General features: G+C 43.9%; 4 protein-coding genes and 1 long non-coding RNA gene across 15 annotated transcripts in view; 2 read left to right on the top strand and 3 right to left on the bottom strand.

Annotated features, from left to right (window-relative positions):
- Window positions 1-6,418: 6,418 nt before the first annotated feature.
- Window positions 6,419-31,050, bottom strand: DNAJB4 (DnaJ heat shock protein family (Hsp40) member B4). Its single transcript, XM_040360647.1, has 3 exons — window positions 30,677-31,050; window positions 13,758-14,332; window positions 6,419-7,112 (listed from the first exon to the last, which is right to left on the bottom strand). Exons 1-3 carry the CDS (start codon window positions 30,885-30,887, stop codon window positions 6,879-6,881), a joined length of 1,020 nt encoding a protein of 339 aa, XP_040216581.1. The 5' UTR covers window positions 30,888-31,050; the 3' UTR covers window positions 6,419-6,878.
- A 13,116-nt stretch (window positions 31,051-44,166) lies between these two features.
- Window positions 44,167-66,398, top strand: FUBP1 (far upstream element binding protein 1). 4 transcript variants are annotated; one of them, XM_040360654.1, is made up of 21 exons: window positions 44,168-44,568; window positions 49,133-49,241; window positions 50,417-50,455; window positions 50,555-50,594; window positions 53,198-53,247; window positions 53,349-53,420; window positions 54,745-54,802; window positions 54,886-55,048; window positions 55,142-55,240; window positions 55,339-55,440; window positions 55,893-55,995; window positions 56,073-56,173; window positions 57,132-57,273; window positions 57,745-57,905; window positions 58,970-59,127; window positions 59,216-59,295; window positions 61,194-61,322; window positions 61,705-61,782; window positions 63,209-63,268; window positions 65,287-65,435; window positions 65,708-66,398. In XM_040360654.1, exons 1-21 carry the CDS (start codon window positions 44,476-44,478, stop codon window positions 65,714-65,716), a joined length of 1,995 nt encoding a protein of 664 aa, XP_040216588.1. In that variant the 5' UTR covers window positions 44,168-44,475; the 3' UTR covers window positions 65,717-66,398. The 4 variants fall into 4 exon arrangements, with proteins under 4 accessions (XP_040216589.1, XP_040216588.1, XP_040216591.1 ...); XM_040360655.1 differs by lacking the exon at window positions 50,417-50,455 and having other exon boundaries at window positions 44,167-44,568; XM_040360657.1 differs by lacking the exon at window positions 61,194-61,322.
- A 1,835-nt stretch (window positions 66,399-68,233) lies between these two features.
- On the top strand, window positions 68,234-74,898 carry LOC120945999. The gene is made up of 2 exons (XR_005750639.1): window positions 68,234-70,515; window positions 71,029-74,898. It is a non-coding gene; the product is annotated as an uncharacterized LOC120945999 (long non-coding RNA).
- Window positions 74,899-74,976: 78 nt separating this feature from the next.
- NEXN (nexilin F-actin binding protein) lies at window positions 74,977-148,536 on the bottom strand. Of its 6 annotated transcripts, XM_040360648.1 has the most exons (15): window positions 148,215-148,535; window positions 113,223-113,305; window positions 108,977-109,168; window positions 106,343-106,424; window positions 103,476-103,624; window positions 101,900-101,941; window positions 100,287-100,484; window positions 99,800-99,979; window positions 98,668-98,853; window positions 96,369-96,566; window positions 91,704-91,901; window positions 87,068-87,289; window positions 86,720-86,905; window positions 75,444-75,801; window positions 74,977-75,356 (listed from the first exon to the last, which is right to left on the bottom strand). In XM_040360648.1, the coding sequence occupies exons 2-15, from the start codon at window positions 113,247-113,249 to the stop codon at window positions 75,343-75,345; spliced, it is 2,232 nt and encodes a 743-aa protein (XP_040216582.1). In that variant the 5' UTR covers window positions 113,250-113,305; window positions 148,215-148,535; the 3' UTR covers window positions 74,977-75,342. The 6 variants fall into 6 exon arrangements, with proteins under 6 accessions (XP_040216582.1, XP_040216583.1, XP_040216585.1 ...); XM_040360649.1 differs by having other exon boundaries at window positions 74,977-75,801; window positions 148,215-148,536; XM_040360651.1 differs by lacking the exon at window positions 108,977-109,168.
- A 31,152-nt stretch (window positions 148,537-179,688) lies between these two features.
- The window catches only part of MIGA1 (mitoguardin 1), a 118,312-nt gene continuing 9,642 nt past the window's right edge, over window positions 179,689-288,358 (bottom strand). For 2 of the 3 annotated variants that reach the window (XM_040360659.1, XM_040360658.1), the window contains exons 2-16: window positions 284,054-284,186; window positions 270,545-270,719; window positions 266,962-267,092; window positions 256,995-257,121; window positions 249,944-250,080; window positions 247,007-247,130; window positions 221,054-221,154; window positions 206,467-206,585; window positions 202,307-202,379; window positions 199,707-199,793; window positions 197,980-198,078; window positions 195,220-195,354; window positions 187,169-187,222; window positions 180,998-181,114; window positions 179,689-180,332 (exon numbers count right to left, since the gene is read on the bottom strand). In XM_040360659.1, the coding sequence (XP_040216593.1) occupies window positions 180,132-180,332; window positions 180,998-181,114; window positions 187,169-187,222; window positions 195,220-195,354; window positions 197,980-198,078; window positions 199,707-199,793; window positions 202,307-202,379; window positions 206,467-206,585; window positions 221,054-221,154; window positions 247,007-247,130; window positions 249,944-250,080; window positions 256,995-257,121; window positions 266,962-267,092; window positions 270,545-270,719; window positions 284,054-284,158 (1,785 nt within the window). In that variant the 5' untranslated portion in view covers window positions 284,159-284,186 and the 3' untranslated portion in view covers window positions 179,689-180,131. Of the gene's footprint in view, window positions 180,333-180,997; window positions 181,115-184,925; window positions 185,013-187,168; window positions 187,223-195,219; window positions 195,355-197,979; window positions 198,079-199,706; window positions 199,794-202,306; window positions 202,380-206,466; window positions 206,586-221,053; window positions 221,155-247,006; window positions 247,131-249,943; window positions 250,081-256,994; window positions 257,122-266,961; window positions 267,093-270,544; window positions 270,720-284,053; window positions 284,187-288,358 lie in introns of those variants that run through there. The other variant, XR_005750640.1, reaches the window with a different exon arrangement.

Raw genomic sequence — 288,358 nt, forward strand, 5'->3', positions numbered from 1 at the left:
ACAGCCCCTTAATGTTTCCATAACCTTAAAAAAAAAAAAAAAAATAAGGTTTTGGTTGGGGATGGGCTTTTGAAAAATCCCTAAAACGAAAAAAAGTGGTTTGTTGGAACTGAGGACCACGCTGGGCTATTTGGGTTGTTCTTAGGCCCCGTACACACGAGAGGATCTATCCGCTGGAATTTATCTGCGGATCAGTTCCAGCGGATAGATCCGCTGGTGTGTACAACCCAGCGGATATTTTTTCGCGGATTTTTTTCGGGCCGACCGATTTCCAGCGGATAAAAATTTCTTAGCATGCTAAGAAATCTATCCGCTGGAATCGGCTCCAGCGGATCGATCCGCTGGTCTGTACAGACTCACCGGATCGATCCGTCCGAACCCATCCCTCGCATGCGTCGTAATGATTCGACGCATGCCTGGAATTCCTTATATGACAGCGTCGCGCACGTCGCCGCGTCATCATCGATGGGAATTCGGCGCGGATTTCGATCCGATGGTGTGTACACTCCATCGGATCAACATCCTCAGAGGATTTATCCGCGGAAACGGTCCGGAGGACCGTATCCGCGGATAAATCCTCTCGTGTGTACCCGGCCTAAGTCATTATTTGGTGGTTCCACGGGTAAGTCATGGTGTTTGACTCCACTTCATCGGAGGTGTGGGCTACTACCTTACTGGTATGACTGCACTGTCGTTTCAGTAACAAGAACATTTATATGGGTAGAGAGAAGTGTCCAATATCCAAAGTAATACTACATTTGATGGGAGGATAACAATCATATATTCAAAGTAAAATATGTACAAGTCAAACCAATGGCCCGGATTCACGTAGCACTTACGTGACGTATCTCGAGATACGCCGCGTAAGTGTAAATGTGCGTTGTCGTATCTGTGCGCCCATACCCACAGAACTAGATACGCCTGAAAATAGGCTTCTCTACGACCGACGTAAGTTTCCTACGCCGTCGTATCGTGGGCGCATATTTACGCTGGCCGCAAGGGGCGCTTCCATTGATTTACGATTTGAATATGCAAATGAGGGAGATACGCCGATTCACGAACGTACTTGCGCCCGGCGCATTTGCGGTTTACGTAAGTTGTACGTCCGGCGTAAAGTTAAGCCTCATAAAGCAGGGGTAAGTCATGTTAAGGTATGGACCAGGGAACAGCCGTCGTATTTTACGTTGTTTACGTAGTAGTAGTACGTTAATAGGGCTGGGCGTAGGCTACGTCGCGTCGTAGGCAGTGATTCTACGTATCTTATGGAGTATTTTCAACGTGATTGTGAGCATGCGCAATGGGATGCGTCCACGGGACGGCGCATGCGCCGTTCGTTCGGCCCATAATTTGCATGGGGTCACGGTTCATTTAAATGTATCACGCCCACTTCCACCTACTTTGAATTAGGCGGGCTTACGCCGACGACTTTACGTTACGCCGGCGCAACGTTGGGAGCAAGTGCTTTGTGAATACTGTGCTTGCCGCTTTGCGCTACGTCGACGTAGCGTATATTCGATACGCTACGCCGGAATAACTATGCGCCGCTGTACGTGAATCTGGGCCAATGTGTTTCGGGGAAAACAGCCTCCCCTTCTTCAGAGCTAACATACAAACATAGAGATAAAAAAAAAAGCAGTGTACAATCATTATTGGTTGTGGGATAAAATAGAAATATATCTCTACATCCATATGTACCATATTGTGTTTTTATCTCTATGTTTGTATGTTAGCCCTGAAGAAAGGGGAGGCTGTTCCCCCGAAATGTGTTGGCTAGACTTTTTACTTTCAATAAATTATTGTTTTCCGCCCATTGAATATGGTTTTACTGTACTCTGGATATTGGGCGTTCTTCTCTCCCCATATAAATATTCTTGTTACTGAAGTGACAGCGCAGTTGTACCAGTAAGGTATCCGCCCACACCTCCAAGTGGAGTCAAACGCCACAAATTTTTTACTTTCAATAAATGATTGTTATCCTCCCATCGAATGTGGTATTACTCTGCATATTGTGCGCTTCTCTCCTCATATTAGGCCCCATACACACGGGAGGATTTATCCGCGGATACGGTCCAGCGGACCCTTTCCGCGGATAAATCCTCTTGTGGATTTCGGCGGATTTTAATGCGATGGAGTGTACTCACCATCGCATTGAAATCCGCGCCGAAATCCTCTGGCGATGACGTGTCGCGCCGTCGCCACGATTATGACGCGGCGACGTGCGCGACGCTGTCATATAAGGAATTCCACGCATGCGTCGAATCATTACGACGCATGCGGGGGATCCCTTCGGACGGATGGATCCGGTGAGTCTATACAGACCAGCGGATCCATCCGTTGGGATGGATTCCAGCAGATGGATTTGTTTGGCATGTCAGCGAATATCCGATCTGCTGGAATCCATCTCAGGGGAGAAATATCCGCGGAAACAGATCCGCTGGAGTGTACACACCATAGGATCTATCCGCTGAAACCCATTTGCTGGGATTTTTCAGCGGATGGATTCTATCGTGTGTACGGGGCCTAAAACGAATGCGCAAATGCTGGTAAATTCACACAGAGCAAATAAACATGCAGTTTAGCTGGATGAACAGTTTAATAGAACCCTTTAGACATGTGCATGACGAGAAAAAAAAATTTGTTTCGATTCGTTAATCTAGTTATGTTGTTTAGTTCAATTCGGTTGATTCGTTCGTATTCAGAATATTAAAATTTTCTTTGTATTAACAATTTTTTCGATTCGAAATGTTCAAATCAATACATTTTAGAATCGGTCGAAAAGAAAATGTTATATTGTTTTCGAATCGAATGCAGCAAAGTGAACAAACAAACAAAAAATCTTCATCAAATGATTACAATGACTCTTTAAATCACCTTTGGCTTAAAGTGGAGTTCCACCCTGTTTTTTTTTTCCTAAAATCCCCCCAAAAAATGAAAAAAAAAAATTTGAAAAAAATAAAAATGTTATACTCACCAGAAAGGGCTGTTGCTATGCGGAACTAGCTCCTCTGCCTCTTCATCCACCGCGGTCGTCTTCTTCCTCGTCCTCTGTCGCGGTGTCTTCTGGTGAATGGGGTGCGCTGCCTTCTGGGAACTGTGTGTATCCCAGGAGGCAGCCGCCCATTCACAAAGCGCTGTGCAAGTCGCGCATGCACAGTAGGAAACGGGCAGTAAAGCCGTAAGGCTTCAATGCCTGTTTCCCTTAGTAAGGATGGAGGCGCCAGGACCGAGTGATCGCCGTTGTGGGCCCATCATCGCGGGCGCCTAGGACAGGTAAGTGCAGGGCTTTTTTTCAGGGGGAACTTGGGGGAACTCAGTTCCACCACCTCTGGCTCAGACCCTTTGGTGCCTGATCACCACAATCACTTGTAAACACAGAAGTCTGGTTTCTGTGTTTACAAGTGACAGCTTTGTAACCCCCTGAACACTGCACTCTGTATGTAATGCAATTCTGGTATTTAATGCCCCTTTAAGACCATTCTACTGTTTGTGAAATCTGAACGGGTCGTGGTTGAGTTCCTGCACCTATTTTCTGAGAAAAAAAGCTCTGGGTAAGTGTCCTTATTAAAAGTCAGCAGCTACAGTGTTAGTAAAAAAAATCGCGGGTGGAATCCCGCTTTAACAAAAACAGCATTATATGGTACTCTAATAACACACACATAGCCAGATTCACGTAGACGTGCCTAACGTTAGGCAGGCATAGCGTATCTCATATACAATACGCCGCCATAAGTTAGAGAGGCAAGTGCTGTATTCACAAAGCACTTGCGTCCTAAGTTACGGCCGCGTAACGTAAATGTGCCGGCGTAAGCGCGCCTAATTCAAATTGGGAAGAGGTGGGCGCGTTTTATGATAATAAGGCATGACCCCACGTAATTGACGTTTTGAACGTACGGCGCATGCGCCGTCCGTGGACATAACCCAGTGCGCATGCTCCAAATTACGCCGCAAAGACTCATTGGTTTCAACGTTAACGTAAATTACGGCCAGCCCCATTCACGGTCGACTTACGCAAACGACGTAAAAATTTTAAAATTGGACGCGGTTCCGAAATCCATACTTAACATTGGCTGCGCCATCTTTTTGGTGGTTTATCTTTACGCCTGAAAACGCCTTACGTAAATGGCGTATCTTTACTGCGACGGGCAAGCGTACATTCGTGAATAGGTGTATCTCGCTGATTTACGCATTCTAGGCGTAAATGAGCGTACACGCCCCTAGCGGCCAGCGTAAATAGTCAGCTAAGATACGACGGTGCAGGCGGTCGTATCTTAGCAAAATTTAAGCGTATCTCAATTTGAGAATACGCTTAAATATACGACGGCGCAGATTCGGAGTTACGACGGCATATCTACTGATACGCCGGCGTAACTCTACCTGAATCTGGCTAACAGTCTTTGATTTCAGCATTATGTGTAGTGAGAATTCGAGAGTTCAATGTAAAATTATGCATTATTTGGTAAAATGTGTTTATTTTGTAATAAGGGTATTCGGATATAGTGCAATCTTGGATAACGAGCATAATCCATTCCAGGAGAATGCTTGTAATCCAAAGCTCTTGCATATCAAAGCAAGTTTCCCCATAGAAGTCAATGGAAACAAAAATTATTTGTTCCACATTGACTTCTATGGAATGCAATTCCCCATGTGGCCAGAGGTGGGGGGGGGCGCCGGAGAGACTAGGAAATACTCAGAGTTCGTTTCACTGCCCTCGGAAATCCCAGAATGACTCGGAAACACTAGGGAACAAAGTATTTCTGAATCTCCGAGTATTTTTGAACAGCTTTGGTTGAGGCTTGAATCCTGCTTGTTTTGCAAGACAACACTCAGGATTTAAAAAAAAAAATTGCTCGTATTGCGAAAAGCTTGTTAAAGCGGAGTTCCAACCACAATTAGCATTTTTTAAATGTATGTCCTTTCATCCTGCGTTTTTATAATATAAATCTGGTCACTTACTATTTTACAATCCGCCGCCGATCCGCATAGATATTCAAAAAGATAGTTTATAAAACTATATCTACACCGTTGTCATTTTGCTTGTGGGCATTGTGAAGCCTACAAGTACTTACTTCCTGGAAGTCTTGGATGGGGAGTGATAATTGGACAGCGCACTGCATCCTGGGAAATGATGACACACATTTCCCAGGAGCATTAGAGGGAGCTGATGTCAGAATCCTAGGTGGTTTCAAAGGCAGATTTCGTGGGACCGCATAGCAACAGGCATTTCCAGGCTGATTCCATGATTCCAACCTCCACTTTAACTACGTTACTCGCAATTCGAGGTTCCACTGTATATCCGAATCACGAAAAATGTGTCTGAATATAAATTTGGAACAAAATTAACCGCACGTGTCTAGACCCCCTTAGTGCAGTGGTTCTCAACCTTTCCAGTGCTGTGACCCCTAGATAACATTTCACAAATTGTGGGGACTCCTAACAGTAAAATTATTTTCGTATCGTGGAACCCTTTACTACAGTGGTGTCTCGCAGCAGTGACACCTATGCTGAAATCAGGAGATAGGGTCTCCTTCAGCCCCTCCCACTTCACTTTCCTCACCAGTCAGCTGACTTCTAGTCTCTGCCCCCCAGCCATGCTGTGAACTGAATGGGCGGCTGAAAAGATACTGAGTTCCCGGCCGCGGGGGACAAGGAACAGCCCAGCTGGGCGGCCGAGAAAAGTCTGGGACAGTGGTGTGGGCTACAGAAACAGGCCAGGATTTGGTGACCCCTGGCAAATCATCATTCGACCCCCAGGTTGAGAACCACAGCCTTAGGGGCAGATCCACAAAGAGAGTACGCCGGCGTTTCAAATTTCCTGCGTCGTATCTTTGTTTTGAATCCTCAAACCAAGATACGACGGCATCTGGGTTAGATCCGACAGGCGTATGTCTTCGGATCTAAGATGCAATTCTTCGGCGTCCGCTGGGTGGCGTTCCCGTCGTTTTCCGCGTCGAGTATTAGCTATTTCCGACGATCCGCGAACGTACGAGCGGCCGTCGCATACTTTTACGTCGTCTCTAGTCGGCTTTTTTCGGCGTATAGTTAAAGCTGCTATTTGGTGGCGTAGGCAATGTTAAGTATGGGCGTCGTTCCCCTGTATAATTTTTTTAATTTTATTTTGTTTGCGTAAGTCGTCTGTGAATCGGGCTGGACGTAATTTACGTCCACGTCAAAACAATGACGTCCTTGCGACGTCATTTAGCGCAATGCACGGCGGTAAATTTAGGAACGGAGCATGCGCAGTTCGTTCGGCGCGGGGACGCGCTTAATTTAAATAAAAAACCGCCCCCTACTCGCCGATTTGAATTACGCACCGTTACGCCGCGAGAGATACACTACGCCGCCATAACTTACGGCGCGAATTCCTTCTGGATTCGAAGATAAAAAAAGTAAGTTACAGCGGCGTAGCGTATCTCACATACGCTGCGCCCATGCAATTCTACGTGGATCTGCCCCTTAGTGTTTACATAACCTTGAGAAAAAAAAGGTTTTGGTTGGGGATGGGCTTACTCAAATTTCGCTGCTTTGAGTTGATTTTAAAGTGCAGTGCAACATGCACCATCACAAGTCTTTGGGTTTAGTGTCACCAAAATATATATATTCACAAGCCTTATAATACAAAACCAGCTCTAAATAAAAAAATAAAAAAAAAGCTTGTATATTAAACACCCGTCACTAGCAAGCCTGTGGCGTAAAAACAGACACAAGTACAACGAGTCCCTGCGGGAACTGTCACACCGCGCACACGCTGCCCTTCCTAATACTGTAAAAGTGCACTACACCCTCAGGGAACATAATACCGGGTGCACAGCTGTAGTTTATTTGTAGGTCTTCTTATGCGGCAAGGCAGTGCCAAGGCCGTCTTCCCATCAGCAAATATTTTAGGAAACAGGCAGATGTCTTTTTAGAATCTCCTTCGATGCCTGTGGAATGGTGTCCGGGAAGATCACTTCAAACTCAACCAGTAGATCTCCACATTGATCGGGGTTTTTTGGAAAAGGGAGTCCATAGCCAATAATCCTCCTTCTCATCCCGGGTTTTATCACTTCGTTTATCGTCATGGGTATAGTTCGCCCGTCTAGAGTGGGCACAGTGATGGAGCATCCACAGAGAGCCTGGAAATATATATTAGAGCGTTAGCTTTATTTTATTTATTTGTATTAATAGAGAACATTATATCATTGTGCTATCAATGAAATACAATGTAACATTTGAATATGTAAATGTACAGTATCTCACAAAAGTGAGTACACCCCTCACATTTTTGTAAATATTTTATTCTATCTTTTCATGTGACAACACTGAAGAAAAGACACTTTGCTACAATGTTGTGTAGTGAGTGTACAGCTTGTATAATGCCGCATACACACCATCACTTTATGTGATGAAAAAAAACGAAATTTTCTGTGAAGTAAAAAACGACGTTTTTGAAACTTCAATTTTCAAAGACGAAGTTGCCTACACACCATCGTTTTTCTCACAATGTTCTAGCAAAGCGAGGTTACGTTCACCACGTTTTTCCATTGAAGCTCGCTTCATAAGTAGCTTCTGGGCATGCGCGGATGAAAAAACTTCGTTTTAAACGACGTTTTTTGCTACACACGGTCAATTTCTGTGAAGTAAAAGTTGACGTTTTGAAAAACGACACATAAAATTGAAGCATGCTTCAATTTTTTTTGGTCGTTTTTTAGAAGACATAAAACGACGTTTTCCCCCACACACGGTCAATTAAAGTGACGTTTTTAAAAACGGCATTTTTTTTCATCACATAAAACGACCGTGTGTACGCGGCATAACAGTGTAAACTTGCTGTCCCCTCAAAATAACACAACACACAGCCATTAATGTCTAAACCGCTGGCAACTAAAGTGAGTACACCCCTAAGTGAAAATGTCCAAATTGTGTCCAACGTGTTAATATTTTGTGTGGCCACCATTATTTTCCAGCACTGCCTTAACCCCTTCCATACAGGGCATTTTCACCCCCTTCCTGCCCAGACCAATTTTTAGTTTTCAGCACTTTGAATGACAATTGCGTGGTCATGCAACACTGTACCCAAACTAAATCTTTATGGGCCAGATCCACAGACGAAGTACGCCGGCGTATCTATCTTCAAATTTCCCGCGTCGTATCTTTAGTTTGAATCCTCAAACCAAGATACGACGGCTTCTGGGTTCGATCCGACAGGCGTACGGCTTCGTACGCCTTCGGATCGTAGGTGCAATACTTCGGCGCCCGCTGGGTGGAGTTCGCGTTGTTTTCCGCGTAGGGTATGCAAATTAGCGAATTACGACGATCCACGAACGTACGCGCGGCCGTCGCATTTTCTAATGCCGTCTGTAGTCTGCTTTTTCCGGCGTATCGTTAAAGCTGGTATTTTGCGGCGTATAGATAGAATTGCCATGTTAAGTATGGCCGTCGTTCCCGCGTCGAAATTTTACATTTTTTTTTTTCGTAAGTCGTCCGTGAATAGGGATGGATGTACTAAGTCTAAGTTAAAAAATGACGTCCTAGCGCAATGCACGTCGGGAAATTTCGGAACGACGCATGCGCAGTTCAATCGGCGCGGGGGCACGCTTCATTTAAATGAAACCCGCCCCCAACCCGCCCAATTTGAAATCCGCCGCCAGAAATACACTACGCCGCCGTAACTTACGGCACAAAAACTTTGTGGATTTGAAAGTACGCCAGGTAAGGTTACGGCGGCGTAGCGTATCTCTGATACACGGCGCAAGTGTAAATGTATGTGGATCTGGCCCTGTTTTTTTCCCCCCACAAATAGAGCTTTCGTTTGGTGGTATTTGATCATCTCTGCGGTTTTTAATTTTTGCGCTATAAACAAAAATAGAGCGACAATTTAAAAAAAAAAAACACAATATTTTTTACTTTTTTATTTGATAAATATCACATTTTTAAAAAAAAAAAAAATGTTTCCTCAGTTTAGGCCGATACATGTTCTTCTACATATTTTGGGTAAAAAAAAATCGCAATAATCTTATATATTGATTGGTTTGCGCAAAAGTTATAGCGTCTACAAAATAGGTGATAGATTTATGGCATTTTTATTTTATACATTTTTTTACTAGTATTGGCGGCGATTTGCGATTTTTTACTGTCACCGTGACATTGCGGCGAACACATCGAACACTTTTGACACGTTTTTGGGACCATTCACATTTATACAGCGATTAATGCTATAAATATGCATTGATTACTGTGTAAATGTGACTGGCAGGGAAGGGGTTAACCACTAGGGGGCGCTGAAGGGGTTAATATGTTCCCTAAGGTGCGTTCTAACTGTAGGGGGGAGGCGACTCTCAAGGGGAGGAGACCGATGTGTGTTCCTCTGTACTGGGAACACACATTGGTCTCCTCACTGCTGACAGGAGGTGGATCTGTGTGTTTAAACACACAGATCCACACTCCTGCCATGATTACCGGCAATCGCAGCTGCGAGGTCACGAGAGCTGCCGCGTCCCGCGCGCGTGCCCTAGATCGCCGGGAACACAGGACGTCATATGACGCCTGTCGGGTCCAAAAGTTCTGGTGAGAAAAGCCAAAGAGATCCGGGTGCTGAATCCTGTGGCAGTGGATTCCGGACCAAAATATCTCACCGAGAAAGGAAGGTCTGTGGCAGAGACTGTACTTTATTTTGTGCGCCATACCGGCTGCTAGGCCAGTGAGAGGGACCTATCCGGGTGAGCAATACCCACTCTGGGTAGGGGGTGGAACCAAGGAACGGTGCTCAGAGGTAGGTAGGGGTAAGTCCGAAATGGGGAGTTCCTGCACCTATTCTTTGAGGAAAAAAGCCCTACTAATCCCTCTCGAATCTATTCAAAACTAAAAAAAATATGATAATTTGGGACCAGGCAATAATCTGCAGACATTCACAAACCACAAAAACAACATATAAAACCAAACCAAAATAAACAGTCACATTCCCTAGGTTCATTACCATTTTAAACCCCTTTATAAACAATGCTATGAATGTAGTGCCTCTGTTAGCAGTGCATTAACTGTAATTAGATCAATTCTGGGTGTGCTAATTAACTTTCCATGTTTCAGCTCACAGCAGCATGCATCAGAATTGCTAACCAACAATGGGAAAAACTTAGGGGGGAGATTCATAAAAGATGTCTATGACACCCTTTGAAATCTGTTGGCCCTCATGCCAAATTTTTCAGGGGCTTGCAGCTGATTCATATACCTGTCACAGGAATCTCAGTTCATCAGATCGTACCTCATAGACATCCATAGGTAGTCTTTGTGAAGGGTGGGTGCAGGGCTGCCATTAGAAATCATTGGGCACAGCCTGATAAGCCCTCACCCCGAATTACGAAAATTACAAAAGTTAAAACATTTTCAAATTATGTTTCCAATTTAAAAAAAAAAAATATTTTTATTTTTTTCCAATTTTACAAATACTGTATTTATCGGCGTATATCGCACACTTTTTTGCCCTGAAAATCATGGCAAAATCGTGGGTGCGCCATATACGCCGATACCCGCTTTCCCGCGCCGAGTTTTGAATACTGCGCCGACATATACCGAGCGCAGTACACTTGCCGAGCCTGCCCGAGTGTACTGCGCTCGGTATATGCTGGCGCAGTATTCAAAACTCGGCGCGGGAAACGAGCGGGGAGGACGCGAGGACGCCGCAGAAGGACGCCGGACCCGCCGAAGAGGACACCGGACCCGCCGAAGAGGACACCGGACCCGCCGCAGAAGGACAACCGAAGCCGCAGAAGGACGCCGGACCCGCCGAAGAGGACACCCGAAGCCGCAGAAGGACGCCGGTATACGGTATACGCGGGAGCGCGTTATACCGCGATAAATACGGTAATTTTTTCAATTTTTTTTTTTTTTTTTTAAATGCTCTCAGAGGTTTGTTAGAGAACATTGGTGAACAAACAGCATCATGAAGGCCAATGAACACACCAGATAGGTCAGGGATAAACTTGTGGAGAAGCAGGGTTAGGTTATAAAAAGTATCCCAAGCTTTGAACATCTCACGGAGCTCTGTTCAATCCATCATCCGAAAACGGAAAGAGTATGGCACAACTGCAAACCTACGAAGACATGGGCATCCACCTAAACTGACAGGCCGGGCAAGGAGAGCATCGATCAGAGAAGCAGCCAAGAGGCCCATGGTAACTCTGGAGGAGCTGCAGAGATCCACAGCTCAGGTGGGAGAATCTGTCCACAGGACAACTATTAGTCGTGCTCTCCACAAATCTGGTCTTTATGGAAGAGTGGCAAGAGGAAAGACATTGTTGAAAGAAAGCCAGTTTGTGAGAAGCCATGTGGGGGACACAGCAAACATGTGGAAGAAGGTGCTCTGGTCAGATGAGACCAAAATTTTACTTTTTTGCCTAAAAGCAAAATGCTATGTGTGGCGGAAAACTAACACTGCACATCGCCCTGAACACACCATCCCCACTGTGAAACATGGTGGTGGCAGCATCATGTGGTGGGGATGCTTTTCTTCGGCCAGGACAGGGAAGCTGGTCAGAGTTGATGGGAAGATGGATGGAGCCAAATATAGGGAAATCTTAGAAAAAAAACAGTTTTAGTCTGCAAAAAGACTTCAGACTGGGGCGGAGGTTCAGCTTCCAGCAGGACAATGACCCGAAACCTACAGCCAGAGCTACAAAGGAATGGTTTAGATTAAAGCATATTCATGTGTTAGAATGGCCCAGTCAAAGTCCAGACCTAAATCCAATTGAGAATCTGTGGCAAGACTTGAAAATTGCAGTTCGCAGATGCTCTTCATCCAATCTGACAGAGCTTGATGGGGCACTATTCCTTCTATTGATACCATAGATGGGGCACTATTCCTTCCATTGACACCAATGATGGGGCACTATTTCTTCCATTGATACCAATGATGGTGCACTATTCCTCCCACTGACACCAATGATGGGGCACTATTGCTTCCATTGATACCATGGATGGGGCACTATTCCTTCCATTGATACCTATGATGAGGCACTATTCTTAACACTGATACCAATGATGGGGCACTATTCCTCTGCCTACTAAACACCGTTATGTAATTTTTTTAATCCACTGACCACCAAGCCTGGGACATACAGTAGTCTATTCCCACTAACGCTGGGGCATTTTCTACTCCCACTGGCCCTTTGTTTAGAAAGTTTGGAAACCCCCGGACAAGAACATTCTGATAGTACAGTTTCCTTCTCTTTTACATTTACTTTCACAAGCAGAAAGGAGACAGTTGTGCTGGAACCTCTGATATGTACCGGGCTAGCGACTCACCCAGGGCTCATTTACACTTGCATTTGGAGAGCAGTAGAAACAGGTGGCTGCAAAGGCAGCCATACGGGGGTTATATGAATGCAGTGGCCGCAATGATTCGGTTGTGAAGGCATCACGAAACAGCAAATATGATTCCCAGTCGAGTTTGGAGGGCAATGCTGCTCACTGCATTCAAGTGAATAGCGCCGTGTCGCAACCACACAACGCACATGATAGCGGCATGGTTGTGCTGGCTTTAAGAGGTTAATATAGGCATTGAGGAGTGACATTATGCCATCTCACCTCTGAAAGGGAGTCTACAGTGGTAGAAGCCTGTGTGTGTTTTAACCTGGGTTGGGAGTGGCTCAGGGTAGTGCTGGCTGGGTGACTCACAAGTAGCATCACCAGGACTTCCCACTTCTTTCCAGAACGTTCTGGTGTTTTCTGGAAAGAGAGGTGGAGAGGGGAGCTGGAGCTGCCTGGGGTGTTTTAAGGAGCCCTGACCAGTCCCCAATCTGGATTGGAAGGGGGCAGTCCTCGTTAAATACCCAGGATCAGCCGAGCTGGGGAGAAGTTGATCCGGTGGAAGATGTAGATAGAGTGTTAGGCTGTCTGGGCTTTTGAGGGAGCTCACCAATCTGGGGGGAGTAACCTTGGGCCTGAGCTTGGGTGCAGACGGTGCCCTCTTACAACCCACAGAGGTGTCCTGACCAGTAGGCACAGGAGAAGCAAGAGAGGACAGCGGGAGAACACAGCCAGGCAAGTCTCCAGGAGTTACACAGAGGCAGCCAAGAGGGCTGGTGAGTGTTCACACAGTCGGGGAGGACTGGGAGGCACGCCGGAGAGGACTGAGATGCAGTAGTCTGGGATGGGTGCAGAGTCAATCTGGAGGTTTTATGTTGGCACGTACAGTGGGACGGGGGCAGCTGCAGCCAGGAGGGCTGGCAGTGCCTGAAGAGGTGGTATTGGGATTAGTAGCCACAAGGACAGCTTGCACTGGAACTTTCTATTTTTGCTACACCATAGAAGCCTGCGGTCCCTGCCTGCAAAGGGCATCTGCTTTAGACCTGGTTGAGCCAGTGTCAAGCCTACAGTGCTAGCTGGTCCAGGAAGTGCAAGCAAGTGATGTGCTGGAAGAGTGTGGAGTGATAGTCTGAAAGCAAGGAAGTGCAGGAGGAGAAGAGAAGATTGTATATACCGCGGTGTTTATTGTTTGGTCCCAATTTTGATTGTCAATTATCTGGGCCTCTCATAAGTTTCCTATTCCTTTCCATTCCCCTCAATAAAAGTTCAAGGACTGCTTTCATGTCTCTGGATGCTTGAAAAGTGTGTGCCTGGCTGGGCAGGGTGACAGACGGACTACTACACTCAGCAGCCCCTATGGGGGTACCGCTGCATATACAAGCCCTAAATGAAGCAACAAGATCATTTTGTTTTACGCTGTTCAGCCTAAAACGTTTTGTAATATAAAATGTCAGAATGCAGCCAAAGCAAAGTCTTACCTCTTTCAGTTTGATCTGTAAAGGACAGATAATGTTGGAAGCATCCCTCTTAAAATGGGTGTGGGGTTTGTCTTTAATAACAAAGACTACGTCGGCAGGAATGGTCATTGGCATCTCATCTCCCTCCTTGGGGAATGTGATTTTGGTGCCTTCTTTCCACCCCTTTTTAATCTCAATAGTAAGGATCTTGTCCTCAGTCCTCACACTTCTTCCATCGGGGTTCAGTCTCTTCCTGGAGATTCTCATCCTTTTAGTGCACCCATGATAAATCTCTTCCAGAGATACCCTGAGCTCATGAATGATCGGTGGGTCTTGCTTGCGCCTTATCTGGTTTCCAACCTGGTTCTTCTCTCTCGGAAAACCATTCATGCCGAAGCTAGAAAATGAGCTAAATGGATCGCCATCCAACTCCATGTCCTCTTCATCCCGGCCCCCACCCATTCGCCTCCCGAAAAAGATTTCAAAAGGGTTTGTTCCTCCAAAGAATGCATTAAACGTGGCATGAGGATCTCCATGGAACGTGTAGTGAAAGTTTCCTCCATGTCCATTCTGTGCATTGGGTCCTCCTTTAAGCCCTAAAAATAATAAATATTAATATTTTACTACAATATTAGAGCAGATCTACACTGCATCACAAACCAAAAAACTCTATTTAATTATTTTTTAATATTCAAAGCAAACACACCCATCCATCCATGTCTGCATGCTTAAAGTGGTTCTAGCGGCTCAAGGTTTTTTACCTTCAGACATTCTATGCTTTACTGACCCCATCTTCTGTCCTGCTGACCCCTGTACCCTGCCCTACTGACCCCTGTCTTCTGTCCTGCTGAGTCCTGTACTCTTCTCTACTGACCCCCTGTCTACTGTCCTGCTGACCATTGTACCTTACCCTACTGACTCCCCCTGTCTTCTGTCCTACTGACCCCTGTACCCTGTCCTACTGATTTCCTGACCTCTGTCTTGACCGTTGTACCCTGTCATACTAACCCCATGTCTTCCATCCTGCTGATTCCTTTACACTGCCATACTGACCCCATATCCTCTGCCCTTGTGATGCCGCTTCTCTACCCTGCTGACCCCCGTACACTGCCCCGCAGACCCTTCTTCTCTGCCATTCCTGTCCATCACACTCCTTAAGCCCTTCCCACTGTTAAGAGTTTGGCCACATCAACATTTTGCCACACGCCATAGATTACTTCCTCCCTCAAGTGTCCCTCATTCCAAAGTTCAAAAGTTGGGAGGTGTTAGGTGGATTCAGAGAGAGTTAGGCCGGCGTATCAGTAGATGCGCCGACCTAACTCGGAATCTGCACCGTCCTAAGTTTAAGTGTATTCTCAAACTGAGATACACTTAAACCTATCTAAGATACGACAGCCTGCGCCGTCGTATCTTAGGGTGCAATATTTAGGCTGGCCGCTAGGTGGCGCTTCCATTGAGTTCGGCGTAACATATGTAAATAACTAGATACGCCTATTCACAAACGTACGTGCGCCCGTCGCAGTAAAGATACGTTGTTTCCGTAAGAGATACGCCGCCTAAAGATAAACATGCCCCCTAGGTGGCGTAGCCAATGTTAAGTATGGCCGTCGTTCCCGCGCCGAAATTTTAAAATTTTACGTCGTTTGCATAAGTCGTCCGTGAATAGGGCTGGACGTAATTTACGTCCACGTCGAAACCAATACGTCCTTGCGGCCGTTCGTAAAAAACGTCAATCATGTCAGGTCACAGTTAATATGCATAAAACACGCCCCCCACATCCTCATTTGAATTAGGCGCTCTTACCCCGGCCTATTCACGCTACGCCGCCGTAACTTAGGAGGCAAGTACTTTGTGAATACAGTACTTGCCTCTCTGACTTACGGCGGCGTAGTGTAAATACGCTACGCCGCAGCCGCAAAGATGCGCGCCCCTACCTGAATCCAGCTACATGTGTGTGTATATATATATATTCATATATATATATATATATATATATATATATATATATATATATTTATTATTATTATTTTTGGTTCGAACGTGATGGTGGTGGGGATAATTTTTTACCGTAGCAGGTGTATACCCCTGTATTGTTGCCTTTTGGGGGATAGTAAAAACACAACTTAACTGCCTGTTTTTATCACACCACAAACGCAAGTGTAAACTAGACGCTAAAGCTGGGTTCACACTATGTGCGGCTCGGCTTGCAGCAGAGGGTCCAGTGTGTCTTCACTGTTACAGACTTAGGTCTGAGTTTTTGCAATAGTGTGAACCTTTAATGGAAGTTCTGGGCTGTCAACCTAAACAAGTAGACAGTATGCTTTAACCCCCCTGGCGGTGTTCCCGAGTCTGACTCGGGCACGCCCTGCTGAATCCACAGGCATTGTTTACTTACCTTGGCCCATATTCTCTCTAAAAATCCGCGGGCTGCGCTTAAGGCACTTACACTCCGCTGTCCCAACTTACAGGAGCAAGTGTTGTATTCCCCAAACACTTGCTCCATAAGTTGGGACGGCGGAGTGTAAATGCCCCGGCTTAGCCTGGCGGATCTCCAAGGGGGCAGCTTGTATTCAAATTAAGCGCGCCCCCGATTCTAATGAACTGCGCATGCGCCGGGCTTCAAAAAGCCCAGTGCGCATGTTCCAGTTCTCGGCGGAAAACGTCAATGATGCCGACGTGTGCGTCATTGACGTAAAGTCGCATTCAAGAACGACTTAGTAAAACGACGTACCCGACGAAAAAACATGACGCGGACCCGACGCCATCCGTATCATGGCCTACGTGGGACTTGCGGAAATTTACTCCTCATATAGCAGGAGTAAGTTTCCGCTTACGCAAACGACGTTAGCGACGGTTACGCGATGCGAACTCGTTCGGGAATCGGCGTAGAAGGATCATTTGCATACGCAAATGAGTCCTTCACGTAAATGCCATCTAGCGGCGGCCGGCGTCATTACATTTAAGATCCGCCAGTGTAAGTGACTTACAGATGGCGGATCTTAAGTGTATCTATGTGAAAATGATTCTAAGAATCAGTCGCATAGATACACGGGCCAAAAAAGGGAGTTACGATGGAGTATCCTGAGATACTCCATCGTAACTTCTATGAGAATATGGCCCCTTGTCCCTGGATCCAGCGATGCCACCGCGCTGTGTGAGCGAGCGGGACCTCGCTCGATTCACACAGTGTCCTCCTGTGCCGCCGATCTCCGTTTCCTGCGATGTTACGACGCACGGGAACGGAGAACGGCGCCAAATTCAAAAAGGTAAACAAACACCTTACATACTGTATACTGTAATCTTATAGATTACAATACTGTATGTAAAAAATACACACCCCCCTTGTCCCTAGTGGTCTGCCCAGTGTCCTACATGTACTTTTATATAATAAAAACGGTTCTTTCTCCCTGCAAACTGTAGATTGTCCATAGCAACCAAAAGTGTCCCTTTATGTCAAAAATGGTTTGAGCAGCTAGAAAACAGCGATAATAAATTATAATCACTTGCAGAATTGTGCGATAGCGATTTGTGGGGAAATTTCGTCATAAAAAAATAAAAGTAATGACAACGACAATTCTGCAATTCTGCAATTTTGAGTTGATTACATTATTGAATAATTTTTATTATAATAATATTATTATTATTTTTTGTTATAATTATTTATAATTATTTATTATATTATAATTTATAATTTTGTTTTTAAAAAAAAAATCATACCCGGGATGTCTACTAGACTCTTGTTTGGTCAGATTTAAGTGAGTTATTCCTAAAAATTACAGGCCTACAGTATAAAACGCCACATTTCCTTGCAAATAATGGTACCGCTTTCAGCACCTTTTTTCTGAAAGAATCATACCGCCAGGGAGGTTAAATAAACTTCCAGGAGCAAGTATCTAAGTGGGGAGAGTGATGGTAAAGGTATGTAAATACATTGCAGGGTGCCTAGGACAGAGTGATAGGAGTGAGTTGGGGTTATTTTTATTTTGAGCTTCATACATCTGGCTGACTATGCCTGCAAGGCTACAGACAAAATGGAACAAGTGGCTACGGTCCTGGCATTTCCTGGAATAAACACTGAGTGGGTGGCTCTGATGGAAGGGTTGCATTCCATAAGCATCGACTGAGTAAGTGAATATTTTTCTGCAGCTCTCTGTGTACAAGGTAAATATGTAAGGGCTTGCAAAGCAATCGCTGAGCGGTCTGAAGCGCAGTATAAAATAAACGATTCCTGATTAGCAAGCTGCTGCTGTATAAATGGTTCCAAAGTTTAGCAAGCAGGACAAGCAACACATGGCAAAGCAGGAAGAACGTACTGAGAAGAAGCCATTTCGTAATATTTGCTTAGTACATTCTTTAAAGGTAATTAAAAAAAATATCTCCAGATTAATGACAAGGGCAGGGCAAGCAGATCTTACGGCTTGTTCACAAAAGCAGCGTTGGCATGCATGTCCTTGTGAAAGAAAAGGGTGAAAAGCCTTATGTCCTGGGAGAGGGGGGGGGGGGGACAGAGGGATTTGGTCCCAAAATAGGACTGTTGGGAACTATGCTGGCAAAGCATCCAGCACTGTAACATGGGCATAGAGCAGGGGTGGACTGACCATTCGTGCACTCGGGCACTGCCCGAGGGCCCCATGAGTTGTCAGTCCGCCCCTGGCATAGAGAGAAGGTTCTCACCCCAGTGTAAGCTCCAAATCATGAGTTGGACTCAACACGGGCCATCTTTTCCTTGCTGCCAATAGGTAGTGGAGGGGGATGAAGGTAAGTAGTATAAGCAACTGGGGGTAGATGCAGTATGCACAAGTAACCCAGATAGGAAGGATAACTTGCCACAAATTTGTGGCAGTGTTGAATTGTAATTCTGTTAACTTGCTGCACATTTTCACTGGCAAGTTGAAGCTCTTGAAGCACAAGTTCTAGTTGACACTTTTCCAATTTGTAGCAAATGTGCGTGGCAATTCTCCAGCAAGAGAAAAAGTTGCAGTGGTGAGTCTACAGCAAGAGCTCTGCAAGTCTACAGCATGAAGATTCAGCCACAGTGACCCCCTGTGGTGGGATGACTATTGCACAACATAACTGAACCAGAACTTACAGCAGACTTGCAGCAGAAGAAAGTTGATCTGGAGTCATACAATGCGGACTTGCTGCAATTGTGCAACAAACTTATGAAGCCTGGCAACTCTAGCAATAGCTTAGCAAGTCATTTTACAACTTGCAGCACAATTTCTTGCTATCTGGGGAAAGGAAAAGTTCCCCAAGGAGCCTATTCTGTTCTGTTACCTTTCCCTACTCTGGCACACTGTCCTTGTCAAGCAGGTTCCTTTCCCTCACCTCGCCACATGCAGAATGCATGCCAACTGCAGTAAGCCAGGGCTTTTTGTAAGGTCTGCTCTCACTAAAGATGGCTGCCGGGGTCACCTGGGTGGCGGTATAAAATATGAACAGCTGCCCACCCGATGACACATACGGAGGCTTAAAGGGGTTGTAAACCCTCATGTTTTTCACCATAATGTAAAAAAATAATCTGTCACTGACCGCCCCCCCCCCCCCTCCCCCGTTTTACTCACCTGAGCCCCATATTTCCCTCGCCGGAGAAGTGCTCTTCCCCTCTGCCAGTTGTCTTGGCTCTTGATTGAATATATTGATAGCAGCGCAGCCATTCGCTCCCGCTGCTGTCAATCAAATTCAATGACGCGGGAGCCAGGGGTGGGGTCGAGTACGGCATTCTGCGTCTATAGACGCAAATGCTGGACTCGGGAGCACGCCCACAAAGTAACCCCCCGGGAGTGTGCTTCTTCTAGGGGGTTATATGATGCGGGAGGAGCTACCAGCGCCGTCGGGGGACCCCAGCAGTCGAGGATTGGGGCCACTCTGTGCAAAGCGAACTGCACAGTGGAGGTAAGTATGACATGTTTGTTATTTAAAGAAGAAAAAAACTAAGCCTTTTAAGAGGAATGGGAATTCCACCTGTCCTCCACTCTCCCTGCAAGATGGATGCAAGAGCGCCACCTATGTAGGGAGGTCAACCTACACCGGTCTACAGGTTGAAAGAAAAGAAAATTACTTAATTCTCTCATCCACACATTTGATCATTCGATATAGAAGGGGGAAACCTCCCTGTTGAGCCATTGTATTCTGACATTTGGTTCCCCGCCATTAGAATACACTAATCAGCGCTGTCTGCTGTAGCCTGCGGCACTGATCAAGAGCGGAAAATACAACAGGGCGGTAATAGCACAGGAGTCAATCAGATGATCATCTTCTACACAACCTTTCTGCCCACATATGGAATCGAAATTCGTCTGGTCCCCTTTTTAACCGGACAAATTGTGATCCATGTATGGCTGGCGTTTATGAAAGAAATAAAACCAAGATTACAGTTCTACACAGATAAGGCTTTTCTGACAAACAATATTACCAGACGTTTACCTGTAAAAAATTTGAATGGTGAAAACAAACCTCCCAACATTTTGAGCACACAGGCAATAAACCATGTAAGAATACTGCAGCTAGCACAATCACCTGCCTGCCAGTAAATTAGGAAGAACTGATCTAGCTAAACTATACAGTGTATAAATATATGTACAACACCTGGGATGTATATATATCCTCTACACACTGTAACATTAACTGACTAGCCTGCTTGCTCTATCTACCTGCAAAAAATGACACTCTCTCTGTCCTCTCAACCACCGCAACACACTACACAAGGCCGACCTGCAGGCGGCCTTTTATAGTGTGGGGCGTGTACTAAACCCCCTGAGCCATAATTGGCCAAAGCCACCCTGGCTTTGGCCAATTATGGCTCTCCGTTTTTTGCAAGCTGTGATTGGCCAAGCATGCGGGTCATAGTGCATGCTTGGCCAATCATCAGCCAGCGATGCCGCAGTGAATTATGGTCTGTGAAACTTAACTCGAATTTGGCGCGAACGACCCGTTTTGTTCGCATTTCGGCGAACGATCGAACATACGATGTTCGAGTCGAACATGAGTTCGACTCGAATACGAAGCTCATCCCTAATAGCAAGTGTAGCAATATGTTGATAAATGTTGTACCTTCATTAAATGTAACCATATTGCTACACTTAAAGGCGCCTCTCTTCTTTTTTTATACTCAGTTGTGACATGACGCTGCTCTTATATCAAGACATCGCTTGTATATCAAGTCCAACATTTTATAAAAAAACGTTGCTTGTCTTGCAAAACGCTCTTAAGCCAAGTTACTCTCAAACCAAGGTTTTACTGTATATGGATCAGACCAAAATGAGGGACAAATGGGGGGGGGGAGGGACAGAGGGACATTGCTCAAAATCATGGACAGTCCCTTGAAATCAGGGACAGTTGGGAGCTATGTGGAAAGGTTCACACTAAAGTTTAAATGATTTATGCCGCCTTGCCTGGGAGTTCAGGAAAATCTGATTCTTCTTCAAAGAACAGATCAGTTTGTTATCAGAATAATTACATGATTTGGTGATGCTGACATATTCCCTGATGATTTATTTAACCGCTTCCCGACCGCCGCATGTACATATACGTCGGCAGAATGACACGTACAGGCACATTGGCGTACCTGTACGTCCCTGCCTTTCCGCGGGTCGGGGGTCCGATCGGGACCCCCCCCGCTACACGCGGCGGTCGGGTTCCCTCGGGGAGCGATCCGGGACGACGGCGCAGCTATTTGTTTATAGCCGCTCCGTCTCGATCGCTCCTCGGAGCTGAAGAACGGGGAGAGCCGTATGTAAACACGGCTTCCCCGTGCTTCACTGTGGCGCCGTATCGATCGAGTCATCCCTTTTATAGGGAGACTCGATCGATGACGTCAGTCCTACAGCCACACCCCCCTACAGTTGTAAACACACACTAGGTGAACCCTAACTCCTACAGCGCCCCCTGTGGTTAACTCCCAAACTGCAACTGTCATTTTCACAATAAAGAATGCAATTTAAATGCATTTTTTGCTGTGAAAATGACAATTGTCCCAAAAATGTGTCAAAATTGTCCGAAGTGTCCGCCATAATGTCGCAGTCACGAAAAAAAATGCTGATCGCCGCCATTAGTAGTAAAAAAAATAAAAATAATAAAAATGCAATAAAACTATCCCCTATTTTGTAAACGCTATAAATTTTGCGCAAACCAACCGATAAACGATTATTGCGATTTTTTTTACCAAAAATAGGTAGAAAAATACGTATTGGCCTAAACTGAGGAAAAAAAATGTTATATATGTTTTTGGGGGATATTTATTATAGCAAAAAGTAAAAAGTATTGCATTTTTTTCAAAATTGTCGCTCTATTTTTGTTTATAGCGCAAAAAATAAAAATCGCAGAGGTGATCAAATACCACCAAAAGAAAGCTCTATTTGTGGGGAAAAAAGGACGCCAATTTTGTTTGGGAGCCACGTCGCACGACCGCGCAATTGTCTGTTAAAGCGACACAGTGCCGAATTGTAAAAACCCCTTGGGTCATTTAGCAGCATATTGGTCCGGTCCTTAATGGTTAAAGTGTCCACTTTAAAAAAAAATGTGATCTGAACTGAATGCTATTCGAGCTCAGCCTGCTGGCAAAAATCGCCATTCCTAGGACAGTGACTGTGCTTTCTTCATGCTTAATTTGGATATTTCTTAGATACAACTATTTGGCACAACACTACTGCCTGCAATCAGTCTTGGAATTTTATGACCTCATCATCTGCATTCCTAGTCTCCTGGGCTCAGAGCCAAAGGAAGGAAGTTCATGTATGCATTATATAGGAGTGCTGACATCATTCCTATGCTTTCCTCTATGGGTATTGTATTGGGGTGTGCAGGGGCCCTTTTATACCCGCTATAGACTCCAGCTGCATGGAGTTTGTGTGTTCTCCCATCCACTATTTGTGGGAGTTTTCCTCTAGCTGCTCCTGTATACTCCTACAACCCAATCTGGTGGGTTAAAGTGACACTGAGGCTGCTTTTACACTGGGGCGCTTTACAGGCGCTATAGCGCTAAAAATAGCACCTGTAGAGAACCTCTCCTCCCACTCCAATGTGAAGACTCGAGGGCTTTCACACTGGAGCGGTGCGCTGGCAGGATGGTAAAAACAGTCCTGCAAGCCGCATCTTTGCGACGCTGTAGGAGCGGCCGCTCCTAAAGCGCCCCTGCCTATTAAAATTGCAGCGGCACTTTGCGGGCTATTTCAACCCTTTTTTGGCCACAAGCAGTGGTTAACCACTTAAGACCTGGACCAATATGCAGGTAAAGGATCTGGCCAGTTTTTGCGGTTCGGCACTGCGTCGATTTAACTGACAATTGCGCGGTCGTGCGACGTGGCTCCCAAACAAAATTGGCATCCTTTTTTTCCCACAAATAAAGCTTTCTTTTGGTGGTATTTGATCACCTCTGCGGTTTTTATTTTTTGCACCATAAACAAAAATAGGGCAAAAATTTTGAAAAAAAAAACAATATTTTTTACTTTTTGCTATAATAAATATCCCCCAAAAAATATAAAAAAAGCATTTTTTTTCTCAGTTTTGGCCGATAGGTATTCTTCTACCTAATTTTGGTAAAAAAAAAAAACAATAAGCGTTTATCGATTGGTTTGCGCAAAATTTATAGCGTTTACAAAATAGGGGATAGTTTTATGGCATTTTTATTAATATTTTTTTTTTTTTACTACTAATGGCGGTGATCAGTGATTTTTTTCGTGACTGCGACATTATGGTGGACACATCGAACAATTTTGACACATTTTTGGGACCATTGTCATTTTCACAGCGAAAAGTGCTATAAAAATGCACTGATTACTGTGAAAATGACAATTGCAGTTTAGGAGTTAACCACAAGGGGGCTCTGAAGGGGTTAAGTGTGACCTCTTATGTGTTTCTAACTGTAGGGGGGCGGGGCTGGACGTGTGACGTCAGTGACCGTCTTTCCCTATATCAGGGAACAAACGATCACTGACATTGCCACAATGAAGAACGGGGAAGGTGTGTTTACACACACCTCTCCCCGTTCTTCAGCTCCTGAGACCGATCGCAGGACAACGGCGGCGATCGGGTCCCGCGGGCGCGGTCACGGAGCTTCGGACTGTGTCGCGACCCCCATGGCTGGGCTCTTAAAGAGGACGTACAAGTACGTGCTTGTGCCCAGCCGTGCCCTTCTGCCGACGTATATCGACGTGAAAGGGTCCTTAAGTGGTTAAACACGCCCCGCTAGTGTCCGAAAAGGGCCACAAAAAAGATGGTACAGTGCCGCTAAAAATAGCGGCGCTTTACCACCGAAGTCCCCAACGCCTCCGTGTGAAAGTAGTCTAAACAATATCATTATAAAATAACCCAGATAACAGGGATAACTTGCCACAAATTTGTATTATAATAGCCAGATTCAGAGAGAGTTGATACGCCGACCTAACTCGGAATCTGCGCCGTCCTAAGTTTAAAGCGGGAGTTCACCCATTTAAAAAAAAAAAAAAAATCTCCCCTTAGCTTCCTGCTCGTTCGGTCTAGGGGAATCGGCTATTTATATTAAAATATGTGCAGTACTTACCCGTTTTCGAGCTGCATCTTCTTCCGTCGCTTCCGGGTATGGGTCTTCGGGAGCGGGCGTTCCTTCTTGATTGACAGTCTTCCGAGAGGCTTCCGACGGTCGCATCCATCGCGTCACTCGTAGCCGAAAGAAGCCGAACGTCGGTGCGGCTCTATACTGCGCCTGCGCACCGACGTTCGGCTTCTTTCGGAAAATCGTGACGCGATGGATGCGACCGTCGGAAGCCTCTCGGAAGACTGTCAATCAAGAAGGAACGCCCATTCCCGAAGCCCATACCCGGAAGCGACGGAGAGGATGCGTCTCGTAAACGGGTAAGTACTGCACATATTTTAAAATAAATAGCCGATTCCCCTAGTAATAACGAGCAGGAATCTAAGGGGGAAAAGTGCCCTCTAAGGGTGAACCCCCGCTTTAAGTGTATTCTCAAGCTGAGATACACTTAAACCTAGCTAAGATACGACGGCCTGCGCCGTCGTACCTTAGGGTGCAATTTTTCCACTGGCCGCTAGGTGGCGCTTCCGTTGAGTTTGGCGTAGAATATGTAAATGTCTAGATACACCGATTCACGAACGTACGTGCGCCCGTCGCAGTAAAGATACGCCGTTTACGTAAGGCATTTTCCAGCGTAAAGTTATTCCATCAAATAGCTGGCCTAGTCAATGTTAAGTATGGCCGTCGTTCCCGCGTCGAAATTTGAAAATTTTACATCGTTTGCGTAAGTCGTCCGTGAATGGGGCTGGACGTAAAACTGGTGTGCTGGTGTCCAAAGTGTGCTGAGGTGCTCAAGGTTTGTTTTTGACCAGTACAATCATTCACTCTTCCTTATCCAAAAATTCAAAAATGTCCCAAAGTTTTGCACTCCGACAGTCTATGTGCCCCTTACCTATTTATGTTGGGGGCTTCCAGATTCTGCTAAGCCCCCAGACCCCCACAACAACCTTGCCAGGGTTGTAGGGAAGAGGCTCTTGCCCCCAACATGGGGGCAAGGTGCTTTTCTAGGGTCCCCCCTCATATGTTAAGGGCATGTGGCCTGGTATGGTTTAGGAGGATGTGGCACATGCCCCCCCCCCTTTTTACTGGCCACCCAGGCGGCATGGGTCTGGTATAGATCTGAGGGGGGACCTCACACTTTTTTTCTTGTTTTTTCTTGTCTAACTTTGAGGAAGGGGCTTGTCCTCCAAAACGTGTCAGCCTCCCAACCAGTGATGCATTGGATGAGGAGACCCGTCCTACCTGCTGGAGCTGTGTGGCCCACCCTTTGCAGCTACAACAGCTTAAACCCTTCTGGAAAGACTGTCCATAAGGTTTAGGAGTGTGTCTATGGGAATGTTTGACCATTCTTCCAGAAGGGTATTTGTGAGAAGGTCAGGTACCGATGTTAGATGAGAAGGCCTGGCTCACACTCTAATTCATCCCAAAGGTGTTATATCAGGTTGAGGTCAGGAGTCTGTGCAGGCCAGTGAAGTTCCCCAACCCCAAACTTGCTCGTCCATGTCTTTATGGACCTTGCTTTGTGAGCGATCATATTGGAACGGGAATTGGCCATCCCCAAACTGTTCCCGCAAAGTTGGGAGCATGAAATTGTCCAAAGTGTCTTGGGATGCTGACACCTAAAGAGTTCCCTTTACTGAAACTAAGGGGGCAAACCCCTGAAAAACAACCCCACACCGTAATCCCCCCTCCACCAAATGATCTGGACCAGTGCGCAAAGCAAAGTAAAAAAAAATGAAAGAGTCATGTGTATTCTTATTGGAATCTTTGTGTTGTTTATGTATTTCCTCCAGATCTGTGCAATAATCCAGCCTGCTGCTCTTCCTTCTTGTGCAGGGTGACTGGTCTTGTATCAACCCCTCCTATAGTAGGTGGCCTGTTGAGACCGTCCTACAGCTCTGCTCTATGCACAGGCTACGTACAGCAGAGTGATTATGTCACTGCTACTTTTACACGGTAATAGCTGTGTTTGCAAAGGCATTTTGTGCACACAAATATGCATATGTGTGTGTATATTCACACACACACACATAAACACAGTATATATACTGTAAAAATGACATCACCCATCGCTACTGTGCTTCAGTAGCACCTTCTTCCCTTGCTTGATTTACCCGTGACATTCTATCCTCCTTGACATATGGTACATCATTAGTGATGTCAAGGCTCTAAATGTCACCGCGGAATACATTGCTTTCCTCCTCACCAGCAGCACAATTTGCACACTGTCCAGATGTTTCCTTTTATCTCAAAAGTAGGCTGCAAAGTATTTCTCTGCCACATTGCCGATCACCCTTTGACTGATCGCAGCAGCTGCTTTGATAAATTCTGAAGCGCTATCTGACATTTCAGAAGTGTGCCAACCAGTCTCACACACTTTGTACTGACGCACAGCCATCACATCCCGGGAGCTAAAAAGCTTCATGCGTGGGTGTCTCTGCCTCTGCAAGAACTATTTTCTTTGGAACAAAGGCAGTTTAAAGTGCAAATTCAGCATTGATTACCAATTTTGTGCATTGGGTCAGATAGGTGAAGTCTACAATCTGAGACACCATGGTGAAGATTGGTGAAGTCTGCAATCTGGGACCCCATAATGAAGATTGGTGACGTCTACAATCTGAGACACCATGATGAAGATTGGTGACGTCTACAATCTGAGACACCATGGTGAAGATTGGTGACGTCTACAATCTGAGACACCATGGTGAAGATTGGTGACGTCTACAATCTGAGACACCATGATGAAGATTGGTGAAGTCTACAATCTGGGACCCCATGATGAAGATTGGTGACGTCTACAATCTGAGACACCATGGTGAAGATTGGTGACGTCTACAATCTGAGACACCATGGTGAAGATTGGTGACGTCTACAATCTGAGACACCATGGTGAAGATTGGTGACGTCTACAATCTGAGACACCATAATGAAGATTGGTGACGTCTACAATCTGAGACACCATAATGAAGATTGGTGACGTCTACAATCTGAGACACCATGGTGAAGATTGGTGACGTCTACAATCTGAGACACCATGGTGAAGATTGGTGACGTCTACAATCTGAGACACCATGGTGAAGATTGGTGAAGTCTTCAATCTGGGATCCCATGATGAAGATTTGTGAAATCTACAATCTGAGACACCATGGTGAAGATTGGTGACGTCTACAATCTGAGACACCATGGTGAAGATTGGTGACGTCTACAATCTGAGACACCATGGTGAAGATTGGTGAAGTCTTCAATCTGGGACCCCATGATGAAGATTTGTGAAATCTACAATCTGAGACACCAAGATGAAGATTGGTGACGTCTACAATCTGAGACCCCATGGTGAAGATTGGTGAAGTCTACAATCTGAGACACCATGATGAAGATTGGTGATTTATACAGTCTGAGACATCATGATGAAGATTGGTGACGTCTACAATCTGGGACACTATGGTGAAGATTGGTGATGTCTACAATCGGAGACACCATGATGAAGATTGGTGACGTCTACAATCTGAGACACCATGGTGAAGATTGGTGCAGTATACAATCTGAGATATCATAGTGAAGATTGAAGTCTACAATCTGAGACACCGTGGTGAAGTCTGCTGAAGTCTACAATCTGGGACACTATGGTGAAGACTGCTGAAGTCTACAATCTGAGACACCATGGTGAAGATTGGTGACGTCTACAATCTGAGACACCATGGTGAAGATTGGTGACGTCTACAATCTGAGACACCATAATGAAGATTGGTGACGTCTACAATCTGAGACACCATAATGAAGATTGGTGACGTCTACAATCTGAGACACCATGATGAAGATTGGTGACGTCTACAATCTGAGACACCATGGTGAAGATTGGTGACGTCTACAATCTGAGACACCATGATGAAGATTGGTGAAGTCTACAATCTGGGACCCCATGATGAAGATTGGTGACGTCTACAATCTGAGACACCATGGTGAAGATTGGTGACGTCTACAATCTGAGACACCATGGTGAAGATTGGTGACGTCTACAATCTGAGACACCATGGTGAAGATTGGTGACGTCTACAATCTGAGACACCATAATGAAGATTGGTGACGTCTACAATCTGAGACACCATAATGAAGATTGGTGACGTCTACAATCTGAGACACCATGGTGAAGATTGGTGACGTCTACAATCTGAGACACCATGGTGAAGATTGGTGACGTCTACAATCTGAGACACCATGGTGAAGATTGGTGAAGTCTTCAATCTGGGATCCCATGATGAAGATTTGTGAAATCTACAATCTGAGACACCATGGTGAAGATTGGTGACGTCTACAATCTGAGACACCATGGTGAAGATTGGTGACGTCTACAATCTGAGACACCATGGTGAAGATTGGTGAAGTCTTCAATCTGGGACCCCATGATGAAGATTTGTGAAATCTACAATCTGAGACACCAAGATGAAGATTGGTGACGTCTACAATCTGAGACCCCATGGTGAAGATTGGTGAAGTCTACAATCTGAGACACCATGATGAAGATTGGTGATTTATACAGTCTGAGACATCATGATGAAGATTGGTGACGTCTACAATCTGGGACACTATGGTGAAGATTGGTGATGTCTACAATCGGAGACACCATGATGAAGATTGGTGACGTCTACAATCTGAGACACCATGGTGAAGATTGGTGCAGTATACAATCTGAGATATCATAGTGAAGATTGAAGTCTACAATCTGAGACACCGTGGTGAAGTCTGCTGAAGTCTACAATCTGGGACACTATGGTGAAGACTGCTGAAGTCTACAATCTGAGACACCATGGTGAAGATTGGTGACGTCTACAATCTGAGACACCATGGTGAAGATTGGTGACGTCTACAATCTGAGACACCATAATGAAGATTGGTGACGTCTACAATCTGAGACACCATAATGAAGATTGGTGACGTCTACAATCTGAGACACCATGGTGAAGATTGGTGACGTCTACAATCTGAGACACCATGATGAAGATTGGTGACGTCTACAATCTGAGACACCATGGTGAAGATTGGTGACGTCTACAATCTGAGACACCATGGTGAAGATTGGTGAAGTCTTCAATCTGGGATCCCATGATGAAGATTTGTGAAATCTACAATCTGAGACACCATGGTGAAGATTGGTGACGTCTACAATCTGAGACACCATGATGAAGATTGGTGATGTCTACAATAAGGAGACACCATGGTGAAGATTGGTGAAGTCTTCAATCTGGGACCCCATGATGAAGATTTGTGAAATCTACAATCTGAGACACCAAGATGAAGATTGGTGACGTCTACAATCTGAGACCCCATGGTGAAGATTGGTGAAGTCTACAATCTGAGACACCATGATGAAGATTGGTGATTTATACAGTCTGAGACATCATGATGAAGATTGGTGATGTCTACAATCTGGGACACTGTGGTGAAGATTGGTGATGTCTACAATCGGAGACACCATGATGAAGATTGGTGACGTCTACAATCTGAGACACCATGATGAAGATTGGTGATGTCTACAATCTGAGACCCCATGGTGAAGATTGGTGACGTCTACAATCTGAGACATCATGGTGAAGATTGGTGACGTCTACAATCTGAGACACCATGGTGAAGATTGGTGCAGTATACAATCTGAGATATCATAGTGAAGATTGAAGTCTACAATCTGAGACACCGTGGTGAAGACTGCTGAAGTCTAAAATCTGGGACCCCATTGTGAAGATTAGTGATGTCTACAATCTGAGACACCATGGTGAAGATTGTGGAAGTCTGCAATCTGGGACACTATGGTGAAGATTGGTGCAGTCTACAATCTGAAACACTATAGTGAAGATTGTGGAAGTCTACAATCTGAGACACCATGGTGAAGACTGGTGAAGTCCACAATGTGAGATACCATGATGAAGATTGGTGAAGTCTACAGTATGAGACACCATGGTGAAAATTGGTGAAGTCTAGACACCCTGGTTACAAAGTATCTGGTAAAAATCTTAAGGCAGATATTACCAACATCCTTGCCAAATATTGCCCTGATGACCATGGGCATCCTCTGGATCACCCACTACCAGAATCCCCCAAAACTTTTTAGCTATCACCCTGATGGCACAGCTCACACACGGCGAGGGGACAGTTCCCTTTCCTATGCAGTAACGGGAGTTGATGCTTATTGACAGCAGGAATTTTCCGAGAACTTCCCAGATGGCGAGCGCTCATGATCGGTTGGGTGTTAACCCTTTGAGCTCTGACCATTTGTGTCCAGAGAAGCTTTTTCCCAACAAGGACTGTCTAGCAAGCCTAATACTTTTATAAAGCAATTTTTCCTTACACACATTAACCCCTTCCATGCCATGCTGTTCTGTAGATTAATAGCTGTACCACAAGCTTGGATGTTAGCGGATGCTGATACAATGCATACCTTCCTCTCCATACTGGTCATAGATCTCTCGCTTCTTGGGGTCACTTAACACCTCGTAGGCTTCGGCAATCTCCTTGAACTTCTCCTCGGCGTGGGCCGACTTGTTTTTGTCCGGGTGCCACTTCAGAGCTTGCTTTCTGTAAGCCTTTTTGATGTCTTCCTCCGAAGCCCCCTTCTCAATGCCCAAAATTGAATAATAGTCTTTCCCCATATCACCTCTGTCAGTAGGACTGGAATGCACTGAGCTTGTCCGTTGCACTGGATATAGAAAGTCTGATCCCTTCTAAGCGTTCACCAGTCCATCCCCTCCTGTTCATATATAGAGATCAGCTCCCAGCCTCCCATGTACGTCTCTCTCTGCTGCTCGCAGAATTCACCAGCTCTTTCTAGAAAGTTTTTTTTTTTTTTTTTAAACAAGCTAAAGCTTTATTAGATGACAGAGGCAGCATAATCTGTGTTACTTATTGCATTTTTTACATTTTTTTAGCTGGATAAGGGGGCAGAAAACAAGCCAATGAGCCAACAAACATAGGCTCCATGCACACTGGACGTTAAAATAATGTTATAAAAACGTCAGTAGCTTTGCAGTGAGGCTTTCAGCGGTTTTTAATGTTTTTGCAATAGCGTTTTTTAGAGGTTTTTTTTACTTTTTTTTTATTCAATGGTTTAAAAACTTTAAAGCGGGGGTTCACCCTATTGATAAAAAAAAAAAGAAAAAAAATTTCCCTCTAGCATAAAATTCGGCATAGTAGCGCGAGCTACAGTATGCCTGTCTTTATTTTTTTATCCCCGTACTCACTGTGCACTCGTAGATAAAAGATTACGACTCCCAGCGGGGAATGGGCGTTTCTATGGAGAGAGAAGGTGATTGACGGCCGGCTCTGGCACGTCACGCTTCTCCGGAAATAGCCGAAATAGGACTTGGCGCTTCACGGCGCCTGCGCATAGTCTGTGCGCAGGCGCCGTATAGCGCCGTGAAGAGCCGAGACCTGTTTCGGCTGTCTTCGGGGAGCGTGACGTGCCAGAGCCGGCCGTCAATCACCTTCCCTCTCCATAGGAACGCCCATTCCCCGCTGGGAGTCGTAATCTTCTATCTACGAGTGCACAGTGAGTACGGGGATAAAAAAATAAAGACAGGCATACTATAGCTCGCCCTACTATGCCGAATTTTATGCTAAAAAGATGTTAATAAGGGTGAACCACCGCTTTAAGAAACGCTGGTGAGACCCTTTTTTGAGTGTTTATTGACGTTTATCAGCGTCCATAAACTCCACTGCTGATAAACGTCCAAAAAACGTCCTTGTGTGTATGGACACATAGGATAACATAGATGGGAGTTCATGGGCTGTTAACCACTTAAGGACCGCCTCCTGCACATACGTCGGCAGAATGGCACCGCTGGGCACAAGCACGTACAGGTACGTCCTCTTTAAGTGCCCAGCCGTGGGTCGCGGGCGCGCGCCCACGACCCAGTCCGAAGCTCCGTGACCGTGGCCGCGGGACCCGATCGCCGCTGGAGTCCCACGATCGGTCCCAGGAGCTGAAGAACGGGGAGAGCTGTGTGTAAACACAGCTTCCCCGTTCTTCACTGTGGCGCCGTCATCGATTGTGTGTTCCCTAATATAGGGAACCACAATCAATAGTGTCACACCTACAGCCACACCCCCCTACAGTTAGAAACACAGATGAGGTCACACTTAAACCCTTCAGCGCCCTCTTGTGGTTCACTCCCAAACTGCAATTGTCATTTTCACAGTAAACAATGCATTTTTGCTGTGAAAATTACAATGGTCCCAAAAAAAAATTTCAATTGTCCAAAGTGTCCGCCATAATGACGCAGTCACGAAAAAAAATCGCTGATCGCCGCCATTAGTAGTAAAAAATAAAATAATTTATAAAAATGCAATAAAACTATCCCCTATTTTGTAAACGCTATAAATTTTGCGCAAACCAATCGATAAATGCTTATTGTGATTTTTTTACCAAAAATAGGTAGAAGAATACATATCGGCCTAAAATGAGGAAAAACATTTTTTTTATATGTTTTTGGGTGATATTTATTATAGCAAAAAGTAAAAAATATTGCATTTTTTTTTCAAAATTGTCACTCTATTTTCGTTTATAGCGCAAAAAATAAAAACCGCAGAGGTGATCAAATACCACCAAAAGAAAGCTCTATTTGTGGGGAAAAAAGGACGCCAATTTTGTTTGAGAGCCACGTCGCACGACCGCACAATTGTCAGTTAAAGCGACGCAGTGCCGAATAGCAAACACTGGCCAGGTCCTTTACCTGCCTAAAGGTCCGGGTCTTAAGTGGTTAAAAAAAAAATGCCGAAAATCCCAAAAACGGATGTTTATGAACTTTAATGTGGATGGAGCCATAAACTTAAAGAGGAACTCCAGCCATTAAAACAATTTAATGAATAAAAGTCTGCAGCTCCAAATACAGTAGCTGTAGAGCAGGGGTGTCAAACTCAATTTCATCGTGGGCCGCATCAGCATTATGATTGTCTTCAAAAGGGCCGTTTGTATCTGTAAGATTAGATGTCCAGCGCATCCCCTTACATTAGATGTCAAGAGCCACCCCACCATCAGAAGTTGAGACCCCCACTCTCCCTTACATCACAGTGCACCCCCCTTTCTTTATGCTACTGCTGGGAAGAAGCTGAATGCATTGTTTGAAAGCAGAAAGTAAGGGTCTGGAGGAGGACCAGAGGAGGGCTGGAGATCTCCTGCAGCTGCAGGAGAGGTGTGAGGGCCACATGAAATGGCCTGGAGGGCCGGATTCGGCACGTGGGCCTTGTGTTTGACACCTGTGCTGTAGACTTTTAATAAAGAGATACTCAGCAGCCCAGGAGTCCATCACTGTAATCACTGGGGCTGGTTCTTCCTTCTGTTTCACAGCCGGCTCCACACTTTGCATGCACGAGATCGGTCCCCCAACCTTCTGGTACGTGTGATATGTCCCAGGGGGTTGCAGTGGGTGGGCCAAGCTTTCGTAATTCTTGCTTGGGTGAGAAATGCAGATGGGGGAGCAGGGACCTGTCAGAAAAAAATTACCCTGAACCCCCCTCTCCAAAATACTTTAGTCAAGTATCGGCAAATAAAAATCGGTGCAACCCTACAGTTTACCATTATCATTAAAAGTGAAAGAAAAAGGAAATTCAAAATTTTGGGTTGTCCCCAGAAAAGTAAGGCCCCTTTCACACTGGGGCGGGAGCCGCGGTGGCGGTACAGCGCTGCTAAAAATAGCGGTGCTATACCGTCGGATTTGCCGCTGGATTCGGTCGCTAGCGGTGTGGTATTAACCCCTGCTAGCGGCCGATAAAGGGTTAATACCTAGTATTGCCGCGGTTTCCCATTGTTTTAAATGGGAAGGAACGGTATACATACCGCTCCTCTCACCGCTCCAAAGATGCTGCTAACAGGAGATTTCTTTCTCTCCTGCCAGCGCATCGCCTCAGTGTGAGAGCCCTCTGGCTTTCACATTGAGGTAGCTGGGCAGGAGTTTTTCAGGTGGTATAGCAGCGCTATTTTTAGCGCTGTACCGCCTGAAAAACTCCTCAGTGTGAAAGGGGTCTAATAGAGGGGAAATCTTCCAAGAGGGACACTAGTTCTGGTGACCTGAGGGCTCCAAGGGAGTCCCTTAAAGCGGGGGTTCACCCTAAAAAAAAAAAAAAAAATTCTACCATGGCATCCAGCATACTAGCGCGAGCTACAGTATGCCTTTATTTTATTTTTTGGCGCCGTACTCACAGTTTAATCCCGTAGTTACGTTTCAGACTCCCCGCGGGGAATGGGCGTTCCTATGCAGAGGGGAACATGATTGACGGCCGGCTATGGCGCGTCACGCTTCCCGAAAATAGCCGAAATAGGACTTGGCTCTTCACGGCGCCTGCGCAGTCAGCTCCTAGTCTGTGCGCAGGCGACGTATAGCGCCGTGAAGAGCCGAGTCCTACTCCGGCTATTTTCGGGAAGCGTGACGCGCCATAGCCGGCCGTCAATCATGTTCCCTCTGCATAGGAACGCCTATTCCCCGCGGGGAGTCTGAAACTTAACTACGGGATTAAACTGTGAGTACGGCGCCAAAAAAATAAATAAAGGCATACTTTAGCTGACGCTAGTATGCTGAATTTCATGGTAGAAACTTGTTTTTTAGTGTGAACCACCGCTTTAATTTGCAGGGATTTCCTTTTACCTTCTGTTTTGACTATGGGACAGGAAGTGAAGGGAAATCTATACAATGGGACACAAAAAATGGCAAAAAATACAGAGACACTCCCTAAAAAAAAAAGTTTTGTCTACATTTCTACTTTAAATTTTGGATGATATAAATCATAATCTGATTTATATGATCTAATAATTGTGGCACACACAGAGCTTCCCCCTCCCTCAGAGAAAACTTGCTTAGCACAGCAACAAAAGCCCTATCTTATTTGTAATGAGTGGGCGCCACTCATTGAGTGGATAGTAGTGCTCCCCTATCTGTAATAAGTCAGGTAAGACGATATAGCTATACAGGCTTATATTCCAAACTAAATCAATCGAAGCTCACAAATGATCTAAACCTTGAGATGGTATGATACCAGTATTGCAATGATGTCTATCTATATATATAAAACTCAACGTGTGTGTGTGTGTGTGTATGTGTGTGTGTGTGTATGTATGTATGTATGTTCCAGCATCACGTCCAAACGGCTAAAGATATTAACATGAAACTTGGCACACATGTTACTTATATGTCAGCAACAAACATAGGATAGGTGGTTTAACCCTTACCCACCCCCATTTGCCATGGTCGGGGTTTTTCTTTAAAGTCCCATTCAACTCTATGGGAAATACATGTTACTTCATAACTTCCAAACGGCTGTAGATATTTCAATAATACCTGGTACACATATTACTTATATGCCAAATAAAATATATGACAGTTAAATTAACCCTTACCTACACCCTTATATAAAAGATGGGTATATTTATATTACTATGATTTTCCTCCCCAAAAGGTTAAGATAGGAAGACCGGGCAACGCCGGGTATTCAGCTAGTTTCTATATACAGTATAGTGTTAATGAATGACATTTGTATACTGTACACTTTTCCTTTCTCAATAAAATAAGATTGAATTAAAAATGTGGATAATAGTGCAAATAAAAAATTATCAAGGACAGTACTTAATTGTTATTGTTATATTTTAAGAAAGAATTGCTTCCTGTGAAACTAAAGAGCTTGCTATGCAAACATTCACTTTTGACTTGCTAATCGGGCCCTCGGGCTCCAAAAAATGTATTGTGGGATGGGTAAGGGATGTGCATACATTTGCCCTGTACTGGAGATCTGTTTATTGGGGGATACAAAGGTATTGATGAGTGATGCTAAGCGACTCTGTAGCAGATTTTTATTTATTTTTTGTATGTATGATGTGTTTTTTTTTTTATTTTATAGATTTTCTGTATATGTTTACCAGGAGGAAAAGATTCTATGTGAATGTTTATGAGTTGAAATGTATGTATAGTCAAACTCAGGGCTGGTGGAGCTCCAGTACATGAGACTGATCGCTGGTTCAACAGTCCACCCCCGCCCCATATACCCTCATGTCACATCCCTACCTTTTTCCTTATTGCCTTTTGCTATACCATCCTGGATCTCTGTAGCACCCAAGTTTACCCCTTCTTCCACATCCAGGGCCATATGCATTCCCATGAATTTAGACGGTCTGCGTTCGGGGAGGCTCATATCAGAGGTGTTGCTAGGGGGGTGTGGTCCGCACCGGGTGACACCCGCTAGAGGGGTGACACCATCCAGTTTTGTTTTTTTTAGCTGACATGCCCAGCCTGCCCTGTGCAATCCCAGCCTGCCCTGTACCACCCCAGCCTGCTCTGTGCCACCCCAGCCTGCCCTGTACAACCCCAGCCTGCCCTGTATCACCAATCCTGCACCGTACCACCCCAGCCTGCCCTGTACCACCCCAAACAGCCCTATACCACCCCAGCCTGCCCTGTACCCCCCAAACAGCCCTGTACCACCCCAGCCTTCCCTGTACCACCCAGCCTGCCCTGTGCCACCACAGCCTGCCCTGTACCACCCCAGCCTGCCCTGTACCACCCCAAACTTTCCCATGCCACCCAACTTGCCCTGTGCCACCCTAACTTGCCCTGTACCACCCAATCTGCCCTATGCCACCATAACTTGCCCTATACCACCACAACCTGCCCAATGCCACCCTAACTTGCCCTGTACCACCCCAACCTTTCCCATGCCATCCCAACTTGTCCTATGCCACCCTAACTTGCACTATACCACCCCAACCTGCCCTGTACCACCCTAACTTGCCCTATACCACCCCAACCTGCCCTATGCAACCCTAACTTGCCCTATACCACCCCAAACTACCCTATATCACCCCAACATGCCCTATACCACCTTAACCTGTCCTATACCACCCCACTACACCAACCTGCCACTATACCACTCTATACTACCCTAACCTGCCACTATACTGCCCTATACTATCGTTTACAGGGGCTGGTTTGGGGTGCGCCCCGTGCGCTGCCTGCTTGGTGCTGGGCAGCCTAGACAGAGGGGGGTGACACCATGTTTTACCACACCGGGTGACACCAACCCTAGTGACGCCACTGGCTCATATGGCTTTATACACATGTACACGGCCCTCTATGCTATACACCCATTTGCAGCCATGTCTATGAAGCTTAAAGGAGTTGTAAAGGAAATTTTTTTTTTGCCTAAAATTAATGTCTGCAAGGTAGACAGACAGAATAGTGTAATGATTCTGTTAAAAAACTAGTAAATACCTATTAAATTCCTTCATCTATATCACCTCCGGCATTCTTGTTTCTGTTCTCTCATTCACTTCCTGGTTTGCATCGCTCGTTCATGTAAGAACTACATTTCCCAGTATGAATTGCGGCACGCCCAGTAATTCACACCTCCTTGAAGTCTCTAACAGGTAGAGAGCGTCCTGCCACACAGATGTGCCGACCGGACGTATGTTCGTGGATCGCCGTAACTAGCTAATTTGCATACTCGACGCAGAATTCGACGGAAACGCCACTTAGCGGCCGGCGGAAAAATGCATCTACGATCCGACGGCGTACTAAGACGTATGCCAGTCAGATCGAGCACAGATGCAGTCGTATCTTGTTTTGTAGATACAAAACAAAGATACGACGCGGGAAATTTGAAATTACGCGGCGTATCAATAGATACGCCGGCGTAATTCTTCTGTGGATCTGCCCCCATATCATTTGAGAGTGTAGCCCTGTTCTGAGACATTCAATTGTTTATATTCTCTGAACTAATTTTGTGTATGTATCTCTTATTAGATTGTACAAAATTGATTGACTCATACCCCTGAGGAAGGCAACGATTTGCCGAAACATGTCGGGACTCTGTAACAACTTTTGTCAATTCTAGTTGATCTTTAATGTTTTTATACTATTTTTGTATTATCAATAAATTGTTTATATTTATAATTTTGATTTGATCATTTTTTATAACTTGTTTAAATGGCAACGTTATAATCCCTCTCATTTTTCCCACATCCCTATATATTGTTATTTGGATGCATGCAAACTTTTAGGCCGCGTACACACGGTCGGACAAAACCGATGAGAATGGACCGAGGTTCAGTTTCAACGGTCCAAACCGACCGTGTGTATAGCCCATCGGTCTGTTGTCCTTCGGTCCAAAATTTTAAAACATGCTTTAAAATCGAACCGATGGACCGCTGCCCGATCGGTCCAAACCGATGGTTAGTACAGAAAAGCATCGGTTCAAAACCCGCGCATGCTCAGAATCAAGTCGACGCATGCTTGGAAGCATTGAACTTCATTTTATTCAGCACGTTGTGTGTTTGAAGTTACTGCGTTCTGACCCGATCAGTTTTTGGAACGATGGTGTGTACACACATCAGACCATCAGGCCACTTCAGCGGTGAACCGATGGAAATGGCCCGTCAACCCATTCTCATCGGTTTGGAACGACCGTGTGTACGCGGCCTTACAGGCAATGGGGTTGATTTATTAAAACTGGAGAGTGCAAAATCTGGTGCAGCTGTGCATAGAAACCAATCAGCTTCCAGGTTTGTTTGTCAAAGCTTATTTGAACAAGCTGAAGTTGGAATCTGATTGGCTACCATACACAGCTGCTGATTTTGCACTCTCCAGTTTTAGTAAATTAACCCCATAATAAAAGACAGATGTTAGGAATGACCTGCTGTAAACTCACCGACATAACTAAATATGTTATAATACTAAATGCAACATTCAATGCAAATGGCTTTACATCCACCTTGTAATCCTTTTATTTTTTTTAACAAATAGAATATGTTAGCGTACACAAATGGCTTGTTTATCTTTTACACTTTACTCTCATCTCCTTATTAAATAACAAGAGAAATGCTGCCTTTTGGGTATACGCCCTTTTGGTAAATACATTCCTACCTTCAACCACCTGGTATGTTTCCCACAAAGTGTCTCATTTACATTGTAAGACATAGCGATCAAATCATAAACAAAAAGTGTTTGGGGTAACGTGGATCTTTTCTTTGTAACAGCGCTGCCAGACAAAGAAGCGCTCCCACCCTACAACCACTGAATACTGATATTCAGGGACCTACGATAAATCAAACCAGCAATCCTGAGGTGGTTTAATTAATGACAATACATTTTATTTTGTAGTGTTTGACCCCCAAACCCAGCAATCAGTAAAACAAATTTATAAGTATAAAATATTTTGACCCCCATATACACTATTCGATTGTCGGCAGATTTTTGTCTTCAGATTTACCAAAACCATGTAGTGCAAGGGGCCTGTCTGATTGCATACAAATTGAAACTCTAAGGCCCCGTACACACGACCAAACATGTATGCTGAAACTGGTCCGCGGGCCAGTTTCAGCATACATGTTCGGTCGTGTGTGGGCGCGAGCGGGCCGAATTCCAGCAAACATTTGCCCGCCGGGCCTTTTCCCAGCGGGAAAATATTCCTGGACGTGTTTTAAAACCGTCCGCTGGAATCCTGCCCGCTCGGACATGTACGGTCGTCAGTACAGACCTACCGTACATGTCCGAGCGCCCGCCGTCCCTCGCATGCGTCGAATGACTTCGACGCATGCGTGGAAGCCTTTAAATGGCAGGCCCGCCCACGTCTCCGCGTCATCGCCGCGTCATCGTCGCGGCGACGACGCGGACACGCCCCGCATATTGTTTACGCGCGGACTTCTGTACGATGGTTAGTACAACCATCGTACAGAAGCCCTCTGGCAGGCATGTACGGTGAAAACGGTCCGACGGACCGGTTTCACCGTACATGTTTGCTCGTGTGTACCGGGCCTTAGGCCCATTTCACACTGGGCGCGGGAGGTGTGCTGGCGGTATAGCGGCACTATTTTTAGCCGCGATATTCGGCCACTATCGGTGCGGTTTTAACCCCCGCTAGCGGTCGAGAAAGGGTTAAAACTGCCTGCAAACCGCTGCTACAACAGCAGTTTGTGGGTGGTATAGCCGCGCTGTCCCATTGATTTCAATTGGCAGGAGTGGTAAACACACCGCTCCAAAGATGCGGCTAGCAGGACTTTTGGAGCGGTCCTGCTAGCGCACCGTTTCAGTGTGAAAGCCTTCGGGCTTTCACACTGAAGACTGCAGGGCAGGATTTTTTCAAACTCCTTGGTGTGAAAGGGACCTTAAAGGAGTTGTAAAGGAAACATTTTTTTTGCTGAAATGACTGTTTACAGGGTATAGAGACATAGGGGCAGATCCACGTACAGCGGCACATTTATGCGCCGGACGTAGCGTATCTAAGATACACTACGCCGCCGTAACTTACTTTTTTTTTTCAAATCCAGAAAGAATCCGCGCCGTAAGTTACGGCGGCGTAGTGTATCTTTGCCGGCGTAATGGCGCGGCATTCAAATCTCTGTGATGGGGGCGTGTTTTATCTAAATACGTCGTGACCCGACGTAAACAAACGTTTTTCTTTTTTAACTGCGCATGCGCCGTCCGTGGGGGTATCCCAGTGCGCATGCTCGAAATTAACCCAGAACAAGCCAATGCTCACGACGGTGACGTCATTCTACGCAAATCCCTATTCGCGAACGACTTACGCAAACAACGTAAAAATTTCAAATTTCTACGCGGGAACGACGGCCATACTTAACATTGAGTACGCCTCATAACAGCAGCTTTAACTATACGCCGGAAAAATCCGAACGCAAACAACGTAAAAAAATGCGCCGGACGGACGGAGGTCCGTGGATCGCCGCAACTAGCTAATTTGCATACTCGCCGCGGAATTCGACGGAAACGCCACCTAGCGGCCGCCGAAAAATTGCAGCTTAGATCCGACGGCGTACTAAGACGTACGCCTGTCGGATCTAGCCGAGATGCCGCCGTATCTTGTTTTGAAGATAACAAATGTCTTACATCAGCTAATCCGATCGTGTGTACTAAAGTCCAAATTCTAAACACGCATGCTCGGAAGCAATGCTAACCATAAGACAACATTAGCAAAAGTTGCCCAAAGGGTGGCCCCAAAGAGCTGAAAAAACATGTAGTACGTCTATGACATCACTACGTTCGTGTTTGTTGGCTGAAAATGTTCTGCCGTGTGTATGCATACCAAGTTCACGGACAATGCCCTTTGGACAGAAATCCACGGAAAAGTCCAATGGAAGTCCGATCGTGTGTATGAGACTTTATGGTTTGCCCTCATATTATATGGTTTTGGTAAATCTGAAGACAAAAATCTGCAGAAAATCTAATAGTGTGTATGGGGGTCATACTAATTTACACTTATAAATGAGTTTTACTGATTGCAGGGTTTGGGGCTTGTCCACTGTACCCATGTGGTCCAATTATTATAAAATGTATCATATTGGTCTTTACAAAGATGGACTCTTTTCTCGGTTTCTATTATCCCATTAACTTGACGACTCAGCGAGGGATCGATAGTGGCTGATCCAGAAAAAAAAACATATTTTGAGGATAGTAAATAAACCACTAATATTGTGGCCACGTGATGTTTATTCAATAATTCTGTTCAGAGGCATCTTCAGTAGAGGGGTTTCATTCTTCAAGGCTTTATTTTACATTATATGTAATTTGCAAGACTCCTGACATATGCATAAACTTAAAAAAAAAGGGAATAATAATACAACACATGTATATATATATATATATATACATACACACACACTGTATATATATATTTATTTATATTTATTATATATATATATATATATATATATATATATATATATATATATATACACACATATATATAGTCCTCTACACATTGATGTTATGCTCAGATCACTGTACTTGTGGGTTATCCGGACAATGAATTCTTGGCAAAGACAGAATGGGGCAGATCCACGTACCTCCGCGCATCTTTCCGCCGGGCGCAGCGTATCTAAGATAGACTACGCCGCCGTCACTTTTTTTTCTTTTTCGAATCCTCAAAGAATTCGCCCTGTAAGTTACGGCGGCGTAGTGTATCTTTGGCGGCGTAAGGGCGCGGGATTCAAATGGATGTGATGGGGGTGTGTTTTATGTAAATACGTCGTGACCCGACGTAAACAACGTTTTTTTTTAGCGGCGCATGCGCCGTCCGTGGGGGTATCCCAGTGCGCATGCTCGAAATGAAACCGGAACAAGCCAATGTTCTAAGACGGTGACGTCATTCTACGCAAATCCCTATTCGCGAACGACTTACGCAAACAACGTAAAAAAATTCAAAATGCGAGGCGGGAACGACGGCCATACTTAACATTGAGTACGCCTCATAATAGCAGGGGTAACTATATGCCGGAAAAAGCCGAACGCAAACGACGTAAAAAAAATCGCCGGCCGGACGTACGTTTGTGGATCGCCGTAACAAGCTATTTTGCATACTCGACGCGGAATTACACCACCGAAAAATCACACCTAAGATCCGACGGCGTACTAAGACATACGCCTGTCGAATCGATCCGAGATGCCGTCGTATCTTGTTTTGTAGATACAAAACAAAGATACGACACGCAAAATTTGAAATTACGCAGCGTATCAAGAGATACGCCGGCGTAATTCTTTCGTGGATCTGGCCCAATGTCTTCGTTCCAGATCGTCTTCGTTTAATCCAAAGCACTTGTATATCAAAGCATTTTTTTTACAGGGTATAAAAGAGAAGAGAGGCACCTCTAAGGCTGCATTCACACCTAGGCGTATATACGCCTGAAGCGCGACGCTCTTGCCGCTGGAGGGGCGAATTTACATTGATGTCTATGAGATGGTTCACATCTCACGCCGAACGCCGTACGCCTGCCGCCTGAAAACAAGCCCGGGACCCTTTTTTTCAGGCTTTCGGTGTTCGGCATAGACATCAATGTAAATGATTTGTAAAAAAAAAGTTAACAAATCGCGGCAAAATACGCCACGTACGCCGCGTTACAGTGTGAATGCAGCCTAAGGCTGCATTCACACCTGAGCGTTTTGTCGCCTGAAGCGCGACGCTCAAAAACGCTAGAGGGGAAAAAATACATTATTCCCTATGGAGATGGTTCACATCTCCACTCCAAAACGCCTGACGCCGAACGCCTGAAGCTCAAACAAGTTCCGGACCCTTTTTTGTCGCGCATATCGGGCGGTTTGGGCGTTTTTGAGCGTTTCCATTTCCCATAGAAAGTAATGGAAATGCTTGATTCAAGCGACTAGCGCGACAACGATCGTTTGCTACGGGTGTTTTGTCGCTTTAATCAAAAGAACATTTCACCCAGGCAGAAGATAAAAAAAATCTACCAACATAGCAACAAGTGATGAAAAGATGATAATTTTTCCTACTGGCTAAAATAAAAAACGTCGAAGTACAAAAACGTCGGACGACGCTGTATGCAAACGCGCAAATAAGCATGAATACGCGCCTAAGTGTAGCAATAAGTTGTTAATTTGTACCTTCATTAAATGTATCCATATTGCTACACTTAGAGGCTTCTCTCTTCTTTTTTACTCAGTTGTGACATGACGCTACTCTTATATCAAGACATCGCTTGTATATCAAGGCAAAATGTATTAAAACATTTTGCATGTCTTGCAAAACGCTCTCAAACCAAGTTACTCTCAAACCAAGGTTTTACTGTACTGATGAGAAACCATCTCTATCATTCCCTATCGTTTCATTTTGTACGTAAATAAAAATTTATTGTTAAAAAAATAAAAAACTGATGAGAAACTGATGTAAACGTTGTGACTGAACTGATGAAATGAAAGGTCCGCATGTGTGAAAGGGACACGCCCAGGAAGCTTCCTTCAGGCGGTCACATTCGTGTACTATAAACAAAAAGGTAGCTTATGAATAGAAAAAAAACAAACATAAACAGCCTCCTCCCCTATGTGTAACCGAACGCCAGCCTCCCAAGGACACCTCCCCTCTCCTCAACAGGGCGCCGCCATCTTGTCTCTTAGGCGCCCCCCACACACGCGCACCACATTCACTTCAGAACAGGACAGAGGGAACATCACGCGCTCCTCTCTCTCTCTCACGAACTCAGTCGAGACACTAACTTCTCGCGAGATCAGCCGCTTTCAGCTCCCGCGAGATCTTCGGCCTCCAAGAAGCTTAGAACTTCCCCTACTTCTCGCGAGACTCGGCGACACGGGGTTACCGCCACAGCGCGAGGGAGTATCGGGCGCCATTTTCTCTCTTCCCCTCACACTGCGCGGCCGCCTGTACTAGTCACTCTCTCGCTCTTACACACGCACGCTGCGAGCTCCGCTGGAAGAAGAAAGGAAAGAAAGAACGGACATGAGCGACTACTCCACCGTCCCTCCACCCAACGGCGGGAACGCCGGAGGGGTCCAAGACGCCTTCTTAGACGCGCTGCAGAGGGCGAGACAGGTGAGAAAGAAGGGAACACGGGGAGAGGGAGGCCTGGGGAACGTGAGGGGAGGGGTACGGGAAGCACTAGGCCGCGGAGGGGAAGGAGTAGGCCGCGGCGGGAAGGAGTAGGCCGCGGCGGCCTCATCTCAGGAGACATTCTATGGAATTCTCCTCACATCTCTCCTATATAATAATACCCGTATGTGAGAGATCTCTCTCTCCTACATCGTGTGTGAGATCTCCTCATAGAGTTCCCTCCATTTCCTCCTCCACCCCCACCACCGATCACCTCAGGAAACTACCATTACTTTCACCTCATGCTCGGCCACACACTCTACAATCTCATCCTTCCTCGTCTCTTCTACCTTTTTCATATGAAAATCGGCGATCGATTTTTCCTCATTTCACAACAAGTTGGAGCTCAGGAAGGATATATATATTTTTTATTTTTGTGATCGCACTCAATCTTTTGCATCTGATTTATCAACAAACGTTGTGCGTTTGGTTCTCGTACGAGAGAGTTTTTATTTATTTTTCTTGGGTAGTATTTGTCCCTTTTTTGGGTAATTTTCGGTCAGAATCGACTGTGGAAAGTTGTGTGCACTCTCTATGTAAAAACAATCGTACGATCGTTCTAAAGACCGGAAGACCCCTTGGCGTTTAAGTGTTAAAAAAGCGCCTGAAAAGCTGCGTCCGCAGTCCCAAATGTGAAAGCCTGAGCGCGTTTACACTGAGGCGGCACGGCGTCAAAAAGTCGCAGCTTCTTTGCAGCGCTTTTAGGAGTGTTGATTACATCGCCCTTAAAGCGCCTCTTGCCATTGTGGGAGCTTTTTTTTTACGCCAAAGCGCCTGAAAAACAAACGCCCCACTGTGAAAGTGGTCTTGGCAGCGTTTTTCGGGCGCTGGCAGTGTTAAAGGGCTCTAAAAGTACTTTCAAATTGGCATTGCAGCTGAGGCTTCTTTCAGGCGCTTTACAGGCTTTTTTTTTTAACGCCAAAGCGCCTGAAACGCCCGAATGCCCAGTGTGAAAGGGGTCCAAGTGTTTGATTTTCTTATGCCCCTTTTTACACGTGGCGGCTCTACGCCACTGTTAAAAGCATGTTTTTTTTGTTGTTTTTGAAATTCCTAGACTTCAGGCACGTTGATCACGTGCAGAGTTGTACATTGCGATTAACATCGATTACGTGCGCCTGCGGTTGAATCTTGTCATTTCTGATGCGCTTCCTGTTTTTCTTTACTTGTTGCTGTCCGCGGGTAAAATAGTACGCTGCGATTTACCTTTTGGTTATGTACAGAGAGCTGCGATAAATCAGTCCTGCACAAAGTCAACATTTTTTTTTTCTAACCGCACGAAACCCCGTGTTGCGAAACCGTCGCTTCGCGCAGTGTGTGAACGGGGGCCATAGGAAAGCATTGTGTGAGTTTAGGTGCGGTAGATAACTTCATCTATCCGCAGCTAAAAGCTGAGTTCTATCCGCCTGTGTGAAAGGGGCCTTATAGGCCAATTCACACGAGCGCTCCATGTGTGTGTTTATTGTTTATTTTTTTCCTATCGGTTTTAAACCACACACACTATTCGATTTTCTCCAGATTTTTGTCATCAGGTTTACCGAAACCATGTAGTGCAAGGTCCTGCCTGATTACATACAAATTGAAACACTTAAAGTGGAGATTCACCCGAAAACTTAATTTTTAACATTAGATTGAGGCTCATTTTGTCAAGGGGAAACTGGTGTTTTTTTTTTAAATAGAAGCAGTACATACCGTTTTAGAGAGCGATCTTCTCCGCCGCTTCCTGGTATGGTCTGCGGGACTGGGCGTTCCTATTTGATTGACAGTCTTCCGACGGTCGCATACATCGCGTCACGATTTTCTGAAAGTAGCCGAACGTCGGTGCGCAGGCGCCGTATAGAGCCGCACCGACGTTCGGCTTCTTTCAGCTACTCGTGACGCGATGTATGCGACCGTCGGAAGCCTGTCAATCAAATGGGAACGCCCAGTCCCGAAGACCCATACCCGGAAGCGGCGGAGAAGATCGCTCTCTAAAACGGTAAGCACTGCTTCGATTTTTTTAAAAAAAAGACTCCCCTTCACAAAATGAGCATCAATCTAAATGTTAAAAAAAAAATTTCGGGTGAACTCCCGCTTTAAGGTTTGACCTCATATTATATGGTTTTGGTAAATCCGAAGACAAAAATCTGCAGAAAATCTACTAGTGTGTGCATGGGGCCTAAAGCTGGCCATACATCATACAATTTTTTTATATTACATTTTTTTTTTTTAGATTTACCTTCAACTGTGTAGTACAAAGGGCCAGCCTGATTGTATACAAAGTGTTTAGGTTTGCTCTCGTACTATAAGGTTTTGGTAAATCTAAAGGCCCCTTAGCGGAGGTGCGGTGGCGGCATAGCGGCACGATTTCTCTTCCGTTCATGGAAGGACACAGCATCCTTTGATAGTAGGGTTATGCACCTTCCAGGAGAGTTTGAACTCTCCTGGAAGGAAGGTGAATAACCCTACTGTCAAAGGATGCTGTGTCCGTCCATGAACTCAGAGAAGTGGATTTTTATGGTGAGTACAAAAATCCTATTTTTTTTTTTAGCGCCGCCATACCGTCTTTACCACGATATTCGGCTGCTAGCAGTGCGGTTTTAACCCCCGCTAGTGGCCGAAAAAGAGTTAATGCCGCTGGCAGTATTACCACGGTTTCCCATTGATTTCAATGGGAAGGAGCAGTAAACACCCCTCTCCAAAGATGCGGCTAGCAGGACTTTTAGAGCGGTCAGCCTTCGGGCTTTCACACTGAATTCTGCAGGGCATGATTTTTTTTTCAGGAGGTATAGCACTTGTGTCAGTGTGAAAGGGGCGTAAAATTGTACAATAAAATTGCCTTAGACCCCTTTCACACTGAGGGCGTATTGCAGACGCTATAGCGTTAAAAATAGCGCCTGGAATACGCCCTTAAAAAGCGCTAGCAGGACAGTAAAGTCCTGCTGCGTAGAGCTGACTGCGCAAGCGCCGTATAGTGCCGACTCGCAGCTCGGCTATTTCCGGAAATCTGGTGACGCGCGTTGTGCGACATGGGAACTGTTTCACAAGCCGTCAATCATGTAATCCAAGGATAGGAACGCGCAGTCACCAGAACCCTGATGCAGGGATAGGAACGCCCAGTCCCGCAGTCATCAGAACCCTGAAGCCCTGGACAAAATCAGAATATAACGGTATGTAAGGAGAAGGAAAAAAAAGACCTGCATACAGTAAATGTCCTTAGTATGCTGGCTCTAATGTTAGAAATTTGTTTTTAGGGCGAACCTCCGCTTTAAGAAATGGGGGGGGGGATATGCTTTTCTGCGTGTGTTTTTTTTTTTTTGATGCAGTGCATCTGGAAGGCATTGCTACTGCATTTCTATGCTGTGAACGGACTTGCTGTACTGGGTCCAGTGCATTTTTGCTGCGTTTTACTGCGCCTCTAGAAAAATTCCGTATGAGGCACGTTTGATTTATTTAAAAAAAAATTGTATAGCGTGTACACAACTTTCCAAACTCCATTATTTTTTTCCTTTTGTGTGCTGTCTCTTGTATTGCACCGATCTCAGGCCCACACGTGCACTTCAGTGCGTTTGTTTATTTTTTCTGGTTTCAAACTGTAAAGTGTAGATTTAAAAATTCTCAAATGAAATATACAGGTGGGATTACAGATCTGCGGCTACTTTCATCCAGTACAGTTGTTTTATTTAAACCCCTGAGAATTGTTCCCCAAACTATATACTTCTCGCATCACTTTCTCCTGTGTTTTAGAACCTAAAGCCTTGTAAACACGGGTGTTTAGGTGATTTGTATTTTGTTTTTTTTCATCTTATCAGGGCCACTTATTGCCATTACAGGGAGCAAATCGAGGTGTACAAATACACTGCCTACGGCAGAGGTAGGCAACCCCTCGGCCCTCCAGCTGTTTTTAAACTGCAAGTCCTATAGTGAGACATTGCAAGACTTTAACAATCACAGGCATGACTCCTAGAAGCATGATGGGTTTTGTAGTTGCTCCACAGCTGGAGGGCCAAGGTTGCCTACCCCTGCCCTACAGAGTTGGGCCGTCTTTGACACTTTGCAACCACCTCCATTAACTTCTATTGAAGTGCACTGGTGGCATTTACAACAGGTTTAAGAATTAGTTGCAAGTCATCAAAAGTAATTATTTCAAAAAAAAAAATACTCCTGAGGGGGGGGGGGGGCGTTGCCTGATGCAACTTGAACACATGTGCAGCAGTGCACATAAAACACACGTTGATGCTGCAGTGTGAACCCAACTTCACCTTTTCCAGCAAGTGGCCTATGCCGTCAAGAAACCCCAGTAGATAATAAATAAAAAAAAAATCTTGCTTTGTTGCTAGGACTTTGCAAAGATAATCGCTCCAATTTCAGCTCGCCTCCACTAATACTGGCGTGAACACTCTGATTCAAATCCCTGTATGGGTTGCTGTCGCCTCTATTGCAGCAGCACCAAGCTACTTACAACAGTGAAGAATGTTTCTAAACAAAATTTTAATGTTTTTTATTTTTTTTTATTATCCCTTTCTTTCAGATTGCTGCAAAAATAGGAGGAGATGCACCACCACAACAACAACAACAACAACCTATGAATTCAAATGACTACAACTTTACAGGGCAGAAGAGACCATTAGATGATGGAGGTTTGTGTGTTTGTTTTTGTTTTTTCTTCTTAAGTAACCAATGTTAGAATGCTACTAAAATCCTAATTTTCTTTATGAATATTTAAGCTGGTAAGCAAGTTTAGGTTTGCTAGAGATTAGTGAGCAATGATTTAGTTTCTGACCTTTTGAGCCTCATTTACATGGAGAGAATAACTGTTGTACACTTTATATACTTAGGATTAGTGTTAATTGTTACATATGGTCATCCATAGCATGCTTACGTGTGCCTGTTTTATGTTGAAGAAAAAAGCAAGAATGTGATCAAAATTTATTTGGTAGAAAGAAATATTTATCTTATGTAAGTGAATGCAAAGTCATGTCAACTGATTTACGGATTTGAATGCAAGTAAGGAGAAGCATAGTTGAAAGGAGGAGTTTGGGGTTCTTTAAAAAAAAAAAAAAAAAAAAAACTCGCCTCCAGGCTACAGCATTGGTCTAATGCTGCAGCTGTCCCCCTGCCAGCTATAAGCCCATGCACATTGACCACTCCGTTCTCAATCATCTGAGCAGAGAACAGCATCTGTTTAGTCACCGCTCTCTGTTGTGTCCCTCCAGCACTCACTGGAGTGGGGGCCGGCGCAGATGGCCACCAAAACTAGTGTCCCCATTGGAAGACTTCCCCTCTTACAGGGGTATTCTTTCACATTTAATATTGGTAAAACAGGCCATACTGAGTGATCTCAACAGGGACACGGCCAATAATAAGTTTACAGATGTTCTAATCCCCTCCACTCTATCCACAACTAAAAAGTTGTTTTTGCCTTTTTAGTTATACTTTGAGGAAGTGAAAACACAAAAATATATTTCATTGTTATATTAACTGACAAACGTAGCATACATTTGGTAGCCAATAGTACAGGCACGTGATTACCATGACAGCCCGTCAGCGATCTAATCGGGAAGCCAATGTAATGCCTCGGGTGTTAGATTTTTAATAGAGCCAACAGGGAGGAGTTAAGGAAAGACTGGTTTTCTTCATTTATTTCCTGGGTTCTTGGATCTGTCTCGATCTTTCTTTAGCATTCTTGACAGCGGTGTAGTTAGCAGGCCTAGATTTAAATTGAAGAGTCAGTGCCCTAATGGGGATATGAGAATGGAGTTAGTTGCTGGATGGTAAAATTTTTTTTTTTTTTTTTTTACTTCATTTATTTTAGATCAGCCAGAGGCAAAGAAAGTAGCTCCAACAAATGACTGTAAGTGCTGTATGAACCTGCTTGTTTAGTGTTTCAATCCTTTAAGTATGTATTATCACAAATACAAATTTACATATTGGTTTTGTTTTTTTCTTCAAGCGTTTCAACCTTCAGGGCCTCCTATGCATCAACAACAGAGGTACGTGTTGTGTGAACACCAGCTTTGTATATTTGTGCTGTTTGGCATAATTGTTTACCACCCGTTTTAAAGTAGAAATACACTGGATCTGAGCACTACAAACCAAAAATGTTTTAATTCAATTTTAATATTCAAAGCAAACCATATCTCCATGCTTTATTTTGCTTTGAAATCACGTGAAAATGTCTCCCTCCTGCATTTTTGGTCATGGCCATCTTGAGTAAGGGTAGAGCATTCATGTAGCATTTACTTCCTGGAATCCATCTGCCCCTAGCTCAGGCATGAAGGTTGGTTTTCCCGACGGGATTCCTGGCAGGCTTTGTTTTGCATGGCAGGAACGCGGTGACGTCATCGCCTATGACGAGCCGGTGACGTCACATTCGATGCCACCATCTTGCTACACCCCACACTAACCTTGTATGCTACTGCGCATGTGTCGAAGTGTTATCAAGCTTGCGTGTTTTTTTCACTGCATACAGACTGGTTTTCTCGTCAGAAAACACTGCCGGGAAACCCGACGAGAAAATAGAGAGCAGGGTTCTCTATTTTCCCGTCGGGATTCCCGTCTGTTTTCCTGATGGGTAAAACTGCTAGGGAGCATACACATGGCCGGGATTCCCAGCCAAAAGCTCCCCTGGCAGTTTTCCTGCCGGGAAAACCAGTCGTGTGTACGGGGCTTGAGTGTTCGCTTAGCTGAAGTAACCCCTCCTGAAGACTTCTGAGATGTAGGGCTCTTTCCTAGGCCTGGAAACCAGGAAGTAACTGAAGAAATGTAAAGTTTTTAAAACAAGTAAATATAATATACCTTTCTATCTACTTACTAATGTTGGCATCAAATGGATTAAAAAATGGTTAAAAACTTTACCACACACTGCAGTCTTTTAAATCTCCAACCACTATATAGTGCAAGGACCTGTCTGGTTGGATACAGATTGATTGGTTTAATTGGGTCCATGTATTGCATAATTTTAGTAAATCTTATGTTGATTCCACAAACGTGTGGCGCTCCTTGGGTAGGTTAGGCACTCGCACTTATACTGATTATTCTTACGGTTATCTGCTGAATTGGTTCAGCTCCTATCAGGGCACATTAGCTATTGCTACAGATTTGTTTAATGTATTTGGGTAGGTAGGCCAGGTTCACATCTATGCGAATTGAATGCGCGTTTCCCCGCATTCAATTTGCATAGCAGGAGAATGTGATGGGCTCTCTATGGAGCCGGTTCACATATCTCTGCAGCGGATGCGGTGCGCTGGAAAAACGCGTGCCTTTTGGTGCGTTTTTCAGGTTTGGTTTCAGACCAAAATTCGGGCTGAAATCGGACCTGAACTGGTGAATCAGCATGCACCGGACCCCTGCTGTGCGCCGCATGCTGCGACAGTGTGAACCCGGCCTTAATGTTGGTGGCCCACTGCAGATAGGCCTTTAGGCAGTTTTGAGGATAACCGTGAACACCCACTGAGCCCATGTTCACACAGAGGGCTGGTTTGAAATCGTGTGAGCTTAGCTGAATTTGCATGATTTCAAACCGGCATCTCAGTTTGACAGACGTCTGGGTTCATGCACAGATGTCTATTAAAATCGCCAAAAGCAGTTTAGGTACTACTTTTGGGAATCAGTGCCGCAAAGTCAGCGTTGCACCGATTTGGACGTTGCCATTGCAGTGCATAGTCTTTCAATTGTAAGTGCATTTTTGGGAGGGAAGTACAGCTTTAAAGCCAGCCATAGATGGTGCAATTATTTATTTCCTGCAACCACAGGATGCAGTAAAGAAAATCGTTTTGACTTTCCTCCATCAACAGTCAGCGTTGATGGCCAATCCATCCCGAGGAGCTATTGTGTTCTCCCAGCAGTGATGGCAGAGAGAACACAGTGATTATGGCTAGTGGCTGTAACTGCTGGCAATAATCAAATGAAAATCCAGACGTGCTGGTTATACCCGAGTCGATCCAGCTTTGCCCCATACATTGTTCAAATCTCAGCCGGTTCAGCAGAGTTTCGAACAGTCTATGGTATGTAGGTATAAGTAGTATTTGCAAGTTGGCAATGTAACCACATATGTCCTGTGTTGCCTATGGATTTCTTTTAACTACATTGTAAATACTTTGATATTACTAATAATTGAAAATACAGTATTTTAACATTGTTAGCTCTTGCATTAAGCATTTAATACCTTGTTTTACTAGTGCCCCCCTCTCCCAAAAATAATGTTTGTAGCCTCCCCAGAACATTTATTACCAAAACAGTATGTTATGGTTCTCGATGAATGGCTTTACTACAGAGAATAATGATCATGACTGACTTATAGGCATACACATTTGTATCTGATTAGCAATAAGTTCTGTAATTTACATTTTTATAATGAAGCACTAAAGTAGCAACATACAAATTTGATGCAGTTCACCTCACCTCCTTTGTTTTTTTTTGAGTACATTGAATCTTTGGAGAAAGGTTGGGTGAGGATACAAAAATGGAAATGCTTCAGATGGTGGAGGGGAGCACATTAACAATGTATTAGGAAAAAAATGATTGGATAGAGGGGATTGAAATTCAATACACAGGTTTGATTTCGAGGAACTAAAATGTTAATATTTTTCTTCAGGTCCGTTCTTACTGAAGAGTACAAAGTTCCAGATGGAATGGTTGGATTCAGTATGTATTGCCTTATGTTAACTTTTTTTTTCATACATCTTTTACCTTGTTTTGCATGGTTTCAAAATGGTGGGCTTTTTTTTTTTGTTGTGTATTTTTAGTAATTGGTAGAGGTGGTGAACAGATATCACGCATTCAGCAGGATTCTGGCTGCAAGATTCAGATTGCTCCAGGTAAGTTCTGCTCTTACTAGTATGGAAGCGCAGAAGAGTGTCTCCTATATACTTGTGCTAGTGAAACAATCAAAAGCATTTTAGATTTTAAGGCTTGGCGATGACCAACAAGTCTCAGATTAGCAGTTTAGAACAGGATTCGTGTTTTCTCTGGTCTTCCACACTGACATGGTCATGGAGACTCAGTGTAAAAGAAAACCAACTTTGTGAGTAGACGTGACTCTTGCACGTTCCTAAGCAGTAACATTTTAGAAAATTTCCTGGTATTTGACCCATGACAATCTTGTAGCATTCTGTTTTAGTGGTGTATGAAAATACTGGGACTTGTGGAGCTAGCTCTTGTAAAAGGAGACATCTCTGAAGCGCCATACCGTATGCAGAATTTAGAATGGCAGCTTGCTGCATTTTAACATCTACTTTTGATGGTGATTCTTTCATGAAAGAACATACCTGCATGCATCTGAAATTTTGGCTTACTTTGAAGCTGAATTGGTTCAGCCTAAAGGCTAAGTTCACCTTTTTAAAAAAAATAAAAATAAATGCACTTTTTTTTCAGGGAAAAAATGTCCATTTATTTTTTACTCTGCAGCCTGGAAGGCATTGCACTCACGATCAGCAGATCGTGAGTGCAATGCCTGGATCCTGCACTGTCTACTCGTACCTCTGATATGGGCAGACAGTTATTGAATGGCCAAATGAATCGGACTATGAGAACGTCCTCACAGTTCATTGTGAATTACAAGCTGTTGCCTGCAAAGGCCTCTGATGCTTGTAGTTAATTTGTTCACAGAACTCTGAATGATACGGCTGTGTGGGGAGGAGAAGGGGGTGGGGTACAGAGAGGCGGCAGCAGCTGGAACATGTTGTTCCACCCTATATACAGATGGAACATGTTCCAAAGGTGAACTTATCCTTTAACTGCACCACACTTGGTAGTAGGCAGCCTAAGGCCCCTTTCACACTTGTGTGACTTGTCCTGCGATTTGGGACTGCAAAGTTGCAGTGCAAGTCGTACCCCATGATTTCCAGTGAGTACCATTCATATTTATGCGTCTTCAAGTTTCAGCGACTTCAAAGTAGTCCCTGCACTACTTTTTTCTTTGATGCGACTTGAGGTCCATAGTCCTTGAGACTCCACAGGCATTGCTTCCAGTTGCATCAAAATTGCACCACTTTCAAGTCGCATAAGTGTGAAAGGAGCCTAAGGGGTTGGCAACCTAAACCTGGTTTTTATTTGTGGCATATGCTTGTTTGTTCATATTGTCCTTTTTTGAATAAAGGGGTTTTCGTTTAGGACTTATAAATTGTTCTGTTGCCATTTCAGATAGTGGTGGAATGCCTGACCGATCCTGCATGTTAACTGGAACCCCCGATTCTGTCCAGTAAGTAATCGCTTCCTCCACTTAAGAAAACCTGAGCTTTAAAACTTCCTTCAGATTTACTAACACAGGGTGTTTTGTTGCAGGTCTGCAAAGAGAATGCTTGATCAAATTGTTGAAAAGGGAAGACCCTCTCCTGGATACCATGGAGATGGCCCTGGTGGGAACGCAGTTCAGGAAATCATGATTCCAGCTGGTAAAGCTGGTCTAGTCATTGGAAAAGGAGGGGAAACTATTAAACAACTTCAGGTATGAATGAATACATTTTTACTGGTGCCTCTAAGCAAAGTAGGTATGGGCTTTATTTTTTGTACAGGGATTTATCTCCTACTTTTATCTCAGGAACGTACAGGAGTTAAGATGGTCATGATTCAGGATGGACCCCAAAACACAGGAGCAGACAAGCCATTAAGAATCACAGGAGATCCTTACAAAGTGCAGGTACTAAATAAAAACCGAGCGTGTGATAAGCAAACCTGTAAGGTGAACTGTTTTTTTTTTTTAACCCTTTTTCTTTTCTTGTTTTTTTTTTTTCCCAGCAAGCTAAGGATATGGTATTAGAATTAATACGTGATCAAGGAGGTTTCAGAGAGGCAAGAAATGATTATGGCTCAAGAATAGGCGGGAATGAAGGAATTGATGTAAGTTTGGGTATATTTCTGTCATGAAATAAGAAAATTTACAGTCGTGCAGTCTTGTACTTGCACTGACAAAGTAATCTTGAGCCTAGGTTCACACTGTAGCGATGTGGGAACCAGTGCGATCTGATCTAGGGAGGGTGTTGGGAAGTCCCTGTACTTCAGTCTGTACGGCAGCGCGGGTGTGAACCTAGGCTAAAGATAAAATCTCTTATAAACTAGTATTTGCAATCTCTGATCCTGCAGGGAATGGGTACATACCCACCTGAGCAAATTCAAGATTTGTGTGTGTGACCTGGGTCCATGGGCTCAGTGAGCAAACTTTTGGCAAGCTCATGGTAATTTCTGGTTGTCGGTTTTATACAAGATTTTCTGCTAACAGGATAGCAGTTTACTGCAGTGATTACATCAAAAGCCTTTGTTGGTGCCATATTTACTCCCTGTTTGTTTTCAAGGTACCCATACCTCGGTTTGCTGTTGGAATTGTAATAGGCAGGAATGGTGAAATGATCAAGAAAATTCAGAGCGATGCAGGTGTCAGAATCCAGTTTAAACCAGGTTTGTATTTTTTTCTTTAAGAATTTACTTGCTTTAGAAAGTGATGCAAGTTTACTGACGTAAGTTTTCTCTTGCAGATGATGGCTCAACTCCAGAAAGAATAGCACAGATCACAGGTCCTCCAGACAGATGTCAGCATGCTGCAGAGATCATAACGGACTTGCTGCGCAGTGTCCAGGTTTGTTTTACTTCCAGACTAGCAAGTGTCACTGTTCATTGAATGGAATTTAGAAGTCCCTGTTGTCATATTAACAGACAGAAGTTCTTTGTACAATACTGTGATTTAGTTGTATGGAGTATATTGGAGCACAGCTTTCAGTATGAAGTATGTAATGGGCGGCACACCCCATCATGCATCCATTGGATAAGCAGTATTCAGGGTGCATTTTCTAAACTGGTGAACCTTTTCAACTTGATCTAGAATTTCTCAAATGTGAGAGTAGGAACTAGTGTGTGTGTGTATACATAATTTACGTAAAGAGCAAGTTTTTTTTATTTTGCTGCTTAGGCCCTCGTCTGGTTTTTTTTTTTGTTTGTTTTTGTGTACTAAGCATCTTAAAGGAAGCTTGCTTTGTCACAGGCTTCATTTACAGTTACATTCAGTCTGTGTGACGGCATGTTTTTTTCTCTCTGGTTTGGTGAAACTTCTTGCATGACACATGAGCTATTTTTTTACTTTACCCTCCCGGATCCAATAAGCTTCCATCCCGAGTGTGGGTATCTAAAACCCGCTTGGAGTCTCTTCTGTGATACGGTGCAGCTGGCTAGCCAGCATGCATCTCCCGATTCCTGCGCGGTGTGAACAAGGCTAGATGCGCAGGATGCCCATGGACTCCTGGGGTTGATGATACTTGTATCCCAGGAGCCAAAGGGGCGACAGGATATGACTTTCCTTGCCACAGCAAGGTACAAGTCGTCAAGATGTTTGTTAACCCTAAAGATGATATGCTTTGAAGGGGAGGTGGGGGAGCGACGACTTTCCTAACATTAATGGCATTGGGATCAGCAACGCCGGCAATGGAAGATTAAAAATGGGGTGGAACTCCGCTTTAAATGTTATACTTTTTATATTTAACTGTTATACTTTTTCCTGCTGCTTTCATATAACTTTCTTCTGTGTCTTTTACCACATGTAGGCTGGAAATAACGGTGGTCCTGGTCCAGGTGGCAGAGGAAGGGGTAGAGGACAAGGAAACTGGAATATGGGCCCGCCAGGTGGTCTGCAGGAATTTAACTTTGCGGTTCCCACAGTAAAAACCGGGCTCATCATTGGAAAAGGTATTGATTGCTTATTGCAGTTATATAGCGCTGTCAATTTATGCAGCGCTTTACATGTACATTCACATAAGTTCCTGCCCTCAAGCTTTACAATCTAAGGTCCCTAACACACATTCATACATACAAATATTGGGGGCCAATTTATACAAAAGCTAGTTAACCTCCCAGGATGTCTTTGGAGTGTGGAAGCAAACCCGCACAGGAAGAACATGCAAACTCCAGATAGTGCTGTGGTTGGGATTCAAACTGATGACCCCAGTGTTGCTAGGTGGAAGTGCCAATGACTGTAACGTAGTGTTAGCTGGCTAACGGCTGTTTTTAGCATACTGCTTAGTAATTGCAGCTAAAGTTTATTTCAGAAGTTCTTGTAGTATTTCAGTTCTAACCTTTAATGAGACGTCTTTAAATGTAATTTTAATGGCTCTTTGAAGTCCAGTTGTAATTTTATTGTCTTTTATCTGCATTCCTCAGGCGGTGAAACTATCAAGAACATAAGCCAACAATCGGGAGCCAAAATAGAGCTTCAGAGAAATCCTCCACCAAATTCAGATCCAAACATGAAGTTGTTTACTGTCCGTGGCTCTCCACAACAGATAGACTATGCAAGGCAACTAATTGAAGAAAAAATTGGGGTATGTATAATGTTCAGAATGGCTGCATTGTTGCAGATGGCCTGATTTGCTGGTGAAAAGCAGCAGGTAGTGAGATCCGCCCCTTTTTTTTTTTTTAGATTGTTGTACTGACCTTTTTATGGTGTGCAGCATACAGCCTAAAGAGATTTTGCCTGTTCTTTCCTTTTTATGGAGAAAAAAATATTCAAGCAGTATTGGACAAGTATACCTTTGGGAACATGTTGCATGTGTCACCCACCCGTTCTTGGGGTGAAACATCTAACATGTTTCCACTGCCAGCGCTGCCCTCTCTGACTTTACCCATACTAGCTGTCACTTTTAAGCCGTGCAGTGCTCCGCCCACAAGGCTGCATAATTTTTTTCCCACAGAACTGTGTGTATGAATGAATTACAAGTACCAAAATCCTTTGCAGCTGTCGGCCTGTAGTTTTCAACCAACTACCACGGTGCTGTGGCAGACAGCTCTCTGACTGTAGGAGTCCTGCATGGCCTCTGTGATCCGATGATCTGGAAACCAGATACGCTTAAATTAGGCTAAGATACAAGCGGCGTAAGTCTCCTACGCCGTCATATCTTAGGGTGCATATTTACGCTGGCCGCTAGGTGGCGCTTCCGTTGAGTTTGGCGTAGAATATGTAAATGACTAGATACGCCGATTCAGAAACGTACGTGCGCCCGGCACATTTTTTTACATACGGCTTTTTCCGGCGTAAAGTTAGTAGAACAAATGTCTGTCCTAGTCGATGTTAAGTATGGCCGTCGTTCCTGGTCGAAATTTTACGTGGTTTGCGTAAGTCGTCCGTGAATGGGGCTGGACGTAATTTACGTTCACGTCGAAACCAATACGTCCTTGCGGCATACTTTAAAGCAATGCACACTGGGATATGTCCACGGACTTACCTTATTTGTGATCAGTATTGTATTGGCTTTGTTTATTTTTAACTGCTGTTGACTGTTGGCACATTCATATTGTATTTAAATTTATATGTATGATAAAGCTTTGAGGATTTTTTAGTGCAGTCAAGGCTGAATATTTTCTTAATTTTACTATCTTCTCTCGTCAGGGCCCAGTTAATCCTTTAGGGCCTCCAGTTCCTCACGGACCTCCTGGAGGTGTGCCAGGCCCTCATGGACCTCCTGGACCCCAAGGCCCCGGTGCTCCCATGGGACCATACAACCCTCAACAATATAACCCAGGGCCCCAAGGTCCACAACAGCAACAGTAAGTAACAGCCCTTTTTTTGTATGAATTGCTAGGTTGTCTATATATGATCAGGTGTATTTACCAAGGCTTTTCATTATCTTTAAAGTGGTCCACCCGCGCAATACGCCCCTCAGGGCTGGGGCAACACATACCCACATTGGCAGCAGCCAGCTCAGCCAGACCCAAGTAAGTTGTCTTGTCTGTGTTTGCATTTATTTTACCTTGATTTTGTAACGTTTTCATTACTATAGGTAGCATCATTTTTACACAAAACTTGGGTTTTTGATTTTACTTTTTTAATTCTAAGGAGTCCTACATTTTTGTCTAGTGTTCTAGGATAAAAAAAAAATTCAGTGCATGTGCTTCATTGAGTAGCGGAATGCTCATGACGGTTTTGGTTGATTGACACAGTGATCATATTGCTTCATTTGGATTTTCACTGCACAGTCATTGAACATGCTTCTCTGTGCTGTACATTTAATAGGCATGACATTTTAGCCTAAATTCAGTGCAGGCTAGGGGAAAATAATTTACATAAAGGCATAGAAAAGTGGTAATGGGGGCATGCTTAGAAAATGTTTCCATGGTATTTTCTGTACGCCAGTTTCCTGCAATATGGGGGAAAACGCAGACACAAAGGTTAGTGGTTATCGGTAAGTTACATTTTGGGGTAGGTTACAACAGCCTATCCCTTTTTTCTAGTGTATTTTAATCCACACAGGAAAATCTTGAGTGTTCAAGTATCACCACAGATTAATAATGCCTGTTAAATCCTCCAGGGGACCAAGTGCTTATAGCGCTTGGTCACGTTCTGATCTGTGCTGTGGTTTAGAGTTAAATCCGCCAGAGTTTTTCTGTTTGTAGCTCCACCCCAGGCTGAAGCCCAATTTATTGGTGTTCCTATAAGGGGAATGAGTGGAACTAAAGCCACCACCCCTTCTCTGGTTCTTGCTTTGCCCACACTGCCCAGGTTTATCTCTTGCTAGCCCTGTCAGCATTGGCTGATGCTTTACTTTTGTGAGTGCAGACCTCCCTTAAAATAGTTAAATCGGTGCTGTTGGAGTGTGTGACCTGACAACAAGAGTTAAAATAGTAAATAGTGGCTGCTGTTAAACAAGCTCACAATGTTAAAATGCAGGGAAATGAGCAGGCCTTTCAGTCCCTGCAGCACACATCTTTTACTCAGAAACCCGCATGGCTTGCCACCAGATGGCACCTCCCTTGGTCCTTGCAGCTTGCATCCCTGGCTCCTCGATAGGCCCCCATGATTGTCCCAGTGCTGACTGATCTTTTACTATTGTGAATGAATAGTCTGCAGTGGTGGGGCTGTGATCTTTCTGCCAGTGTAGTGAATGTTGACTAGCAGCTGGCGGATCAGTGGCTTAGCCCTGCCACTGCTGACTGTTCATATGGTAAAAGGTCAGTCATCACTGGCTGGACTGTCATTGATCTGACCACCATGGGTAAACATTCAGGCTCGGTTTGCATTGGGTTCCTGACTCGCAAGGCAGTTCACACCAACTTATGCGAACCACTGGGAGTGTCAATAGAAAGTTAATGACGCCCCCAGATTGTTTTGCATATAACAGTGCGAACTGACAGTTCGGACATAAATCGTGTGAACACCCATGCGATCCGATTCCAGTGCAGACCAAAAAAAAGGTCTTGTCCGACTTTGGTCCAAATGCGATGCAAATTCAGCCATACACAATATGTATGGCTGAATTTGCATTACACAGACATTGCATGTGATTTGCACTGCGGTGTGAATCCCATGCGATCTGGCACAAGCGCACTGGTGTAAACCGAGCCTCAGTGCATCAGCAAATAGATAACGCAGCCCCACTGTTTTTTGTTGTGAATGGTGCTACTGTTGACCTTGCCAGCTCGTGAACGGCAGCACGAATCAGAACGGGACCAGGAGTTCCAGATAATTGGTCCCATGGGGGAACTAATAAGTATTATAAGTATGTAGAGATAACTACTTTAAATTTATGTGGATGGGTTTGGGATATAGGTGGTAAATTTGATGCAGGTTTGTTTACATACAATACACTATAAGAGTGTGATGTTTAATTTCTTAGGTAAAGCAGGAACAGACCCCAATTCTGCAGCATGGGCAGCTTATTATGCTCACTATTACCAGCAGCAAGCACCTCAGCCACCTGCAGCTCCATCTGCTGGACCAGCTCCAACCCAAACTAATGGACAAGGTAGCATCTCAGTTATAATACTTAAAAGGAAATCCATTCTGTGGCGGAGAGCAACTGGATGCAATGTGGGCAACAGTGCTGGAATTCTACATCCACCAAACTTGTTGTGTGGTGTGGATGTTGCAGCGTTGAAAATGTTACCATTAGACATTATTTTGGTTAAGGCATTATGAGGATTGCCTTTTTTTAGGTGGCATGTTAATTTTGTTTTGCGCACCTTACATGCTTTGCATGCACATGTGTGAGTGTCCTTTAGCGGATATGTCTCTTCCTTTTTTATGTAACTTACTTTTCTTGTGTGTTTAGCAATGCTAAAGTTCTCACTTATTTTTCTTGTTAAAAAAAAAAAAGTGCTAACTTGCTTCTCTCTCCTTTTGTCAAGTGGATGCACCTCAAGCTGTCCCTCAAGGTGGCCAAGTGGATTACACAAAAGCTTGGGAAGAGTATTACAAAAAAATGGGTATGTGACATGTATATATTGGCACTTTATTTTAATTGTCTGCAGGTAACTAATATGGTTGTAAAATGTAATCCTTTAAACCCAGAAACTGCATTTACTATATCTGGTCTCCCACAGAACATGTAAATGTTATAGTAAATATAAAATACCTCTTTCCATCAGCTGTATATAAAAGTTAGAGCAGTCTTGTATCAGTGTGTGCTGAAAGCTTGTGAGAGTATTCATTTCTCCCACGATTGTCCCGTCAGGCTTCAGCACCCCTGACGCTCTGTCTGGACAGTGCTGATTGGCCCTGTGCTGATGACATGCAGGCTCCCAAGAAGAAAAAAATGCTCTAGCAATACACACCAAACCTGAGCATGTGCAGCCTTACTCCATAGACTGTAAATATCCAGTTATATTTTAGCGTCAGTGGAAAAAAGATAGACAGGGTCAAACAGCCTTTTTACACAATGCAGATGATTAACCCCTTCGGTTTTACAGTGAGTATAACCAGCATGTTTTACTGCATATACAGACTGATTTTTGCTGTTGTGGGTTCTGTAATGCTTTGAGGGCTCTTTCACATGTGTTAAATGTGCCCTAACCACCTTTGTTCAACACTTCCCAAATGCCTATCAATGCCACACAGAATTGTTACAATGGAAGAGTGGGTGGAGGTGTTCACACGGCAGCCCTAGTGTTGCTGCGAGGCAAAAATAACGCTGTTTGGCAGGTCTTGACTCTTTGCAACTGCCTCTATTTTCTTACATTGAAACTAACCTCAACCACACTGTAAAGACCCAATGATATTTATAGTGTGGTTGCAAGGCATCAAAATTATCCTATCCTATCTATTATAGCTGTTCTGGCCCGTTTTTTTTTGTAATGGTTTTAAAATTAAAAATGTTTCATGCAAACCTCTTTTGATTATAATACTTTCGGTGACTACATACAAGAAGGGTGATCAGGCCTGTGCCTGCAGTATAGAGAACGGTCAGAGGCCATTGAGCACAGAGGCCGACATATGCTGCCTCCTTTTTTATTTTTGAAAAAAAAAATTAAGCTGGGAAGCATCTGTGGACCGGCTCCAGAATAGGTCCCAGTGCTGGGTTGTGTGGCCCGTGAAGGCAGAGATTTCCTTGTCCAGTGCAGTTCTGCCATAAATGTAGTTTTTTCACAGACCCAGAACATGCCTTCTTCCCCGGTGCCTGAAATGTACCATGGCAGAATTATACCTGCAACTTGGTTCAAAGCCTAATGCCTTTCTTAGCAAATAGCCCCAGACCCACTTATTACATTAAATATTTTGTGGGTTCCTGGCCCAGTTGCTGATGCACATATCTAGCATTGCTGTTGCGCTTCTGTCTTGATATTTTGTGCACCATCATTGTACGGCAGAACTTTTGTGAGCCTGTTAATATAAAAACCTTTTTTTTTTTCTTAGGCCAGCAAGCCCCACCTCAAGACTACTCCAAAGCATGGGAAGAATATTACAAAAAGCAAGGTAAGTTTATTTAGCACTTGTTCTCCAGATGTTGGGTATTTTATCTGAGCCTTCATGCATAATGCAGGTTGTATGACTTTGCAGTGTTTTTGTCGGTAATGCTTTCTTTGCATTAAAATCAACTTGATTTCTGTTTGCCCTTATAAGGAGGTGCAATTTTCCACGACTCCCTGCAGATAATATCCCCTCTTATGTATTTTGTTTTTTAAAAGTTGATCTTTCTTAAAGCGGTGGTTCACCCACACTAACAACATTTTGGCATTAAATTAGGCATAGTAGCGCGAGCTACAGTATGCCTGTATTGATTTTTTTAGCCCGGTACTCACTGTGCAATCGTATACTGTATAGAAGATTCCGACTCCCCGCGGGGAATGGGCGTTCCTATGCAGAGGGAGGATGATTGACGGCCGGCTATGGCACTTCACGCTCCCCGAAGATAGCCGGAACAGGTCTCGGCTCTTCACGGCACTATACGGCGCCTGCGCACAGACTATGCGCAGGCGCCGTGAAGCGCCAAGTCCTATTTCGGCTATTTCTGGAGAAGCGTGACGTGCCATAGCCGGCCGTCAATCATCCTCCCTCTTGATAGGAACGCCCATTCCCCGCAGGGAGTCGGAATCTTCTATATAGGATTGCACAGTGAGTATGGGGCTAAAAAAAATCAATACAGGCATACTGTAGCTCAAGCTACTATGCCTAATTTAATGCTATTAAAAAAAAATTGTTTTATTAGGGTGAACCACCGCTTTAAATTAAATAAAACATTTGATCAAAGTGAAAGCAATGTCGTTTTTCCTTTTGTTCCATTCACACCTGCATCTTAGTGTTGGAGTGATGGTACACCCTCGGCTTTTTTAAAGCTTGTTTCCATGTTTAATGTCACTTTAAATAGTTCTTTGGACCAAGCTGGTCCAAACGAACTATTTGCATCACAAAGTGCTGCAGTGTCTATAACCACAAAAATAGTGAGCCTGGTCGACAAGGGGCTAAGCACTGTATGTACTGCATGTAGCTTCAAACAGTGCTGGGTTCTGCCTGTGAGGCAGACTTCCCATTTCACAAACGGAGCAAGAGAGTCTGGCTGATCGGTCCTCGTCCATTCATAGGCAGCCTTGTGTTCTGTGACTGAATATAAAGCTTACTATGATTGGCCGAGTCCTGGAGTGTAGCGTTGTCCGACCTGCCCTTCTTCCCACTCTTTCACAGAATACAAATCCGCCTATAAAATGGCAGAGCTACGTTCAGACAGACTTTTGTTCCAGGTGTGAGATGGGGAAGTCTGTCTCTCAGGGGGAACCCAGCACTGTGTACTGTATGTAGCTAAAGTTACAAAAAGCAGGTAATTTTTCGCCATATTTTGGTGGGATGTACATTTCACTGCTGTTGTATTTTTCTCAATTGTCTGTAGTGCATTTTACGGAGGCACGTCACATGACCCAATGTATAGTTTACCTCATTAACGTTCATGCCAATCTCTGAATCCACCATTGTAATATGTATGTATTATGTATACCATTTGTAATATGTATGTAGAGTTGGCTCTAGTTTACATATTTTACTGCTGGAAAAACGTTGAGTGCAGCTGAAAGCGTTTTTGCAGGCACCTTGGCACTAAAAATGGTGCCTGTAAAGCGCCTGAAAAATGCCTCCGCTGCAGTCCCAGTGTGAAAGCAAGAGTGCTTTCATACTGGGGTGCTGGCAGGACGTTAAAAGTCCCGCAAGCAGCATCTTTGGGGCGCTTTAGGAGCGGGCGCCCCTGTCTATTGAAATCAATGGGAAGCGCCTCGGAAGCTGTGCTTAAGACCTTTTATTTCAACCACTGGCAGGGGGTTAAAAGCCCCTCTTAAATGACCGTAAAGCTGTCTGTGAAACGTTTCTTGGTGAAATAGTTGGTGAAATAGTTGGTGAAATAGTTGGTGAAATAGTTGGTGAAATAGTTGGTGAAATAGTTGGTGAAATAGTTTGTAACTGCTAATGGTTTTTCTCAGCGTTAACAATTAATTTATTTTCGAATTTAGGCCAAACGGTTCCAGTTGCAGGTGCAGCACCACCTGCTGGCCAGCCCGATTATAGCGCTGCCTGGGCTGAATACTACAGACAACAGGCTGCATATTACGCACAGACCACAAGTCCCCAGACAATGCCACAGCACCCTCCTGCGCCTCAGGTACGTCATTAAAATGTATACGTGTGTCTGAATTTTTGGGGAGCTTTATTTGCCCTTGATAAATAGTAACAGACTTAAAAAAAAATATTCCTGTGCAACATGTGGTTTCTGTGTGATCACAACATTTTCCCCTTTCAGGGCTAATGAAACCATACAGGAAGCAGCCAACATTTGTTAACCAATCTCTCCTTAGGGTCTCTCCTGAGTTGGCTTCCTTTGAAAGGAATGTCTAGTTTAACACTTTGTATGTCTTATGTATTTCCTCTGCACAGGGCCAGTAATGCGAAGTGGACAGTACAGTATTTGCTTCATTGTGTTGGGGAAAACCTTTGTTATATGTTTGGATGCAGACGCCTTGATGAAGATCTTAATTTTGTTTTTGTTTTGGTTTAAAAAAAATGTTTTTTGAAAAATGTACAGAAACTATCACTACTGACTGATAGGAGGCTATATTTCTGTGTAGAAATTACAAATTGGTTTGTTTTTAGTATTAGTGTAGATGTACACATTCCAGCAAATGTATTTGCAACTATTATGTGGTCAAAGAATGCTTTGTGATACAAATGTACTTTTTCAATGTATACTTCATCACTTTTAAAAATGCCTGTTTTGTGCTTTACAATAAATAATATGAAACCTCCTGTGTCGGTAAGTTGGATATGTGAGTATTTAAAAAGGAAAATGCTTTTTTTATTTTTTATTAATGGTTAAATAACAAGGTAATGGAAGTATTTTATAACATGAATACTTTTGTTTTCTCCTATTCAGTTTCTCTTTGTGAGAAATGTATTTTATGCTCTTGTAGGTTTGGAATAATCTATGCTGTAGTAAGCTTTACATGTTTTTTTTTTTCCTGCATGTATATAACTTTAAAGCAGGCACATTTAAAGACCACTGTTATGACCTGTAAAGCACTCTTCATACCGTTCTTTTTGTTTTTCATAAATTGATATATTTCCAGACTGTTTGTGTGCCGCTTGATTTTTTTTTTTTTAACATGGTGTAGTTTTAAAGGACAAAAATAATGTAGGCTTTATTTTTTTTTATTCATTTTGACTTTACGACCCAAGAGCTAGAATTGACTTTATAGTGGACACAGTTCACTGACTTTAAAGGGCACTAATTAATATAGAACTGCATTTTCTGTTGCTGACATCATGCTCCTTCCTTCATTGCATGTGACAAGTATAATAAGAAATATGAACAAGCATTTTCATGACCGTGTGGCTCTACACAAGTGCACCAGGTCATTGACTCTCCATACAATGAAGGATGCATCTGAGTGCTGGTCCCAGAGGGAACATCCCTCAGAATGTTGGCAACAGCCGTTACTGTGATTTTTCTGTTTTTGATTTGTTCCATTCAGAGGTTCTCCAGGAAAAACTTTTTTTGCACTCATTCTCTGTACAGCACAGTGAAGAGATGGATTCACCCATCATCCATTACATAACCACATCAACCTGCATTTTAAAAAGCATTCTTAACACTATCAGTCTGGTGGGCAAATCCATCTCTTGCTGTTCTGAAACATTGCTGGAATCTGATACAAAATTATTGTGATCTGTGATGATAAACAAACCTCTATGGTCAATTTAATGAGCTCCCTCCCCGGCACATTAAATTGACTGTGGGACCTGATCTGGAAACGGTCTTGCTGTGAAAGAGCAATACTGCTGTAGCTTTTTTAATTTTTATATGTACAATAGTACTAAATTGCATAGAATGGCGTGAAATCCAGCCTGGTCTAATTGTGGGTATTACATTCTACCATCAAAAATGGGACGTTAAATTCCAGCACTCAGTCAACATTCCACACAAAAAATATCCTTTATACAAAAAAATGAGGTGATTGTAGCTTGTGTTAGTGCACTTGTGATAGAAACCATTGCTTACTGTCGTGATGCACTTTTTTTTTATTATTATTGGCACTAACCTTTTCATGGCAAGCTATTGGGTCACCTTCAAGGTCCAAGCAGTACTAATGCACAAGGTTTTAGCAGAATGTTAAGACCTAAAGAGGTATAGGAACAAAAACGCACAACACTGGTGTTTTTGTTGTCCCCAAACCCCCCCCCCCCAGATGTTTTTTTAACATTCTGCTAAAACATTGTGCATTAGTACTGCTTGGACCTTGAAGGGGAATCTGCAAATAAAGTACCATGGTCAGTACTGAATTGTTTCTGTACAAAAGAATGAATAACCCTATAAATGTGTCGTAAAATGCCCCATAGCAATCCAATGCAAGTCCAAAACTTGGGACAAGTGTAAAACAATCATTGTCACATTTTTATTTTATTTTTTTATATATACTTTTGTATCTGCAAGTCTAGCATCATATGGATCTAGGTGTTTGGCAACGCAAGTCACCTCGTTGGAATGCCTCCAAAATGGAGAGTAGGTTAGTCACAGATTTTGTTAAATGTCTGTTTTGGAAATTTAAGAGATCTGTGATCACCATCCTAATAAGTGACCTCATAGAAATCATCTGACTACTTGTGCTCCTTTTTTGTAGGGGGTGGCGCCTGAGTAAGCCCTGATTCACACCTATGCATTTATAGTACATTTCACCATAGGAAACCATGTTAAATGAACTGTAGTGCAAAATGCATAGGTGTGAATGAGGCCAAAGTGACTTTTGCCATGAAATGCATATTTTTTATTTGAGGTAGTTTTATAGTGCCAACTGTTTGTGCAGCTCTACATACATACATACATACATACATACATACATACATGCACACATGCACACATGCACACATGCACACATACACACATGCACACATGCACACATGCACACATGCACACATGCACACATACACACATAAATACATACATACATACACACTATTATAGTCATATCAGTCCCTACCCTCAAATGTACAATCTAGGGCCCCTATCTTGATACGTATGGAGCCAATTAACCTACCAGCATGTCTTTGGAGGGTGGAAGGGAACCCATGCAGGCACAGGAAGAACATGCAAACTCCAGGCAGGTAGTGTTGTGGTTGGAACTATCGAACTTGGTCCTGCCAGGCAGAGGATGCTAATTACCAAGCCACTGTGCTGCCCAGGAGACCTATGCATAATAGAAACAGGCTGCCAGCTGTAAAATGGTTATAAAAATACAATTTGGTATCCATCATGACTGTTCTACACTTATCCACGTTTTTGTTTGCGGTTACTATAGGGTGTTACCCCATGTTTGTATTTTAATTATTTTTGTTGGGAAATAAATTTTGTTTTGTATGGAACAGTTGACTGGTGAATTTTTTGTTTTTTTGATGGTGTTATGTAGTTGATACAACAGTACTGGTTTCGTCTACTTGGCTGGTTTTAGGTAAAGGCCAAATCTTGACTCTGCCTTGAGCACAGCCGTGCAAATTAATGAATCCGGGGCTGTGAACCAAAAGAAAAATCCTTTGAATTAATGATGCATAACTTTTTCGTGGAGAACCTATTTAAGTGGTTTCCAGGAGAAAAAGGAAGTCCTCTGTTTGTGGACCTCCCCTTACTCTGCTTCTGTGATTTTTATTTATTTTTTCCTTCTATGACTTTAAGCTGTACGTTTTAACAGATTTTACTTGCATCGCGTATATAGCTGAAACAGTATAGAACCCTTTAAAACTGGTCAGGCTTTAGATTAAGCCCTTGTTCACACTGCTGTGGCTTTCGACTCCGACATCCCTGTGCGTTTTCATTGCGGCTTGCATACGTCAATACAGGTCGTGTCTAAGTCACACCAAACAGTTCCATTGTTGATGGGGCTCGACTTGTCATGCAACTTGAACACTGAAGTTGTGACGGTGTGAACGGGGGCTTTAGTACTATATAGATGGGTGGCAGGAAGGTGAAGGCTTTTTCGTTTTAAGGAGGGTTCACAAGCAAATGGGGGATTTCCATTTTTCCTGGAAATTCCTTCTTTTAAGGGTTCTTGTCTACTGGCATTTAGGTTTGTAAAGACTCTGGTTGGCATGGCTCTGCAACCATGTAAAGGAAGTTTTAAGAGTATTACCTCCCTTTCAGTGGTTCATTTTGTTTTTTCTTTATTTTTAATGCATCTGTACACTCTTGTACTCAGCTGGTAAACTGTACAGAATGCCAACTGAGCCCTTGTTCAACCTTATGGACAAAAATAAGTGCCAGTATGCTAGGGCTCTGATGAGAGAATCCTGTTTATGCTTACTAGTCCACCAATAATACAGTTGAACTAGAATGGAAAGCAGAATGTAATGCATACCATGATCCATTTGTTTGGGACAGCATTAATATAATAATGATGGTAGACTTTATTTAAATGTCCGTGTAAGTAATTCAATGCATACTCTGCATAACATGCCAGTTCACTATTGCTTCTGTTCTATTAGATCCCAATCAAATGCAGTCTTTTGCCCATTCTCTGAAGTAAATCCAGTATAGGAGTAGCTGTAATATTGTGAGGAGAACTGTGCATCATCCTAGATACATGCACTGTAAGTACCTCAAAATGATCCAATGTTGCGCAATGATCTTGCTGTGCAGTGCTATATATTACATAATGTTAATGTGGATTGTCGGGGGGTAAGTATGTAGGCTTAGTTGCAGGAAGATTTTTTTTTTTCTTTCTTGCCAGTCTTCTAGCTTTATTTGAAAAAAAAAAAAAAATTGCAGATTTTATTGATATTGCAGTCCAGCTCGTGATGATCCCATTAGGTCACTGCTTTATATTTGTCTTTTTTCATATAGTTGAACCTGTGCATTTCTAGAACTGCAATGTAATTTCAAATGGTCTCTGATGGCTTTTTTTTTTTTTTTTTTTTTTTTTTTTTTGTTATATGCCAGTGTTTTTGTTTCTCCTCCACCTCATACCTGACTCGGAAATAGGCAGAGAAATTTTGTGCAGTTTTGTATGACGATATGTCTTGATAAATTTTGAGCCTTGACATGTTCCGATAAAATTCACATGACATTTGTGACCGTTGAAATTGGAGGCTGTCAATCTAATTCCAGGTCTTAATATATCTATATAGTTGGAAAGAGAACTATTTAATCCTCAGTGCCTTCCCAGATCTTCCACCTTAGGTTTTGCTGCAAAGTACCTCAGGTAAGCACAACCTAAGGAAACATATGCATTATATCAGTGATGTTGTCCCATTGAGGTTTGTGCTTGTTTATTCTGAAATCTGCTCCATTATCATGCAATTGGACTGCATATTGATGCCATTTTTATTAGGGAGGTGTCTTGTTTGTTTTTTTTCCCTCTAATAAGCAAATCATGTGTTTCTTAGTTTTCACACATTTATTGCTTTTGTTTTCCTGAACAGTTTTATTATTGTACAAACTAGAAAGGACCCCCTTTGTCTTCTCTGCTAGGGCTTTGTCCATAAAGTTACATTACCTTGCAATGGCAGATGTATATTCTTTGTCAGGATTTCTCGTTACATTTGACTGTATGCCAATGAGCAGAGTATGATCTTGTGTATTTTTATTTTATTTTTTTTCTCTAAGATCATTTAAATTTTCCTAGAAATGTACTGATTCTATCGTTTAAAAAGTCCTGCATATTTTGTACATTTTTACAAGAGTTTCAAAACCCTGCCTTCATTTTCACACACAGTGCTGAAGATGCTGCAATTGATAGCTCATAAAATCAGGTCCTGAGGTAGTTCCCACCCAAAAGGAGGAATCCTTTTCTGTGTATGCCATTGGTGAGCCGATGAGCATGGACGTAGAAGGGCTCATGTAGAAGGTAACACTATAATGATGCATAATAGTGCAGATTGTCGTTCATCACTATTGATGCTTTTTGAACTATTTGCCCTCTAAATTACTTTCATACCATAGTGTGCATATCTCTTCCAATTATGTTCCTTGTTCATAGAACTATCCGAATGAGCCTGATTTTATTTGAAGTGATGTATTTTTTTGCTATTGATTGTAGGGATTTTTTTTTCCTTTTGTAGTCTATTAAACATGTGCAATGTTTATTGAACATATTTGCCATCAAAATTTCTGTCATACTCAAACTTTTATTTACCCTCCAAATTACAGTCACAGGTAGTGTTCATATATCTGCCAATTATGTTCCTTGTTGATAGAACTATCCTATTTGAGTCTGGTTTTTATTTGCGAAGTGATGTGTTTTTTTATTTTTTTTGTAATGGCTATTGTAGCTTTACCAGTACTTTAATGTAGTACTGGTAGAATACTGACTTTTTTTTTTCCTCTCCCACACTGTATTATGCATAAAATCTAAACTGTTTTTAATTTGCATATAGATTTTAAACTACCATGATACAGAACACATCCTTGTATAGTAAAGAGCTTAGTTTACTTTGCATTTCTAATTTATCAAATGTTCTAAGCTAGTATCCTAACCCCAGGATGTATGCAATTTTCCAGCAATTGTTGGATTGCAGGAAGTGTGGTCACAGCTTGCATATGCACCTGGTGTTGGGTTCACTGGCCAAGCTTGACTCAAGGCAGGTACATCTTCACAATTCTCCTTCTGGACTGACAGATGAGTGGTACAGAGGTAGTTTGTAGTATTATACCCAAAGCAGCAATACATGTATAGCTTTTTAACTGATGTGGCGCTTCAAGCTCTGATATGCTAGAACTTGCTACAACTGAAGGCTTATTCCAGCTTTTTCAATATTGTGTGACTTTTAACTGCCTTTTACAAATACAGTGTAGTTGTAGATATTGTGATCATTTTGCCAGCATCCAAGGAAAACCGTTTTTATAAGGAGTCCAGTCGCCTGTTGGCAAAGTATTTTTAATTTTTTTTGTACCTTTTGTGACAAACTGAAATTGTGCAGTTCAACCGGTTGCATCCACCTTCCTTTTTAAAAGACTGTTTTAAAGCGACAAATAAAATCAAAAGACTTGGTGCCTCCTGTAAAGAGCGCTCATTTGTGCCTCCCCCCCACACAGACTATATTCACATTTTCAGTCGGCTACCTGGGTCCCCTGCTGGGGGGTTAGAAGTTTGATCATACAACACTGGTCCATGGCAATGTATGGGGCCAGTGGGGAAGAACCACAGCGGGAATCGGGTACCTTTCAGAACTGTCAGATTCTTCAGACAGCCACATGTCTGCAGTCTAGTTGGGGTCGGCCGCATGAGGAGTTGGGGCTTTAGCCTAGGTTCACACTTGTGCCGGGAATAGCACCTGTTGCTGCAGCCAAAAGCGTGCTGATGTTTAAAAACAGCGCGTTTTGCAGGCACGGGTACCAACAGGAAATCATGGTATTTCCCTTCTGCTGCATTTCAAATATAAAACCTTTTTCCTGCATTAAATGCAGTCACAGCAACCTATTCAAATGAATGGGCTAGTGTGTCTGTGCAGGCTCATCTCGCAGAGCTGTAGTAGTGTGAATCGGGCCTTAATGCACATTAGGGGTTCAAGCCACACCTAACCCACATCAGTGTGTTTTTGCCAATATCTGCAGCTGTTCACATGTAATTAAGTCTGGATCAATTACCTGCGTAAGGAACAAATGTATGTCCCTGAATGCAAGCAGTCTGCATCTAATAGGTGCAGATCTATCCTTAACTGCAGGTAATTGCACCACATGTTGATCTGGAGAGGTGTACAAGCCTAATCTGCTGTGTGCATGATGCCTAAAGTATGAGCGGTCTTTGCCGGAGGCACTTGTTTGTTTTATTTTTATTCTAGTGACGGGGGTCAACATTGACTGGGTTATATTGGGACTGCTGATCCAGATTATACATTTTTTTTGTCTGTCTGTGGAACTAGATTTCCCCTGTCTTCTGATCTTAATGATGGGCTCTTTTGCAGCACAGACATCTTGAGTGTTTGTATATTTTTATTTTTTGTAAATAGAGGGTGGAAGTGGTAAAACCCAACTGCCTTTTTTTTCTTGTCTAGGTGGCGGCAGTCCAGGTGATTTTTCTCCACTTCCTATCTATTGACTGTTGGCTAGTGACAAATTTTAGCCTTTTATAGCTGGGCATTCGTGCCCAGTGACACCCAGTCCCTGGGGGGGGGGGGGGGGGATAAATACAATTACTCTAGTCGACTTTTTTTTTCCATAATCCTTTTATTTTTTATTTTTATTATGCTTCATATTTAAGAATTGATTTATTGCTCCAGATTAGTCTAATTTGAAAATATATTGAGGTTTAGAATGTTGAGGATTTTATTTGAATGCATTTCTTTAAATGTCTTGATTTGAGCAGCTTTTGTGGCTTTATATTTAGGATATGCAGCTTTTTGTTTTCTGATGCCGTAAGTTACTAACCCTGTTATATATTTATACATAGTGGGTTTTTTTTTTTTTTTTTTTTTTTTTGCTGTGGCTTGCTAACTATTAATAGTTCAAATATCAGTTCTGTGGGTATTTAATATTGACAAATGTGCTGTCACATTAGTGTCACACAAATGTGAATGCATTTCTGCCCTTTGTGAAATGATGCCCACGGATGATAAGTGGCCGTGACTACAGAAGATCGGCCCTTGTATCTTGCCTAAAGCCAGTATCCTAGTCGACCGTCATAAGCCAGTATCCTAGTCGACCGTCATAAGGATTGAGGTAACTGTAATGCATTATTCTGTATGTACACAAATATTTACATAGTTGTGTGCCTATCAAAATGTCAGAAATGTGCCACACGTGGTCTGCTGTTTTCCTGTAGGAATGAGGGCGATGTTTAAATACAGAATATTGCTTTTTTTTTTTTTTTTTTTTTTTTTTCTCTCTTTTGGCTAGAGTGGTGAAAGGTAAATGCTGCTGAATGTTTTGTCAAAAAAAGTAAATTTTTACATTGGGACAGGAACTGATGGAATATCTTTCCAAAGGCGACACGGCAATAATAAAAAAAATTGTGAGAAAATACTAATGCCTTGCTTTTAACTTTCACACACTAGCCAAATATATGAACTTTGACTTGTTTGTTCTGCTAAAAACAATTGGGGGGGGGGGGGGGTCTTTTCTGAAAATAGTTTGTGTGCGAAGATCCTTTAGTTATCTGTTGGTAATTTTTTTTTTTTTTTTAAACATAATTGGTGGTATACCATATTGATTTTTTTAATACATAGAGAAATATATAAGCTTACAGCCTTTTGGGTTACACATTTTCCACAATGGGCAATGGTACATTTGTCAAACTCGAACCCATAGTGTAGACAACGTTAAGATTATAGATTTGTTCAGTTTTTTTTTCCCCCCTCTGGGAAGCTATGGAATTCATTTTTTATGGTACAAATATAACTGTTATAAAGAGATTGATTTTCAATAGTTCATGTTTAACTGCTCAGGATTACTACATAATAAAGGTTTTAGTTATTAAGATTTTAGGTTTGTTTGGTTGAGTACTGCACATCCTGAAGTGTGTAAGGTTAAAATTGAATATCATATTCAAACAACTGTATTGTTTGCAACTGCATATGCATGATTCGTGTGAAGCTTTTTTTTTTACTGTGATTTAACATTGTACAGAATAAACACAAATGATCCTGCCTCCAATTTTGTCTTTGATTATTGTGTTTTTGTTTTGATTTAACTTGCATTCAGTTTAATAAATGTACGAGATGACAGAGTTTGAACAAATCATTTATTAAGAAATCAAGGCATTCATTCAATTTCACATGTCCGTCTTAAAACAAAAAGTTAGCGCATCTCATTTCCCAAAGAATGTTTATAAAAATCAAGTTGGCATGAGAAGTATATAAAGACAATTAAATACACTATGAAATCCTGCTGTTTTCCCATATGCGGTGTTTCTTGTAAAGCCCTTGCATCACTGTTCAGCATCTCTACTCAACAGCAGCAACACATGCAGTGTAAGGCCAGCACTTAGGAATGGCATATTAATAGGCAGTGGAGTTTTTCCCGTGTCCCTTGGCCCACTGAAGGAAGGCTGGATGCAATGAGAGTCAGAGGGGGAGTCTCCAGTAAAAGCAGGTTAATAGTCATCGGCTAGAAAGCAAGAAAAAAGAGTAGAATATGAGTGTCCTGCTAAGTGTTAGAACTCATGCAATGACATCCTAAAGCATTAACTCTTACTTTCAATGCTGAGAATGCAGCTGCTTGCAGCGGTGCCCCTGCTGTTCACTACTTTACACATATATTCTCCTTCATCCTCTGGGAAGGTTTCAGGTAGGTAAAGGCAATAGGTTTCCCCTCGTTCAATATATTGATAGTCTTCAGAATCTTGTAGCATCTCTCCTTCAAACCACCATGTCACTTCGGGCTTTGGCTCTCCAGTGACTTTTACTGTAAACCTTACCGGTTCCCCATCTACCACAGACATGTTCTTTAAAGGTTTCTTAAACCAAGGAGCCCCTGAACGAGCCACCTCCTCATCTTCATATTGTGAGCCATTGACACTGACACTGGTTTCCTCTTCGTCCTCATCTTCCTTCTTTAAAAAAAGAAAAAAAAGTTGATTCCACAGCTGTAAGTTTTTTATAACTTAAAGATTTTTACATATTTTGCCCTACAAAATTTTAAGCAGAAACTGCCATTCTGTGCCTCAGGGCTTGATAGCACTTGTACAGCAAAGTTTAGATTCTACTTCATTAGTGAGGGAATATCCGGTCTATATTTAAGGCCAGGTTCACACTGGGCCTACATGAAAGTCGTACAACTTTGCCAGGCAACTTACACGCAACTTCAGGGAATTGTGTAATCATCCTGTAATGTCTGATCCAAATCACATCAATTAGGAGGATCTGATTTCGATGAGACTTTCATTCAATGCTGTTGGACCAAAGTAGCGCAGGAACCTTTTCCAAAGTCGGACTAGTTAAGATGGCTGTCATAGGGAAGCATTGAGAGCATGTCCCATGACATGTAAAAAAACAAAGTTGTAGCGTCCTACCAGTGTAAACCAGGCCTGAAGAATGCTCATAAAGCAGACTAAAGTTCTTGTTGGTGTGTGTGTGACAACCTTTCTCACCCCACGGAAAAGCAATCCATGGTGACTATGACTTAATTGCCTGTATTTACTGCCCTATGGCTGAATGTGTGAACAAGCCCCGAAAGCTAGCCATAGACAGGATTTCGTTCTCTCAATGTTCTGTTCCTTCACAATTGTGTGATGCGGGAACAGTACGATTAGTGCCAGTTCTCGCATCTCTCCTGAAGGCAGATCACACTGCCCCCTGTGAACTGCTGCTGGTGTATATTAATATATTAATGACACCCCAGATTGCAGTGCAAACTTGCACAGGAATCGGATTGTGTAGGTGAGAACAACCATGTGATCTGATTTCATTGCGGCGGGGGAGAGAGACCCTCCCCTCTTTTTTTTTTTTTTTTTTTTTTTGTGTGCGAAACTGAGTTCAGCCATGCAACTGTGGCTGAATTTGTATTGCACAGACATAGCATGTGATTGGCACATGCGTTGCGGGTGTAAATTGCATGCGATGTGTGAACCTAGGCTCAAATGTTCAAAAAAGATTGTTTGCTTTTAACATTTTGATTTTTATTTTTTTTTTGGTCTGAATGGACATTTCTAAAACAATTATACACTGTTGAAATTTGTTCAAGGACATATTTTTTTCATCCTGGTCCTTCAAAATTTCTTGTCCCTGTCGATTTGACCCACTAATGAATAGAAAAACTCTTGATTTTATTTTCGTATGAATTTTTTTTTGCATTTCCTATGACCAGCTTAGGCGTGAAGGGGAAGCAATTCAGTTATTCCATGGGTTTTTCTAGTACCGTGTTGCTCTATACCAAGCAAGTATGGCAACAGTAAAATTCCAATCGGACAAAACCTAGGTTACCGATTAGTCAACTGGATCCTACTGAACAAGCCGATTATCAGTCTGTGTGTACTCTGTTCATTAGAAAATCTAATGACCAGCTTCTGTCAAATGGTCATGCTGAAAATTCAGCATTAGAACACCACTTGTAGCCAATAGTTGCAGTACTGATCTGTGTATTTTTTGGCCACCGTGCTACCGCTGCAATATCCCCCCCCCCCCACGTCATATACTCTCACCATACATAGGTCAGGTGATCTTTCTTTTTATATACGGTGGAACCTCGGATTGCGAGTAACGTGGTTTACCAGCGTTTCATAATTCGAGTTATTTAAATAAACTGACTCGCTTTTTGAGCGTTGTCTCGCAAGACTATCAGGATTTAAGCCACTGGGGTGTGCCGGAGATGCTCGGACACACTGTTTCTGAGCGTCTCTGGCGCCCTGCACCTCTGGCCACAGGTGGTGCTACATAGACAAGCAGTGGCTGTGGAACGGATTATCTGAGTTGCCATTTTTGCCTATGGGGAAACTGAGTGCTTTGGATTACAAGCATTCTTCTGGAATGAATTATACTCGTAATCAAGGTATTGCTGTATTTATAGGTTTAAAGGGGTTTGCCTTTTGGGATTCTCTTCACAAGATGGCATTGGAGAGTTTGAATCCCACGCGTGCATCTTGACACCTGACCCTGTGACGTACCACACAATGTGCATGGTGATGTGCTGCCTAGTGGTTATCTCAGGGGAAAAAAAAAAAAATGAGGGCACACGTGTCTTGTGGGGAGGGAATTTATGGTGGATATAAGTTGGCGCATGGGGTCTGGTCCGTCCCTGTTCACCAAATCGGGTGTGAATCAAGCCTGACTTTTTGCCTAAATCGGAACAAAAGATGCACAGGACACTTTTTAAATGCGTTTCTGCAGTGAAAGCTGGTCACACGCTCCTGTCATTCTAATTGTATTCGGCAAAGCCTGCATCCTTTCTCATGTGTAAACCCAGCTTTGCGTCCTAGCAGTGGTCTGTAATTTTATGAGGCCTATCGGTACAGGCAGTGTGACCTCTATTACTCAGGTCTCCTAAACCAGCATACTGTATTATGGAGGCAGATATTCAGAAGTAGATTTGATGTTATTCTACTTGATTGGTTTGGTTTCTCCCCTGGTCATAGGTGGGGTGTGACTTTGGTTAAAACTGCAAACAGTCATGAGAAACTCTTAACTCTTCGGTTGTAAGATATCAATTCCTACTATAGTTTATGAAAGACCAATGCTCTGGTAGAAGGGGTGATGGCAATCCCCACTTTTTCTCTTCCGTTCATGGACGGACACAGCAGCAATTGACCTTAGGGAAGTATCCTAGGAGATTGACTAGGCAGAAATCGGCACTATAAGTGTTAACACTTCTCACAGTACAGTACCTCCCAGGGGGTGGGTCCCTCGGGTACATCCCTCTCTCTGCCTCATGCAGCCCCAGTTTTTTCTGCCTAGTGGCAGGAGATGACATGGCTCTTCTGGGCTCATGTGTGCTGGAGATTTTTTTGCGATTTTTCTCGCTTTTTCCTGAATTTTTGGACCCTGGGATCTACAATCATCTGCCGTCTGGGTGACGGGCTGGATCCTCGATTCTTGTAGTCCCAAGCATCCCCCCCCACCCATGTTCGGCCATCGAGCGTGTGCCGGCCTTTAGCTACACGCTGGGCCGTCCACAACATGCCCCATTGCCCCAAGGGTGGCCGGTGACCTTATACGCTCCAGGGCACACATATGACCGGTCTCTAAGGCTGTGTCAGTGTGCCGGGCCGACAGCCATGCCGTAACTGCACGGACGTTGGTTCTGTCTGGGATGCCTCCAGCCCAACGTTTCTCAACCAGTGTGCCGTGAAGAGTTCCCAGGTGTGCCGTGGCAAAATGACCCCGAATATTGTAACACTACTGCTAGGCATTTGTCTTTCCAGCGGTGCCGGTCTGCTGTGTAAAACTCACTTCCCGGCACTCGGGAAGCTGTGCGGGCCTCCCGACCGCGTCTTGCCAACCGAATACGTCATCAGTTGCTATGGGAGGGTCGGACGCACGCACTGCTTCTGTGACGTGAGAGCAGCGGGTACCGTCCTGAACTCTGCCTGGCGCGCTTTTCCCTGAGGGGGAAGAAGAAATAGTCGACTGCCACCGTGACCGACACTACTCCCCTGCCCGCAGATATGGCCTGCTATGAATAACCAGCTGTCAGTCACTGACACCCCACATCCTCCATTCATGGCTACAGCACTCTGGATCTGATTGGTTGTTGTGCAGCTCTGACAGTCCTTCTTTCAGTGTATGTGTGCATGTGTACACATGTCTGTTGGTGTGTGTGTGTGACAAAAGTAGTTTTGATGGTACAGGAATAGGGGGGTCAGGATTAAAAGTTAGACAGATGCGCACGGACACACGTACAAACACACACTGTGTGTGTTTGTACGTGTGTCTGTTTGTGTGCATGCGCATCTGTCTGTATGTTACTTTAAATCCTGACCCCCCATTCCTGTACCATCAGAACTACTTTTGTAGGGCTTGTTCGAGATGGCAGCAAGGACTGCTGCTCCTCTGAAAAACAATTTGGCCCCATGCACACGAGACGCTGCTAAACTCGAGTTCAGAGGCATTTGGGCATTTTTTTCAACTGCCCCTGAACACATTTAATGTTATCCTATGTGTCCATGCACACGGTCACGTTTTTTGGCGTTTCAAAGCAGTTGGGTTTAGGGCCGTTTTTCCAAACCCAAAATTTTGGGTTCAGAAGCTTCCAGCTTTTGCGTTTTAGACGCAAAACGCGGCACAAATGGTTTGATTCTGAGCTTGGGGAGGGTCTACAGTGTTTTGGGGATAAACGCTGACAGCCGCAAATCGCGGTAAAACGCTGCGCAATTCGCGGCAAAAACAAGCGTTTTAAATGCCGGTTTTTGCCTTTGAAAAGCTGAGATTAGAGGCGTTTGTAATAGCGTCTCGTGTGCATGGGGCCTTTGTGTTCATATCACTTTTCAGGGGCATTTGTCAGCTAGTAAAGAGGCATATCTTGCCTCCTCACCACCTGTTTTAAGGCCGTAAATGCACACAGTTGCGGGGTAGTTGCAGTGCATCCCCAATCAACCTTGGTATACCTCCAGCCACAGCTAGAGTTGCCACCTTTTCTTCAAGCCAAACCCGAACGCCCCTTTCACACTGGCTTTCTGATCAGGCCTGTCAGTTTTTCAGGCGGACCTGATCGGAGCCTTCATTTTCCTCTATGGAGCGGCAGATAATATCGGTGACATGTTCGCTAACACCTGCCGCTATGTGATCCGATTTTGTCTTAGAAATTCAGATGGATGGTGACCCTATTTTCCACCCGTGTAGTGGATTGGATGAAAATGGAGAACAGACCTCCTGACAGGTCCATCTCTGTACAGTAAGCAGAGACAGACCTGTCACCTGTCTGCTCAGTGGAGATCAGAAGATCGATCCCCCGTTAAGCAAAATGGAGTCTGCTGGCAGGATCTCTCGTGTGAAAGAGCCCACTAGCATATGGCACTGTACCATTACTTAAAGCGGAGTTCCCACATAAACAAAAACATTTTTTAAAAGCCAGCAGCTACAAATACTGCAGCTTCTGACACTTGCCTGTCCAGGGTGCCCGTGATTTCGGCAGCCAAAGCTGAGCAATCGCTCGTCTCTCGGCTGCTCCCGCCACCATCCTCAGTTAGGGAATCAGAAAGTGAAGCATTGCGGCTTCACTGCACGGCTCTCTACTGCGCATGCACAAGTCGCGCCGCACATCCTCACTGGTCCCCGCTCTCTTCTGGGACCTGTGTGTTTCCCAGAAGGCAGCGGGGGGAGCACGGGAAGGGGCGTGACTAACGTGGGAGTCTATTCTCAGAAGTGGGTGCAAATACCTGTATTATACAGGTATCTGCACCCCCTCCCCCCTGAAAGGTGCCAAAAGTGACACCGGAGGGTTCCGAAAAGCGGACGTTCATTTTTTGTGTGGACCTCCGCTTTAACTCAACCCATTTAACTCAATGGGGCTGTGCAACAACTGTGTGCAATGCACAATGGCTACAGCACAGTGGTATGGGATTTTAGGGTTCTGTGTGGATGCGTGCTGCGTGTAGGGCAGCCCATTCATTTCCCTACCCGCAGTGATGCGGGGAAACAAGTCCCGGACCCTTTTTTTTTTTTTAATTGTGCCACAACAAAAGCAACCCATGTTTGCCAATGGATGGGGCACCATTAAGAATTAATGGCACTCCTAAAGAGCAGAGCATTTGTCTGTGTGTCAAGAACGAGCACGATTTTGCGCATGTTCCGCAACACACAGCGACGTGAGCCAAGTCTTGGACAGGGGTGCCTCAAGACTGAAAATATTTTTCAAGGGCTCCCCGACTGGAAAAAGGTTGAGAAACACTGCTCCAGCCGGTGGTTGTAGGACGGGTAAGTAGTATCCCCTTGCCTTGACATGGTGGTTCGGCTGGTGCATTCCTGGGGGGGTCTGCCCTACTTTCCTCTTCCTCCTTCCCTGCATTCTGGGTGGTTGGCCGTGAGGTGGGGGGGTCCGCCTGGGGGGCTCCGTCCTGGGGCTGCTGTTCGGGGGGGTGGGCGGGCTGTGTTTTTTTTTTTTCAATGATGTGGGGGGGGGGCGGGGGCCCTGTATGTTGTGCCATTTTTACTGGGTTTTTGTCATGTATGTTTTAAAAGGTGTTTGGCTGCCATTTTGCCAGGGACGGCCGCCTTTATTGACGATCGGCGGCCATTTTCTTGTAGCCTGCATGCTGGTTTTTTTTGCATGTCGGCAGCCATTTTGGAGGGGGTTTTGGCCTCTAGTGACCAGAATAACGGCGCGAACGGCTCCAGCACACTTCCTGAGGGACGGCACAGCACGGGCAGCGTTCTAACTTTCTCAGCAGCACTACAGCCTGGTTGGGGGGTGAGTCCTCTGGGGGGGTCCCCTGCTCTCTGTTGCGGCTGGGAGGGTGGCCTGTGGGTCTTGCCTTGCAGTACAAGGGTGGCATTGGAGTGGGTCAGCATGGCGTCCGAACCGGAGGCTTCTCCCCCAGACATGCTGGAGTTAACCCTTAGTGCCCTCTATTCCTGCGGCCTCCATGGATGCTATGACGGCAGTCCTTGAGGCGTTTGTTGCCAGGATCGAAGCGGCGAGTGGCCAGAAGGGGGGTAAAAAGCCCCCCGCCTTCTTCTGGGGATGTCTGACGCGGAATCGGGCCCTGCTACTGCGTCCGGCCCTGGTTCCGTCATGTCAGAAGATGCAGGCCTAGCCCGAACGAACAGTGAGGATGACTCTGCATCAGGGTCAGCGCATGATAAGGCGCTTGTTGGAGCTTTTATCACTGCGGTGCGGGATACTCAAAAACTTGAGGATTCGGTGGAGGTATCAGACGCCGGTCCCTTTTGGGTTCCGTAAGCCGGCCCGCACCGCAAAAGTGTTTCCTTGTGTTCCATATCTGGAAACATTATTGTACAAGGAATGGGATCGGCCGCAGAAAGTTTTTTCTGTTCCTAAATGCTTTGCGGTCTGTTATCCGTTTATGGAGGATTTCCTAAAAAAGTGGACCTCTCCTCCGTCAGTGGACCCCCCTGTGTCCAGACTGAACAAGGCGACCATGTTGCCTGTGGAAGGGGCTCCCGCTTTTAAGGACCCCGCAGATAGGAGAGCTGAGGCTGTGGGCCCGCTCCATGTTCACAGTGGTGGGGTTGGTGGTATTACGTCGTCTTGTGTGGCTGAAGTGTTGGTCTGCGGACCAGTCTTCAAAAAAGGCCTTGGTGGACTTACCCTTTATAGGTGAACGGCTTTTTGGGGCGTCTCTGGATGACATCATAAAAGATGCCATGGGAGGTAAGAGTACTCTGCTCCCACAATCGGGAAAAGGTAAGGAGCCTCGCCATAAGCAGGGGCCCTCCTTTACCACCCCCAAGCGTTTTTTCCGTCCACCCGGTGCGGCAGGAAAACGTTTCCAGGGCGCTAAGGCACCCACTGAAGGGCAGAAGCGCCCCTGGTTCCCGCAAGCCTGCAGGTAAACCTGCCTCCGCATGAAAGTCTGCCCCCGCCCGTATCTCGGGTGGGGGGGCGGCTTTGCGAATTCTTTCCTACCGATGGGTTTGCGAAGTAGTTTCCTCGGGGTACAAGATAGAGTTTCTCTCTTGACTGCAAAACAGATTCTTTCCTTCCAACCTCCGGAATGTCGGGAGGCCCTGTTCAGGATCTGCTGGTCAGGGGAGTGATTGCGCCGGTTCCTTCACTGGAACGGTTTCAGGGGTTTTACTCCAATCTGTTTGTAGTCCCCAAGAAGGAGGGGGTCCGTCCAATCCTGGACCTCAAGGCCCTCAACTGTTGTCAAGGTACAAAAGTTCAGGATGGAGTCGGTTTGCTCTGTAGTGGCGGCGCTCCATCAGGGGGATTTTCTGGTGTCGTCCTCACTTTGCGGTCGGAGAGGACCACTTTCAATTTTTGGCCCTCCCTTTCGGCCTGGCCTCCGCGCCGCGGGTCTTCACCAAGGTGCTCGCTCCGATTCTGGCCCTGCTGAGGCAGTGCGGGTTCGCGATTGTAGGTTACCTGGACGACCTTCTCCTGAGAGCTTCTTCAGGCCCAGAGTTGGAGGTGTACGTGTCTATCGCCTGCCAGACCCTCCGGGAATTCGGTTGGCTGCTGAATGTTCAGAAGTCGGTGTTGGTACCGTCTCAGCATCTTGAATACCTGGGGTTGGTCCTGGATTCCTCAAAGACGAGAGTTTCCTTCCCAACGGAAAAACTTCAGACACTGAAATCTGCGGTGCAGCGGTTGGTGACCCAGAAGTGGTCGTCGCTTCTGCATGCGAGTTCTGGGTCAGATGGTGGTGTCCTTCGAGGCGGTTCCGTATGCTCAATTCCACACTCGAGTGTTACAGAGAGAAATTCTGTCGCGTTGGGACAAGCTCCCTTCGTCTCTGGATTACCAGATCCGGGTAAGTCGTCTGGTCAGGTCCTCCCTGGTGTGGTGGCTGACGTCTCCGGTACTTCGGACTGGGAAATCGTTTTCTGCCGTGCCTTTGGACGGTGGTCACGATGGATGCCAGTCTCCCCGGCTGGGGAGGTGTCTGGGGTGTTCAGTCAGCCCAGGGGCGCGGGACTCAGGAGGAGTCCCGCCTACCGATCAATGTCCTGGAACTCCAGGCGATCTGGCTGTGCCTCTCCAAGTGGTCTCTGGGTCTGCAGGACTGACTGGTCAGGATCCAGTCTGACAACACCACGGCGGTGGTGTATGTCAATCATCAAGGGGGCACACGGAGCTTGGCTGCAGCGGTGAAGGCCGCTCACATCCTCTGGTGGAGCGAAAGGTACGTCCCGCCTCTGTTGCCCGTGTACATTCCGGGGGTACAGAACTGGCAGGCCGACTACTTAAGTTGCCAAACGCTGGATCAAGGAGAATGGTCGCTACACCCGGATGTGTTTCAGAGCCTGTGTCTGAAATGGGGCACTCCAGACGTGGATCTCCTGGCGTCCCGTCTCAATCAGAAGGTGTCACGGTTCGTGGCCAGACGCGTTGGTGGCGCCACTATCGCCTAATCTACCCCTTCCCTCCTCTGAAGCTTCTTCCTCGCCTGCTGCGCAGAGTGGAAGCCGAGGGGATACCAACAATCCTGATTGATCCGGATTGGCTGTGTCGTCCCTGGTACGCGGATCTGGTGCGTCTGGTGGCAGACGCTCCTTGGCGTCTACCTCTACGAGAAGATTTGCTGTCGCAGGGTCTGATCTTTCACCCTGCTTTACAGTCATTGGCTTTAACGGCGTGGCTGTTGAGAGCCAGGTACTGAAGGACCGAGGCCTGTCGGACTCTGTGATTTCTACCATACTGCAAACACGGAAGTCTACTTCACGGAAGATTTACCATCGTACGTGGAAGGCCTACATCTCTGTGTGAGGAGATGAATTGGCACCCCCGTACATACGTGATGTCCCGGATTCTGCTGTTCTTACAGCGTGGAGTGGATCAGGCTCTCGCCTTAAGTACGGTTAAGGGTCAGATTTCGGCCTTGGCTGTTTACTTTCAGCGACCCTTGGCGGCGCACTCTCTGGTGCATACGTTTGTGCAGGAGGTTCGGCATTTGGCCCCTCCTGTGCATCCTCCACTGCCTCCATGGGACTTGAATTTAGTCCTCTCGATGCTTCAAGAGTCTCCGTTTGAGGACATTCGAAAAATTCCTTTGTTAACTCTGTCCCAGAAGGTGGTTTTTCTGGTGGCAATTACTTTGGTAAGACGAGTCTCTGAACTAGCGGCCTTGTCTTGCAAGGCTCCCTACTTTATCATTCACAGGGATAAAGTGGTGCCGCAGCCGTCATTCCTTCCTAAGGTTGTTTTGGCTTTTCACATTAATGAGGACATTGTTCTTCCATCCTTATGTCCTCGGCCGAAAAACCCGAAGGAAGCCACGTTGCATTCCTTGGACGTGGTTCGAGCCCTACGGGTGTACTTGTCTGCTACGGCTCAGTTTCGGAGGTTGGATTCACTGTTCGTGTCGGTGACTGGTTCTAAGAAGGGTCTGGCAGTCTCGTCAGCCACCATTTCTAGGTGGATCCGACAGGTCGTGCTTCAGGCCTATGCTCTAAAGGGGCGGGCGCCTCCCTTTCAGGTTATGGCGCATTTGACCAGGGCGATTGGTGCCTGTTGGGCTTTCCGCCATCAAGCGTCTGTTTTTACAGGTGTGTAAGGCAGCGACTTGGTTGTCAGTCCACACCTTCTCAAAGTTTTACAAGGTGGATGTGAGTGCATCTTCGGATGCCTCCTTTGGCCGCAAGGTTTTACAGGCGGCTGTTTAAGGTTGATGTTCCTCCGTTGAGGAGCTCTGGTTTGTTTGGGGTGAAGTTTGGTTTGCTGTGTTTTCCCACCCCTCGATTTTTGACACTGCTTTGGGACATCCCTAAGGTCGATGCTGCTGTGTCTGTCCATTAACGGAAGAGAAAATAGGATTTTTGTACTCACCGTAAAATCCATTTCTCTGAGTTCATGGACAGACGCAGCACCCTCCCCTCCTTTGTTTGTACTGCTTGTTTACGAACTGGGGCTGCATGAGGCAGAGAGAGGGATGTACCCGGGGGACCCACCCCCTGGGAGGTACTGTACTGTGAGAAGTGTTTTAACACTTAAAGTGCTGATTTCTGCCTAGTCAATCTCCTAAAAGGAAGGATAATACCATAAGGTCATTTGCTGCTGTGTCCGTCCATGAACTCGGATAAATGGATTTTACGGTGAGTACAAAAATCCTATATTTTTTTTTTTTTCTTTTATAATGTTGTCTGCTACAACTGACCCATGCTTAATCTTTTGTATGCCAATAAAACAACTCCCTTTTTAAGTGTATGAAATGCACACAGTTATATATATTATAAAGAAATCTCAATAAAGGTTATATTTTCTACTGTTGGCTAAGGTGTGTGGGGTTACGCACCCTTGTTTTGTTGCACTAAAACCCAAAAGAGCAGCAATTGGCAGGCTACATAATTTCTTTAAACTGATATTTTTTTTTTACATTATTTCTGTGGCAGTTTTTTTTTATGTAATTATGGTACCTTCTGTAAAGCAGCATCAATTTCCTGCTGCTCAAACTGCATTCTTAGGAGCTTTTGTTCTTCAATTCGCCTCTGTTCCTCCTCTTCCCTAGCTCTTGCCATTTGTTCAAATCGAGCCTTCATGTTAACCTTATGTGAAAATGGTGCATGGCTCTTTGCTGCTGGCCTCACATCGACCTCTTCATCCTGAAACATGATTAAAGTTACTATATTTGCTCTAAAAAAAAAAAAAAAAATCATCCTTGACCACTATTGTTTGTTTTGTAAACTCAAAACTATAGTCATTCAGCATTATCACCAGGTTATAATGTTTCTGTTTGCAATCCACATCCTGTACAAACAACTGACCTCTTGAAAATGTTCAGCTTCCCTTTCTTTCAGTTCCTCATCCTCTGCCTTTCTTCTCAACCTTTCTTCATCCACCTTTTTCTGTACTTCTTCTTCTGACAGTTTTCCAATCTTTTCAAATTTACTTTTTAAGTTTTTGGCTTGAATGGAGCCTGCCCTCTTTAGTTTAATCAATTCTTCATACTCTCTACTTAATACCTCATAACTTTCATTTATTTCATCCTGGAGGAAAAAGAAAAAGTTACAGTATCACTATCTGGGACTCCTTTTTATAGCCCATAAAACAATTTTGCAATGCAGATTCTATATTCTAGGTTGGTGTTTCTAAACCTTCTTTCAGTCAAAAGCCACCTTTTAAAAAATGCATACCCTCGAGTCATCCCATTCTAAAATGTAGAAAACAAAACCCTAGGACACCGATACTGACTAGTATTCCTTGGCCTCTCCCTCAGGTTTCTTGTCCTCATTTAGCTAATGTGACCCCCCCAGTGCTGATGAATATAGGATGCTGTACAGGCAGCTGGAAGATTGTAATGGTGTACAATAAAAACTTGTGCAACTAAAAGGCTCGATCCACCTGCTGGATTGTATGCATTTTTCCAAGGCACCCTGGTTAAAAAAGGGCTGTTTCTGATTCTATTACTGTTTATTAACTGCACAGACATTAACACAAGTTGTGTTGGAGCAACCTGTTTGAATGGGTTGCTCAGGGCACTTGAATGAATGAAAAATAAAATGTGCATGCAGCATTTTCAGCAGTGCAACACATCATTGCTGCAAAACCAAAGTTTTTGGTGTTGTAAATATGTAATACAGATAAAGGACTGTCCTCAACTCTGCCCCCAGCTACATCACTTATATAAAATCAAAATATCATCCAAACTGCTGTCTTCAGCCTTCAGATGACCTCCTGCTCTCTAGCTCCCCTGTCACCTCCTATGCGTGCCTTAAGGACTGCTCAGGAGATTCTCCCATCCTTGGTTGGACAGATTTGAGTAGGGAGTTCCTACCTTCTAACCTGCCAAACGTTATTCCTCTTTATAGCACTGATCGCTATAAAAATGCCAATGGTCCCAAAAATGTGTCAAAAGTGTCCGCCATAAGGTCGCAGTACCGATAAAAATTGCTGATTGCCACCATTACTAGTAAAAAAAAATATTAATAAAAATGTCATAAAACTCCCCTACTTTGTAAACGCTATAATTTTGGCGCAAACCAATCAATAAACGCTTATTGCGATTTTTTTTAATGAAAAATATGTAGAAGAATACGTATCGGCCTCATTTTTTTTCAAAATTGTCGCTCTATTTTTGTTTATAGCGCAAGAAATAAAAACCGCAGAGGTGATCAAATACCACCAAAAGAAAGCTCTATTTGTGGGACAAAAAGGACGCCAATTTTGTTTGGGAGCCACGTCACACGACCGCGCAATTGTCAGTTAAAGCGACGCAGTGCTGAATCGCAAAAAGGGGCCCGGTCATTCAGACCCGAATTCAGCTAAAAATGTGGTCTGAAATCGGACCAAAAACGGTGAACAGGGAAGCACCGGACGGACCCCTGCTGTGAGCAGCTCCGTACGGCAGTGCGAACCCAGCCTAAGTCTCCGTTGGATTGGGCAGGTGTTTTATCACACCACAGGTTGCACACTTTACCGCCGCTTATGCCTAAGAACCCCTTGTAAGGTAATAAGGTGCTGCCTTCTGCCCTTTTGCCACAAGGGCTTCGCTACTTGACAGATTGCACCAGGCTTGCTAAATGCACCTTACTCTGTTTCTGAACCATACCTCACAAGGGAATAACCTCACTTGTAGCAGTGGCAGAAACCAGACAAAAAAGTGCCATAGCAAAAGCTCAGGTAAACATTAGCTCTGCTAAAGGTGGCACAACACTCAATTTCATAGTGACAATGCTTCTCTAGCACTGAAGCAGGACCTGATTTTCACACTGGCCTCTGTATCTGATTCTAGCCGAGGCACACAACAAGCGGCCTACTTGACTGAGCCAGATTTTTCTACAAGTATGTCAATCCCTCAGACAAGTAACGGCTTTAATACAGCCATCTGTCCAGGGCTCAATAATGGTGGGATTCTTCTCCAATTTCACCATCTTTACCCGAGTCGCATCCTGATATGCCCACCCTAGAAGAGGCAGATATAGAAAGGAAATTAAGAGGATGTGTTAGACGAGGAGGCAGTGGAAGGTTTCTTACCATCTAGGCACCTATGCACTTTGTCACATCTTCATGCAAAATGCTTGCTAATACTGATATGCTCACTTCTGCTGTGCACTTTTAACCACTTAACCCCCGGACCATATTGCTGGTCAAAGACCAGAGCACTTTTTGCGATTCGGGACTGCGCCGCTTTAACTGACAATTGCGCGGTCGTGCGACGTGGCTCCCAAACAAAATTGGCGTCCTTTTTTTCCCACAAATAGAGCTTTCTTTTGGTGGTATTTTATCACCTCTGCGGTTTTTATTTTTTGCGCTATAAACAAAAATAGAGCGACAATTTTGAAAAAAAATAATATTTTTTACTTTTTGCTGTAATAAATATCCCCCAAAAATATATAAAAAAAACATTTTTTTCCCTCAGTTTAGGCCGATACGTATTCTTCTACCTATTTTTTGTAAAAAAAAATCGCAATAAGCGTTTATTGATTGGTTTGCGCAAAAGGTATAGCGTTTACAAAATAGGGGGTATTTTTATGGCATTTTTATTAATATATTTTTTTTACTAGTAATGGCGGCGATCAGCGTATTTTTTTCGGTACTGCGACATTATGGCGGACACTTCGGACACTTTTGACACATTTTTGGGACCATTGGCATTTTTATAGCGATCAGTGCTATAAAAATGCATTGGATTACTATAAAAATGCCACTGGCAGTGAAGGGGTTAACACTAGGGGGCGGGGAAGGGGTTAAGTATGCCTGGGTGTGTTCTTACTGTGGGGGGGGGGGGTGGCCTCACTAGGGGAAACACTGATCCTCGGTTCATACATTGTATGAACCAAAGATCAGCATCAGCAAAGATCAGCAAAGATCAGCATTTCCCCAGCTGTGTGTTTACACACACAGCTCCCGGTCCCCGCTCTGTAACGAGCGATCGCGTGTGCCCGGCGGCGATCGCGCCCGCCGGGCACACGCACGGGAGTCGCACGCGCCCCTAGTGGCCGCTCGAGGAGCGGACGTATAGCTACGGGCTCTCGCCCAGAAGAGCCGACCTACCGCCGTATAATGACGGTGGCTGGTCGGCTAGTAGTTAACCACTTACAGACTTCCCACTGCGGATATGCGCTTACCGGAGAGACCAGCAGCAGCGGAAACAATCCGATCCGATGTACTGATGAGCAGGAAGTCGAGTGAGGGCACTTTTTTTTTTAATGTAGAAAAATAAAATAAATGTATTTTTATTTTTTATTGCTTTTACGTGTAAATGTGAGGTCTTTTTGACCTCAGATCTCACATTAAAGATGCCCTGTCCTGATTATTTCTATTACAAGAGATGTTTATATACCTTGTAAGATGAATACAAATAATACATTTTTTTAAAGGGACAGTGTAAAATAAAAAGTAAAGTAAATAAGAAACAAATAAAAATCGTGCCCACATATGTAAACGGTGTTCAAACAAGAGGTTCGGCCGATATTTGGCCATTTTGAAGAAATCGACATCGGCCGATTATTATCCAAATTAGGCCGATATTGAGAATTTTTAGGCCTCATGTACACTGCTGCTGATGAACTGACATCTTAGCTGCATTCACACCTGAGCGACAAAACGCCTGACGCCGGACGCTTCTGTCGCTCGAGGGGAGAATTCCCATTGCTGTCTATGGAGATGGTTCACATCTCATAGACGCCTGTCGCCTGAAAAAAAGACCCGGACCCTTTTTTTCAGGCGACATAGGCGTTTTCCCATTGACAGCAATGGGAAGACTTTGAGAACAAAAAAAAAAAGTGAAAGTTTTGTACTCGCGGCAAAATACGCCGCTACACGCGAACGTGAATGGGGTCTTAGAAGCAGTTGGCCATTTATTTCAGCAGCCCCTGAACTCTCCTCTATCTTACCGGTCCATGTACACTGATTAGTCTATAGTCGTTTCGAGGTATTTAAGTTTAGTGGCATTTTCTTTTTTTAAAGCAAAAAAAACGCAATAGGGACGAAAGTTTTATGCCATTTGAAACGTCAAATGCTTGTAACAGCGCATAAATGAGTTTAAATGTGCGTTTATAAGGATTTTCATTTATAGACCTTTTTTAATGGGGAAGTATTTCTGACCACTGGCAATATGGAAAAAGCACTTCTAAACAAAAATTATCTGATCGCATGAACGCCGCTAAAAGCGCATAAATGCGGCATAGAATACTGGCAAAACTGACGTTTTTAAACGTTGGTTACTAGCTGCCAATGTCTTGTGCACAGGAAGCCTTGGGATTAGTTAGGTGATGCCTTGGATTCCACTTTGTGTACTGCAGCAAATATTGTTAAATGGTAGGCCACAGTTATATTTTCAGTAGTGTTTGATGTTGTCCTGTGGACTGTGTATGAGGCCTCATGTCAACACTGGAGAAAAGGTAAAAGCCTTTATAGTGGTAATAATAAGTTAGGACTAATAGTTTAGAAGCAGTGTACCTCTCCCATCTCCTGTCGTAACTGAGCAAACTCTTGTTTTTCTTGTTCCATCTTTTGTTTTTTTTCCTCTTCTTTTACTCTTTTCTCTTCATCCTTTTTCTGTTTGAGACGTTCCTCGAAGTTTATATCCAGTTTACCTGGTGCAAGTGTCTCCTGAGATGTAGTCTTACTGAGTGGCAGGTCATCTTCATCTGGCTCCTGATGGGAACAACAAATAACATTAATTTGTTTGGCCTTCCTACATCATAGAGAAGAGCCTGTTTGATGAGTAAAAGGATTACAGTCAAGGCTGCCATTGTCCAGCTTCTGGAAATATTTTTTTTTTTTTAACCACTTAAGCCCCGGACCAATATGCTGGCTAAAGACCAAAGGTGTTTTTACAGTTCGGGACTGCGTCGCTTTAACAGACAATTGCGCGGTCGTGCGACGTGGCTCCCAAACAAAATTGGCGTCCTTTTTTCCCCACAAATAGAGCTTTCTTTTGGTGGTATTTGATCACCTCGGCGGTTTTTATTTTTTGCGCTATAAACAAAAATAGAGCGACAATTTTGAAAAAAATGCAATATTTTTTACTTTTTTCTATAATAAATATCCCCCAAAAACATATATAATATTTTTTTTCCTCAGTTTAGGCCGATACGTATTCTTCTACCTATTTTTGGTAAAAAAAATCGCAATAATCGTTTATCGGTTGGTTTGCGCAAAATTTATAGCGTTTACAAAATAGGGGATAGTTTTATTGCATTTTTTTTTTTTTTTTTTACTACTAATGGCGGCGATCAGCGATTTTTTTCGTGACTGCGACATTATGGCGGACACTTCGGACAATTTTGACACATTTTTGGGACCATTGTTATTTTCACAGCAAAAAATGCATTTAAATTGCATTCTTTATTGTGAAAATGACAGTTGCAGTTTGGGAGTTAACCACAGGGGGCGCTGTAGGAGTTAGGGTTCACTGTGTGAGTGTTTACAACTGTAGGGGGGTGTGGCTGTAGGTGTGACGTCATCGATCGTGTCTTCCCTATAAAGGGAATGACGCGATCGATACGCCGCCACAGTGAAGCACGGGGAAGCCATGTTTACACACGGCTCTCCCCGTTCTTCAGCTCCGGGGACCGATCGCCGCACTCGAGCGGCGATCGGGTCCGCGGGACCCGCGGTCCCGGAGCTTCGGACCGGGTCGCTGGAGCGCTCCGCGGGTGCGCGCCCGCGACCCACGGCTGGGTACAAGTACAGGACGTATATATACGTGCTTGTGCCCAGCCGTGCCATTCTGCCGACGTATATGTGCAGGAGGCGGTCCTTAAGTGATTAAGCAAGTTAGCACAGTGTAATTTTGCTGCATGGTTCTTCTCTGTCCTTGGACAGCCTTGCCAAAGAACCACAATGCAATAGCTAGAGAAATAACATTGCCTTCAATTGGTGTTATTCACACCTACTTATGCGCTGTGCTAAAATAATACATGTTTCATTTTTGCACAACGCTATACAGTCTGTCCCACAGCAACACATTCGCACGTGATTGCACAGTACGAATAACGTTTAAAACGACTTTGGCTACCTGTTGCATAAACAGGGAATGAACCTAAAAGCGCTGACGTCTCCTCAGGGAAATTGCCAGCACCCCAATTATGAACTTGAGGTTCAAGGTTCAGTTCGGGGAGGGCTGCAAGTGGCCCAAAAAATGCTAGTTTGCTATACCTAGTCAAAATGATCTCTGGTTACACTTGACATGAAGGGCAACCATAAATTTGTGGCAACAGTAAATACAATGTGAACATTCACAACAGTTAATAGCGGCATCCATGTTTTTAACCACTTGCCGACCACACAGTGTACATGTACTGCGACAGGCTGGCTGTGCAGAATCACACACACGTATATATATATATATATATATATATATATGTGATTCTACATTTCCTGGTAGGAGGTGTGCCCGACCAGCTGTGTTCGTCACAGCACATGCCGATCACATGATCCCGGTGACTTAACATCCTTGTTCCACCATATGGGAAGTTCCACACCCAACTGCGCAGACTCCGGGCATGCGCAGTAATAGGCTATGGGCAGGCTACGGAAATAGCCGAATGAAACAGCTGATCGTCAGCTGTTAAGAGGAACACAGCTCGGCAAATCACCGGCGGAATCGTCAGCTAGCTGCTGAGAGGAGTGCACACGGCGCTTTTTGTGTCCGCGGCATGCGGGATCCCTGGCATCGGAGAGGGGGGCGGCAGATCACCGGCGGAATCGTCAGCTAGCTGCTGAGAGGCGTGCACACGGCGCTTTTTGTGTCCGCGGCATGCGGGATCCCTGGGCATTGGAGAGGGGGGGGGGGCTGTGTGTGGCTCTATGGGGCTGACGGAGCAGGAGGAGCTCACTGACTGACAATAGAGCGGCCCATCCAGGGCACCAGTCAGCGAACACCCGGGCGGAGGAGGCCCCATAGCTGCCTCAGGGAGGGAGGAGGAGGGGAGAAGATGACCATCTGAGAAGTTCCACAACCGACTGCGCAGACTCCGGGCATGCGCAGTAGCAGGCTACGGAAATAGCCGAACGTAACAGCTGATCATCAGCTGTTAAGAGGAACAAATACCATAGCTGGAACAAGCTTGGCAGATCACCGGCATTGGTCGACTGGGCTTCACAGAACCCAGCTCTGTGAGATTAAACAACAGAGAAATGTGTTCCATGACTTGGGATCTAGTTGTTTTTTCCATTCCCTGCTTAAACAACTAGATCCACAGTAAAAGCAACACACATAAACACTTGTAAGGCAGTAAGGCACATAGTTAACCCCTTGATTGTCCTAGATGTTAACCCCTTCCTGTCCAGTGTCATTAGTACAGGAACAGTGCATATTATTAGCACTGATCACTGTAATAATGTCACTGGTGATGTTGGTTGCAGTTCCCACGAAGTGTCAGTTAGTGTCAGATTGTGCACTATCCCTCTATAAGTCGCTGATCACTGCTACTACTAGTATAAAAAAATTCCAGCATAAATCACATAGTTTGTAGACACTATGGCCCAGATTCACAAAGGACTTAGGACGGCGCAGCGCCATGTACGCCGTCGTAAGTCCTAATCTGGGCCGTCGTATCTATGCGTCTGATTCTTAGAATCAGTTACGCATAGATATCCATTAGATCCGACAGGCGTAAGTCTCTTACGCCGTCGGATCTAAACTGCAATTTTTTTTTTGCCCGCTAGGTGGCGCTTCCGTCGATTTCCCCGTCGAGTATGCAAATTAGCTAGATACGCGAATTCCCGAACGTACGCGTGGCCGACGCAGTAAAGTTACGATGTTTACATTAGGCTTTTCCAGGCGTAAAGTTGCCCCTGCTATATGAGGCGCAGCCAATGTTAAGTATGGCTGTCGTTACCGCGTCGAAATTTTAAAAAGTTACGTCGTTTGCGTAAGTCGTCAGTGAATGGGGCTGGACGTAATTTACGTTCACGTCGAAACCAATGACGTCCTTGCGACGTCATTTGGAGCAGTGCACACTGGGATATTTTAGGGACAGCGCATGCGCAGTTCGTTCGGCGGGGACGCGCTTCATTTAAATGGGTGCATGGTTTGCTATGTTACAGGGAATGTCAAGAAGTGGTAATTGTTTCTTAGCAGTATCCTGAAAAATTTACCTTTTGGTCATGAATCCTTCATGAATATTAGCAGTGCAGTTCCTCTTGTGCTTACAATCTAATAGCTGTATAGCTGCAGGGTAGAACTAAAGCAGGCTCTTATATGAGAAAGTAAAGCCTTGCCTCTACTTCAGCTTGTTCAATTTAGCTTTCATAATAAAATCTGTAAACTGGCACTCTCCAGTTTTAGTAAATCAACTTCAGTGTAGCTTCATAGTCAGTAACGGGGAAAGTGCAGTTGCAAGATGACCACAGCCAATACTGGAGACTAGCTGGAGACTACTAAAAGTACAATTTCAGATGACACCAGGCTATGCAGGGGAATAACGTCCTTACAGGATGTTTCCAATTCACAAGCCGACCTCAATGCTCTGTATAATTGGGCGACTATGTGGCAGATGAAGTTTAATGTTGATAAATGTAAAGTTATGCACTTGGGGGCAACATACATACTAGGGGGAGTTCAACTGGGGCAATCCATAGTGGAGAAGGATCTGGGGATTTTAGTTGATCATAAGCTCAATAATGGCATGCAATGCCAAGCTGCGGTTTCCAAAGCGAGCAAAGTCCTTTCTTGTATAAAGAGAGGTATGGACTCCAGAGAGAGAGATATAATTTTTCCCCCTGTACAAATCATTAGTGAGACCTCATCTGGAATATGCAGTTCAGTTTTTGGCACCAGTTCTCAAAAAAGATATCGGGGGAACTGGAGAAAGTGCAGAGAAAGGCAACAAAACTGATAAGAGGCATGGAGGAGCTCAGCTATGAGGAAAGATTAGAGGAACTGAATGTATTCTCTCTTGAGAAGAGGAGATTAAGGGGGGATATGATCAACATATACAAATATATAAGGGGTCCATATAGTGAACTTGGTGTTGAGTTATTCACTTTACGGTCAACACTGAGGACAAGGGGGCACTCTTTACACCTAGAGGAAAAGACATTTCATCTCCAAATACGTAAAGGTTCTTCACAGTGAGAGCTGTGAAAATGTGGCAAATTATTTGAAGGACATACCATGTTTTTCCTTGCCTCTGCAAACTGCTTCCTCTCGTCTTCCAGTCTCCTCCGGGCTTCATCTTCTGCTCTCCTGTGCTCCTCTTCTCTTCTTTGCTTTTCCAGTTCTTCAAAACCTAATTTCAGTTTGCCAGGTTGGCTGTACTCCTTTGTATCCTCCAGTCTGAATTTTTCATCATCCTCCTCCTCATTGGATGCCTGTAAATGCAACATATTTACTTCCCCAAACATTTTAAAAACTTTTACAAGAACCTTCCCAACTCACGTTAACCACTAGCCGACCAGCCGCCGCAGTTATACGGCGGCAGGTCGGCTCGGCTGCGCAAAATCACGTAAGTATACCTTATTTCGCATTTCAGCGCGTACGCGCCCCCCTGCTCGCCCCTGGTGGCGACGCGCGTGCCCGGCGGGCGCGATCACCGCCCGGCGCCCGGGATCGCTCGTTACAGAGCGAGAACCGGGAGCTGTGTGTGTGTAAACACCCACCTCCCCGTTCTGTCAGGGGAGAAATGACTGTTCATCTGTTCATACAATGTATGAACAGCGATCTGTCATTTCCCCAAGTCAGTCCCACCCCCTTCAGTTAGAACACACCTAGGGAACATAATTAACCCCTTTCTCACCCCTCAGTGTTAACCCCTACCCTGCCAGTGACATTTTTACAGTAATCAATGCATTTTTATAGCACTGATCGCTATAAAAATGCCAATGGTCCCAAAAATGTGTCAAAAGTTATATTACCAAAAGTATTGAGACACCTTTAACACGCACACAAACTTTAATGGCATCCCAGTCTTAGTCCGTAGGGTTCAATATTGAGTTGGCCCTCCCTTTACAGCTATAACAGCTTCAACTCTTCTTGGAAGGCTGTCCACAAGGTTTAGGAGTGTCTATGGGAATGTTTGACTATTCTTCCAGAAGTGGATTTGTGAGGTCAGGCACTGATGTAGAGAAGGCCTGGCTCGCAGTCTGCACACTAATTCATCCCAAAGGTGTTCTATCGGGTTGAGGTTGGGACTCTGTGCAGGCCAGTCAAGTTCCTCCACCCCAAACTCGCTCATCCATGTCTTTATGGACTTCACTTTGTGCACTGGTCCAAATCATTTGGTGGAGGGGGATTATGGTGTGGGGTTGTTTTTCAGGGGTGTCAGCATACCAAGACATTTTGAACAATTTAATGCTCCCAACTTTGTGTGGAACAGTTTGGGAATGGCTCCTTCCTGTTCCAACATGACTGCGCACCAGTGCATGGAGCAAGGTCCATAAAGACATGGATGAGCGAGTTTGGGGTGGAGGAACTTGACTGACCTGCATTGAGTCCTGACCTCAACCTGATAGAACACTTTTGGGATGAAAAAAAGAGCAGACTGCAAGCCAGGCCTTCTCGCTAACATCAGTGTCTGACCTCACATGCGCTTCTGGAAGAATGATCAAACATTCCCATAGACACACTCCTAAACCTTGTGAACAGCCTTCCCAGAAGAGTTGAAGCTGTTATAGCTGCAAAGGGTGGGCCAAAACAATATTGAACCCTACAGACTAAGACTGGGATGCTATTAAAGTTCATGTGCATGTAAAGCAGGTAACCCAATACTTTTTGATAATATAGTGTATGTGTATATGTATGTATGTATATATATATATATATATATATATATATATATATATTTATTTATTTTTTATCTGTATATGTAGCTGTTTGCCTGCAGTTACATTTTAAATTTTTTCAAAAAAGCAGCAAGATTTCAAAATTAGTTTCAACCCCGGTCAGCCAAACAATGAATGATTTATTTTATGCATATATTTTTTAAAAAGGAATGCAAGTTAAAGTGCATGAGTCATTTTCAAGCTGGCATTATTTGAAAAGGCCATCTATAAAATGCAAGTACCAAAAAGCGCCCTGAATTAATGATGCACTGAAATACAGTAGAAAAATCATTAACAAAAAATCGTTGCAGCAGCCATTTTATATACTTATAGCAAGAAGCTAAAAAATGCAGCAGCATTCTGCAGGTAAATATATCACATGTTGTCATTTTTGAGTTGGCCATATGTAGTTTGTTTAAATTAGAGTGTGTAAAAACTTCTAGTTAAAGCCAAGCTCCTTGCCTCAAGCTCACCTGCTGCATGCTTCCAACTACTAAATACAGCGATAATAAAAGATACATTCCCTTTGTAAAATGCATTTGTTGAACGTATTGGAGAATTGAAAGAATTCGCTTTAAAAAAATAGATTTCTGTCACGTTGACCAGCTGTCTTTTCCCCCATCATAGTTTAAAAAATATTTTTCTACTCTACCATGCTTTTCCTTGCTTCTGCAAATGCTCTCTTTTCTTCTTCCATCCTCCTTCTTGCCTCCTCCTCTGCTCTTATCCTCTCCTCCTCCTTTCTCTGTCTCTCTAACTCCTCAAAACTCAACTTCAGTTTTCCTGGACGGAGTTCGTCTTTGTGTGTGTTGACTTCTTCTTTATCTTCGTCATTGACCTTTGGAAAACAGATGCTAGAACGTTATGTTGTCCTCATTTTGTAGCAAAATATATTTCTTGTTTAGGTTCACAGCAACATTTCAGATTATTACATGGAAAGGCCCAAAGGAAATCCAAATGTCTACAAAACTAAATATTACGGAATTACCCTTTTATCTTACTGAGAAGAGATAAAATTAAAAATGCTTATTATTAAAGCGGGGGTTCACCCTAAAAAAATCATTTTTTTTTTCTAGCATGCCATCAAGCATACTAGCGCGATCTACAGTACGCCTTTATTTTATTTTTTGGCGCCGTACTCACAGTTTACTGCCGTAGTGAAGTTTCAGACTCCCCGCGGGGAATGGGCGTTCCTATGCAGAGGGAAGATGATTGACGGCCGGCTATGGCGTGTCACGCTTCCCGAAGATAGCCGAAATAGGACTTGCCTCTTCACGGGGCCTGCGCAGTCAGCTCCGATGTCTGTGCGCAGGCGCCGTGAAGAGGCAAGTCCTATTTCGGCTATCTTCGGGAAGCGTGATGCGCCATAGTCGGCCGTCAATCATCTTCCCTCTGCATAGGAACGCCCATTCCCTGCGGGGAGTCTGAAACTTCACTACAGGATTAAACTGTGAGTACGGCGCAAAAAAAAAAAGAAAGGCATACTGTAGCTCGCGCTAGTATGCTTGATGGCATGCTAGAAACGTGTTTTTTAGGGTGAAACACCGCTTTAAGGCTAAGGAGCTGTACCTCTGGAAACACCCCCTAAGAAATTATCTTGGGTTAGAGGTAAAAAAGGTCAAAATATTGAGGGAATGTGGGCAGTGTATTTAGGTAGATTAACTAAGCTTTGAAGATGAGATAGGTTGAAATTATCTTCTCTTATATGCTTAAAAATTAATTGTAAACAAAAACCTTCTAATAAATCAAAAATCCGAAGGCTAAAACAATTCCATTTTCTTTACCGCATATTGCCTGGCTTCTTCAAATGCCCGTCTCTCCTCCTCTAACCGCAGACGAGCCTCTTCTTCTGTTAGCTTTCTCTGCTGTTCCTGCCTTTGTTTTTCTATCTCCTCAAATGTTAATTTGAGTTTTCCAGGTGTTATTTGTTCTTTGCTCTTCTTGTCTTGGGTTTCTGTATCATCCTTAGAAAATAAGATGTGCTCTCATAAGTTGGGAATTTTTTTTCAAACTTGAAATATTGACTGCTAACAAAAGTATTGAAGCAACCACAAATACCATAAAACCAGGGTCATGTGTTACCATCAATGAAAATAACTTAAACACATGAGACATTTCTCTTCTTGTGACTTTGCTTTGGAATTCCTGCCTTCAACATGTGGCTAGAACGATATGACCTCTATGTAGATATGATCCTCTCAGTTTAAACCCAGTTTTCTGGTCTTATAAATTGACAAAAGCTATAACAGTTCCAATATATCTAACCATTACCATAGCAGAGGAACGTCTCTTAGCTTCTCTGAATGACCTCCTATGTTCATCATATCTTTTTTTTTTTTCTTCTTCACGTCTGTTCTTTTCTTCCTCTTCCCTCTCTTTTTCCAAATCTTCAAAATGAATATTTATTTTTCCAGGAGATCTAACTGCCTTTTCTGGCGTGACCGCAACTTCAACTTCTTCAGTTCCTTCCTGTTTGAAATAAACATTCTTCTTGGTTAGTGGATTTGTTTTAAAACCACTGTTTTTGCTAAGAGGAAACCTGTGTGTCTAAGTTGACAAATTCAACTCTGAAAACAAAAGAATGTAAGTTTAGATGATACAGGAAGAGTTATTATGGAACAGGATGACCTTGTTGTCAGAGCGTTTTCATCAAGGAACCATGTTCAGTAAACGACAGGTATAAATCTTACAGATGTGTGATTTGACCTATTTTCATCACTCCTTTCGATAGACTAATATGATACTGAAAAAATATGAGGAACTTTCCTGCTTGTCTTATCTTGTATAACCAACTTGACCTTCGGAATTTTTATCCCCTTTCCTGACTAGTCCATTTTTTCCGATACAGCACTGCGTTACTTTAACTGACAATTCAGTGGTCGTGCAAAACTGTACCCAAATGATTTTTTTCTCACAAATAGAGCTTTATTTTGGTGGTATTTGATCACCTCTGCGGTTTTAGTTGTTGCACTATAAACAAAAAGGCCGCCATTTTTTTTTTAAATGTTTTATTTTACTTTCTGCTACAAAACATATCCAATAAAAAAATAGAAAAAAAAATGTCTTCATTAATTTAGACCAATATGTATTCATATTTTTGGTTAAAACAATCCCAATAAGAGTATATTGATTGGTTTGCGCAATAGTTATGTCTTCAAAACTATGGGATATTTTTTATAAATTGTTTTACTAGTAATGGCAGCGATTAGCGACTTATAGCGATATTGCGTCTGACATTCTGACACTTTTTGGGAACAAATGACACCAATACAGTGATCAGTGCAAAAAATATGCACTGTCACAGTACTAATGACATTGACTGTGAAGGGGTTAACATCAGGGACGATCAAAGAGTTAACTTTGCCTGACGAGTGTTTTTCTAAACTATGGGAGGTGGTTTTTTTTAGGGGAAGACATGGATCCTAGTCCCTGCTTTGCAGAGACACAGGATCCATGCCTTCCCTCCTGTCAGAATGGCAGTCTTCCTTGTTGCTATAGGGAAGTTGGCAAGTGGTTAATTAACACTTGAGCTCAATGCGAAAGCAGCAAAAGAAGTTTGTGTTTGAAACAGCTATACGCTTTGTAATGCCTGTAGTCCATTAACCACAGAGGTAGCTATTTTGTGGATTGGGAAAATATTTAAAAAAATCTACAGTTTAAAATTAGCAGGAGCAAGTGACATAATTTGTATTTTATTTTAATCTTCTATGTTACGTTAACACATTTCTTTAAAATTAAATTGTAGACATGGTCACCATTACTATAACTTGTGGGTTTAAAAACAGACTTTTTCCTTATCCAGTAAGTGTTAGTGAAGACAGTGGAAAAATAGGAAGAGTAACAAAGGAAGAAAGGATTTTTTAATTGAATAAATATCTTTTTACCTCCATGTCCGAGTCACTTTCCGCACAGTTAATGTCCTCAATCTATCAAATGAGAATTTTAAAGTGTCAAACCCTTCTGTTTATCTCTTACAAAAAAAAAATGTTTTTTTTCTTCCTCAAAATTAATCTCTTCTGAACAGCTCAAGATCTCGGGTGCAACTGGAAAGAATGTAATTCTGTTAAAAAATGTCAAAATTTAAAACAACTCCTGAAATTGAAAATACAGATCTGTAAACTTATATAGGTAAATTCACAGAGAAAGGCTTAAACTTGCGGCGGCGTAGCTTAGCCTGTTTAGGCTACGCCGCTGTAAGTTAGCTAGGCAAGTACATGATTCTCAAAGTACTTGCCTGCTAATATACGGCGGCGTAGCCTAAAGCGGGCGGGCGTAAGGGCGCCAAATTCAAATGTCTTGGAGGGGGCGTGTTTTATGGTAATGAGGCTTGACTTCCCGTTTTTTACGTTTTTCTCCTTAATGCGCATGCGCCGGGTGCCTACATTTCCCAGGGTGCATTGCGGCTAAGTACGCCGCACGGGCCTATTGATTTCGATGTGGACGTAAGCGACGTAAATCCCGATTCGCGGACGACTTGCGCAAACAACGTAAAAAATGTGATTCTTGCGGCGGGAACGGCGGCCATACTTTAACATTGTTATTCCACCTAATAGATGGAATAACTTTAGGCCTGCTAATGCCTTACGGAAACGGCGTAAAACTACTGCGGCGGCCGGGCGTACATTCGTGAATCGGCGTATCAACTCATTTACATATTCTACGCCGACCGCAATAGAAGCGCCACCTAGCGGGCATCCGAAATATTGCAATCTAAGATAGGACGGCGCAAGCCGTCCTATCTTAGATATGTTTAAGCGTATCTCTGTTTGAGCATGCACTTAAACATAGGTCGGCGTAGATTCTGAGTTAGGTCGGCTTATCTACTGATAAGCCGGCCTAACTCTTTCTGAATCTACCTAACAGCTATTAAAAAAGTAAACTACAAACGGCTAAGGTTCTACAATTGTTTTTAGTTCTGCTTTTTTCATCCTTTTATTAGAAAAATCATTTTAGTAAGTGTCACTTTAGCATGTATACATGTGCATAAAATAAGTCAAAGGAGCAAGAAATATAGAACGCTGTATCTTTAATTATGCTTAGCTGCACATGAAAGCTTAAAAGAATGTTTGTGCTGGATGCCACTTGGAAAAATATTTTTTTTCCCCCGATGATTACATTGACTAACAGGCATACTTGTACACTCTTGACATTCATCCTTCTCATCTCTTTGCCACCTTTGAGCAGTGTTAAACATGCATTGTTGCAAGCTGCAAAACATGCCTAAAATTACTAATTGTCAGCTGCAGACTTATCTTATAAACAATTGGATGATTAGTTCTAGCTAAGGCTTAATGTAAGAATTTTCAGTATATTGCAGCAGGTAACCCATGAATTCAGTCTATAGTACGTGTGGTACTGAAGAACTAGGAGAAAAGGTATAGCAACACATTCTGTATGTTGTTATCCGTGAAATGTTGTCAGCACTTTGATCAAGTGCATGTTTGAGTATTGGAGTCATACCTGTTCAGCTCTCTTGGCCAGTTCACGCTGAATCTTTCTTTTCTCCTTTAAGTCTTGTTCAAGCCTCCTTTTTCTCTCCTCCTCCATTCTTTTCCTCTCTTCATCTTGTCTTTGCTTCTCCATCTCTGCAAATTTCCCCTTAACTGTACCTGAACAGAAAGAGCTGATTGGGTTAGGAGTCACAAGCTCCAGTTTCCATGAACAACACTATTCCATACCGCTTAAAGTGTTTGTACAACACAATCTTTTCGTAGAATAGGCAAAAGCTAGAACCCCATCTATATTAAATGAATGAATGAATGAATGAAATCTTATATAGCGCAACACATGCGAACTTAATCGCCTCTGGGCGCTTGTTGTTCCTGTCTCCTTTGGTATTCCTTCTCATAAGCGTTTTATTAAAGATAACCTGTCATGAATAGAATATGTGGGCTTGAACTGATGACTTCTTTATGAAAGTGCTAGTGGTCTGTCTGGCATGTTGATCCTGTTGCCTCAATGATTTATAATTTGTAGACTCACTGCATGTACAGTGCTTAGGATTAGGGAGTACATCCCAACAGATTTGACAGAAAAACTTTCCTTTCCTTTCAGAATTAACATTTTCAATAGGACACTATACTACAAAATACTCCCATAAATGCGGACCATTGAACCAAGATTTGTTAATTTGCACACACAGAAAGTATTTTTCCTAATTCAGACCATGTGTATAATGTTGCAAAAATAAATACACCCCAATGAAAGTCTTGGGCCCCGTACACACGAGAGGATCTATCCGCTGGAATTTATCTGCGGATCGGTTTCAGCGGATAGATCCGCTGGTGTGTACGATCCAGCGGATATTTTTCCGGCCGATGGATTTCCAGCGGATAAAAATTTCTTAGCATGCTAAGAAATCTATCCGATGGAATCCAGTCCAGCGGATTGATCCGGTGAGTCTGTACAGACTCACCGGATCAATCCGTCGATTCCCTCCCTCGCATGCGTCGTAATGATTCGACGCATGCGTGGAAGTCCTTATATTACAGCGTCGCGCACGTCGCCGCGTCATCATCGCGGCGACGGCGCGACACGTCACCGCGGAGGGAATTCCGCGCGGATTTTGATCTGATGGTTAGTACAACCATCAGATCAAAATCCGCCAGAGGATTTATCCGTGGAAACGGTCCGGAGGACCGTTCCCGCGGATAAATCCTCTCGTGTGTACGGGGCCTTAGGAGCAAAGCTAAATTTCAGACAACAAAATTCTAATTAATAAGAATTCAACTACAGGTGAGTCTAATTATTCATTAAACGTATGTCCAGCAGACAAATGATTATAAAAAGGTGTTACTTAACAAAGAAACCCCCTTCCCATTTTCTGCTGTCAGCAATGGCACCAAATGGAAGAGAAATGTCACAAGGCCCTAGAAAGAAAATAATTTCTTTACACAAGAAAGATGAATGCTACAAGAAGATCAGCTAATTTTTCCTTATCATTCAAAATACTGTAGCAAAAGTGATACAAATTTTTTCAAAAATTGAACTGCTACGATTTCACAGAAACATCCAGGCCATCCACAGAAGTTAACACCTTGACAGGAGCATCTTCTGATGAGAAGTATTGAAGAAAATCGCAATGCAAGTTAACTGCAGTTAACTAAAGACGTTGAAAGCCAAACTGGAGTGATTGTTTCCTGTGACACAATATGGCATACACTACAGAGGAATGACATAGATGGGTGTTGTCCACGAAGCAAGCCTCTCCTAAAGACCATGCACGAGAAATTGCTAGGGTCTGTGCTGAAAAAGACTGCTGGGACTCTACTCTGGAGTGATGAGACCAAGATAAATGTTCTTGGAACTGATGGCTTCAAAACTAGCGTTGCAAAGGTGAGGAGTACAAAGAAAATGCACGGTGCCCTACAGTGAAACATGGTGGCCGTGTCCTTCTGTGGGGCTGCATGAATGGTGCTTGTATCAGGGAGCTGTATTTCATTGATGGTATCAAGAATTCACAGATGTACTGCTCTATATTGAAAGAGAAGATGCTACCATCACTCCGTGCCCTCGTGGATTTGGTGGCCAAGTATGTCTCCTGATCTAAACCCAATCGAACACCTATGGGGAATTCTGAAGAGACAAGTTGAGCATCACTCTCCATCCAACATCCAGGCTCTGAAGGGGGTCATTCTTGAAGAATGGAAAAAGATAGATGTTGCAATATCTCACCAACTTGCTCATTCCATGCCTAGAAGACTCTGTGCTGTCCTTACAAATCACGGAGGTCATACAAAATACTAGATGTAATCGTTTTTGTTGTGGGGTGTATTCATTTTTGCATCAACTAATTTAATTAAAACTGAAGATTTGGAATCTTACTTTCATGTAACGAGCTAAACAAATGTTCAATTAAATTAAGTTTGTAAAATTGTGGAAATTGCTCTTGTGTTCATTGAGATATTTATTAAAGTTTTGGTTTTCAAAAGGGATGTACTCATTTATGCTGAGCACTGTATATATAGAGTGAAGTAAGAACTGTTGTTCCCCAAACTTCTTCCTGATGAGAGTCAGTAAAACGGCTCACTAGCATTTTCAGAAGAAGAGTTTGGAAACAAAAGCTCACATATTTTTGTAATGTTTCCTTAAAAAAAAAAAAATGCATTAACAGAATATACTATCCAACCCGGAACATATTATTTTCCATACTACTCCATTGATAATTTATTAAAGCACCTTTAATGACATGTTTTTTCATTCACCTATGTAGCCACTAAGCTTGTCCATAACATCGGTGTATTCATTGTGTAAGACCACAAGGGGGCATTAGAATGACATCGGTTGAGTTTCGATTTTTTGTTATATGATTTATTTATATCACTTACCGGTGAGTTTTGGAACATATCCCTTTTCTACCTGTTTGGGTTTATCTTCTTCTTCATCATCAGAAGCTAGCAGTTCTTTCATCTGGACAAATGGAAAAGACAACTTGGTTAACTGAGTGCAGAAATAAAATGTTAGATTACAGATAAAGAGGTTTATTTACTAAAGTCAAAGTTCACTTTGCAAGGGAGGTTGCACTTGACAGGGGAATTTTCTGAGAGCGTAGTGAATGAGGTGAAGTTCTGCCTATTTCCACCATCCAATCATCTGCAAGCAAAAATGCTTTTTTTATGTTCTTTGCAAGTGATTGGGTATTCTTTGCAAAGTAACATTTCACCATATTCACTAAGCTCTGGGGAGAATATCCTTGCAAAGCGCAACTTCCTTTGCAAATTGAACAGCCTATTTGCCTTTAGTAAATCAACCCCACTGTATCCAAATGGTCTGTCTTGCAGGGGAGACAAATATCATATACGATAACGGTCATTGGTCCTTAATTTCCATTGACGATACCTAAATTGGAGTTTAGCTTCTGGGAATTTGTTTCCAAGAATGAGTTTACCTCCAAGAATGTCCTTGTATTGTAGAACTGAACAATAGTACCATAAAATGATTATGCTACATTTAATTCTGTTCATCTCCCTATTTGTAAGCTAATAGTTTAGTGAAAGACAGAACTTAAAATGCAAAAATACAGTGTAATGACAGTCACAGGATTCCCTGCATTACTGATTTCCAAGTTTAGGTACTGAATATAAACTTGTATAGGCAGACAGGAAAATATATTTTAGGGTGAACTCACACTGGCAAATTTATCTGAGCATGGTTCACCCCCCTGGTCTGATTAGTTTGTGTAGTTTGAGTGCTCCAAACCGTGTCTAGGAACATTAGGCATACAATGACCACATGGAAGAGATGGTCCTGGGAACAGTTCACATGTGATCTGATACGATTTGTTTCAGTGTGAGCGCAAACTGTGCCAGAGCATAGAACTCTCTATAGATGAATAAACACAAAAGTTTAGATCACTGCCATCTGGTTGGCAGAGGGGTTGATGTAAGTGTGCCCGGGAACACTTGTATTTGCCCAATGTAAGTGCAGAACAATTGGGAGAGAGGACATTTAAATTTGGGCATAGTTCAATTCAACCGTGCCCAGTGTGAGTGCACCTGTAGACACTTTTGACACTGCAGCTTTTAGTATACCCCTCACAAGAAAAGTATGAGGGCCTTCTTAAAATGCCTTGCCGTACCTGTCTTTAATTCTTCCCTGCTGCTGTCCAATGGTAGTCTCCAGTTCAAACCCAACTAATCAGCTGTTAAACTTTTGATTGCCATACACAGAAACTCCCCCCATCCCCAGATCTTAGTGCACTAGTGTGACATACAGGTAGCTTGTACGGAAAACCAAAGAAATGCTATGAAAAAGGGCCAGCAGCACTGGTAGCCTCCTCCAAGCAGTACGGAAAACCACTGATTTGCAAGTGGAACAGGCAAGACACTCATTGCTAATGAGCAACATGGAAGGATGTCTGTACATACCAGTTGTGTAGGAGAGCGGCCAGGGATTTTCACTTCCTAATATATATTTTTACACTGGTTGATGAGGGAAGCTTTGATAATCATTGGTGCTAGGGATAGCCATAGTCTAGGCCAGCCTTTGTCAACTAGGGTTCCTCCAGAGGCTGCTATGGGTTCCTTAAAGCGGGGGTTCACCCAAAAATCAACTTTCTGCCATTAGATCCAGCATTCTGCTGACATCTGCAGTATGCTGTTTTTTTTTTGTACTTATCGTTTTATCAGCCGTTGTTATCCGGCTCCGAGCGGGGATTCCTTCCGGGTATAGGCGTTCCTAAGCCAAGCAGAGTTGATTGACGGGCTGCTAAAGCGCGTCACGCCTTCCGAAAATACCCGAAGTGACACTCGAGTGTTTACGGTGCCTGTGCAGTCAGCTCTACACGCCAGGCGCCGTAAACACCCGAGTGTCACCTCGGTATTTTCGGAAGGCGTGACGCGCTTTAGCAGCCCGTCAATCAAATCTGCTTGGCTTAGGAACGCCTATTCCCCGCAGAAATCCCCGCTCGGAGCCGGATAACAACGGCTGATAAAACGATAAGTACAAAAAAAAAAAAAAAATAGCATACTGCAGATGTCAGCAGTATGCTGGATCTAATGGCAGAAAGTTGATTTGTGGGTGAACCTCCGCTTTAAGTAATGAGAAAGCCTCTTTGTTGAGTAACCACTAAAAATTATCTCTAGCTATTCACAAGGAGGTTATTTTTCCCAATGACCACAAATGTAAGGAGCATTCTTCTTGACCATTACACTAATGTACAGTGAGCTCTAGACACAGCAATAATTAGCAAGGGTTCCCTGGGGCCCGCAAAGTTGTTTCAAGGGTTCCTCCATGTTAGGAGGCTGGGAAAGGCTGGTCTAGGGAGTAAGAGTAAGTTGAATTATTAGAGGATAATGTAACCCCCTTAGCCCCCCTCCCAAAATAAAATACATTTAATGAATTTCTGTGACCTGTGTAAAAGCAGTCAATCTGTGCTCTTGTACTTTGTCCCATGGCCAAGTCAATGATATCTAATTCATCTAAACACACTAGTGTAAGGGTGAATTATCTGGACAGAGAACCTCTTGCTTCCTTTTGTTCCAGATTTTCTCTCTGTTATATTGCTCTTTCCTCCGCTGTCTTTCCTCTGTGGTTTTCCTCTGGCTCCTGTCTTCTCTGGCTTTATGCATGGCTTCAAATTTGTTCATTACATCTCCCTTTTCAAGCTTGGGGACGTAGCATTTTTGGACAGGCTTAGTTGAAGAGAGCAGAATCTTGAAGATGAGAAAAACAGGAAAGTCAGAAAAGCGTGACAGATTAGGCAATAGAAGATGGATAGTAGAAGTGAGTGTGTAGCAGGGTCTGTGCTTTCATACTGCAATTCTGCTTAAAGCTGAACCCCGGCCTTACCTTCAGCCTTGCACAGTAGTGCAGGCTCCTCTCCTGTTTTACTCTTATTGCATTGCACACTGTGAGCTTCACAGTGTGTATTAGAAACTGTAGCAAATGAGTAGTCTCATTTTCTGCTTAAGTATGTCCAATATCATTCATCTCTTTCCTCCCCAGCTGAACTGGAACACCCACTTTTTTTCAGTGCATTTTAGTCCTTTAAATCACAGAGGGTCAGCATTACAGGGGGGCATTATCTAGGGCACTCTGCTGCTTTCAGAGAATCTATGTACAGCTTCACCCACCAGCCATGATCTGCCTGTTTTTCACAGAGACCTTGGAATGACATAACTGGGCATGAAATAAGGTAGGTAAAGAAAGCTTTATTAATTAGTAATTCCATTAGCATATTGATATAAAAGGGGGGTGGAGTAGTAAGACAGAATGTTCTCTGATTGGAGAAGTGGGGTGGTGACATCTTGAATTTCACCTCATTCAATCAGAGAACACTTTATTTTGATTTAAACTAAAGACAAGGCACTCTGACTCCCTTATTTGAATGTGCAGAGGGGATGCCACTTGGCACAGGACTTGGAAGATCATATAGTATTGCCAACTACTACAGTGATTGCCATCATCTCTAACCGTCCCTCAGGTATGTGATCTGTATACTGGCATTGGTCCAAGCTGGATCAATGCCAGCGTGCAATTAAGATTATACCTGGAGTTCAGCTTTAAGTCCAGGACATATCCGCTGGATGATAAATTGGGGTGCAGATGGAAAAGAAAAACTCAATGCAAATGAAAAATATGCTGAAAAGATAAATGTCCATATTTGAAGAGTGTTGTGTTATTTTATACCAACATGCAGTACCTTATTGTATCCTATAGAAGTCATTGTTGCAGTTATCTTGAACCTCTTAAACACCAGTCACCTCTCAAGGTGAGAAGTACAGCCTGGAGTAGCTAGAAGTCGTTCACATTCAGTTGGACAAGCTTTGTAATAAAGATGCTTATCCCATTAGAAGTAAACAAAGCAAGGAACAAATAGCTAAGTGCAAAGAGCAGTGCTCTGCAGTAACCAATCAGAATTCACATGAAGTTGGACTAGTTTGGGTACTGCATTTTGTACTTGGCCTGTAGGGCCTTTTTAGAGATGTATGGATTATACGGTTCAGCGCTCAAAAAGATTGAAGAAAAAAATCTGACTGTGAACAGATCTTGTGTATGGCTATAATAGATAACTAATTAACTAATTAAAGTGAAAAAAACAATTATGTGATACAAAAAACATAAAGGCCCAGATCCACGTACAGCGGCGCATCTCTCCGCCGGGCGCAGCGTATCTAAGATACACTACGCCGCCGTAACTTATTTTTTTTTTTTCGAATCCTCAAAGAATTCACGCCGTAAGTTACGGCAGCGTAGTGTATCTTTGGCGGCGTAATGGCGCGGCATTCAAATCTCTGATGGGGGTGTGTTTTATGTAAATACGTTGTGACCCGACGTAAACAACGTTTTTTTTTTAACTGCGCATGCGCCGTCCGTGGGGGTATCCCAGTGCGCAAGGTCGAAATTAACCCGGAACAAGCCAATGCTCACGACGGTGACGTCATTCTATGCAAATCCCTATTCGCGAACGACGTAAAAAATTCAAAATGCGAGGCGGGAACGACGGCCATACTTAACTTTGAGTACGCCACCATATAGTAGCTTTAACTATACGCCGGAAAAAGCCGAACGCAAACGAATATTGAACGCTTCACCATTTTTCTAGGTAAATATATTTCTAAAGGTGCTATTGACATGAAATTTTCATTACGTCAGTAACAACCCATGCAATCCATACATGCAAAGAAACAAATCAAATACATTCAGAAATTAAGTTATATGTAATAGGGCACAGGGAAAAAGTATTGACCACGCTAACTGAAATGTATTTAATACTTGGTACAAAATCCTTCATTGGTAATGACAGCTTCAAGATGCCTCCTGTATGGAGAGTTTCCTTGGCTTTGTGTTTAGGATCATTATCTTGCGGATCATTTCCACCCTTGTTTCATCGTCATCATCCTGGTAAATGGTATCAGATTTTTATCAAGAATGTCTTGGTACATTTTTCCATTCATCCTTCTTTCAATGATATGAAGTTTTCCAGTACCGCATGCTGAAAAAAAGCCCCACACCATGATGTTTCCACCTCCAAACTTCAATGTTGGTTTGGGGGTGGCATTTGACCTCCAAACATGGTGTGTATTATGGCATCCAAAGAGTTCAATTTTGGTCTCATCTGACCAGACTATATTCTCCCAGTTTTTCACAGGCGTGTCTAAATGTTGTGCAGCAAACTTTAAACAAGCTTCAGCAATGCAGTCTTGCGTGGTGAGCGTGCATACAGGCCATGGTGGTTGAATGCGTTACTTATTGTTTTCTTTTAAATAATTATATCTGTTAATTTCAGGTCTTTCTGAAGCTCTCCAAAATTGGTCCTCTGCTTTTGTACAACTCTTCCGATAATTATTTTCACTTCTCTGTCAGAAATCTTGCAAGGAGCACATGTTCATTGCCAGTTTATGGCGAAATTATGTTCTTTCCACTTCCAGATTAACTATATACGCACGGATTCATAGGAGGTTACTGATCTATTCCTCATCTTAAGTTTTTTTTTTATTCATTATTTTTTGGTTTTACACAAATTAAGAGGCGCCAATACCTACTACCCCACTCCCATTTACTCTTTATGTTCCATTTCGGTGGTTTTTCACGTAGGGGCAGCCACTTAACAAGCAATACACATTCTATACTAGTAGCACTTGAAAATAATTGGTCCGTAGCGCGGGTTCTACCTACCCCCCCCCCTTCCACTTCCAGATTATGGCTCCAACTGTGCCCACTTCAACATTCAGAAGTTTAGAAATGCTTCTGTAAACAATGCCAATAGTATGATTTGCAACGATAGGGTTTCTAAGGTCTTGAGAGAGCTTTTTGCTTTTACCCATCATGAAATGTTTCTTGTGTGACACCTTGGTAATGAGACACCTTTTAAGGCCAGGTTCACACTGGTCCAACAAACGCTCCGACTTCGGGAGCTCATGTCGCATGACGTGTGAAAATCAATATTTCCCTATGAGAGCCGTCTTATTAACTGGTCCGACTTTGAAAATGCTCCCTGTACTACTTTGGTCCGACTTTGATCCTACTTCAGCCCATTATATATCATTGAAGTCAGACCAAAGTAGGAGCCTTGTCCTTACCATCCGACTTTTGACATCCGACATGTGATTACAGCAGCATTCAAAGGAATTTATCTCACTCTGGGATTGTTTTGATTGGTCAAAGAACAAGTCAGACTATGACAAAGTCGGAGCACAGTAGTATCCTGTTCATGAAAGTTGGATGGATGGACCAATGTAGGACCGATGTCGCAGGACAAAGTAGGATGAAAGTAGTACTACTGTTATGTTGTATAGTGTGAACCCAGCCTTATAGGCCATCAGTTGAAACTGAACCAGCTGATATTAATTTGAACTGACAAGAGGCAGGATTCATTTCTAATTACTGATAGATTTCAGCTGGTGTCTTGGCTTTCCATGCCTTTTTGCACCTCCCTTTCTGGATTGCATGGGTTGTTAAAGACATGTGGCGAAAATTTCATGTCAATAGCACCTTTAGAAATATATTTATCTAGAAAAATGGTGATGTGTTCAATACTTATTTTCCTGCTGTATGTACTGTACATATAAACATTTTATATACACATTTGTCTGGACTATTGATTCCCTAGACATTCATTTCAGTCATGGTTAGTAACATTTTAGTAATTTGTTACACATGAGTACCTGAAAGAAAATAAATACAGTCATTTTTAAAAAGTAAAAGTGCTACTGTAAATTATTATTATACATCCATTTTCATGTTTGGTAAATTTATTGTACCTACCTCAGCCTTTTGAGCCACGTCATTCATGATTATTATCCCTTCCCTTTTGTTCCCCCGGAAATTAGATTTCTTTCTCACTCAGCCTGAAAACATACAAAATACATCATGTTAAGCTTTTTAATTTCCTTTTTACAGATGTAGTCAGTGTGGCTGGGTCCATTCTGCACACACAGAATAACACAATAAAACTTTCTGTAAGATCCAAATGCCTAAAGAACCAGACACCTGAAAACTAAGCCAAACTGGGAATGTCTGTGAACATCATTAAAGTATAATTAAAGGCAAAACTTTTGTTTTTTGTTTTGGATAGAGTGGAGATGGATTGTTCCCGCTTGTCAGTTTTTATTGCTGTCTGTGCTCTCATTAGGGAGATTCTGCCTCTCTATTTGTTCGGTTTGCCATTATCATTGAAAGTGAAAGTAAAAGAAAATCCCAAATTTTGAATTGTCTCCAGAAAAGTAGTAGAGGGGAAGACTTCCAATGGGGATACTAGTTCTGGTGACCTAGAGGTCCCCAAGGAATTCAATTAATTTGCAGAGATTTCCTCTTACTTCCTGTTTGGGTTATAAGACAGGATGTAAAGGCAAATCTCTGCAATGGAACACAGAGGGAGAAAATAAATCTGATAGGGGTTATAACCCTCCATTTCTCTGTCCAAAATGGAAAAGAAGGTTGTGCCTTTAGTTCTACTTTAACAAGTTGGTTTCTTTATATTAAACTATCTGTAATAAGTTTTCAAATATGGCAAAGCTTTAGGAGTTTGAGAATCAGGGTACGTGAGCTAACAATAGCCACGTGAGGGAAATACGGTAGTTTCTAACACACAACTGACTTCCTGTTCAGGGCCGTTTCGGACCCATAACCTTGTTTTAGTTTAAACTAGTAGTAATGATAGAAGAACAGCTTGCATAGCATTGCTTAAAACAATGTCAGATATTGTTTCTGAATGAGCAAATAGGACTTTATAACAAAACATTTCCATTGCCATTGGAATGCATCTTAATGTCCAAGTCGTTTTTATCCATTACTCTTTCAGTTTGCTATCCAGCATGCACTTTATATTGTAAATTATTTTACATTCATTATTTGTAGCTAAAGATTCTGATCTATAGATATGACACAAAATGAAATTTTCAAATAAACCAGGCATAAATTATGAAACAAATTTGTCAGCCCATATTAGATTTTCAACCATGCAGAATGCTCAGTCAGCAGGCTTGGTCTATGACAGTCCTTCAAAATATAGCATACGCAGAGATGGAATGAAGGAACTGTGGGCCAGATTCACGAAAATGTGCGGCCGTGTAACGTAACCCGTTTACGTTACATCGCCGCAAGTTTTCAGTGTAAGTGCCTGATCCTCAAAGCACTTACCTGGAAACTTGCGGCGGTGTAACGTAAAGTCGTCCAGCGCAAGCCCGCCCAATTCAAATGGGGCGGGTACCATTTAAATTAGGCGGGCTCCCGAGCCGGACGTTCTGCGCATGCTCCGTTCGCAATTTTCCCAACGTGCTTTGCGCGAACTTACGGCGGCCCGACGTGTTTGTGAATCGCGACGTGCGTAACGTACTTACGACGCGGGAACGACGGGCATACTTTAACATGGTGCAGTAATTTTACACCATGTTAAAGCACACCTAACTTTGCGATGGGAAAAAAAAGACTTGCGCCGACGTAACGGCGGGAAAAACCTTTGTGGATCGCCGTAACTGCTAATTTGCATTCCCGACGCTGGAATACGACGCAAACTCCCCCCAGCGGCGGCCGAAGTATTGCATCCTAAGATCCGACGGTGTAAGTCAATTACACCTGTCGGATCTTAGGGCTGATTCTATTAATCAGCCGCATAGATACGACAGGAGATACGACGGTGTATCAGGAGATACGCCGTCGTATCTCCTCTGTAAATCTGGCCCTGTGTACTCGGATAGTATATAATTGATAATAAAGCAAGGGATAGGAAGTAAACAAACGGATAGTGTGGTAGAGAATATGTGGCTCCAACGTAGTCTTTCTCAACTAGGGTTACTCTGTTGCTAAGGGTTCATTGAGCAAGTTTTGCTTCTCAGATAAGTTACCATTGACACCAATGATCTTTCTAACTATCTATAAGGGGGTTTCTTCCCACCAAAAATACCAATGTAAGGAGAATTCTTCCCAGTGACCACCATTGTAAGGAGCATTCTTCCCACTTACCACCAATGTGAGAAGCATTCTTTCCACCAGCGTAATGAGTCCCTTCTCCCACATACCACTAGTGTAATGAGTCCCTTCTCCCACATACCACTAGTGTAATGAGGCCCTTCTTCCAATGACCACCAGTGTAAAGGGGCTATTTTCCCAATGATTACCAGTTTGATTGGGCCCTTCTCCCACAGATCACAAATGTAACAGGGCCATTCTCCCAATGATTACCAATGTAAGGTGGCCTGTTTCCCTCTGACCACCAATCCCTTCGCTAACTGCAATGTTCACTATCTACCTTATTTTATTACTATTACTGAAAATAATTTTCATATAGAGTTGGTGTCAAATATGCAAAGTATGCCACATTTCATATTCTTTAATTTATTCTTATAGTTCAGCTGTTTACGGTAATGTACCGTGAGTTGTGGATATAATAATTACACATCAGTCCGTGCCCTCAAGGAGCTTCTAATCTAAGGCAGCCTTGACCAAACTTTTTACTCATTGGTAATCGGTGGGGAGAATGCCCCGCCTTACAGTGGTGATCACATACAAAAAACAACCAAAAGAGGGTGCACCGGCCTAGTACATTATCCCACAATGTTTAATAAAACTGAAACAAGATAAAATATACTCACAAACACCTAAATTATAATCGCTCATCTAGCTATTTGTCCCGTCCTCCTTATCTAGCTAGTTGTCCCATCCCCCTCATCTAGCTATTTGTCCCATCCCCCTCATCTAGCTATTTGTCCCGTCCCCCTCATCTAGCTATTTGTCCCATCCCCCTCATCTAGCTATTTGTCCCGTCCCCCTCATCTAGCTACTTGTCCTGGACCCAGCAGGCTCCACCAGAGGACCCCCTCATCTGCGAAGCCTGCCGAGTATATTTTTTCTTGTTTCAATTTTAATAAATGTGGAATAATGCACTAGACCGGTGCGCCCTCTTTTGTTTATCTTTTTCCCCATAGTGGCAACAGGACATCCCCAGTCCTAGGGGGCAACATGGAGTGGAATTCCTGTGAAGTCGAATCCGCATTACCACTAGAACCAGGCTACACACTTATGTACAGGAGATTGTCTCGTTTTTATTTTGGCTCATGATCACAATGCCACCCTTAGACTTGCCATACACTCTGCAATCTGTACAACCTCCTTTAAAGGGGGAAAAAAAAATCCCCTCTGGGTGATCTACACTATGTACATGACAGGGATTTTAACAAACTGTGTTGTAGATTTCTACCTTTTGTTTTTCTGAAGAAATCACTGTTTGTCTGTGTCCGTGTGAAAAGTAAATCTAAAGGGAGTCGTTTCATAATTATCAACCAGCTGCTGCACCTGCAGGGCTCTAAAGAGGAACATTGCAGGGTCTGCATCCTTTTGGACGTGATTTCCTATTAGGAGTATCTCAACAAAAATGACATTTTAGTTGCAGGGGATGCCGGAAATCTGACTTGTATCTTAGTGCAGACTTCTGGGAAAATCAGTGAGCCAATCACACAAGCAGGAAATGTGTACAGAACACCTCCAGGTAGCCATATTGCATTTTACAGAAAGTAACAGAGCTGCAAATTGGAAAGGTCATTTTTAACCACTTGCCTACTGGACACTTTTACCCCCTTTGGCCAATTTTGAGCTTTCAGCGCTGTCGCACTTTCAATGACAATTGCACGGTCATGCAGCACTGTACCCATACTAACTTTTTATCTTTTTTTTCCCACACAAATATAGCTTTCTTTTGGTGGTATTTAATCACCACAGATTTTTTTGCTAAATAAACAAATAAAGACTGAAAATCAAAAAAACAATAAATGTTTTCATAGTATGCTATCAAATTTAGCAAACAGGTAATTTTTCTCCTTCACTGATGAGGCGGCACTGATTGGCAGCACTGGTGGGACTGCACTGATAATCAGTGCTCTGATTATCAGTGTACATGTCCCTTGTACAAAAGCCGATTATCGGCTCTCTTCTCCTCTCCTCTCCTCATGCTGTCAGCGTGAGGAAAGGAGTGCCGACAACTGGCTTCTATATACTTCTGTGATTGAACACAGCTGATCACATGGTAAAGAGCCACTTATTGCTTCTCTACCTCAATCTGTGATCAGCAGTGCTGTGGGATGCGATCCACTATGAAAGTGGAGTTACCCTTTATATCTACCAACAAGTATGTAGTGCAAGGTTCTCCTTGGTTGCATACAGAATGCTGATCTAATAGTATGGATAATTTATACAGGAGTCATTTAACAATGGCACTGTGCAAACCACAATGAAACAATGAGATGTGAACAACTCTCAGTTGCAAATATATACTATTATATATATATATATATATATATATATATATATATATATATATATATATATATATATATATTCTATTAGTGCAATGTCACATCGTTCAAATAAGCCAACGTTTTGGGAGCATGCAGGGTCCCTACCTCAAGGCAACATAGTAACCACTATGTCACCTTGAGAATGGACTTAAACTCACTTGGTTTTAAAGATGCAAGCTGCAAAGACTAAAGCCTCGTACACACAATCGGATTTCCATCGGACAAAGGACTCAAACTTTTGTTTGAAGGAGCGTTGGCTGTGAACTTGTATTGCATACAAACGGCAAAGAATTGTCAGCCAACAACCATGAAACAATGTGGTTTTTCAGCTCTTTAGCGCCACCCTTTGGGCAACTTCTGCTATTGTGTTATGGTGAGCATTGCTTCTGAGCATGCGTGTTTGTACTTTGGATTTTTTTCCGACTGTACACACGATCGGATAATCCGACAACACACATTTGTTGTTGGAAAATTTTAAAGCATGCTATCCCACATTTGTTGTCAGAAAATGCGACAATTGTCAGATGGAGCGTCGGATTTTCCAACAACAGCCTGCCATCACACAATTCCCGTCGGAAAATCCGATCGTGTGTACGAGGCTTTATCCTATCCAATCTGTGAATTTAGAACTCTCACCCTGAATGCTACCCTACTCAGGAGTCTATTACTGAGTGGTAGCGGAAGTGAGAATGACAAGCCCATAGCCTATAACATTAGAGCCGGTTCACACACAGGCGGCACGACTTTAGGGGCGACTCGGCAAGGCGATCTCAAGGCGACTTGAGAGGCAACTTGCAAAATGACTTCTGTATTGAAGTCAATGCAAGTCGCCCCCAAAGTCGTACAGGAACCTTTCTCTTCCGTTCATGGACGGACACAGCAGCCTTTGACCTTAGGGTTATATCCGCTTCCTTCAGGTAAACTCTCCTGAAGGAAGCAGATATAACCCTAAGGTCAAAGGCTGCTGTGTCCGTCCATGAACTCAGAGAAATTAATTTTACGGTGAGTACAAAAATCCTATTTTCCGTTCATGGATGGACACAGCAGCCTTTGACCTTAGGGTTATATCCGCTTCCTTCAGGTAAACTCTCCTGAAGGAAGCAGATATAACCCTAAGGTCAAAGGCTGCTGTGTCCGTCCATGAATTCAGAGAAATAGATTTTACGGTGAGTACAAAAATCTTTTTCTAAGTCGGAGCGACTTGCGTTGCTCCTATTAGAACGGTTCCATTGACTACTGTGGACCGCGACTTGTCAGGTGGCTGAGTCGCCTGTCAGGTCGCCCCTGTGTGAACCGGCTCTTAGAGTCAGCTATACCAACTTTCATATTTTGGCAAGTTCCTTTTGAATTGTGTCTAGGCAGGGATAACTGCTTATATGAAAATGTATCGTAAGGTCCTAATGGATCTGAAGTCCTAAAATAAGCAGGATGTTGTTTTTTTTTTTACAAGCAGTTTAGACTGTAATGGATCCCATGGTCTTCTTTAGAAGGTCAACTTTTTTTTATATTATTTTTTGAGCCAGCCTTTAAGATTCAGACAGACAATTATTTGTATTAGCATTTAAAAAGATGATGCTCTGCACACATATTCATGTATCTGTGTTCTGTGCTATATTCATATATCTCAGCATTATGAGAGGTGGACAGCTGCCAGGAGAGTATGTGAGTCGTTAGTTGGGTCATGTTCCCAATCTGAAATGTTATCAGAGCTAAAGACTAAATTCCTCTGTTATCTCCTGCAGCATGAATTAATACCCACTCTGTTACCATCACTCCCACCAGATTCCTGGCCCCCTGAACCCTGTCAGTCTCCTGCATACTTATCATTTGTGCTTCTGCAAGTTTAATGCATGTTGTGCTGAAGAAGACACCAATGGTCATCAGTTCTGAGAAGTCCCAGTGCTTTGGTCTGACTTCACTTTGTCCAGTGCTTTACCCAGGGCTGCTGTTAGAAATCACGGGGGCCATGTACTTGACAGGAAGCCTCCTCCAAAAAAGAAATCTAATTATATTTTTGCTAATGCAAAAACAGAGAAGTAGTGGAGTTGGGACTTTAAATGAGGTATAAGGGTGTAATAAATAGAATAAATGAAATAACTTGAATGTCATGGTTCCCTATAAATTGGCATGATAAGGTATAAATAGACCAGTAACCACGGTACATTTATGATACAGAAATGTAATCACAAAAGAGCAATTTATAATCATCATTAATTTAATAACACATGATTAGTTATGGAACATAATTATTGACATACAAACATGGTAAGAAATACATCAAGGAAAAATAAATAAATAAATATACTAGATATATTTTTGCTAACATGCCATGGCCGTGATGCTATGCTTCGCAACCATGGCAGAGATTATACCCTCATCGATCAATTCAATAGCACTGCAAGCACCCTGCAACTGCATGCAAAGCACAAAGTTGCAATGCGCTAGTGTTGAATTAAAGCAGGCAGTGAGCCTGTCAAATGCTCTGTGAAGAGCTATACAAATGCTGACTGCTCTTTTTAAAAAAAAAAAATTACATGTTGAAGGGGCCTTTGGTAAAATATCAGGGGTCTAAACAGACCTTTTGAGATACATTTGAAACAGAAAAGGCCTGAGGGCAGAGATTCATCAGTCCCTTTCTCCGCCTATTTATTTACTTCCCTGGACAATAAATGAATAGGAAGAGCTCGGAGGCTTCTTGTTCATTTACAAACACAGTTTACTATGCTTCAGTGATGAGCGAACTGGACCAATCGCTCTTGGTGTTCATTCAGAAAAGAAAGGGGCTGGTAAATTACTAATTTTGTGGTCCCCTCTTCGCTCTCCATCCTGAAACACCCCCCTAATTGCCCACAGCAGCTGCCGGGGGGAGAGGAGGGAAGCTGGCAGCGCTTTAGGAGGAGAGGGGGAACACAGGGGAGGGTTAACAGCAAGTGGAAGGGGGTGCAGAAGTGCTGCAGGGGGATCCATACCTGTCAGCAATAAGGCAGTTGGCTGTCCCTCCTTCTGCCTGAGCACCCTGTTTTGAACTGATGGGTCCCAGTACAGGAGGACCAGCTTTACCGCCTTATCAGCGGCTCTGGCTGTACTATGTACCAATGGTACAGTATTGTGATTTAAGTAAGACATAAGTATTAAATACTGCCCTTTACACCTTCACTTCAAGGATTGGATGCTGTGCTTTACTTAAAAAGTGCCAGTCTAAGTAGTGTGGAGCACATTGGAGCTTGGGGCAGCATAGTGGCTATGTGGTTAGCACTTCTGCCTAGCAGCACTATGTTCGTCGGTTCGAATCCCAACCATGGACTACCTGCATAGAGTTTGCATGTTCTCCCTGTGCCTGTGTTCATTTCCTCCGGATACTGTTTTTTCTGGTAGGTTAACTGGCTCCTGTCTAAATTGGCTCTAGTATGTGTGTGTATGCATGTTAGTTAGGGACATTAGGGCTCCTTGAGGGCAGGGACTGATGTAAATGTACAACATATATGTAAAGCGCTGCGTAAATTCACAGTGTTATATAAGTACCTGAAATTAATTACGTCTGGATGTAATGCTGTGTGCCTGAAGACAGTGGGTTAAAACAGATGGTTAACCCATGGTTTTAACCACCCCCCCCCCCCCCCCCCCAGCTGAGCCGCAAGTTAACATGATCAGAGGCAATGTTAGTGAACACTGCTGTGGTTGCAGTGCAAAATTTATACCAAAGGTTGCATTCAGCACCGCCACCAGACATGACCCAAATTCATGTGAATAAGGCCGCATGAGAACTGCTCTGCAACCATGTGTAATGCATGCCGTATCAGGGTGGTGGACTTTTAGTGGTTAACATGAGCGGTGAGGAGGCAATATATCACAGTCCACCCTAGTAATGACAGACACACATGTAAATAGCTCTTAAAAGTGTTGAAAGGGCTTGTTTTTAGAACAAACCTATCCATCTTTAGAGATCAAAAACCAGTACAGGTCCACAACACGTACCCTGAAAAAGAAACTAAAAGCAAGACAATGCACGAATCTCAAATATAAACTATGTTGTGCAGAAACCCTTCTCTTAAAATTCATTTGAAATGACATAAAGAATGATTAGAAAAATCTTTTTCTGTCACTGCTCCAAAATACCCCTCACTTGGCCATTGAAAATTACAGGAATCAATTTATGCTACACTTATACAGACATGTATGTGATATAGGGACCCTGTCATTGGTTGGGGTGTCTCTAGTCCAAATGTAGTGTTTACAGGTAGGTTGTAGCAAGCCTGAGCTTTGTTATTATTACCTGGGCTTGTTGGGTTTTCCCTAAGTCCAGGGACATTGTTTGCCTCTCAGGCCTTGTACACACGAGCAGACATGTCCGATGAAAACGATCCGCGGACCGTTTTTATCGGACATGTCTGCTGGGAGCTTTTGGTCTGATGTGTGTACACACCATCAGACCAAAATCCCCGCGGACAGAGAACGCGGTGACGTATAAGACACCGACGTTCTCTAAGGCCCCGTACTCACGACCAAACATGTCTGCTGAAACTGGTCCGCGGACCAGTTTCAGCAGACATGTTTGGCCGTGTGTAGGCCCGAGCGGACCATTTTCGGGCGGATCGGACAGGTTTCCAGCGGACAACTGTTTCCTGGACTTGCTTTAAAACAGTCCGCTGGAAACCTGTCCGCCCGGACATGTACGGTCGTCTGTACAGACCTACCGTACATGTCCGGCCGCCCGCCATCCCTCGCATGCGTCGAATGACTTTGACGCATGTGTGGAAGCATTTAAAAGGCAGACCCGCCCACGTCGCCGCGTCATTGTCGTGGCGACACCGCGTCATCGGCGCGGCGACACAGCGGACACGCCCCGTGTATTGTTTACGCGCGGACTTCTGTTCGATGGTGTGTACAGCCATCGAACAGAAGTCCCCGGGCAGACATGTCCGATGAAAACAGTCCGCGGACCGGTTTCATCGGACATGTCTGCTCGTGAGTACAAGGCCTTACACGCGAGTTCAATGCTTCAACGCATGTGTCGAATCAATTCTCAGCATGCTAAGAAACTTTTGTCCGCTGGAAACCTGTCCGCTAGGCCGGAAAACTGTCCGCTAGGCCCTACACACGGTCGGACATGTCCACGGAAACTGGTCCGCGGACCAGTTTCAGCGGACATGTTCAGTCGTGTGTACAAGGCCTAACTGCTACTGTGAAGTGTTCTCTAGTGGATAGAGTAATTAGATACAATGTTGTAGGTTACGAATATTCATTTCACAAAGCCAATAACAAGGAGGTTTACAACAGTGATGGATGTGAAGTGAGGGAGGGAATAAACATTTGGGGAGCTCCCATCCATTTTTTTTTTTTTTATTCTCTCCTCTCTATTTCTCTATCTTTAGTAATCTATTTTTCATTTTCTCCATTCCTGTGTTATTTTTTGCCCCCACATTTGCCAACACCCCATACACCATGTGCAGCAACCCATCTCAACTCCTAAAGGATTCTAGTTAACACAGACCCTGGAGTACAACACTGCAAAGCTTCTGTAGAACCTAGCCTTGTAACACCTTTGGGTATCAGGCACACCTTTATTGCGCACACTTTGGGCTTCCTCATGTGGCTTTGTCATGAGAACTCGTATACGCGACATCATTTTGATGCCTGTTCGAGAAGAATATATTGTATTTGGCATGTGACTTATAATACTGTAACCTTCCTTTTTACGGTTTGTTCATATACTCTCACGGATGTGTTTTCAATTACTGTTATTTGCCTACAATACACTGGTGTATTGTCTTGAAAAAACTCTAATGAAAAAAATTATTGCCGGATTTTTTTTTTTTAGATTTGAGGAGACCTTCTACAAAAGTCCTTCGCCCCCAGGATTTGCCTGGAGAGGATGTTATTGTGAGATTCTGGTTTTTGCCTTCTGAGCTCCTGCCAGAAGAGGAGGTCCTCTGCCTCCCAGGCTTGGTGCCTGGGGAAGACACAGTTGTAGGGCCAAGCCAAAGTATAGGAACTTAGCCTATGCTAGGGCCTAGGATTACCAGAAGGTAGTTACTAATTGGGAGCACCTTCAGAGGAGTTCTGTTCAATATAATTCTGATGTCGGGTTAAAGATCCACAACTTGGGACTGATGGTCTCGGCTTAAAGGTTTATTATTAGCCTGTGAGAAGGGTCGAAGGTACCTGTGCTAGAAGGTATTACTAAACAGAGGGAATTTTTGTTGTTGCTTTTGGGTATGCTGTAGCCCCCTAACCCTATCCCCCTTGGACACTGAGCCAGGAAAGTTGACGGAGTGGATGTCTGTCTTATGGTCACTGATAAGTCAGTGAGTGTTTTGGAGCAGCTGTAGGACAAATCACCAGTAAAAATGCTAGGAAGATTCATAAAATCCAGCAGTTCTTTCAGGGATGAGTGCTACAGTAATACGACATTACCAATGGACATCATTACAATGTGATTCCAATACGGACCTAGTCATTAAACTTAGCAAACTCGACTTGACCAGTAGACATGATTATAAAGAAAAGGAAAAGACAGTGGGTGCATCCTTCTAAGTGAAGATTTATTAAAATATACGGTTAAAATAACAATATGCACTCACATGTGATGAGATGAAATTAGGCACATCATCCTGCAATGTATGGTTCACCACTGGACATTCCCAAGAGCGTATGCAGGGTTCGCCAGAGAAGCGACCAGGTGTTGCAGAGTAATGCCAGAAAGCAGCTGTAGAGCATATGGCAGAGCTCCTCAGAGAAGTGACCAGGTAATGCAAAGTGATGTCAGGAAGCAGCTGTGGATGTATGGACGCCAATAGGGCCAGCATGGAACGCATAGTGAAACCGGAAGTTCGGTAGCGTTATCGGAAGAGCATAATGATGTCAGATGCCTGGCTACCCGTTTTGGGGTCAGATAACAGCTCTCTCTAATGCCTGATGACGGAGGGATGTCATGGAGATATACAAGGGAGGGGGCACAGGCAGGCCAAACCTAAATATAAAAAACACTATACGTCATATCATACCAGAGACAAGGAGCTGCTGAAAGGTTAAAAGGGAGGTATACGCAAACCGGATTATAAATTAAAAGGCATTACAGCATGTAATTACCAAGGGAACGGGCCAAAAAAAAAAATTAAATGACAATAGAAAACAGGACTGAATGAATAGAATAATGGAAATTACAAGAATACAGTAAGTGAGAAACTCTGGCATGGCTGGAACAAGAATGGAAGCAAAATTTTCCCAAGTGGTACACAGACAGCTAAAAAAATAAAAAATTTTCAGGGGTTTGACCTTTCCCCATTTATCTGTAGTGCTGGGGGTGATGTCAATATCCTTTAGGCGATATCCCAGGGAAATCTGAACAACCCCAAATCTCAAAAAGGTGTTCCTACGGCCCCTCAACATGACCTAATAACCTAGATTTAATTATAACACTGCTATACCAACATATACGGTGCATTCATAAAGTATTCAGACCCCCCTTCACTTTTTCTTTTTTTTTTTGTTACGTTACAGCCACATGCTACAGAAAGTGTTTATTGTAACAAACGGGAAGTTAGACATTCCAAAAGTCATCAAAGACTGATTTCAGAAACTGGTACAATGGCAATATTAACGCTACAGTTGTTTTTAATAAAAAATTTTTTTAATAAATCTACACTCATTACCCCATAATGACAAAATGAAAACATGTCTGTGAATTTAAAAAAAAAAAAAAACTGAAATAGCACATGTACTTACTGTAACTATTCAGACCCTTTAGTCAGTACTTTGTTGAAGCACCTTTAGCAGCCATTACAGCCTCTAGTCTTTTTGGGTATAACGGCACAACTTTGCACACCTGAATTGGGGGATTTTCTGCCATTCTTCTTTGCAAATTTTCTCAATCTCAGTTAGGTTGAATGGGGACCGTTGGACCGCCATTTTAAGGTCTCTCTAGAGATGTTCAATATAGGGTTCAAGTCAGGACTCTGAGGCCTTGTACACACGACCGAACATGTCCGCTGAAACTGGTCCTTGGGACCAGTTTCAGCGGACATGTCCGACCGTGTGTAGAGCCTACCGGACAGTTTTCCGGCCTAGCGGACAGGTTTCCAGCGGACAAAAGTTTATTAGCATGCTAAGAAACTTGTCCGCTGGAAGCCTATCCGTCGGACATGTCCGATGGTCAGTTCGACTCATCGGACATGTCCGCTGGCCCGAAATCTGGTGCATGCGTCGAAGTGATTTGACACATGCGTGGAAGCATTGAACTTCCGGGTTCGCGCACGTCACCGCATCATCGTCGTCGCCACCACGTCACCGCGTATTCTGTCCGCGGGGAATTTGGTCTGATGGTGTGTACACACATCAGACCAAAATCACCCAGCAGACATGTCCGATGAAAACGGTCCGCGGACCGTTTTCATCGGACATGTCTGGTCGTGTGTACGAGGCCTGAGACGTTCACAGAGTTGTCCCTAAGCCATGTTGTCTTGGCTATGTGCTTCGGATCTATAATTTAGAGGACTGCAGATCCTCAAGAGAATCATCAAAGAAGGAACGATGCAGGGTATATGAAAAATAGAAAAAGCTTTATTGAAAAATAAACACTGGCTCCTGGTCTCTCCAAGGTCTGGTTTTTCACACTGACATCCCCAGCATTACTGCTATTCCTTCACAGATCAATTTTACTTCCCATATCGGGTACTTAGGTTCAGGTGTATGTATGGGGATGGAGGCATGTCTGTTGCAGCTGCCTGTCTGTGCTGACAACGTTGTCATATTTTAACTATTGAAATGGTGAAGGTCTTTAATTTTTTATAATAGTGTTTATTTTTCAATACAGCATTTTCTATTTGTAATATACCCATGCATTATTCCTCTTTGATGATTCTCTTGAGAATCTGCAGTCCTCCTAATTATATGTTGCTTTAGTCTAGAGGAGTTTTCTGTCTCTTATTGGGAAGTGATGATTGATTTAAGGTTAAGGGTTAATTGGAATTAATTTATCCCCCCTATACAGTGGAACCTCGGATTGCGAGCAATGCGGTTAACGAGCGTTTCGCAATACAAGCACTGTATTTTTAAAAAACCTGGCTCGGTTTGCGAGTGTTGTCTCACAAAACGAGCAGGATTCAAGCCAAAGCGGTGTGCAATACCGCGTTTGGCTGGAGTTAAGCTGAACGGAGACGTTCGTAAATGCTCGATAAGACTCGGAAATACTCAGTTCCCAAGGTTTTACAAGGTCAGCCGAGGTGTCCTCGGGCCTTTCCGCGTGTTTTCGAGGCTCTCCGGCACCCTCCCGCCTCTGGCCACATACGGTATTGCATGTCATTGAAGTCAATGCGGAACAAATTATTTTAATTTCCTTTGACTTCTATGGGGAAACTCGCTTTGATATGCGAGTACTTTGGATTACGAGCATTCTCCTGGGACGGATTATCGGATTATGACGGAGGTGTAGCTTATTAGCTCCCCTATTTCTCTTTGTTATATATGTGTGCTTAAGATCGTTGTTATGTTGGAAGGTGAACCTTTGGCCCAGTCTGAGGTCCCAAGCTCTGTGGAATAGGTTTTCATTGAAGATATCTTTGTACTTTGCTCCATTCAGCTTTCCCTCAACCCTGAGCAGTCTCCCAGTCCCTGCTGCTGAAAAACACCCCCATAGCATGATGCTAACACCACCACGCTTCACTGTTCGGATGGTATTGGGCAGGTGATGAGTAGTGCCTGGTTTTCTCCAGACATAATGTTCAGAACTGAGGCCCACGTCCGAGAAACTCGACGAGCAAAACGATGTGTTCCTTGTGAAGCCGCCGAGGATCTCGGCGAGCCAAATTTCCTCATTGACTAACGAGGAAATAGAGAACATGTTCTCTATTTGGCCCGACGAGATTCTCGTCGGTTTCCTTGACCGAAAGTGTACACATGACCGGGTTTCTCGGCAGAATACGGCTCCGATCGAGTTTCTGGCTGAATTCTGCCGAGAAACTCGGTCGTGTGTACGGGGCCTGAGAGTCCTTCGGGAACTGTTTTCCAAACTCCAAGTTTCATGTGTTTTGCACCGAGAGACATCCATCTAGGTTCTCTGCCATAAAGCCCAGATTGGTGGAGGGCTGCTGTCATGGCTGTCCTTCTGGAACTTTGTCCCATCTCCACAAAGGATCTGTCAGGGTGACCGTCAGGTTCTTGGTCACCTCTCTTGCTAAGGCCCTTACTAAGGCTGGTCACACGACCCGTTTGGTCGGGTGACCAGCTTTTGGAAGAGTCCTGGTTTGACAGATGTCTTCCATTTCAGAATAATGGAGACCACTGTGCTCTTCGGAACCTTCAGTGCAGCAAAACATTTTGTAGCCTTCCCCAGATCTGTGCCTTGCAATAATCTTGTCTCTGCAGGCACCTCCTTTGACTTAAGGGCTCTTTCACACGGAGCGGACCGTTTCCGGGTCCGCTCCGTGTGTCCGCCGAAGCTCAGCGGGGATCCCCGCTGAGCTGTCGGCGGATAGGGCGGTCCCCGCACACAGTGCAGGAACCGCCCTGTCTCTGCTCCGCTCTCCCCTATGGGGGACCGGATGCAGACTGTCCGTCTGCATCCGGTCAGTTCCGCCGAACGGAAGAAAAATAGGGTTTCTTCCGTTCGGAAAAGCGGAACCCGACTGACGCGGACGCCAGCGGATGCTCCATCCGCTAATGGACGCGTTCCCATAGGGATTCATTACAAGTCCGTTAACGGACTTGTAATGAACGGACGAACGGTCCGTCCGTGTGAAAGGACCCTTATGGTCTTTGCTCTGATACAGTATGCATTGTCAACTGTGAGGACTTTTATAAATGTGTGTGTGATCCAAATCATGTCCAATCAATTTAAGTTACCACAGATGGACTCCAATCAAGGTGTAGAAACATCTCAGGCAAAGATCAAGAGAAATGGAAGGCACCTGAGCTAAAGTTTAAGTATTGTTGCAAAGGATCAGAATAATTATACCAATGTGATATTTCATTTTTTTTATACATTACAAATATTTCTAAAATCTTGTTTTCACTTTGTCATTATGGGGTTTGTGGGGTTGATTTACTAAAATTGGATAGTGCAAAATCTGGTGCAGCTGTGCATGGTAGCCAATCAGCTTCTAACTTCAGCTTGTTAAAAAAAAATAAACAGTTGTAGGATCAGGCTGCAACATAACACAATTTAAAAAAATGAAGGGGGTCTGAATACTTTATGAATGCGCTGTGAAACACTACCTCATTGCTAAATCAGGTCACAATACAACAAAAATATAAGAACAACAATGCACCCAGTTGTCAGTATGCCAGTAGGGAATAAATGACAACAGCAAACAGGTATCTCCAATTTAGAAAAGGTTAACAGGGGAGAGTAAGTTATTTGTTGTTACAGCTGATAGACAATAAACTACAGGTCACCAGTTACTAATACAATGAAGAGGTCAAAACAGTCCTAGTTGCAGCTGGTCTATGGTGGAACAGGTGGACCAGACTTGGTACACACCGTTCGATTGTTGTACGATTTTTGTTAAAAATGTGTGTTCAGGATTTTGGTTAGCATACTAACTATCCGCGAATTGACGTTTTATTTGGGTGGCAGATAACATCTCTAATTTGTGTTGTTTTTTTTTTTTTTTTTTATGCACAATGAAAACCATAACAGCCATAATATTAATATTATTTATATCACTACAAAACAAATGCCTTTTAAAATACGTTTGCCATAAATACATCAGTATCACCAGCAAAGCAGCTTCATTATTAACCCATTAAAGAAGATGAGAATGTGCGCTGCGCTGAATGTCACGAATGTTAATTCTCGATTACGAATGGTAGTTTACGAGACCAAACTTTTTTTTGGTCTTGTTCCTTCGTTCCGATCATGCGTGTTGGTACTTTCAACTTTTGTGTGGCAAATTTCTGTACTGACCATCCGAAAATCAGACGTTGTGCTGTCCTTCGTCAATAATTTAATAGTCTTCTCATCCAGCTTTTGTCTGACGAAAAAGTCAAATCGGTTGTCGAAAACACCGTCCTAACGATCCGAAAATCCGCAGATAGCTGGTCTTCCGAATTTTCCCATCTGTTTTTTGTATCATGTGTACAAGGCCTAAGTCTTGCTGTCACCATTTATGTCACTTCACAATCCTACTAGGCCCATACTAACCATTCATACATACACATATTCATTTTCTAGATAGACATTTACAAGCTCAAAAACTTTCTTTAAAATAGCCACAAGGGGTATAAATCCCCTTTGTGTACATCAGTGGTTCTCAACCTTCTAGTGCCGTGACCCCTTGATAACATTTTCCAAGTTGTGGGGACCCCTAACAGTAAAACAATTTTTTGTAGCGTGGGTTGTCAGCACCCAAGTAATTTGCGCCCCTAACCCGCAGACATTTAGCGCTCCCAGAGTCCTTTTAATGGCAACTATAATCAGAGGTAATGTTACTCAATGTATCTCTGGCTTCACTGTGTCTCCGACTTTGTGGTGTCTCGTAGCAGTGACACCTATGCCGAAATCAGGAGATAGGGTCTCCTCCAGCCCTTCTCGCATCACATTCCTCACCAGTCAGCTGACCTCTAGTCTCTGCCCCCCAGCCATGAACTGAATGGGCGCCTGTAAAGAGGCTGAGTGGGCAGCCGCTGGCCCCAGGAACAGCCAAGCTGGATGGCCACAGGCTCCAGGGATAGCCCTGCTGGGCGGCCTGCAAATAGGCTGGGAGAGTGGTGCGGGCTTCAGGAACAGCCCAGGATATGGTGACCCCTGGCAAATCTTTATTCGACCCCCGAGGGGGTCCCGACCCCCAGGTTGAGAACCACTGGTGTACATCAAATGCCTTTGTAAAAGCAGCAGTGATGTCATCACTGTGCTGTACATAGCCTGTGCAGAGAGTAGAGCTGTGGGAGGGACCCCATTCATAAAAGTTCCTGCATTATTATTACTTAATGCAGCATGTTTTATGATAGGTGGGAGAGTCACCTGTCATTTATGCGCCTCTCCTCCATTCGCAGAATGTGTTGCATTCAGTGAAACTAATGCAGGGACTTTTATGAATGGGGACAGACAGGGCCTGACAACAGTTAGGATTTTCTCAATGTACTGCAATGTTAGGCCCAAGGCAATTATCCATGCAGTGCTGGAAGTTTAGCACCGTGATAAGGACCAGCATCACTGGAGATAAGATTTCTATACTTAGATACACACTATTAGATTTTCTGCTGATTTTGTCTTCAGATTTACCAAAACCATGTAGTGCAAGGGCCTGCCTGATTGCATAAAATTTTTTAAATATTAAGGTTTGACCCTATATTATATGGTTTTGAAAAATCTGAAAAAAATCTAATAGTGTCTATGGGGATTAGGGAGCAATCAACATGGTGTGCGATTCACTTCATTACAGATTTCTGTGACGAAAGCTGAAGCCCAAAACAAAACAGTTTTTAAATAAACTTCAAAGCCAATTAAAATGAAATCTGGGTCCACTTAGAGCCCTTTCACACTGAGCCGCCCCAGGCATCGGCGGTAAAACGCGCTATCTTTAGCGGCGTTTTAACGCCGTTTTTGCAGTGCTTTTTGGCCGCTAGCGGGATACTTTTAACCCCCACTAGTGGCCAAAAAAGGGTTAAAAACGCCAGCAAAGGTGGTTCGGCAGCGCTGCCCAGGGATTTTAATGGGCAGGGGGCTTTAGGAGCAGTAAGTTCACCGCTCCTAATGCGCTCCAAAGAAGCTGCTGGCAGCTCCAGTGTGAAAGCCCTCAGACTTTCACACTGAAGAGAATGGAGCCACTTTTTTAGGGCGCTTTGCAGGCGATATTTTTAGCACTATAGCGCCTGATAAGCGCCCCAGTGTAAAAGGGGTCTTAAAGTGGTTGTTAGCCTAGGTTCACACTGACAGCGGATGGTTCACAGAGGATGGCAGCAATATATGCATGGGATGGGAGCTGAGGAAGCAGTGCCGCGGTGCCAACCAAAATAACCCTGACCAATGAACAATGGGAACATGGCATGGATCGAGCGACCTTGGAGATCCTAAGTATGGGGTCTTTCTTTTCTCTGTGAGGCCCCTATTACCTATTATTATGAATTTGTCCATCATTTAATTTATTCATGTGTTACATTACTTTTTGATCATTCATTTCCAGATATATCCCACATACAGCCACCCCTGAAGAGCGAGCCACATCTCGCAAAACACGTCGGGTGTCATGTATACTCATGTACTTTAATAAAATTCAATGCAATCTTTAACTATGTGCAATATTGTATCGGCTTTGCCTTTGTTTATGTTACTTTTTCATGTGTGACTATTTCTGTAATGAATATTTTACTGTATTTACATTTGTCAATTTTATCGGCCATTTGTGCACACCTCATTTAAAGTCCTAAAGGCAACATCCATGTTTCTATTGTGTTATTAGGGGTGGAGGTGTGTTACTGGTGACACTAGACCTTTTTTTTTATAGCCATGAATAGATGACAAAGGCTGGAAACACACTATTGATTTTTTTTTCCATGATGGGTTCTCCATTGAAATCAATATATCAAAACATATTTGAACATGCTTTAAAACACATGACTATACACACTGGCGCAAATCAAGGCATTTGACTTGCTTTTTAAAGCCTAAGTACAGCTAAAATGAAAACAAAAACTGAAAAATCAGCACAAGGGACATAACATGCAGTCAATAAGATGTGTTCCTTTTCTTTTAGTAGGAATCCTCCTCTGAGGCCCCGTACACACGACCGGATCTATCCGCTCGGATTGATTCGCGGATCAGTTCCAGCAGATAGATCCGGTCGTCTGTACGGCCTAGCGGACATTTTCAGGCGGACATTTGTCCAGCCGACGGTTTTCAAGCGGATAAAAATTTCTTAGCGTGCTAAGAAATCTATCCGCTGGAAACCTGTCCAGTGGACTTATCCGGTCGTCTATACAGACTCACCGGATAAGTCTGTCCGATCCCATCCCTCGCATGCGTCGGCATGATTCGACGCATGCGTGGAAGTATTTACCTTCCAGGGTCGCGCACGTCGCCGCGTCATCGTCGCGGCGACGGCGCAGCCACGTCACCGCGGATGTTTTCCGCGGGGATTTTGATCTGATGGTGTGTACAGCCATCAGATCAAAATCCGCCAGCGGATTTATCCGCTGGAAACGGTCCGGCGGACCGTTTCCAGCGGAAATCCTCTCGTGTGTACAAGGCCTGACCCTGCCCTATCCTCACCGCTGTATTTATCTGATGCGGTGGGGGTTAATATAGGCTCTCATCAAGAGTGCCCAATTATGCCCTCCCGTTCTACCCAGCTCATTCTTCCATAGGAGCAGTCCTACAGCGTCTGTGAATGAAACAAAATTATGAATGGAAGGGGCAGAGCAATCATTCGCCATCATCCATTCATAGAATTTTGCGGTGCTGGTCATGGATGGAGGGGGGGTTAAAGTTAACAGAAGAGGCACTTCCTACTGACTGTAAGTTATGTCCCTTGTGCTGAGTTTTCTGTCAGAAATAGGTACCATGTAAAAAAAATGCCCAACGATTTGAGGGGGGGCTTGGGGTGGATGGAGGTTGAGAATAGTGGATGGTTCGAGAACGGGAGGTGAGGATTTGCTTTAACAGTATTCCATATAAACAAAATGGATTTCTATGATTTTTTGTAGAAAGAATAATCCTTGTAGTTTGGATTTAGGCGAGAACATGTATGTTTTGCAGTGTGCCCAAAACTTTTTATTTGTCAAAACAGGACCGGATTAAAGTGTAGATCCAGCTTTCACAGACACGCCACTACAATAGGCAAACTGTAAGCCACGTCGCAGTAACCTTCAGATTCCAAATTTAATAACACAAAGGCCTGTGTTCCTGGCATGGACATCCAGACTTCTAATGCCAAAAAAAAAGGAAAACATAACATATATATAACGTGCAGCTTCTGGCTGAAACACAGAATTTAAAAAAAAAACTTTTTACATTTAAATAGACCTTCCTCTTTTCAGAATCCATTTAGGTAATCTGTTTGTTTAGGGAGGGTGACAAATACAGGCAAGCCGTTTGTGCTCTGTGATTACTAGAAACCTACACAACTGTTTCCCAGCGAGTAGAAAGGTCTAGAAAAACAGAAGCTGACATGAGGGGACGGAGGGGGTCTCAGCTGTGTGAGGCTCAAAATAGCCAAACTCAACATAAGTTTGTACGCCGAAGTCTCGTCTTTCAGACGTGGCGCTGTGCCAGGGCCAGCAGACAGCCGTAGAGTCCCATGAGGCTCCTTGCATTGTGCTCAACGATAAAGTACAAGGAAAGCATTGCATGCGAACACGAGAGTCGAATATGTTGCTGAAACAAGACTAAAGGGAACCTGTACTAACATACCTGGGCTCCATTGCTGACCTTTCCTTCTGAAAATGCTAGTTCCATGGCTGTGGACAGCGGCTTCTGTAATTTCCAAGGTACTGACTTCAACAAGTGTATGGATCAGTTTTCGCTTGACAGCATTTATACTCATTCCAAGTATCATATATACTTGAGTATAAGCCGAGTTTTTCAGCACATTTTTTTGTGCTAAAAATGCCCCCCTCGGCTTACACTCGAGTCACCTGTTTGCGCCTGATCTCCCGGATATTGGGGATCCGGTACCGGCCAGTCTTAGGTCCCCTGGACCCTAAACTTGGCACACATGTAGCCCCACTCTTCCTCTATAAGTGTGCAGAGTTTGTTGGCCAGGGAGTACCGATTTTTCAAAACCGGGCACCCCTTCCATAGACTCCCATGTTAAATGGTCATTTCTCCGGTGACTTTGGGGACCCGGTACCGGCCGGTTGTAGGTCCCCTGGACCCGGAACTTGGCACACATATAGCCCCATTTCTCCTCTACAAGTGTTCAAAGTTTGTTGTCTGGGGGACCTACGGCTGGGGAGCACTGATTTTTCAAAGCCGGATACCCCTTCCATAGACTCCCATGTTAAACGTCAGTCTAGTCATGGGCACAGTGAGGCATGCACATGGGCACAGTGAGGCATGGACACAGTGAGGCATGCACATGGGCCCCCTAGGCTTATACTTGAGGCAATCATTTTTACAATTTTTTTGTGGTAAAATTAGGTGCCTCGGCTTATATTCGGGTCGGCTTATACAGAAGTATATACAGTAATTGGCTCAGGAAACACTAAACCCATTCGAGCTGTATGAAAGCCAGGCAAATGTTCAGAAGGTAATCGGTAACAATAGCCTACCCTTTTCTCTTTGCACAGGTTGCTTGTAGAGCACCTACTGGAAACAAACAAAACCAATCCTTAAACAAACACTGCGACTGAGCTGGAGTCAGAAAGTCCAGTGAATTAAAATGAATCTGGATTTTACATAATTTACAGCTGCCAGATTCAGCAAGCTTTTCACCGGTGCCTCTGTGTGAATATGTAGCTTCTTCTCATATGACATTTTTTGTATTATTATCTCCCCTTCTGAGAACTACAGATGGCATTGCTTGGAACCAAGAGCATGCCTATATTAATTGCAGCCTGAGGACATTTTTGCATTTCGGTTCTGCCTCTTGTTTGCTGGATTCTGGGTTGGGGGCCCCGCTGGAAATCATACCAGCTTTTGAATGTTTCTGGTAACCCTGCTACACTGTGTCCCTTGAACACTCTAAATGCAACCCCATTGTTTGCGACTCCATGTGGCCATGTTTGCTGCCAACCCATCCTAGGACACTGCACAGCAACAGATGACAGTGGGCCAGTTGCTTGCGTCCTAGCAACCAATGAGCTACAGTTGAACAGCGTTATTGGTTGCTAGGACGCAAGCGGCGTAACCACACAACCTAATCAGTGTATAGGATGCAGACGACATGGCCACACAACATCATTGGTTGTTATAGAACAGGGTGCCAATGTCCAGGCAGCCAGCTCTGTAATGCTGCCCAGGGCAGTGTTTACTGAGCTGCAGTGAGTATGGAATGTCAGGTAAGGACACGGTGGCTGGCCTCTGCGCTGTCCGATGCTCTCATGTCAGTTTGTCTTATTGGCAGCAGCCCCTGATGGAACCTAAGATCACCTGGCATCATCTGGCATGTATGTTTGCAGCTCTCTGCAACACTCAGGGCATTCAGAAGATGAGGGTACCAGAAACCACAGAGATTCTAAAACTGGGGAATCCTGTTCAGGAAGACAAATGCCATTATCAGAATTAGAACTACTAAACAGGACCACTATGTTCACATCTGTCTTGAGTGTGATGTTAAAGCCCAACTCCAGCCCAAACTTTTTTAATTTTTTTAGCATGTATGTTATTCATTGAGATTTCCCATATTTTTTCTTAGAACAAGGAGTGGGAAGAAACGTCATTGGCCACATTTTTAGTACTGCTGGAAACTATTAGAATTGTGTCCCCAATGTGAAGACTTCTTCTCACTTTCTGTCCAGGTGACTAGTTTCAAACAAAACAGGAAGTGAGGTAAATCTCCCTAAAGGGAACCCAGACAATACTGAAAAGCCAACAGGAGTGTTCCCTACCTTTCCCACACCATGGAAGCTTTGCAGAAGAATTTTTAGTTGGAGTTGGGCTTTATCAGCACAGATATTGCTATAGATACAGATATTGTGTCTCGATGGCCCATTTAAAACGGAGAGTGTATATCCATAGCCACATTCAGCTGGAAACGGCAATGGTACTCCATTCGTGCTGTGTATTTTATGACCCATTCCAAAACTGTCGGCCATGTTGTGAAACCTGTGGTGTCCCATGGAGTTCTTTCTTAAAGTGGATGTAAACCCTCTCATATACCCAATGACCTGAATAGCCTCAGAAGATACAGAGATGAAACAAATCCTCCTGCATAAGTTTTAATTGTTTGGCCCCTTTCACACGTGCTTTCTGATCAGCTCCACCTGTCAATTTACCCCTGTGACCAGTCACCTCCATTTACCCCTGTGACCAGTCACCTCCATTTACCCCTGTGACCAGTCACCTCCATTTACCCCTGTGACCAGTCACCTCCATTTACCCCTGTGGAGCTGCGCTGACATCCGTTGCCATCCGATCCTGTTTGTGAAATCCAGACGGATGAAGTTATTTTTTCACATTCGCCAAAAAGGAATATTTTACCAATAGGTTGAGCATTCAAAAAATGAATGAAAGTGGTTGTAAACCCTCAGGCCTTGTACACACGATCAGTCCAAACTGATGAAAATGGACTGAAGTCTGATGTGCCTACACACCATCAGTTCAAAATCCGATCGAGTCCAACGCGGTGACGTAAAACACAATGACGTGCTAGAAAAAAACGACGTTTAATGCTTCCAAGCATGCGTCGACTTGATTCTGAGCATGTGCGGGTTTTGAACCAATGCTTTTGCGTACTAATCATCGGTTTTGACCGATCGGTCATCCGTCCGATTTTAAAGCAAGTTTTAAAACTTTGGTCTGAAGGACAAAAGTCTGATGGGCCATACACACGGTAGGTTTGGACTGATGAAACTGAACCTCAGTCCCTTTTCATCAGTTTGGACTGATCGTGTGTACAGGGCCTTACAGACCACTTTAACCTACAGGTAAGCCTCGATTAAGGCTTAGGCCTCGTACACACGATAGGTGAACCAGAGGACAACGGTCTGAAGGACCGTTTTCATCGGTCAAAACCGATCGTGTGTGGGCCCCATAGGTTATTTAACCATAGGTTAAAAAAAAGCCAACTTGCTTTAAAATTAACCTATAGATTCCTAACCGATAGGTCAAAACCGATCGTTAGTAGGCACGACCAGAGCTTTTTTTCTCAGAAAATAGGTGCAGGAACTCAACCACGACCCGTTCAGATTTCAAAAACAGTAGAAGGGTCCTAAAGGGGCATTAAATACCAGAATTGCATTACATACAGAGTGCAGAGTTCAGGGGGTTACACACAGAGTGTAGAGCTGTGACTTGTACACACAGAAACCAGACTTCTGTGTTTACAAGTGATTGTGGTGAGCGGACACCAAAGGGTCTGAGCCAAAGGTGGTGGAACTGAGTTCCCCCAAGTTCCCCCTGAAAAAAAGCCCTGGGCACGACCATCGGTTAAAAAATCCACGCATGCTCAGAATCAAGTCGATGTATGCTTGGAAGATATTTGCAAAACAAAGGCACCGATGTCTACGGCACGCAGGCGCACTGAGCGTGCCGTTACTAACGGCGATCATGCCATTAGTGCCGGTGCATGCACGGGAGTGACGTCATCGCGGCTCCGGCCAGTCACAGCGCCGGAGCCGCGATATGCGGAAATTACTCGTTGAGAGATGGCGCCGACGGAGGAGGTGACCGAGCACCGCTGCGGGGGCTTCGATCTCAGGTAAGTACTTCATATTGAGCTAGTATGCTATGGTGGCACTGGACATAGAGGAGGGGCCAGGAGTGCTGGCGGGGGACCTAAGAAGAGGAAGTCCGCGGCCGCTCTGTGCAATTCAAGCAGGTATTGGGAAGCGGCTTCCCAAGGTGACACTGGACAGAGAGGAGGGACCAGGAGTGCCAGCGGGGGACCTGAGAAGAGGTTTGTGGCCGCTCTGTTCAATTCTATAGAGGCATGCTTGTTAATTTTTTATTTACCTTTACAATGGCCTGTCTACCCCAGAGTGAGGAAGCAGCAATGGTCAACATTTCAGTTTGCATTACTGGTCACACAGCAGGACAGTAGAAAAATAAGTATAATCTAAAGGGTTTAATTAAGCATTTTTTTTTTATTTAAAACACAAGTCAGCCCAATGCTTAAGATTAGACCTTGCTCTAAACATTATAAAGTAACAAAAAGAAGAAAAACCCTATAACTCAAAACTCCACAAATACAACATAAAGGCAACTGCTCCCAACATCCCAGACTATTCCTCATTCATAAAAACAATTCAAATCACACTCCAGATATCCACCAGAATATATAAAGTGGAAGGAAATATCATGTAAACACCATAAATACCCACCATTGTAAAAGATTTGTCAGGAAAATAGAAGAATGCCAAGCGCAGAAAAGGAAAAGTTGAGATGCGGAATTAGCAAACTTACTATAGACAAATGGCTACTGAAATATGATTGGCTACACTGTATTTGTTTAAAGTGGTTTCCCCCCCCAAAAAAAAGAACTTATTGCAGCTTGCCGATTCTTAGGCCCCGTACACACCAGAGGATATCCGCTGGATAAATCCTCTGGCAGATTTGGATCTGATGGCTGTACTCACCATCAGATCGAAATCCGCGCGGAATCCATCCGCAGTGACGTGTCAAACCGTCGCCACGACGTGCGCGCCGCTGGAAGGTAAGTACTTCCACGCATGCGTCGAATCATTACGACGCATGCGAGGGAGGGGAGCAGACGGATTGATCCAGTGAGTCTGTACAGACGACGGATCAATCCGCTGGACAGGATTCAAGCCGATATATTTCTTAGCATGCTAAGAAATTTTTATCCGCTTGAAATCCCTCGGCTGGATTTTTATCCACTGATAAATGTCCGCTCGGACGTACACACGACCGGATCTATCTGCTGGAACTGATCTGCGGATCAATCCCAGCGGATAGATCCGATTGTGTGTACGAGGCCTCGGATGTGGTAGCTGCTTTTGTTTTCTGTGTTGTGCTTTTTTCCTTTATTTTCACATGTTGATTCAGCCAGTAAATCTGTTATTGGTCAACTTCCTTTAACAGAAGTAGAAGTTTGAGGAAACTTTCCTTTCCGCAGACTGACAATGCTGCTGTATTATGGCATCTCCATCTATCCAGAGCGGAGACACCCTGGGGCAGATCCACAAAGAAGTTACACTGGCGTATCTGCTAGGTTGCTCCGGCGTATCTTTGTTTTGTATCCACAAAACAAGATACGCCAGAAGCTGGGCTAGATCCGACTGGTGTACGTCTTAGTACGCCGTTGGATCTAAGGTGCATATTTACGCTGGCCACTAGGTGGCGTTTCCGTCGATTTCCTCGTTGAGTATGCAAATTAGCTAGATACGGCGATCCATGAACGTACTTGCGGCCGGCGCATTTTTTTACGCTGTTTCCGTAAGGCTTTTTTCGGCGTAAAGTTACCCCTGCTATATGAGGCGTAGCCAATGTTAAGTATGGACGTCGGGACAGCGTCTAATTTTCCGTTGTTTGTGTAAAACGTTCGCGAATAGGGCTTTGCGTAGAATTACGTTCACGTCGAAAGAATTGGCTTGTTGCGGGTTAATTTGGAGCATGCGCACTGGGATACCCCCATGGACGGCGCATACGCCGTTAAAAAAAATGTCAGTTACGTGGGGTCAAGACGTAGTGCCATAAAACACGCCCACAACTTAGTCATTTGAATTGCGCGCCCTTACGATGACACATTTACACTACGCCACCATAACTTACGGCGCAAATTCTTTGTGGATACGAAAAATACGATGTAAGTTACGGCGGCGTAGTGTATCTGAGATACGCTATGCCGGACGTAAAAATGCGCCGTGCTACGTGGATCTGGCCCCCTGTGTGTTACTGGCTGGATCACCAGGTGAAAATAAAGAGAGAAAAGCCTAAAAACAAAGAAAACTAATGCAGTCACCCATTTAAAAATGAGTAAGCTGCGATGTATACTTTTTTTTTTTGTTTTTGTGTTAATACTACTTTAAGATTTAATCTGAATGTTAATTTTTCAACATTTAAAGATTTGCTGGAAACTTCTATATAAATTCATGAAAACATTCAATGAATTTTGCAGGTTTTAGAAATATGAAATCAAAGAGTGGTTAGAAAGCACCGCACACACCACAACTATAATCCAATGCAAACCATTTTTTACAGCTTGCCAGATCATTTCTGTTTCCATTCTCTGTGAAGGATATGAATCTTTCAATGCACCAATAACAGCTGCTGGACACATCTGAGCCTCGCAGGTCCCAGTGGTACATTTCAGAAGGGCAGATGTTACACCACTCATTGCACTTTGGTGGGTATCTTTCCCTTCAATGCCTACCAAATGCATACTTTCCAAAATGTCCCATAGCATGTGCTTAAAAAACCAACACACTTTGGTGCTTTATAAAAGACAGCTGAATGCTGGTAAATTATACAGTCACTTGTCATAAATGTTACAGTGGGGAGGGGTTGAAACCTTGTCATGTTTATTATATTTGTTTTGCTATGTTGCCATCTGTGTCCCTATTGCAGACATTTCTCTTCATTACCAGTCTTCAAGAGACACTAAAGGTTCAAGTTTTTTTTTTAATAATAAGCATATCATACTTACCTTCACTGTGCAGTTCGTTTTGCACAGAGTGGCCCCAATCGACCATCTCTGGGGTCCCACGGCGGCTCTCGCAGCTCCTCCCCGCATTAGATGACCCACTCTGGGAAGCTGTCTCCTGAGGGGGTTACCTTACGGGCACACTCCTGTGTCATACACTCAGCGTCCATAGATGCTCTACTGACATCATCCGTGCTCTAATGACACCATCCACTGTCCTACTGACACCATCCACTGTCCTACTGACACCGTCCACTGCTCTAATGACACCATCCACTGTCCTACTGACACGTCCACTGTCCTACTGACACCGTCCACTGTCTTACTGACACCGTCCACTGCTCTAATGACACCATCCACTGTCCTACTGACACCGTCCACTGCTCTAATGACACCATCCACTGTCCTACTGACACGTCCACTGTCCTACTGACACCGTCCACTGTCTTACTGACACCGTCCACTGCTCTAATGACACCATCCACTGTCCTACTGACACCGTCCACTGCTCTAATGACACCATCCACTGTCCTACTGACACGTCCACTGTCCTACTGACACCGTCCACTGTCTTACTGACACCGTCCACTGCTCTAATGACACCATCCACTGTCCTACTGACACCGTCCACTGCTCTAATGACACCATCCACTGTCCTACTGACACCGTCCACTGCTCTAATGACACCATCCACTGTCCTACTGACACCATCCACTGTCCTACTGACACCGTCCACTGCTCTACTGACACCAAGTAAGTCCACCCCCTGGTATTTGGGAGAACACAGTATGATTATTGCCTGGTCAGGGAGGAAAGTGAACTCAGAAACAAAACTCGGACTCCATGAACTTTTAGCTGGTTCCCTCTTCACACTTGCGTTGTAGGAAACAGCTAGGGCTAAATGGTTAATTTGTCTTCTCTGCTGTCAGCCAGGAGGGTTAGTAATGACAGTGACAGCTGTCACCTGTTCTGAAGACTCACGCATCTGAGTCTGCAGCCTGTCCTTGTCAACTTCTGTACAGTCCAGAACCATATGGTCAGCTACAGCAAGGAGATCCTCAGGCTAAAATATTCCAGTGTTGTAATCACTCACATTCATACAGGAATATAAAAAATACCCTTATAGAAGTTGGAAAAACTTTTAAGACTTTCCGTTAATCCCTGTTTTTTGGCAAAGGGTTGTTATAATAAATGTGCAAAAACAGCCTAACCTCCCAATGAAGTAAAAAAAAATCTTAAATTGTAATGTAGAGTGCCAAAAAGAGTAATTAATTAAAGACATCCATATGTAAGTTATTCTTTTGGGGGTAGCGCTGGCTACTAATCAACAATAAAAATAACTTAACAGAATTTCTTATTGGCACTCCTTTATATTTCAGGTTTTACTTAAATGCGTTGTAAATCCTCATGGTTTTTCACCCTAAAAACTACTTTTTTTTATTAGACTGGCCCCCCACATTACAATACGATCAAGGCTCTTATTATTTTTTTCATGCTGTACGTACCTTTGTACAGCATATTCACCCGTTGCTTCGGGGTTGCGAGTCCCGCGGGAGTGGGCGTTCCTAACATGTCTGTGATTGACATTTTGACCAAAAACGAGCTCCCCCCGTCGCGTAAGCCGCGTCACGGTTTGCGAAAGGAGCCGAACGGCGAGTCGGCGCTATACTGCACATGCGCATCGCCGTTCGGCTCCTTTCGCCAATCGTGACGCGGCTTACGCGATGGGGGAGCTCGTTTTTGGTCAAAATGTCAATCACAGACATGTTAGGAACGCCCACTCCCGCGGGACTCGCAACCCCGAAGCAATGGGTGAATATGCTGTACAAAGGTACGTACAGCATCAAAAAAATAATAATAGCCTTAATCGGATTGTAATGTGGGGGGGCAGTCTAATAAAAAAAAGTAGTTTTTAGGGTGAACCACCCCTTTAAGGTGAAAAACCATGAGGATTTACAACGCCTTTAATTCATTTTATACCTTAAGGTGAAAAACCTTCTGTAGCCCCCCAGTGCCCCCGTTTTATTTATCTGAACACGATTTCATTCACCCCATAGATGAGCTCATCAGCTCTAGCTGGTGTCTGGTGTCCTGATTGGATAGATTGAAAGCAGCGCAGCCATTGGCTTCCACTGCTGTCAATCAAATCCAATGACGCGGGGGGTGGGGCCGAGTCCTGTTTTCTGTGTCAATAGACACAGGAGCGCGCCCGTACGGGTGTCCACGAAGGAGATCGCTTCTCCGACGGGGCACTCGAAAAGAGGAGGAGCCAGGAGCGCCACGGAGGGACCCTAGAAGAGGAGGATCTGGGCCACTCTGTGCATAGCCAACTGAACAGCGGATTTAAGTATGACATGTTTGTTTGTTTTTTAACTGAACCTTTCCAACAACTTTAAGGGCCCAAAGCATGGAGAGGGCACCTGTGGTTTAGGAGGAGGAGTCTGTGAGATCCAATACCTTATTTCTACATCAAGAGCTCAACGATGCAGTGCTACTCCTGACCCAACCTGTCCATATAGTAGAAAGGGGGGAAAAGTCTGCTTTTTTTGTTTTGTTTTAAATAAAACATAAACTCCATCTGGCTATAGTTATCCAAAAAATAACCAGTGTTTTGTAGGATTCAACAAACACAACTGACAATTGTAAACTCTATGACATCATTCCCTGCAGAAGATTGCTTTCAAAAATTTTTATCAATACTAATGCTTTTTTTTAGAGCCACCTCTCATTTTCAGGTCCGAGGGAACCTCTCCTAATATAAATTTATTGGGGGGGTCATTGAGAAAATTACATTGATGTTCAGTGGGAAGAATGCCCCTTAACCACTTGAGATCCGCGCTATAGACGAAATACGTCCGCAGCGCGGCTCTCACGTGCCAAGTGGCCGTTTAAAAACGGCCTTTTATGTGCATTACCCGCGCGCGCCACTGGGTGGCGCGCAGCGGGTAAAAACTGTCCCGGCGCATCGCCGAAGACCCGATGCGTGTACCTGGCGATGTCCGCCGGGTACACGCGATCGTCGGTGACACGGCAGGTGACAGCAGGGACGTGGAGCTCTGTGTGTAAACACAGAGCTCCACGTGCTGTCAGAGGAGAGAGGAGACCGATCTGTGTCTCTTGTACATAGAGACACAGCATCGGTCACCCCCCTCCCCCCACACAGTTATAACACACCCAGGCTACACAGTTAACCCCTTCCTCACCCCCTAGTGTTAACCCCTTCACTGCCAGTCACATTTATACAGTAATTCGTGCATTTTTATAGCACTGATCGCTGTATAAATGTGAATGGCGCCAAATTTGTGTCAAAAGTGTCCGATACGTCCGCCGCAATATCCCAGTCCCAATAAAAATCGCAGATCGCCGCCATTACTAGTAAAAAAAAAAATAATAAAAAAAATCATAATTCTGTTCCCCATTTTGTAGGCGCTATAACTTTTGCGCAAACCAGTCGCTTATTGCGATTTATTTTTTTTTTTTTTACAAAAATACGTCGAAAAATACGTATCGGCCTTAACTGAGAAAAAAAATTGTTTTTTAAAAAAAATTGTTGCTCTTTTTTTGTTTATAGCGCAAAAAATAAAAAACGCAGAGGTGATCAAATACCACCAAAAGAAAGCTCTATTTGTGGGGAAAAAAGGACGCCAATTTTGTTTGGGAGCCACGTCGCACGACCGCGCAATTGTCAGTTAAAGCGACGCAGTGCCGGACGCTGAGATTTCGCCTGGGAACGAAGGGGGTTTATGTGCCCAGTAAGCAAGTGGTTAAAGAAAGCTAAAAAAAGATAATCGGCGCCATTCCGCTGGCTCTGCTAAGTGGCATTAGACTCGGAACTATGCAGGCACCATCAGGTTGAAGGTCAATCAGTCACAGCTCCAGGAATCCCTAGCAACCTCTGGTGGAACCCAAGGGGTCCACGGGACCTCAACTTTATTTTTGTGCATGAAAGAACCCTTGAAATAACTTCTTTCTGGTCTCGGGGAGCCCCTACTTATAATTACTATGGCTGCATTAGAATGTAAATGTGATGGTCGCAGGGAGAAACATTTCTCAGGCCCCGTACACGCGACCGAGTTTCTCGGCAGAATTTAGCCAGAAACTCGGTCGGAGCTGGATTCTGCCGAGAAACTCGGTCGCGTGTACACTTTTCAGCGAGGAAGCCGACGAGGAACTCGTCGGGCCAAATAGAGAACATGTTCTCTATTTCCTCGTTGTTCAATGAGGAAAGTCGGCCCGCCGAGATCCTCGGCGGCTTCAACACTGAACTCGATGTGTTTGGCACGTCGAGTTCCTCGGACGTGTGTACGGGGCCTCACACTTGTGCTCGTTGGGAAGAATCCCCCAGATAGCCAAAAAGATCATTGTTGTCAGCGATTACTTATCCGAGAAGCAAAAACTGACAATTTTTCAAGGAACCCCTAGCAATCTGGAGGAACCCTGGGATTCCATGGAACCATGGTTGAGAAAGGCTGGTCTATACAGTTACACAGTTTATTTTCCAAAATGCAGGAGATCAGAAAGAGTGTCTGATCCCAGTGATCCTGCGCGAGTTACATAAAACAATTGTATAGTATATTACTTTTGTTCTTTTAGATATAAGGGGAGTAGCCGCTCCAGGTGGGAACCCAGACGAACATCCACCGTTGCAGACAACTCAGGTGCAGGCAATGCACTTAGCAAAGCAGGAACAAAGAATGGGGCAGATTCACGTAGATCTGCGGCGGCGTAACGTATCGCATTTACGTTACGACGCCGCAAGTTTTAAGGGCAAGTGCTTGATTCACAAAGCACTTGCCTGTAAAGTTGCGGCAGCGTAACGTAAATCCTCCGGCGCAAGCCCGCCTAATTCAAATGATCCGGGTAGGGGGCGTGGATCATTTAAATTAGGCTCGTTCCCGCGCCGAACGTACTGCGCATGCACCGTCCCTAAATTTTCCCCAACGTGCATTGCGCTAAATGACGTCGCAAGGACGTCATTGGTTTCGACGTGAACGTAAATGGCGTCCAGCCCCATTCACGGACGAGTTACGCAAAAATTTTCACATTTCGGCGCGGGAACGACGGCCATACTTAACATTGGATACGCCACCTAGGGGGCATGTTTATTTTTACGCCGCGTATCTCTTACGGAAACGGCGTAAATTTACTGCGACGGGCAAGCGTACGTTCGCGAATCGGCGTAACGACTCATTTGCATATTCTACGCCGCCCGCAATGGAAGCGCCACCTAGCGGCCAGCGTAAATATTGCACCCTAAGATACGACGGCGCAGGCCGTAGTATCTTAGGCATGTTTAAGTGTATCTTAGTTTGAGAATACACTTAAACATATGACATAGTTAGTCAGGTTGAAAAAAGACACAAGTCCATCCAGTTCAACCACAAAAAAAATAAACAAACAAAATAAAAAACACAATACAATCCCATACACCCAACTCCATACCCACAGTTGATCCAGAGGAAGGCAAAAAAACCCAGCAGAGCATGATCCAATTTGCTACAGCAGGGGAAAAAATGTCTTCCTGATCCCCCGAGAGGCAATCGGATTTACCCTGGATCAACTTTACCTACAAATCTTAGTACTCAGTTATATTATGTACATTTAGGAAAGAATCCAGGCCTTTCTTAAAGCAATCTACTGAGCTGGCCAGAACCACCTCTGGAGGGAGTCTGTTCCACATTTTCACAGCTCTTACTGTGAAAAAACCTTAGATTCAGAGTTACGTCGGCGTATCTGCTGATACGCCGGCGTAATTCTATGTGAATCTGGCCCATTGTCTCTGGACAGCCGCACTCTGAACAAATTGTAGCCTTTATAGCTATGACTAAGCACTAGTGTCAGTGCGAAACGCGTCAGCAGTTGGGTTTTATTTTATTTCACTTTGCTGTGACTTGTAGTGCTGTCCATTTTTCAATAAAGGCTACAATTTGTTCAGAGTGCGGCTGTCCAGAGACGATCTTTGTTCCTTCTTTTAGATATACTCATGAATAATGTGAAGGTATAAAATCTTTGTAAAGTTCAAAAAATGTGTTTGTCTATCCATGTCTTCTATCATAGATCCATCTCTTGTTGCTCTCCACCTTCTAGTGACCCCCAATTAGATGTATTCCGTCATTAGTACAAACTGAAAACGGTCTCCCCCATGAGCACTGTGACATCATAGAACTTTACACTGTTGTTTTGGTGATTTGTTTTCACTAAAATGATCCATGACTGTTAACTGCAAACCGCGTTGATATACACGTGATCATCATACAGAGTTACGTGCCCATGTGTCAAAAAATAATGAGTGAGGAAGCCAGATGGCTTTCATTGATGACCTCTCCCTCTGAAAATACTTGTTTCCTGGCTGTCAGTGGCTTCAGCTATTCAGTCACTGAATTATGCCGCGAACACACAGTCTTTTTTGTGATGAAAAAAAACGACATTTTTAAAAACGTCATTTAAAATGATCGTGTGTGGGCAAAACGTCGTTGTATGTCTTCTGGAAAACGACAAAAAAAAAAAATTCGAACATGCTTCAATTTTTTATGTCGTTTTTCAACATGTCGTTTTTTGTGTCATAAAAAATTATCGCGTGTGGGCTAAAACGACGTTTTTAAACCCGCGCATGCCCAGAAGCAAGTTATGACGCGAGCTTGAATGGAACAGAGTGCCGTCGTACGTGCTGAACGTAACCGCGCTTTCCTAGAGCATTTTGAAAAAAACGGTGTGTAGGCAACGTCGTTTTTTTAAAATGAAGTTTGAAAAACTTCGTTTTTTTTTTTAATGAGAAAAAACAAAAAATGTTTACAAGACAAATAACGACCGTGTGTACGCGGCATTAGAACCAGTACGCAGATCAGACAGCTTCAGTCCTCTGATCTATAAAGTTGTTTTGTGTCGGTGCCTAAAAAAGGTATAGGTTTCCTTCTATTCAGCCCTACGGCAAGCATTTCTCATCAACAACATTGTAAAACCTGCCAACTTCAACGTCTGAAAATCCAGGATTTATCAAAAACCACAAAGAGTGTCCGGCTTAAAAAATTAAATTGCCTGAGGAATTGTATACATCATTTGATACAAACAAAATTTTACAAAACGGATACAAAAGAAGTGGTGGTTATGCTGTGACTTGTGGTTCCACAGCAGTTTCAGTTATTAACTGTCTGGGAACTGAAAGTTTCTGGATAACTGGAGACCCAGAACTTGATTCTAAATCCATGCTTGGACTTGTGGTTCCCCATGAGCTAGGAAGAGGTTACTCATACAGGTGGTTAATAGGATCTTACCTTTCCCCAGAGGAGAGCTTTATGGTCAGTTGTGTTGCCGAGGATGAGACAGTTCCAGTAATTCCTGGCTGAGTCGTCGTCTTGCTGTGCCAGACTTGGGATAGTATTAAGCTGCACCCTGGCTTGTCCTTTGTCACCCTGAGCTCAGCAGATCCCCTCCACTAGTCCACACTGAGCTACTCCTTGCGTGCGGCTGCTGCTGCAGAGCTGTCCTTCTCCTGGTCTGCTGCTCTCATCAGACTGGATGCCATTTGGCTGCACTTACTCCCAGCCTGCGAGTTTCCATAAAAGTCCTGCTGTCAGGTCATCTACCACATTCCAGACAATCCAAAAGCAGCTCTCAGCTGTTCACCACTCACACATACACATACATACAGCCTTGACTCTTCCCACTGTGACCCCCTGCATGGGAAACCACTTCATTCCTGGCCAGTGAATGGGAGCCCTGGCACGGAAGGGGTTAACCCCTTGGTGTAGGATGCTGGAAGCAGGATCTGTTCTCCCATCATCCAGGCATGAGGTCTCTTGGATCTGTTCTCCCGTCATCCAGGCACGAGGTCTCTTGGATCCGTACCTGGACTCTTTCCACTCCTTTGCAGATAACTTTTTATGAAGTTTTCCAAAACTTTTCTAAGATCTTTTCCTCTCTCAAAACAAGTTTCTAATAGTGGCGTCTCTAGCTTGCGATCCGCAAATAGAAACTGAAAGTTAAATTGCAACAAAAGGCAAAATCTTATTGTTGTTAGTGTGGAGAGGGATTTAAGGGCCAGATTCAGGTACAATTGCGCCCGTGTAACGTAAACAGCCGTTTACGTTACACCGCCGCAAGTTTTCAGTTTTAGTGCCCGATCCACAAAGCACTTACCTGGAAACTTGCGGCGGTGTATCGTAAATACGTCCGGCGCAAGGCGGTCCAAATCGAATGGGCGGGGTACAATTTAAATTAGGTGCGCTCCCGCGCCGAACCTACTGCGCATGCTCCGTTTCGGAATTCCCACGGGGTTTGCGCGAACTGACGTCATTTTTGCGATCGGCGACGTGCGTAGCGTACTTCCGTATTCCCGGACGTGTTAGGCAAACGACGTGAAATTTTAAATTTCGACGCGGGAACGACGGCCATACTTTACACAGCAATACGTTTGCTGTGTAAAGTTAAGGCACCCAAAACGACGACTAACTTTGCGACGGGAAACTAGACAAGCGGCGACGTAGCGGACGCGAAAATCCGTCGTGGATCGCCGTAACTCCTAATTTGCATACCCGACACTGGTTCACGACGCGAACTCCCCCCAGCGGCGGCCGCGGTACTTCATCCTAAGATCCGACAGTGTAAAACAATTACACCTGTCGGATCTTAGGGATATCTATGCGTAACTGGTTCTATGAATCAGTCGCATAGATACTCTGAGAGATACTCCGTCGTATCTCGGCTGTGAATCTGGGCCAGAATGCCTAATGCTGCGTACACACAACCATTTTTAATGTCATGGGAAAAAAACAGCGTTTTTCTCGTCGTGATTCATGTCAAGCCTGCCTTGCCTACACACGATTGTGAAAATAAAATGCTTGAGCAAAGCGCGGTGACGTACAACACGTACGACGCCACTATAAAGGGGGAGTTCCATTCTAATGGCGCCACCCTTTGGGCTGCTTATGCAAATTTCCCTTCTTATAACCTGCTTCCGAGCATGCACGTTTTTTTTCCCCCGTCGTTAAAGCCTACAAACGACCATTTTTCACAACGAGAAAAACGACGACGTGAAAAACGTTGAGAAAAAATAGGTTCTAAATTTTGAATAGCAATTTTTCTCGTTGAGGCCGCGTACACACGGTCGGTCCAAACCGATGAAAACAGCCTGAAGTTCAGTTTCATTGGTCGAAACCGTCCGTGTGTACGGCCCATCAGTCTGTTGTCCTTCAGACAAAAATTAGAGAACTTGCTTTAAATCGAACCGATGGACGGCTGACCATCGGTCAAAACCGATGGTTAGTACAAAAAAGCATCGGTTCAAAACCCGCGCATGCTCAGAATCAAGTCGACGCATACTTGGAAGCATTGAACTTCATTTTTTTTCAGCACGTCGTGTGTTTTACGTCACCGCGTTCTGACCCGATCGGTTTTTGAACTGATGGTGTGTACGCACATCAGACCATCGATCTGCTTCAGCAGTGAACCGATGACAACAGTACGTCGGACCATTCTCATCAGATGGATCGACCGTGTGTACGCGGCCTCACACGATCGTTTTTAATCACCAATTTAAAAAATGGCATTTTTCTTGTCATGAAAAGCGGTCGTGTGTACGCGGCATGACAGGTTTTTTACGCGGCCTCACACGATCGTTTTTAATGACCAATTTAAAAAATGGCATTTTTCTTGTCATGAAAAACGGTCGTGTGTACGCGGCATGACAGGTTTTTATTGCTCCTCATTAGGGAGATTCACCCTCTCTATTTGTCCTGGTGACCGTTATCATTGATAGTGAAAGTAAAAGAAAATGGCTTTTAAGTATGCTCTATTTTTTTTGCAGGGTTTTTGTGTTTGTTTTTTGGCAGTGTATTTTGTTTAATTGGTTTATTTTTCTGTCTTTAACCACTTAAGGACCGCCCACCGCATATATACTGCGGCAGGGTGGCCCTTTTGCACAAAACCCCACAATGTATGCACACATTACACATTGTTAGACACACATTTAACCCTTTGATCGCCCTAGATGTTAACCCCTTTCCAGCCAGTGTCATTAGTACAGTGACAGTGTATATTTTTAGCACTGATCGCTGTATTAGTGGCCCTGGTGATGTCCGTGGCAATCAGTCAGTTTCCCCCCAGCGTCAGTTACATGTCAGATTGCCTGCCACACTTTTGCAGTACCATCATAAGTTTCTGATTATTGTCATTAGTAGTATACAAATTCCAGTATCTATAGCATATATAGAAATTGTATTGATTTATTTTATGTTTTACTGCAAAAAGTAAAAATTATATATTTTTTTGTTTTTCAGTGGGAACTTAACTGAGAAGCAGGAACCCCTAGCAACCTTTGAAGGAACCCTGGTTGAGAAAGTCTGGTCTATACTGTTACACAGAAAGAGAGGCTGATCCCAGTGATCCTGCATGACTTACATAAAACAATTGTACAGTATATTACTTTTGTTCTTCTGCCTACATTCATATGAATCATGTGAAGATATTAAATCTTTGTAAAGTTCAAAAAGTTATTGTCCTGTGTTTGTCCATCCATGTCTTCTATCATAGATTTTTTTCCCCAAGAATTTTGGTCTTTTTTGTGTGCAGTGCAAAAAATAAAAACCCCAGTGTTGTTTGGATACCACCAAAAGAAAGCTCTATTTGTGTGAAGGAAAAAAATATATACTAATTGTGTTTGGGTACAGCGCGTTGCATGACTGCTAAATTACCAGTTAAAGTAACATAATGCTAAATCGTAAAAAATGGCCTGACCGTGAAGTAAAACCTTATGGAGCTCAAGTTGTTAAACATGAAGTTTGGATTTAAAATTGTCCTAAAATCGGAAATATTTGGTCATGCATGCTTTGTGTAAGTAACACTTCCAGGTATGCAGTATATTACATCTCACAGTACTTCCCCTGGCAATGCATTTCCAGCATGACTGCTCACCAGTGCACAAAGCAAGGTCTATAAAGAACTCAATGGGCCAGATTCACGTAGTTCCGCGTAACTTAGCCACGGCGTAACGTATCTGATTTACGTTACACCGCCGCAAGTTTTACGGGCAAGTGCTTGATTCACAAAGCACTTGCCTGTAAAGTTGCGGTGGCGTATCGTAAATACGCCCGGCGCAAGCCCGCCTAATTCAAATGGGGTGGGGATCATTAAAATTAGGCGCGTTCCCGCGCCGAACGTACTGCACATGCTCCGTCCCTAAAATTTCCCGATGTGCATTGCGCTAAATGACGTCGCAAGGACGTCATTGGTTTCGACGTTAACGTAAATGGCGTCCAGCGCCATTCATGGACGACTCATGCAAACGACGTGAAATTTCAACGCGGGATTGACGGCCATACTTAACATTGGCTAGACCACCTAGGGGGCATGTTTATCTTTACGACGCGTATCTCTATGGAAACAACGTAAATTTACAGCGACGGGCAAATCGTACGTTCGTGAATCGGCGTAACTAGTCATTTGCATATTCTACGCCGACCGCAATGGAATCGCCACCTAGCGGCCGGCCTAGAATTGCAGCCTAAGATCCGACGGTGTAAGTCAATTACACCTGTCGGGTCTTAGGGAAATCTATGCGTAACTGATTCTATGAATCAGGCGCACCTTGTATCTCAGAGATACGCCGTCTTATCTCTTTTATGAATCTGGCCCAATGAGCCTGACTGGTCTGCTTTTTTGTGTGTTGTTTGAAAGACCAGGTTACTACCAGTCTATAAAGCAGAAGACTACCACCTACTCCCCTACCCCCCTCCTCCAGGTAGACTACACAAACTCTTAATTCCAGGTATCTCCCAGGCACCAGGGGTGCAGAAAACTTAGAACCATTAGCACAGTACAACAATACTTTTAAAACGGGTGCCAATTTTCGGGATCTCCCTTAAACACCCTCCTAATGCTGGAGAGTATGTGACCTTGTATCTACATAGCCTGGGGCCCACTGTTGCCAGGAAGCCACCATCCCATATTTGTAGTATAATGGGCTAATACCCTTGGATGGTGGTGGTAGGCATATTTTAGATTATAGAAAATACACAAAAGCAAAACAAACAAAAATCTTTAATAAAATATCATTTCAACTGAAGACATTACACGTTATATTTTTTGTTATTGGTGTTTATTTACTAAAACATACTAAGGATATATACATTGTTATTTAGCTTATTTGTCCTCTTCTGCAATATTAAATACAAACCGCTTGCAAGACGTACACAAAAATACAACTGCTGTACATCAAAGTGTAACAAGTCACCAAATCAAACTTTAACACTGTGCAAATATATTCAGTATATTCCAAATATAGAGTAGAAAAATGTACATAGAATTATATATCTCTACCCTTTCTCTTCAGTACAAATTGAGTATGTTGCAGATATAAGGACAAGTGCATTACTACCGACACACAACATGACATTTTTAGACTTAAAGGCTCAGTCCACCCTTGAAGGAAATCTGCTAGAAAGTAAAATAGCTGTGTGAGAATCAGCAGGAAGAAACGCATTTCTCTGAGACGCAGCTCATATACACTTTGCAGACAGTAAGGCCTCTTTCACACGGAGCGGACCGTTTTTGTGTCCGTCGGCTCAGCGGGGATCATCCGTGATCCCCGCTGAGCTGTCGGCGGACAGGGCGGTCCCCGCACACTGTGCAGAGACCGCCCTGTCTTTCCTCCGCTCTCCCCTATGGGGAATCGGATGAAGACGGACCGTCTGTCCGTCTTCATCCGATCCGTTCCGCCGGACGGAAGAAAAGCGGATCTTTGCGGACGCGGATGGTTGCGGACGTTAGCGGATGCTCCATCCGCTAACGGACGCGATCCCATAGGGATGCATTACAAGTAAACGGACTTGTAAAAAGCGGACGAACGGTCCGCACATGTGAAAGGGGCCTAAGGCTGGCCATACACGATAAAAGTGTTCCTTTAGATTTACCAACACATATAATATGAGGTCAAACCTAAACACGTTCAATTTGTATGCAGTCAGGAAGGCCCTTGCACTACATAGTTGAATGTAAATCTAAAGGAAATTGAACAAGAAAATTATCTAAAATGTATGGTCAGCTTTAAGCCTTGTGCCAACCACTGCTTGGGGTTGTAAGACATAAAATTCGGGTGTGTTTGCCTATCCAGGAGCCACAGTCACCCATAAAAGGTGAGTGTACTCAGGTACTTACACAAACACACAGGTGTGTAGATTTATGACCCTGGACTCAGAGTATCCGTACGGATGCATTCGCAAGTACCGGCATGTACAGCCATTGCTTTCTATGGGCAGCTGAATGTGGCACTTGTTGCTCCTGGGCAGGTATTACATACACATTTTATGTCATGAGGCCCCTGGCAGTTGGGTGCATGAGGCCAAAACCTAAACTTCTCACTTAACTGCGGTTGGCATCCCTGGAATTATTATGCAGTCAGAGCATCAGAGAATGTCTGCTTCCATCTAAAGATTCTCACATATTGCTTCATGACAGATGCCCTTTACCTGATATTTGTGTTATGTGCAGATATGGTTGGGGGCGGATCACTTACAGGCTTATTACATATTTCAGGGACTCGGGCACAGAGATCTCTTTCCACCTTCTGTAGCCAATACAATAAAAAGTGTTTCTAAACCCACAACAGTACAATCAGTCTGTATATGCAGTAAAGCATGCTCACTGGAACCTAAGGGGTTAATCCTCTGCCTTGTGTAAAAATGATCCTTCCCTTGTTCCACAGTCCCCAAAACCATCTCCTGATAGAAAGAAACCTTGGGGGCAAGCTGCACATGCTCAGTTTGGTGTGTAATGCTAGAGAGTTGTTTTCATTTTCTTGAGAGAGTGCATGTGATCGGCACAGGACCAATCAGCACTGTTCAGACAGAGGGTCAGGGGTTCTGCAGCCTCATAGGACAGTCAAATGAGAATGAAAACTCCTCCTACAAGCTTCACCAGGAACGGATAGAAATCGCAAGACTCCTATATAGTACAGATGATAAAAAGGTATTTAGCATTTTATATTTACTAAAACTATTGCATTTCCATGTTCTGTGTACATGTGGGAGATCAGATATAATGAATGCAGAGTCCTGGGTTTAGTAACACTTTAAATGCAGCAGATTGATTGAACTTCCATTTTGGTGGGAAGATCCAAAAAAAACTGTGCTAAGAATTATCCCCCGGAGTCTCAGAAAAATCATAGAAAAAGTTAGATCTTCCATTGATATTAATTGTAAGTGGAGTGACCCTTTAAAGCACAGGTGTCAAACACAAGGCCCGCGGGCCGAATCCGGTCCTCCAGGTCATTTTATGCGGCCCTCGCTCCTCTCCTGCAGCTGTAGGAGAGCTTCCGCCCCTCCTCTGGTCCTTCTCCAGACCCTTACTTTCAAGCAATGCATCCAGCTTCTTCCCAGCAGCAGCATAAGGTAAGGGTCGTGCACTGTGATGTAAAGGAGGATCAACTTCTGATGGTGGGGTGACTCTTGACATCTAATGTAAGGGAGGGGATGCATTGGACATCTAATCTTGCAGATACAACCGGCCCTTTTGAGGGCAATCATAATGCTGATGCGGCCCACCATGAAATAGAGTTTGACACCCCTGTTTTAAAGGAATGCCTGTACTGAGGAAGCATAGAGGCCGCCATTGCTGATCTCTGATCACCACTGCAAATATAACATTTAGAAATGCTTTTCTGTAGGCAGAGACAGCCAAGCAATTAGCATTTTTACTGGGAGGCCAGCAATGGCACGCTAGGTATCCCTCTCATCGGCACAAAGGCCCATTCAAGCAACTGTCCATGCAGTATTGTGCTAAAATACAATGTCCACATTAAATATCAAATATATATTATCTTTCCATACACAGCACAGCCATATATAAATAAGCATTCTATCACACGGAAATTGGCAGCTCTATAGATTGCAGAAGACCACAAGTTCTGACATGGCCGCCACCTGAATATTCATAGCAGTGGTTGACCTAAATCTACAGCAATGTCAGGTCCACTTTTCACCATCACAGGCCATGGTGACCCAACAAGCATCTATTTGTATAATGACACCAAGAAAGCTTTGCTCTACTTGCTGATAATGTGCAATAGTTTAAAAAGTGCCAAAGTACTCGCTGGTTTCTATGTTATGGATTCTATGCCCAATTGAACCTTCCATTTAAAGCCGCTAAATACATTCCAGTTGCATCAAAACAAAAAATGTGTTTGTCATTTTCTTTAGAAGCCAGCCAAGAAAAGCCTGCCCCTTGCCAGCATGCTGTAGCGAAGGACCCTTGCCCTGTGTAGAAGCAGCGGTCTCTCTGCAGAGATCCAACACTCCCCCTGCTGAGTCAGGGGTAGAGCTCTCCAATCAGCAAACCTTACGCTCCCTGCTGCTTGCAAATTATAGGTCCGACTCACCGGGGGGTGCGTCAGACCTTTGCAGAGATCACTTTTTCCACACAGAGAGAAAAGGACCTTCTCTACAGCATGCTGGTGGGGCACAGGCTTCGCTACATAAAGTTGCGGCTGCTTTCTTAATGGTGCACCTTAAAGTGTTTGTTACCCCAGCGTTTTGAATTCCTGCTATATGCCTGCTGTACCATGTACTTGTATGAGAAAGTATTCTTTTCTCTTTTTTTGCTTCCTGTGTGTGAAATCCCTCGTGTTCCTGTCAGTCCCTCAGCTTTCCTGTTAAAACTGACCACACCAGGCAGCAAAGCGCAACGTGCTCAGTTCTCTAGCTGTGCTGGGAACTCAGGCTGCTCACTTTCAATGATCAAACTTGTCCTGGCAACCCCCCCGTATAGCTTTTCTTTCATAAGATCAGTGTGCTGTTGCTTCTCCTCCCCCAGCTCTTATGTAGACGAGAACAGAGGGAATGTGATCACTTATAAACAAGAAAAAAAAGGTATAGTGTTTTATATCTATACACAAATGTTTGCCTTTTAAATTGAATGGGTTGTCTTACAAGGTTTGCAATCACTTTAAATGTAAATAGCGGATATAAACTAGGTTCAGTTGGACTTTAAAGGGGTTTTGTACAGATTTGTTTTTCTATTAAAAATAATAATGCGAAAAACAGTTTTCGTTTTTTTGAGAATTAAATATGTCGCGATTATTATGTAATCTTTTACTCAGTGAGTGGGTTTCTCCCGGGGAAGAAGAGCTTCATGTATTGCCTTCTCCACCTACTACTGCTGAAAGAATAAAATAAACGGTAGATGTACGGTAGGTTGAATTTACATACAAAACGAGGTAAGTCAGAACAATTACAGTCTCTATCAGTCGGATAAAATTAAAGCTTCAATAGAGACAGCGGTGTCTAAAGGGGAGATAGTTCTGCTGTGCCGTCTCTTTAGCCAACCCATAATTCTTAAGGCTAACTTGGTCATATACTGGATGCCTATTTATAAAACAAACACAGGCCAAATTTAAAGTGGTTGTAAATATACAATGGGCCAGATCCACATAGCGAGTACGCCTGCGTATCTACTGATACGCCGGCTTACTTTCAAATTTGCAGCGTCGTATCTTTAGTTTGAATCCTTAAACCAAGATACAACGGCTTCTGGGTTCGATCCGACAGGCGTACGGCTTCGTACGCCTTCGGATCGTAGGTGCAATACTTTGGCGCCCGCTGGGTGGAGTTCGCGTCGTTTTCCGCGTCGGGTATGCAAATTAGCTTTTTCCGACGATCCACGAACGTACGTGCGGCCGTCGCATTCTCTTACGTCGTCTCTAGTCGGCTTTTTCCGGCGTATAGTTAAAGCTGCTATTTTGCGGCGTATAGATAGACTTGACATGTTAAAGTATGGCCATCGTTCCCGCGTCGAAATTTGAATTTTTAATTTTTTTTTTGCGTAAGTCGTCCGTGAATAGGGATGGACGTAAGTCACGTTCAAGTTAAAAAAATTACGTTGTTGCGACGTCATTTCGCGCAAAGCACGGCGGGAAATTTCGAAACGGAGCATGCGCAGTTCAATCGGCGCGGGGGCGCGCTTCATTTAAATGAATCACGCCCCCTACCCGCCGATTTGAATTCCGCAGCCAGAAATACACTACGCCGCCGTAGCTTACGGCGCGAAATCTTCCTGGATTTGACTTAAAGCCAGGTAAGATACGGCGGCGTAGCGTATCTCTGATACGCTGCGCCTATCCAATTATATGTGGATCTGGCCCAATGTTTTTACCTTAATACATTATCTGCATTAAAATAAACCTTAAATAGTAGCTTCCCTTAGCTGCTCCTAAATACTTACCTGTGCATATACCTGCAGGGGGGCCCTAAAAAAATTATAGGGGGCTTGCTTATATTTAAATAATATAAATAACAGTCAAGTTAAAAATGCCCCCAAAAACATTTAACTCACATACTGAGGTGGGCTGTCCACAGATTTACACCACTTCTGTTTAGTGTAGTTGGTGTAGTTGTTATTTGTATCGATGACATCACATTCTCCAACAACCTGTCCATCTCACTATCTCTGAATCAGGGTAAAAGTGCGGACTTCACTCAGCCCTCATTAGAAGTAATGAGCGGAGGACTACAGGACTCTGAACAGCCTTCCTGTGAGTGAAAACAGTCTATCTCTTTAAATAGTTCCCGATAAATACACACCTCTTGCATATTTTAGAGTAGATGTAAACCCAAACACTGAAATCTCATACAAGGTAAAATATGTTAATGTAATTTCAAAAGTCCGTTGTCAGCTGACATTACTCAGCCAGTCCAGGCTCTGAAAAGATCCTGACCATATGACCGGAATCTCTGCCCAAGAACATAAACTGGCAAGCCAGCCCCTCCCTCCTCCTCCACAGCCCAGCGCTCCAGTGAGTGCAGGAGGAGCAGAGAGCAGGTCACTGTCAGCCACGACTTTCTGCTCAGAGTGCAGGGAGAGAACTGAGCGATCAGCGGTATTTAATCACTCAGGGCCAGATTCACGTAGAATCGCGGCGGTGTAACGTATCGTAGATACGTTACACCGCCGCAAGTTTTCATCGCAAGTGCCTGATTCACAAAGCACTTGCGATGAAAACTACGCCTCCGGCGCAAGGCGGGCCAATTCAAATGGGCGTGTGCCATTTAAATTAGGCACGCCGGACCTACTGCGCATGCTTCGTTTCACAATTCCTGTCGTGCTTTGCGCGCCGTGACGTAATTTTTTCGAACAGCGACGCGCGTAGCGTACTTTCGTATTCCCGGACGTGTTACGCAAACGACATTAAATTTTTAAATTCGACGCGGGAATGACGGCCATACTTTAGACAGCAATACGATTGCTGACTAAAGTTAGGGCACCCAAAACGACGACTAAATTTGCGACGGGAAACTAGACTAGCGGCGACGTAGCGAACGCGAAAATCCGTTGTGGATCGCCGTAACTCCTAATTTGCATACCCGACGCTGGTTTACGACGCAAACTCCTCCCAGCGGCGGCCGCGGTACTGCATCCTAAGATCCGACAGTGTAAAACAATTACACCTGTCGGATCTTAGGGATATCTATGCGTAACTGATTCTATGAATCAGTCGCATAGATAGAAACAGAGATACGCCGTCGTATCTCCTTTGTGAATCTGGCCCTCTGTTCTTGGAGTAGAGCTGGCAGGGGACAGCTGCAGCTGGCAGCCATCTAGATCAGTATAATTTTTTTGTATCTAGACAGTGGGGAGAATAATTATTTGCTCCCCTGCAGATTTTGTAAGTTTGCCCACAAACAGCATCTCACAAAAGTGAGTACACCCCTCACATTTTCGTAAATTTTTTATTCTATCTTTTCATGTGACAACACTGAAGAAATGACACTTTGCTACAATGTAAAGTAGTGAGTGTACAGCTTGTATAACAGTGTAAATTTGCTGTCCCCTCAAAATAACTCAACACACAGCCATTAATGTCTAAACCGCTGGCAACAAAAGTGAGTACACCCCTAAGTGAAAATGTCCCAATTGGGTCCAATTAGCCATTTTCCCTCCCCGGTGTCACGTGACTCATTGGTGTTACAATGTCTCAGGTGTGAATGGGGAGCAGGTGTGTTAAATTTGGTGTTATCGCTCTCACTCTCTCATACTGGTCACTGGAAGTTCAACATGGTACCTCATGGCAAAGAACTCTGAGGATCTGAAAAAAGAAGAATTGTTGCTCTACATAAAGATGGCCTAGGCTATAAGAAGACTGCCAAGACCCTGAAACGGAGCTGCAGCGCGGTGGCCAAGACCATACAGGTTCCACTCAGAACAGGCCTCGCCATGGTCTACCAAAGAAGTTCAGTGCACGTTCTCAGCGTCATATCCAGAGGTTGTCTTTGGGAAATAGACATATGAGTGCTGCCAGCATTGCTGCAGAGGTTGAAGGGGTGGGAGGTCAGCCTGTCAGTGCTCAGACCATACACCGCACACTGCATTAAATTGGTGTGCATGGCTGTTGTCCCAGAAGGAAGCCTCTTCTAAAGACAAGCAGACTAAGGACATTGATTACTGGATCCATGTCCTGTGGTCCGATGAGACCAGGATAAACTTATTTGGTTCAGATGGTGTCAAGCGTGTGTAGCGGCAACCAGGTGAGGAGAACAAAGACAAGTGTGTCTTGCCTACAGTCAAGCATGGTGGTGGGAGTGTCATAGTCTGGGGCTGCATGAGTGCTGCCGGCACTAGGGAGCTACAGTTTATTGTGGGAACCATGAATGCCAACATGTACTGTGACATACTGAAGCAGAGCATGATCCCCTCCCTTCAGAGACTGGGCCGCAGGGCAGTATTCCAACATGATAATGACCCCAAACACACCTCCAAGACGACCTCTGCCTTGCTAAAGGGTAGCTGAGGGTAAAGGTGATGGACTGGCCAAGTTTGTCTCCAGACCTAAACCTTATTGAGCATCTGTGGGGCTCCTCAAACGGAAGGTGGAGGAGCGCAAGGTCTCTAACATCCACCAGCTCTGTGATGTCGTCATGGAGGAGGCGAAGAGACTCTAGTGGCAACCTGTGAAGCTCTGGTAAACTCCATGTCCAAGAGGGTTAAGGCAGTGCTGGAAAATAATGGTGGCCACACAAAATATTGACACTTTTAGGCCCAATTTGAAATTTTCACTTAGCGATGTACTCACTTTTGTAGCCAGCGGTTTAGACATTAATGGCTGTGTGTTGAGTTATTTTGAGGGAACAGCAAATTTACACTGTTATACAAGCTGTACACTCACTACACAACATTGTAGCAAAGTGTCATTTCTTCAGTGTTGTTACATGAAAAGATAGAATAAAATATTTACAAAAATGTCAGGGGTGTACTCACTTTTGTGAGATACTGTAAGTTTATTACGAAAATCACAGTGTATATAGGGGCACTGAACTATTTGGTATAATATGCTACACTGCTGTGCCAGTGCGCCCATAATAAATGATATTGCTGCTACAAGCTACGCCGTGATATATTATGTTCTGTTGCAGTGCACTATTTAGTCTTGCACACTGTGTTGTATTGCTGTATAATAGGCTTAGATCTACACCCTTTTCTGCTAATAAAATATCGACAGGCGAGTAAAAAAATGTGCTTTTAAATACACAAACTAAGGCCCGGATTCAGAAAGAAATGCCTATCTTTAGGCGGGCGTAGCGTATGTCATATAAGCTACGCCGCCGTAACTGAGAGGCAAGTCCTGTATTCAGAAAGAACTTGCGCCCGAAGTTACGGCGGCGTAGCGTATATGGGCCGGCGTAAGCCCGCCTAATTCAAAATAGGCTGGTAGGGGGCGTGTTGTATGGTAATTAATCGACGCAAAATTCGACGCTGTCCCGACGTCCATACTTAACATTGGCTACGCCTCATATAGCAGGGGTAACTTTACGCTGAAAAAAGCCTTACGTAAACGACGTAAATCAATGCGCCGGGCGCACGTACGTTTCTGAATCGGCGTATCTAGCTCATTTACATATTCTATGCAGAAATCAACGGAAGCTCCACCTAGCGGCCAGCGTAAATATGCACCCCAAGATACGACGGCGTAGGAGACTTACGCCGCTCGTATCTAGGCAACAGTGAATCGTATCCGATTCTATGAATCAGGCACAGAGATGCGACGCCTCACACTCAGAGTTACGACGGCGTATCTGGTGATACGCCGTCGTAACTCCTTTCTGAATCCGGGCCTGTGTGTTCAATCATGTTAAGTGAAGGTTTAAGTAAACCTGAAGTGCATTAAAATTTAGGGAAGCATTTCACTGATCAGAATCAAACACACACTCTGGTTCACCATTCTTTAACTCTAATTAAGTCATCAATTTTTTTAAAGAAGGTTGCAGTTTTAATGTGGGGGGGATAACAATGCTTCCTGCACAAATCTGGTGCAAGTGGTGTGCGCCACAGATAGATGCACTTTGGCTTTGAACTTTTTCCTTTGTGCTGCTTCACAGAACTGAAACATCAACATGTATTATGGAACAACTTGTGATCATTTAGTTACCCTGAACAAATGTTTATAAATGGTGCTGTACATAGGGCTATCAGTGACATATATAGGGCAAACTCAACCTCACTAATAACAAGTATGCAAAGGAAGAAATGTCCTAGTCACTTACAACATGGAAAGAAAAAATTGGCATGGTTCCGTGCTAAAGGGCTGGGTGTCATCTATTATGATGAGAACTGCTGCCTCTACTAATAGAACTACCCAAGTAGAGTATGCAATAAGAGTTGATTGGGGTAGTTGGCAGGTAGGTGTGGCACTGTACTATAGATAAATGTGTCCTTAATTGGGTCTTTTTTATGTTGCAATACTTCCTAAAATGTGTGTCAAATATTGTTATTCCACAATTATAATAAATAAAAAAACAAAATCAATGGACCTTAAACCATGTGGAAAAAAAAAAATTAAAAAGCGACTGGTGCTCTTTTAAACAGCTAACCAATCTTTGATATATGAAGTGGCACAGTGACGCTGGAAGCTCCTCCTTACGTGTTTTGTCAGCACAGCGTCATCAGGAGCGTCACTTCCTGTTTAAAGCCGCGGAGCGCATATCGTCCCAGACTTACTGTTTTTCAATGCTTTCTTAACACAGTAAAATTGTGAGTATATTTCCAACTGCATACACCAAATATAAGGATATAAAACGGTGTTATGTAATGGGATGCAATCTTTCCTCTGCATGTGGATGAGACAGAGGATCTGAGCTTTCAAAAGAGGAAGGAGAAGAGAGCTACATAGAGGGGAGGATCTGGGATCTGCTACACAGTGGCATATACTGTGAATGTGGGATGCCCCCTGGAAGCTCCTCCCTACGTGTTTTGTCAGCACAACGTCATCAGGAGTGTCACTTCCTGTTTGAAGCCGTGGAGCGCATATCGTCCCGAACTTACTGTTGTTCAATGCTTTCTTAACACAGTAAAATTGTGAGTATATTTCCAACTGCATACACCAAATAAAAGGATATAAAACGGTGTTATGTTATGGGATGCAATCTTTCCTCTTCATGTGGATGGGACAGAGGGGCTGAGCTTTCAAAAGAGGAAGGAGAAGAGAGACACATAAAGGGGAGGATCTGGGATCTGCTACACAGTGGCATATACTGTGAATGTGGGATGCCCCCTTGACGGGAGCGCTTTTTGGTGAGTGCGGCACCACAGGGGGAGCACAACAAGAAGCACGAGCACAGGCATGAATTTATAATAAACTGAAGAGCACCTGTCACTTGATTCACAGATTATTTAAATAGGGACTATTTGTGCATACATCAAAAATGTATAATTTGCCTGCATACATCAAAGACTGATCAATTGTTTTAAAAATAGCACCAGTCACTTTATTACTTTCCACTATTTTGCACATTTTTTTAACGTCCATTTATATTCGGTTTGGAATCATTTTTATATATTTTTCATTTTTAATTATTTTTATCTCTATGTGTATTTTTTTCTGAAGGAATTATGAGCATTTCATATATGTCCCAAGAATAGCTATTATAAATATAAGGAAGGTCTAATCAATTGTGTACATGCACCAATGAATTTGCATATATCAAAGATTGATTAGCTGTTTAAAAGTGCACCAGTCACTTTTTAAGGCTTTTCTTTTTTTTTTTGGACGTGGTTTAAAGGGGTGGTTCCCCCTAAAACAAATTTCTAACAATACATTCGTAAGACTGCTTACACTGCGGGTAGGCTGGCTTTTGTTTTGTTTTTTTAGTACATACCTCGATATCGCCATTTCGTCCCTTGGCGGTGGGCGTTCCTAGTTGATTGACGTTCCTCCGACGGGCACATACGTGACGTCACGACTTTCCGAAAGAAGCCGAACGTCGCTGCGCAGGCGCCGTATAGAGCCGACTCTATACGGCGCCTGCGCAATGACGTTCGGCTTCTGTCGGAAAGTCGTGACGCGCAGTATGCGCCCGTCGGAGGAACGTCAATCAACTAGGAACGCCCACCGCCAAGGGACGAAACGGCGATATCGAGGTATGTACTAAAAAAACAAAACAAAAGCCAGCCTACCCGCAGTGTAAGCAGTCTTACGAATGTATTGTTAGAAATTTGTTTTAGGGGGAACCACCCCTTTAAGGTCCATTGATTTTGTGTTTTTTATTTTATTTATTAAATATAATTGTGAATTAAGAATATTTGACACACATTTTAGGAAGTACCACAACATAAACAAAGCCCAAAGATTCCACCTATTAAAAGGACACATTCAGAACAGCGCCACACCTACCCCCAATCAACTCTCATTGCCTTAATTACAACATGCAATCGGATTCTCCATTTACATTTTTTGATTTCTAGCACGCTAGACAGTTGGACTGCTGCTCAGTAAAGATCACGGTGGTCCGGATCTTCAGCATTTCACCAACTCCCTGAATCTGGACCTGATGTACTCTACTCCGTGCTGAGCGACGTTCAGACTCTCTAGTTTGCTGCTAGCACAGGGTATTTTAACCCTTGCTGCAGCAAACAGGACTCTTTAAGGGCCTATTCACACTGTGTGCGGTAAAACATTTTACTGCATGGTAAATCACCTGTCACTGCAGGGACACACAGGAAACAATTGTTTCCTATGTGTTCTGTTCACACTGCAACACAGCCTAGACATGCTGCACTTTATCGCAGCGCAGCGGGCCAAATCACAGCACACTGTCTGACATTGCAGTGAATGAGCTGTACATTTTGTACACTTCAAATAAAGCTTGTACAAAACAAAAAGAAAGAGAGCAGTGTGATGCGCTGAGTGGTGCATCACACTGCCCCCTAGCGCCAAATCGCTTTGGCTGCTCTGCGATATCACGCAGGGCAAATGTAAATTTGCCCTAAAAAATAAAAAAAAGACCTCAATTACTTACATTTTTGCAGCCATAAATGGCATCGCCTTCACTTGGACTTTAACGTAGGTTTGGCCAAGGGGTTCAATAGTTTCCAAAATACCCTTAGGCCGGATTCACACTTGTGCAATGCGAATTTCAGCTCTCTTATCTCTGCAGAACCCAGCCTTAAACATGTACAATGAAAACAACCAAGTTGTTGATGCTCCATAGGGCAGCCAATCCGATTCTCTTGTTGGTTTAATTGGCTGCTGTAGGCAACATGTACAACTTTAATCTATAAGGCCCTAGTGAGTGAATGAAACCGGAAGATCACACATATCTCCAAAAAGCAATGACAGTCCTCTGTAAACTTTGTGCAAAAAAAGTGCAATAGCATGTAACAATTTTTTTTTCTCTTCACTTTAACCACATAATTATTTACAGTCATATATACACACAAGAATGTAAACCAAGCCGGGTCAGCATGTGGCCAACCAGCTCTTGTTGATCAACAATTCCCAGCATGCCATTCAGCCAGCATGGTGGATGGGATCTGAAGAGAAGGAAGGTCACAGGCCGCCTTCCTCCAATGTAAACAGCATGTCTTGGTCTTGTTTTTCTCAAGAATCTCCCTGAGAACCATGTAAACTGCAAGACTACAGTATAAAAACTGTTAGCACCTTCTCACTCAAGGCCACCACATTACCAGTGGATGTAAAAACAAACCAAACTATATATAAAAAAACTGCAAGTCCACCCAAAAAAAGATATTTTAGCATTGGATACTGGTGAGCTGAGTCACTTATTGGCCAACTTCTTGGGCCAACATATCACATTTGAAACAAATAACCAAACTGTCCAGGCAAGTAGGACTTGCATTAAATTATTCAAAACAGCCTTTCTCAACCCGGATTCTGTGGGATTCTAGGGTTGCGAAGGGGTTCCTTGAACAAGGAGCAATTTCTGCCTCTCAGCTACATTCCCACTGGCATCTTTTTACCATCTGTAAGAGGCCACTGACCACAAATGTAAGGGACACTCTTCCCACTGAACATCCTATCAATGTACAGTGAGCTGTAGATATAGTAATTATTAGTAGGGATCCCCCGAGACCGGAAAGTTGTTTCAATGGTTCCTCCATGTTAAAAAGGTTGAGAAAGACTGCTTCAGAATATAGAATCCTACTGGTATCTATACTGTGGTAGAGATTTTTCAACTCCATATTTCTAAGATTTGTAGGAAATTTGTATGTCGTTCTTTTACAAGGTTTTTTATTAATGTGATTTGGGTCTGTCTTTAGATTACTCTGTGAGCTGAGGAGCATGTTTTTGACCATATGTCAGCATATGGATGTTACCTCAATGGGGGGGGGGGGGATGTGATAGGAAATGCCCCCTCATTGTATTGAAAGAATTTTCTGTCATCTCCTATCTGATTACAGACAAGGCGTCTCCATAAGCCAGGGGTCCTGTGATATGCAAAGTGTGGAACTGGATGAGATAGTGCTCACACTAGAAGTTTTGTTGTTGATAAATATGCAAACTCCAAGACAGTCCCTATGTCAAGAGGATGTGATAACAGGGGGATGCACACTGGGGGGTCCTTTTGTGTCATTCTGAAAAGAAACATAAGTCATCCAATCGTATCCGCGGGAAACTTGAGTTTTGGCAGGGAGGGAAATGCAGGCTCAGGGGTATAAAAAACAGTCAAGTCAGCTTGACAATAGTTCAGTGTATGATGCCTTGACCAAGCAGACTGAAGCATGATGAAGGAGCTGACCTAAAAGACTGGTGATGTAATCTCTCTCTCTCTCTCTGTCTGTCTCCCTCTCTCTCCCTCTGTCTCTCTGTCTCTCTCTCTGTGTCTCTCTCTCTCTCTCTCTGTGTCTCTCTCTCTGTCTCCCTCTGTCTCTCTCTCTCCCTCTGTCTCTCTCTCTGTGTCTCTCTCTCTCTCTCTGTCTCCCTCTGTCTCTCTCTCTCCCTCTCTCTTTCTCTCTCACTCTCTCTCTCTCACTCTCTCTCTCTCACTCTCTCTCTCCCTCTCTCTCCGTCTCTCTACCAATTAGCATTACTTATTGTTGACTTCTCTATAGCCATAAATGTATGTTGTATCAGCATTCAGCAATATCCTCTCTGTTTTTAACAAGTGATATCCTTTATGTTATAGTTGTAAATATTAGAGTAATGCAAGTTTCTTCTCTGTATCAATAAATGTAATACTTTTCTCTTTTTCGCAGCGCTATTCTTTGTTTTAATTTTTATATAGACAAAAAGATTTTTATAGCTTATCTTAATTATTCACGTGCGATATTAATATTTCTCTGATTATTGATTATGTACGTGCGTTATTAATTTTTCTATGACAAGATGGTGCCCCGTGTAGTGAGGAGGGTTTAAAGTTTGGATAGATATGATTTATTGTATGGTAGACAGAACTGGTTTAGGTCTATTTTGTTTTAACCTGTCTGAATACCTAACAAACTTACTCTTCAGAACTTAACCTTTTCTTTTTGTCTATGCGAATGGGTTGATGAGACTGATTTTGAATAATGTAGATATATATATATAGAATGAAATTGTAGCAGGGATTTCTGTTTGGAATCTTGGAGACAGTGGCCCAGGTTCAGAAAGGACTTAAAACGGCGCAACGCCAGGTGCGCAGCCGTGGGTCCTAATCCGAGCCGTCGTATCTATGCGCATGATTCTTAGAATCGCTCACGCATAGATATCCATAAGATCCGACAGGCGCAGGTCTCTTACACCGTCGGATCGTAACTGCATATTATTTTATTTTTATTTATTTTTTTTCCTGACCACTAAGCGGCGCTTCCGTCGAATTCCGCGTTGAGTATGCAAATTAGCTAGATACGCGAATTCCCGAAAGTACGCCCGGCCGACGCAGTAAAGTTGCGTTAGGCTTTTCCCGGCGTATAGTTGCCCCTGGTATATGAAGCATAAGTATGGCTGTCGTTCCCGCGTCGAAATTTGAAAAAGTTACGTAGTTTGCGTAAGTCGTCCGTGAATGGGGCTGGACGTCATCTACGTTCACGTCAAAATCAATGACGTCCTTGCGGCATACTTTGGAGCAATGTACACTGGGAAATTCCACGGACGGCGCATGCGCCGTTCGGCAAAAACGTCTATTACGTCGAGTCACAGTAGATTTAAAAAAAAACACGCCCCCTGATCCAAATTTGAATTAGGCGGGCTTGCGCCGGCTGATTTGCGCTACACCGCCGCAACTTACGGAGCTAGTGCTTTGGGAATACAGCGCTTGCCCGTCTGGGTTGCAGAGGCGTAGCGTAGAGCGGATACGTTACACCCGCACAAATTTACCCCGCTGACTGTGAATCTGGGCCTGTGTGCGTCTATGCAGTTGACCCTTTGAATGAGATTAGGCCAATCTTTGTGAGTGAAACACACCTATGCTTTTGTAAATAAACAGTGGGGCGATGGCGCCGCTATAATGATTAATATTCAATAAGGTGTGGGTGTAGTGGTTATTAAACCTATGTGACTCAGTTGGTGAACCTACACCAATAGTTGGTGTCCAAGAAACCTCCACGTTAGTAGGAGAAATAGATGAATGAATAAAGTCAGGACCCTGTGCAGGCCAGCAAAGAGAAGTGACTTGTGATAAAAAAAAACATTTAAAATTAGAAATAAAGCAGTTCAAATGAATATCCAGGTTGAGGCCTCTAGGAACTAGAGGCCCCAACCTGTGTATCCAACGGGTCTCATTTTGTGAGACCTGGATCTTTTTGTTACCCCCCGCCAGTGGTCTTCAATAATGTCAGCCCCATAGAACGTGAGGCAAGATGGATCCTTATGATGTTTTTCCTCAAAATGTCTAGAGAGACTATGTTTTGGGAATCCATTACGTATGTTTTGGATGTGCTCACGTGCTCTTACACGTAAGGGTCTGGTGGTACGGCCCACATACTGGAGTCAGCAGCGGCACTCTATGACGTAGGTCACAGGGGTGCTATTACAAGTAATACGTTATTTTATCTGGAATTCTCTATTATGTACAGGGGACTTGAATGTTGTTTTTCTCAGAGGCTGGGGTTTATTTGTTTTGCACGGTGGGCATCTCTGGCATCCGTGGAGTCCTTCAGGTTCTGGACAGGTGTTCGCTTCCCTGGGGGGATCGAGTGCATTGTGGACGGGGTGTGTTAGTGGTGTTGGTGCTCTGCGGTGGGTGAGTCTGGGTCGTGATGGCAATACCGCTACTAAAGTTCTGTGCTCTTTGAAAATGGGCCAATACTTTTTGAAGATCTTTTCCAATTGTTGGTATTGGTTGCTGTATACTGTGATAAAGGCCAGATCCATAGTAGGTGCTTAATGAAGCTTTTTCTTGTTGAGCAAAGCTTCCCTATCCATCTCACAAATGTTAAGTTTCAGGTGTTGTCAGCACCTATGCTTTTGGGCTGCGTTTCCACTGGTGCAACTCCAATGTGGCCTGATTCAAGGTGCGATTTGGAAATGCAGCTTTAGTGCGACTGTGGTGTGGCTTTGAATGCGTTTTTTTGATCCAGAAGTCGCATCAAAATGGTGCAGGTACCTTTATCGGTCGCTGCAGCATTGAGCCACATAGATTGGAATGGGTGCTATTGAAATCAATGGGCTGCGAGTTGTAATGCGACTTTGGGTCCAAAGTCGCATGGCAAATCACATCAGTGGAAACGGAAACTAAAATCACACTGAATTATCTGGATGTATGTGAATCTATTCCTCTGTTTAAACAAATAACTGGGGATGGTAAGCGGTGTAATAAGATCTGTAAACACTGACTATATTGTAACTGCTAAAAATCATTTTTAGGTAAGCGTCAGTTAAATTAGTGCAATTAGGTGCCTCTTGCACTGCAAGCAATCATAACAATCTAATAAGTAAGCATTTCTTTTAGAATGTTGCAGAAAAGTTCACGGGAGGACAACTAATTTAGTTGGGAAAATCCCCGGGCTAATTTTTTGAAGGACTATAGTCAGTCATTGTTCTGACAAGTAGTGAAAAAAGATCAGCAGAGGGGCAGTACCGGTCCACTCAATCAGGAGTCAAAGCGTAGCTAACTTTGGGAAAAAGCGACCTTTAAGGGTTTGCGGGATCAGCTCAAGGTCCTTCGTCCGCAAAAAGGATGGGAAATCAAATCGCTTCAAAATGGATGTCGAACTGTGGGGAGCCGTACCACTGGACTCCGAAGGAAGAAATGATAGATGAATATGGACCTTGGGTTGTGAAATAGATTGGGATCAGTGGACAGGAAAGCAATATTCGAAAAAGGGTACTTTCAAGCCAAGCGCTTGGGAAGCCCTGTGGTGCAGTCACCACGGGAAGATGATACGAACAAATGAAAAAAGATGCTTGGAGGGCAGGGATGGTAGGATATCAGAACTGATGAGGTGAGTATTTTTAATAGGGAATCCACATCCCCAGAGAAGTGATGATGAACAGAGTTTATGGGTAAGTAGGATATAGAACATGTAAGGTCTTGAGGTCATATTTGACCTAGATAAATGGATTGTGAGGGTATGTGTGATGGCATGAGGGTTTGTTTTGTGTTGGTTAAGGTTTAAAACTTGGGAATGGTGTTCTATAGTTCAGAGCAACCACCCCCCCCTCTCTTTCCCTGACACAAGTCTAACTGAGAGTGTGTGACGTGTGCTCTCAGCTGCTGACTCAGCGCTGACAGCCCGAATGACCCCCCCTTCTATTTTGTGAGGGTGTGTGAAACAGCTGTATTGTCATGCAAATTGAGTGAGCCGAGTGAATGGTAAAGCGAAAGTAAGATGCCTTATGTGTATGTATATATATATATGTATATATGTATATATATATATATATGTATATATGTGTGTATTTTTTTGTATTAACGGTAATCTTTGTTTCCATAGAAGTTTCTTTTTGAAGTTTTCCAATGTACTCAGAATAGGTAAGTATGATTGTCTTGCAAGACAAAAGGGAAACTTATAAAAAATGTGTTTGTTTTAAAACTGCTCATTTTTAACCATGGTGAATACATTTTTAGGGGGGAATTATTGGTATACCATAGAACAAAAATCCATATGGCATTAATATGTATTATAGTAATACATATTAATGAAACGTTGAGCTCAACAATTTTTGGTATTTTAAAAGAAAGTGCACGGTTTATGTAATATAATGTAATGTATATTTGTGTTTTATATGATAATGTCTTGTTACAGATATATAACCATTGTTTTTTGTTTCCAGGTTAAGAAAAAATTGAATGTTTATTACTAAACTTTTATTTTGTGTTTTATCCCTCAGAATCGATAACTGTGTTTTTCAGGATTTCAGAATAAGAGGAAATCTTTAGGTTGGTTAGTCGGTCGAGTTTCACAAGGTTTAGGTTTTCAGGACCATTATCTAGTTGGAACGTCTAGTGGTCAGTCCATTTGGCTATGTTTTGGACCACCTAGTGGGGGTTACATGTGCTGATCCACTGAATAGCAGAACCAACTAACTGAGGTCCGTGTATTAGTTTTTTATGAAAAATTGAGTAAGACTGCAAGGGATAATTGGCACTCTAACACATATATTAGGCTAAGTAGCATTCAGGGGTACCACACTTAGTGGTAAAAGGGTTTTGGGGTATTCTCCAGAGGTTGAAATGGATCGACCATAGATCCGTAGCATATCTGTTTTCTTATTACCGAAGATCAACCATGCTGACACGTGTAGTTCCATAGATCTAATAGGTAAAATCCTGATGTTACTTTGGCCAGACTTGTGTTTTTAGGACTTCTTAAACTCCCCCCCCGCTGTTAAGCCTGGCTGTACAAGGTTGCATTGCCTCAGTGCTACAAGGAATTTTTTTTTTTTTTTTTTTAGTCTATTGGTCAGTTGTGTCTGGTAACACCCGTTCCCTTGAGCTGGATACACTATATGCAATCCTTGTTTTCCAATTTCTTTTAGATTTACCGGCAGACATATAGTACGAGGGCCTGCCTGGTGGCATACGTGTTGAAAGTGCATAGATCTGGCCTCGGATTGTATAGTTTAGGGTTGTGTCGGGAGAAAAGGGGTGCAGGAAGATCGCATGGGGTGATACCAGCTCTTGGCTGTTCCAAAGGCCCTCACTTCCAATATATATGTGGGCATGCAGTATTCTCCTCAGTTAATATCCATATGTGTCCTTTCTATCCTAGATTACGTGTGTACCTTGATTGGTGGTCTGTGACTGGCATGCCAAGAATATCAGTGCCCCAGGGTGGCACTAGACTCCTGTCTTTCATGGGAGTCCTGTCTGAAGGGTGAGGGCAGTTTGTTTTGTAGGGGTGAAGGATAACATGGTCTAATTACTGAATTGATAGAGGAGGGAGAAAGGGTGCAGCCTCTATGAGGGATCGGGTGTACCTGGTGGCAGGTGGTTTTCAATCCGGGTATCCAGACTATTTCCCATAGTAAAGAGAGGCTCAATGGCGACTGTCTTGGGAGTGAGAGATGGGTCATTGGGTACCGTAATCACCATAGAGCTGGAGATAATCAGGAACACATTGGGAGGCCCTGGGCTACATATCAGGGAAGGGTTAGGAAAATCCAACTCGTTCTATTCTCATCCATAAGGGCATGGACGGAACTTTGGGCATATATCACAGTTAGGTTAGGTACTATCCTATCAGACTCTACTGGGTTACACCCTGGAGTCCATCCTGTTCCGAGGGTTGTGAGTCCAGACAGGAATTGAAAGAAATGTTGGAATGGGTGACTAGTATGACATAAAGGTATGTGGTGCAGGTACCCAGGAGACTGACACCTATGCATAATAGGGTGTCTATTGGCCAAACTAGAGGGTGCCAGGTGATACATCAATAGGGTGAAAACTTCCTCGTAGAGGCAGTGTCTCATGCTTATCAGTCCTATAAAGAAGCTTTCGCTTACTGGACATGGGAGAGGTACACCTAGTTGATGTCTCACCTGAGAGGTTGAATCCCTGCACAAGTAATGACAGTAACTACATACAGGAACATGCCCTGTTAAATAAAGGGAATACACGCGGGCTAACAGGGTACAGAGTGGTTGATAAGACTATTACCCTGTATGTGCTGAGTATACGCTGAATCAAGTGATTGTTAAGTGACCAGTGGCTTTCTCCCAGAGATGTGCAGACACAGCATAAGGTTCACGCAGGACGCTTCTTTCTGGGGAGTAACCCAACAGAGGAGGGGGGTATTCAGCACTATATAGGGGGAATAGGAGCTGGGATGGGTGTTAGTAATAGAGTGGACAGCGGTCTCCTGAGGAACAGACCCGCAGCCATGGCTTCAGACAATAAGCACGGCTTTGTTGCTCAGAGAGATTGGTGACAATTGTGACAACATGCAACAAAGTTACATGAAAACCCAGTTCAATATGGCTCACGATTTTATCGACCATGTTAAGAGGTTGGAAGAGAGTATGAAAGGGTATAGAACAAAAATATGTCATTGGCTCTGGCGTACATGCAGGGGCAGGCGGAGTTATTGACCAGGATCATGCTGAGTGTCCAAATCTCTGTATGATGGGCGGTAGCCTGAGGAGGTAGCATCACCATTCAGTAAGAATTTGACAAAACTCGTCGCGTACACTAATCCAAAATGGTAGTCAAATGCCGGGATGGGCTGTACTGGTTTGGATTGTGAGAAATGAGGTGCTGTATGATCCCATATACGGAAGTGCAGACTCGGTCTGTAGATAGGTTGGCATCAATGAGCTTACTGACTGGGGATTCTATCTTGGTGCATTTGGGGCTAAGTGACCCACATGTGATCAGAGGGCACGGAAGCTGAGAGCAGGTTGATATTTCCCCCTGTCAGAAGTGTGACCACGATGTCTTTTGCATTCCAGGTCAATACCCGGTGGTGAAGGAGGAATGTTGGGAAGGTATTTCACTGTGGGTTCTGGATGGGAAGATCATTACGGGGGAGGAAACACCTAGGTATAATTTAGGACATAGGCAGGTTTTGTTTCTTTGTCCTAGAGGATACCGATGGGGTGTTAGTCATGGAACTAGGGTGTTCCTTGGACCTACCTGGTGGTAGTGGGGCATGGTCACTGAAATCAAGTCACAGGGATGGAGGGTTTGTGGGTTTTGTCATTGTTTCAATGGTATATGTGCTGTGGGACTCAATACCGAATGATGGTATCACATGTCTAATGATGCACGGTTATCAGCACTAGGTTAAACTGTACCAAGCTGGGCACGCTACCTCGGGGAGTCTATTGTACCTATTCTCTTGTCCTTGGGATGGATATAGACGGAACCCCGGGTTACACCCCGAGTTGCCCTGAAGAAAGGTTTTATAGCAAACCTGACATCCCCTTTACACTTATTGAAACTTCCGTTGGGATTCGGGGAGGAATTAAAAGTTAGGTAGTTAAACTTCGGGCAACAGGATTTAAATGGTGCCAACAGTTTGTGCAAGGTGTGAATAAAAAGGCCCGTCTCAAGGGATTTAGAGGTACTCATAAACAAGCTAGGTAGGTTGGCACAGCAGGTTGGGGAAGGGGTTGAGGGGCAGCTAGATGTGAATCATATTCTTGAAAATCTACAACATGCTCATATTGATGCTACTGCCTCATTGTCTGAGATAATGAAACAGAAGTTCACCGGACAGATAGCGGGCTACCGTGTTACACCCCCGAGTCCATCATGATCTGATGGTTTTTGAGTCTGAACAACCTCAAATGATTGATACTTGTGGGTGCTGGAGAAAGGAAGGGGTGGTGTTATGTCAAGGGAAACAGGATAGGATCATGAGACAACAATGCTGGCACAAGGAAGGGTCGTGTCTCCTGGATGCCGAGGAATTGTCCCAACCTTATGTAAAATACTTGGGGCAAGGGTATTGGTGCTGGTATCAAATGCCCAATGATGCCCTATATTCTGCCTACGGGTGGAACTGTACTCAATGGGGTACATTACCTCAGGGAGTCTACTGTACATCTTCCCCGGTCCTGGGAATAGATATAGCCGGGACACAAGGACGTACCCCTGTTACCCCAGAGAAAAGGCTTGATATCAAACCTGACACCCCCATACATCTACAGAAACTTCCTCTGGGATTTGGGGCTGAGTTAAAGGCTTGGCTGGTAGATTTTGAACAACAGGATGAAATATTAAATGTGCTAAGAGATGCTGAGAAAGAAGCCACTATACGACTCACCCATGATCAAAATAAGGTGATCCAAGTATTACACGCTTTAGAGGAAGACGCTAAGATTTCCTGGTGGGAAAGTATATTTGGGTATAGTCCTAACGCGTCAGCTTTCCTAAACATTTTGCTCCACCCTGTTGTCCTAATCTGTGTAGCTTTATTGCTTTCCCTGATGCAAGTAATGATGTGCATTACTATCAGGAGAATGAACGCCAAAACTATGTGAATGTGCACCTCAACGAGGTATCTTCTCTCAAGGAACAGAAAAGCCACTAACTCAGAAACAAATTTCCGAAGAAGCCTGTCCAAATCCAGACCAGTACAAATGTAACGTTTTTTTAATACTCCTAGTTTAAATTTTTATCATGTTCGTGTAATTTTATTAGTAATTTTTATTTCAATTTTTTATTTTTTAGTCATTTTTTATCCATTACAATTTTTTACTTTTAATTTTTATACATTTTTTAATTTTTGTAAAAGTAATTTTTTTATTATTTTTTTCTCTCTCGGTTTTATTTCAATTTTTAGTAACTTTTAATCAATTTTTCTCATTTCTCATTTTTGTCAGTTTTATATTTAATTTTTATTTCATTTTAATTTTAATTTTTTCTCTCATTTTTCTCCCTGAAGGGTTATGGTTATAATTTTTTTACTTTTAATTTTTTCATTATTCTTTTTTTAGTTATTTTTTTTTTCATTCAGGTGAGAAAGGTTCCAAAAGGTTTGAACTTTTTCCACCTGAAGGGGGGAGTAGTGCATAGACCGGGAAAGAAAAGAATAAATAATGCATTGTTTTTAATTGCCCTTTTATTGGAGAACTATATATTATTATTTTTATTATTATTCTTTGGTTTGGGGAAGAGCCTCTAAAAAAAAAAAAAAAAAAAAATTTTTTTAGTAAGAAGTACAGTTGGGTTTGACTAAAGTCTACAAAGTTTGTTGGCAACCATTGTTTAGCCGCTCATTTTAATATTTTAATTTTTATGTTTTTAACCCGACTTGTACATTGTTAAGTGACCATGATCATGTTCACCTGTTGAACACCAATAGGGCAGAAGAGTCAATTTTTTTTTTATAGAGGACCCTAGAACTATATTTTTTCCTGTTGATCTAGGAATAAGCCTCTTCAATTTGTAATAATAACGTGCGGTCAGGTTTACCCAAATTCTACAAATTTAAATCATCTCTCTCTCGTTATTATCTGTGTACCTGACCAGCAAAAATACCACCAATTACTAGTAGGAGAGAGGAGTCGTTTTTTTGAACGGAACAATGTTCTATTTTTTATTACGTTTTTTGAATACCGATTCAATGCTCTTTAACAATCGAAAGTGGAATCTAAACTGGAGAGCTTGGTTGGAGCAGCATTAAATCTGTAGTTTTTATTTTTTATGTTTTTTTTTCTATTCTCCATATTCTTTTTCATTACTCACCTCTCTTCCTTTCCTCCTTTAATATTAGTTTATTGTTGGCTTCTATCATACATCTTCTCAGGATAATGTAACTAGAACTTCAGTTTTTTTTTTTTAAGGCGTGTGAGAATTCCTGCCCGCCAGTGCCATATTGTACACCCATTTGACCAAAATATCCCTGGACATCCAGGTTTTCATGTCTTAAAGTAATTCTACCTCCCCTAGTCTACCTACGGCTTTATAGTCGTGAAAGTCACCCCACGGCTCCTGTCTGACATTCCTCTAATAACTGTACACTGACGTTCTCCTTTTGTATTCATACATGACTGTCTGGAGGCCCACCCAACCACCACCTGAAGAAATAACGACAACCAAGACATTTTTTTTTTTGGAAGACAAACGTGCCATGAATAAGACACTCCGAAACCCTTCTTCACCATGCTGAAAAAGTGCTGCCTCGCGGTCCGATCCAATGGTGACAATCAGAACACCATCTTTTCATACAGGACTAAATATATAAGGATCCCGCCATCAATGTTGGAATTCCACTCCTCCAATGCAGAGGGGCGATGAAACATTGCAGTACAGACACTCAGGGTTCGGATCGGAAGTCTCAAAGGCACCAGGACTGTCTCAAGTCTACCTTGATGAGTTACGGCGAGTTCAAGAAAGGAAGAGGCCGCAGTGGTGGTGGGGGGAAGGGTCGGGGCTTCTGGGCCGTTGTGGGTGGGTACCGAATCATTGAAGGAGGACATAAGTTCAAGGATGAACTTCAGGGGGAACTGTGGTAGAGATTTTTCAACTCCATATTTCTAAGATTTGTAGGAAATTTGTATGTCGTTCTTTTACAAGGTTTTTTATTAATGTGATTTGGGTCTGTCTTTAGATTACTCTGTGAGCTGAGGAGCATGTTTTTGACCATATGTCAGCATATGGATGTTACCTCAATGGGGGGGGGGGGATGTGATAGGAAATGCCCCCTCATTGTATTGAAAGAATTTTCTGTCATCTCCTATCTGATTACAGACAAGGCGTCTCCATAAGCCAGGGGTCCTGTGATATGCAAAGTGTGGAACTGGATGAGATAGTGCTCACACTAGAAGTTTTGTTGTTGATAAATATGCAAACTCCAAGACAGTCCCTATGTCAAGAGGATGTGATAACAGGGGGATGCACACTGGGGGGTCCTTTTGTGTCATTCTGAAAAGAAACATAAGTCATCCAATCGTATCCGCGGGAAACTTGAGTTTTGGCAGGGAGGGAAATGCAGGCTCAGGGGTATAAAAAACAGTCAAGTCAGCTTGACAATAGTTCAGTGTATGATGCCTTGACCAAGCAGACTGAAGCATGATGAAGGAGCTGACCTAAAAGACTGGTGATGTAATCTCTCTCTCTCTCTCTGTCTGTCTCCCTCTCTCTCCCTCTGTCTCTCTCTCTCTCCCTCTGTCTCTCTCTCTGTGTCTCTCTCTCTCTCTCTCTGTGTCTCTCTCTCTGTCTCCCTCTGTCTCTCTCTCTCCCTCTGTCTCTCTCTCTGTGTCTCTCTCTCTCTCTCTGTCTCTCTGTCTCCCTCTGTCTCTCTCTCTCCCTCTCTCCCTCTCTCTTTCTCTCTCACTCTCTCTCTCTCACTCTCTCTCTCTCTCTCCCTCTCTCTCCGTCTCTCTACCAATTAGCATTACTTATTGTTGACTTCTCTATAGCCATAAATGTATGTTGTATCAGCATTCAGCAATATCCTCTCTGTTTTTAACAAGTGATATCCTTTATGTTATAGTTGTAAATATTAGAGTAATGCAAGTTTCTTCTCTGTATCAATAAATGTAATACTTTTCTCTTTTTCGCAGCGCTATTCTTTGTTTTAATTTTTATATAGACAAAAAGATTTTTATAGCTTATCTTAATTATTCACGTGCGATATTAATATTTCTCTGATTATTGATTATGTACGTGCGTTATTAATTTTTCTATGACAATAACATGCTTTGCCCCAGTTTTCATAAAATTAAACCCCATTGACCCAACTGATCAACCAAAATCAAACTTCCATACTCCCACTGTTATTTATAAAGGTAGATTGGAATCTTCAGGACTACCATCTAGCAACAAAAGCAATTTGACTTTTAATTGCAGAGGCATAAAGTAATAATATTCTGTTATGCCCCACTATTTAAACTTCCTCTAGTCAACGACAGTTGGAGAACTGAAAGCTGGAACGTACTGGTTACTATGGTGGAAAACAAGTTCTGATTTTAGACTTAGGCTGACAATAGATGGTCCGAATCTTGGCTGGTTCTGCAGGAACCGGCCAAGATTCGAACTGTGTATGGGCAGGCTGAATGTACCAAGTTGATCGATCAATTAACTTGGGTACAACCAGCCTGCTGGTTTTACTTGCAGCTGCTATAGCCGCTAGCAATAAATCGCTGCCTTCTCCCTTGTCAGCACTGTCTGTGTTGGTGGGGGAATCATGCAAATTCCTTTCTGCAACCCACTGCAGGAAAACAATTTGCAACGTCTATGGCAGTGGTCTCCAAACTGGCTCGAGGGCAGGATGAGGCCCTTTGCATGCCTTTATATGGCTCTTGCTCTTGGGGCACTATTCCTTCCAATGACACCAATAATGGAGCACTATTGTGACCCTACTAATCACTAAAATGTCAGCATTACAACAAAGCAACTCATTTTCAGAAGCAGAAGTCACAGATGGCAGCATTCTTATGACAGGTTTCCTTTAAGCATGACTTTCATCCGTTCTCCTGTTCCTGTATAGAAGCAGGCTGGAAAAGGAAGAGCCTGGGGCAGAACATGTGCGAATATTAGAATTATAGGAACAAGGTCCAGAGGATGAGTCATACCTTTACCCCCCCCTTTTTTTTTTTTACCGCCCTCCGCCAAAAATGTATACGCAGAGTTCTCCATGAAAGAGGACAATAAATATGAAAAATTCACTTTGGACTAGACAAATTTACAAACAAATATAAAATCAGATAAAGCTAATCTTAAATCAAGCATAGAAAAGAACACAAACAAGGTGTGATGCATTTTTGAAAAATTATAGAGATTTGGTGACAAATTATGGAAGGCCACAATTTTGGCAGTGGGAAATGAATGAGCTATAAAGTTATTGTTTGGCTTGTTGCTCTAAAAGGGAAGCCTAGGATTAAAGAGCACCTGTCCTGTACACACTGAAGACAGCCATTTAGTACTGTGGGAACCCGTTTGTAAGCCGAGACTAGAATGATATTACATTTGGTTATACCCGTGTTCATGAAGACCTAACCCACCCAACCGGCAAAATCAAACTTTGATGAAATCGTTGGCTGTGCTGAGGAAAAAAACATGGCTGACTTCACCATGTGTAAGTGACAGGTTTTAGCTATATATAATTTATGCTAGAAAGGGTTTAGGTGGTTGGTATATGTGGGATGGGACATACACAGGTTTTTGTGAGTCTCTTTCCAAATAAGTCTCGATCAGCTCTATGCGGTGTTGGAGACTCTGCAAAATGTCTTCCGTCAGGATTTCCACATTTGAATAGCAGACTTTCTCCAGATCAAATATGTCCTTCAAGAAATGCAGAACCTGCGCCTGTTTATAGGACAGAAATGGGTAAAATGATTCCATCACAATGACATAAAGTGTATTAAATGTTCTCTCAATATATAAAAATTTAACTTTATATTGTAAGATAAATATCAATAAGCAATGTGATATTATATTTAGCAACCAATCACATGCTGCATTATACATTACACTGACCCTAGGCATACCTAAATGACAGCACCTTATTGGTCAAGCTCATACCTCCCAACCTCCCGCCGGGACCGCCCCAGGATTTCAAGTAAATTCCTGTGTCCTGCAAATCTGGGCTAAATCCCACAGCAGAGCGCAGTGCCGGAACAAGTTCAGGCACTTGACTCTACCTGTCAGTATGCACCGTGCTGCAGATGTCAAGGCTGAGTGAATCCTTCCTGCCCCCCATGTGCCATAGTGATTCTTCCTCCTGCCTTCAATGTGCCATAGTGGCAGCAGGTCACCATCTCCCTGAAATGTCCCTCATTCTCAAGATCAAATGTTGGGAGGTATGCAAGCTCCGCCCCTAGTGTCAGTAGTATTTTTGTGAACCAATTCTAGTACTTTCTACTGTACAGACCATCAAACAAGAAAAAGGATAGAAAGAGAGGAACTGCATTCTCATACAAGGCCAACTCCATGTATAAAAAGAGAGCCTCATCAGAAGAGGTCTTCAGTACCTTATAGAAGCAGCAAAGGTCGTTGAATGAGTTTTTGGGTCCCAGGAATCCCCAGGCCAAAACTGGACTTATGTGTTCACAGACTGCATAGAAATGGGCAAAGAATCCATCAGACACCTGAAAATAAAGATAAACCAAAGTACTAGGAGGTTCTTGTGATGATTTAATTATTCATTTCTTCCTGTACATGTGTATGTAGAGAGCAATGGATTAGATATAGCAGGTAATTAGATAGAGCTGAGAACTCCAGTGTATGATACAGGGAATAAAGCTAGCCATAGATGGATCGAAATTCAGCCAGTTCAGCAGAAACTTGATGAATTTTGATCCATTTATGGCCTTTTCTGCTTGACAGAAGACGATCTGTCGAATTGGAACGTTGGAAAACTTGTCTGATCAGTGTAATCCAACAGCAGAGGAATCCCGCTGTCACAATAAAATGACTCAGTGGGGAGGATCCTTCCTTTCACTTTGCTTGTGTGGATCGAGGGATCCATTATTTTTTTATGTATTTTTTATTCGGACTGTTGGTTGGAAAAAAATAAAATAAAACAGTTACCGTATTTATCGGCGTATACCGCGCACTTTTTTGCAGGGCAAAATCGTGGGTGCGCGATATACGCCGATACCCGCGCTGTGTTTGAACCACTGCACCGGCATATACCGAGCGCAGTACATTCGGGTATAGTCAAGCAGGCTCGGCTCCTCTCGCGGTCACGTCCTGTACGTCCTTTACGCGAGAGGAGCCGAGCCTGCCCGACTATACCCGAGTGTACTGCGCTCGGTATATGTCGGCGCAGTGGTTCAAATACAGCGCGGGGATCGAGCCACCACGATGGCCGCAGAAGGACGCCGGACCGGACCAGGCCGCCGATAGACGACGGGCAGGACGCAATGGACGACGGGCAAGACACCGACGAGGGGCATCCAAACTTGTAAGTATTTTTTTTTTTCAGGAATTTTTCTTCAAGTTCGGGGGTGCGCGCTATACACCGGGGCGCGCAATAGGCCGATAAATACGGTAACCTATGGGAAGCTTTAGCGACAATGAGGGTTTAGGCAGGAGTCCGATTCCATCTTCAATAATCACAGCTGTGCAGGCTCACTTATAGAAGACTTAAAGAACTAAATCGATGAATTTACAATTTTACAAAACAAATTACATTTAAGGCATGTCATGAATTATAACTGTCGCAGTTGCTTGTGCTCTCAACCAAACTGTCAAGCGAATGGGGTCATAACTGATCACCTGATCCATTGTAACTGCAGATCAAACAGAGGCTAAGATGGCAGCTTTAAAGGATAGGAGAGTTTAGTTCAGCTTTAAGATTCAAGTTCAGATTTCTCGTTAGCCCTCAAATGATCAAGAGAAATCATTTGATTTTTCCACCCACACTACACAGCATAGATGGAGGAATTTCTCCTGTCGGCTATTGTATTTAGACAGTTGAAGTACATAAAGAGTGATCGCATCTGACTGACTGCAGTCATTGTTTGGCTGACAATTTTCCATATGACACCTTTGATTTCTCAATCAAGCTTTGCGGAGCTGGATGGTGCCAACAAGGCCACTCATTACTTGAATTCCAGCTGATTCAGCAGGAATCAGTTAAAGATTAAGGGATCCATGGCCAACATTATATTTGCTTCCCTTATTTCGATTTAATCACTTTGTCGTAGGTTGACTCTTCAGGCTGAGTCAGGGATGACAGGTGAGGGTTGACAGTTGCTGTCAAATCAATGGGCTGACCTCAGACATTTGGGTTGATCTACTAAAGGCAAATAGGCTATGCACTTTGCAAGTGCAGTTGCTCTCTGCAGGGTCATTTGCTTTCAGAGCATAGCAAATGAAGAGAAGCTCTGCTGCCTTCCATCATCCAAACATGCAGGCAAAAATCCTGTTTCTTTTTATTTTCCATCATATGATTGGGTATTCTTTGTAATGTGAAGCTTCACCTCTTTTACGAAGCTCTGGAGAAAATGCCCTTGCAGACCACAACTACACTTGCAAAGTGCACAGTCTACTTGTCTTCAGTAAATCAACCCCGATGTATCCTAGCTGCTGTCTGCTTAACCGTGTCAAATAACAGAACCCTGTATCTTGTACTCTGACCACAACTCTGCCTCCAGCTCCATCACCAACCTAGTCTCAAAATATCACCCAAACCGATCTCGTCGGTCCTCCCATGACCTCCTGCTCTCTAGCGCCCTTGTCATCTCCTCCCATGCTCGCCTCCAGGACTTCTCACAAGCCTTACCCATCCTTTGGAACTCCTTACCCCAATCTGTCCGACTATCTCCTAATCTATCCATCTTTAGACTATCCCTGAAAACCCTTCTTCTTTAAAGAAGCCTATCCTGCACCTAACTAATACACTGTTTTTACTTTCTCCATCGGCTCATCCCCCACAGTCATTACCTTTTGTATCACCTGACCCTCCCTTTTAGTTTGTAAGCTCTAACAAGCAGGGCCCTCCGATTCCTGTCGCACCAAATTGTATTGTAACTGTAATGTCTGCCTTAATTTTGTAAAGAGCAGAGCAAACTGTTGGCACTATATAAATCCTGTATAATAAAAGTTCAGTAAAGAGACACTGCCAAATTTTCCTTCCGCCACATGTGTTCACCAAGTGTAAATGCATATTTACAAAAAAAAAAACACATTAAAGCGGAGGTCCGCCTTTTTTTTTTTTTTAAAGTCAGCAGCTACAAATACTGCAGCTGCTGACTTTTAAAATAAGGACACTTACCTGTCCAGGCGATGTCAGCACCCAAGGCCGACCCATCCCTCAATCCTCGGTCCTCTTTGGCAAGGGGATCAGGAAGTGAAGCCTTGCGGCTTCACTTCCTGGTTCCCAACTGCGCATGCACGAGTCGGGCTGCGCAATTCGAATGGTCCCTGCTGTCTTCTGGGACCCGTGTGTCTCCCAGAAGACAGTGGGGGGGGGGAGTGGTGTAGATACCAGCAGATTCTGTGGCTATCTATGCCCGGAGGTAAGGGGAAATACCTGTATTTCAACAGGTATCTGCACCCCCCTTCCCCCTGAAAGGTGCCAAATGTGACACCGGAGGGGTGGAGGAATGCGGACAGCGGAAGTTCCACTTTTGTGTGGACCTCCACTTTAAGAAATTTTACGATTTTGTGTTGGGCTGCATTCATATCCATCTTGGGCCGCATGTGGCCTGTGGGTTGCAGGTTTGACAACCTTGGTCTAACCGTTCCTAATGCCCAGCAAGAGCTGTTGGACAATAAAAGAGTTTATACAACCCAACATACAGTCTAATAATAGTGCTTAGAAAAGCTTTTGCCTCGACGTTGTACTGCTCTAAGAATAAAGCAGATGTGTCCGTTAGTACTGATGTTACAGTATTGTTCTGTTCCGTGCTTCCCCCAAACACCACCAACCACCAGCTTAGGAGGTGTGAAGATCTGGCACCAAGGGGTCTAGGACGGCATATGAGCCTGTTACGATTGCCCAATTGTTATTTATGTCAGCTCAAGATGTAGTCAGGTGTACTTTAGAGGTCCGATTTGCTGTCACTGCTGGAAACAAACCAAGGACATCAAATCCCCTTCAGCTGCCTCTTTATCATTGCAAGTTCCAAGTTCTCCCTCTTGGGTTACTATAGTTCTGCTTGGCAGACTACAACCACTCCAACAAAAAACTGCCACATTACACTCTTATTATATACACAATATTATAGAATGCCGAGACTTATCAGCAAACTACGGAGGTGATTCAATACGGCATTTGTGACACAATTCTGGTGCTATGGATGAAGTGGAAAGCCTTGCACCAAAGTCATGAAAACCCTGCAACATTTTCATTGTTAGTACCGATGTGTGTGACAAATTCAAGTAGCTCTTGTTTGAGATACTTTACTGCATGGCAATGATTTGATAATGATTTTTTTTTTTACTACCTACATAACCAGAACAAGTCTGTTGTCTTTGTCCCTCTGAAATTCCTAGTTGCCCGGTTATTACTGGATTGGGTGGCCCCGAGTCTCAGACCTGGAACAGGCATGCAGAAAGTAAAATGAAAACAAAATCAGGAACTCCTTATCATAATTGTTCTGGGTTGGTGATTCAAAGTATTAAAGTCAGGGAGCCAATATGACAGCCAGGCAGCTAGTATCTTCAGAAGGAATATGACAGCCAGGCAGCTAGTGTCTTCAGAAGGAGGGCAGCAAAGGCAGCTTTCATTCTCTCAGTATAAGACAGGGGTGTCCAAACTTTTTTCAAAGAGGGCCACATTTGATGAAGTGAACATGCATGAGGGCCAACCATTTTGCCTGACATTCTTTGAACCATTAAAATTTGATCTACGTGTGTTTGCCCGAGCAACTAATACACTGCCCAACAAGAATTCTCTTGCCTTCGTAGCTGTGTGTGGTGAAAAGATGAGCTCAGGCGTGTTATTTGGATATACTGTATATATCTCTTTTGTGGCCCCAACAAATCCCAGAGCGCTGCTCAGGACTAAGGTTGAGCTTGGGCATGTTACTTGTATATACCGTATTTATCAACGTATAACACGCACAGGCTTACCATTGCCATGAATGCAGCCTCACTATTGCCATGAATGCAGCCTCACCATTGCCATGAATGCAGCCTCATCATTGCCATGAATGCAGCCTTACCATTGCAATCAATGCAGCCTTACCATTGCAATCAATGCAGCCTCACATTTGCCATGAATGTATATATCTTTTGTGGCCCCCAGGGCACATGTGAGGCTGCAATGGCTATATATATCCAAATCCCCAGGGGGGCCATATTAAATCACCAGGGGACCGTAATTGGCCCCCGGGCCGGACTTTGGACATGCCTGGTATAAAACCTTGCACATGAAGCCAGTATTTTCATTGCCAAACTTTTATAAATAAGCACAGAGAGGGCATGTCTTTTTTAAGCTTTTGGATCATTTTTTACCCTAGCTAAAATAATAGGATTTTTTATTAATCATCTTTGAGACTAAAAAACATTTTATACTCGTTTTAGTTGGTTAAATGCTACAATCAAATACACTACATTGTCAAAAGTATTGGGACGCCTGCCTTAACACACACAAGAACTTTAATGGCATCCCAGTCTTAGTCTGTAGGGTTCAATATTGACTTGCCCCCCCCCAGCTTCATCTCTTCTGGGAAGGCTGCCCACAAGGTTTAGGAGTGTGTCTATGGGAATGTTTGACCATTCTTCCAGAAGCGCATTTGTGAGGTCAGGCACTGATGTCTCCGCTCTAATTCATCCCAAAGGTGTTCTTTTGGGTTGAGGTCGCACAGGCCAATCAAGTTCCTCCACCCCAAACTTGCTCATTCATGTTTTTATGGACACCTTGCTTTGTGCACTGGTCCAAATCATTTGGTGGAGGGGGGATAGTGGTGTGAGGTTGTTTCTCAGGGGTTGGGCTTGGCTGCTTCATTACAGTGAAGGGAACTCTTAAGGCGTCATTTTGGACAATGTTTTGCTCCCAACTTTGTAGGAACAGTTTGGGGATGACCCCTTACTGTTGAAACATGACTGCCCACCAGTGTACAAAGCAAAGTCCATAAAGACATGGATGAGCGAGTTTGGGGTGGAGGAGCTTGACTGGTCTGCACAGAGTCCTGATCTCAACTTGAACACCTTTTGGATTAATTAGAGAGGAAACTGAGCCAGGCTTTCTCGTCCAACATCAGTGCCTGACCTCACAAATGTGCTTCTGGAAGAATGGTCAAACATTCCCATAGACACACTCCTAAACCTTGTGGACAGCCTTCCCAAGAGCGTTGAAGCTGTTATAGGTGCAAAGGGTGGGCCAACTCAATATTGAACCCTACGGACCAAGACTGGGATGCCATTAAAGTTCATGTGTGTGTAAAGGCAGGCGTCTCAATACTTTTGACAATATAGTATATGTTCAATATCTGTAGCCAGCATGTAGCACTCTGGGCCTATTACATGGACTTATCCGGCTAATCTTAACTGCTTGCTGGGAAAAAAAGCCTGGCTACAGAAGAGTGACTCCACACCACTCCTTTTGCCCCTTTCTGCACTGACTTCAATCAGAAAGAGAGACGGTACGAAAGCAGACAGCTTCTGCTGTGCACACTCTGTACCAATATCAGAGATGTGATATTTTTGGTAGCCAAGCTGAAAATAATTACTGTGATCTACTGTTGTACCTTCATCTGTTGCTTCTTCTGCTTAAGTACAGACCAGCAGCTAGATGTCACAGCCTAAAGGACAAAAAAAAAAAGTAATTAGTATGAGCTTCAAATGTACTTGTACAGAAAATTCAACAGTAATGTTCAGAGGATCTGTGTACTTGAATTGAACAGTGTAGCCCTGGTAGATGGAATTATATTGCCTTGCATATTTCACTGAAATTAAGGTTCACACAACTCCGCTAAATACAGAGCTGAAAGACAGATATGTGAACCGCCGTGCATTCCAAACTAACCTGTATGGTGATTCAAGAATTCCTGATAGACAGTCTAGTTGGACAAGAGACCTTACTTTTAGGCTGCATTCACACCTGAGCGTAGGTCGTTCGGTCGCACATATATTAATGCTTATTTGCGCGTTTGCATACAGCGTCGTCCGACGTTTTTGTACTTCGACGTTTTTTATTTTAGCCAATAGGAAAAATGATCATCTTTTCATCACTTGTTGCTATGTTGGTAGATTTTTTTTATCTTTTGCCTGGGTGAAATGTTGTATTGATTACAGTGACAAAACGCCCGTAGCAAACGCTCGTTGTCGCGCTAGTCGCTTGAATCGAGCGTTTCCATTACTTTCTATGGGAAATAGAAACGCTCAAAAACGCCCAAACCGCGCCATTCGCGCGACAAAAAAGGGTCCGGAACTTGTTTGAGCTTCAGGCGTTTTGGAGTGGAGATGTGAACCATCTCCATAGACAGTAATGTATTTCTTCCCCTCTAGCGTTTTTGAGCGTCGCGCTTCAGGCGACAAAACGCTTAGGTGTGAATGCAGCCTTACCTATTTTTCCAAAGGGTATCAAATCAATTGATCCCACCATATCAATAGGACTGAGGTAATTTACAAATAACAAATTAATGATTTAATTTTCATGATTACATTCTAATTTTATCAACTTAAAGTGGAGGTTCACCCTATAAAAAATTTCTAACACTACATCCAGCCCAGTTCTGCAAATAAAAGGACACTGACCTTTTTTTCTCCTTTTCCGTAGATAGCGTTTAGCCATAGAATTCACCGCGGCTTCCGGGTAGGGAATCTCGCGGGAGTGGGCTTCCTATTGACATGCCAATTAAATGACATGCTAAACGACGGCGCACACAGCGCGTCACGACTTCCCGAAGGAAGCTCGGGTCGGCTCTATTCGGCGCCTGCGCACCGGCGCCGAATAGAGCCGAGCCGACCTTCTTTCGGGAAGTCGTGACGCGCTGTGTGCGCGCCGTCGTTTAGCATGTCAATCAATTGGCATGTCAATAGGAACGCCCACTCCCGCGGGATTCCCTACCCGGAAGCCGCGGTGAATTCTATGGCTAAACGCTATCTACAGGGGAAAAAAAAAAAGGTCAGTGTCATTTTATTTGCAGAACTGGGCTGGATGTAGTGATAGAATTTTTTTATAGGGTGAACCTCCACTTTAAGATAGGAATTGCCTCCTCTTTCTACACTTGTATACATAACTTTATCCATATTACTCTTTTGTAGGATAAAGGCAACATTTCTTATCCTCTCTCTGTGGTCACTTCATTTTCCAGAACAGGGCGTCCTTTGTTAGCAATCAGACTCTCAATTTTTCCTTGAATTATTTATTCTCAGTCCATCTATATATCAATTCTTTGGTAAGTGTCATTTTGAAAAACTCTCAATATTATGCTAACAAATACTACTTTAAAATAATGAAATGTGCATCTTTGTAATACTTATGATTATCACAAATATATATACCGTATATATTATTTTTTTTGTTTAAAAACATTATAGAACTTTTCCCTTGTTGTTCTTTTGTTGTATTCTCTCAGCATTCACTCTATACAGCACTTTAAAATTCTCCTGAAGAAGCTCATTCGAAGTGAAACATGTAGAGCAGTAGTGTCTGTATTTGCATACGAATTGATTTAACAGTACAACAAGGAACTTTTATGAATTTTTATGTTAATAAAATCTTTATATTTTTCTATAAAATGTATTTACTTATTTGACACCTTTAAAGTCCCACAGTTTTTCTTCTTTCATGTATTTCCCTATTTGCAGTTAATTATTACAGATTGGTCACCAGCCTGCCTCAGGTAATGAAGGAGCAGCAGTTCATCAATGAGGTCAACCCTCTGCTCTATCATATTCACATGAAACAGCAAAGTCCTGACTGGCTTGGAGTGTTGATCTTCCCTGTGCTGTTGTTCAGGGGATTGTGAGAAACATATGGAAGCAAAGTGCAAACTTACTATAGCAACAGAAAAGACTGGTTGCAATGAGTTAGTTACTTGTGAATCGAGCGAGGAGACGGCTCGCTCACACAGCGGGGAGACATCGCAGGATTCAGGGGACAAGGTAAGTAAACTCCGCCTGTGCGGTGCGATCCCAAGTCTGGCTCGGGGATACCGCTAATGGTCAGGGCCGTCTTAATAGCATCATGGGCCCCTGGCCAAAGTAATGCTCTGGGATCCCTACAATGGAGACGGAGTATCCCTCCGGGCATTCCAAGCCTTTCGGTGCAAACAGTGCTGGACAGCTGGGCTCACCATGACACCATCCACAATGCTACTTCCGCAGGTGGGCTCTTAGTGATGCCGACTCAGCAGCTCCCACTCCAGCTCCTACCCCGCAGCCTTCAAGTCCCGAGCATTCAATCTGCATGGGGCGGGGTCAGAGCATCACTGGCACTTCGGCCCTGCACCTCCCTGCTGGCTGTGAAATAATAGGTATCGTTCTGCACAGCATGGGGTACTGCTGACAGCCTGCCTCCCCTTGGTATCCATCACTCTCAGTACCATCATGGGGCCCCCAATTTCAGGGCAGCGTGTGCTCAAGGACCAGCTACTTTGGGGAAAGTGCAGGGGCCCTCCATACAGTTGGGGCCCCTGGGCAGTGCCCAGGTGTGCCATCTCATTAAGACAGCCCTGCTAATGGCACAGGATATACCGCCAGAGTGGTTAAGGGCAACTCATAAAACATAACTGAGAAATATACTTAACCACTTGCCGACCAGCCGCCGCAATTTTACTGCGGCAACATGGTTTGGCTGGGCGAAACAACGTTATTACATCGCTTTGCCCTGTGGCCACTAGGAGTGCGTGCCGCCGGAGGCTCGCACCTGCTGCTCTCCCCTGGAGCCAAATGTGAGTGTCCGGCAGGCTCGATGACCGCTGGGAACCCCCGATCGCTCGTGACTAAGCGAGAACCAGGACCTGTGTGTGTGTGTAAACACAGATCCTGGTTCTCTAAGGGGAGAAATGACTGATCGTCTGTTAAAACAATGTATGAACAGCGATCTGTCATTTCCCCTAGTAAGTCCCACCCCCTCTTTAGTTAGAACATGCAGAGGGAACACATTTAACCCCTTGATCACCCCCTGGTGTTATCCATTTCCCTGCCAGTGACATTATTACAGTAATCAGTGCATTTTTATAGCATTAATCGCTGTAAAATTGTCACGCCGCACACTGCATCAAATTGGTCTGCATGGCTGTCATCCCAGAAGGAAGCTTCTTCTAAAGATCATGGGAAAAAAAAGACATATATATTAAAAATTTGTGGCACTCGGATGCAGTGGAGATCAGCTTTAATGCCGCGTACACACGGTCGTTTTTTTGTGATGAAAAAAAACACGTTGTTTTTGAAAACGTCATTTAAAATGACCGTGTGTGGGGAAAACGTTGTTTTATGTCTTCTGAAAAACGACAAAAAAAAAATTCGAACATGCTTGAATTTTTTGTGTCGTTTTTCAAAACGTTGTTTTTTGTGTCAATTAAAATGATAGTGTGTGGGCAAAACAACGTTTAAAACTACGTTTTTAAACCCGCGCATGCTCAGAAGCAAGTTATGAAGCTAGCTTCAATGGAAAAGAGTGCTGAACGTAAACACGCTTTGCTAGAGCATTTTGAAAAAACGATGGTGTGTCGGCAATGTCGTTTTTGAAAATTAAAGCGGATGTGCCACTAAAAAAATATATTAAAAGCCAGCAGCTACAAATACTGCAGCTGCTGACTTTTAATATAAGGACACTTACCTGTCTTAGAGTCCAGCGCCGATCGCAGCAGATGACGAGCCGATCGCTCGTCACCCTGCTGCTCCCCCCTCCATCCACGGTGAGGGAACCAGGAAGTGAAGCGCTCCGGCTTCACTGCCCGGTTCCCTACGGCGCATGCGCGAGTCGCGCTGCGCCCGCCGATTGGCTCCCGCTGTGTGCTGGGAGCCGAGTGTTCCCAGCATACAACGGGGGACGGACGGGAAGCGAGGAAAAAACCCGTCTTTTGCCCGTATCGTAGGGCCGGAAGTGGGTGCAGATACCTGTCTGTAGACAGGTATCTGCACCCCCCTCCCTCCTGAAAGGTGTCAAATGTGACACCGGAGGGGGGGAGGGTGCCGATCAGCGGGACTCCACTTTAGAGTGGAGATCCGCTTTAAGTTTCAAAAACGTTGTTTTATTTCATGATTTAAAACGTTGGCTTTTTTTTCATCACAAAAAACGACCGTCTGTACGCGGCATAAGAGTTATAGAACATGATCAGAATTGATAAAGGGTTACTATTCTAACATATTTAGAACTGGAGTTTGTGTTTGGTCCAGAATGTCTCCTTAAGACCTGGCAGAGTCTCGGTGTTCTTCTAGCATTTGCTGATCAGAGCTTGCAAAAGATTAAAGAGAAGACTAATGGAAAAGTCAGAGGCACTGTATGAGCCATGAGGCCTAAACTGTTTATTTTTAATTTTTTTTACAGCCTTTCTTAGACCAAAGCCGCTTTGCGTTTTCATCTGCTACTGTCCGCAGACAAGGCCGGTAGGGATGTCGACATTCCTTTGACTGGTTTTGCAGAATGATCCCTCTTAGGGATCCAGTGACCCAAAGCAGCCAGAACCTCGTCTGAAGGAATAAACAGACTGCTGGCTAATTAAAGCCATCAGTCTGGATCTCAGACAAAACCAAGTGCATTTTGTAAATTTCTCAGTTTGCTTCACTTGGATGTTCTGCATTTAGCTGCTTCTGTTGTAGTAGATTGTGTGCCAGACCGAGCGCCTGAAATCCTCAGCACATCATTCCAATGGAAAATGATGGAATGTGGAAGGAGCCATATGATATTTTCTTTTTTTTTTATGACTTTCTGATGTGCCAAACAAAAAACAGATTAGTCATTCTCTGCAGTTTGCCCAAATATGGACTTGGAGTGGCAATGTAAGGATAAAGAGGGCAGAAATATTATTCTTCACTCCAGAAGCCCCTTTCTGCTTTAGTTTCAACTCAACTGTTATTATTCTCTCTGGAAATTATTATTCTCTCATAGGATTTCAATGTACAAATTCCGTACTGTACCCTTCGCGGAAGGGAGTTTAACAAAACACGTGGCCACTCATTAAAATGAGAAGAAAAGAGGTTTAACCTTAAACTACGTAGAGGGTTCTTTACTGTAAGAGCGGCAAGGATGTGGAATTCCCTTCCACAGGCGGTGGTCTCAGCGGGGAGCATAGATGGTTTAAAAAAACTATTAGATAAGCACCTGAACGTCCACAACATACAGGGATATACAATGTAATACTGACATATAATCACACACATAGGTTGGACTTGATGGACTTGTGTCTTTTTCCAACCTCACCTACTATGTAAGTATTACAAAGCAGCACTCATGAGTGAACATTGGCAGAATATTTGGTCTTTATAGTGCAGGTTTACCTATGAAAGCTTTATGCTTGCCCCCTTCCTTGTCTGAGCCCGACTCTTTAGTGCCTCAGGGGTCAGAGTTCACCAGAAGCTTGAGCCCCAAATTCACACTTGAGTGTAGCATATTCAGGCAATTTGGAGGCTTTTCTGTGCATTTTAGGAACAATGAGCTGTTGTTTTTATGGGTTTTTGCCCAATAGCCAATTATTACACTCTACACCAGGGTTTCGAAACCAGGGTTCCATGGATCCATAGGGTTCATTCAGGAGATTGCTAGGGGTTCCTTGAGCAATGAGCAATTTCTGCCTCTCAGATCATTTTTCACTGACACTATTGCCCTTTTAGCCATCTGTAAGGGGGCAATTCTTACTAGTGGCCAAGTGTAAGGAGCACGCTCCCCACTGACCATCACATTAAAGTATCATGAGTTGTAAATATAGTAATTTTTTGTAGGGGGTCCCTGGGACTGGAAAGTTATTTTGAAGGGTTCCTCTGTGTTAAAAGGTTGAGAAAGGCTGATCTACACAGTCTACAAGGACCCTTTCACATGGACGTGCAGGGACCGACCTGTCAGAGTACCGCTCTCCTCTATAGGGGATCGGATGAAGACAGACCGTAGAGTCTGTTTTTATCCGATCCGCCAGACGGATGGAAAATAGGGTTTCCATCCGTCACACTTTAGCCTATCGGAGTGGGTCGGATGTCAGCGGGCATGTCACCGTTGACAGCCGTCGCTCCATAGGAGGTGCAAGGAGCGTCCGTTCAGGTCCGCCAAAAAACTGACAGGTGGACCCGAACGGTCCACCCGTGTGAAAGGGGCCTTATATTTGAAATGTTATTCTAATAAGTTGTTCTCATTCTTTTTAAATCTGTCGTTTTCAATAAAATTATTTTTGCTTATTGAAGGCTTTTTTGTTCAGGCACTTCCAGTTCGGAGCACAATTTGGTGACACTTGTCACCTCCTAAGTTGTCCCAATGTCGCATTCACCTCTGGTGGAAACAACAAGTGCAGGGCCCTCCGATTCCTCCTGTATTGAATTGTATTGTAACTGTACTGTCTGCCCTCATGTTGTAAAACACTGTGCAAACTGTTGGCGCTATATAAATCCTGTATAATAATAATAATAATAATAATAATAATACATTGCACAGGCATACATAGTCCACTCTTGTCACCATCGGGTAGCCAGTCTAAAGCAATGATGTGCAGCCCAGGGATGTATTCTGGCCTAGGCCGACAAGGCCCAGGCCTAGGGCGGCACTTTGCAGGGGGCGGCCGGCCGTTTGCGATTTCGCTGGGTCTGGTAAGAGGGCCTGTTGGCCATTATCCATTACTATTCCCAGGGACTGAGCCATTAGGAAGTGCCTAACCTGCTATTCTCTAGGCCTTATTGACCGCCACAATGTCCCTCTCTGTCCTCTTCCCACAGCGTCCCTCTGTCCTCTTCCCACGGCATCCTTTTCCCACGGCGTCCCTCTGTCCTCTTTCCACGGCGTCCATCTGTCCTCTTCCCATGGCATCCATCTGTCCGTCACCCAGGGCAACCCTCTGTCCTTCTCCCAGGGCAACCCTCTGTCCTTCTCCCAGGGCAACCCTCTGTCCTTCTCCCAGGGCAACCCTCTGTCCTTCTCCCAGGGCAACCCTCTGTCCTTCTCCCAGGGCAACCCTCTGTCCTTCACCCACGGCATCCCTCTGTCCTTCACCCACGGCATCCCTCTGTCCTCTTCCCATGAATATGACAGGGCGGGTCTTAAAGAAGAAGGGGTGTGGCTTTGACAGGAAGGGGTGGGTCATAATTAAATTGGGGGGTGCGCAAGTTTAGTCAGGCCTAGGGCAGCACAAAACCTAAATACACCTCTGGTGCAGCCAACGATGGAAAGTGCACATGTAGACATGAAGTGGGTGAACGAGGCTGCCAGAGGTCACCAGCTGATGTAAAGGAGTATTGGAAAATGGTGAAAACAATGTTTTATATAAAAATAAAAAATAAAACTGGCAAATGTTTATGGCACACAATACTTTACCAAACTAAAATGTCAAACTAGTTCAGGTTTACATTCACTTTAGGCAAATGTTTGGACGGGTACTGAGCACCTCTTGCACGGTCTGCTGAAAGCATTGCCTTATACACTTCTGAATCCCAGGCCTTAATGAGCTCTTAAATGCAGAGCTACAACCACTGAACAGCCGCCTATGTGCTGACAGCTCAGTGTTAGGTCCAAGCAAACAACAGAGGCGATATGAAAGCTTCTTATCTCGTATTATCTCCATCGTGACTTCCTTACTTGGCCAGGCAAGGCCGCTATCAGTGATGATTTGCAGACCCCAATGACGTGCTCCTAAATTTGGCAACTACTCACTGTTTCTTTGAAGGAGGAGTTTAGCCAACGGTTTTTCACCACATTCTGTATTGATAAGGGTGGATTTTCCAGATCTTCTAAAGAATCCATCACAATAAAGTCCAGGAAAATGTCGTAGAAGTTCATGTTTCTCACCTGCAGGCACATTGAACACATTAGTGGAATTTCAAAATACTTTTTTTTCCCTTTTACAATTTTTCCTTTTTTTACTTAGGAGAAAAACAAACAAATATGTTTAAAGCGAATGTATAGGCCAAAAAAAATATAATAAAGAGAACCTGTTCTCCACTTCATCTAAAACTACAAGTGCAGCCTAAGGATAGAAAGCACTAAAGCCAGCCATACATGGATTGAAATGCGGCCAGTTTAGCAGGGAACCGGGTCAATTTCGATCCCTGTATGGGCACCCTGGCTATACAGAAGTTGATCTATCTTACAACCACCCTGTTGGATTTTTACACGAGCCATCATTGCCACCGGGCTATAGCTGATAACACTGATCGATATGTTCTCAAGGTGGGAAAGGCTAGAGATGTATACTTTACCCTTTATGCCTTAATTACATTAAAGTGGAAGTCCATGCAAAAACTAAAATCCCTGCATCTATAGACACCACGGATCTAACACGAACCTCTCTATCCTTGTAAAGAAAAAACATTAGTATACATACCTTTTTGAAAGCCAATCTGACCCGCTCTGACCCAATCTCCAGCAGCGGACGCTCTGCTGAGGACACGGCCGACAACGGCTGTGAAATTAATGGGAAGTGACGTCCTCCATAGAGTTACTATGGGGCTTCCGTTGTCATCCGTCTCTTCTGCACCCGCCTTTAAAGTGAAGCCGTGGCTGACAGCTCAGCGTGGGATCCAGTCTGGGTGGGTCAGATCGGCTTCCAAAAAGGTATGTATACAATTTTTTTTCTTTACAGGAATAGAGAGGTTAGTGTTAGAGCCGTGGTGGCTATAGATGCAGGGGGTTTCGTTTTTGCATGGACTTCCACTTTAAGACATGGGTTGGGAGGGCAGTCTCTCACAATCTACTAAAGGCTTACAGCACCTTCTACTGACTGTACCAACATCTGTAGTCTAGAATCATGTTATCCACCACTCATAGATTTTGTTCTGTCCTTCGGGGGCCTCTGTTGCTCCATTGGGTGTGGCTGGACCCAAACCCCTCTCAGCTGAGATTTTTACCGCAGACATGCACAACCTCATAGCTCAAATCACCCAGTTTGCTCCCCAAAAAAAATCCTGTAGATTACATACCATTACATTTTCTGCAGATTTTTGTCTTTAGATTTACCAAAACCATATAATATGAGGTGAAACCTTAGGAGTTTCAATCTGTATGCAATCAGGCAGGCCCTTGCACTACATGGTTTTGGTAAATCTGAAGACAAAAATCTGCAAAAAATCAAATAGTGTGAATGGGGCTTAAATCTGATTTGCCTGTGGCTTTAGCAGATTCCGAGTCATTGGCTGCAGACTCTAATCCTTTTCTTACTCCCAAATTAAAAGGAGACCATTTCAGGGGTTACTGATGCAGTGCACGCCACTCTAAATAGAGGAACGGCCTGTTGCTTCTACCAGTGCCCTTTCCTATCTTGGGTCATTTAAAACGCACAAGGCTAAAAAGACCTTTCCTTTGCGCCAACTTTTCCAACTATTTCTCAATGGAGATTTGAAGCATCCTGATCCTTTAGCCCCCAGTTTTCTGGTGTTTTTCTTGGGCCTCTTAGTGTTTGTTTGCTGTGTTGCTCACCCTTCATTTGGCCTGCTTCTGGATGACCCGAACGTAAAAGATTTCTGTGGCCCTCAATGAACCAGAAAAAAAAAAAAAGAGACTTTTTGTACTAATGGTAAAATAAATGTTCTTTGAGTCAATTGAGGGGCACAGGTCCCATCTCTGTTTCTGATCTTGATTTTGGTTCCGCTTTGCCACAAAATTGAGGCATGCTGGTAGTAGAAGGCATTATCTCAGACGGGCCTGCAGTGTTTTGTTTGCCAGTGTCCAATTTATTTGTAGATGGCAGTATATTCTGATTAAAGACTCCCTGTGCTCCTCAATTGACTCCAAGAAAAGGGTTTTGGTTTTCTGGGTATAAAAATTTAATTTTAATGATAAAAGATGAGCTCTTTGGAAATCTTGTACTGTTGCTTTAAAGGGTTTTTAAAAGTTCCTTTTTTTTTTAAATAACAAACATGTCATACTTACCTCCACTGTGCAGCTCGTTTTGCACAAAGTGGCCCTGATCCTCGTCTTCTGGGGTCCCTTAGCGGCTGTCTTGGCTCCTCCCCGCAAGAACTAACCCCTTCTGGGAAGCGCTCTCCCAAGGGGGTTAGCTTGCGGGCATGCTCCCGTATCACTCGGCCCCACCCCCCGGAGCGCCGCGTCATTGATTTGATTGATAGCAGCGGGAGCCAATGGCTGCGCTGCTATCAATCATCCAATGAATGAGCTGAGAGGCCAGCGAGTTCACGATGAGGGACTTTTGAGGGTTCAGGCAAGTAAACGGAGGGGCTGTGGGGTCGCTAATCATCAGATGTTTTTTCACCTTAATGCATAGAATGTATTAAGGTGAAAAAGCATGTACCTTTACAACCCCTTTAATATTGTGATATGCCTGGACTTTATTTGTGCAGACTTATAAATGTACAGAGTTCACTTTCATTTATTTATATATATATATATATATATATACACATACATATACATACATATATACACACACACACACACAGAAGAGGATGTAGTACTTACCCCCCGAGAGAACAGCTCCGTCTCTGTAAGTACCCATGTTTCTGGCTGCTCCAGGAAATGCATCATCTCATCATAGGAGTCTTCAAACTTGTTGGGATTCTAAGCAGAAAATGTTAATCTGATTGGTTTCTGTAAAGAATACTAGTAACTTAATTTTTCCTGTTTAAGTGTTATACTGAGAGTAACACACACTTTCCCTGTGAACTTGCTCCGACATACATGGGTACCCCCATCAACTGATAACCAGCCGCAGGATATACAGAAGCAAAAGAATTAAATTATTCTTTATTAACAGCTACAGAAAAGGTTATGGAATCTCTTTTCAGCTGTTACTCCAGCCCAAATATGTTCTGTTTTTTATTTTTATTTATTGCTAGTTTTACATAGGGAGAAAAGGTTAGAAGAACCTATACCAAGTTTTATTGCTGTACATGGAACCTCAATTTCCGCCAAAGTCATAAATATGTTAAAAACTTAAAATGAGTTCAGAGACCGGCAACAAAATTGGTTAAAGTTTTGAGCGAAAAACATATCAGGAGAGACTGCCGAACTCAAAAGGAGAAGAGAAGTACAGCCAAAGCTTGTTTGGCTGTACTTCTCCTGTGGATCACAGGAGTGCAGTTCATTCTGCACTTCTGTGACCCATTTTCAGCAGACAGCGGGCTGAAGCCTGCTGTCGGCTGTCGTCACAGAGCCGGTCCAAGATTGCGACAATGAAGTCGGGATCTGCCCACATGCTTGAACTGGCACCCGGCTCAGCCTCTCAGTGCTTGAGAGCCTGAGCTGACTGCTCCTGCTCCCCTTCACAGCCCAGCACTCCAGTGAACGCAAGGGGGGAGCAGAGCAGAAAGCGGTGACTGATAGTCACCAGTTCTCTGCTCAGGGAGTCCGGAGAACCGAGCGATCATCGGTGTTTGATCGCTCGGTTCTCAGCCTTAGAGCCGGCGGGGGACAGATGCAGCATTGGACCAATCCTGCATCTACCTAGGTAAGTAAGATTCCAAAAATAAATAAAATACTTCCCTTTTTTTACGTTTTGAATAGAGTGGAAAAGGATTAGAACCCTGTTAGTTTTTATTACTGTCTGTGCCAATGTTGGAGAGATTCATCCTCTTTATTTGTCCTGATTACCATTATCATTGAAAGCAAAAAAAAAATCCCCAAATTTGGGCTGTCCCCAAAAAAGTAATAGGAGGGGAAATCTTCCAATGGGGACATTAGTGCTGGTGACCTGGGGGTCCCCAAGGAATTCACTTAATTCGCATGGATTTCCCCTCACTTCCTGTTTGGCTATGGGACAGGATGAGATGGTAAAAATAATAATAATCTGACAGGGGTAATCCTCCCTTGCTCCATCCAAAAATGAAAAAAAAAAAAAAGTTTTGCTTATAGCTCTACTTTAATATGTATAACCTTTAGAAACATCGATGGTGAGGTACAACCTGGTGTACCTCACTACGTAACCAATAAAGATTTGTATCCACAGATGACGCAGAGTTGCCCGCCTGATTTCGTATGGATTTCTACAAGGAGTGTGGAGTCACTCGAGCCAGAGAAGTGGTGGTTTCAGCTCTGAAGGGTCCATATGGTAGAGGAGCCATCTTACCTATCCTTGAATTCTTAAACCATGTTCTTCCCTCCAGCTCATTATAAATTCCTCCCATGTAATTAGGTGACTAGCGAGTCTCAACTGAACCCAGATACAAGAGAGGGACAGAAGGACTTACCTTTTTTGCTCGGACAAAAAGCGTAGACAGAATTCTTCTACCAGCGTCAACCAAAAACTTCCTGTTGTCAGTTTTTGAAAAGATCACCTGAAAATGAAAAGACAAGAGCATTATGTTGATATAAACAGGGACATGGATTTTGGCATTATTGGGGGGGGGGGGGGGGTTCTTCGGAGGACCTGTTCTTTGAAGAACATGTCCCAGTGTTCCATCTATTATTAAATAGGAGGACTGGGGAAGGGAAGTGACCTAAGAAAAAGGTTACCTTTAGCAACAAATAGTGATCTTCACCAAAGAACGATACAATATAATTTTATTCTAGTACCATAAAATCTTAGAAAAGTGCAGTTTAGAAACTCAATGATACAAAAAATGGATCCTTAAAAGAACATGATTTATCATGAACACAAATGACAAACAGGACTCACATGATACAAGACACAAACACAGCACCAGTCTGGACGTGTATAGTTCAGCCACAGAGTGTATGCGCCCCGTCCAATATGGTTCATAAATTTATTAATAAGGTTATTGAAAGAAGGAATTGTATTAATCAAAATAAATTCAATTTGATAACACCTTCTTTAGTAGAGCCAATGGGCGCTTTTGCTGGTGGCTGAACCCTGCGCGTGATAGAGGGGAAGGGAAGGAAGGAAGGCTATCTGGAGGAAACCAAAAGTTAATTAGGGTTTTAGATGTCCATATTGGTCGGTATCAAAAAGGAAGCCATGAGCATGCATTAGTTAGTATTGTTGATTAGTAGTCCTGCAAACGCTATGGTAAGCTGTAGTTAGTCAGGCAGTACAGAATTATACTATGTACAGGCAGTCCTGATTATGCATATCCAATTAGATCCAATAAGTTCCGGTAATCATCAAATGACAAAGGCTTGGTCAGCATTGATTATTGATTCATAAGCAGTCCTATCACAGTTGTGAAGTGACCGATGCTGACAGCAAGAGGATTTAATCATTGATATTTAAAATACCTGGTTCTGGTGTCCAGTGGGATTCAGCAATCAGGAAGAGATTAATACATTACCAATATGTCGTAATTTACAGGCATGTTCAACGTTAGTTGGCCGTATAGATGCTTTGGATGGTACCAGTATGCTTTGGCCAGTCAGCTGGGTGGGAGGGTCATGCTTTGCTAGAGCATTATTTTTTTCACAATCGTGTGTAGGCAAGGGCGGCTTAAAGCGGGGGTTTACCCTAAAAAAAAAAATTGTAATAATACATTGAGCTCACTTCAGAGATTGACCATATGCTGATTTTTTTTTTTTTTTTCGTACATACTGTAGAATCGCTATTTTCACCCCCGGCTTCCGGGTGGTGAACCCTGCGGGACTGGGCGTTCCTATCCAGCAGGCAAGTGATTGACGGGATGGTGAAACCTGCGGGACTGGGCGTTCCTATCCAGCAGGCAAGTGATTGACGTGATGACGAACACTACCCCCGTCGCATACGGAGCGTCACGAGTTGCCGAAAGAAGCCGAATGGCGAGTCGGCGCTATACGGCGCCTGTGCACCGACGTTCGGCTTCTTTCGGCAACTTGTGCCGCTCTGTAAGCGACAGGGGTAGTGTTCGTTATCACGTCAATCACTTGCCTGCTGGATAGGAACGCCCAGTTCCGCCAGATTCACCACCCGGAACCAGGGGGTGAAAATAGCGATTCTACGGTATGTACGACAAAAAAAAAAAAAGATCAGCATACGGTCAATCTCTGAAGTGAGATCAATGTAATATTACATTTTTTTTTAGGGTGAACCCCCACTTTAACAATAAATCGGGTTGAAAAATACTTCATTTTTTTCTAGACCATTAAGAATGGTCGTGTGTACGCGGCATTATAGTGGTCTTGTGGACAGATTCTCCCACCTGAGCTGTGGATCTCTGCAGCTCCTCCAGAGTTACCATGGGCCTCTTGGCTGCTTCTCTGATTAATGCTCGCCTTGCTCGGCCTGTCAGTTTAGGTGGACGGCCATGTCTTGGTAGGTTTGCAGTTGTGCCATACTCTTTCCATTTTTAGATGATGGATTGAACAGAGCTCTGTGAGATGGTCAAAGCTTGGGATATTTTTTTAGAACACAACCCTGCTTTAAACTTCCCCACAACTTTATCCCTGACCTGTCTGGCGTGTTCCTTGCCTTTTGTGATGCTGTTTGTTCACTAAGGTTCTCTAACAAACCTCTGAGGGCTTTTTTCTTGACCATTAAAAATGGTCGTGTGTACGCGGCATCACACTTCATATTCCTGATATGCGTCTGTTGTACCATGTACTTGTATGAGAAAATATCCTGCTCTCTTTATATTGCACCCTTTATACAAAATCTCTGGCATTCCTGCTAGTCCCCTTGCCTTCCTATTAAAAACAGACCACTAAGCAGGAGAGTACGTCATGGTCCTCCTCCTCCAGCTCTTATGCAGCTGAGAACAGAGGGAATGTGATCACTTATAAAAAAAAAAAAAAGGGGGGGGGGGTGAAGGTGTTTACAATGTTTTTTATATCTATAAAAAATGTGCTTTTCATTTCTATTTTAAAATGAATGGGTCGTTTCACAAACACTTCAGATACAAATCTGGTTTCAATGCCATTTTACCTGGAAGGCCTGACGGATGCAGTGGAGCTTAGCAAGAAAGTCACTGTCCCCTCCACATTCCAGCAGTTCTGTCCTGCAAGAATTATTTTCATAAATTAAATAATCTGATCATATAAATTTCTTCTTTACCTCCATACATTTACATCACAGCTGGCACAATACAGTTGACTAGGACCGGTATTTAACAAAAATAGGATGGAGATGTAGTGGGAAGTTAACATGGGACGAGCTTCACTAAGTAAAAAAAAAAACAATACACACTGCAAGTCTTCTAGGCACAAACTCAATGTAAAATCCACATAGGACAACCCCACTGAGCCTGTAGAGCCATTACAGGCTTCATAACCCTGTAAGGAAACAAATGTTGTTTAATTGTGTATTCTTCTGTCTTTATTTAAACCCTCCATACACCCAGTGAAGTGAACAGCCTCAGATGATACACAGAGATTAACTAAACCTCCCTACGTGGGTTTTATATGTATCTGTCGTCTTCACATTTATATACTTTCTAGAAAGTTCAGATCGTGTTTGGAGATTTTCTGTTCCTGGTTAACACAGAGTGTGATGTCTGGGCATACAGCCAAGATAGCCAACATTGCTGATTGGAGGAAAGGCACACACCCCCTCTCATCATAGGCTGAGACTCGCAGAGCTGTTTTGTAATAGGAGCTGCTCTCTGCTACTCTATTTTAGCAACCTCCTTTAAAAAATATTCAGGCTGCTTTTGTCTAAAAAGTAAACCAGGGGTTGACAAATTTGCTTGGAATCTAGGAGCCAGCTAAAAAAGTTAGGAGCCAGAGAACGCACCCCGTCCTGACGAGCTTGCGCGCAGAAGCGAACACATACGTGAGCAGCGCCCGCATATGTAAACGGTGTTCAAACGCAATTTTGAAGCGTGACATGTTGGGTATGAATTTACTCGGCGTAACATTATCTTTCATAATATTTAAAAAAATGGGGATAACTTTACTGTTGTCTTATTTTTTAATTTAAAAAAGTGTATTTTTTTCCCCAAAAAGGTGCGCTTGTAAGACCGCTGCGCAAATACGACGTGACAGAAAGTATTGCAACGATCGCCATTTTTTTCTCTAGGGTGTTAGGATAAAAAATATATATAATGTTTGGGGGTTCTAATTAGAGGGAAGAAGATGGCAGTGAAAATAGTGAAAAATGACATTAGAATTGCTGTTTAACTTGTAATGCTTAACTTGTAATACCAACGGCCACCACAAGATGGCGCCAGCTCACATCTGGTGGTAATAACTTGTAATACCAACGGCTCACCACCAGATGGCACCAGCTCACAAAAAAAAATAGCCAAGTCGCCAGGACACTATTTCTAGTCGCCATGGCGACCTGGCGCCCGGGATTTGTTGATCCCTGAAGTAAACAAATATGTCAGGAGTTCTCAGGCTGATAACAGAGGAACCGTTCAGAAGAGAGCTATAAGACTTAGCTCATTGAAAAGAGATAACCAAGGATGAGCTCCGGCGTGTTCGCATAGAACACATGCAGAGTCCGCCAGGAAGTGAGCCCGGCGCTGCGCTAATAACAGCCAGGGAGACATTGCATGATCCCTGCAGCCGAGCATCGGGACAATGTCTCCCTGGCTGTGATTAGCACAGCGCCGTGCTCACTTCCTGGCGGGCTCTGCATGTGTTCTATGCGAACGCGCCGGAACTCATCCTTAGAGATAACAAAACACTGCAGATATATGTGCCCAGCTCAAATTTCATGAATCGGGTTTACATCCACTTTAAAGCAGAACTTTACCCTAAAAGGGAAGTTCCATTTTTATGTTTTAACAACCCCCCTTCTCTCCCACTTTTAGAGGTTTTATTGGGGGGACTGGGCACCCAGTTTTAGCAGGTACCCACTCCCCACGCCGACCACCCAGGCGATTGAAGAGAAAGTTCTAGCCCCCCCCCCCCCTGACCTCAACCTTCTGGGAGACTTCACAGGCCCCAGAAGGCTGTGAGACCATTTCACTACGCGTGGCTCGCGCATGCGCAGTGGGAAGCCGGCTGTGAAGCCGTAAGGAGTCACAGCTGGCTTCCCTTAGTAAACATGCCGGTGATAGGGACCCAAAGAACCAGTTCGGATGAGGGTGGTGCTGGATCCTTAGACAGATAAGTGTCCTTTAAAGAAAAGAAAAAAAGAAATCAGCAGCTACAGTTAATTTGTAGCTGCTGTCTTTTCATTTTTTTTGTCAAGATTGAAAATCCTCTTTAACCACTTGATGACCAGCCTACGTCGGCTCTATTGCACGAAACAACATATCTGTACATCATTTAGTGCAATAGTCAGCGGGGGAAGCCAATCAGCGGGTCCGGCGGAAGCGATGTCCGCCAACCACCCGCGATCGGCCTGACTATGTAAACAAGGCAGATCGCCGTTCTGACAGTGATGAACAGGCTAAGCAGGAACATGGATCTGTGTGTTTATCCAGTGAGTCCATCCCCCACACAGTTAGAAAGCACCCCCTAGGGACACACTTAACCCTGTGATCGCCCCTGGTGTTAACCCCTTCCCTGACAGTGTCATTAGTACAATAACAGTGCATATTTTTTTTATGATTACTATAATGTCACTGGTTCCCAAATTATCAGTTGGGCGTTTGATTTGTCCGGCGCAAAGTCGTAGTCCCGCTAAAAATCGCTGATCACCGCCATTATTAGTAAAAAAATAAAAAGCCAAAAAAAATCCCATTCTTTGTAGACACGATAACTTTTGCGCAAACCAATCAATATACGCTTATTGGGATTTTTTTTTACCAAAAACATGTAGCTGAATACATATTGGCCTAAATTGATGAAGAAATTATATTTTTTTATTGGATAGGTTTTATAGCAGAAAGTAAAAAATATTGTTTTTCTCAAAATTTACGGTCTTTTTTGGTTTCTAGCGCAAAAAATAAAAACCACAAAATAAAGCTCATGTCAGTTTTTCCTTGGTGGTGTCCAACTAAGGAGATATCTTTTTATTTCCTGTCCCATAGACACCCCCCCCCCAAACAGGAAGTAAGGGGGAAATTTCCAATGACTGCACCTATTCTATTGACAACTATGTAAGAGGGGATATCGGCTCACTTTGAGATTTCCTTTCACTCCCTGCTGCATCTCAGGACAAGAAAGTGAAGAAAGATCTCTCCAGCTGGACAGACAGTACAAATAAAAACCTGAGCTAGACTCTAACCCAGTGGTCTCAAACTGGCGGCCCTCCAGCTGTTGCGAAACTACAAGTCTCATGAGGCATGGCAAAGCTGACAGTTACAAGCATGACCACCACAGGCAGAGGCAAGATGGGACTTGTAGTTTTGCAAAAGCTGGAGGGCCGCCAGTTAGAGACCCCTGCTAACCCTTCCCCACTCTAACATTAAAGTGGTTGTAAACCCACTTTTTGTACTTTTACCTACAGGTAAGCCTATAACAAGGCTTACCTGTAGGTAAGGAGAATATCTCCTAAACCTGCACGGTTTAGGAGATATTCCCCTCGCAATGCGCCGCTGCGCATGCACAGGGGGGGGATCTACGGCGAAAGGACCGGCAGCCGCCGGACCTTGCCGAGTTTTAAATCTCCTGCGCGCACGCGCGGGAGTGACGTCATCGCCCCTCCAGCCAATCGCGGCGATACCCGGAAGACACGCCGAGGCAAGATGAAATCTCGCTCGGCGTGAACCAGGTAAGTGCTACGCACCTCGTTTCGAGGTAAGTATTTCATAATGAGCTAATATGCGGTGCATATTAGCTCATTATGACTTTTCCCTTACAGGAGGAAAAAAAATGCGGGTTTACAACCGCTTTAAATAAATGAATTTTTGGGTCTAGATAAACTTTCAATAAACCCAACAGTGATTTTCATAATCAGCCCTGTAGTTTAAGCTGGCCATACGTTATGCAATTTTCCTTTAGATTTACCAAAACCATATAATAGGACGTCAAAACAAAACACTTTCAAATTGTATGCAATCAGGCAGGGCCTTGCACTACATAGTTGAAGGTAAATCTAAAGGAAATTGAAGACAATTGTATAATGTATGGGCAGCTTTGGTCCTCACAGTCCTGACGTTTTTCCAGTTCTGATAAGATCACAAACAGAAAAAGAAGAAGACTACACAGGCAGGTAAATCTGGTACACATCACTGATGGTGTCACCCTCACCTGAGTGCCCTGCAGGGAATCCCCCCTTCCTCGGACAGGCACATTGCTTCTTCATAGAGAGGACGGTGGTAGAGTGACTGCAGGCCGTTCCCTCCACTAAGATCTCTGTGGTCTGCCAGCTACAAGAAAGAACACAATCCTCAGGTTCATTAGGCAACCGGGTTGTCACACAATTATGCAACTTTAAGCTCTTGAGATATAAAGGACTCTTTGGCTCCCCTGCCTTCCATCACAGCTTGCACCTTCCTTCCAACCGATACTTGATATACTTCAGACCAAATTTTATTAAATTTTTTGCTATACATATACAATTTAAACATCTCCGGCTGGCTCCTCCCCCTTGGGGCTATACACAGACATGTGTACTTTAATACTAAGGAGATTATTTCACTTGACATCCAGTCTGTGTATTGCTGCATGGCGTCCGGACGTCTCCTTCCCCAGTGTGTCCATGTTTTTTGTTTATGTTTGTTTGGTAGCCACACCATATTGTAGTATTGATGTGGTAGCTGTTATTGTGAAGCTACAGTACCCACTTTGGCTATTATTATTACCATCTGCCTTTTATCTTTTTGCTACCAATACATTTTATTTTATAGATTTATATTCTAGTATGATCCATTTGTTACCAATAGTAACCCCTTGCCTTCCCCTGGTGTCCTATACCGGGTCTCCTTTTGCATTACATAAAGAACAGTGTTAAGGTCCGTACACACGATCGGACATTCCGACAACAATTGTGTGAATGGGCGTGTTTTGTCGGATAATCCGATTATCTGTAGGCTCCGGAAAAGGGAGTAGCCACTCCAGGTGGGAACCCAGATGAATATCCTCCGTTGCAGACAACTCAGGTGCAGGCAATGCACTTAGCAAAGCAGGAACAAAGATTGTTTCTGGACAGCCGCACTCTGAACAAGCTGTAGCTTTTATTAAAAAAAGGACAGCACTACAAGTCACAGCAACATAAAATAAAACCCGACCTCTGGCGCGTTTCGCACTGAAACTAGTGCTTAGTCATAGCTCATGACTAAGCACTAGTTTCAGTGCGAAACGCGTCAGTTCAGGGTTTATTTTATGTTGCTGTGACTTGTAGTGCTGTCCTTTTTTTAATAAAGGCTACAGCTTGTTCAGAGTGCGGCTGTCCAGAAACAATATCTGTAGGCTCCATCGAACAATTACCGACAACAAATGTTGGATGGTCATGCTCTCGAATTGTCCGACAACAAATGTGTTCCGTCGGATTATCCGATTGTGTGTACACAAGTCCGTCGGACTGAAGTCCAAAGTACAAACACGCATGCTCTGAACCAATGCTAGCCATAGCACAACATTAGCAGAAGTTTCCCAAAGGGTAGCACCAAAGAGCAGAAAAGCCACGTCGTTTTGTGAATGTTGGCTGAAAAAGTTCTGCCGTCTGTATGCAGAACAAGTTCACGGCCAACGCCCTTCAGATAAAAATACACAGATTTGTCTGATGGAAATCAGATCGTGTGTATAAGGCTTTAGGAAACCAGTGATTGCAGTGTAAAGGCCCGTACAAACAATCGGATATTCCGACAACAAATGTGTTCCGTCGGATTATCCAATCGCGTGTACACAAGTCTGTCGGACTAAAATCCAAAGTACAAACACACATGCTCTGAACCAATGCTAACCATAGCATAACATTAGCAGAAGTTGCCCACAGGGTGGTGCTAAAGAGCAGAAAAAAACACGTAGTTTCGTGAATGTTGGCTGAAAATGTTCTGCCGTCTGTATGCAGAACAAGTTCACGGCCAACTCCCTTCAGGGGCAAAAATCCATGGATTTGTCCGATGGAAGTCCGATCGTGTGTATGAGGCGTGTGGATGTCGCTGTCTGCAACCAACTCAATCACCAACAGGAAGTCCCTGGGGTTGGCTGCCATTTATAGGAAAGAACTCAGTGGCCTCAAGTACTTTGACAACAGACATTTCCCACTAGGCCCAATTTTGACGATGGCTAAAAAAGAGTCAGCTAACCCAAAAGCAATGTTTTGTAGAGATAGAAATTTAGCTGCCGAAACCGAAAATTTTGCATGCACTTGACCAAAACCGAAAAAAAAAACCATTATTTTTATATAGAATTGTATTATTTTCAACTTTTTAATTAATATCATGAATTTAAATGAATATGTATTTATAGTCGGCCATTAGCACCTTTCGTGCAAAAAAAATATCCCTTTATATTATATTTTCACACTGGTCCATTACGCTTCCATTGTGGTGTTAAAAATCTTGCTTGCTTCATTATTGGTCAGTTAAAAAAAAATAAAAAATAAAACAAACACACCAAAAACGCACCTCCTCATTTAAGATGTCCACTACCACTGCTTAAAAAAGCAATCAAGTGACTAATTAGCTGCTAGGATTGCTTTTACAAGAAAGCCGACGACTGGCTGAAAAAAACGATACCAGGCTGAAGGCATCGTCCCGTTATGACCCACTCAATGTTGGGCGACGTACAGGTATGTCACTTTGCATTTTGTGGTTAAAATAAAATTACCGACCTGTTCGCAATGCTCCGGAGAATGTACAGGGAACTGCGCATGTGCAGCCCTGTTTACATTTCTGGCACAGTGCCAGTGTGCTGGGTTGAATGACTCCCATGCATACGCATAATCATGCATCGGCCAATCAAAACAGCTGAAGACTGTCACCCAAAAGACCAGGGTGTCCAGCAAAAGTGGCAATTAAAGGGTTGAGACGAACCATTTACAGTACCACAGACAGGGTGCTTACAATGGTCATATATTTTTTTAATAAAACCTTTATCACAAAAAGGAAAGACCTGCTCAAAAAGTGTTAGCTAGAGTTCAGATTTAAAGGGGTTCCAAAGGCTGAAGGTTTTTTTTTCTTTAATCCATTCTCTGAATTAGGTTAAAGGGGATGTAAACCCCCATGTTTTCTCACCTTAATGCATCCTATGCATTAAGGTGAAAAAACATCTGACTCTTTCCCGCCCTGTTTGACTTACCTGAGCCCTAGAAAGTCCTGCGTCGAACGCGTTCGATGTTTCCCTGGGCTTCTAGGCTCTTCACTGGATAAATTGATAGCAGCGCAGTCATTGGCTCCAGCTGCTGTCAATCAAATCCAATGATGCGGGGGGCAGGGCCAAGTCCTGCACTCGGTGACTATGAATGCAGGACTCGGGAGAGCACCCGCAATGTAACCCCCTTGGGAGAGCGTCTCCCAGAGGGGGTGGTTATCAGAAGCAGGGAGGAGCCAAGAGAGCCACAGAGGGACCCCAGAAGACAGTGATTGGGGACACACTGTGCAAAACGAGCTGCACAGTGGAGGGAAGTATGACATGTTTGTTATTTAAAAAAAAACAAAAAACAAAGCTATAGTATCACTTTAAAAAAACGTATGTGCCACAGGATACCCCCAGCCCCCCCCCCCCTTTTACTTACCTGGGCCTGATCTCGACCCAGCGCTGTGCACAAGAGCAGCATCTCACTGCTTTCTCCCTCCTCACAGGACAGACAGACAGCCATTGGCTCCTTCTGCTGTCAATCACATTCAGTGACAAGGAATCTGGGGGTGGGGCCGAACTGCGTTCTCTGTGTCTATATTTGCAGACAGGGTGGTTCAGGATCAAGCCCGCATGAGTGCCCCCCTAGAAAGCAGATTTCTAGGGGGCACACCCCGAAGGAGGAGCCTGGAGCACCGGCGGGGGACCCCAGAGGAGTAGGATTGGGGCTGCTCTGTGCAAAACCACTGCACAGAGCAGGCAAGTATAACATGTTGATTTGAATAAAAAAAATAATGGTTTACAATTACTTTTATTTGTTAGTGAAGTCTATCTAAATTTGTTGGTGTATCTAACACTATCATCTACCCTCTTCCCTCAGATTGACAATGTTGCTGTCCAAAGGGTGTTGATCCTTATCCAGAGTGAAGACACCCCAAGAAAGGAAGTATGGGCCAGATCCACAAAAGGGATACGCAGGCGTATCTACCGATACGCCGTCGTATCCCTGTTTCTATCTATGTGACCGATTCACAGAATCAGTTACGCATAGATATTCCCAAGATCCGGCAGGTGTAATAGTTTTACACTGTCGGATCTTAGGATGCAGTACCTCGGCCGCCGCTGGGGGCATTTCTCATCGAAATTCCGCGTCGGGTATGCAAATTAGCACTTACGGAGATCCACAAAGCGGTTTCCCTTCGTGAAGTCTCCATAAGTTGTTAGTTTGCAAACGCAAAATTAGGGCTACTTTTACAAAGTGTAAAGTTAGTACACCATGTAAAAGTAGACCCTTCTTTCCCGCGAAGCTGTCAATTTAAATTTTTTTTCCCCCGACGCAACTTTTTTTACCCGGCGCGATTCACAAAACTCGGCGTAACGTAATTTCGCGCAAAGCACGTCGGGAAAATCGCGTCGGGAGCATGCGCAGTACGTCCGGCGCGGGAGCGCGCCTAATTTAAATGGGACTCGCCCCATTAGATTGGGCACGCCTTGCGCCGGACAGGTTTAAGTTGCACAGCCGAAAATTTCTAGGTTAGTGCTTTGTGGATCGGGCACTTAGGTAGAAATTTTGCGGCGGTGTAACTTAAATAGGAAGATTTAAGTTAAGCCCGCTGGCTGTGGATCAGGCCCTATGTTACTGGCCAGATTGTCAGGTGAAAATAAAGGGGAAAAAAATGAAAATAAGAAAACGAATGCAGCCACCACATGTAAAAAGTGGTAAGCTGCAACATATTATTTTTTTTATTTTTTAGGGTTAATAATTTAAATATCTAAAAATTCCCAGAGATCTGTATCTGTGTAATCATTTGCTAAATGGTGTGATGAATGTGCTTTACCAATCAGAAGTACCCCCAGAGGTGCACATACAACCATCCCATAACATTTAATATACAGCATTGTGGTCAGATATCCCAATACCGGATATCAGACAGGAAATGTAACAGGAAACGTCCCAGCGAAGGACACAAAGCCTGGATGTAATAGGACATTCATTCCCTATCCTTCTGTATATCCTGCCCTTGTCAGTGATGTATTTCTTTTCATAAGTCAGCAACACAGGATTGTGGAATATTTATGTCTGATCTCCAATCTGCGTCCCATTACAGATTTTTGGCGGCTGTATCTGAAACCAGCAACATATAAGCATCTGATGTTTACATTAGAGAATGTACGCTAATTTATCAGTATGAGGCACGCAGATTTTCCCTGTATATACAACAGCCATACTCGAGATTAAACCATATGGAAAATAACTTTGCCCAAAAGAGGGAGATGTAAAGAGAACCCGTCAGCTGTTTGGAGCATTTAGGATTCATTTATCCGGTCTGCAAACCCCACAAAGTGTCTGTTCTGGAAACAGCAAAACTAGTTTCAGAGAGAAATACAGCCTAACAAAGGTAACAACAGAGGTGTCTGCTCTCGGTGCGACTTTACCCACTTAAGAATCAAGCCTCTTTCTGAGATTTGGTGTTTACAAGTTAAAAACTTTTTTTTGCTCGAAAATTACTTAGAACCCCCAAACATTATGGGGCAGATTCACAGAGATCGACGTATCTCTGTGCGGGCGTAACGTATCTCATTTACGTTACTCCGCCGCAAGTTTTTCAGGCAAGTGCTTTATTCACAAAGCACTTGCTTGTAAAGTTGCGGCGGCGTAGCGTAAATCACCCGGCGGAATTCAAATTCGGCGGGTAGGGGGCGTGTTTCATTTAAATGAAGCGAGTCCCTGCGCCAAACGAACTGCGCATGCGCCGTCCCTAAAATATCCCAGTGTGCTTTGCTCCAAATGACGTTGCAAGGACGTCTTTGGTTTCGTCGTGAACGTAAATGACGTCCAGCCCCATTCACGGACGACTTACGCAAACAACGTAAATTTTTAAATTTTCGACGCGGGAACGACGGCCATACTTAACATTGGCTGCGCCTCATAGACCCAGGGGCAACTTTACGCCGGGAAAAGCCTAACGTAAACGTCGTAACTTTACTGCGTCGGCCACGCGTACGTTCGGGAATTCGCGTATCTTGCTAATTTGCATACTCGACGGGGAAATCGATGGAAGCTCCACCTAGCGGGCAAAAAAAAAATTGCAGTTAAGATCCGACGGCGTAAGAAACTTACGCCTGTCGGATCTAAGGGATATCTATGCGTAACTGATTCCAAGAATCAGTCGCATAGATACGACGGCGTATTTGGAGATGCGTCGTCGTATCTCTTTTGAGAATCTGGGCCTATATATATATTTTTTCTAACACCCTAGAGAATAAAATGGTGGTCATTGCAATACTTTGTCACACTGTATTTGCGCAGCGGTATTACAAGTGCACTTTTTTTGAAAAAAATAAAAATAAGACAACAGTAAGGGCCCTTTCACCAGTAATGATCTGCCTCCGGGTGTCCGTAAGCTCAGCGGGGATCGCTCCGTTGATCCCCGCTGAGCCAGCGGCTGACAGGGCGGTCCCCGCACAATGTGCAGGGACCGCCCTGTCTTTTCTCCGCTCTCCCCTATGGGGGGGGGGATCGGATGAACATGGACCGTGTGTCCGTGTTCACCCGATCCGATCCACAGACGGAAGAAAAAAAATAGGACATTCTTCCGTCTGCAAAATCAGATCTTTGCGGAGGCGGGTAACTACGGGTGTCAGCGGATGTTTATCCGCTGACACTCGCAATCACATAGGGACCAATGTATGTCCCTTTTTCATCCGCAAACGGATGGATGAAAAAGCGGGCATACGGTCCGCACGTCTGAAAGGGCCATTAAGTTAGCCCATTTTTTTTTATATTGTGAAAGATAATGTTACACAGAGTAATTTGATACCCAACATGTCACGCTTCAAAGTTGCGCCCGCTCTTGGAATGGCAATAAACTTTTACCCTTAAAAATCTCCATAGGCGACGTTTAAAAAATTCTACAGGTTGCATGTTTTGAGTTACAGAGGAGGTCTAGGGCTACAATTTTTTCTCTTCTCGGCGATACCTCACATGTGTGGTTTGAACACCATTTTCATATGCGGGCGCTGCTCGCGTATGTGTTCGCTTCTGATCGCGAGCTTGTCAGAAAATGTTTTTCTTTTTTTTTTTTTTTTTTTTTACACTTAAAAAAAAAAAAAAAAAGAAAGAAACTTCTTAAAAAAATAAACAAACATCTCTTGTAATAGAAAAAAGCATGACCGGTCCTCAAATATGAGATCTGGGGTCAAAAAGACCTCATATTTAGACTAAAAATGAAATAAAAAATATTAATTTTGTAGGTAATTTTACAAAAAAATCAAAAAAGTAGCTTTAAGAGCATTGGGCGGAAGTGAAGTTTTGAGGTCCCTTCCACCCTGCAGTGGTATGGAGATGGGAGGGGGCCATCTTCTCCTCACTCGTCTCCAGGCCACTGACGGAAGAAGATGGCTCCGGTAAGCGGCGGAGGGCACCAGCAAGCACGGGGGGGGGGGAATCTATGTTCTGTGCCACCTGGATGGCTGTCCGGGCTGCCAGGCCGGAGTTTGGACCTATCCCGGGGCTTCTGGCTGCTGGGCTGTCCGAGGGCCTATCCAGAATCAAGAGAGCAGCGCAGGGTTGGGATTGCCGCTTGCAGTCCAACTAGAAGTGACGGTTCTGCCGGCCAGAGAACCAGTCGTGGTCGGAGGTAGAAGGGAAGCTGTCGCCAGTGAGGGACCATCCATCTTATTACCAGGGGCCACAGTGAGTAACTGACGCAAGTACCGGAGCAGAATTCTCACCAACCGGGGACGTTGAAAAACTCTGGAAAATCCGGCGGATATCAAGCCAGGGACCCAACAGCCTCACAAATACTTTGGAGTGGAAAGATTCCTATGGTGTTGGACTTTTACTTTGATGTCTTTGGACTTTTTATTGGTATTCCTACATTGTTGTCAATACAGCATGTTGGTTAACATTATTTCAGTTTGAAGTTTTATAGATTTTTTTTTGCATGAGGTTATTTGCTGTATGATGCACTAAATTTTAAGTGCCGCCTATCTTGCTTCTATTTGTTGACAGTTTTTATCCTGCACATTTCCTGCCGCAGCTTATCACTTGTTAGCTTTTGTGCAGTACAACTATATGTAATTGATCATTTTTATTTTGTGTTTAGGAGTAGGTTATAAATGTTTCATTGCTTCGGTGACTGTTGTCATAGGTGGGGTTCAGTATAGGAACCTGAGAAATCTCCCCAAAGGGGACACAGAGAGTAAAAACTTTGGCCCAGATCCACAAAGATCTGCCTATCTTTAGGCAGGCGTAGCGTATCTCAGATACACTACGCCGCCGTAACTTAGAGCGTATTTTCCGTATCCAGAAAGAATTTGCGCCATAAGTTACGACGGCGTAGTGTAAATGTGTCGGCGTAAGGGCGCGGAATTCAAATGGCTCAGATGTGGGCGTGTTTTATGTTAATACATCTTGACCCCACGTAAATGACGTTTTTTTGGAACGGCGCATGCGCCGTCCGTGGGGGTATTCCAGTGCGCATGCTCGAAATCACGTCGCAAATAGTCAATGCTTTCGACGTGAACGTAATTTACGCAAAGCCCTATTCGCGAACGTTTTACGCAAACAACGTAAACGACGGAAGATTCGGCGCTGTCCCGACGTCCATACTTAACATTGCGTACGCCTCATAGACCCAGGGGTAACGTTACGCCGAAAAAAGCCTTACGTAAACGACGTAAAAAATGCGCCGGGCGGACGTACGTTTGAGGATCGCCGTATCTACCTAATTTGCATATTCCTCACGTAAATCTACGGAAGCGCCACCTAGCGGGCAGCGTAAATATGCACCTAAGATCCGATGGCGTACTAAGACGTACGTCAGTCGGATCGAGCCCACATTCAATCGTATCTTGTTTTGTGGATACAAAACAAAGATACGACGGGGCATCTTAGAACCTACGCGGCGTATAAATAGATACGCCGGTGTAAGTTCTTTGTGGATCTGGGCCTTTAATTGTAACTTCATCCAAATCCATACAAACGTTGGACAGGTATTTGCATCCACTTCCGGGCATAGACTCCCGTGGGAGTCACTTTGCGTCCTTCGCCCCGCCCCCCCCTGCTATCTCCTGGGAAACGCACTGGTCCCAGGAGAGAGCGGGGTCCAGTGAGGGCGCGCCGCGCAACTCGCAGTAGGGAACCGGCCAGTGAAGCCGCACAACGCTTCACTTCTTGATTCCATCACCAAGGATGGCGGCGGGGGCAGCTGAGAGACGAGCGATTGCTCGGCATCGGCTTCCGACATCGCGGGTGCCCTGGACAGGTAAGTGTCCATTTTTTAAAAGCAGCTGCAGTATTTGTAGCTGCTGGCTTTAAAAAAATAAATACATTTGGGTGAACCTCCACTTTAACAACAAGTATACGACACAATCCCTATTGCATGTCAATGGAGACTGAACAACAGACAAAAGCCAGCCTACATTATTCTATGTGTGCAGCAATTTCCACAGAACATACTCCTTATAGATATGTTGGGCTAGATTTAGTAGGGGCGCGCATTGTTACCGCGGCACAGCGTATCGTATTTACGCTACGCCGCTGTAAGTTAGAGAGGCAAGTGCTGTATTCACAAAGCACTTGCGTTCTAAGTTACGACGGTGTAGCGTAAACGGGGCCGGCGTAAGCGCGCGTAATTCAAATGAGGGGGCGTGTTTTATGTTAATTCTTGGTGACCTGACGTGATTGACGTTTTTCCCGAATGGCGCATGCGCCGTCCGTGGAATTTCCCAGTGTGCATTGCTCCAAAGTACGCCGCAAGGACATCATTGGTTTCGACGTGAGCGTAAATTACGTCCAGCCCTGTTCGCGAACGACCTACGCAAACTACGTAAAAAATTCTAAATTCGACGCGGCAACGACGTCCATACTTAACATTGCGTACGCCTCATAATAGCAGGATCAACCTTACGCCAAAAAAGCCTAACGTAAACAATGTAAAAAAATAGCGCCGGGCGTATGTAAATTTGTGAATCGGCGTATCTAGGTCATTTGCATATTCTACGCCGAAAACGACGGAAGTGCCATCTAGCGGCCAGCGTAAATATGCACCCTAAGATACGACGGTGTAACAGACTTACGCCAGTCGCATCTTAGGCTAATGTCGGCGTATCTTGCTTTCTGAATACAGAAAGATACGCCGGCGCAGCTTTGAATTTACGCAGCGTATCTATAGATACGCCGGCGTAAATCAATGCTGAATCTAGCCCGTTATGTTTAAAATACCTTTTTTTATTGTTACTGAATAATGAAGTTTAAAAGGAAATATTTATAGCGCGGCTTTAAGACAGGCTAGTTTTCTCTCTGGGAGACGTATAGGAGGTATTTGGAGAGTTTCAGCCACCCAGGGACAGCTGAATTGTTCAGCAAATGCTTTCTCTAAAAATTCCTAGAAATCCTGAGAGTGGAAGGAAGGGAGAGGATGTAAAGGGTCACATTTCACGCCAATTCTATATACATTTTATAGCATTGTTAGCCTAGTGTAACGGTCTATTATTATTATGGAGCAGGCATTGTGAAGATGCCAATACAGGGCAGGGCCAGCAGGCTATAAATCACATAGAAACATAGAAGAACTACCGATGAGACAAATGGAATGGGGAGAAGCAACTGCAACTTCCTTAGCGCTATACAGTGCCTTGAAAAAGTATTCATACCCCCTGAAATTATCAACATTTTGTCATGTTATAACCAAAAAATAAAAAAATGTTATTGGGATTTTTTTGCGATAGACCAACCCTCAAAGTGACACATATTTGTGAAGTGGAAGGAAAATGATAAATGGTTTTCAACTTTATTTACAAATAAATATGTAAAAAGTGTGGGGGGAACATTTGCACTCAGCCCCCCTGAGTCAATACTTTGTAGAACCCCCTTTCACTGCAATTACAGCTGCAAGTCTTTTTGGGGATGTCTCTACCAGCTTTGCACATCTAGAGAGGGTCATTTTTGCCCATTCTTCTTCTTTGCAAAATATCTCAAGCTCTGTCAGATTGGATGGAGAGCGTCTGAACAGCAATTTTCAAGTCTTGCCACAGATTCTCAATTGGATTTAGGTCTGGACTTTGACTGGGCCATTCTAACGCATGAATAGGCTTTGATCTAAACCATTCCATTGTAGCTCTGGCTCTATGTTTAGGGTCATTGTCCTGCTGGAAGGTGAACCCAGTCTCAAGTCTTTTGCAGACTAACAGGTTTTCTTCTAAGATTGCCCTGTATTTGGCTCCATCCATCTTCCCATCAACTCTGACCAGCTTCCCTGTCCCCGCTGAAGAAAAGTAAAAATATGATGCTGCCACCACCATGTTTCACGGTGGAGATGGTGTGTTCAGGGTGATGTGCAGTGTTAGTTTTTCACCACACATAGCGTTTTTAGGCCAAAAAGTAACATTTTGGTCTCATCTGACCAGAGCACCTTCTTCCACATGTTTGCCGAGTCCCCCACATGGCTTCTTGAAAACTGAAAACTTGACTTCTTATAGCTTTCTTTCACCAATGACTTTCCTCTTACCACTCTTCTATAAAGGTCAGATTTGTGGAGAGCACGACTAATAGTTGTCCTGTGGACAGATTCTCCTACCTGAGCTGTGGATCTCTGCAGCTCCTCCAGAGTTACCATGGGCCTCTTGGCTGCTTCTCTGATGAATGCTCTCTTTGCCCGGCCTATCATTTTTTTTTTTAGGTGGACGGCCATGTCTTGGTAGGTTTGCAGTTGTGCCATAAGCCCTGTACACACGATCGGTTTGTCCGAGGAAAACAGACCAATGGACTGTTTTCATTGGACAAACCGATCGTGTGTGGGCCCCATCGGTTTGTTTTCCATCGATGAAAAAAAAATAGAACATGTTTTAAATTTTTCCTATGGATAAAAAACCGATAGAAAAAAAAACAATCGTCTGTGTGGAAGTCCATCGATCAAAAATCCATGCATGCTCAGAATTAAGTCGACGCATGCTCGGAAGCATTGAACTTCATTTTTTTTCAGCACGTCGTAGTGTTTTATGTCACCGCGTTTTGGCACGGTCTGATTTTTGACTGATGGTGTGTAGGCAAGACTGATGAAAGTCAGCTTCATCTGATATCCGATGAAAAAATTCATCGGACTAGATTACATCAGATATCCGATCGTGTGTACGAGGCAATGCCCTTTCCATTTTCAAATGATGGATTAAACAGAGCTCCGTGAGATATTCAAAGCTTGGGATATTTTTTTTTATAACTTAACCCTGCTTTAAACATCTCCACAACTTTATCCCCGACAATTCTGGTGCGTTTCTTGGCCTTAAAGCGGGGGTTCACCCTATAAACAAAAAACATATATATTTTTTTCTTCTAGCATAAAATTACGCATAGTAGCGTGAGCTACATTAGGCATAGTAGCGTGAGCTACAGTATGCCTGTCTTGATTTTTTTCGCCCGGTACTCACAGTGCAATCGTACATTGAAGATACCGACTCCCCGCGGGGAATGGGCGTTCCTATCCAGAGGGAAGGTGATTGACGGCCGGCTCTGGCACGTCACGCTTCTCCGGAAATAGCCGAAATAGGCTTGGCTCTTCACGGCGCCTGCGCATAGTCTGTGCGCAGGCGCCGTGAAGAGCCGAGACCTACTCCGGCTGTCTTCGGGGAGCGTGACGTGCCAGAGCCGGCCGTCAATCATCCTCCGTCTGGATAGGAACGCCCATTCCCCGCGGGGAGTCGGAATCTTCTATAGAGGATTGCACTGTGAGTACCGAGCGGAAAAAATCAAGACAGGCATACTGTAGCTCGCGCTACTATGCCTAATTTAATGCTCAAATGTTGCTATGGAGGGTGAACCACCGCTTTAATGATGCCGTTTGTTCACAAATGTACTCTAACAAACCTCTGAGGTCTTTACAGAACAGCTGCATTTATACTGAGATTAAATTACACACAGGTGGAATCTATTTACTAATTAGGTGACTTCTGAAGGCAATAGGTTCCACTAGATTTTAATTGGAAGATTCACCCAAAAGCACCTATTAATGCCAACATCCCAGTATTTAGTAAGGCCCCTTTCACATTGAGGAGTTTTTCAGGCGGTAAAGCGCTAAAAATAGCGCTGCTATCCCGCCTGAAAAACTCCTGCCCAGCTACCTCAATGTGAAAGCCGAAGGGCTTTCACATTGAGGCGATGCGCTGGCGGGAGACAAAAAAATCTCCTGTCAGCAGCATCTTTGGAGCGGTGAGAGGAGCGGCATGTATACCGCTCCTTCACCGCTCCTTCCCATTGAAAATATTTTTAGCGGCGTTATACCGCCACCGCAGCTCCCGCCCCAGTCTGAAAGGGGCCTAACCAAAAGAGAAGTGCCCCCCCCCCCCCCCCAACAAAAAGAGTACACATGGGACTTAAAGGGCAACTGTAATAAATAATAGATATGTATAATAAAGTAGAAAATGTATTTCGAAAAGTTAAAAAAAAAAAAATGGTGCATACATCACCATATAACACACAAGTAAAAACAATGAATGCAGTTGGATCAATTGATGTTTTTCTCTGGTTATATCGCTCGACACGTTTCAGGATCTCACAGGAATTCTTTCTTCAGGGGCATTTTCATGAGGAGATTTTAGCAAAAAAATAAAACAACAATCTATACTAAAGCATAACATAGAATTAGAATAAAAAAATCAGACATGGAATGAGCATCATGGGAGATGAGCTTAAGAAAAGACCTACCGATCCTCAGTGGATCGGTAGGTCTTTTCTTAGACTTATCTCCCATGATGCTCATTCCATGTCTCTGGTTTTATGATTCTAAAAGGTTTGCACATTTTACAGATCTTCTCTAAATCCTTAAGGTTTCTTGGCTGTCACTTGGCAACTCGAAGTTTCAGCTCCCTCCATACATTTTCTATAGAATTAAGGTCTGGAGACTGGCACGGCCACTCCATGACCTTAATGAGCTTCTTCTTGAGCCACTTCTTTGTTGCCTTGGCATAATGTTATGGGCAGTGGCGGTGCGTCCATAAGGGCCGCCCCCTCTCTCCTGCCACCTCTTTATCACCAATATATATATATATATATATATATATTAGATTCATGCATTCATGGCCGCCGTCGACACCCCCTATTCAGGCGCCCAGTCCCTTCTTGGGCACCGGGCACCTGAATTACAGCGGCAAGGTATTTTTTTGAATCACCTGATTAGAGCCATAGGCTGTAATAGGTGTCAAAAAAGGTGAACAGCGAGCGCCATGCTGGGTGCTCTCAGTTCACTTAGCTGTGTGTTAGGAAAGCGAATGAATATTCGCTTTCCTAACACTGAACTGCCTCTCCGCCAATCAAGTGCTCGGGTCTGTTACCTGTCACCTGATTGGCTGAAACGACAGGCGCTGAGATTGGACGTCATCAGGCGTCCAATCATAAGAGAGGATGGGAGGAGGGGACGGGAGAAGACATTGAGGAAGAGATGGAGGACACCGGACACTGCATTGGTTATTCCCACTGACACCAAGGCATTTTCTACATCCACCAGCCACAGTCTGGCCCCCTTAAAATCTCAAGGACAGTAAACTGGCCCTTTGTTTAGAAAGTCTGTTGACCCCTGGTTTTAAGGGAAATATTGTTTACCTCCAAAGCTGAGGAGAAAGAGTCTGGTGAAGCGATGCTCAGAGTGTCTCTTGTGCCAAAATCACCTTCGTTGTCCATGAATGCGATATCAGTGTCATCATCTACAAAGAAGACAAATCAACTTACAGTGAAAGGTAATCCGGGAAACATATCCAACATCTTCTCAACCTGGTGCTCTCTACCAGATCTCCAACTTCTATCTGTATAAATGCCCAGTTCATATCTGGGCGTTTTAGGTGTGGTGCTTTGTTTGCATGTTTTAAAACATGTAACCATTGAACTTGTGGTTTCCAGATAAATTTGTGGTACCCTAACAAAGATGACGTTTTTCTAATAAAAAAAAACTAAAAAAGTTTGGTCATACATGCAGCTGCAGGGATACAAGTCTACCCAGGTCAGCAGTGAAATTCCAGAGACACCAACAATGTTCACTGGACGCTGTGCAGCCTTGCTTCTGAAAAAGTCCTCTTCAGTCTGCAGGTTCGAACTGTGGGCCCCATTCTTTTCTATGGGAAAAGCTGTATTCTTCAGGTCTACTGGAGGTCACCATGAGCATGGCTCCCAATAGAAATTAATAGGGCCATGGTACATATGCACAGGCTGAAGCGGCTCGGGCAGGAACTTTATAAGAAGCAAGGCTGGCAAGGGTTGCATAGTAAAGATCACTGGATTGAGGACAGAGGTAAGTATAAGACAGGGTGGGCTGCATTGGGCAGGGGGGTTGCATTCATTAAATACAGTTGTCCTTTAAGCAGGAAGGTCTTCCTAGTCCAGCGAAAAGTGGATAACAGAATCCACTCTCCATTATAAATGAAACATTCATAACCTAGTCTGTTTTCTAATTGTAAAAATAGGGATTATTTAGACAGTTGAAGACACTTTCAGAGAATATAGGGCCATATTCTTATACATTTTAGGCGGGCGGCGCGCAAGCCATTTACACTCCGCCGCCCCAACCTACAGGAGCAAGTGCTGTATTCCCCAAACACTTGCTCCGTAGTTTGGGGCGGCGTAGTGTAATTGGCCCGGCGTATCCCCGCGTAAATCCAAGGGGGCGGCTTGTATTTAAATTAAGCTCGCCCCCGATTCGAACAAACTGCGCATGCACCGGGCTTAAAATAGCCCAGTGCGCATGCTCCAATTCTTGGCCTAAAACGTCAATGACGCCGACGTGTGCGTCATTGATGTAAAGTCGTATTCAAGAACGACTTAGGGAAACGACGTACCCGACGGGAAAAGACGACGCGGACCCGACACCATACTTAACATGGCGTACGTGGGACTGGCGTAAGGTTACCCCTCATATAGCAGGGGTAACCATACGCTTACGCAAACGACGTTAGCAACGGTTACGCGACGCAAATTCATTCGGGAATCGGCGTATCAGGCTCATTTACATAAACAAATGAGACCTGAACGTAAACGTCACCTAGCGGCCGGCTGGGTAATTAAATTTAAGATCCGACAGTGTAAATGACTTACACATGTCGGATCTTAAAGCGGGAGTTCACCCGAAAAACAATTTTTAACATTAGATTGATGCTCATTTTGTCAAGGGGAATCGGGTGTTTTTTTTTTTAAATCGAAGCAGTACTTACCGTTTTAGAGAGAGATCTTCTCCGCCGCTTCCGGGTATGGTTTTCGGGACTGGGCGTTCCTATTTGATTGACAGGCTTCCGATGGTCGCATACAGAGCGTCACGAGTAGCCGAAAGAAGCCGAACGTCGGTGCGGCTCTATACAGCGCCTGGCACCGACGTTCCGCTACTTTCAGAAAATCGTGCCGCGATGTATGCGACCGTCGGAAGCCTGTCGGAAGACTGTCAATCAAATAGGAACGCCCAGTCCCGCAGCCCATACCCGGAAGCGGCGGAGAAGATCTATCTCTAAAACAGTAAGTACTGCTTCGATTTTAAAAAAAATCACCCGATTCCCCTAGACAAAATGAGCCTCAATCTAATGTTAAAAATTTAGTTTTTGGGTGAACCTCCACTTTAAGCGTATCTATGCGAAAATGATTCTAAGAATCACTCTCATAGATACGCGGGCCAAAAAAGAGAGATACTCCGTCGTAACTATACTCAGAATATGGCCCATAATGTCTAACTTTAGGCACACATTGGCTTAAATAATATATCTGCTATTGCTTTTACAAGTACAGATGCCCCAATTATATTTATTTAGCACATTTTCACCTGCATCACATACTGAAGCCTCTCTTGCCACTCCTCTGTCCCCCAATCAAAACTTACAAAGAGGCCCCAAGCTGTCCATACAGGGAAATAAGATGAATAAAACGTTATAACAAACAGTTGACTATCTGTTACACATTTAGTCTGGTTGAAAAAACAAAAAAAAAAAGACACAAGCCCATCTAGTTCAACCAATATAAGGGGACGCCCTCCCAGAACTGGACAACCATGCTGTAGCCGTCATTCGGCTATAGCGCGGTCGACGAGTGGTTGAAGTGAAAGTTCAACTGGAAGGTCCTGCTTCAAGCAGGAGGTTCATAAAATAGCTCAGACAAGACATAACCAGGGTGGTAATGTAGTCCAAAGGGCAGTTAGGATGCAGTGAGGTTACACAATCATTGCATAGACACAGGCCACAGCGAGCAAAGTCCTTTCTTGTATTAAGAGAGGTATGGACTCCAGAGAGAGAGATATCATGTTGCCCCTGTTCAAATCATTAGTAAGACCTCATCTGGAATATGCAGTTCAGTTTTGGGCACCAGTTCTCAAAAAGGATATCGGGGAACTGGAGAAAGTGCAGAGAAGAGCAATCAAACTGATATGAGGCATGGAGGAGATCAGCTATGAGGAAAGATTAGAGGAACTGAATTTATTCTCTCTTAAGAAGAGGAGAATAAGCGGGGATATGATCAACATGTACAAATAAGGGATCCATATAGTGAACTTGGTGTTGCGTTATTCACTTTATGGTCAACACAAAGGACAAGGCGGCACTCTTTACGTCTAGAGGAAAAGAGATTTAATTTCCAAATACGGAAAGATTTCCTCACAGTAAGAGCTGTGAAAATGTGGAACAGACTCCCTCCAGAGGTGGTTCTGGCCAGATCAGTAGATTGCTTTAAGAAAGGTCTGGATACTTTCCTAAATGTACAGAATATAACTGAGTACTAAGATTTATAGGTAAAGTTGATCCGGGGAATATCCGATTGCCTCTTGGGGGATCAGGATCATGCTCTGCTGGGGTGTTTCGCCTTCCTCTGGATCAACTGTGGGTATAGAAGTGGGTATATGGGATTGTACGATATTTTTGTTATTCATTTATTTTGTTTTATGGTTGAACTGGACGGACTTGTATCTTTTTTCACCGAGACTAACTATGCAACATCAAGGGCAAGTTGGTCACCATTGTATGTTCATTACTTTTGTCAGGTTAAACAATTCCTGTATATGCATTTTAGATCTGTAGTTATTTAGCTTGAGATGACACAGCCAAAGTTGGCTAATGTAGTCCATTTACAAAACTGATTTATGACATCCAGCATAAAGTTCCTCCAGGAATTTGCGCAAGAATAGACGTTTGCACCCTCAGCTGACTCACGCAAATAATCTTAGTTTTCAATTTGATGAATATTTGTAGAATTATTAAACCAGAAGTATAAATCATGCTGCTTCCTGTGCACACAGCGAACGTTAATGCCCGAGTTTTCATGGACTTGTATGGTGAATTAATTGAACGATTCTGACCTGTTGGATCACTTCCACTATCCGGAGTCCTGAGATCAGCTCTGGAGGAACAGTGTTATATATCAACATGTCTAAACTTCAGACATTACAAAAGCAAAGTCTGTGCTACCTCTGCCAGCCACAGAAACCAGAGCTCCCCCGAAATGACAGGTTACTAAGGACATGCCGAGGAGAATGGCCACAGAATGAGCCCGCAATTTATCATAATTCATAGAACTCTTCGTACATTCGCGGTGTTCAGAGCTTCGGACTGGATCTAGTTTCTTATACCAAGGGTTCAGACTTTCACTTCTCATCTGTTAAGTATATTACATGCAACTTAAAACTTTTTGTTGGATATATACATGAATGTGAGCACCATCAACAATTGTTAGAGGAACTCTAGCCATTTATTTAACCTGCTGGGGTCTGCTCACAGGGCCATTGCTCCCTTATGGATTCATAAAGTTTATGTACACCCAAAAACTAAAAGTTCATATAAGCTTTAACATGTTAATGCAAATTTTAAAAATAATTTAAAATATTTTTAAATCTGCAGCATTTATTCAAATAATACTTCAGGATCCTAAAGGCTCTTGTTCAGGCAGTTTGGAATCAGTAGCAGAGCTGGCCAAATCTGCGTAGCTAATACCATATTACATACACACGCATACAATTGTGTATATGTACAGTACAGACCAAAAGTTTGGACACACTTTCTCATTCAAAGAGTTTTCTTTATTTTCATGACTATGAAAATTGTAGATTCACACTGAAGGCATCAAAACTACGAATTAACACATGTGGAATTATACATAACAAAAAAAGTGTGAAACAACTGAAAATATATTTCATATTCTGGGTTCTTCCACCTTTTGCAGCAGACACATCTCTAGAACTGGTAAGAGGAGACTGTGTGAATCAGGCCTTCATGGTGGAATATCTGCTAGGAAACCACTGCTAAAGAAAGGCAACAAGCAGAAGAGACTTGTTTGGGCTAAAGAACACAAGGGATGGACATTAGACCAGTGGAAATCTGTGCTTTGGTCTGATGAGTCCAAACTTGAGATCTTTGGTTCCAACCCCTGTGTCTTTGTGCGACGCAGAAAAGGTGAACGGATGGACTCTACATGCCTGGTTCCCACCGTGAAGCATGGAGGAGGAGGTGTGATGGTGTGGGGGTGCTTTGCTGGTGACACTGTTGGGGATTTAATCAAAATTGAAGGCATCCTGAACCAGCATGGCTACCACAGCATCTTGCAGCGGCATGCTATTCCATCCGGTTTGCGTTTAGTTGGACCATCATTTATTTTTCAACAGGACAATGACCCCAAACACACCTCCAGGCTGTGCAAGGGCTATTTGACCAAGAAGGAGAGTGATGGGGTGCTGCGCCAGGTGACTACCTCTTGAAGCTCATCAAGAGAATGCCAAGAGTGTGCCAAGCAGTAATCAAAGCAAAAGATGGCTACTTTGAAGAACCTAGAATATGAAATATATTTTCAGTTGTTTCACACTTTTTTGTTATATATAATTCCACATGTGTTACTTCATAGTTTTGATGCCTTCAGTGTGAATCTACAATTTTCATAGTCATGAAAATAAAGAAAACTCTTTGAATGAGAAGGTGTGTCCAAACTTTTGGTCTGTACTGTATATACACACACACTATAATATATATATATACACACACACACACACACACACACACACACACAGTTGTGTTCATAAGTTTACATGCCCTGGCAGAATTTATGATTTCTTGGCCATCAGAGAATATGAATGAAAACACAAAAACTTTTCTTCTTTCACTTATGGTTAGGCCACGTACACACGATCAGTCCATCCGATGAGAACGGTCCTAAGGACCGTTTTCATCAGTTCACCGATGAAGCAGACTGATGTGCCTAAACACCATCAGTTAAAAAAACGATCGAGTCCAACGCGGTGACGTAAAAAACACAATGACATGCAGAGGAAAATGAAGTTCAATGCTTCCAAGCATGCGTCGACTTGATTCTGAGCATTCGTGTTTTCTCCCTCGTTAAAGCGTACACACAAATGTTTTTCACAACGTGAAAAACGTCAAGAAAAAATAGAGCAGGTTCTAAATTTTTAACGCCCATTTTTCTCGAGAAAAATGCTCTGGAGCCTACACACGACCATTTTTCACGACCAATTAAAAAAATGGCTATTTTCCCTTTAATGAAAAATGGTCGTGTGTACGCGGCATAACACTCTCATACTCAATATAAGAGCAGCATGCAAAAAAAAACACTAAACAAACATTCGCCCCATTTTCCTATTGTGTGTACTAAGCATAAGGCCGCGTACACACGATAGGATCGCCAGAGGAGAACGGTCTGAAGGACCGGTTTCATCAGTCCTAACCGATCGTGTGTAGGCATCATAGGTTCTCTAACCTTCGGTCAAAAAAATGAGAACTTGCTTTAAAATTGAACCGATGGTCGCCTAACCGATAGGTCAAAACCGATCGCTAGTATGCAAAAGCATCGGTTAAAAACCCGCGCATGCTCAGAATCAAGTCGACGCATGCTTAGAAGCATTGAACTTCGTTTTTTTCAGCACGTCGTTGTATTTTACGTCACCGCGTTCTGACACAATAGTTTTTTTAACCGATGGTGTGTAGGCGCGACGGACCATCAGTCCGGTTCATCGGTTAACCGATGACAACGGTCCTTCGGACCGTTGTAATCGGATGGACCGATCGTGTGTACGAGGCCTTACAGTCCATTTATTAAGCCCAGCAATACACTGCGCCGCTATATATATCACCCTCTACCATAGGTAGGTGCTAGATGTGAGGTTTTGGTGTTAGCTGACAGTGCAGGTAAATTTAGGCAGGCCTATGCTGCGAGCTAGGCCCGTGCTTTTGTTTTTGATCTGGGGGCAGTGAGTGGTTAAAGCGGAGGTCCACACAAAAAGTGAACCGCCGCTTTTCAGAACCCACCCCCCCCCCCCTCCGGTGTCACATTTGGCACCTTTCAGGGGGGAGGGGGTGCAGATACCTATATAATACAGGTATTTGCACCCACTTCCGGGCATAGATAGCCGCAGAATCTGAGATGAGTGATAGCCGAGAGATGAGTGATTGCTTGTCTTTGGCTGCCGACATCGCGGGCACCCTGGACAGGCAAGTGTCCATTTATTAAAAGTCAGCAGCTGCCATATTTGTAGCTGCTGACTTTTAATATTTTATAATGAGATGGACCTCTGCTTTAAGCCCAGGTTCACACTGGGCTGCGGGAGTGAAGCCATGCGAGTTCAGCTGAACTCGCACAATTTCTCTCCCGCCTGTCAGTCCCGATTTCGGCCGCGATTTTTAGAGACATTTGTGCAGGTTTCTGTACAGATGTCAATTTAACCTCTTGCTGACTGCCTCACGTACATATACGTTGGCAGAATGACCGATGCCTATGTAAACAAGTCCCTGTTCTGCCTAGTGACAGGACAGTGATCTACTGCTTCCTGATCGCTGTATAAATGACAATGGTCCCAAAATATCGTCAAAAGCGTCTGATGTGTCCACGGCAATATCGCAGTAACTACAAAAATCACAGATCACCGCCATTACTCGTAAAAAATAATAAAAATGCCATAAAACTATCCCCTATTTTGTAGACGCTATAACTTTTGCGCAAATAAATCAATATACGCTTATTGCGATTTTTTTACCAAAAATATGTAGAAGAATACATATCGGCCTAAACTGAGGGAAAAAAAAACTGTTTCTATATATATTTTTGGTGGATATTATTATAGCAAAAAGTAAAAAATAAAGCTTTTTTTCAAAATTGTCGCTCTTTTTATGTCTATAAAACGCAAAAAATAAAAACCACAGAGGTGATCAAATACTACCAAAAGAACGCTCTATTTGTGGAAAAAAAGGACATCAATTTTGTTTGGGTGCAACGTCGCACGACGGCGCAATTGTCAGTTAAAGCGATGCAGTACCGAATAGCAAAAAATTACCCGGTCATTGCGCAGTCAATTCTTCCGGGGCTGAAGTGGTTAAATCCGAAATTGCAAAAAGTAGTACAGGAACGTATTTTTAAAAATCGGTGCGGCGCACCAATTAGGATAGTGCCATTGCCGGCAAATGCCAATCGATTTTACATGTCAAAACGCAACAGTGTGAACCAGGGCTTAGTGTAGCAGTGGGTGTGACTGACATGTACTTCACAAGAAGGTGTACTGTACTGCAGACCCCTGGCCTATTAAGGCTTCATTTCCATGGACGTTTTTGGACGTTTTTACAGCCACTTTTTTGAGCGTTTTTTGCAGCTTAAAAACGGCTCTCCATGTTAGTCTATGGCTTCATGCCCACCATGACGTTTTTGAGCTGTAGATGGCTGAGCCATTTTTAAGCTGCAAAAAAAAAAAAACAGGACCAGTGCGTTCTGAAGCTCCAGCGTTAGAGCTGTAAAAACGCCAGACGTTAAAAAACACTCAAAAACGCTCGAAAACACTCAAAACCGCGCAAAAACGCTACCGCTGCGTTTTTGAGCTCCAGCTCACAAAAAAAATAAAAGCTGTAAAAAAGGCTAAAAAAAGTGGCTGTAAAAACGACCATGGAAATTAAGCCTTAGGATCATCAATTGAAACTACTAGGACTTATTCAGAGTAAGGCCTAGTGAGCTGAAGATGGCGGGACAGGATGTCTAATGCTGTGACAGGAAAGTGATGTACAGGAGAAGTGTCCTGAGGTAAAAATCTGCAGGGAGAGTGCAGAAGCGGGAAAGTTCTGAGGTGAAAAGTCTGTCAGGATTAGGGTCCGCCATTTTTTCCCATCTGAGGAGTGTAACATATAAACCGCTATATCATTTGTAAAGATAACGAGTAAACCATTTGTCCATGTAAAGCTGGATCTGCTCCAACATGGCAAATACCAATTTGTTCTATGGGTATCCCATATCCTTTCCCCAACCAAGTTCAATCCCCCAAATAAAACAACAAAGCAAAAGACTTCATTGTCTACAAGTGTGACGTATGGATGTCTGGCAGCAGGGTGAATATGCGTAGATGTTAGTAACTCGTAGCAACACACTGCTACATATATATATATATATATATATATATATATATATATATACACACACATATACACACACACACACACACACACACACACATATACACATATATATATACACACACACACACACACACCTTTTTTTCCTGTCACAACCAAACCCAAGAACAGGCTCACCGGCAGATCCACTGCAGAGACATACATTCAGGGCTTTTTTTCCTCAGACAATAGGTGCAGGAACTCCCCCTTTCCGAGTCACCCCTTTTCTCCGCCCCTACCCACCTCGAAGTATCGCCCCTTTTAGACAATATAGAACCAAGTATCATTTTGTGGTGCTAAGTAATTTATATGGAATTTGGTAATGATATCAAGAAAAGCAGTAAAATAGATCCCCCGCAGCCAGCAACAATAGATCCCCCTAACAATGGACCACCCACAACAAAATTTCCCCGCCAGCAATAATATACTCTCGGCAGAATCAATAGATCCCCGTACAGCCAGCATTAATAGACTCTCTGGCTGCCATCAACAATAGACCCCTCCCCCAACAGTAGATCACTTTCAGCAACAACTGACCCCCCAGCAACATAAGACCCCCCTAGAAACAATAGGTCCCCCACCAGCAACAATAGACCCCCCTGCAAAAATAGATCCACAGCAGTGAGCATCAATACCCTGCAGCACACCCCAGCATCCCTTGCTATTACATACAGTCAGTTCAGAAGGTGCCGGAACTGCGTTCTCCCGCGTTCCTGCTGAAAAAAAGCCATGCACACATTATTTTACCAAAAGTACTGGTACGCCTGCCTTTACACGCACATGAACATTAATGGCATCTCAGTCTTAGTCCGTAGGGTTCAATATCAAGTTGGCTCACCCAGTGTGTCTATGGGAAAATTTGACCATTCTTCCAGAAGCACATGTGTGAGGTCAGGCACTGATGTTGAACGATAAGGCCTGGCTTACAGTCTCCGCTCTAAATCATCCCACAGGTGTTCTATCGAGTTGAGGTCAGGACTCTGTGCAGGCCAGTCAAGTTCCGCCACCCCAATTTGGCCAAAGACCAGAGCACTTTTTGCGGTTCACCACTGCGTAGTTTTAACTGACAATTGCGCGGTCGTGCGACATGGCTCCAAAACAAAACTGACGTCCTTTTTTTTCCCCATAAATAGAGCTTTCTTTTGGTGGTATTTGATCACCCCTGCGGTTTTTATTTTTTGTGCTTTAAACAAAAAATAGAGTGTCAATTTTGGAAAAAAAGCAATAATTTGTACTTTCTGCTATAATAAATCCCCATTTAAAAAAATAAAAAAATAAATAAAAAAAAGCAAATTTTTTCTCTGTTTAGACCAATATATATTCTTCTACACATTTTTGGTAAAAAAAAAAAAAAAATCGCAATAAGCGTATATTGATTGATTGATTTGCGCAAAAGTTATAGCGTCTACAAAAAAATAGGGTATAGTTTTATGGCATTTTTATTATATATTTTTTATTACTAGTTATGACGGCGATCTGCGATTTTTATCGTGACTGCGTCTTAATGGCGGACACATCGGACACTTTTGACACATGCATTGTCATTTTTTCAGCGATCGGTGCCATAAAAATGCAACGCATTACCGTGAAAATGACACTGGCAGTTAAGGGTTAACCACTAGGTGGCGCTGAAGTGGTTAAATGTGTCCTAGGGAGTGATTCTAACTGTTAGGGGGACACGTCACTGATCCCGATCATAGGGAGCATTTGATCAGTGGCATGGTCACTAGGCAGAACAGGGGAATGTCTTGTTTACAAAAGGCATCTCCCTGGTCTGCCTTTGCCGACTGCAATCGCGGCCGCAAAAGCACTCGAGGCATGCGGCACGCGAGCACCCGCTGGGCGGCAAATTTAAAGGGACGTACAGGTACGCCCATTTGCCTGCCTGTGCCAGGTGTAGACGTAAATGTGCGTGTGCCAGTCGCTAAGCGGTTAAACAGAACTGTGGGAGAGAGAGTTTAGGGCCAAGACACCGTTCAGTAGGAATTTGCGATGTTAACCACTTAGGACCCGGACCTTTAGGCAGCTAAAGGACCCGGTCAGGTTTTGCGATTCGGCACTGCGTCGCTTTAACAGACAATTGCGCGGTCGTGCAAAGTGGCTCCCAAACAAAATTGGCGTCCTTTTTTCCCCACAAATAGAGCGTTCTTTTGGTGGTATTTGATCACCTCTGCGGTTTTTATTTTTTGCGCTATAAACAAAAATAGAGCGACAATTTTGAAAAAAAAATGCAATATTTTTTACTTTTTGCTATAATAAATATCCCCCAAAAATGTATAAAAAAACATTTTTTTTCCCTCAGTTTAGGCCGATACGAATTCTTATACCTATTTTTGGTAAAAAAATAAATAAAAAAAAATCGCAATAAGCGTTTATCGATTGGTTTGCGCAAAATGTATAGAGTTTACAAAATAGGGGATAGTTTTATTGCATTTTTATTATTTATTTTTTTTACTACTAATGGCGGCGATCAGCGATTTTTTTCGTGACTGCGACATTATGGCGGACACTTCGGACAATTTTGACACATTTTTGGGACCATTGTCATTTTCACAGCAAAAAATGCATTTTAAATGCATTGTTTATTGTGAAAATGACAATTGCAGTTTGGGAGTTAACCACAAGGGGGCGTTGAAGGAGTTATGTATGACCTAATATGTGTTTCTAACTGTCGGGGGGTGTGGCTGTAGATGTGACGTTATCGATTGTGTATCCCTATAAAAGGGATCACACGATCGATGACGGAGCCACAGTGAAGAACGGGTAAGCTGTGTTTACACACAGCTGTCCCTGTTCTTCAGCTCCCGGGACCGATCGCGGGACTCCAGCGGCGATCGGGTCCGCGGGTCCCGGAGCTTCGGACCGGGTCGCGGGCGTGCGCCGCGGGAGCGCGCGACCCACGGCTGGACACTAGCACAGCACGTACCTGTACGTGCATGTGCCCAGCCGTGCCATTCTGCCGACGTAAATGTGCAGGAAGCGGTCCTTAAGAGGTTAATAAGCAGACTCCGAGACTTCTATAGGTGAACAGCCATGCAGGGAAAAGCACCACATCTGCATGTGTAGACACGCTGTTTCCTATGGCAACAATATTAAACAGTTTCTAATGAAGGTTACAATGAACTCTTTACTTCCTCTACAATCTACTATTCTAGATCTTCACTCAACTGAGCTCTCAGTCTCTCTCACTAGACTTGCTGATCCACTGCCACTGGATCTCCTGAACTCTTCCAATCTTGTCTCTCAGTATCTTCCTCAAGCGTCACACCCGCTTCCCTGGTGGGTCCCTAGCTTGGTATCCAAGATACTCCTCAAGCATCACCGCACTGGCCTGTTCAGTCCCTGACTTGACACGTAAGGTTGCTCTGCAAGCGTCACCTTCGCTGGCTGGGTCTCTGGCTTGACACCTGTTGAAGTTTCCCAATTCTTCACCGGCCCCGGTTGGTTAGATTATTGCTCCGGTACTTGCTTCAGCTACTCACTGTGGTCCCTGGTAATAAGTTGGTTGGTCCCTTAGTGGTGACAGCTTCCCTTCTACCTCCGACCATGACAGGTTCTCCAGCCGGCAGAACCGTAACCTGTGGTTGGGCTGCAAACGGCAATCCCAACCCTTCGCTGTTCTCTTGCTTCTGGATAGTCCCTCAGACAGCCTAGTAGCCAGATGCCCCTGGGATGGGCCCAAACTGCAGCAGCCTGGACAGTACAACACACGTCTCACCTAACCTCGCCCAAATAGGCTCTCCCAACAGGAAGATCCCTGCCCATTGGCGGATATACCGCATCTATTCCTAATCTGTCCTTGCAATGCCCTTGTCTTATCTAATGCTACCAGAGAGACGTGGGAGAGAAACACGGAGAGAGACATGGGAGAGAGAGAGAGAGAGAGAGAGAGAGAGAGAGAGAGACACACAGAGAGAGATGTGGGAGAGGGAGAGAGAGGGAGAGAGGGAGAGGGAGAGAGAGGGAGAGAGAGGAGAGGGAGGGGGGGGGAGGGGGGAGGGAGAGAAGGGCGAGAGAGAGAGAGTGAGAGAGAGGAGAGAGAGAGAGGGAGAGGGGAGAGAGATGGGGAGAGAGAGGGGGAGAGGGGGAGAGAGAGAGGGGGGGGGAGAGAGGGAGAGAAGAGGGGGGGAGGGGGGGAGAGAGAGAGGGAGAGAGGGAGAGAGAGGGGGGGAGAGAGAGGGGGGAGAGAGGGGAGGGAGGGGGAGGGGGGGGAGAGAGAGAGAGAGAGAGAGAGAGAGGAGAGAGAGAGAGAGAGAGAGAGAGGGAGAGAGAGGGGGGGAGAGAGAGGGGGGAGAGAGGGGAGGGGTGGAGAAGAGAGAGAGAGAGAGAGAGAGAGAGAGATGAGAGAGAGGGGGGGAGAAGAGAGAGGGAGAGAGAGAGAGAGAAGAGAGAGGGGGAGGGAGAGAGAGAGAGATGAGAGAGAGCGGAGAGGGGGAAAGGGAGAGAGAGAGAGAGAGAGAGAGAGAGAGAGAGAGCGGGGGAGAGAGGGGAAGGGGAGGGGAGAGGGGGGAGAAGAGAGAAGAGTGAGAGAAGAGAGGGGAGAGGGGGAAGGGGAGAGAGAGGAGAGAGATGAGGAGAGGGGAGAGAGAGGGGAAGGAAGAGAGAGAGAGAGAAGTGAGGAAAGAGGAGAGAGAGGGGGAGAGAGAAGGGGGAGAGAGGGGAGGGAGAGGGGGGAGAGAGAGAGAGAAGAGAGAGGGAGGGAGAGAGGGGGGGGGAGAGAGGAGACGTGGGAGGAGGGAGAGGGGGGAGGAGGGAGAAGAGAGAGAGAGAGGAGAGAGAGAGAGAAGAGAGAGAGGGGGGGGGAACGGAGAGAGAGTGGTGAGGAGAGAGAGAGAGAGGAGAGGGGAGGGGGAGGAGAGAGAGAGAGGGAGAGGAGAGAGAGAGAGAGAAGGGAGTGCGGAGAGAGAGAGAGAGAGAGAGAAGAGAGAGGGGAGAGGGGGGGGAGGGGGGTGGGAGAGGGAGAGAGAGGGAGGGAGAGGGAGAGGGGAGAGAGAGAGAGAGGGGGAGGAGAGGAGAGAGAGAGAGGAGAGAGGAGGGAGAGAGAGGGAGAGAGAGAGGAGAGAGGGTGAGACGAGGGGAGAGAGAGGGAAGAGAAGAGGAGAGGAGAGAGGGGAGAGAGAGGGAGAGAGAGGGAGAGAGAGGGGAGAGCAATGGAGAGGGAGAGAGAGAGAGAGAGAAGGGAGAGAGAGGGATAGAGAGAGGGAGAGATGAGAGAGAGAGAGAGAGGGAGAGAGGGAGAGAGAAACTAGAAAAAAACATTGTCACAAAATAAATTTACACTGGTTTGAAAAGAAGTATGGTGTCACCAGGGAGCAGCTATAATAAATAGAGCGTGACTCTGAGTAAACTGTGAATGACCAAGGTGTAAGTTGTAAACAGTTGAAGTTAGACACACGTGTCTCTGGAGTGACCAGAGCCGGACACATGTGTCTGAGAAGCTGTGGCAGATGGAGGACAGGAAGGTGGCAGGAGGCCATCTTGAGCTAAAATTAACTTAAGGGTCTCTGGTGCAGAAAAGTGCAGTGATGCGGGGGAATCAGATTGAGGCTGTGGTTACTGGCGCGTGCTTTGCATAGAGAACTCTTAATATAAACGATCTGGTCCGTATATAAAATTCAGTGACAGGTTATTCTAAGAAAAAGGAAGGAAAGATCCAGCACGCCGCAGACAGACAGGGACTATGATGGAGGTATCAGGAGAACGTTCAAAAAGTTGAGAAGGCCAAAATAATGAGATCTGCTCATTTACAGGAATTTAGAAATAATCCATTTCATGTATTACAGATCAGTGTCATGGGGTCTGATGCAAGTTATGAAATTGTACAATATATGCTTTATCAGCCAAAATTTTCTCTTTCCAAATCTGCTTCATTCTACAGAGAAAGTTGTCTGGCTCTCTCCTGTTGCCTATAATGAGATCAGCAGCTGCGACAGGAGAAAGTACACACTGAGCATGTGCGGCCCAAAAGGACAGGACGGTGTTCCTGTAGCACTAGGAGGTGCTAGCTCCAATGGCTGTTCTGTCCCTACAATGACTTGGGATGGAGCCATTGCCGTTGCGTTAACTGATGACCTCGGCAGCTAAAGAATAAACACAGCGCATGTGCAGCCCAAAAGAACAGGATCACTCTCCCTCCCATGGCACTGCAGGGTACAGCCAAAGATGGATCGAAAATTGGACAGTCCAGCAGGGAATTTCAATCCATCACACTGGAGCAGTGCGCTAGCAGGACGGTAAAAAAAAGTCCTGCTAGCCGCATTTTTGGAGCGGTGTGTATATCTCTCCTCCACCGCTCCCGCCTATTGAAATCAATGGGACACTGCGGCTATACCGCCAGCAATGAGCCTCTGCAGAGGCGCTTCGCAGCGGTTTTTAACTCTTTCTTGGCCGCCAGCGGGAGGTAAAACCGCCTCGCTAGCGGCCAAATAGCGCTGTGAAATTTGCGGTTAAAGCGCTGCTAAAAATAGCGCAGACGCACCTCCCACCCCAGTGTGAGAGGGGCCTTAGTAAGTCAATCCCATTATGTTCTGTCTTGTTGTGATGGGGCCAATTTATAAGCTGTGAAGGCTTAATAAAAGGTTTATTTAAAGCGTATCTATGGTCAAAATGTAAAATCATGTATTAGATTGCGTTTTTATTATTTCCAGCCAACTCATATTAATTTGAACAATCAAGACGTTTGTAAACTTGCTGTGTGAAGATCCCATACGTCAACTTTCTTAAAATCTGTGACACAGTCACTATGCCCTGTAAGTAGGCACTGACGTGTCACACATTTCACTGAGCCTGCCTTCCGAATTACAGGAGGTGCTGAGAGGAGGAGTTTCAGGCGGCAAAGTCAGTACAGGAATGACAGCTTGCAGGCAGCAAGGTACCATGGGATATGTAGTCCTTAGAAACGGAAAGTAAACAGCAGAGGAGAAGCTGCAAAACATGCAGGGAATCCAGAAGCTGTGGAAGAGACAACCAGCAAGACAGGGAGAACTCACAACATAAAAAAGGGATTTTTTAAGTAAATTTATATTAGATTGACAAGTACAAATATTATTTGTATTGTTATTTTTAATGCCGATATTAGAAAATGAAAGTGTATGCCATGACCATAGAACAGACTACAAGTTTGGTTAAAAAAAAAGAAAAAAAGGAGACTTTTACCTGACCTAAAACATTTCAAAGGAAAATAAAGAAAGATTCCAGGTATGGATATGCTATACACATAGTTGCATTGGTCCAACTTGAACCAGTGTATCTAGGTATATAGTATACCATACCTGGCTGATCCCCCCCCCCCCCCCTCATGAACCTGGAAATCACTAATGCAGACACCATTACTCCAGTGATCTCCACTGTCAACACAAGTCTGACCTTAGAGTACAGACAGGCTGTGCTTCAAAAAAGAATGCCAAGAAGAAAACTGACCATGCTTGGATGGATGTGCTTATATGCTTATTGTGGTCAGTTTAAAACAAATAGGAATGCAAGGGGACTGGTATGATCACCGGGTATTTCACCCAAAGAAAGCTATGTAAAGAGAACAGGATACTTTTTAACACAAGTACATGGTAACAAATACACATATCAGGAATATAAAATGTTGGGGCAACATACACTGACACACATACACATTAAGACCCATGCCCATGGGGTTTTTTTTGTTTGCTTTTTTCAGAATTATACTTGCACAAGTGGATGCAGCATTGGTCTGATGCTGCATCTGTCCCCTGCCGTCTCTAAGGGCCCTTTCACACATACGGATCCCGTGAGGGATCCGTACCTTTAACACCCACTTTCTCAGCTCCGTTGATCCCCGCTGAACCGGCAGATGACAGGGCGATCTGTAGGGACTTCCCTGTCAGATCTCCGCTCTCCTATGGGGGGATCGGATGAACATGGACAGTCTGTCCGTGTTCACCCGATCCGATCCGCAGACAGATGGAAAAATAGGATTTTCATCCATCTGCAAAATCAGAGCATAGTGGACACCGATGAGATCGGCAATCCCATAGGGATACATATATGTCTGTTTTCATCCGAAAACGGATGGATGAAATACAGACATACGGTCCGCAGATGTGAAAGGGGCCTAACACTGAGAACCGAGCGATCAAACACTGCTGATCGCTCGGTTCACAAAGCTCCCTGAGCAGAGAGCTGGTGACCGTCAGTCAGTGGCTCTCTGCTCTGGAGCACTGGGCTGTGGAGGGGGTAGGAGAGGTCCACTCACTCACAGCGGCTCGCTGAGAGGCGGAGTCAGGCGTCGGCCCAGGCATGTGGGCGGATTTTGACTTTGACGCAATTTTTTTCCTCAAGTCTGGACCAGCTCTGGAGCTTCAGCCCGCTGTCTGCTGAAAACAGGTCACAAGAACGAACTGCACTTCTGTGACCCATTGACAACCATTTTTTTTCCTAAATAGCTTCCTTTACCTTAGTGTAGTCCTCCTTCACTTATCTCATCCTTCCATTTTGCTTTTAAATGTCCTTATTTCCTCTGAGAAATCCTCGCTTCCTGTTCTTCTGTCTGTAACAACACACCGTAATGCAAGGCTTTCTCCCTGGTGTGGAGCGTCGTGCTTGCCCCCTCCCTTGGACTACAGGAGAGTCAGGACACCCACTAAAACACAGCTCCTTTATCTGCAACGTAGAGAGCGTCCTGACTCTCCTGTAGTTACGAGACAATGAACATGAGGTTGCCAACAGTGAACACATGTCAAACCAATTACCGTATTTATCGGCGTATACCGCACACTTTTTTGCCCTGAAAATCAGGGCAAAATCGTGGGTGCGCGGTATACGCCAATACCCGCTTTCCCGCGCCGAGTTTGAATACTGCGCCGACATATACCGAGCGCAGTACACTCGTGTATTGTCGGGCAGTCTCGGCTCCTCCCGCGCTGACGTCCTGGACGTACAGGACGTCAGCGCGAGAGTAGCCGAGCATTGCCGACAATACACGAGTGTACTGCGCTCTGTATATGTCGGCGCAGTATTCAAACCCGGCACGGGAAACGAGCGGGGAGGACGCGAGGACGCCGCAGAAGGACGCCGGACCCGACGAAGAGGACACCCGAAGCCGCAGACGGACGCCGGACCCGACGAGGCCGCCGCGCAAGACACCAAAACTGTAAGTACAAAAAAAACTTTTTTTCCACAGGATTCGGGGCAACTTTAGGGGTGCGCGGTATATGCAGGAGCGCGCTATACCGCGATAAATACGGTAGTAAATGCCGAAATAGGCAGTTGAGGTTATATGCAAATCTTGACTTTGCCTATAAAAGTCAAGACTGGCCCCAAGGCTCTATTTGGCATTTTGGGATCTCGCTGCAATTCTGCCTGCGATCTCCAATCGGTTCAGATGCCATTCATTTTCAATGGCACCTAAACGTTGTGTGTTTTTTCTACGATTATCGTGCGATAAGTCACACAACAATCACGGCAAAGTGCAACGCGTGAAACTTGTAACCCAAAAGAAGCTTCTGCTCCTTCTTGGGCGACAAGCTTTTATTTCTGCAAAACCGCACATTTTAGGTGCCATTGAAAATTAAATGGTACCAGAGTATGCGTTTTGCGATTGAAGTACGACTTGAGATCTCGACACGCAAAATGTGAATGGTGGATCCCTTACCCAATCTGGATTGATCTTTGAATGTGATGAGCAGATCTTCTGACAGGGAAGCTCAGGAGATGTGAGGGGACGTAGCAAAATGTGCAATTTCCATACAACGTTGTCTTCCTATATCAGTGGATCTATTGATCATTTTATGTGTTTTTTTATTTTTTAATAACTCTGATGATGCATGCTCTCATCATATGATAACTTTCAAAGAGTCAGATTTATAATAGGTCTACAGCTCTGAATGACTCTCCTCTTATGTGTGGGCTAAGAATACATACGACTCCCCCATCTGAAGCAGATGCGCTTTTCAGATCCAGCTTCAACTATTTATAGGATATGTTGTCAGCTGCTAGGATTTTAGGAGGACCTGGACAGTGTTCTCCCCTCCCCAGCACCACAGAGACACGTGAGCAAACACTTCATTACCAGCATGTGCTAAACCAATTAATAATTCACCAGCATCTGCTAGGAAATGTCCTGACTAATCAAAGATCCTTCTGAAAGGGAAGGGGGTCCCTGGCAAGTCACACCCTCTCTTTTTTTTATGGTTTGCAGTGGTGGCTCTCAAAGTTTTATTAGCCTGGGGACTCCAGTAAGCCAAGTCATAGTAATGGAGGACCACCTAGAGCACATATGTCAAACACAAGGCCCAGGGGCTGAATCCGGCCCTCCAGCCCATTTCATGTGGCCCTCGCACCTCTTCTGCAGCAACTCCACATATTTTTGCCCCACCTTGTCTGACTGAGTCAGCAGCATTTTCACTTTCCTCTTTCGACACTCGGGCCCCGCAAACATGGCGGATTTTGAGCCCTGGTGTCTCTAGCATTCCCTCTGACGATCCGTCAGAGAAGTAGGCGATGGCCGATGACGCGGCAAGACGGCGCGCCAGCCTGTGGAGCGCAGACGGATCTGTTTGCGCTCCATCTAAAGCAGCACATGGCGATTGAATCGCCCCCTGCTTGGCTACCTCGGTAGCGGTGACGACTCCCTAGCAGGAGAGATGTTCGTCTATCGGTCCTATAGATTCCTCTTCTCTGTGTAAGCCATCCATGTAAGTAGTCTATGCTTTATGCTTGTCTTTGCCCATCATTTCTCTCTCCCTCTCTCCCCTTCCCCATGTGCACTCCATGATTTTCCCTTTATGTACATCTCTTTCCCCTCTGTCATCAGCGATCACTTTACTGAGGAATATGATGTGCAGTAGGTGCAGTTGTAGTCCTCATCGTCGGATCTACAGTACACCTCCCCCACCCTGTGCATCTTATCAGCAAGTACTACCATATACTTGTCTATATGTCTTTATATTTATATTTATATATATACACATTCTGTATGTATTTGATTTTCATTTTACCTTATACATCTTTTCTTTAGCATCATTACTACTATCAGTACTACTATTTTTGCTGTGCACATTCTCCCTCGGCTTCATTAGCAATACTTCCAGCTACCATCATCATCTTAATTTTATTTTTATTTTTATTGTTGTTTTTATATTTTCATTTTTGTCTTTGCTTGTTTGGGGGTGGAGTCTGGACGGCCCCTGGGAGTGTTTCTGTGGTCGGTGGTGGGCGGTGCCTGGGCCTACATGTGTTCCTATTTAATCAGTGTAAGTGGATGGTCATGCACTGCTGGGCTCTGAGGAAGAGGTCTCTGTCACCTCGAAACGCGTAAGCCAGCAGCAACGCACCTCGCCACCCCCCCCCCCTACATTCTGGAGTGTGGTTTGAGGGGTATTTCAATTATCGTTTGACAAGCCTTTTATCATTCTTTGTTTGTGAGTAGTTTTCATTATTTTATTTTTCCATTAAAATTTGCCAAACGGTAGTACACGAGGCTGGTGCGCCTTTCTTTCTCCCTTTTTGTCTTCTATCAGGATTCCCCCATCCATGAAGGGCAGCAAGGCCTCTGTTACTACGGGTTTTTTTGACATCTAAGGAGAACTGTATGTAGACATTTGACCAATCATCAAGGATCCCACTTGTGCGCAGGAGTTTGTGTTTTTTGTCAGTATTCGGCGGGGGAGAGACACCCGCCGCAGCTGGGGCGATCCACGGGAAGGGCACGCCGCGCGTCCAGAGTCGCCGACGCCACCCGCCGTGTCAGCCCCAGCCGCCAAGAGAGGACGACAGAGTTCCTCCACCGGATCCTCCAGTTCTCCATGCAGCCATAGAAAGGCTTATATCTGCCCCCCGCCCCCTTCCCCACCTCAGCGGTTGGTAGCAGAGAGGAGGACAGAACTCTGCACTCGGTGCTTCCCAGCTTCTTCCTGGCAGAAGCATAGGGGGGTGCACTGTGATGTTAGGGAAGGTAGAGGACTCTTGACATCTGATGTAAGGGGAGTGGGGTACTCTGGACATCTATTCTTACAGATACAACTTGATGAAATGGAGATTGACTCCCATAACCTAGAGTTAGACATGGGTCTAAACTTCATAGCATCTTTTAAAAAGGATCAAATAAAAATTAAACCAGTTCTTATGTAACCATCACAAACATATATGAATCAACAATCAGCATGGTGGCTCAGTGGTTAGCATTTTTAGCACTAGGGTCCTCGGACTCCAGTTAGGACACTAATTGCATGGAGTTTGTAGGTTCTCTCTTTGCTTGCGTAAGTTTCCTCTGGGTACTCTGGTTTCCTCCCACACTCTGCAGGGATATGCAATTAGCGGACCTCCAGCTGTTGCAAAACTACAAGTCCCATCATGCTTCTGCCTCTGGGTGTTATGCTTGTGGCTGTCAGAGTCTTGCTATGCCTCATGGGATTTGTAGTTCTGCAACATCTGGAGGTCCGCTAATTGCATATCCCCGCTCTAAAGACATGCTGTTAGGGTAATCAGCTCTCATCTAAAACTGGCCCTTAGTAAGGTATTCTACTGTGCCCACCCAAGATGAAAGGCTCAGCATCTGCCCCAAAAGCCCCAGTGCCCAGTGACAAAAGAGCTATAGAAATATTAATTAACTTTACGTGGCAGCAGTGAAGGTGGGCCTAAACGCTGACATGCCGCACAAATGCGTCCATGGTGGCCAAAGTTTCTGTGCTGAGAACGCCCTCCCTCCTGGTCTCTTTTTAAGTTTGTGAGCTGGTGAGACGAGCTCCTGATCATGTGACCACTGTGGCAGATAATCAGACTGATCACACGATTGGAAAGTTTGTCCTACCTTCCAGTAATAAGACCCAGGTAAGCCTACGTTTACATTTGTGTGGGTCTGAAAAATATGCATAGTTGTTGCGCATTTCCAACCCGTAAGCAAATACATCCTGCTCTTTAGTAGACTCTTGGGGTGCCATTAATTCTTAATGGCACCCCCCATGCATCCAAAAAAGTGATGCCTTTTCACGTTTGCCAAATTACATGGTGTTGCAGCACCATGCGACTCAGTGCAGCATGATTTGAAGAAGAAAAAAAAAAAACAGTTTCTGCAAGTAGGGCATTTCGAAAGCAGAAGCTCTACAATGTTAAAGCGGAGTTCCACTTAAAAGTGGAATTTCCACTTATCCGTCTCCTCCCCCCTCCAGTGCCACATTTTGCACCTTTTATGGGGGGGGGACAGATACCCGTTTTTGACATGTACCATTCCCCACTTCTGGGAGACGGGCTGCGGCACCGTCTCCCAGAAGTTCGGCCGCCTCCTCCTTCCTCCGCCGTTGGACCAATTTCACACATGCGCAGTAGGGAACCGACTGTGAAGTCGAAAGGCTTCACTGTCGGATTCCCTTAACAGGAATGGCGGCGGTTGCACCTGACAGCCGATCCGAAGATTGGTTGGGGTGCCGACATTGCGGGCTCTCTGGACAGGGAAGTGTCCATGTATTGAAAGTCAGCAGCTACAGTATCAAAGCCTCAAGAGCAGAAGATTTAATAGATGGAAAGATGAAAAAATTACTGAAGTTCCACTTTAAAGTGGTTTAAAAGGCTAAATTTTTTTACCTTGTTGCATTGGCTCCAACTGCTGTCAGAGATAGTGAGCCAATGAGGAGAGAGAGGTGAGGGAGGGGGGCAGAGCCATGGCTGTGTGTGTGAATAGACATGCAGATCAGCGGGTCTGGAGCGTTCCTGCCTGGGTGCCCCCATAGCAAGCTGCTTGCTTTGGGGGCACTCGGCATGAAAGAGGGGCTAGGAGCGCCAGCGGCTTCACAGCTGGTTTCCTACTGAGCATGCACGAATCGCGCTGCGCTTTCTCAATGGACCAACTTCCGTGAGGACTGAACTTCCAGCTGAGTTCGCTGTGGCAAACTCAGCATTAAGTGGGAGTGGGTACTTGTCAAAACCATGTACCCATTTCCCCCCACAAGATGCCAAATGTGGCAGCGAAGGGGGGTAGGGAAGGAGGAAAACAACCAGAGCTTCCCCTTTTTGGGTGGAGCTGCACTTTAAGTATGACGTGTTTATTTTTATGTAAAAATATCCAAACCTTTAATATTACTTTAAAGGAAATGTATGGTCACAGTTTACCAACACAATCCGACAATCGAATATAAGCTTAATTGAAAAATCCTCCTTTCATGTTGTGAGTTTTGCCTATCTACTAGTAGTCTCTTTCCACAACTTCCTGGATTCCCTGCATACTTTGCAGCTTCACTTCTGCTGTTTACTTTCAGTTTCTAAGGACTACATATCCCATAATACCTTGCTGCCTGCAAGCTGTCATTCCTGTACCGACTCTGCCTCCTGAAACTCCTCCTCTCAGGAACTCTGTAGATCAGAAGGCAGGCTCTGTGAAATGTGTGACATAACAGTGCTACTCACAGGGCAATAGTGACTATGTGTCAGAATTCAAGGAAGTAAACTTTTGGGGATCTTCACAAAGCAAGTTTACAAACTTCAAGATCATTCAGATTAACAGGAGTAGGCTGGAAATAAAATACAATGTGGAAATGAATATATGATGCACTATGAGGATCCATTTAAAACAGAGTTCTTCATTTTGGATGGCATTCACAGATACAGAGCAGGCACATATAATGGAATGCATGTTCGGGTTTTATTTGAATCTTTAGATCATAGTGATGTTCTCATTATGATAGGCGGCTCTATTTCTGGATTCCGCTCCTCGCTTACACAGCGGCGGTCATTGGCTGTCATGTCGCTCTGATTCACCCACTTTACATTTCTCATGAACACATTACTTGTCTCCCAGACTAAACATTTCTGCTGGCAGAGAATGCCGGATTAACACTATCCAGACTCCGGTACACCATCCCTGGCTGCTTCCCTACTTCCCACTACAACAATGATAAATGGAGAGAGAGGAGGTCATTGCAGCTTCCCAATTCTCCTTTGTATCTGGTTGCTATTAGAATGAAGACCCCTTTCACACTGGGGCGTTTTTCAGGCGCTTTAGCGTTAAAAAAGGCGCCCGTAAAGTGCCTGAAAGAAGCTGCATCTGCAATCCCAATGTGAAAGTCTGAGTGCTTTCACACTAAAGAGCCTGAAAAACGCCCCAGAGTGAAAGGGGTCTTAGCGTTAAAAAAAAGCACCTGTAAAGCGCCCGACTTGCGGTGCGACTTATGTGCCGAGAATCTTGAAGGGGAACCCCGGCCAAAATGTAGAAAAATAAAATTGCGTGACGTTCCCCCCAAGACGATACCAGACCCTTTGGTCTAGGTAGGAACTTAAAGGGGAACCCCCCACGCAAAAACAACAGACCCTTATCCGAGCATGCAGGTCAGGAAAGGGGAGGGACGAGCGAGCAAGCTCCCCCCCCTCCTGGACCATACCAGGCCACATGCCCTCAACGTGGGGGGGCTTTGGTGCTTTGCGCCCCCCACCCCAAAGCACCTTGTCCCCATGCTGATGAGGACAACTCTTTCTGACAACCCTTGCCCGGTGGTTGTCGGGGTCTGCAGGCGGGGACTTATCAGAATCTGGAAGCCCCCTTTAATAAGGGGCCCCCCAGATCTCGGCCCCCCAGCCTAGGTGAATGAGTATGGGGTACATGGTACCCCTACCCATTCACCTAAAAAAAAAAAATGTCAAAAATAAACACACTACACAAGTTTTTTAAATATTTTACTAAGGCAGCTCCCGCTCTTGTCCCTCTTCTGGCAATGTCTTCTCCCTCTGCCGGTCCTTCTCCCCCTCTCCGGTTCGTCTACTTTGCGCTGTCCGATGAAGTTTTAGTAAATCAGCCCCATGGGTTAAGTTAGACATAGATGACTATTTTTTGTTCATCTACAAACGAGGTGTGGATGAAGGGATTCCCCCTCCCCACCGCCATTTTATTCTGACAGCGGGACTCTGCTGTCAGAATACACTGATCAGCAGCCGCTGACTGGCAAAAGTTTTCCAGCTTGTCTGCTTGAAAGAAGTCAATCTAATGGTTAACCTCCAAAAATATATGGCCTCTGGGCGGGTGGGACTTGGTGCCGAGCGGGCACATATTGGCGTGCAAAAAAAGCTGTGCAAAGCTGCATGCTTCAGGCACAATTATGGACGGCTAACTGAAAGCTCCTGATCGCAGTTTGTGATCTGATCATGTGATCACCGTGACAGCCAATCAGGGCGGTCACATGATTAAAAACTTCACCCCGCCTCCTGGCATCCTAAACCCCTTAAAGAGCCAGCTCCAAGGGGTTAACTTACTGTATTTATTAGCGTATAACACTCACTTTTTTACCCTGAAAATAGAGGGTAAACTGTGCCTGCGTGTTATACGCAGGGGGCTGTGGAAAGATTTTTCCCCGAAACGTACCTCTTAAAGTTAGGGTGCGTGTTATACGCCGATAAATACGGTAATTTGAACGTGGATGACCTCCCAGGGATGAAAATTCAGACAGTCCCGTCTGAACCAGCAAAATATAACTCTGTCTAGGACCCATTTTAAGCTGCCTAAATGCCTCCCTCTCCAAGTCCCACTGTCTAAAAAACAGGTCCGACTGGCAGTAGAGCTGCACGATTAATCGCGGAGAGAATCGCAATCTCGATTCTCCCCGCGGGATGACCTGCGATTCTTCCGTTTCATGGCCGGTTCCACGTAACCAGCGTGGAACGCAAATGACGCCGATATCGGAACTGACGTCAGCAGCCTGCGCCGCTGGATGGATGCCTGGGCTTCTCTTTCAGATCTGTACAACTGTGTGTATATCCATGCGCCACCCAATGGTTGCTGGCGGTACTGCTTCTGATGTATAAAAAAGAGACCAATGATATGTCTATAATGTTAAAGACCATATAACTCCTATAAAAAAAAGCAGAATCAAAGCTTGATTCTGCTTTTTTCATAGGAGTTATATGGTCTTTAACATTATAGACATATCACTGGTCTCTTTTTTATATATTGAAATTTTCAGATAAATCACAGGTTTATTTATTTATTTATTTGGGGGGGGGGGGGGGGGTTCTGGCATTCAGTTTTTGAGAATCGTGATCTTTAGTCCAAGCAAAAGAATCGTCATTCTCATTTTGACCAGAATCGTGCAGCTCTAACTGGCAGCACTGTTGGATATCTGCTGTGAATAAATGTGAGGGAGATAATATAACAATAGATTTCAAGCTGTTCTACTAGTAGTATACCACTATTGAGAATGCATAGTTTAAAATGACTTACCAATGTCATTAGCCAATGATGCTGGATCGGACGCCCCAAACGAGGCCTGAAACTCCTCCTGAAGGCGGTACGCACGTTGCAGTAAGGCTTCCAGCTTATGGATGAACTCAGCACTTATAACATCCTAGGAAAACATTTATTGGTAAGGAAGTGCCAATATCATAAAATATTCATCACCTATAAATCGCTTGCCCGCCTGTACATCCCATTATCCTAATCTGAACACATACATACATAATAAAGACAAGCCAAACAGTATTTCACTGTGCTTATTCCTTAAATAACTGCAAAGATGTGCCAAGAACAAATACCAATTGTAACACATTACATTTGAATTGACTTAAAAGAGAAGGGATTATTTTTTTTCAGTATCATATACTGCAGCATCTGTCCCCCGGCGCTTCTACACAGAACCAAGCGAAAGAACATTGCCGATGGCTCGGTTCTCAAAGCCACGTGAGCAGAGAGCTGCTGACTGTCAATCAGCAGCTCTCCACTCTGCTCCCTCATGCTCACTGGAGTGCGGAGCTGTGGAGGGGAGGGGCCGTCTCTGGCTCTCAGCGGCTCGCTGAGACGGGTATCAGTCCAGGCACCTGGCGGATCCAGACTTCCATTGTTGGGATGACGCGGTGCCTGGGTCAATTCCTCTGACGTCAACAGAGAGCGGACTTCAGTGAAAACGGGTCACGGGTGCAACATTAACTGCGATCCATAGGAGATGCCCAGCCTAACGAGCTCAGGCTGGACTTCCTTTAAAGTGACTGTTGCTAAAATAAAATTGGAAATATTACCTAGAAAAATAATGAGAAACAACTGCCAAAGACTTCTCAGAATCTGACACTTCCGGGAGTGTCAAATTTCTGGTCTTGTGCTGTCGTAAGTGATTCTAAATCCTGGTACACACTGTCAGCTCTGGTCAGACCAACTGTACCAACTATGCAAAGTTAGTACAACGATCTCTCCTCAGCTGCTTGTTTTCCAGCATGCTCATCCTACTGGATGATGTTTCCCGACGGTTTTTCACCTAAATGCATTGTTCCATTAAAGGTGAAAAACCTTCTATAGTTGTACAGTCTTTCTATATATCTATGTTTTATAAGTCTCAATACCCACTACCACCCCGGAGGAAGGACTACAAGTCCGAAACATGTTGGGTTTCATCAAATAAATTCATATGGGCTAAACCAGGTCTCAAGCACTGGCAGCCCTTTGGATGTATCTGATGGTGCAAAGGAGGTATTTTGAGCATTATTCCATGATGATGTCAACACATGTACAGTATGAGGTTTTGCTGTAATGTAATTTTTTTAGGACTTTGGTCCGTTTTTTCTGAGGTTTAAAAAAAAAAAAAAAAAATCGACTTTTTAATGACATCGTTTCATATGTGGTTCTGCCTTCAGTCCATGAGGGTTTTTTTGGTGCACCATGGGTACTTATCTTTTTTCTCCATTTATATATAGGATGCTGGCAGACTGCAGACTTTTGCACTAATATTACACTCTCTACCTAAAATAGTTTTTTCTATTTCCCTTCACATCAGAACCCTCACTTCATGTCCGATATCCGCCCCTTCATCTCAGAGTTCACCCTATCACAACAGAAACCTCCCTTCACATCAGAGGCTCCTCATCACATCAGAGTCCCCCCTATTCATCAGAAGCCCCCATCCCATCATATCAGAGGCTTGTTCATCACATCAGATGTCCTCCAAGTCAGAGGCACACAACCATCTTCCCCCTTCATACCAGGGGTTCCCCTACATGTCAAGAGTTCACCCTATCACATCCGAAGCCCCCCTTCATATCTGAGCCCCATATCACATCAGAAGCCCCCCTTCATATCAGGGCCTCATATCCCATGAGAAGCCCCCCTTCATATCAGAGCCCCATATCACATCAGAAGCCCCCCTTCATATCTGAGCCCCATATCACATCAGAAGCCCCCCTTCATATCTGAGCCCCATATCACATCAGATGCCCCCCTTCATATCTGAGCCCCATATCACATCAGATGCCCCCCTTCATATCTGAGCCCCATATCACATCAGATGCCCCCTTCATATCAGGGCCTCATATCCCATGAGAAGCCCCCCTTCATATCTGAGCCCCATATCACATCAGATGCCCCCTTCATATCAGGGCCTCATATCCCATGAGAAGCCCCCCTTCATATCAGAGCCCCATATCACATCAGAAGCCCCCCTTCATATCAGTGCCTCATATCCCATGAGAAGCCCCCCTTCATATCAGAGCCCCATATCACATCAGAAGCCCCCTTCATATCAGGGCCTCATATCACATCAGATGCCCCCCTTCATATCAGAGCCTCATATCACATCAGATGCCCCCCTTCATATCAGAGCCCCATATCCCATGAGAAGCCCCCCTTCATATTAGAGCCCTATATCATATCAGAGCCCCCCCCCCCCCATCATATTGGAGTCCCTCATCACATCAGAGTCTCCCTTATACATCAGAAGCCCCATCACATCTGAGTCCCCCCATCATATGTGTGGGTGAGGCATCCGCCAATCACCAAACCAATGAATGATGCTGTACATCCTGGCTCTAGAGCATCATTGCTTGTTCTGGTGCTGGTGGCTGGCCGGGGCACACCATGGCAACTCAATGCTGATCCAGAGCAAACTAGGTCTTGTGCTCCCCCCCCCTTCCCATGGGGGAATACAAACAAAACCTGGTTGAGAGACACAGGATTAGAGCCTCTGCTAGGTTTTTATTACGGTCCATTTTTCCCCATACGAGAGTTAATTTCCTGTCCGAGAGACTGCAGAAACCCCAGACAGAAAGTGGGTGCAAATCTTCCCAAAGGGGAAACAAACAGAAACAACAAATTGACAGGACTTCTACTTGAGGCTGTGAAAAGGTTTACTGCGCATATCATGCAGAATAGAAAGCATGTAAAGGGTTAAAGCCTTACCTCTACATTTTCCTCAGCAATAGCGTCCCCTGCCCCCAGCCTGATGGAACTGCAGCTGGCCTCATCCTCAGCCTGCCTATTCCGGAAAGTGAGTGCTTGTTCCCACCGACGCAGAGCCTCTTCAAACAGCTCCATTCCTTCACAACAATGAAAAAGGAATTATAGGAGGTTTTTAATCCTAATAGCGCCTATAAGTTACAGTGTACACAGCTAAAAAACCCTAAGAAACCTGCTTAATTTTGATTGTAAGCTGCATGAGCAAGGCTCTTTTATTCATTCTGTATTGCAATTGTACTGTCCCCCTTTATATTGTAAAGTGCTGTGTAAACTGTTGGCATTCTATAAATCTTTATTATTAATAATAATAATAATAATAATAATAATCATAATAATACACATCTCAGCAGTCAGCACATCCCCTGTACTAAAGATGTATCCAGGAAGCCCCATCTGAAAATACTAGCTTACTGGTTGTCATGCTTAATGGTACTTTCTATGTCACTAAGGGGGTTATTTACTAAACCTGGAGAGTGCAAAATCTGGTGCAGCTCTGCATATAAACCAATCAGCTTCCAGATTTTATTGTCAAAGCTTAATTGAACAAGCTAAATTTAGAAGCTGATTGGCTATCATGCAGAGCTGCACCAGATTCCAGTTTTAGTAAATCTCCCCCTAAGCATTGTGGTGCCATTCATTTTGAATGGCGTCCCAAAACAACAAGGCAACGCACCTGTAGTGCAGCATATAGTAGTGTGTTACATTGCAAAAAAAATAAAATATGTAGGGTCTTTTCTGCACATTACCACTTGCCAACTGCTGCCTGTACATATACGTTGGCAGAATGACATGTCTGCGCAATGCAACGTATATATACATCACTTCGAATTTGCCGCCGTGTGGGCATGCGAGCGCCCCTGCCGCGAGCTCCGCGACTGTGCCCGCAGGACCCACGGACTTCATGCCCACCGGTGTCCCCGCGATCGTGTCACGGAGCTGCAGAACGGGGGGATGCCTGATTAAACAAGGCATCTCCCTGTTCTGCCTTGTGACAGGACAGTGATCTACTGTTCCCCGTCATCGGGAGCAGCGATCAGTGTCATGTCACAGTAAGCCACACCCCCCACAGTTACAATCACTCCCTAGGACATACTTAACACCTTCCCCACCCCCTACTGGTTAACCCCTTCCCTGCTAGTGTCATTGACACAGTAATCCGTGCATTTTTATAACACTGATCGCTGTATAAATGACAATGGTCCCAAAATAGTGTCAAAAGTGTCCGCCATAATGTCACAGTCACAATAAAAAATAAAAATAATAATAAAAATCGCTGATCACCACCATTACTAGTAAAAAAAATTATATATTATATATATATATATATATATATATATATATATATATATATATATATATAATAAAAATGCCATAGAACTATCCCCTAGTTTGTAGATACTATAACTTTTGAGCAAACCAATCAATAAACTTGATATTTTTTTTTATTTTTTTTTACCAAAAATATGTAGAAGAATACGTATCGGCCTAAATTGAGGAAAAAAAAGTTTTTTTAATATATTTTTTGGGGAGATTTATTATATCAAAAAGTAAAAAAATCTTGCTTTTTTTTTAAAATTGACTCTCTATTTTTGTCTATAGCGCAAAAAAAAAAAAGCCACAGAGGTACCACCAAGAAAAACCACCAAAAGAAAGCTCTATTTGTGGGGGAAAAAAAAGGACATCAATTTTGTTTGGGAGCCACGTCACACGACCGCACAATTGTCAGTTAAAGCGACGCAGTGCCGAATCGCAAAAAGTGCTCTGGTCATTTGACAGTGATTTCCAGCTTACCATCGGAATCCCACAGGTATGGCACCATACATACTTACAGTACATTGGTCCAAGCTTTACCGATCGAACTATGTAAAAATTGCCACACCTAAACCTTAGCTTTAAAGTAAAAACTCCTGCAAAAGGGCTTTAATCCTTGAAATTAAAGTTAGGGTTTGCTTACCCCTTTTTTGGGAGGCAGTAAAAAAAACATGTGGTTGAGCCACATTTTTACTGCCCTCCCCCTTAACCATGTCAGCTCCGGAAGATTTACGTCCCTTCATGATCAGGCCATTTTTCGCAATATGGCACTGCCCTTTTAACCACTTCCAGACCTTAGGTGTTTTTCAGATTTGGTGTTTGCAAGACTAAAACATTTTTTTCTGCTAGAAAATTACTTAAAACCCCCAAACATTATATATAGATTTTTTTCTAGCACCCTAGAGAATAAAATAGTGGTCATTGCAATACTTTTTGTCACACCATATTTGAGCAGCGGTCTAACAAGCGCACTTTTTTTTGGAAAAAATTCACTTTTTTGAATTAAAAAAATAAGACAACAATAAATTTGGCCCAATTTTTTTATATATTTTGAAAGATAATGTTACGCCGAGTAAAATGATACCCAACATGTCACGCTTAAAAATTGCGCCCGCTCGTGGCATGGCGTCAAACTTTTACCCTTAAAAATCTTGATAGGCGACGTTTAAAAAATTCTATAGGTTGCATTTTTTGAGCTACAAAGTAGCTCTAGGGCTAGAATTATTGTTCTCGCTCTATCGATCGCGGCGATACCTCACTTGTGTGATTTGAACACCGTTTTCATATGCGGGCGCTACTCGCGTATGCGTTCGCTTCTGCGCGCGAGCTCGTCGGGACGGGGCACCTTAAAAAAAAAATTTTTTTTGTTTTCTTATTTTTATTTAGTTTATAATTTTTTTACACTGAAAAAAAAAAAAAAAGAATTTGATCACTTTTATTCCTATTATAAGGAATGTAAACATCCCTTGTAATAGAAAAAAGCATGACAGGTCCTCTTAAATATGAGATCTGGGGTCAAAAAGACCTCAGATCTCATAATTAGACTAAAATGCAAGAAAAAAAATAAAATAAAATGAAACTGTCATTTTTTCAAATGACAAAAAAAAAAATGTTTCTTTAAGAGGCTGGGCGGGACTGACGTTTTGACGTCACTTCCGCCCAGCAGAGCTATGGGGACGGGCGAAGGAGATTTTTCCCTTTAGTCTCGTCCCCAGTCACCAGCCGAACGGTCCCGATCGCCTCCGCCGCTACCGACGGCTCTGGTAAGCGGCGGAGGGCGCAGGAGAGGGGGGGCCCCTCTCCCGCCACCGATAACGGCGATCTCGCGGCGAATCCGCCGCGGAGACCGCCGTTATCGTGTACCAGACCGCGCACACTAAAGATCGATACCTCGGTTGTGGCAGCAGCTGCTGCCGTCACCGAGATATCCATCTTTAAAAATAGGACGAACATCGTCGTGCGCAGGTCTGGAAGTGGTTAACTGACAATTGCGAGGCCATTCGATGCTGTACCCATTAAATGTATGTCTTTTTTCCCCCCACAAATAGAGCTTTCTTTTGGTGGTATTTGATCACCTCTGAGGTATATATATATATATATATATATATATATATATATATATATATATATATATATATATATATATATATATATATATAGTTTTTTTTTACTTTGTGCTATAAAACATATCCAATAACTTATCTTTATTTTTTTTAAAACCAAAATTTCTTTATTAATTTAGGCCAATGTGTATTCTGCTACATATCTTTGGTAAAAAAAAAGGTGTATATTGGTTTGCAAAAAAGTTAAAGCGGGGGTTCACCCTTAGAGGGCACTTTTCCCCCTTAGATTCCTGCTCGTTATTACTAGGGGAATCGGCTATTTATTTTAAAATATGTGCAGTACTTACCCGTTTACGAGATGCATCCTCTCCGTCGCTTCCGGGTATGGGCTTCGGGAATGGGCGTTCCTTCTTGATTGACAGGCTTCCGAGAGGCTTCCGACGGTCGCATCCATCGCGTCACGATTTTCCGAAAGAAGCCAAACGTCGGTGCGCAGGCGCAGTATAGAGCCGCACCGACGTTCGGCTTCTTTCGGCTACGAGTGACGCCATGGATGCGACCGTCGGAAGCCTCTCGGAAGACTGTCAATCAAGAAGGAACGCCCGCTCCCGAAGACCCATACCCGGAAGCGACGGAAGAAGATGCAGCTCGAAAACGGGTAAGTACTGCTCATATTTTAATACAAATAGCCGATTCCCCTAGACCGAACGAGCAGGAAGCTAAGGGGAGAAATTTTTTTTTTTTACAAATGGATGCTTTAAAGCATCTACAAAATATGGGATAGACTTATGGAACTTTTATTTATTTATAGTTTTTTAGTAATGCTGGCAATCAGCGACTTAGCGGTACTGCGATATTGCGGCGGACAAATCTGACACCAACTGACACTTTGTAGAAACCAGTGACACTACTACAGTATTCAGTGCTAAAAATATGAACTGTCACTGTACTAATGGCACTACACTGGCTGGGAAGGGGTTAACATCAGGGGGCGATCAAAGGGTTAAAGTGGTTGTAAACCCACTTTTTTTACTTTTACCTACAGGTAAGCCTATAACAAGGCTTACCTGTAGGTAAGGAGAATATCTCCTAAACCTGCACGGTTTAGGAGATATTCCCTTCGCAATGCGCCGCCGATTGCAGCGGCACATGCGCAGGGAAGATCTACGGCGAAAGGACCGGCCGCCGCTGGACCTTGCCGAATTTAAATCTCCCGCGCGCATGCGCGGGAGTGACGTCACCGCCACTCCAGCCAATCACAGCGCTGGAGCGGCGATACCCGGAAGACACGCCGAGTCAAGATGATATCTCGCTCGGCGTGGACCAGGTAAGTTCTACACACCTCGTTCCGAGGTAATTATTTCATAATCAGCTAATATGCGGTGCATATTAGCTCATTATGACTTTTGCCTTGCAGGAGAAAAAAAATAAAAAATTTTGATGCGGGTTTACAACCGCTTTAACTGTGTGCCTAATCAGTGCTTGTTTACTGTGGGGGAGGTGCTTTTACTAAGGGAAGACATGAAGACATGAATCCTTGTCCCTGCAGGATCCGTATCTTCCTTACTAACAGAACGACAATCTGCCTTGTTTATATAGGTAGACTGCTGTTCTGCCCCTGTAACAAGCAATCAGTGGGTGTCGGCGGACATAAAGTCCATGGTACCAATTGATCTGCACCCGCTGTGCATAATCACAGCAGGAGTCAGCCTTCACACCTGCTACCCGGAAGAGCGGGGTGACGTGTGTGTATATAATTAGGGCTGCAACTAACGATTGTTTTCATAATCGATTAGTTGGCCGATTCATCGGATAATAGCCTTAAAAAAAAAATATTGAATTTTTACAATTTTTTTGGAGCCAATTTGTTGTTGGGCAGATTACAAAACACAAATTTCCGCATAAACGCATTACATGCTTTTCTGCAGCTTCTCCATTCAAGTATATTGAACCAAAAAAAAACAAAATAGCACCGTTTTGCGTTAAAAAGTCCTTGCCCTTTCCAAATACACAGCAGCTGAAAAAAAAATCATGGATGTGAACGTGTCCCATAGGAAAACATGTAAATGAACTGTAGTGTGTTTCTGCAAAAAGCACCAAAAAAACAGAGGTGTGACCCCGGCCTGAGATGTTTAGTAACATAATGGGGTTAAAAAAACAAAAATAAGTACAAAAGGAGCAAATAATCGCTACTGTAAGGGGTTCATTTTTTTTTACTGTGGGACAGTGAAAGTAATATTTACAGTAGCGATTTGCTTTTTTGTACTATAAGGGCTAATTTTAGTATTAGTATATTTTAGCCCCATTAAGTTACTGGCCGATTAATCGATTATGAAAATTTCATTTTCATTAATTTCATAATCGATTAGTTGTCGATTAATCGACTAGTTGTTTCGGCCCTTATATATATATATATATATATATATATATATATATATATATATATATATATATATATATATATATATATATATATATACACACACACACACACACAAACTGCTATAGGGCAGCCGTGAAGTCGTTAAGCTGCAAAAGAAGCGCCCGAGGATGTATATACGCCGCTGTCGCAATGCTTTGCTTCACACCTGTGGCAGGAATTAAACCCCTGTTGTATTCAGCAGGCATGACCCATTCCAGTTAATGGAACCAAGCTGCAACGGTCCTGCAAGCTCATGCAATGCACACATGGGCTTAGGGTGGCTGCGCGGTGGTGTGTTAAAACAGGCGGCGAGTATCACCTCTTCACTGACTAACAAAAACACTCTGAAAAGTGCTCCGGATTTGTATTGCTTTTTAAATACCGTATTTATCGGCGTATACCGCGCACTTTTTTGCCCTGAAAATCAGGGCAAAATTGTTGGTGCGCGATATACGCCGATACCCGCTTTCCCACGCCGAGTTTGAATACTGCGCCGGCATATACCGAGCGCAGTACACTCTCGCGCTGACGTTCTGGACGTACAGGACGTCAGCGTGAGAGTAGCCGAGCCTGCCCGACTATACACAGGTGTACTGCGCTCGGTATATGCCGGCGCAGTATTCAAACTTGGCGCGGGAAAGCGGGAAACGAGCGGGGAGGACGCCGCAGAAGGACGCCGGACCCGACGAAGAGGACACCCGAAGCCGCAAACGGATGCCGGACCCGACGAGGCCGCCGCGCAAGACACCAAAACTGTAAGTACAAAAATCTTTTTTCCACAGGAATTTTCGGGGCAACTTTAGGGGTGCGCGCTATACGCGGGAGCGCGCTATACCCCAATAAATACGGTATGTTGCAGTTCTTCATGCATGTGTAAACAAGCCCACACAGACATTTTTTGGTCTAGTACGTAATATACGAAGGGGTTGATTTACTAAAACGGGAGAGTGCAAAATCTGGTGCAGCTGTGCATGGTAGCCAATCAGCTTCTAACTTCAGCTTGTTCAATTAAGCTTTGCCAATGAAACCTGGAAGCGGATTGGTTTCTGTGCAGAGCTGCACCAGATTCAGTAAACCAACCCCACAGTCTCCCAGTGCCTTTCGCAGTCCCTGGAGCATTTGTACAATAAGCAGTTATGAACAGTGGACAGTGTGGACCACGTCTGTACAGTGCCGGGGCTGACATTGTAGAACATACCCATCAGATAGAGGTTCTCTGGAGTGGTGACCGGGATGTTTACAAGCTTCATCTCCTCTTCTTCAGTCTTATCCCAGGAGCTGGAATTGATGCAGGCACAGCTGTGACAAGAGTTCTCACTTCTCACCTAAAAAAAGAAATAAAAAACCACCAAAATTACATTATAGTATGTAGAGATTTATATATTATACAAATTTTTTTTCCCGTGACCGTAAACTATGGAATGAGTACAGCTATCAATATACCCAGATATTAACCACTTCCATACAGGGCACTTATACACCTTCCCGCCCAGACCAATTTTCAGCTTTCAGCGCTGTTGCACTTTGAATGACAATTGCACGGTCATGCTACACTGTACCCAAACTAAATTTTTATCATTTTGTACCCACAAATAGAGCTTTCTTTTGGTGGTATTTGATCACCTCTGGGATATTTATTTTCTGCAAAAAAAAAATAATAAATGACCGAAAATTTCGAAAAAAAAACGTTTTTTTTGTTTGTTCTAAAACATTGTAAATAAGTATGTTTTCTCCTTCACTGATGGGCACTGATGGTACTTCACTGACGGGCACTGATAAGGCGGCACTGATGGGCACCGATGAGGTGGCACTGATGTGGTGTCATTGATGGGCACTAATATGCGGCACGCATGAGCACTGATAGGCAGCATGGATGGGCTTGGATAGGCGGCACAGATAGGCGGCACGGATAGGCGGCACGGCTGGGGACTTATAGGCGGCATGGATGGGCACTGATAGGTGGCACGGATGGGCACTGATAGGTGGCACGGATGGGCATAGATGGGCACTATCGTATGTGTTGTACTAATGGATGCCAATCAGTGCCAAACAATGCCTGCCAATCAGTGATGCCCATTGTGGGCACTGATTGACATCCATTGCGGCACTAATTGGCATCCATTTTTTTGTGTCCTTCTCATGCCTGGTGGTCTAGGGTGGCATACTTTTTTTTTTTTTTGCATCCCTGGTGGTCTAGTGGGCATCCCTGGTGGTCCAGTGGGCATCCTCGGGGGGCTGTGCTGATAATCGATCAGCATAAACCCCCCCTGTCACAGGAGCAGCCGATCTGCTCTCCTCTACTCGCGTCTGACAGACGCGAGTGAGGAAAAGCCGATTACCGGCTTTTCCTGTTTACATCGCGATCAGCCATGATTGGACACGGCTGATCACGTGGTAAAGAGTCTCCGCGAGAGACTCTTTACCTTGATTGGTGTTGCTGGGTGTCAGACTGACAGCCTGCAACAATGATCGCCACGATGCACGCCCCCGCAGCGGCTCAAAATCCTGAGGACATCATATGACGTCCACTCAGGATTCTACAACCACTTTGCCGACGTCAATTTGTCATTGGCGGGTGGCAAGTGGTTAAACATTAATTTTTCCGGCACTCCATGGGGCCAAAAGACGCCATTCAGCTCCAGAATAAGATACTTCAGGTGTGAACGGCTCAAGCTATTCTTCAACATGATTATTGGTGCGCTTCAGACTGGGTTCACACTGGTGCGATCACAGACATTGCATGCAATTCGCACCGCAATACTGTGCACATCACATGCGATGTCTCTGCAATGCGAACAGTTTGTATGGCTGAATTTGCATTGCATTTAAACCAAAATGGTGCAGGACCCGGCTTTTTTTTTGGTCTGCACCGGAATCAGATCACATGGGTGTTCACTCATGCGATCCGATTCCTGTCCGATTTCACAGCTCACGCTGCAAACCGATTCGGGAGGGTCAATAAAACCTGCAGTGGTTCGCAGATGTCAGTGTGAACTGCCTGCGAGTCATATGCGATGCGGGAACCCGCACAAGAATCGTGCTGGTTCCTGCATCGCACCAGTGTGAACTGAGCCCCCAGCAATCGAGTGAAAACACGCTCAGTTGTTTATGTGGCTTTAGGGCTTGTTCACAACACAAAAACGCACACTAGATCCGATCCGGAGGTATTTTTGTATGTGCGTTTTCAGACGCACTCTAGATTTTTTTTCCCACTATACTGGGGTCTGGTGCGTTTTTTTTATGCATTTTTGAGGCATTCCGTTGTGTTTCACCCTATTTACCTTCAGTCCAGTGCAGGAAAAATGCAGCATGTTCTACTTTTTATTTCTGGAACTGGAAAGCCCTGGAACTGACTGCACTGGTGTGAGCTATGCCATTGGAAACCATATAATCTATTTTTCCATGCATTTTTGATGCAGAAAAAAAAAACACAATGGACTGCATGTGGTGTGAACTAGCCCTGCAGTTCAATGCGGTTTGTTTTCTGCATCAAAAATGCATGGAAAATAGATTATATGGCTTCCAATGACCCAGTTCACACCAGTGCAGTCAGTTCCGTGGCTTTCCAGTTCCAGGAAAAAAAAAAGGTACAGTTAAAAAAATAAAAAAATAAACAAGAAAGAAAAAAAAGCATCTGGAATGCATCAAAAACGGATCTTGAGTGCGTTTTTGTGGTGTAAACCAGCCCTTATAGTACGAATAATGTAAACTTTAACATGTTCTTTGTATTTCTAAAGTCCTTTTTTTTTAAAAAAACTGCAGCTTTCATTAAAATAATACCTAGTGATCCAGCCATGAAGGCCTTGTTCAGGCACTTCCTGTTATAGGGTGACAACGCTCTTTCCCTGTCTGCCCACTCTGCTCCTGCGTTGTCACCCCGGCTTCTAATGGAGACTACAAATGTCCATTTCAACACATACTACACACATAGGCCCGGATTCACAAAGCACTTACGCCGACGTATCTCTAGATACGCCGACGTAAGTATAAATGTGCCCGTCGTATCTGTGCGCCTGACCCACAAGCTGAGATACGCCAAAAAATAGGCTTCATCTCACCGACGTAACTTGCCTACGCCGGCGTATCGTGGGCGAATATTTACGCTGGACGCATCTGGCGCTCCCATTGTTTTTCTATTCAAATATGGAAATGAGGGAGATACGCCGATTCACGAATGTACGTCCGACGCAGTGCGCGTAAAGTCATACGTCCAGCGTAAAGTTATTCCCCATAGATGAGGCGCAACCCATGCAAAAGGTATGGACCAGGGAACACAAGCCGTCGTTTTACGTTGTACGTGAATATGGCTGGGCGTAGGCTACGTTCACGTCGTAGGCAGTGATCGGACGTATCTTAGGGAGTAGTTCCGATGTGATTCTGAGCATGCTCACTGGGTTGCGTCCACGGGACGACGCATGCGCCGTTCGTTATTCGTATCCGTCTGTCGCTCGGCCTATCATTTGCATGGGGTCACGCCTCATTTGCATGGCTCACGCCCACTTCCACTTACGCCGACTTACGCCTAAGAAACCCAGCGCAGTTTTGGGAGCAAGTGCTTTGTGAATACTGAGCTTGCCTCTCTGCTCCGCGTCGGCGTAGTGTAAAGAAGATACGATACGGCGGCATTAAATATGCACCGATGTCTGTGAATCCGGGCCTTATACATTATGGTCCACTGTGGTCACCAACAGGAAATCTATCCTGAGAAAGGCCAGGCAGCCATCACTGGAGTGCATGTAGGCAAAACAGAAATGCAAAAAAGGGATGGAAAAAAAAATACGAAAACAGTAATTACAAATATAAAAATGGCTGCTGCTTATGTGATGCAAGGTTAACATCTAGTTTAAGAGCTAGGCTGCAATCGATGGACAGTATGGTACTTACAGTACATTCTGCAGACATTCTATCACATGGAGACTCTGGGGGAAAGCTCTTCCTGGTTCTGGGCCCCGCCCCCTGATGACACCATGTGTTATCCAGCACTCAGGAATAGGGATGGGCGGGACATTCCTATACAACTCCCGATAGGCTGCTTTAAGGCTGGAAGGACAGAGGGGGACCAGGGAGTGTCACATGTGCAATGCTATTTATTTAGGCCTCGTGCACACTGCATGACATTGCACAGGCCCTGCTGCCAGCAGCATGTAAATCTACCAAGATTGAGGGCACTGTGTGTCCAGGGTGCATGCATGGGGAAAAAAACACATGCCAGCAAGATCCTATATAAAATCATGCACCTATGGGGTAAGGGCACCAGCATGCTTTTAAATGGACACAAAGTAGAACTAAAGGCAAAACTTTTTTCAATTTTGGATAGAGTGGAAGAGGATTATACTCCTGTTAGATGCTTTTTTTTTTGTCATCTTTGTGCCTATGGGAGATTTCCTCTCACTTCCTGTCCGATAGCCAAAGCAGGAAGTGAGAGGACATCTCTCCAAAGTGAGGGAATCCCCAGTTGTCACCAAGTTCATCAGAAATAGTGTCCCCATTGGAAGATTACCCCTCTATTACTGTTCTGATGTCAACCCAAATGTTGGTATTTTCTTTCACTTTCAATGAGAATGATAAAAAGGACAGATAGACAGGGTGAATTTTTATATATAGGGTTTGACAAATTTGCTTGGAATCTAGGAGCCAGCTAAAAAAGTTAGGAGCCAGAAAACGCGCCCCGTCCCGACGAGCTTGCGCGCAGAAGCGAACACATACGTGAGCAGCGACCGCATATGTAAACGGTGTTCAAACCACACATGTGAGGTATCGTCGCGATTGGTAGAACGAGAGCAATAATTCTAGCCCTAGACCTCCTCTGTAACTCAAAACATGCAACCTGTAGAATTTTTTAAACGTCGCCTATGGAGATTTTAAAGGGTAAAAGTTTTTCGCCATTCCACGAGCGGACGTAATTTTGAAGCGTGACATGTTGGGTATCAATTTACTCGGTGTAACATTATCTTTCATAATATTAAAAAAATGGGGATAACTTTACTGTTGTCTTATTTTTTTATTAAAAAAAGTGTAATTTTTTCCCAAAAAAGTGCGCTTGTAAGACCGCTGCGCTAATACGGCGTGACAGAAAGTATTGCAACGATCGCCATTTTTTTCTCTAGGGTGTTAGGATAAAAAATATATATAATGTTTGGGGGTTCTAATTAGAGGGAAGAAGATGGCAGTGAAAATAGTGAAAAATAACATTAGAATTGCTGTTTAAAGCGGATCTCCACTCTAAAGTGGAGTCCCGCTGATCGGCACCCTCCCCCCCTCCGGTGTCACATTTGACACCTTTCAGGGGGGAGGGGGGTGCAGATACCTGTCTACAGACAGGTATCTGCACCCACTTCCGGCCCTACGATACGGGCAAAGGACGGGTTTTTTCTCCGCTTCCCGTCCGTCCCCCGTTGTATGCTGGGAACACTCGGCTCCCAGCACACAGCGGGAGCCAATCGGCGGGCGCAGCGCGACTCGTGCATGCGCCGTAGGGAACCGGGCAGTGAAGCCGGAGCGCTTCACTTCCTGGTTCCCTCACCGTGGATGGAGGGGGGAGCAGCAGGGTGACGAGCGATCGGCTCGTCATCTGCTGCGATCACCGCTGGACTCCAGGACAGGTAAGTGTCCTTATATTAAAAGTCAGCAGCTGCAGTATTTGTAGCTGCTGGCTTTTAATATATTTGTTTAGTGGCACATCCGCTTTAACTTGTAATGCTTAACTTGTACTACCAACGGCCACCACCAGATGGCGCCAGCTTACACATCTGGTGGTAATAACAAAGGCTCACCACCAGATGGCGCCAGCTCACAAAAAAAAAATATATATATATTTTTTTTTGCCCCCCCCCCCCTTCCAAGCCGAGTCGCCAGGACCCTATTTCTAGTCGCCATGGCGACCGGGATTTGTCGAGCCCTGATTTTATATATATATATATATATATATATATATATATATATATATATATATATATATATATATATATATATATATATATATATACACACACACATATATATATATATACACACACACACACACACACATACACAGCTAAACCTTGGATTGCAAGCATAATTCTTTGCAGAAACATGCTTGTAATCCAAAGCACTTGTATATCAAAGCGAATTTCACCATAGAAAATAATGGAAACTCAAATGATTTGTTCCACAACCATTTATTCATAAGTCCTTCCATTTATAGTCCATATAAAAAGATTATAGCAATGTGATAGGTTGTATAACCATAAAATGTCCATCCACAAATGGAAGCCTCCACAAGGAGATTAGAAGCAAAATCCAGCTACAGAGTATAAAAGAGAAGAGAGGAGTATAGCAAGTGTAACAATATGTTGCTAAATGTTGTAACGTCATTAAATGTAACCATATTGCTACACTTAACCACTTGACCACTGGGCACGAAAACCCCCTTAATCACCAGACCAATTTTCAGCTTTCAGTGCTCTCACAATTTGAATGACAATTACTCAGTCATACAACATTGTACCCATCTGAAATTTTTGTCCTTTTTTTCACACAAATAGAGCTTTCTTTTGGTGGTATTTGATCACCTCTGCGGTTTTTATTTGTTGCGCTATAAAAGAAAAAAGACTGAAAATTCTGTAAAAAAAAAAAAAAATCTAGTTTCTGTCATATTAGCAGGTTATTTCTCACACACAGCATATGCATACTACAAATTACACCCCAAAACACATTCTGCTATTCCTCCCGAGTATAGCGATACCACATGTGTGCGACTTTTACACAGCGTGGCCACATAGAGAGGCCCAACATGTAGGGAACACCATCAGGCGTTCTGGAGCACCCAGGCCAATTCTGACATTTCTCTCCTACATGTAAAAATCATCATTTATTTGCTAAAAAATTACATAGAAACCCAAAACATTATATATGCTTTTTTTTCAAAGACCCTAGAGAATACAATGGCGGTTGTTGCAACTTTTTATCTTGCACGGTATTTTCGCAGCAATTTTTTGAACGCGTGTTTTTAAAAAAAAACAGTTTGTGCTTAAAAAAAAACAAAACAGTAAAGTTAGCTCAATGTTTTTGCATAATATGAAAGATGAAGTTACGCCGAGTAAATAGATACCCAACATGTCACCCTTCAAAATTGCACACGCTCGTGAAATTGCGCCAAACGTTGCTACTTAAAAATCCCCATAGGCGACGTATTGCAAGGTATTGGAGTATTGAGGGTATTGCAGAGTATGGCGGGGGGGTATTGCAGAGTATGGCGGGGGGGTATTGCAGAGTATGGGGGGGGGGGTATTGCAGAGTATGGGGTGGGGTATTGCAGAGTATTGCACTCATACTTTAGCGCTTATTATTTTTATATTGCAGAGTATTGCGCAGGGATGGCTGGATCTGTGACTGCAATTGTCCCAGATCCAGCCCACAGTGCGGCAGCTGCTGCTGCCGCCCGCTCCCCCCCCCCTCCCTCTCCTCTCACACTGTACCGAACGGTACAGAGAGGAGAGGGAGGAACCGGCGTCATTACATGACGCCGGTTTGTTTACAAGTGATCGCGCCGTCATTGGACGGCGCGATCACGTGGTAAGGAGCCGCTTCCATTGGCTCCTTACCGCGATCCGTGTAGCTGCGGGTCCCGTGGACCCGCCGAGCGCCGGTGATCGCGTGGGCGCGCAATTCTGACTCTCTGGGAGGACGTATATTGACGCCCTCCTAGAGTTAGGGAACCGCCTTGTAGCCGTATTTCGGCTATAGGGCGGTTACCAAGTGGTTAAAGGCGTCTCTTTTCTCCTTTATACTCAGTTGTGTATATCAAGTCAAAATTTATTAAAATATTTAGCTTGTCTTGCAAAACGCTCTCAAACCAAGGTTTTAATATATATATATATATATATATATATATATATATATATATATATATATATATATATATATATATATATAACAAGATAGATAGATAGTAATCACACCCATGCGATCCGATTCCTGCACCATTTTACAGTTCGCACTGCAATCTGTGAACCAACCTGGGGGTGTCATTAACTTTGTATTGACACCCAAAGCGGTTCGCAGAGGGCAGTGTGAACTAATGGCAATTCAGGTGTGATGGGGGAACCCGTACTGGAATCGCGCTGGTTTCCGCCTCGCACAAGTGTGAACCAAGCCTTAAAGTGGAGGTTCACCCGGGAATTTAAATTTTTAACATTAGATTGAGGCTCATTTTGTCTAGGGGAATCGGCTATTTTTTTAACAATCTAAGCCGTACTTACCGTTTTAGAGAGCGATCTTCTCCGCCGCTTCCGGGTATGGGCTGCGGGACTGGGCGTTTTTATTTGATTGACAGTCTTCTGACAGGCTTCCGACGGTCGCATCCATCGCGTCACGATTTTCCGAAAGTAGCCGAACGTCGGTGTGCAGGCGCCGTATAGAGCCGCACCGACGTTTGGCTTCTTTCGGCTACTCGTGAAGCGTTGTATGCGACCGTCGGAAGCCTGTCAATCAAATAGGAACGCCCAGTCCCGAAGACGATACCCGGAAGCGGCGAAGAAGATCGCTCTCTAAAACGGTAAGTACTGCTTTGATTTTAAAAAAACTAGCCGATTCCCCTAGACAAAATGAACCTCAATCTAATGTTAACATTTTTTTTTAGGGTGAACTCCCGCTTTAATATCTTATTTTTTTATTTTGATTTTGATAACCACTTAAGGATCCCTTCACGACGATATACGTCGGCAGGGGACAAACACGTACCTGTACGTCCTCTTTAAGAGCCCAGCCGTGGGTTCGTGTGCGCGCCGCGGTCCGAAGCTCCGTGACCCCCCCTGCGGGACCCGCGGACCTGATCGCCGCTGGTGTCCCGCAATCGGTCACAGGAGCTAAAGAACGGGGAGAGGTGAGTGTAAACAAACCTTCCCCGTTCTTCATTGTGGCAATGTCAGTGATCGTCTGTTCCCTGATATAGGGAAAGATGATCACTGACGTCACACGTCCAGCCTATAGTTAGAAACACATATGAGGTCACACTTAACCTCTACAGCACCCCCTAGTGGTTAACTCCTAAACTGCATTGTCATTTTCACAGTAATCATTGCATTTTTATAGCACTTTTCGCTGTGAAAATGACAATAGTCCCAAAAATGTGTCAAAATTGTCCGTTGTGTCCGCTATAATGTCGCAGTCACGAAAAAAACAATCGCTGATCGCCGCCATTAGTAGTAAAAAAAAAAAAAAATTATTAATAAAAATGCCATAAAACTATCCCCTATTTTGTAAACGCTATAAATTTTGCGCAAACCAATCGATAAACGCTTATTGCGATTTTTTTTTACCAAAAATAGGTAGAAGAATACGTATTGGCCTAAACTGAGGAAAAAAAACGTTTTTTTATATCTTTTTTGGGGATATTTATTATAGCAAAAAAGTAAAATAATATTCATTTTTTTTTCAAAATGGTCGCTCTATTTTTGTTTATAGAGCAAAAAAATAAAAGCCGCAGAAGTGATCAAATACCACCAAAAGAAAGCTCTATTTGTGGGGAAAAAAAGGACGGCAATTTTGTTTGGGAGTCACGTCGCACGACGGCGCAATTGTCAGTTAAAGCGACGCAGTGCCGAATCGCAAAAAGGGGCAAGGTCCTTAACCTGCATAATGGTCCAGGTCTTAAGAGGTTAAGAGACCCTGTCACTTGAATACAACTGAATAGCCATAACTGCCCTTCCAATAACTGTAGACTCAATTTAGATTAGACATGACCCAACAAAGCCAAACAGGGCAGAAAATGATCGATCGTTTTGCATCGATGGGCAGCACTGAGATAATCTGATCAATTAGATTTTCAGAGAGTACGAGTATCTTGAGTAAAATAAAATTCCCTGTGTGTTGCAAATCATAACTATATCAACTATATGGTTGTCAACTATAGACTGATAATTCCTATTCGAAGAGATCAGAAAATAAATTGATAATTTATTGAAAACAATAAACTCGTTATGTGGTTTATCCTGTAGTCTGATATGCAGATGGTTTCTACAATCTATACATCTGTATATGACAAATATACAAAGCATATGAAGCCACATCAAGCATGTAATAATGTGAAGCTCATGTCAAAATGTAATTGGCTGAAAATACACTCTGGCTTTCCTTCTAGATAAGTTGCCACTTGTGGAATATCAGAACATTTATATACTTACTGAAGCCAAACTCTGCGGAGATCCTGAATATTTACTGTACAATCCACCATTCATATGTAACTGGGAACCCTTCTCCTTCACTGAGCTCAGAGACAGCGTCAGATTCTGCCTACTACTGGAACAACTGGAATCTATAGGGAAGAACGAGAGAGAGAGAGAGAGAGAGAGATAGAGAGAGAGAGAGAGAGAGAGAAAGAACGAGAGAGAAAGAACGAGAGAGAGAAAGAACGAGAGAGAAAAAAGAACGAGAGAGAGAGAGAGAAAAAAGAACGAGAGAGAGAGAGAAAAAAAGAACGAGAGAGAGAGAGAAAAAAAGAACGAGAGAGAGAGAGAAAAAAAGAACGAGAGAGAGAGAGAAAAAAAGAACGAGAGAGAGAGAGAAAAAAAGAACGAGAGAGAGAGAGAAAAAAAGAACGAGAGAAAAAAAGAACGAGAGAGAGAGAGAAAAAAAGAACGAGAGAGAGAGAGAAAAAAAGAACGAGAGAGAGAGAGAAAAAAAGAACGAGAGAGAAAAAAAAAAAAAAGAACGAGAGAGAAAAAAAAAAAAAGAACGAGAGAGAGAGAAAAAAGAACGAGAGAGAGAAAAAAAGAACGAGAGAGAGAAAAAAAAAAAAGAACGAGAGAGAGAGAGAAAAAGAACAAGAGAACGAGAGAGAGAGCGAGAGAGAGAGAGAGAACAAGAGGGAGAACGAGAGAGAGAACAAGAGGGAGAACGAGAGAGAGAGAGAGAACGAGAGAGAGAGAGAGAACAAGAGAGAGAGAGAACAAGAGAGAGAGAGAACAAGAGAGAGAGAAAACAAGAGAGAGAGAGAACAAGAGAGAGAGAGAACAAGAGAGAGAGAGAACAAGAGAGAGAGAGAACGAGAGAGAGAACGAGAGAGAGAGAGAACGAGAACGAGAGAGAGAGAGAACGAGAACGAGAGAGAGAGAACGAGAGAACGAGAGAGAACGAGAGAGAGAGAACGAGAGAGAGAGAACGAGAATGAGGACAAAAGGGAGGGAAAGAGGAAGGGGGTGCGCGAGTGGAAGGGGGAAGTGAGATAGAGGGCAAAAAGAGAAAGAAGGGAAAGGGGGGAGAAGGAGAGAGGACGGGGAAGGGAGAGAGAAAGAATGGAAGAGAAAGTGGGAGACAGAGAGGAGATAGAAAGAAAGTGGAAGAAAGAGTGGGGAGAGAGTAATGCAGCAACAGAGAAAAGAGGGGGCAGAAAGAGATAGGGGAAGATGAAAGAAGAAAAAGAGAGAACCATATCATATTTGCCAATATACAACATTCAGTTAGCAGGTAAGTAAACAGGTGCATCTAAAAAAATTAGAATATCATCAAAAAGTTAATGTATTTCAGTAATTTAATTCAAAAAGTGAAACTCATATTGTATAGATCCGTTACACACAGAGTGATATATTTCAAGCATTTCTTTCTTTTAATTTTGTTCATTATGGCTTACAGCAGGGGTGCCCAACCTTTTGAAGAGCGAGGGCCATTAAAGCAACTTGGTAACCGGTCGTGGGCCACAATGAGCGGAGTGGGTGGATGGCATGTCCGTGTCTGCTTTGCATATGCAGAGCGGACACTGACACAGCCCACTATACTTTTTAGCGGATCATATTGGAGGTAGGATGCAAGTCCGTTTATGTCTGCCACTACTTAGAGGTGAATGGAGGGTCCAATTGGTCGGACTGACAGTGTGAAAGGGGCCCAAGGCTGCTTTCACGCTGATGCGCTGCGGTTTACCCGAACCACGGGTGCAATGCAGTGTACCTTTTGGCTTTCCTGCACTTTGCAATAGACTTCTATTATTATATTCTGCAGGTTAGCTGCACTTTGCCATAGACTTCTATTATATCCTATAGCTTTGGTGCACTTTCAGAAAGCTCATCAAACTCGCAGGTAATAACAGAAGTATATGGCTCAGTGCAGGTAACCCGCAGGTAAACTGCTCTGCACCTGCGAATCAGTTTTAAAGCAGCCCAGTAACCACTGCGAAAAAGATGTTCCCATACATACACTGATTTTAGTAATAAACTGACCATTAATAACAGTATTCTATTCCATCCCAGAGCAGGAGGTCACGGGCCACATCAGAGGGCTCCGCGGGCCACATGTGGCACCCCTGGCTTACAGCTAGTGAAAACCCAAAATTCTGTTTCTCAGAAAATTTAAATATTGTAAAAAAAGTTCAATATTGTAGACTTGTGGTGTCACACTTTAATTAGTGAATTAAAGCAGGAGTTCACCTGAAAAAACATTTTTAACCTTAGATTGATGCTCATTTTGTCTAGGGGAATCGGGTAGTTTTTTTAAAATCGAAGCCGTACTTACCATTTTAGAGAGTGATCTTCTCCGCCGCTTCCGGGTATGGTCTTCGGGACTGGGCGTTCCTATTTGATTGACAGGCTTCCGACAGGCTTCCGACGGTCGCATACATCGCGTCACGAGTAGCCGAACGAAGCCGAACGTCGGTGCGGCTCTATACGGCGCCTGCACACCGACGTTCAGCTACTGTCATGACCCTGGCGGTAGAGCCCGATGTGCGGAGGACGGCCTCTCTTGCAGCTCTGAGCTCCTGATAGAGTGGACATGAGGCTCAAGAGTGCAAAGTCGCACGAGTGCCTGGCAGGATCGCTGATGAGTCGCTGGGCTGGAGTCGCTGAGGAAGTCGCAGGAAGACACTGGTGGAGGTGAGGCCCAGGAGCAGCTGTCAGCAGGTAGCGGAAGTAGGCAAGCCTGGTCATACACTATCGGGCACGTCAGGAACAAAAGCGGAGGCAGGAAGCGAAGTCAAGGTGCAGGCTGGGTCGGTGTTGGGCTGGCAGCGAGGTAGCAGAAGCAGCAGGCGGAAGCAAGGTCAGAACAAGCCGGGTCGGGTGCAGGCGGAGAGCAGGAGTGTCAGAGGCAAGCCGGGTCGGATCAACGGAACGGAAATCAGGATACAGGTTACAGGAGTAGCACTTGAGTCCAGGAAGTGGCCAGCTTAAATAGCCTATTTGGCGCCCAAACACTCAGGGAGTGCACACCATGGCGCGGGCTCGTGCACGTGCGTCAATGGCGCGCTCGTAGAAGCAGAAGTCACAGGTCGACATCTATGGCCGCCATTTTGGGTACTGGCATGCCTTTCCTGACAGCTACTTTCGTAAAATCGTGACGCGATAGATGCGACCGTCGGAAGCCTGTCAATCAAATAGGAACGCCCAGTCCCGCAGCCCATACCCGGAAGCGGCGGAGAAAACTACCCGATTCCCCTTGACAAAATGAGCCTCAATCTAATGTTAAAAATTAACTTTTTGGGTGAACCTCCACTTTAACTTAAAAACACCTGTATAGGTTTCCTGAGCCTTTAAATTGTCTTTCAGTCTGGTTCAGTAGGTGACACAATCATGGGGAAGACTTGACAATTGTTCAGGAGACATTCATGGACACCCTCCACAAGGAGGGCAAGTCACAAAAGGTCATTGCTAAAGAGGCTGGCTGTTCACACAAAAAAAAACCTCTGCATTGTAACCCATTACAACTAATCAGAATTTGCACACTGCTGCACTTTGCAACATGTTATCAAAAAATCAATGAATGGAGTCTGTTACCCACCTCTCTCTAAGGCCACAGTTTTAGTACAGTCTAGAAGGAGCTGGTGTGGCTCTCGCGATGGAACCAACGTCTTTTTTCTTCGTCTTCTTCTCAAGTGATGGGCCAGGAAAATAACAGATAATGTGCCGAATGCAGTCGCTACAAGAATTTTCTTGAGCCCAGGATAAGACCTCAGCTGTGGTTCAGAGAAAGCAATGACTTTTTAAATCATGTCTTTTCATATGCTTTTTAAAAAGGTAATACAGAGGCAGAATGAGAGTCAATATTAAAGGGTCACTAAAGGAAAAAAAGTTTTTTTTTGCTGAAATGACTGTTTACAGGGTATAGAGACATAAAAGTTAACCGATTCCTTTTAAAAATGATTAAAAATAGATTAAATTCAATCATATAATGTGCCTGCAGTTTCACTTTCGTTTTTAAACTGGCTTCATGTTTCTGTGAAGTAAAGAGACCCACAGAACAAAACCAAACAAATCCAGGGCAGTGAGAAGTTTTAGACACACAGCTTGGACCACAGTGAAAAGCTGCCATGAGATTTTTCATAAGGAGCCAGACAAGCAGGAAGTGTGGAGATCAGAGCAGAATTACAGCCACTTCAAAGCAAAAACGAACAATGAGGACATGAAACCAGTACTGCAGTAAGGTAAAGGAAGCTATTTAGCTAAAAAAATATTTTCCTTTAGTGATCCTTTAAGTATACACGGTTGTGCTCAGAGGTTTGCATACCCTGGCAAAAATTGTGATATTTTATATGAACTGATCTTTCTGGTAACTCGACCATGCAGCTAATTTTTGTTTAAGTATCTTCGTATTGTGCTCCTTCAAAAAAAAACACCACCACCGTCTTCTTTTTCTAGAGCAGCCACTCCAGAAGTTACCTGTGGATTTTTCTTTGTATCCCGAACAATTCCACTGGCAGTTGTGGTTGCAAAAACTTTCTTGGTCTACCTCACCATGATTGGTATCAAGAGATCCCCAAATTTATCACTTCTTACTAAGTGATTGAACAGCACTGATTGGCATATTCAATGCTTTAGATATCATTTTATATAATTTTCCATCTTTGCAAAGTTCCATTAACTTGTTATGCAGGTCGTTTGACAGTTCTTTTCTGCTCCTGATGGCTCAGTATCTAGTCTGCTCAGTGCATTTATGTGAGAGCGAACAAACTCATTAACAGTTTATACACAGACGCAAATTGCAATTTAAAAAGCCACAGATGTGGGAAATTAACCTTCAGGCTGGGTTCCCCAGATGAAGACACGTGCTCGTGTCGTAACACGTAGGGATTGGCCGTGGGCAGACGTACACCGGGAGTGACGTGAGGAGGCGTGACACACGCCGTTGTTTCTTCTTCTTTTTTACAATTGTGATAATTTTTAAATGTATGAGCATTACTTTTTATTAAACGATCCCTTTACTTCACATGCTACACTATTGGAGGCTTGTTTCTCTTGTCTCCCCCTGTATGAGTCCAATTCGATATCTCTGAGGCCCCGTACACACGTCCGAGAAACTCGACGGGCAAAACACATCGTTTTGCTCGTCGAGTTCCTTGTGAAGCCGCCGAGGATCTTGGCGAGCCAACTTTTCCCATTGACTAACGAGGAAATAGAGAACATGTTCTCTTTTTGGCCCGACGAGATCCTCGTCGGTTTCCTCGGCGAAAAGTGTACACACGACCGGTTTTCTCGGCAGAATACGTCTCCCATCGAGTTTCTGGCTGAATTCTGCCGAGAAACTCGGTCGTGTGTACGGGGCCTGAGACCTTACGAGACTGCAGCACATCCATGGGACTGGAGTAATTCTATGAGCTATTTGTGGAGATCGGGAATCTGTTTAAGAGAGCTCTACCAGAGTCCTTGATGCTTGATTTACTTGTTATGAGGCGAGAATTCTGAGAGACCGAATTCTCTGAGGATCCGGACTTATTCTCATAGAGATCAGCGCACTCTTTTATTCACTTATTTTTTCACCAGAATATTTGTGCATTCTTACTGTGATATTATTTAATATTATGAACATTCATTGTTTCTAATCTGCACTGTCCCTTTGTGCTTTCGGGCACGTTATTTACACCATTTTATGGACTTTTTTCTATTAGCCACTCACAGTGTTATCATCTACAAAGGATTATTCACTTTTATACTTATTTTTTGTTAGTTCCTAATAGCTAGCAACAACGATCTGTCATCTCCTATAGTCAGTTCCTTCCCCCCACAGTTAGAACACACACTAGGGAACACGTGTAATTATATAATGTATATTATGGAAAGGGCCTTATAACTTTTTTTTCCCTTTGGGGTTATTCTAGTATTCTGAAACAGAATTTGCTCTGTGTCCAGTAGGGGATTCAAGGTTGGAGGTGGGATTGGAACTCCTGTGTTGAGGCTTGACAACAGGAGACAATAAAAATGTAAGACCGGTGAACATTCGTGAACAATTTAACTCAACTAACAACTACTAACTGAAATATCAGCTTCAAGCCACTAGTTTTTCACAACGACGGCTCCATTTTTCTATATATTATGGTGACCACATAATGCCCCTCTCTTGTTTCCTAACCAATTTAACAAAAGCAGAATTGTCCTTCAATTGTCATCTCTTCCTCCAGTACAACAAAGTCACATAAGGATCCATTTCCACTACTTGAAAATTCTCACGCTAACGTTCTTTCTGCTGTAATAACAGAACGGATGCTTCCTTCTCCTACAACAAACCATCTAAAGGAGCACAGAGAGAAATCCAAAAAACTTCAGCCTCCAGCTTTCACCCCTGTGCTTCTGTTAACTGAGAATTACAGGCTAGCCATACCAATTCATACATCTCATAGAATTGTGCTACTACCCCAAAATAGCCCTCAATTATAGACAGGATTTTAGCAGCGACTCACCAAATAACGGGAGAATGGATTCAGAAGGGTTCCTGGGAATGTTCATTTCATGATACGAGGAAAACGATCCCCCAATATAAGAACACCATAGCCCCATTCCTTTTAAACACAGCTAAACATTTGACTCAGAGTCTATGGAGGACCCAAGAAGTGCCGAGCATGAAGGAGTGGGTAGTAAGGGTTGAAAGGGTAAGAGCCATGGAGGAAAAAATCCATACAGTAGAGGACTCATTGGAGTTATATCGGAATATATGGGGAAAATGGACGGAGTTTAAAGAATCTGGAGGGATTTGATGGAGGTGTAGGAAATTAGGGGGAGCGAGAGGAAAGGAGGGGGGTAACCCCCTCTTTTTTTGTTTTGGGGAGGGTTTGGGGATAGGGAGAATACATGTATAGACTTGATGTAATAAGTAGCTTTGATATAGGAATGTGATTTTTATCATGTGTATCTGTCTATACTTGTTTATATAATAAAAAGAGAGAATATATATATATATATATATATATATATATATATATATATATATATATATATATATACACATACACACATACACATACATACATACATACATACATACATACATACATATATATATATATATATATATATATATATATACACACACACATACACTAGCTGAATACCCGGCGTTGCCCGGTCTTCCTATGTTAACCTTTTGGGGAGGAAAATCATAGTAATATAAATATACCCATCTTTTATATAAGGGTGTAGGTAAGGGTTAATTTAACTGTCATATATTTTTATTTGGCATATAAGTAATATGTGTACCAGGTATTATTGAAATATCTCCAGTCGTACAGAAGTTATGTGGGAACATACATTTCCCATTGATTTGCATGGGACTTTAAACAAAAACCCCGACCCTCACAAATGGGGGTAGTTAAGGGATAAATTAACTATCCTATAGTTTAAGTGGACATATAAGTAACATGTGACCAAGTGTTATCGAAATATGTACAGCCGTTTGGAAGTTATGAAGTAACATGTATTTCCCATAGAGTTGAATGGGACTTTAACCACTTTAGCCCCGGGCCTGTTTTTCAGAGTCGGTGTTTACGAGACAAAACCATTTTTTTTTGCTAGAAAATTACTTAAAACCCCCAAACATTATATATTTTTTTTTTCTAACACCCTAGAGAATAAAATGGAAGTCATTGCAATACTTTTTGTCACACCGTATTTGCGCAGCGGTCTTACAAGCGCACTTTTTTTGGAAAAAATTCACTTTTTTAAATGAAAAAATAAGACAACAATAAATTTGGCCCAATTTTTTTATATATTGTGAAAGATAATGTTACGCCGAGTAAAATGATACCCAACATGTCACGCTTAAAAATTTCGCCCGCTCGTGGCATGGCGTCAAACTTTTACCCTTAAAAATCTTGATAGGCGACGTTTAAAAAATTCTACAGGTTGCATTTTTTGAGTTACAGAGTAGGCCTAGGGCTAAAATTAATGCTCTCGCTCTAACGATCGCGGCGATACCTCACTTGTGTGGTTTGAATACCGTTTTCATATGTCGGCGCTACTCGCGTATACGTTCCCTTCTACGCGCGAGCTCGTCGGGACGGGGCGCTTTAAAAAAAATTTTTTTTGCTTTTCGCATTTATTTTTATTTATTTTACAATTTTTAACACTGAAAAAAAAAAAAAAAAAATTATCACTTTTATTCCTATTACAAGGAATGTAAACATCCCTTGTAATAGAAAAAAGCATGACAGGTCCTCTTAAATATGGGATCTGGGGTCAAAAAGACCTCAGATCTCATATTTAGGCTTAAATGCAAAAAAAAAAATGTTTCTTTAAGACGCTGGGCGGGACTGATGTTTTGACGTCACTTCCGCCCAGCGGAGCTATGGGGACGGGCGAAGGAGATTTTTCCTTCAGTCTCATCCCCGCTCAGCTGCCGGATGGTCGCGATCTCCTCCGCCGCTACCGACGGCTCCGGTAAGCGGCGGAGGGCGCGGAACAGCGGCGGGAGGTGGGGGAACCCCTCTCCCGCCACCGATAACGGCGATCTCGCGGCGGATTTGCCGCGGAGACCGCCATTATCGTTAACACGGCCGCCCACAGAAGAGATGAATATCTCGATTGTGGCAGCAGCTGCTACCGTTACCGAGATATTCATCTCTAAAGTGATGACGTATAACAGCGGTGGGCGGTCGGCAAGTAGTTAAAGAAAAACCCCGACCATGGCAAATGGGGGTGGGTAAGGGTTAAACCACCTATCCTATGTTTGTTACTGACATATAAGTAACATGTGTGCCAAGTTTCATGTTAATATCTTTAGCCGTTTGGACGTGATGCTGGAACATACATACATACATACATACATACATACATACATACATACACACACACACACACACACACACACACACACACACACACACACACACACACACACACACACACACACACACACACACACACACACACACACACACACACACACACACACACACACACACACACACACACACACACACACACACACACACACACACACACACACACACACACACACACACACACACACACGTTGAGTTTTATATATATATTATATATATATATATATAATATATATATTATATATATATATATATATATATATATATATATATATAGATTACACACATACACACAATATATAAAAATATAAGACAGGATGAGATGGAGACTCGTGCTCGGATAGCCCCAGTACTCAGGCATTAAAACGTCCAAAATAAGAGAAAAAAAATCCGACACCACAATGTTTCAACAATAAAACAAACTATTTTATCAGATCCACCCAATAAAAGGGATCAATACCTAGAACTATTGACGTGTTTCAGTCTCTTACATAGGCCTTAGTCATAACGTCCTTTTTTTCCCACAAATAGAGATTTCTTTTGGTGGTATTTGATCACCTCTGTGGTTTTTATTTTTTGCGCTATATAGAGCGACAATTTTGGAAAAAAATTAATATTTTTTACTTTTTGCTATAATAAATATCCCCCATAAATATATAAAAAAAACGTTTTTCCTCAGTTTAGGCCGATACGAATTTGTCTACATATTTTTTGTAAAAAAAATTGCAATAAGTGTTTATTGATTGGTTTGCGCAAAAGTTATAGCGTTTACAAAATAGGGGATAGTTTTATGGCATTTTTCTTAATATTTTTTTTTTTACTAGTAATGGCGGCGATCAGCGTTTTTTTTCGGTACTGCGACATTATGTCGGACACTTCGGACACTTTTGACACATTTTTGGGACCATTGTCATTTTTATAGCGATCAGTGCTATAAAAATGCATTGATTACTATAAAAATGCCACTGGCAGTGAAGGGGTTAACCACTAGGGGCGAGGAAGGGGTTAATCATGTTCCCTGGGTGTGTTCTAACTGAAGGGGGGGTGGACTGACATTGGGAAATGACGAATCGCTGTTAATACATTGTATGAACATACGATCGGCCTTCCCCCCCCCCCCCCCCCGACAGGACCGGGAGCTGTGTGTTTACACACACAGCTCCCGATTCTCGCTCTGTAACGAGCGATCGCATGTGCCCGGCAGTGATCGCGCGTGCCCCTATTGGCTGCTGGGAGAGGTGACGTATAGCTACGTGCTCTCGCCCAGCAGAGCCGACCTGCTGGGCGAGAGCAGTTAATTTTATCAAATTAGCCTCTGTTCTGGCTATGGTTGTGTTTGATAGGATTTCCCACTGTTGCCTGTAGGTGGCGTTACCACCTCGGGCCAATGTTGGAACACAAGCAAACCATAGTGTATTGGGTGACCCTTCTCAGCAGCAACCCAGTGGGAGTGGTGCCCCGCTGTGCATGCCGGGAAGGGTTTCTTAAGAAGCAGAAGCTGTTTTTCGGGGGTCCTTTGCCTCGTGGCCCTTCTGGCGCGAGGTATGTGTGTGTGTGTGTGTGTGATTCCAGCCCTGGGAACACATTGGTCCGAGGCTGCATCTCTATTGAGTAGGCCCAGCTATGCTGGCTGGGGCCTATGAAGGGGATCCCAAGCTGTCCATCCAAGTGAGGGAAGCAACCTGAGTGAGTGGTATATATAATCTCTCCACTATCACTTTATCGCAAAAAGAAACAAATATTCTCAATGCAGGCCTTAAGTGTGCCTCAACAAAATCTATGAACAAATTTGACGTGTATATAGATATACACAAATTTGTGAGAAAGATGAACATGAAGAGATACTTTTTATCTAATACAGGTACTGCCTACAAAACTAAACCTAAAGAAACTATTGGAATAGATAGTGGACTTAGGAATAGGTCTCTTTTCAACCCACAGCAACAGGCTAATCATCAGATAGAAGTTTTTAAACAAATGGTTTTAAAGGATTTAGAAGATCTTCCGATCAAAAACAATCTTAACCCTAAACATATAAGAGAAGGCATTAAGTCATTGGAAGCAAGGAAAGAAGTGATTATACGCCCGGCAGACAAAGGCGGTGGGGTGGTAATAATGGATAAAACTTTTTACCACACTCAACTTCAAAAAATGCTTAATGATGAGGCAACCTACAGACACCTTCCGAAGGATCCGACTAAACAATATAGGATTGAACTTCGAAATTTAGTGGATTATGGCTACTATATGCGTGTCATAACCAAAAAAGAAAAAGCGTTTCTATGTCCTAGCTTTAACCGTATCCCAACCATTTATACGGTCCCTAAAATTCACAAGCATGCAGTGACTCCCCCAGCAAGGCCTATAGTCAATGGCATCGAATCTGTTACTTCACGAGTAGGACAATATCTGGATCATTTCCTGCAGACCAGTGTACAAAGCACTAAAGCTTATTTAAAAGACACCACTAGCTTTATACGCAAACTGGGAGAAGTCAGTTTATCCAAAGAGATTGACACTTTCCTTGTAACGGCTGACGTATCAGCGTTATACACTAATATACAGCACGACGATGCGCTATTGGCACTTAATTGGGCCTTATGTCAACGGGAAGATGTGCCATACATTCAGAAGAAATTCTTGAAAATGATATTGGAATTTTGCTTATCAAAAAATTATTTCTGGTACGCAGGAGAATTTTATAGTCAAAAGACGGGAGTAGCCATGGGAGCCAAGTTCGCTCCTAGCCTTGCGAACCTCTTTATGAGTGAATGGGAGGATAAATGGATATACAAAAATAAACGCAAGGAATTAATTTTCTACACCAGATATATAGATGACTTATTTATAGTATGGCAGGGTTCTGAAGAGTCTTTGAAGGATTTCTCACTTTGGCTGAACACCAATACAAATAATATCAAATTAGAATTCAACTGGGATATTGAGCAAATACATTATCTTGATGTAACAGTTATGAAGGAGGTTGATAAACTAACCACTAAAGCATATTTCAAAAGTACAGACAGGAACAGCTATATACCTGTGCAGAGTGGACATCATCCTCATTGGCTGAGGAACATTCCAAAAGGCCAATTTTTACGCATACGCCGTAACTGTACACATGACAAAGACTATATGACACAATCATCCCTTATTGCTGAACGCTTCATGGAAAAGGGGTATAAAGGTGACTCATTAGAGATGATCAGAGATGATGTTGGGAAAAACTCTCAGGAGTCACTATTACAACCAAAAATTAAAGACCCGAATCAGAAGCATGAATGGGGATTTATATCCCAATATCATGAGCAATATAGGGCAGTGGAGAATATCTTCAGGAAACACTGGAACATCTTAACGATGGACAAAACTCTGAAACCAACGTTACCTGAAACACCAACCTTTATTTATAGGAAGACCCCATCATTTGGGGATCAGGTGGTCAAAAAGGTACTGGATCAACCTAAAACATTACAGATGTTCTGGGACCAAAAAGGTTTCCATGCGTGTCGTCGTTGCAAAGCATGCCAACAGGTATCTACCCACTTACGAGGCCTAACGAGCTTCACCTCCACAGCCAATGGGAGGCAGTTCCAGATCAAGGAATGCATTACCTGTGCGTCTACACATGTAGTTTACGCTTTGGAGTGCCCATGTGGCCTCATGTATATTGGGCGCACCAAACGCACTCTAGGGAAAAGAGTGTCTGAACATATATATAACATCAAGACAGGCTATGAGGACCATAGTGTGTCGTTGCATTTCCTTAAAAAACATGACCGGGACCCCATAGGTTTAAAATTTTGGGGAGTGGATAAAATACATCCAAAGTGGAGAGGGGCCAATATGGTACGGGAAATTTCCAAGTCAGAAACGAAATGGATATTCCTGACCAATACTTTAAGCCCAAAGGGGTTAAATATAGAACTAGACCTCAATTGTTTTATTAGTAACCATTAGATATATAAAACCATGGATATTAATTTATTTAGATTTATGTTTTTAATCTAAATTAATATATTATTTTTCACCTTGCCCTGCTGTATGACAATATAGATCAAGGACATGATACTGCATTTTCGGACACTAAGTGTAGTCAAGACCTGTGACAAGTAATGGTCAGGTCAAGATTTTATACCAAATTAGCACAATAGCTGAGAAAGAGATGAATATATTTGATGGCAGCCGTCCTGATTTGGTAGGAGATTGACTTTACAGTGCCCATTTTTTAAAATCTATTTTAAGTCCTGTTTTAGACATATTTTAATGGGTTATTTTTTAAATAGATTATATGTTAAGAGAAAATTGTACTTTTATATGTGTTTCAACGGAGAGTTGAATAGTATAAGATTGAGTATGCATGATTTTGTAATGATGTTAAAATATGCATATATATGCAATTGTATATATTTTTATCCATTGTATGGGATAGGTAATGTTGTTTTTGCTATTCAGGTATAGCGTGGCGTGCTCTTTTAATGGGGGGTATCTCCAGGTTTGAAAAGTACCTAGTCCATGTCAGCCTGTGCTGATAACACCTTCATATTGGTAGAAATGCACGTTAGGCTTATTACTGAGTAAGTGTAATATAAACATTGACCACCGGGGGCGCAGGGTGTTTAACATTGGGTTAAACAATGGGCACTCGAGTATCGTAATTGCAGGCATAGAAATTGACGTCAGCTATGTCAGATAGCTAGTAGCAATTAGCATAGGGCGTCCCCGGCACTCATTAGATATTCCGCCGACGTCACTGAGAGGGCGGACGGCTTGAATGACACGGCGCTATATATAGAGTTGGCTCACGATACGTGGCCACGCCCTCTGAAGACGTGACATCCAATCACGAAACGCGTCAGGGCGTGGCCACGTGATCCAACTGTCCAATCAGGCAAGCGGAATCCCGGGACTCACGGTGTCGGGAGGAGGAATCCCCAGGCAGCTACACCAAGTGAGAGTCAGCAAGCCAAAGATTGAGACAGAGCCATATTTGAATTGACTAGCTGTAAGCATAACATTGAAGAGAGCTTTACGTTTTTAACATTAAACTGTGTTACACTATGTGGAGTCTCCCTTTTGTCTTTTTCATATGAATGCATCCATTTGAGTACTAACTAAGCCCACCAGATGACAATAGAAGGACCAGGAGAGATCTAGCTGCATTGTGATCCATTACAGACAGAGAGACAGCGCTACATGCCCTTTGATGACATCAGTCTGGTGAGTGAGGTTTTTTTGGGGGATCCCCACGTGTCAAATGCCTGCATCATTACAGTCATTACAGAAGTGTATCTTAAAGTTCTCCTTTTGGCTATAGGACATTTAGAAGATCACTGTGAGACTGTGCATCTATTGCACCAGACATATATCATTGTCTGAGGAGCTTTGATTTGATTTTTGTTTTTAATTTTATCAAGGACTTTTTGAGATTGATTCTGAGGTTTTATTGGTTTTAAACCCATCAAGGACTGTTTGAAGTTTTATGGTTTTATATAATACCTTTATTCTTTAGATTAGCAGCATGTGGTGACACATTTTTTTATAGTTTAAGCATGTTAGGCTTATAACTAAGCGCTGTTAATGTTTATTTTTGATCAGTGCATGAGACCATTGATATTATAGGCATACTTGAATTAATGAACCGTTTATATATAATAGCTGCTAAACTGCTACCCATATTTGGTGACATACGTTTTTTGGCTAGTGCAAAAAAACGTATTTGTCCACTCCCATTGTTGCGCTGGGCCAGTACTAATAGCTTGATTTTATCGGGCATTGATACTGATTTTTACTTGACTCCAAGTGAGGGAAGCGCTTAACAAAGGAAACCGTGGGAGAACCTGCCCTGGAGGAGACCAAGCAAAGCAAGCTAATGTCTCAGGATAGTGACTTCGTTATACAGGGATCCACAGCTCTACTTGTCTTACAGTCCGCCGGATTGGCTTAAAGGCTCTTTACTGTAAGGCTGGAAGTTCGGGACTTAAATCCTGTGGCAGAAGATTCCTGGCTATCCATGATCATTCTCAGACGGTCTGTGGCAGAGACTGTTTTCATACTGGTTCTTGCATCACCCATGGCTAGGCCATGTGAGAGGGGTCTACACCGGACCCGCCGCAGAAGGACACCGAAGCCGCAGAAGGACACCCGAAGCCGCAGAAGGACGCCGGACCCGACGAGGCCGCCGATGGACGCCGCGCAAGACACCAAAACTGTAAGTACAAAAATAACTTTTTTTCCACAGGATTGGGGGTCACTTTAGGGGTGCGCGGTATACGCGGGAGCGCGTTATACTGCGATAAATACGGAGCTTCTAATGCCTGCTAAGCATCATATTAAATTTTTTGGTTTTTGGGTTTTAGAAATAAAGCTGAACCCCAGGCAAGTATTTAAATAAATTCCTCAATCATCACAGGTGATATAAATCCACTTTTTGTGCACAAAATACCTTTGAAAACAAGAAATTGCAAGTAAAAGCAGTGACATCATCACTCTGCTGCACCCAACTTGTGCAGAGAGCAAAGCTGTGGGAGGAACCCAGCAGGCTCCACCCACTACAAACTGCCTGCAGAAAACTATAGGAAAAGGCGGAGACCAGACCAGTCACCTTGCTCAAGTAGAGAGAGAGCAGCCATGACCGGTCTTTATTACAGGAAGCTCCAGCACAGAGGTAAGAATTCAGGTTGTATTACTGCACAGATCTAGAAATGCACGGGGCACATTAAAACAATGTGATGGAGGACCTTCAAAAGTCCTATGTAAATACAGGCTTTGTAGAAGTCAATATCAAAAGACACCAATGGCGGCCACTCGATTAGGGACGCAGAGGCACCACCCCCCCCCAATCCATGTGCCCGGCCCCAAATCTACATGCAGGGAGCCTGACGCATGGATTATTATTTTTTTTAAAGTGTATTTTGTGCGTGTACTCGAGAGAGGAGCCGGACTGCAGGAGTTGGGAGTAGGCAGGCCTCCTCCAGAGGCAATTTGCCACCTTTCTCCATGCCCCAGGTGGCAATGGTGGGTGTGTGAGGGGGTCACACAGCCCGCCCTACCTGCTCCGCTTTGAAGCCCAACGGGGCAGAGGGACTCCCCTATAAGGGAGTGAGAGGATTTGCCCGCTCAACCAGCCCTGTTAGTCCTTCGCCTCTCTTTTTAGAGACCGCGTGGTCAAAGTGCGTGCATGTTAACCCAATTTCGAGTGCGTGTAAGTGTGGTGGTTTTTGTGGGAGGGGGTGGGCGTACTAAGCGCAAGCTTACCTCGCATAGCACACCCACCGGGAGCCGGGCTGAGACCACCAAACTCAATTCACATGTAGCTGAGCACGGGATCCGAACCGCTAGCTGCAGAGGTGAATGGCTTGTCAGCGCAGTGCCAATCGCGTCGAGCCACCGCAGCTCCCCATGGATTTTTTTTAAAGCTCATTTAGAGCATGAGGCTCTAGGCTCCAATTGGTTATGAATTAATATTTGGCATTGTCTTCCTGCTTCTCCTCCTGGCCAATCAGCAAGTGGGTAGGTTGCTGATCAACTGAGCGACTGGGGGTAAAGATTGTGACTGACGGATGGGCCAACCAAACGGGGGGGGGGGGGGGGGATTCGAATGACTGACAGACCCAACAAGGGGGGGTGGCGTCTGGTTTGGTTGCTGCCGCCTCCCCCCTAAAAAAAATGGAGCACCAACTACCACTGGTTTTTCTCCTCTCTTGGCAACAGCCCACTCAAGAATGTCCATCCACCGCCTGCCTCCTGTTCCTTCAGGAGGTGAGAATATTAGAGAGCCTACCAGTGCCGATCCTGACCTCCCTGGGGTCCTAAGTAAAATGACATGTCTCATTAAAGTTGAGAAGCGGGGGGCAGCCGGAAATTACCATGTCACATTAAAGTTGAGAACCGGGGGGGGGGGGCGCTGTAAGTGGCATGTCACATTAAAGTTGAGAAGCGGGGGAGGGGGTGTTCTGCTGTCAGAAATGACATCTTACATTAAAGTGAGAAGCGGGGGGTGCGGACTTCTTACCTCTTCTCCCATGCAGCCAGAGAGTTCAGAAGCGGGGTGAGGGGCCGAAAATGACTTCTCACCAGGCGGGGCCTCTAGTAATTTGGGGGGCCCTCCGCAGCTTTGCGGGGGCCCTAAGCGGCTTGCATAGTGAGCCTATAGGGCGGATCGGCCCTGGAGCCTACTGTACAATGTGTTATTTCCCTTCTAAGTAGACAGTACACACTTCCATTACAGGTAAACGTACCTGTGCGATAGAATTGTAACACGTTAGAGGAAAATCGATAATGCACTGAGTCGCCATTTTGAATGGGTGTTGAGTCTCTGATACGGCGTCTTCCAACGAGGCCATTCATCTCCTAAACTCTCTTCCCGGCAAACTGTAAAAGCAAAAATAATAAGAAACAGCAAGCATATGTAGGTAGTCATTATAAAATTACATTACATCATTACATCACTGGAAAAACAGACATATAAAATAAAACAAACTTAAAACGAAAATGGACACGGCTAAAGTTCAGGATACACAATAAACTACAGTTCAGGACAACAGAATCATGGGCCTCATTCACATGGTCAGAACTATCCATACACCTATGTGAAGGGGCCATATTTGCATGCATGGGATGCACAGGTGTTTCAAGCATTTGTGTAAAGACAGTCCCATTCATGTCTATTGAGACACAGCAGCTGCACACACACACACAGCCGCGAGGGTGGGGTTGCGTGTCCCTGAACATACGCGGTCTGAATCCTGGGACACGCATCCACCCGGTTGTCATCTTGAAACCAGCGATTGTGTCCATGCAGCCACTGCGTCCCAATAGACATTAAAGGGGTTGTGTAGGTTTTTTTTTTTTTTAACTAACAAACGTGTTATACTTACCTCCACTGTGCAGTTCGTTTTGCACAGAGTGGCCCCGATCCTCCTGTTCTGGGGTCCCACGGCGGCTGTCTCGGCTCCTCCCCGCAATAGAGAACACCCTCTGGGAAACTATCCCTAGGGGGTTAGCTTGTGGGCACGCTCCCTGTCATACACGCTGTGTCCATAGACACAGCGTGTATGACTCGGTAACGCCCCCCGCCCCCCAGCGGCCGCGTCAACCGGTGTGATTGAGAGCAGCGCAAGCCAATTGCTGTGCTGCTATCAATCTAACCAATCAACGGCCAGACTCCGTGGAGAAGAGGATGCCGGGGGACGCGCACAGCAGGTGAACGGGCTCAAGTAAACGGGGGGGCGTCATTGCCAGGTGTTTTTTCACCTTAATGCATAGGAAGGTAAAAAAACACAAACCTTTACAACCCCTTTAAAGTGAAAAATCCAGGCTTGATCCAACTAGCAGACATGTGCAATTCGTTAAGATTCTAATTTGTTTAACGAAAATTCGGATATTCGTTAATTCCGAATTTTCGTATTAACAAATTTATTTCCGAATTTTCGGACCTCCGAATTTGTCAATTTCCGAAATTTCGGACTTCCAAAATTTTTTACATTTCTGAATTTTTAAATTTCCGAATTTTTAATTTCCTAATTTTTGTATTTCCGAATTTTGTTTTGCGTTTAACGTCTAGCGTTTTTACAGCTCTAACTCTGGAGTTTCAGAACGCATTGGTCCTGTTTTTTTTTTTGCAGCTTAAAAACGGCTCAGCCATCTACAGCTCAAAAACGTCATGGTGGGCATGAGGCCATAGACTAACATGGAGAGCTGTTTTTAAGCTGCAAAAAACGCTCAGAAAAGTGGCTGTAAAAACGTCCATGGAAATGAAGCCTAAAGGTAAAAAACCTTCTGCATGCAGCTCCCCTAAATACTTATATGAGCCTGATCTCAATCCAGTGATGTGCACGAGAGAAGCGGCTTTCTTAGCTTTCATACTACCCATTCACACTATAGTGCTTTGTGAAAGTGTACAAAATTGTTTTTCATTTTTATTAGGGTTGTCCCGATACCACTTTTTTAGGACCGAGTACAAGTACCGATACTTTTCTTTTTTAAATGCAGCCATGTGCCCCGCCAAATGCAGCCTTGTGTCCCCAAAATGCAGCCATGTCTCCGCCCAAATGCAGCCATGTGTCCCCAAAATGCAGCCATGTCTCCGCCCAAAATGCAGCCATGTCTCCGCCCAAATGCAGCCATGTCTCCCCCAAAATGCAGCCATGTCTCCCCCAAAATGCAGCCATGTCTCCCCCCAAAATGCAGCCATGTCTCCCCCCAAATGCAGCCATGTGTCTCCCAATATCAGCTTTGTGTAGGTCTCCCCCGCCGTCTAGTTGTTCGGCGCTCAGGGAACATAACAGCTTTCATTTGAATAGCTGTGTGTTCCCCGCCGCGCGTCATAGCCCCTCCCTCTTGTCCGGGCACTTTGACAGATCACCCATCCAATCCTGGGACGGTGATCTGTCTATCAAAGTGCCCGGACAAGGGGGGAGGGGCTATGACAATGCGCGGCGGGGAACACACAGCTATTCAAATGAAAGCTGTTATGTTCCCTGAGCGCCGAACAACTAGACGGCGGCAGCAGTTCTCCTCCAATGGCATGTTATACATACCCGAGGACTGCTCTGCTCTCCGCCTCCTCTCCGCCCACTCAGTCTCCTCTTGGTCTCCTTTCCGACCGATCCCCGCCCCCTCTTCGCCCCCACTCAGAGGGAAAATAAATAAAGTATCGGTGAAGCATCGGGAGCATTTGCGCGAGTACAAGTACTCGCGCAAATGCTCAGTATCGATACCGATACTAGTATTGGTATTGAGACAACCCTAATTTTTATGCACTAAACACATAGGGCAGCATAATAATTTAAATGGGACTAGCCCAACTAGCAAGAAATGCGGAAAAAAGTATTTGATCCCCTGCTTATTTTGTAAGTTTGCCCACTGACATAGAAATTAAATAGAAGTCTATAATTTTAATGGTCGGTTTATTTTAACAGCGAGAGACAGCATAACAATAAAAATATCCCGAAAAAATGCATTTCAAAAAAGTTATTAAAAACTCTTTAAAATGCAAATCAATTTATAAGTATTTGACCCCTTCGCAAAACATGACTGAATACTTGGTGGCAAAACCCTTGTTGGCAAACACAGAGGTCAAACATTTCTTGTAGTTGGCCACCAGGTTTGCACACATCTGCAAGATCCTCTCCAAGTCATTAAGGTTTTGAGGCTGGCGTTTGGCAACTTGAACCTTCAGCTCCCTCCACATATTTTCTATGGGATTAAGGTCTGGAGATTGGCCAGGCCACTCCACGACCTTAATGTGGTTCTTCTTGAGCTCCTATTTTTTGCCTTGGCCGTGTGCGTTTTGGGTCATTATGCTGGAATACCCATCCACGACCCTTTTTCAATGCCCTGGCTGACGGAAGAAGGTTGTTACCCAAGATTTGACGGTACATGGCCCCGTCCATCGTCCCTTTGATGCAGTGAAGTTGTCATGTCCCCTTATCAGAAAAACACCCCCAAAGTATAATGTTTCCACCTCCATCTATGACGGTAGAGATGGTGTTCTTGGTGTCATAGGCAGCATTCCTCCTCCTCCAAACACGGTGAGTTGAAGCCAAGGAGCTTGATTTTGGCCTCATCTGACCACAACTCTTTCACCCAGTTCTCCTCTGAATCATTCAGATGTTCATTAGCAAACTTTAGACGGGCCTGTACATGTGCTTTCTTGAGCAGGGGGACCTTGCGGACGCTTCAGGATTTCAGTCCTTCACAGCGTAGTGCAGAGCTTGACAAATCCCGGGCGCCAGGTCGCCATGGCGACTAGAAATGGTGTCCTGGCGACTTGGCTTGGAAGGTGAGCAAAAAAAAAAAGTTAAACAGCAATTCTAATGTAATTTTTCACTATTTTCACTGCCATCTTCTTTCCTCTAATTAGAACCCCCAAACATTATATATATTTTTTATCCTAACACCCTAGAGAATAAAATGGCGATCGTTGCAATACTTTCTGTCACGCCGTATTTGCGCAGCGGTCTTACAAGCGCACTTTTTTGGGAAAAAAATACACTTTTTTAATAAAAAAAATAAGACAACAGTAAAGTTATCCCCATTTTTTTTAATATTATGGAAAATGTTACGCCGAGTAAATTCATACCCAACATGTCACGCTTCAAAATTGCGTCCGCTCGTGGAATGCCGACAAAACTTTTACCCTTTAAAATCTTCATAGGCGACGTTTAAAAAAATCTACAGGTTGCATGTTTTGAGTTACAGAGGAGGTCTAGGGCTAGAATTATTGCTCTCGCTCTACCAATCGCGGCGATACCTCACATGTGTGGTTTGAACACCGTTTACATATGCGGGCGCTGCTCACGTATGTGTTCGCTTCTGTGCGTGAGCTCGTCGGGACGGGGTGTGTTTTCTGGCTCCTAACTTTTTTATCTGGCTCCTAGATTCCAAGCAAATTTGTCAAACCCTGGCGTAGTGTGTTACCAATTGTTTTCTTGGGGACTATGGTCCCAGCTGCCTTGAGATCATGGACAAGATTCTCCCGTGTAGTTCTGGGCTGATTTCTCTCAGTTCTCATGATCACTGAAACTCCACGAGGTGAGAAA

This window comes from Rana temporaria, chromosome 7 (genome assembly GCF_905171775.1).
Source record: "Rana temporaria chromosome 7, aRanTem1.1, whole genome shotgun sequence".
In the NCBI taxonomy this organism is placed as follows: Eukaryota; Metazoa; Chordata; class Amphibia; order Anura; family Ranidae; genus Rana; species Rana temporaria.

Coding starts and splice junctions, on each gene's coding strand:
- DNAJB4 (XM_040360647.1), bottom strand. CDS start 30,887: ATGGGGAAAGACTATTATTCAATTTTGGGCATTGAGAAGGGGGCTTCG. Junction 14,333..30,676: donor TGACCAGTATGGAGAGGAAG/GTATGCATTGTA, acceptor TATTATTTTTAG/GGCTTAAAGGAGGACCCAAT. Junction 7,113..13,757: donor TACAGATCAAACTGAAAGAG/GTAAGACTTTGC, acceptor ATATATTTCCAG/GCTCTCTGTGGATGCTCCAT.
- FUBP1 (XM_040360654.1), top strand. CDS start 44,476: ATGAGCGACTACTCCACCGTCCCTCCACCCAACGGCGGGAACGCCGGA. Junction 59,128..59,215: donor CAAGGTCCACAACAGCAACA/GTAAGTAACAGC, acceptor TTATCTTTAAAG/TGGTCCACCCGCGCAATACG. Junction 61,323..61,704: donor AACCCAAACTAATGGACAAG/GTAGCATCTCAG, acceptor CCTTTTGTCAAG/TGGATGCACCTCAAGCTGTC.
- NEXN (XM_040360648.1), bottom strand. CDS start 113,249: ATGAATGACGTGGCTCAAAAGGCTGAG. Junction 87,290..91,703: donor TACGACAGGAGATGGGAGAG/GTACACTGCTTC, acceptor TTTTTCCTCCAG/GATGAAATAAATGAAAGTTA. Junction 75,802..86,719: donor TTGATGCTGCTTTACAGAAG/GTACCATAATTA, acceptor CTTTTTTTAAAG/AAGGAAGATGAGGACGAAGA.